The 254,646-nt window shown below is 39.5% G+C and overlaps 2 protein-coding genes and 1 long non-coding RNA gene across 7 annotated transcripts; 1 reads left to right on the top strand and 2 right to left on the bottom strand.

The window, feature by feature from the left end:
* Positions 1-15,018: 15,018 nt before the first annotated feature.
* LOC309571209 lies at positions 15,019-20,481 on the bottom strand. Its single transcript, XR_014226291.1, has 3 exons — positions 20,176-20,481; positions 16,522-16,585; positions 15,019-15,580 (listed from the first exon to the last, which is right to left on the bottom strand). It is a non-coding gene; the product is annotated as an uncharacterized lncRNA (long non-coding RNA).
* Positions 20,482-20,839: 358 nt separating this feature from the next.
* On the top strand, positions 20,840-24,031 carry KLHL34 (kelch like family member 34). Its single transcript, XM_082278617.1, has one exon. It carries the CDS (start codon positions 21,621-21,623, stop codon positions 23,406-23,408), a length of 1,788 nt encoding a protein of 595 aa, XP_082134743.1. The 5' UTR covers positions 20,840-21,620; the 3' UTR covers positions 23,409-24,031.
* A 154-nt stretch (positions 24,032-24,185) lies between these two features.
* Positions 24,186-233,488, bottom strand: CNKSR2 (connector enhancer of kinase suppressor of Ras 2). 5 transcript variants are annotated; one of them, XM_082278612.1, is made up of 22 exons: positions 233,361-233,488; positions 197,264-197,427; positions 185,092-185,294; positions 173,789-173,876; positions 158,802-158,843; positions 149,572-149,691; positions 143,008-143,067; positions 138,245-138,313; positions 120,688-120,834; positions 110,905-111,038; positions 106,934-107,145; positions 102,969-103,058; positions 101,157-101,371; positions 83,147-83,195; positions 82,105-82,277; positions 79,908-79,981; positions 77,374-77,445; positions 71,544-71,611; positions 66,849-66,949; positions 65,106-65,643; positions 30,184-30,380; positions 24,186-27,134 (listed from the first exon to the last, which is right to left on the bottom strand). In XM_082278612.1, exons 1-22 carry the CDS (start codon positions 233,422-233,424, stop codon positions 26,919-26,921), a joined length of 3,096 nt encoding a protein of 1,031 aa, XP_082134738.1. In that variant the 5' UTR covers positions 233,425-233,488; the 3' UTR covers positions 24,186-26,918. The 5 variants fall into 5 exon arrangements, with proteins under 5 accessions (XP_082134738.1, XP_082134739.1, XP_082134741.1 ...); XM_082278613.1 differs by lacking the exon at positions 120,688-120,834; XM_082278615.1 differs by lacking the exon at positions 30,184-30,380 and having other exon boundaries at positions 26,968-27,134.
* Positions 233,489-254,646: the final 21,158 nt, after the last annotated feature.

Below are 254,646 nucleotides of genomic sequence, written 5' to 3'. Positions count from 1 at the left end.
AAGTGTCAAGAGATGGAATGCATCAGGAGCACCTTTCATTTACGTCCCAATGAGATTAACATGTCTGTTCCATCAAAAATTAACAATTTTCCCCAAGACTGCATTATCAGTCACTGATACTGGACTGCATTGTTCCTACCAGTATGGAAATGATAAAAAGGAGAAAACACGTAATCCCTTGATCCAAAAGCATGCTGAAGGTGAGATGAGTCAGGGCCTTGGATTTTGTTTTCTTTACTCACTTAAAACATACTAATTTCAGAGAACTGGGGAATAAAGCCTCATTCCCCCCTCCTTTTGTAGTTAGGAAACTTTGCAGTGGAAATTCCAGGGGATGGAGTGAGTTGTCCATCTTCACATCCCAGTCTTCACACCTGAATGTGTAAGTGAAAGAAAAAACCCCATCCCTGACAGAGAAGTGTGGTTCTTTTGCCAGATTTCAAATCCTTGCTTCCGAATGGAGGGGTACCACCAGGGGCCACTGAAACATCCTCAGAGTGCGGAGGGACCAGTCAGAGGCAAAGAATACTTATTCTTTGTTTTTATTTTAAACAAAAATTCAAAATATGTATAATTTTAAGCTCCCTTGAGGCTGACAGCTAATGAGGAGCAGGGATCAATGAGAACCCTGGGTTAAGTCTTAGGACTACAAGAAATCCTTAACAAAATGTGAAATTAGCAACTAAGTACTAGGAAAAAAGGAGGCTCTGAAGACTCTCTGTGTCTTGCTAGCCAACTGTTTACAACTGGTCTGAACCTTCTTGTGGTAGTGAGGTTTTTTTTCATCTAAGCCTCATTAAAGGATCTGACTGTAGGGCACACACAGACCAATGAAACATTCCCCAAGCAACTCTACAGTCTAGTACTTCTGGCATGGGAAACTCTATGCCCAGACGTTAGATTTTGGCACAAATTTAGGGAAGAATTGAAGTCTTACAATAAAGAATGAGCACAGAAATACATAATAACAGATCATGCTAAAATCATGCCGATTTCCTGTGGTCACATGGGAGTCTTTGTGGGTATGAGCCAAACTCACTGACAGGTGTGTATTAACACCTCACTAATGACCACCCCTAGAGAGCGACCCCAGAGGAATGGCTGCACTGAAGCAAACACAGCTGAACCAGAGAGATAAGCTCCACTCCACCCCATAACCCCTAACCTGTTCAGTGGGGGACTCATGATAAAAAGCAAAATATGTGGATTTCAATGTCATCCCTGTGCCCTGGTCTCTGTTTGGTGCTGGTGTGACAGTAAATCAAAGGGACAGTATTGCCCCCATGTCACCAGGCACTGGGCATGAAAGGTGGGGGAAGAGGTTCCTTTGTCAACTCCCTACCCAGTACTCTGTGTTCTAATTTTGTTTTTTTTTAATCCTAATGCCAAAAAAGGTATTTTGTTAATCTAAGAGAAATTGCTCAACAATGTTGTAGCAACATGTTCTGTTAAAAAAACAGAAATAGGTATCATGCAGTGCCCACAGCAAAGGGTTTAGTCTAATGGGACAGCAAGACCCCAATACATTTGGGAAGAGAGTTTTAATCACTGGCCAGTGAACAAAACCACACTCTAACAATTTTTCTGATCATCTGCACAGAAAAATCCAAACACATTTAGTTTACAGGTAAAGATAAACATAGAGGTAAAATAATAATTACCGTTATCTGAAATTTTGGGGGAGTTTGACTGTATCTCCATTTCTTACTCTGGTAAGTAATCACTTTCAGTTAAAAGATTATATTGCTTCTGCATTTCTGATGCAAACAGTGTTATTTGTCTTTGAACTCTGGAGGCTTGGATTTATGCATTAATTTTAATTATAGAACTAAACTGGCAGTTTTGTCTTTTCTGTGATGGTGTAAGCTAATAGTAAAAGCAAGTAGTTAAAAAATAAAAAAAAGGTAGTAAAAGCAAGGCCTCACCATACTGCTTTACATACTGTATCGGTAAAACATCTGCAGTTACATGCAACTGGGTTTATGGATGTGAATTCCCCAATCAACATCTGGAGGCACAGTTCACTGAGTTCAATGGCATCTCACCAGGACTGTGCTCAGTGTACTCATAAGGGTGATAAAGAAGGTCCTTTTATTTATCTCTTGTTTTATGCAGTCTGTAAGTTATTTATGAGAAGGCATAAAAAAATCTGTCAGCTTGGCCATTTTTTGTTATAAAAAATTGGTGTTGAGAGAAGAGAATCACAGAAGATGGTCCAAGGAAAATAGTTGTATCTTTTCTTTAGCTTTAGGGGCAAAATATTGAAACAATTTTCTTTTGCCCTTGTGACTATGTCCCAGTTTCTCTAATGTGTGCATATTTAATTTGAATAAGTTTTTGCAGATTAAATAATGTCCTTGGAAAAAATACCTTAATTTTGGTGTATGAACTGCCTAGTACAACTGGTGCATGAATAATTACAAAGAAAACTTCCCCTAAAGCCAGTTTTTCAGTCCTCAAAAATACTGCAGCCCCAAGATAAAATAATCTGTAGAGACAAAAAAACCTGAGGACTGGATATAAGATCAGTCAAACCTGGTAAAATCCAGTTTTCCTGTGTCTTCGGAAGAAATTTAAAGCTGTTTGTAAAATAAGCACACCTATTCATATGTTGTATTTACTTCCCACTGCATTACTTTGCAGTAATCTATGAGGTGGATGCTTTCAAAGACATTCTACAGAAGACTGGTGACTGACTGCAAGTGCAAGTGAAGTGAGAGTGCTCTGGCCCTGATACCAACTGTGGGTTTCTTAAGAACTGGTGGATGGTAAATCTTGTCTGGTGACTAATTGAATTTGATTCTGTCTGGATGTCGTAATGTGAAAAGTGATTTAATCCTTTGCTGTATCTTTAGTGAAACTGGAATTAGATTTGTCTTTCTTACAGATGCTGCATCCATAGTAAATGTTTTTTACAGGTACTGCAATAGTTTCTGTTGAGAGTAATCTTCATCCAATACAGTGGTTCTTCCTTTCCATCTAATACGTTCCTAGTTGAGCAATTGCAGGGTCTTAGTGGTCCATAACACGTCTCCCTTCCAACAGAAGACTGACAATCCAAGCCCCGGCACTAGCAGAAATGCAGAAGTCAACATGCAGCTGAACTGAACATTGTAATGGCACAGTACACAGTATCTTCTCTCTTTAACACGTAGCTGTCAACCACGTGAGGCAAGTTTGGACACAAGGGGCAGAATTCACACATTTTTTTCGGCATGAGGAGGATCCAGATGAGTAGATGTCTGTTGAATTTCCTGCGTGTTCACTCGTCGGAGGAAATAACTTTCAGGGATGGGACTTTGCAGTTACAGGAATTTATTGTCTAAAATAACAAAACGCATCAGTCAAGGTGTGAGATTTTACAACACCTCCGAATAATGGCGACTAGTCACAAGATTTAGGGTTACATCATAATTTATAACTTTTCAATCCAATAGGCACCTAAAACAACACTTTGTTTTGGATTTATGACCTATCACCTGTGGCACTTCTCACTGCAATGCAGCTATGTCTTGACCAATAACTTCTCGTGTCACGTACACACAGATGTCTCTATCATACCATCTACATTCTTAAACTATATAAAATCACACTATTATATTTAAAACCCTCCACCAGAGCACCCAGCGTAGTTTTTACTTATAACTATAGCAACACAGGCTTGTAATCCTTTTGCTTAAGATGTATAAATCTCTATCAATTAAGCCAGACCTAGTCTCTTCCAGGGCTGTAAATGAAAGCCTCCTTTAATTGCAGGAGTTTCTACTCCTCTGTCTCCCACAGATGTCATAGGTTGACGCTGGCCAGCTGCCAGGCACCCACCAAAGCTGCTCACTCATTCTCCTCTGCAGCTGGACAGAAGAGAGAAAATATAATGAAGGGTTCATGAGTTGAGATAAGGACTGAGAGAAATCACTCATCAAATACCATCAAGGGCAAAACAGGCTTAACTTAGAGATATGAGTTGGATTTATTACTAACAATAATAATGAGAAGTAAAGTAAACCCTTAAAGGCACCTTCCCCCTACCCCTCCCTCCTTTCAGCTCTAGCTCCTACCCCAGCAGTGCAGGGAGATGGAGAATGGGGGTTATGATCAGTTAATTTCCTGTGGCTTCTCGCACTGCTCAGGGAGATTTGTTCCTCTGCTGCGCTGTGGGGTCCCTCCCATGGGAGATAGCTCTCCGTGAACTTCTCCAAAGTGAGTCCATCTAGGAGCAACAGCTCCCTTCAAACTGCTGCAACGTGAATCCATCCCACAGGCCACAGTCCCCGTCAAACCGCTGCAGCGTGGGTCACTTTCATGGAGTGCAGGTCTTCAAGGACAGGCTGCTCCAGCCTGGGAGCAGGGCACCTCTCTCCATGGGTCTCCTACAGGATCACTGCCTCCTCTCAGGCATCCACCTGCTCCAGTGTGGGGCTCCTCCACAGGCTGCAGGTGGACCTTTGCATCCCTGTGGATCCCCATGGGCTGCAGGGGTACAGCTGCTTCACCATGGGCTGTACCATGGGTGGTACCATGGGCTGCAGGGGAATCTCGGGTCTGGTGCCTGGAGCACCTCCTGCCCCTCCTTCTCCACTGACCTTGGTGTTGCAGTGCTGTTCCTCTCACGGGTTCTCACTCCGCTCTTCTCTGGCCGAAAATTACAGCTGCGCCACAACTTTTGTTTTGATTTCTTCTTAAATATGTTATCACAGAGGTGTTACTACCTGTCATGGTTTAGCATAGTTTGGGTTTTTAGTTAAGGAGGGCTCCATCAGTCACGGAAGTGATTCTTTGCAAAGAGGTGCTTACAGCTTCCTTTAGACTCAATAGAACCAATCAACTGGCTAGTTTGAATACTGGCAGCTTTTTAAAGCCACTTAAGAAGCTTGACACGCCTCTGTGATCCACATTTAAGAATGAACAAACCCCAGGAAAGCTCTCTTGCTTCCAGCTTTTGGACAGGCAACTGGGGACTCGCGGCGCGGCCCAGCGGGGCCGGGCTGGGCCCTGCTCGGTGCGGCCCGGCCGGGTCAGCCGCGGTGGGGCTTGGCTGAGATCTCAGCCGCTTCTGCTCGCTGGACACCCGGCACAGCCCCCTCAGTGCGGGCCAGGCTGGCCGGGAGACCCTAAAGCCCCCACAGCCCTGCTCCTTGCAGGCAGCCCTGCGGTGTGGCCAGGCGAGGCCAACCCTCACCCAGTTCGGCCAAAACTCATCTGAGGCCGCTGCCCCGCAAAGCTCATGTGACCAACAGTGAGAGGCGAATTCAGCTGTGGGGCCCGGGTGAGATTAACCCTTCGAGTGCTGTAAGATTCTCCAGAAGAGATGAAGCCTGCAGACACCAATCCTCTCCCAAGTCAGAGGAAAGGTGAAGGCACGTGAAGAAAACACCATAAAGACTCCAAAGTCAGTGAAGAAGGAAGAGCTGAAACCCCAAGAGAGGAGAAAGAGGAGATGCTTCAAGCCTAGAAGCTGAAATTCTGTTGTAAAGCTATGGTGATGGACTATGATACATCAGAGTACCTGTTGTAATTTCATGAAAGCATGGGGGGTGGAGCATTCAAACTGCAATGGTGAGCAAAAGTACCTGTGCTGAAACAAGCAGATGATTGTATTTGTGAGCAAAAGTACCTGTGCTGAAATAAGCAACTGCTGAAGCAGCTGTGATTTGATGAGAAGCTTGAACAGAGAGAGATGAAAGTGATGAAGACCCTTGCTCCCAGGGAAGGAGGAGGGCCTCTGTTCCTGGAGCTGAAGATGCTCCCAGAGATAGGTGAAGAGAAACTTTGTTTCTGAACAGCTCAACCTTAAAATGGACTCAAGATTGAACCCTTGAAAGCAGTTGTGGGGAAAGCTGTAAGTCGAGGGAAGGGACTTTCACATGCGAGCAGAGAACCAACCCGGGCGCCTGTCTTGCTGTGACACTGAAGCCATGAGAGAACTGTTTCTTGTGGAGATATCTCCATAGCATGAGCAAGAGAGACTCCTCTCCCTAAGTGAACTGGAAAAGATTAATATAGAGGTGGTAAACTGACTGGAAAAAATCTCAAGGGTTGTCTTTTTACATGGTCAGTGGGAGAAGGGAGAAAGGTGGGGGGAGGAGAAGTGTTCTGAAGGTTTAGTCTGACCTTTTTCCTGGCTTTTAGGTCTGTTAATAAACTTCTTTATATTCTTTTAAGTTTTGTGCCTGCTTTGCTTTCTCCTAATTCTTGTCTCACAGAAGGAAAATAAGTTAGAAATGGATATTTTGAACCAAACCAGTACACTTAGTTGGTGTTTCTGCCCAGTTTACAAACTGAACTTGCTACACCACCATCTCTAATTGGTCTAGGCTTTGCCAACAGTATGTCCATCTTCAGAGCCATCAGGGATTGGCCCTGCCAGACATGGTGGAAGCTTCCAGAAGCTTCTCACAGGAGCCATCTCTGTGGCCCCCCTGCTACCAAAAACCAGGCCGTGCAAACCCAATACAGTAAATCAACTCATCAGGTGCAGGAGGGTAGTGAAAGTGGGATGAACTCATAGAAAGTAAGATGTGGAAGGTGGGGCTGAGAGGCTGAAGACAGCCTAGGTGCAGGTTTCTGCTTTGAGAAGCAGGTCAGGGAGAAGAGTGATTTCAGGTCTCCCGTAAGGCAGATGAAATACTCTTATAAGCAGCTGGGAGAAGTCTCATGATCACTGGCCCCTTTTCTCATGGGGGCCTTCAACTCACCAGTTGTCTGCTGGAAATACACCACATCAGTGAGGAAAAAGTCCAGGGGGTTCCTGCAGTGTGTGGAAGATGACCTGACACAGCTGGTGAGTGAGCCAACCAAGGGAGGTGCCCTGCTGGGCCTGTTGTTTGTGGGCAGAGGACTTGTGGGTGATGTGATGGTTGGATGGTGTCTCGGGCAAAGCCATCATGAAATGATATAAGTTTTTGATTCTTGAAGAAGGAGGGGGGTCAGCAGAACTGCCACCTTGGACTTCCAGAGGACAGCTGGTCACAAGTGGTAACCAAGGGCTCAGTTTTGGCACCAGTCCTGTTTAATATCTTTATCAACTCAGTCAGTTTGCAGATGACATCAAGCTGGGTGGGAGTGTTTAACTGCTGGAGGGTGGAAAGGGTCTGCAGAGGGATATGGACAGGTTGGATCAATGGGCCAAGGCCAGTTGTATGAGGTTCAATGAGGTAAACCACCAGGACACAACACTTGGGTCACTTGGGTCACAACAACCCAAGGTAATGCTCCAGACTTGGAGAAAAATGCATGGAAAGCTGTGCAGTGTAAACTGTGCAGCCTGGGGGTGTTGGTCAGCTGAACAGCTGCTGAACATGAGTCAGGGTGTGCCCAGGTGGCCAAGAAGGCCAATAGCATCCTGATCTGTGTCAGCAATAGTGTGGCCAGCAGAATCAGGGCAGTGACTGTCACCCTCTACTTGGCACTGGTGAGGCCACACCTTAAATCCTGTGTCCAGTTTTAGGCCCCTCACTACAAGAAGGACATTGAGGGGCTGAGCGAGTCCAGAGAAGAGCAACAGACATTGTTTAGTGGTGGACTTAGCAGTGCTGGGTTTTGGGTTGGACTTGATGATCTTGTCTTTTCCAACCTAAACAATTCTATGATTCTGTGATTCTAAAATCCCTGCTGCCATACCACTCCTTTCCTGCCAAATTTTCAAACAGATAGCTCAGCGGGTTCACCCAAGCAGGTCCAGCAGGCTGGTGAAAGATATGTGCTGGACTGAACCATGAGAGATAAATGCTTAGAGGAGGCCAAAGACTTGAGGACAAATTTTAAGGCCCTTCAGATCCTTAATGTTACTACACTTAGGAAAACCATCTTTCTCCTTGCTTCGCCCCAACAGTCCTGGTGTCTGCTGAGGTGCTGATTTGGAGACGCTGGTGAGCAATGGAAGGGAGGCAGGGTTTGAATAAATAGGGCTCTACTTCTCAGTGTTGCTGGTTGCTGTCATCGTTGCTGATAAGCCTGGTCGTGGCCTGGTGCCTGTACCTAGAATTATAAAGGTCAGGAGAATATCCAGATTTGTGCTTTCCTACAGAAACTAGGTAAGAAGCACAAATTCTAAAATGTCTTCTAGAAATTGCACACACAAAAAACCAGATAAAGCAAATAAAGTCCTCTGCCCTGTCAAGCACATAGTGTCCTCCTCCTCCCTATTTCCATGACAGACACATGTCACTGGAGCTGGGGTATGGTTTACCAGCTGTCTGGCCTTCACAATGTTCTCGGCACTTCTTGCATACTCCCTGCATACACATCCATACGCTCATCCTCTGTTTTTATTGCTGAAGGTTATCAAGGGTAAATGAAGGCCTCCAGTGCCACTTTCTATGGCTAGTTTAGATCTCTCAGATAATCTCCTGTGAGGTCAACCACCTCTTCTAAATGTCATGCACGCATGTGATCCGAAGGCCTTCACAGTCTGTCCTCATGCCTAAATGACATCCCAGTGACTCAGCCACTAACACCTCTGAATGAGGCCACCTCTTAACTCCCTGCTATGGCTGTTTCTCCAATAAATGTTACTGAGCATCCTCGCACTAAGAGTAATCAAGTGGGGCAGTGCGAGGGGTAAGAGCTCTGTGGAGATTGGGAAAATCACATTAGTCAGCACCACATAGTTGAGAAAATTAATTCAATGTCAAATTCATATAGCCATGACTCAAATGGGACATGGGGGCTCTTCCCTAGCCCTTGAGAGGAGAGGAACATGCTCTGCCTGTGCCACACGTCCAGCAAGGCAGCTGAAAGCAGCTGTGTTCTGACCTAAACCCAAAGGCCAGATCAGCTGCAGGTGTAGGTGAAGCTGTGCTGGTTTGCACCATGGATTTATCACCAGCCCCCACCTGGAAAAGCAGCCCAGCAGATCATGGGCTCTGGAGGAGCCTGATTCAGAAGAACATGAGGTGGGACTACAGCCTCCAAAACTCCTTCCTGCCGGGGTGGAGGCAGGCTGGGGGGGCTGGGAGAGAGGACTGGAGGCCTCTCCTTCCCTTCTCTTCCCTCCAGAGGACTCAGGCTCTGCTAGCCTGGTCTCCCCTGGGATTGCTCCCATCTGGCCTGCTTGGTTGAGGCTTCCTGCCTTGCTGTCCTTCAGAGACCTCCTCACATCTGTGGCAAAAAATCCCAGTGCCCAGGATTTCTAGTCCTTTCCCACAAAGCTGGGACTATTTTATCCCTCCATGAGCTTCTTTGGTGTGACTGTGTTTCCCACTGTGAAGTCATTCTGTCCTGCTGGAGCAGCAAGTGAACCAGCATGTTGTGGAAGTGATTTTGGATGGCAGGATTTTGGGAAACACAATGTATGTCAAGGTGGAGGCATTATTCCTTCAGAATTTGTCTTCTTGTGCCCCAGCAGTCACACTGGTGTTGCATCATCTGGAAAATCTTTACCCAGAGCAGCTTCCAGTTCTTCAAGGGGGTCTCTCTTTTGCACCTCTTTCAACTTGGTATGGTACAGCATGAAGCAGATAGAAGAATATGGCTGTTGATAGTCTTGCTTATTGGTTTTTTTGGCTTACTGATATTTTGCACACCTTGCTTCTCCTCTTCAAGAAAAGAGAGAAGAAAGTGACAACCAGAAATGCAAATTACTAATATCCAGAACAAAAGATATTTCTCCTCTACCAATTTAATCTAAAAAAGAAAATTACCTGTTTTATTTATCTTTATGTCATGTAGGGGAAAAAACAAGAAAAAACAGCTCTGACATCAGTGGTGGTAGAGATCTTTTCCATACTACTGCAGTCAGTTGTCAAAAATGCATTTGTTACAGGTCTATCTCGGCAGAAGTTCTCAAGTCATGACATCCCTGGGAAGCAGCTTTTTAAAGAGCAGTGATGTCGGGCAATGACTTTCCACTGGCTCTTCCTATGAAGAGAGGCAGTGCTTTAAGGCAGGCACTTTGCATGCCCTTTGTCCTGTACATTTTCAGCCTACTGACATGCTTAGTAAATTTTGCAAACAGCAATTTTGGTGTCTCCAAAGCATCACAGACCAGCGTGCACCCCAGGCTTTCTCCTATTTAAGGCTTTTGTTTTTCAGTAAAGCACCCCTATTTAGAAAATCGCTTGTGGGAATCACCAAGGCCTGAGGACTTTGTGACTGAATGCCTATTAGAAGCAGAAGATCCTGAAGTAGAGCCTCAGAGGGATTCAAAATGCCATCTAATCCATCTCCTTGCATCCAGGCAGATTTGTAAGGAATGTATTCTTTACAGCACACTTTAAAGATGATGCCATGCATGATGGCAACCTCACAACCTCCCTAGGCAACCAGTCCTAGCCTTTTGTTATCTTTACTGTTAGAAACTCTTTCCTAATTTAAAGCTGTTATTATTGGTCTGCATATATGTAACATATATTTGTGATGTTACATGTTACGCCTCTGCAGGAAACATAAAACACTGAGTAGAGCAATCAAAATGGAAAATTATGCCAATCCTATCAATTTCCATCACAGAGGTGAAAAAGCAAACCCTGTATGTCCCAAGACATGATTGACCTACGTGCAAGGGGGGACCTTGGTCTCTTGTGATTTTTCTAGGTAAGATGATAAAAATAATGAGCCTTAAAAGAAAGTGAGCTGGTTCTTGCTAACCCAAGCAAGAGCTAAAGGTTCACACTCAGAAGAACTAGTGGTTCCCAGTCCAGGGAAGCTCCACCTTCTCTAATGCCACTAGAGAACAGACCAAAGCCAAAACAAGGAAAAAAAGAGGATAAATGACTAAAAGTTTAAAAGTCAAACCCCAAACTGCTTCACCATGCAGAAGGTGTAGCTCAGAGCACATTTTATTATCTTCACAAGCAAGGAGCCCAGATGAGTATGTAGGTGATTGGTGCAATTAGAAATTATGCCATTCAAATATAGAGTCAGCGTGAAAAGAGTCAAGGCACAAAGTTGGATTATAGCTTCCCCAGCAATTCTCCTGGTTGGATTTTTTTGGTCATGATGAAATGAAAGGTAGGTAGAAGAAATACTGACAGAGATAATTTCATGTCTGAATAGTCTGAGGAAGTTGAGATGAGGCTTGTAGCTGAGTTGAAGCTTCTTTGGAGCTACAGGTCCCCACATATTTGTGTAGGGGATGTAGAAGGACTGTAGTTGTTTTGGAAAACCCGAACCTTTTGTATTCTTAATACAAGCTTTCACTATTAATAACAGTCACAAGAAAATCCTTTTCTCTTCCCTCCATCCACATTTTTTAAATGAGAAAGAAATTCTAATTTCCCAGCAGACCATTAGCATCCAACATATCAAACCCATCCAAAAGGATAAGCAGAATGAAGGCGTCTATTTTCATCACTGAACACATAAGCTTTTAAAAATAACGTGCTGAAATGGGCCAAGGGGAGAAGAACTTTACCCCTCCATCCTTGCACATACGTCCCATAGTGATGCTTGCTTTTATGGCACTGCAGGCTGCCACAGGAAACCAAGGTTAAATAGTTTAAGGTTGAATAGCCTGGCTCCCCTTGGAGCTAGCATTTGTGACCTTTAGAAGACTGTGCAAACCAGAAGCTGGTAAATATTTGTTTCTAAGAGAAACCCAAACAATTAAGAGCAAAAAGATTTATTGACTGCAGTGACTTAACAGCAGTGGCCTCATGGGAGGGCACTTTCCAGCACTTTCTGAGTGTTTCAAAAGTGTCCATTGCACACAGTACTGTCCTAAACCAAACTGGACAGTTAGATGCCACCTTGATAACAGAATCACTGCATTTTAGTAAGTAGGAAGGACATTGTCATGAGGAGCAATGGCCATTAGGATTGTTTAGCTGCCTGACAGGGCCTTGGCTTCTAACTGCTCTCTCTGCCTTTGAAAGTGACCTGAATACTTTGGTTTCTGATGTCATAGCTATACCTATTTATCCTCTTGTTTTTCTTTTTAGTTGAGAATTTCAGTACATGGGAAACCACAAATGGCCTACAGGAGCTGAGGTTCTCTGCAGTACTTTTTTCCCGGACATTATGACAATGTGTTGTAATTCCAGAAGCTGTAGAAATGCTGTAGAGTATTTTCTCCAGTAACTGTTCTCTGAAAATATGAGGAAGGTCAGGAGAATGCCCGATCTGACTAGCAGGGAAAAAAAAATCAACTTTTTTATCATTCAATTAAACATTTCCAGAAGTTGAAGCAGTAGGAAACAATATTGCTTCTGAGGTAACCCAAGTGAGATCAGCAGGGGCACCCACATAACACTGGTGCTTCCTAAAGCATCAGTGAAGGCTGCAGAATGGGAGCATCCTAGAAGAGATTATTGCTGCCCTTCCCCATCCTTGCTCACCCTGGCCTGCTCACTCCATACAAGCCACTGATAATATCTACACAGCAAGAGGTAACCCATTAAAAATAAACTGCTGTAGGTAGAAACTCACCAGACTCTCTTCTATAGCAGATAAGGGGCTCAGTTGTAAAGGGTCTGATCTTTAAAATGACCTTTATTCTAACTGGCCCACTGGGAGCTGGTTATACCCTGCATACCAGGTGAGAAAGCTGGCATATAAGGTTGAAAAATTAAGCTAAGACAGCCTCTCTGGCTTCTCTGTGCTAAGAAAGTTGTGTTTCTCCTTGTTCCAGAGATGATGGCAAAATTTCTACTGGCTTTGAAGGAATCAAAGCCAGTCTCTATTTCCATATAACTCCGTAAACTTTGGACCAAAAAATTCTTATTCGACCACAAACCTCATTTAAAGAAAGTTGCAAGATGCAGCTCCCTGCAGAAGATCTGTTAGACTTCTAACAGCTATTTTATATCATCAAAGGCAAATAAACCTGCTTGGGGAAAAACAGGCAGGTGATTTGTATGGTGATTGCTTTCATACTCTGTTTATAATTTCGGCTTACAGCCTCTAAGCCACAGTCAGGAGTAGCAGAAATGTCAGGGTGTGCAGTTTGTTTGCACTGATGTTTATTTTACATGTACAGCTGGTGTGTATCAAAAGTGAGTGGATATGGCTATTTCAAGGTATGTCCTGAACTTGAGTGTTGTCTTTCCAGACAGTGTAATCTTCCAACCGTGGAAATTCTGTCAGGGTGCTGATGTTGGGAAGTATGGGAGAATTTACTTAATACAGTCCATCTTTTTAAAAGTTTTGACTTAGCTGGTGTAATGAAATGCTATACCAGCAGTGCACAGTATGTGCCTGCATAGTGATGGACTGAAAGTCTGCCTCCAGTCTAGTTTGTGAAGTTAATATTTTGACTTTTCTTTTGGTTTTGGGGTTTTTTTTTTTGCCAGGGCTGTAGGCACATTCTTATGTTACTGTGAGCTAAATGAAAGTGTTGGCAGTGAGTTTATCTACTGCTATATATAAAACTACTTACCTTTTGAAACCAGGTTTCTTCTGACCAGATTTGACATTTTCACAGTGCAAATTCAGGAAATTTTCTTTGCGGTAACTTGCTTGTTGGACCATAGCTCAGCAAAGAGGAAGACTGGAAGAGGGTGAAAGGTAGGGAAGCCATGGTTGCACCCTGTCAAGATGGTCAGGTTGGCCTAAACTACTGTATTGCTGTCATTGAATGACCTCCAGAAGGTATTAACTATGTCATTACTTGTAATTTTAAAACAAAATTGAGGCATATACATTTATTTTTATTCTCTTCCTCCTTTCAATGATAGGATATTGAATTGACACGATTGCATGGTAGTTCCATTTAACCACGTTTCTCACTGAACTTCAGCTCTCATTAGCATCCTCCCCTTGGACATGACTCTGTTGGGATCAGAGGAGGTTCCCTGATACCAGCACTGCTTCCTTGAAGTGGGGAGAAAGGTGCAAATGTACTGGTTTTGTGTGTGTGAGGACTAAGGATTTTCTGGAAGAACATGGAATCCTGCTGAACCATATTCCCCACCCTCACCCCCAAAGCCACTGTCTCTTTACTGCAGGAGGAGCTTTGCCAGACCTCACCTGGCAAAACCCCACCTCTGGCTGAGCTGCATTCCTGAGGAGGGTGTGTGCTTGACCCAGGTGCATTGCTGGGTGCCTCAGCAAGGCTGGAGTGGGGCATCCAAGGGCTGCTGACTTCTAATGTCAGACAAGTCCCATGGTTCTGCTGAGAGACACCAAGTGCCCTGGAGAGATGGGCCACCTGGAAGACCAATGGACAGGTAAGTCTTTCCAGTATTGGGAAGGTGTTTTGCTCTTAGACATTTCAAGTTTGTGTTTCCCCCCAAAGAGTTTCACGTGTTTCAGGTCCATCTGTCCTCTTCACCTGCTTTTCTCTTCACTTGTCTACAATTTCATTTCTTGGGTGTGACAGAAGAACTAACATAGAGCAATGATTTTCCTGCTTCAGGCAAAATGCAAAGGTCCCCTGAAAACTCTTCTATTGTACCAGGAAGATGCTGCTGCACTGCCATGCCAGGTGCACACTGCTGGGGCTCAGGGCATGAGCTATCTGTGGTCACTCCCTTTGAGAGTCACTTATGTCAGTCTTTATTCTAGACAGATGAGACCAAAATAAACTTGCTGAATATAGAACAGCCTTTCAAGCTGTTTTGGGCATACTGTGTGTTTTTCCTGTGCAGGTCAACCTTCGCACTTCCATGAGGAAACCAGTATTTGCATTGTTCCTGTCATAAGAACTCTAAACTAAAAATTAATAAAAGTGAGCTCATAGTACATTAGTTCTTGGAGAGTGCCTTGAGGATGAGGGGTTTGGCTCACTGCTATCCACAGTTTATATGCACGCCCAGTTGGCATCCAGATCATACCAGGGAAAGAGCGGAGATGACTGAAGCCATGGTCTGCTAGGACTTTGGCCTGGGGAAGAAAACTTGACATACACAATTTCTGTAACTACTCCAGAAATTTCTTTCAGGAGTGGAATTTAGAGACTATGTCTGGTGTGGAGGGAATTGTCTGTCTCCCTGTTTGGTGAGCAGGGCCAACAGTACCTTATGCCATTATGGACTGGCTCTGAGATCAGCCCGACAAGTGATCAGAGAGGCTTGCTAGTCACACACTGTTCGGTAACTCGTGAAGATTAGGGGAGTAAATGATACACATTCCATCAATGCCTTTGTCACACTCCAGCATGGCTTTATTCGGTCAGGAGTCACTGAGGGAAAAAAGCCCTCTACACACCTGGTCGTTTGTCATCGATCCTTCATCCTTTGGCATGTACCATTCATTCCAGCTGCACTTCACCCATGGGTGCTCTCCCACTCAAACATGAGAGCTTGTGAGTAAATGAAAAAGGATCAGCAGGTGCAGGTGAAAGCCTTTCAGTCCCAAGGATAAGCCTGAGACTTACATGACATGGAGGGACCCAGTCCAAGCCCCTAGGGAATGTGCTGCAGCTGCTGACAGTGATGACAACAATGATGACAATAGTGTACAGACTCTAGGATCACTTTTAGTGATCAGCTGAGTGTAGACATCAGGATCTCATTATCTCATGCAGTAACAGGAGCTGATTACACTGTAACCTTTACTTTGCTCACCAACAGTCCATGTCTTGAAGAGCATTGGCTTGAATGTGGATTAGGAAATGGAAGAGGATGGTAGAGCTGAGTCCTAACAGCTTAGATGAAAAGCACCTTGATTTCAGAGAGATCTGCAGCTTTACTTCTTCTCTGTGCTGTCCCAATAGAGGAAAATGTCATTTCAGTTTTCTCCTCTACGGTCTCAGAGCACCAGTTGTTCCTCACATCTCTATCCCTACAAAAACTCATCCTCATTACAAGTAAATGCATTAAAAGACCACTGAACCATGGGAAGCTAGTCCCCATTTCCTTATCCTTTTCTCAGACCTGAGGTGTGTATCCCAGTTATTCAGGTTTTGTACTGGATAGATGCATCACCATGGAGATCAGGTCAGGGTGGACTGGGCTGTGTGCAGTGGGGGCAGTGCTGGGAGCTGCTGTGTGTGTGTCTCCAGCCAGAGGCAGAAGCTGTCCTGCCATGAGTCATCATACAGCCCAAAGCTGCAGCTGTTGCCACTACACATACCCATGCATATCAAGTTTGGGAACCCAGTTCAACCAGCCCCAAGGTCTTTGGGAGGCAGGAATGCCGCATGGAGGTCAGAAATATTCTTCTTATAGGAGGGAGCTTCCACACTTGCAGAAGGGACCCACGAGCAGAGCAGCTTCAGCTAGGGCTGTACATACCCATGCTGTGCAAAATCAGCAGCCACAGGTGTCTGTGAGCATCCCTGAGCTGGATGCAGAGTGAAGATGCTCCTGGGCAGGGGTTGCAGGTCCCTCTCTGCTCCACCAACAGCACATGCAGCACTGCTTGCCCAGGGGTGAAAGCCAGGGCTCAGTGCAGAGCATCTCTGGTGACACCTGGCCATCACAGGAGCAGATGAACCCCAAGCAGCCCTCCACACTTAGCTGTGAGGTGCTGTGAAAGCCATTAGTGCATCTGCTCTGAAATGGGCTCATTAAAATACACATTCGTCTTCATTATCCTACGGCTGCAGTGCCTGACTCATCTCACTGCAGTTGCTCTGGAATGGGAACCCAAGTTAAAAATTTTCCAACTTGTTTTTATTCACCAGGGAAGCTCATGTCTTACCCACTGAGATGGCAGTGGAAGCTGGAACAACATCTGTCTTCATGGGAGGCAAATGAAAGGAATCCTGAAAAAAAAGGGAGAGGAAATAAATGAGGCACTGTCTGATTGAAAGCCTGTTATTTCATGTTGCCTTTCACAATTTGACACAGGATGCTTTCTTGCACAGGTGCAGTTATTGCTGGAGTAACCCAGCTGGGACATGGCCACTCCCAACCCAGGTGTGCCAATGGTATTTCCTCCTCTTTTTCCACAGAACACAAAAAACTGGCACACAGCCATGGCCTAGCAGCCATGGTCTTGCAGCAAGCTTTGGCTGGGACCCCTTCTCTGACTACTGACCATGCTAAACCTCTCTTCTCCCCAGAGGCAGATGGAGCCCCGCACTCAAAGATTTTTGTGCCAGCACTGTCCCCAAACACAGACCCCTCTGCGGTGGCACATGGATGGATACAGGGTGCTGAGGGTTTGCAGAGCTTCTCTGACAGGCTGGGGAAGGCACTGCCTTGTGCTGCCTTCCTGCTCCCCCAGCTCACAGGGACAGTGTCCTGTGGGCACTGCTCAGACAGTGCTTAAAGCCACAGGCAACCACAGCCTCCCCCTGTCAAAATGGAAACTTCACAGCCTAAGCCCACCTCATCCAAGCTGGGAACCTTCTCTTTCATACACAGACATGATCTCAGCAAACATTGCTTTTAGCTGCAAGAAAATTCCTCCCTCTTACTGTTTTGCTCTTAAGGACTGCTTTCACGGGCTAAACATACTTTGCTTTAAATAGATGTGCTGACCCAAATACTACTGTGAATGATTATTCAAGGATGAAGAACAGACTGTAGTCCGAAGATTTTTACAAGACAACTTAAATCAATACGATCTTTCTGATTAGCACTTCTAGAAAACCTGCATACTATAGTCATTACTTGGCTCATTTTGCTGTTATTTGTTCATGTGGTACATTATCAAGCATCTGAAATATTTACTCTGTTGTCCTCTGGACTGCACTGATTTCTTTTGGAGCAAAATGTAGCCTGGAAATACTCTGCTGTGGATTTTTGTAACAAATATTTTACAGTAAGCCACATGTTACTAGTGAGCCTAATATGACTCATACAAACCTTTTTATAATATTTACTCTTAAAAATAACTGGTAAAATATAAAATAATAATTCAATTTTTTATTAACTGATGTCCTACTTGCAATATTAAACTGGACATGGCATTGCAACGTGGGCCATTTTTCAATTTTGTATAGGAAAAAACCTCTGCACGTGTGGAAGTCAATGTTTTTCACAGCACACATCTGAATGTTTTTTTTTTTTATTTCAGACTGACTACTGTAGTAGAGCAATCACTTTAACAGAAAATATACTGACAGCCTGAAATCTAAATCTAATTTAAAGTTTAAATGATGCACATGATTAAAAATGTATTATCTATTCCCAAGAAATCAGCATCATTGAAACACTAATACTTCCCTAATTTTAAGCACCATCTAGTGAGTCAAACATTAGATCTGATCTTCCAAATTACGCTCAAGGAAAATAAGATCCTGGTTTGACTGCATCCCATGTAGTGCTAGGTCTCGTGCTGAGATTTTTAAGTTAGCTGTTTAGTCACCATCTCTTCTCTTCCTAATGGACATTAAATATTCCTCCAAAGGTGCTGGAGACCTGAGATGCTGCATAAAGATAATTTGTTTGTTGATAAAGGAGGGTCCTGGCTGAGCAGGTTCCCGAGTTATACAAGGCTAACTGCCTGCAAGTAGAGCAGGGAGAAACCTCATTTTGATAATGATAATTTTTTTTTTATCACTCCAGAGAAAGGGACTGGAAAGGATGTGGCTTCATTTCAATAATAAACCAAAGAAAAAAAATCTCCAGGCAAATAAACAGCTTTATAAGGATCATGATTCTTACGACTTCTATTAGCTGGCTTGCCATGAAGATGAAGTAGGTCTCAGAGGGGATAGCACAGCAAATCTGCATACAATTATAGGACCTGCTTACCTGGCACTGATGTTAAATCAGTTCAGTTAAATCAACACCAGCAACTGACCTGTATAAAATGACTGCCCACAGATGGAATTCATTTGGAAAGCAAGTGATGCACAACCAGTTGGGTTAACATGAAATCCCTCTGGGCACAGGCAGGGACATTCAGACTGAGCCTCGTTTGGCCTCTCTGAAATTACAGAGCTCGTGGCTGGAGCTGTGCTTGGTACTGTGCTGGTACATGTGCCAGCAAAACTGGTGCAAGACTGGGCAGTGCCTGGCCTGGCCTGGCCTGGCCTTGCTATGGATGAGGAAAAAGCTTGTTGCCTTTGACTGGGAGTGCATCACTTGGGAGGCAGGAGTGTCATATGGGGGTCAGAAATATTCCTTGGCTGCTGCTGGCTGGCAATACCCTCAGTTGACCAAGCTGTATATTTGACATCTTTCTGGTACATCTGCATCTGGGGGAAGCAGGATTTATTGATGGTCCTTGGTCCCAGCTACTCTGTGGTACCAGCACATGGCACTTCAGCAGTGCCCTGGGGCTGCTGGCCACGGCTCAACAGCAGAGCAGCCCAGTTCTGTGCATGGGGTCTCTCCTGGCAGTGCATCCCCAACCACCCACCCAGACAGTGGCTCACGTGCTACATCTGCTTGGGAGGTCACACAGGGAGGGAGTCTGAGGACCTGGGCCGCAGAGGCCTCTGTGCTGTTCTGTTTTTGGGTTGTCCCCTTTGCTCCCTGTGCATCACTTCCTGGCTGTGTCACCCACCAACCCCGCACCTCAGAGCAGCTGTGGCAGCACAGGCTAAGGGCTGGTGGAGGACAAGGACTGTTGGTGAGGAGGAGGTGATGCCAGGAGGTTTGCATGCCAGAACTGCTGCAGCAACTCTCCTCAAACTCAGCCCTGTGCTACAGTCACAGCTCCTGTGCTCACCTGCCTGGCCCCTCTGGCACCCAGGGAAATTGTGATGGACAGAGCCCACCTGCTATTTCAAAACAGTGGAGGTTCATCCTGCACCTCGTGTTACAGAAATCTGGTACCTCATGGGGGTTAAACTGGGGAAAGCAGTGGCTCTTGGAGCAGGAGCATTTAAAGCCCAGTCCCTCATCACCAGGACTCATGACTGCTGAGGGTTGACAGAGGTACCTGGTCTTTGGTCTCTACTTCCAAAACAGGAGAAGTATCAAAACTGAAGCTTGGAATTGACTGCACAGCTTCACTAATGCCTGAAGTACCTTAAGAGTTGTCCCACCTTGGACACAGGCAAAACCACTGGGAAAAAGAAACAAGCATTCCTTTTCTCCTTCATCCCTACTGCCCATACATGTTGTGTTGCTAGCAAAGGGTAAGATCTTTTAGCAAGATCCTGATTTATGGTCTATAATTTCATGATAGAAAGTGGACTCAAGCAGGAAATCAATTTTCAGAGCTATACAGCAATGAAGAATGATATTTTTGGAGTCCTTCCCCACAAACAGAGCAGAGCATGTGTAGGTATCAGTCTGCTTAGCAAGACAGTTTAAGCCCACTTAACAGTCACACAGCATACACGATCCATATTAGGATCCAGTCAGCTCCAAACACCGCTCAGCTACAGGGGTAAGCCAGAATTTCATGACATCACATAAATAAATATAAAGAAATACAGTAAAAAGGCTTTACCTTGGGCTTAAGCAAAAGGCGCTATTTCCCAGTCCTGTGGGATCCTTCTCTGTCCCCAAGTCTGCTGGCTTACAGTGCAGTAAAATGATCTGGCATTTATTGACCCCGGCAAAGTCTGCAAGTCCTGAGGGTGTTTGATTTGGAAAGAAAAGTGTAGGGAGGAGATTCCTGAACACCTCCACCCAGAATAATGCAGGGAAAAAAAGAAGAAACAAAAGCAAGCTTTAAGAGGTCTGAATGTGTAGCCTGCCCAGAGCTGCTATTCCTGGTAGAAATTAGACCCTGAAGTGCCCAGGTGAAAATCAGGGATAATCCCTGTGTAAGTGCTTCTAATTAGGACAAACAGAAAGTGAGAATGTTGAGCAAGACAGCTCTGGCCCATTCCTGGGGGCTCCTGGTTTGCTCCCAGCTGGTAACTGAGAGCATAATTATGCAAACCTCCTCTATAAACAGAATTTGGTTTATTATGGCCGAACTGGGGGAATCTATTTTTGTCGCCACTTTGTGCGAATGTGTTACCCTTGCGATTTCCAGCCAGGTCATTCCAAGTCAGCTGCTTTGGCTGTGGCTGTCAGTGGAAGCTCCTCCGTCCATCCAGTCCCTGGACCCATTTCTCACCCGCCTGGGGTTGGCTCCTAGGCAAGGAGGACGAGGGCATGAGCCTGTGGCTATTCTGGTAGCTGTGAGCTATGGAGGTGTCACGTGAAGCAAAGAGCCAGAAATGCATGTCAAATCGAACCAGTGACTAATCACGGTATTTTGGTTGTCTTAGTGGCTGCCGGGGAAAGATTTATGGGCTCAGAAAATCTTCCCGTAATGATCCCTGGGAGCTGATTTGATCTTCGGCTGAGGCTTCCCAAGACTGTGTGGAAAGAGGACGGAAAGGGGGCTGCTGTCCCAGGGGCGGTGACGTCTAAACTGATCGGAGTTCAAAACACAAACAAGAGGAGAAAAGTCAGCGCTCTCTTCTCATCTGTGTCTGCTCAGAGCCATGTGCTGGCAGCCAGAGAGGATCCCTTTGATCTGCCTGTGGAGCAAGAATGGTCGGGGGAGACGGCTGAGACACGAAGGGCCACTTACTGGGATTGTCATCTAGCTCCCTCATCTGTCACCTGATGGCCAGCCAAGCAAGTGCTCGGCACAACAGTGGACCCTTCATCCTTGCACAACTTGTGGAGGCAAGAAAAGTAAGCACCCTGCAGCTGATATGACGTTCAGCTTTTTTTTCTACAAAGGAATGAATTGAATTCACTACAAATCTACTAACTGTCCCCCTATGCCAGGCAAGAGACTGACTTGCGTTTTTTGTTTTGGGTTGGGCTTTTCTCTAACAGCTGGAGGTCTGCTGGGCATTCAAGCAATGGCTGTTGAGTAAGGCAGCTGTTTCAATATCTAATTGCATTTTAGCTCTAATAGCTCAAGGGGAAAGCATTGCATTGTCTGCCATGAGCTACTTCCTTTCCTACTGCAAAGCACACTGCACCGCCGTGCTCGCCCAGTACCAGAGCCTGAGGTCAGAGGGCTTTCTCTGTGATATTTTGCTGAAAGTGAAAGAAAATGAGTTTCCTGCACACAAATCCTTGTTGGCATGCTCCAGTGACTACTTCCGAGCCATGTTCAAAAGTTATACCCAAGAGTCTAAAGCCAGTGTTATTCACCTACAAGTTGTCTCACCCACTGGGCTCCAGCACATTCTGGATTTCATTTACACATCCCTGCTGCCCCTTTCCTTTGAAAGCCTGGAGGATACCTTGGAAGCTGCAAGCTACTTACAAGTCACTGATGCTATTGGTTTGTGCAATCAGTACTTAGTTAACAATCTTGCCTTGGAAAACTGCTGCTTCTCTGCCAACGTGGCAAGGAAATTCTACCTGCCAGATGCCCTAGCAGCCACAGAAAAATACATTATCAAAAATGTCTGGAAGCTGCTGGATGTGGATTTGTCAGGACTTCTCGAGCTGAACTTCAGGTCTTTGGTAGCAGTGATTCAATCACCAGATCTCCCCATGGTGGAAGAATGTCGCCTGTTGAATCTTGTCCTGCTGTGGTTGAAGCAGGATAAATCCAGGCTGGATCATGCAAGCAGCCTTTTAGAGCACATAAGATATGGTCTCATCCCAGTGGAAGAGCTGAGAAAAACCTACACACAGTCTGAAGTGCCCCTCTCAGCAGGTATTAAGTGCTTGATCATAAAAGCAATAAATTATCACACATCTGTATTCAAACAGCCTGTCATGCAGGATAAGTTCACCACACTGAGGAACCAGAAAACTCGGATCCTTCTGCTGGGGGGAGGGACAGCAAGCGAGGGGCTCATCACCGATGTGGTGGCCTTCGATGTTTACAATCACAAGTGGCGAACCCTTACGCAGCTGCAGGACAGGGTGCAGAACCACAGTGTGTGCGTGGTGGGGAACTTCCTTTATGTCTTGGGTGGGGAAATACAAAGTGGTACCCCGGGTGATGCTAAAATTGAGAAGACCTTATCAGTTACAAACAAGGTCCAACGGTATGATCCAAGGTTTAACACATGGACCCAAATCGCAGGCATGCTGGAAAAGAGATGCCAGTTTTCCTGCTGTGTCCTAGGCAAGGATATCTTTGCCATTGGTGGAAGGGGTGAGGATGGGTCACTGCATTCATCTGTGGAAGTCTATGACATCAGCAGGGATAGATGGACGAAGGCCAAGGAATTGCCATGCAGGATACATGGCCATGCCAGTGCTGTTTGCAAGAACACCATATACATCTCTGGGGGCAAGTACTCGGCCCCAGCCAGCACAAGCAATGACGTTTACTCTCTGAGCTCACTTGAAGTGCAGTGGGTGAAACGAGCCCCAATGAGCATTGCTCGGTTTGGGCACCAGATGGCAACAATCAGGGAAGCCATATTCACCTTTCTGGGATTATATGAACCTTTCTCTGAAATAGAAAGGTACGACCCCGATCAAAACCAATGGACCCGGTTAAGACCGCTAGTCTACGATCGATTCTCCTATGGCCTGGCAGTGGTAGAGGAAACAGCTCTTCTTATTGGGGGAAAGAAATGGCAAAACTCACTGGAGGTCTGCACGCAAGACGTGGTTGGCTACGACATCGACAACGATGGCTGGGAAGAGATCTGCACGGCCCCTCTGCCGTGGTGTGGGCTGCAGTGCGCCGTGCTCCAGCTCTCTGAGGTGCCCGAAGAGCAGGACACTGACAGCCAGCAGAAGAAGCTGCCCAACTGCTGAGCTCCCATGCTGAGCAATATCCATCCCAAGAGATGAGCGAGCAGGGCGGTCCTGGAGAAGAAGAAAACTGCAGCCGCACTGAATGTGAGAGTGGAAGTTATACTTGGATAAGCCAAATGCTTGGTGGAAACAGGCAAGAAAATCTGGCTCCAGCACAGGAAACACATCTAGGATTTATAATGCTGGAAGCTGATCTCACTGAGCAAGGATGTAACCAATAGCCCATTTAGAGGCAATAAGTGAGAATCATAATCCTTGACTTTTGGAGAGTAATACCTAGATAGCAATTAGTAGATGTTGAAGTCAGATTTTTCAAGTATTAAAAAATATAATCCATCTTTTCTGTTTTCTTAATCACAGGTAATTTTTCCAGCTGGTAAGTGCTATTGAATTTTTATGCTATGGCTAAGCAAGAGGAAAGAGAGCTGTATAAAGACTAGAAAATTGATACCTGCAAGAATTAGTAGCAAGTATTGCCAAGGAAAAGGTATTATTTTATATACTACATTCTAGGCAAGAATGTCTTAGCTAGCCAGCATGAAATTACTGGACAGAAAGCAGGGATTTTTCACTATGTAGACTCAGCTACAGCTGAAAGTTAAAACACTGTTTATTTGATAAAAGCTCATTTCTCTCTCAGTGGCCTTTGTTGTAGAACACCTTCCAGATGTTTATTTTGTGTTATTTTAAAGATTCACGCTACTGGTGATGTACATTTCTTTTGTATCCAAACCCTGTGTTAGCTTAGATGGCCAGAGCTGAATGGGAATCCTTATCATCAGCCTCCAAGAAGCTTGTTACAGGAGGAACAAGCTGTTACTAATGCCTTGGCATTTACCTTGGTACCATACACTGCTTTATCACACCTGTGCATAAGGGCAAAATTCTTCATTGCCGTTGAACTGCTACATGAGAGAACCATGCAGTCAAAAAAGGTTTACTTTCATCAAAGAGTACAAAGGGGAGGGAGGTAACTGAAGGTTTTCAAAAGTCTTTACTCAGTGTCTGCCTACATATGAATCAGCAATAGTGTCACTCCCTTTTGGCCACACTGGCAGCGTTTGAAGTCACACAGGGGTACTTTATGATACAGGGATATGTGAAATGCAGATAAAATGGTCAGATGCCATAGAATCACTCTGGTATGGAGTAAATTGAATCTTGAGCCATAAATGTTCATTTAAAAGCTAAATTTATTGTACTTCATTTTACAGTGTTCCCTTTCTAGGCTGAGAATTAATACAATAAAAATATATATAGAAGAACATTTAATAGTCTTAAAAGAAGGCAGCACAATGGAGAGGACACATGTTCTTTGTCACTAGACTAGCTTAAAAAACTGTAATGTTTAATTTTCACCTTTAAAGCAATCAAGCTAACTTTACTAATGTAAAGTGCAGGCAGAATGGCTGTTGCATAGCAACAGATCTAAGTCTTCTGAACTGCCTTGGTTTTGACAAGGAATCAACTACACAATGTGCATATACATCCATCAGATATAAAGAGTTTTTCTTACGAATATATTTACTTTTGGTCCAGTAAAACAATAGCAAGAGAATCTAAATGCTTGGAACAATAGCACAATCCATTTCAAGTCAAGCATTTCTTAAGAGAAATTTACAAAAACCTCACAAATTTAATATACAAGTCAGTACCCATGCAGTAAATAAATGTCCAGTTTATACAAACAATATTCTTCTAATAGTACAAATCTTACACTGGATCCAGAATTCTATACAAATGTTAATACATGATTTGTCATCCATACAACTTGAATATAGGATTACTGAAAATGGGCTACAGAAAGGCCACTCTTCTGTACAGTTGTGCAAAATCTGCAGAACATTTGCAATCCAAATGCAATAACAAGATAGAAAATGAGGGGAAGAAAGAGAAGAAGAAAGAAAAAGAGAAAGGGGAGCAAGAGAGAAAAAGGGGAGAAAGAGAGAGGAATAAAGTAAAGAAAGAAAGAAAGAAGGAGAGAGAAAACAAATCTGTCCATTCTTTCCTTCATCCCTTCATGGATATAACTGCCAGGAAATATCAGAGCTCATAAAGATTGAAGTACATTCACTGAGCTGTACAGGCAATAGTCTCAAGTTGGTTAAGAGGACAACTCACTAAAGTATAAAGGAGGCTTTTCCTTTCCACATGAGCACTATTAAATCATGGCATGAGTCCTAACTTATGCAGCAAAATACGAAGAGCAGCAGAAATATTTTGTCATTCTCTTAACATTTTTCAAAAACAAGCCCATAAAAAGTAAATATATGATTTAAGAGTTCCCTCCCACTTTTATTTCAGGCATGTGCCTAGCTCTAAGGATCTTTTTCCCCTCATATTCACTGGGTTGTCTTCAGCAGATAGGAAATTTCATGGAAGTTTAAAACATTTTAATTGGCTTGTGAACTCAGCAGAACTCAGACACATCCCTTCCCCTTCAAAAGGGGGAAGGATTTTTTACTGGAGGATTTTTTACTCCTCAGTTATTTTTCAGGTTCTGTGCTCAGCTCTGCTCTCATCACACATTATCCCTGCATACAATACAGCCAAATTTCGCAGCTCAAAAAACACATAGGAAACTACTTGAAAAATCCTATTCACTCCTTTTCTATTGTGGGAATCTTCAAAGCATCTCAGATTTGAAGCATTTCACTGGGAACCTTTTCCACTGCTGCTTTTCTGGGCTGAAGAAATGCTGCTACCAAGGATGTTGAAAGTCTACATTTTCTCTTTTGCAAAATCTGCACATTATACTGATACCTTCAGTGCAAAAGCATCATCAATCACAGTACCATGACTAATTTTTTTTTTCAATCAACCTAATGTGATTAAGAGACAACACACAATTTGGTCTTAATTATAATACAAACCAGCATCCCTTTGTACTGGTGGTAAACCTTAGCAATAGGCTTTAAAAAAGCACAAGGAAATAAGACCTAACCTTTTGACACTTAAATTCACATTAGTCATTTTTCTGTCTGCCGACTTTCACCCTTCTATGTGTTTGACAAAACTGAAATATGACCACTGCATTACACTTTTTCCCTGTTATTTAAGAAAACTCCTAGAGTTTCTCATGAAATATAAAAATTGGTTTTCTCCCACCACCAAAATAGTACCTGCACTCCAAAAATGCAATGCAATACTGGAATTATATAATACAAAATATCATTGTAAAACTGACCTTTGATAACAAAAGCTTTAGCATGTGGAACTTCCTGCATGAAGGCCACAGTCTTCCAAAAATGCTTTTAAATCCTTCTCTTCAATAGCTAAAGATCATGTTTTTTAATTCACAGAAGGTAAACACGAGCAGAGCATTGGTAGCATATAAAATATACAAATCCTCATTAAATAAGTGGTATCATTGACCATTGAAGGCTTACTTCACACAGCTGAGTAACATTAAAATATCATTTACTAGAGCTTTCACATATTGATATAAAAACTACTTTATGCACTTAAGTAAAGGGCTGGAGTGTAGCAAATGGACAAAAAGAGAGACCTTTATACATGTGTTTCTATGTAGGAGTGAGTGTGTGCTAACGAGGCTAGAAGTGCTTCAACCTCAGACGAGCCATTAACAGAGTCCCTCGGGGGGCTGCTTTCGTAGACGTTCATGAAGAGATCAAGGTACATTTGCTTCCATTCTTGAAAGTCTCTAGACGTCAAAGCTGGATTATCCAGAACCTTATCTATAATGGCTACTTCTCCTTCCCTGGCCTGTGAGAGAAAAGGAACAAGCAAAGAGTTAATGCAAGTGATGAGTCACTGGCAAAATCAATCACATGGGTGGAAGGAGAGAATGGGGGGTGCAAACTCAAGCCTCAGAGCCTCTGAAAGTACAGGGACTATGCTCTATGAGCACTCACAAACAGGAGCCCTTTCTGCAGGGTGTCACGCTTCCCTCTGTGGGACTTGGGCTTCCCTTGCCTTGTCCACAACCCTCGGTAAGAGTCCCTATTCCCCCACCTGCCTCCTTGCTCAGCCCCAGAAAATGCAAGCCCTGTACTGTTTACTATTAGCTGCTTGCATTTGTCAGGATGGGTTTCACACGACAAAGTGCCATCTCTTTGCTCTTGATCAGCATCAGAAATACTGCGTGGGTGTGTGGGTGAGACACACACATAGCCTCCCACCTGCCAGCACACCTATGCCTCTTTACCAGGCTTGTCATGGGGGCATCTGAGCTCTGCATTGCAAAGGCTTGTGCAAGGAGTCCCATGTGAAGGACAACTCATCTTCACTAAAGATCTACTGCATGTGATGGGCTGGCTGGCTGCAACCTCTTCCCACCACTGACGTGACAATGAGAAGGCAGAGAAAGGGGAAACACAACATGCTGCTGGTACCTCCTTATGCATGATTGGGGCAGGGGAAGGAATGTATCAATCCCTCTCTGGTGACTGGTTCACAGGGAGCTGAGGGTCACAGTAAGCCTCAGATGTGCCCATAGCCACTCACGGCTGTTGCAAGTGGTGGAAGCTGGATGCCACAGCCATAATCCTTGGAAACAGCTAACACAGAGGTTTCCAGCACTACTCCTCAGCACAGGAATGGTGTGGCCACCAGCAATCTCCCCTCCAACCTCCCTGCCAGAGGGGTTTCACACTCCCCATGGCTAACTGACATTTTCCATGTCCATACTATGAGTATGTTAAATCTTTCTGGATAGCATGGCAAGGGGAAGTACCAAGCTGTATGTGATGGGACAGATCAGAAGGGTCAAAGACATCTTCCATAAGCAGTACTTTCATGCTTTGCAAACAACAGCAAATTAACACTACTTGCTAGAATACTCAATTCCTGAAGAAGAGGGCAAGCTGAGAACAAGCAGTGGAAAAGAAACCATGGGAACTCCTGATCACCATATCTCTGCTTGAACTACAGCAACTTACTTCTCATAGGTTGTGGCTGGTCCCACACATCTGCACTACCAGCCAGGCAGCTCATACTCAATGACAGGAGAATGATTTTGTGTTATCCCAGGAAAGAGAGCACAGGGGTCTTTCATTAATGACTTAGAAGATGTGACATCAAGAGCTAGAAGCAGTTTGGAGGACTGTCTCTGGATATTACTATGTAGGATAAAATTCAAGGAGAGTTCAGAACATCAATGCCAACACGCCAGCACAACTGGCTGCATTCAGGAAGGAGAAATCAAAGGCACTGATAAAAAGGAAGAATAATTGATTAGGTAATAGCAGTAGCTACTGGTTGATACGATTACCAGTAGGATGGCAGAGGTGGAGCTCTGGGCTGTAATGCAGCTAGTCACAAGTTATCATGATGTCACTACAAACCAAGCTTGTGTCACCCTACACTGCTGTTCTATGCAGGAAACAACAATTCTCTGTCTTTGCTCCTTGCTGCCATTGTGTTTTCCATTACTGGTGTCACGTACTTAAGAATGATTTGCACCAATCACAGTCCAAACAAGAGTGCTGACAGGCTTAGAAAATACGGCTCACAGACAGAGAATGAACAAATTGTGTTTCCTTGGTCCAAAGGAAAGAAGTTCCAGAGAAGTACAAAACCAGGCACCTGCTGGGTCAAGAGGCTGCACTGGTTTCGGACTTCCCTGAAGGAAAGCAATTTCATTTGCAGGAAGCCATTGGTATAATGTACCTCAGGTACCAATAAACACCAACAAAAGAGACAATTCAACATGGTAGCAGGCTGCTCTGGTGGGAGTGACCCTGCCGTGGTACAAAAGCACAGCTACAGTGTGAACCTCCTGCCACCCTGATGTGTGTGACAGCCCTATGATTTTGTTTCCATTTCTCATGCTTGTAGAAGCCATGCGGACAGCTTGTGAATGTTGCCTTTTTTTGCCAGCCTGCAATCCTGCAAAGACTCACATATCAAGATAATAATGCAGGCTGCCTTCAATGAGATGATACAGTACAGGAAGTTAAGCATGTGTAGGATTTTTTTTTTCAGGATGGGAGCCCCGCAGCATGAAAATTATATTGTTTAAATGCTTCTCTAGGTGACAGAAAACTAAATTAATTAATGTTGATAAAGCCCTCGTTGATGAAAGCTGTTACAAAATGCACTGTACAATTATCTGGCGACTTAAAATGTGGTAATTTAATATAGTTAACAGGGTCCCTGAGGAAATCCAGCATATTGCTTGCTGAAATCTCTATCAGGACAGAACTGAAATTGCTGTAACAAACAAAGGAAGCTGACAAGGAGGCTAAATGAGCTGTGGTACATTTAAAATAACCATAAAAATCTTCAAATCTATCATTGCCTCTATCTATTTATTTAATCAATCTTACTGACTAAATACAATGATCCTATCAGCTTACACAGAAACCAAGCACACAGTTTCCTCCTGGGCAAGCTCATCAATTAGAACAGTCAAGTGTTTCAAGAGATACTGTGCCCTTCTGAAGGCTGGCTTTGCTTAACTTTAGACTTTGGCAATTACAAAGTGGATGCGTTTCGGTAAATGAAAAATGTTCAGGGACAAAAAAGGGATTAAGGTTTCCTCCAATAATTTGGTGCCAAATTCTGTTAAACTATCTAGAGGAGGAGCAGCTGACTGAGATTAAATACAAGAAAATAAAGAAATAAAAACTGATCCTCACTTTGACTGCTCTCCCAGGCATGTTTTTCTCTGCTTTTCAAGCAGTGCTTCCCCATGTCGCCCTTGTTTGCACACTGGGCTCAGCCTGGATTCCAGCTGCACACAATAATCTCTGATTACAATACAGCCCAATCCAACCCTGGGGCAGGACTTTTCCTCCCTGTTTTATCTCACCTTTAAAGTGCTTTTCAGAATTCGCAGCTGGTGCAGTTTTTCATTGACTACTGGATCACTACATCTCTTTATAAAAAATTTCTTATACTCCAGCTTAGTGGTAATCCGGTGTTCTCCTAAAGGAGACAGGCTGGCCTGCTCCAAGGCTCTGTACAAATCTTGCAAGGAGTCTGCTGTTTTTTCCTCTATAGTTTCAACTGTAATGAGACAAAGGGGAAAACAAAAAAAGGAGGAAGAAATAGAGAAAGGAACAATGTATCATTAATGTGATTATATGAAGACCTATCAAAAACCTTTGCAAAATGTCTAACAGGTTTAACTAGACCATAAAGAGAATATTTCACACCTCCTAAGTTCCAGAAAAAAGTGCTGCGATGGCTCCTTCTTGCTATTGCCTTCAGAAGAAAGGGAGAAAAACTTTCAAGAATGTAAAATATTGACACACAGAGAAAGAGGGAAAAAACAGAAATAGTGCAAGATGCAGTAATATTAGAGTGACTTACTACCAGAAATCAGATGTCTGGTACTGCAATTATATAATTCTGGTGACTTCCTTATTACAAGGAGAGGAAGCCCTGGAAGGATCCTGCTGAGGAACCCATCAGGGATCAGCTCTCGGACTGAAAGTGATGGTAACAGCACTCAAGAATATGTGATGGTGGCCCTGGAATGACATGACCTTTTCCTTCCTAGAAAATTCCACTTATTTTTGTCTCTTATTTTTGATACTCAGTAGTGTTGTTCAATCCTCAATAAAGCTGTCACTTATGGTGGTCTGTTACTTTACTATTACCTGAAGGTTCAGCAGCAGACTAGAGACTAAACATAAGAGCACAACCATGACTTGGCAGCACAGCAAACCAAAAAAGAGCTGTCTGCATTATAGTTTGGGGTTTAAAAATTAAAATTTATTATATAATATACCAAAATATATAAATATAAAAAGTATTTATTTATTATAGGTTTAAAATATTTGTTCTAACTAGTACTGAAAGCATTTAAAAGGAAAAAATATAAAAGAAAGGTTTTGCTTCTCTAAAACTAAAGCAAGCAAAAGCTGGGGATGAAGTATTACTCTGATATGAGCATTTCAAATGCTTCATTTAGAAAAAATCAAACCAACCTTTCACACAATGTTTCCCCCAGAGGAAACTGTTTGGTGACTCCGTACAAACTTTGCAAGCATCAGTGCAGTGTCAGGATTAGCGTGATCAGGAGTGGTGATCAGGATGAGCCAGGGCAGCCCTTGGGACAGTGTTAGCTGTGTCCCTTAGCTCTGTCCCTGCTGCCCCTTGCACACTGACACACATGTTCATGCAACAGCCAGACACCACCTGTGCATGGCCTCCTGGTTGCTTCTAGAGCCCTCGGGATCCTCCCAGACAGTCTTGGCTTTCCAAGTGGTGCTTGTTTTCCTGGTTCAAGGTGCCTGTGTCCTCGGGAGGCTTTCCTAGAAGCTCTTTGGGAAGGCTGCTTGGTTTCAGGCATTAGCTTTACCCTGAGACTGACCCTGCTCCAAGACAGTAATTTCTACTGGCTGAAACTTTACCACAATACTGAAGTACCCTTGAGTGGCAGTATCCTCAGGTGATTAGAGGGGTTTTTATCAACCACCAAGAAGAAGACAGTTTGTGTTTAGAAGTGACATTTTTAGCCCATCAAGAGCTACCTGAGGCCAGGTATTGTATGCATCCCATTCGAGCCCATACTATGCAGTAGGGCAACGAGTCTCCTCAGGCTCAGGCAAGAACTCCAGAAACATACATCTCTTCACCCCATCACAAAAAGTGTTTGTGTTTGTACAGATCTTTATACAATCCAAGAATTTTGCAATCAGTAACTACTCTAGCTTCATCTCTCATCAGTTTATTCCTTTGCCTTTTTAGAGGGCAACTGTGTTTAAAGCACGCATTTTAATTTTCTTTTTTTAAGAGATACGGAAGTGAAGAAGGGTTGGAGACCTTTTATCGATGGAAGTATTTTGAGTCTGCACAGAGCTCCCTAAATATCATCCCATCCTGTGCTACCCTGCTTGGCACGCTGGGTTCATCACTGTCAATGGTGGCCAAGACTGAAATAAAATAGAAATGAGATGCTTTTCTCTTTCTTGGAATTTTCTTATTAAAACATTTAATAGGCTAAAGGGCAAAAGATTCAGTAGCTGAATACTTAGAGAGTGGTTAAAATCTCCTGTGGTCTTGATTTTTATGCTTTCTTAAGAAGCCCATGCAGCAATGAGGTCCGAAGTTTGGGATCTCTCTATCAGTTCCTATTGCTGAATGCTTATGTCCATCAGTCTGACAGCTGTGGAAGGGGAGTGATTTGCTAAAGGGCAAAGGGAAAAAAAACCTTCTGGTCTGACACAGGAGTATTTGACATCTGTTTCTCTCTCTCTCTCCTTCTCATCTCTTGCTATTCAAGGCAAAAAAGATCTTTCCTCAGGTGTCTCTTCCCCAGCAGGACTGCCAAGGTTGTACCCTGAGCGGATTAGTACAGGCATGGCTTGCTGAAGAAGCAGGCCAGCCCTCTAACTTTGCACCATCTGAATTTACTTTGCTAGAGTGACCTAGAGCCTGGACTGGTAACCAGCCACCACATCCGGGCTTGCCATCAAAAATCCATGGCTTCCTAAAACACAAAAGTTCCCACCAAGACAAAGGACAGCATTTGAGTTCAACCCTAAGGTTCAATACTGAATGACAAGTGCCTTTCATGAACCTGGATGGCCCCTGTGAGTATAAATCCTGTGCCAGGGGGCTTGTCCTTCCCTCCCTCCCTGCACTCTGGCCTGGGATCTGCATGGCTGGTGCTCCTCAGGGCTCATCCTCTGGGACAAGCAGCCACCACTAAACATGGGCTTCAGAGTGACTGCGGACACTGGACTTCTACCGTCGCCCAGATGGGAACAGCTCTGAGACCACACAGGAAAGGCACAGGACTGTGGGGGCAGGACACAGGCTGGGTTAGGCAGCAGAACCCTGACAGAAGGTTTCTGGAACACATCAGCACATCACCTCCACACGGCTGGGGCTGCCTCCCCCAGACTCTGTCACTGACTTGGTGATGTCACTACCAGCAGCTCATCAAAAATGGGACAGGATTTCCTAAAAAGGAAAGAGGAGAGAAGAAAAACAGGTCCCTTAAACGCCTTGCTGCTGCTGAGGCTGGGGAAGCTCTAAAGAGGGCAAGATGCCTTGTTCCACCCATGGTGGGAGAGAGGGCAGTGGGCGTCACGCAAACACATCCCAAGCCCTTAATATTTTCCGGAGAAATGCTGAAGGTGGTGCTGCTGCTCTCAATGGCTCTCAGTAGGCGGGAATGAGATTACACACACATCTCCCCTCCCTCAGCCTTCTGCTAGAGCCTTTGATTGATTTCCTGTAGGTGTTGGTGAAACCCTTGGCACCATAAAGCATCTGAGGTATTCTGTTAGATATAGAGCAGAGCTTAAAACATATTTTCTTTTTTTAAATTGATGGACTTGTATGCAAGTCATGCTATTACAGCATGGCTGTCTTGTTAAGGAAGAATAAGACCTCTGGTAATGTGTTGAAGTAGAAAATGTGGTTTAATAGAATTTGCAGGTGACCTCAGAGCAGCAGCCAACACAACAGTTGTTTTTCACACTCATTTGGCTGCTGAGTCATGGGTTGCATCTTTCGTGTTTCTCTGAATGCACTGCCAGGTCACTGTTTACACACACTGCTGAAAAGCAGGGTCTCTTCTCTGAAGCGGTGATTTTGTCTCCTGCCCCACACAAGCCTGAACAACTCTGTAACTCAGGAGCAGAAATAAAGCTGCAGAAACTGCAACACATGGGATCTAAATCTGGTGGGAACCCGATCTTCCAAAAGCAAGAATACACAGGCACTGAATTTTGTACCAAAGCAGCTCCTGCTGTCTTCAAGTGAATGCAAAGCCATTTGCATTCAATTCTGGAGATAAAGAATACATCAGTCTAGTAAATGTTGTGCTATTATTTTGCACTATTCTGCTTTCCACAGGAAAAGTTTCTGAACGTTTTGTACTTTGCCCTCTCTTCTTACAATGCAGTAAATATTTTTAACTACTTTTACATTTTCTCAGGAGAGAGAGATGAAGATTATGGCTGGGTAGGTGAAACTCCAAGAGGTCAGGAACCATTTGGGTTCTTGGCATTCAGGAAAAACTGGTGGGATTTCTCATATTGTGTTGTCATTTGTTGTTGAAAAGAGCATGCACTGAGCTCTGTGATGTACTAAGTGTAACCACCTCCTGCCTCTGTTAGGCAATTCATCTTTCCATTATTTCCCTCTTATAAACCAAGATCATAAGAGCATAAGGTACTGATGTGAAAAGTGACCAGAGAGAAAGTTACCATTGGTATTTACATGGATCAAGAGATGATTGGTCCATGAAAACTGATGATTCAGGAAGATGGTACTGAATTAGAACCCTGTGGAAGGTCACCACTGCAACCCAGCTGGCTAACGCACTGCTCTCTGGACACAGAGAATCTCCAGGCACACACTTCTCATAAATCTGCTCTAAATATATGGAATAACCTCCAGCAGTTTTAAGTGGAGGTGCCTGCACTTCTGTGATTCACTTTTCTGTTAAAGCTCAAGCTGCCAAAATCTTGCATGGTTTTCATCTTTCACTGAGGTACCAAAGGAGCCCGTGGTTTCACCTGGGGCTATGAGTGAACAGAACTGCCTATGTAAGGATAGTTAATAAATTTTGTCACCAACCCTGCCGACAAGGTCATATTTTTCAAGGATCAAAGCTCTTCATTGGGGCCCCTTTGGTCTTTGCCAGTGCCTCCAGACACCACCCAGGCTCAATCCCGTTGCCTTTAGACTTCTCATCCTGACTGATGGACATCACTACCACCCTGATGGAATTCTCCATTTTCCTATTATCCTCTTTTCTGTTGGCTACCTTTACTGCTTAGTGACGCACTTTCCTTTGCTGTGCAACTCCTCTCACACACGCCCACTCCTCTCCTTGCAATCAGGCCTGCATTGGAACAGAAGTACCACCCTCTGCAAATCCCCAGAAAGCCAAGCTGCTGCAAAGTCTGTGACAGAAACAAACAAGGCAAAGTCAGACTGAAATCCCCAGGCTCCACTGAAATTTAAACCCCCATTTTCACTCCTTTTGGTGAGTTCACTCCCTCTGGCAGAGGGACCAGCTAAGCTCAGCTTTCTCAGGATCTTAAAGAGGCAATTTTGTTAGAATACATCACTAATTACATTATTAAACAGCTGCCATGTTATTTCCCCCCTACAAATCCCAAAGATCTGCTTCCAGTTTGAGAGCTACACCTTTTTGCTTCCCGTTTTGTGCAGGGGAGGCAGCTACCTCAAGTATCCCAGAGACTTTCTGTGAGTGGCAGTAAATACTCCCCCAAAACAAGAAGCATCCCAGGCCTCTGGGAAACGGTCTCAAGTCAGATAAAGCAGCCTTGGATGCACAAACCTCTGGGTGTTTTTTTTTCTTTGCCTTCTTGACCCTGATGTGTCTATGCTGGCAAAAGACACACTGGTCTGCCACAAGCCAACTAATAACTGATATAATCCCAGTAGCAACAAAGCATTTGTAATCTTCCTGTGCCACAGCATGTTCTCTCTGCCATGTCTAACAACAGGGACTATCAAACCTTGCCTGGTCTTGCAGTAGTTTCACTGATAGGATGGCAGAGCAGCACACAGATGCCTGCTGACCCCTTGGGAAGGTGGGAGCCTCCTGCAGCAAACTCTCCAGCCCCGGCTCAGGCTGTGCCAACAGGCAGGCAAGGGCTGTGGCCACAGCGTGCAACAGCCTGACTGAGCTTGCAAACCCCAGGGAACAGTTAGGAGAGGGACTGAAGGGATCCCCTAGATACAAGGGGGAAAAGTAGAAGGATGAAAGGAGAGTGGATGTGGATTTTAGCAGTGTTGTACGGGAGAGGAGAAAAATCCTCCAAAGAAGCAGTTGGTTTCGCAGTGCAAGGCTTAAATCCATCTTTGCTGCTGTTCAGGTTCATCATTAAGCGTCCAAACTGCCCAAGAGAGACATACCCAAATGCTTGTAACACAGAGATACAGGAATTAATAATTTTTTACACTGTTTAGATGACTGGCTGGCAGACTAAGGTATGCATTTCTTTTCCCCCACCAACTACAAACTAAAAGAAACAAAACGGTGAAATCGATGTAAGGCTTCCAGGGAGATGTTGCCCACACAGCTGTGGCTGTGCATGAGGTCACTCCTGCACAGGTATGGGGGGAGCCACAATAACATGGAAAGTCAGCTCCTGGTAGGAAAATGTTACAAGCCACATCCCTAATTACTGAGAAAAGGAAGAACCAACACAGTATTTAAGCCTGGCAGGGTACAGCAGCCAGGAGGTGCAATAAAATGCAGATCTACATGGAAACAGCTGCTAATCATCTGCTCTGGGTAAGATAGAACAGATTTCCCTTTTAAAATACAGGTAGAAACCTATGATATGTCCTATGCCACTTTAAAATCAAGGCCTGACTGGATATGTGAATCCACCTGTAAAAACACACACACACACGAGCATACTAATGTTTTCTACAAGTGAAGAAAAGTTTAAGCAAGCTGATTTAAAACTAAATTAAAACTAAAACAGGGGCTTCTTGTGCAGCACCCGGTCTCCGCAACCCTTCCCTCTGGTACTGCTTCCCTTTCCCTGCCTTTTTCTGATTCACTTAATCCTCTGTCCCTTCTGTCCCTGTGTATGTGAAAGTGCAGAATTTTCCCAAAAGCCTTGAATCAAGGAAGGGAGAAACATTGTTTAAAAACAAGCTTTGATCATTGTGTTTGGTGAAATACTGGTAGCTGGAGGATCATTAAATTTTAAATTTATTGTATTTATTTTTTTGTATTTATTCAATGCAGGTATTAAATCTGGATTTTATACCATCATTTCCTCTAAATTGGAAGTATTTTTGGGTTACCAGGATAGTTGTACACAGTTTCTATTCTCTCCTATTACGCAAACCTGCAGACAAAAAAAGGTATTCCCTAGAGAGGCTGCTCACTGAAAGCACCAACACAACAGAGTCCTGCACTTGCTGGAATTTTCCACCCAATGGTACCAAGGCTGCTGCTCCTCTCACATGCAGGAACATAAACTGGGTTTCTTGAAATAAAGTGAACTGTGCAGGCAAGTGGAAAACTCAACTCCCACATGATAGATTTCTGAAGGTATTTCAGGCATTTTGCACTACAACCAAGTTCAATATCACAAGGAGGTAGGTACCATCTTTTAAAAGATCTAGCCCTAGCCTCTGTAAGGCCTGACAGATGCCAAGCCTTTGCTGTGACACCAAAGGTTTAATTGCTTTGTGAACTATTTATGGCACTAGCAGTTTTCCTTTTGGGTCAGTAGATCCCTGTGAATCTCTTTTCCACTGGTCACCTTTCTGGGGATGTCTGAAGGACAAGCTGCCTGCACCCTGCCATGGCCCTGTGAGCCCCCAGTGCCCTGCTGGCTGCAGTGTGAGCTGGCAGGCAGGAGCATGTTTACATGTTCAACCTCCAGCCTTCATGGGACACCTGAGCTGGTCTTGCTCTGAGTCTCACACCCACCTCAGGCACCTCTCTTCAGCTTCCCACACAACTGGAATTGCTTACTAAAACCGGCTGACACTAAACTCAGCATAAGGAAAAACCCTCGATGCCTCTCCCTGCAGATCTGCATTATTGAGCTGACAGTAACATTCAGCCATTTTTGACATCCCCTCAGCAGTGAGGGACAGGTGCCAGCTAACAGTTACTGTGTTAGTGAGAAGGGACACACAGAGGGAACAACCAGCTCGTTCTGTTCGTGCTGCCTCTTGACAGCTCTTGCACACCTCAAATAAGCATCTGTAGCTCCCTCTTTGCTCACAGTCCTGCTGTTTCATGAGGTTATATTGGTGGGCTGTGATTTCGGAGAAGCCATAAGAATGAAGTCACTCCAAAGCTTCCCAAAGTGAAGGAATTCTGATCAGTGGCAGAAGTTTTCCACAGTAGGGTTGTAGTTGCAGCCTTCCTTGGTTTTGGATGTGGTATTCTACTCATTAAGCTGCCTATGAAGACACCAGTTTAACCTTAATCTGCTGATTTTAGTGACTCTTTGGGAGAATTTTAGACAATGAAATAGGATATCCTGGCATTTTTCTGTGCCACACACTGATATAAGTGCTGTTTAATTTTACCACAAGCTACCAATGCTGAAGTGAAATAAGCAGACCAATCACATTTTGATGGTACACTTTCCCTTGGGCCCTGCAGTTCAAAAACAATGGAAAACTTGTATTTATGAGGAAAGCTAGGTGCTGGAGCAAACTGGGAAAAATTGCTAGACATGTGGGGATTCTGTAACTTTTTATCAGGATGAGGAGTTCCCTACAAAAAATAATTCCCAAGTAATACACAGAAGCAATTACTCCTTGTAGAAAATACTGTTTTTACAAACCTAAGCTGTTGCAGCACTCAAAGTTGTAAAAGGTTAAGTGATAAATGATATGGACCCAGCGACATTACTCACCAGTCAGAATCAAGCCACAGTCACACTCGCACAACTGCAGTGCCTGTCAGGGTTTATGGGGTTGATATCTGAAAGCAAGCCCCAGCAGATGGGGGTCATGTTCCAGGCGAGCAACACCCACCCGGAAAATGAACTCTACTTCAGGCTACTTCCCAAGTTGCTTATTTGTATGAAAATGTAGCACTGAGAGTGAAGTTTTCCAAAACACTTGCATCACTAAGGAATTGCAATCTTACTTTCAACATGGGAGAAACATGGAAAATTAGTGGGCAGGGGCCTGGTTAATTGAATCTCTGCCTCAGTTACCTCCGTAAGACACTGTGGTCTGCTGGGGAAGCACCTCCTGAGGTTTTTCTGAAAGGGGCCTGAAATACTTCCCAAAACGTTACCCCAGAAGATGTCTTTATTCAGATATTCAGATTTATTATTGGATTTATAATTCCACGTTATGATAGCTGCACTGATTAGATTCCAACCTAATTAAGCTGCACCCTGATTTACATCTTATTTATGCAGGCCACAACACTGCCAAGTATTAGGCACCCCCTGTCAGCTGCTGAATTCCCATCACACCCCCATGGTCTGTAAGAACTGCACAGAGTTCAAAGTACCTTTCAGAACAACAGCTCTTGCTGCAATGACAGAAATGCAGTAATACCATGTGGCTTTTCTAGACATCGTATTCATGTCATCAGATGTCAGAATGAACTTGTGAACACGTATGAACCTCAGCATAAAGTGCTCTCAAAACTGGCATGAGAGTGGTCACAGCAGAAAGGTCCATTTCCCATCTGTTGGGCACAATGTGTTTGCCACAAAAGAAAGAAGAGAAAGGAATTGAACTTCAGCCCTGACAGACAATGGTTATGCAAAAGCAAGACCGAAAATTTGCTGGCTTATTTCCTTTATTAAGCCCAAAGTAACACCTTTAAAAAATCCTGACTTCATGAATAAATCAAATGCCTTCATTAAAGAAACATTTACTGCCATTTTCTATACTTTATTTTAAGGCATACAGAAAAATATTTAACAAATGTGTATGCAATTAAATGCCAGGGACTGCTAATTACAGCCCTTCTGAATGCCTCTGCAAAACAAAGATACTCAATACAATATGTTAGAAAGGGTGGGGAAAAGAAAGAGAGGAAGCTGAAGACAATCTAATACGCATTAGTGCAGATAAATGCTGGCCTTTGGCTACGAGCAGCAAATAAGCCATCAGTGTAACCCCAAATGGCAGCCAAAGGACAATTCAGAGTCACATCCTTGCTTCTGCTTCTCTAATTCATTTCCAAAACATTTCACCTCTAACTAATTATGGAATTTAATGACAGAATGTAAAGGACTGGCTGGGGTTGCAGGCCATTCCAACAAGGCTTTAATGACATATCCTTCAGGTTGCAGAATCTTTATGTACTTAGCAGTGATTTATCATCCCTGGCAGAGGCAGGTACTTCAAAGGCAACCTTATATAAAAAATAAATTCTGCCTTTGCCAAGCATTGGAAAGAGCACTAAATTAAATTTTAAAATCAATTCCTACAGACAAACTCAGTGGGTTTGTCTATCTGGCCAACAGGCAAAAATTTATGACAGTACAGTTTTGTAATCAATAATAGCAATACAGTGCATGTTTCTGATTAGAAAAAATTAAAGATGCCAAAAACAACATTGTTAAATATTTAGGCTGTTTTGTGACAGTCCCATTAAGCAGAAACATAAAACATGCATTTTGATGAATTTCCAACTAGTTTATGTCATACTGTACTTTTTATTTTTCAAAAAAGAATATTAAAACTATTATAAGCTTTGTCACCTGCTGTAAGGCAGAATGATGTAATTTTATTCACTGCACATTTCCTGTTTGTGAGGCAAAAAAGCATAATTTACTTCTTTATAAAAGGGAAATATATATATAACTATATATATATAATTTTATTGGTATTAACATAATGCAATACCATACATTGAGCAAACAGAAAGAAAACATTTCAAAATACATTTTTTAAAAGTATCTCCCTGTAAGATAGTAAGAAATATCAAGTAATTAGCATTAACATTATTACAATACACCCTTAGCCAAATATATTAAGGAAAATCCACATTCTAATCACAGAGATAGAGGCAAACATCAACCCATAGGGGACTCAGAACATAATGATAAATACAATATCTGCATCTACTTTGAGTGACATCCAGACAAATACTGGCCCCAAAACAGCCCTCTGGAGTCTGGGTGTTATACAGAGAATACTTTGTGCCTGCTTGGCCAGGCAGCATCACTCACATGTTTTAGTCCTAGAAGATAAAGAGGAACTGAAGAGTTTAACTGCAGAGTCTAATAAATCTCAGCGTGAGGTATCTTCTCCGTCATCCAAACGAGTGCCAGTGTACCCTCTGGGAATTCATTACAAACCATTAGATAAATGGAAGTCTCTGAAAGGTCTGTACATACCTCCACTTGACAGAATACACTTAGTTTAGCATGACACAGTAAGGAAACTTCCTTCACTAATGTGAAGCACGCTTAAATGACACGACTCTGTCTGGTTGGCCTGAATGGGTTCACTGGAGTTCAGTACAAGCAATGGGAAATTACAGTTACCATGGCTGAATCCCTCTTTAATTCCTCGAGGTGTGCAGAACAAAACTGAGTGACATCAAAGCCCTTCCCCTGCCAAGACCCTCTTCCCCTTCCGTTCTCCCGTGCGGGGGGCAGTATTTTCTGCAAATGTGCTCCATGTAGACTGGATCTGACTTTGTGCCTAGTCCCATTGTGGAAAGGGTGCATTCTTCAAAAGACTGGCCATGCCCTTTGACACCTTCCTGGAGGCCTCATATTCAGGCATGTGGTTGTCTATGCTTTAACAGGTCTGTTCTCTGTTATAAACATCAAAGTTATTCAAGAAGAACTGACTTTCTGAACGGAGGCCATTAGGTTGCTTGCAAGAGGCTGAAGTTGAGTCTCCGTCGTGCCAATTCTCTAATGATAAGTTTATCAACCTTTGAGTCCAATCGGTTCAGTGCCAAGAGATGTGGATCCCATTTGACATGGAGAGGTGCTATCAACTCTCGCAGTGTATTAGCCTAATATGATAAAGCAGTGATACAATATGTTGAAAGATCGGTGATGTGCCATTATTTCCATATCATATTAGTAAATTAGAAATATTATCATGCAAACAAGAGCAAATAGCAAGTCTGGCATACAGTAGCAGCACTACAGAGCCTTTCTAATCTGCATGCAGCTATGCTCGTGAGGACAGAGACATGGCACTGTTCTGCTATTACACCTCACTCCATTAAAATATCCATCCCTGATGCAAAAGAGGTATTTAGGGCAGAAAGTTATATATTCTCTTTTTGTAGATATGTTTTCAAAAAGAAAAAAGAACAGAACAAAGACCAATTAAAAAAACCCCAAACAACCCACAAATAAAACAAGAGAACAATACACATCCTAACCAACTTGGTAGGTTTTCTCCATGTTGAAGACACATTAGCTCATTTGGAAGCACTGGGAAAGGGTCACATGAATGAGGAGAATGGAAGCAAAGAATGTGCCCCAAATCCACCAAACGTGCTACAAACACAGAAAAATATCCTGGTGGCAACTTATGCGTGAACTAGAAAAAGAGGTGGCACAACACAATCTGGCTCCTTTCGTTCTCCTAGCTGACAGTCCAGCGTTGTGCAATGTTGGGTGAAGGATAAGATACAGAGCTAGGAGATCATGTGATTTTGCAACCACACTGACATTACACACTTCCATAAGCTAGGGCTTGAGAACTCGAGAATCTTTGTGGACCTGTGTTAGCAAAGAAAAGAGAAAGAGAGAGGTGGAATAAACAGCATACAGCTAAATTGTTTACTTAGAGTTTCTGTGTGGAAATGCAGTCTCTGCACAGGCAGTTCCAAAAGCCTGGCTGCTCTCAGTGCATTCCTTATTCTATTGTCTACTACACTAAATTGTAATAAAAAAACTAAATTCCATGGATCTTAACATCCATTGTCATTTTGAATCCCAGATATGAAATAGCTGGGGGATGTTTTGTTGTTAAAAAAAAAACACTTTGGGAAAGAGTTCAACTGTGCATAATGTAAAGGTGTACGAACTCATTCCAATTTAACTGGTGAGATTTGTTTAACTCCTGTTAAAGAGATTTTTTTTTTCCAAAAGACAGGATGGAAAGGAAGGAAAATATCAAGCATTGCCATTTTTATTCTTGAGCATATCACAAACGGTCTGGGAAGCAGAAAAGAAATGTTGTCCCAGTGACAGAAAACACAAGGTAGAAAGAATCCCAGATTGGAAACATTGGTGCCATTTACTCCACACATGGCAGCAATTGGAAAATGAGTTTCAGAGAGCCAGAGGGTGAGCAATGCTATACAGAACTCAAACCCAGTTCAGCCTCTTCTCTATTGCTGAGATTTCCTGGGACTCTGTGCGTCAACAAGGCAAGGAGGAAGAAGAAGTGTGAGGAAAACAGTTTATATAACTAAATTCTAAGTATAGCAGTCAAGAGAATATTTTACATAACCTATTGTTTAAAAGAAAAACCATTTGATTCCACAACCAAAATGAAAAAAACCCAAACCCAACCCCCCAAACCAAACCCCAAACCCCTGACAAACAAAAGGCCAAACTAGCACATTTCAGGACTCATGGGGTTGAGGAAAGGGAGACTTTGTACAGTACATAAGGGGATGTTTTTCACATTTTATCCTGTTTTATACTACAAACAGTGGTAGCATTGAAAATAAGAGTCTTGGGTTTATTTGGAAAAAGACACTAAGTGAAAGAGGATACTGCTGCCTCATAGGTATCACTCCTGCAGCTTCAGGAGATCCTGTCATCTTATGGCTGTTGTTCATACAGCTTAATCACTAAGAATTCAGAAAGTTTGGTTTCAAAGGTCAGGCTCTGGCAAAAGAAACTTCCCTTTTTGTGAAACAAGGTGGCTGTGAAATAAAGGAGGGTTACTGGAGTTAAGGTAAGGGCATTGTCTAGCAGATGTCTATACCCAGCTCTTCCTCACACCCAGCTGAGTCCGGCTGGGACAGGTCCTCTGTGTCTGTGGAAGAACTGTGCTACCCTCAACACATGGTGGGACAGGACTTGTGTTATGTACATAAAATGCAACTAAATTTTGCACTAGAAGACTATTTCTGAAAAAACCCTGCAAGTAAGACATACTTTCATAAAGACTGTTTGGTAATATTGCTAAGGTTTGATTATATAAATTATCAAACACTGGTCATTTTTCACTGTCCCAGTTTGGATTAGTCACTGTGCATGAACATCCTTTCATTAACCTCTTGTGGTAAGTTGTAGCATATACTGTCCTATTTATCTTAATGTGAATATAATTTTCAGGCATTAGGGGGGCTTTTCTAAATAGATTTTCAATATCACTTACTGATAGTAACTAAGCATTTAGAAAATCTGCTTTTTAGTTGTAAAATTATTTTTCCTTATCCTTACAAACCCCACATTTTCCTTTCTGTATCAATAACATTAGCAAAATTATTTATGTAAAAAATCTCCAGCATATGGTTTTCTTTCTAGGTAAGGGTTTTAAAATTTGTTTTAAAGGAGAACAAATACAAATAACAAAGAACGAATAACGTGCTTTCGGATGGATACTTATCGACACTACAACTTACGAAACTCATGAGACTTGCAAACATTTTGAAAAGTAAACCAACTGCCATTCACATAGAAAAATGAATGTGACCCTGTGAATACAGTGAAGTGAACTTACTGCATTTATCAACCAAATTATGTTTGCATTATGAAAAGAATTTTATGGCAAATGACTTCCCCAGAGTGGTTACAGACACAAAACTGCCTGCTGCAAATCCCTGCCTATTCCTTCAGTTGATGTGGTCGTGTGGGAGGTGAGGAATCTTACGTCTGAGCAAACCTGCAGCAGTAGGAGGTACTTTACCCACCTAAAGTGGCGGAGACAGAATGCACCTAGGCTGGGACCAACCCACCAAGCAGGAGCAAAAGGATGCTCTGCACACCTTTCCAGGCCAAGTGTCAAAAGCCAATAAAAATGTAAGCAAAGGGGAAGAGAAAGTTCTCTGGAGAAATGTTTGAGAGTCACAATCAATAAGGTCTCAAAATGGCTCTCACACAAGAAGTCCTATTTAAGGAAAGGAGCACAGAAGGTGATACAAGTCTTTCTCTTTGAGACTGATTTATAAATAAATTTTTAAGGCACAGCAGCAGTCACTAATGAGAAGGTAGAAAGTTAGGGTTTTCCCTTTGATGTGTTTTTTTAAATAAAAAGCACAAGATTTTACCATTTCCACTTAAGAGTAAAAAACCCCACTTTCTTATGAATCTTCACATTATATATTTTGCCTGAACAGACTACAAGATACCTGGTTATTAAATGGTATGTTTATGATAAATGTTCTTTTCAAAAAAGGGTTAGGTTGAATAACAGCAGGTTAATAAACTTACTTTTTAAATACATACTGAAACTTTAGAAATAGAAATTTCAGACTTCCCTTCTATAGTGACAATCAGTAAACCTGTACCTGCCTTTTGAAGATCTACCCTTTCCTTAGTTTGTATCCTATTTTGTGTACATATTTCTACATCTGTCTGCATACTCAAGAGAGAAGAACTTTGACTGGAAGTCCTTACCTACTATCTAGTCCAATAATGAAGCATATCTAGTTATGCATATTCCCCTAAAGGTAAATACTTTGCATGAGTGATCAGGCTCTGAACAAGAATGAATGTGAAGAACAACGGGGAAAAGAAAACCTTCCCCATGTGCCACAAGCTGCTACCTGGCTGCTTCTCTTAGAAGTCCACTGGCAGATACGTGGTCCTCCTTACTAGGGAAATGGCTTTGACACAGAGTCCTGGGGAGGACTGCTGGCAGATCTGCCAACTGTCTATTGCTCAATGGTGGGAAGTTCCCACCATCTCCAGGTCTCAGACAGATGCAGAGATGAAAAGGAGCTGGTAGAGAGCCATGGCCTCTGCACATTATCCTGTAGGGAGCCAGTTAGGTATGGAAGCAATAGCAGGAGTCACTCAGTACTCCTCTGGAGACTGCAGAAAAGGGCACTAAATCAAACAATGATAATACAGGAGTATGCTATCTGCAAGTTTCAGCTTTTCCAACATCACCATATATGCTTTAGTGTCCCCCATGTCCTCACTGAGGAACACTAAGAGCACAAATGTTCTACAGGAAAGCACCATGGTGCGGAACAGGGACAGCAGGACAGAAGGTGGTGACAGCCCACGTCCAACCTCCAGTGCCTGCTCTGCTGCAAGTGCTGCACTCGGTCCCATGAGAACAAGGCAGTGGAAATTACAGGGCTCTGATCAGCAGGCATTTTTCCTCCCACTTACCACAGGCTTTCTAAATTGCAAATGTAACCCATCTCTCCTATTCACTTCATGTTCTATAGCTATTGCTAAATAACCCTCTATCTACCCAGTACTAAAGAACTAAATAAACTAAAATCTAGCACATTAACTTGCTAAATTACTAACTCTTACTGTATTATTACAGTGCATTATATTATATTATTCCTAATTCTGCCCCTATTTTATCCCTCCATATTAGATATATCTCATGGTTATTATGCTGTTAAGATATCTAATACCTGCAAAACTCTCTCCTTCAGCTCTTTACCAGGGTCTTACTGGAGTGACAGTTCACAGCTCCAAGATGGAACACTTCGAGCTGTGGTTATGTCAGAAAATAAGGTTATGTTTCCAGGGTAGTTGATTTTGTAACCATTGCAAAGTAATACAAAGAGCTGCTTCCAGACAAAGGTTGCCCTCTAATTTGGGACATGAACAGTGAGACACAGTTGAATAACCATGCTCAGGAAAAAGAAAAAAGAGAGCTGGCTGAACTTCTCATAGTTCTATACGCATTCAAAAGGCACAGGATGTAATCACAACTTTACCATCCCACTGGGCAGTTTTTGAATTCTGATAATGATATCAAAATTCCTGGATATTGGCACTCTAATTGCTGGATTACACGGAGACTTAAGTTACATAAGCCTACGGGACAAGCCTCACCCAGGAGAAGTCTATGTTACATCCAAAAGACAAGCACATGAGGCATGCATCTAATGGTGAGATTCCTTTCAATACAATTGTTAGTACTATTGTAAGCTAAAACCAGCCAGGCTATGACTGTAATGGCATATAAAGCTCAATGTAATCTACCAAACCTCCTGCATGGTTTATTCTGAGAACTGCTTGAAAATCCATGTCTTTGTTTCCTGACCATAAAGCAGGAATTGTAGTTCCAATCTGTCACCCCATGAAAGAGTTAATGTACAACACAAAAGTGGGAGCTGTGTTTCCCAACTAATGCTTTGGACATCAACCCTGAAAAAAAAGCAATGTACTAATTTTTTGCACTGTTATCAACACATCTTTTAATAATGAGTATTTAAGGAGAATTGGTCTTATTATTGTAACAAACTGTTCTCTGTATTACTTTTTCAACTACTTTTTAAAGCTGTATTTCTGGGAATTTTTTTACATTAACTTTACAGCTTTAAAAGCAGACAGAAACGTATGGAATTAATTATAGCATGAAAAATTTAAATGTACACAAACAAATTTTTAACTTCAACCAGTAGAAGCCCCTTTGGTTAGTAAAGGCTTTAGCAGCCAATCATCAAGTAACACAATTGCTTTTTCTGGTGGTGCTTTTCATACTGACAACAAAAATACCAATACACTGACAAAATCCCTGGTGTGGCTAAATAACACACATCCATGTTCCCACTGCCAGGCTACATCCAAGGGCAGTGGATGGAGATGCTGCCCCTGCCACAAATGCTGACAGCTAAAGCAACCTGCCATCCTGGCCTGGGATCCCTTCTCTGACTGGGTCAATAAAAGAGCCACAGATCATCTGAGCACTGCATATTAATATCATCATACCGTGTGGTTAAGGTAAAATGAATGCTGAGAAAAAACTGTTACCTTCTTTGTGCCCCATTTGGCTGAGACTTTTCAGCAGCTTTTGCTAAAACCTCGAACAGGAATGGTGTCAAAACCTGTCCAGCTGGGGAAAATTGGGGAGGCAGATGATTATTATTGTTGTTATTATTATATTAATATTGATTGTGTTGAGATATTTTAATTTAATTTGGAGCTCACTGGAGGGGCCCACACACAAAATATGGACTCCACTATTACTCTTCTGGCAAGGCCAACAAGTGAAATGTTGGCACCACTCCTGGTTGGTTGTGCTGTGTTTAACAGAGGTATTCCCTTCTCTTCTCCTCATGTTCTAGCACGCTGACCTGTCAATCCACTTGCCTTGACTGTTCCCAGACAAGTATTGTTGTTCTGCTCCAACTCTATTTTTGATTCAATCAGGTCTCTTTCAGGGTCGAGGAGGACCATATTTAGCAACAAAAATACTATCAGACCTCACATCAACAACCTGAAATATACTGCACAAAATTAGCATATAAAAAACCTGCTTTTAGAAGCCTTGCTTTTAATTAGTTTGATTCCCATAAAAATATGACAGGAATCACCTTTCATGTTCTAAACCAATGATTCAGCCGCTTTCTCGGGTATCTATGGCATCCTGAAAGCCCATCAGAGCAACAAAGAAATGAGCTCCTTGTCTTCCTGGAGTGAATTCCTTACCTATTTGGGAGTATAAAATGAAGAATTATTGATTCAATGTTTCACACCTGTTGGATACTGAAGTCATGTACTTTCATCTGGTAAATCTAACTTATTTTTTATGAGAATAATTATCTCCATATAAAAAGCTTGCATTGAAAGGTTTTATGTAAGGTACTCTTCTGACAAGCAAAACATTCCTATGTTGTTTGTTAAGAATTGCTTGTATATTTTTAACATGCAAGAGCTGTTTTCAGAGGGGATCCAATTTTTCCATAAAAAATATATCTTAAGCCGATCATATTCCAAACAATGCCATCACTGGTGTAATACGAGAAATTCAGGGTTGCACAGGGATTTCATTAGACTAAAGATTACTGTTACAGGAGTCAAATGCTGAAAACATCAGAAGCTCTTGACTGTTTTTTAACTTTAAAGATAGCAACAAACAGCAAATTTTAAATTATTTCAAATCCCTGAACATGCTGGACTGAATGAGATCTAGCATGGACAGTATCTCTTCAAGCCTGCTAAGACAGTACTTCAATATGCACTTTAGGAGGGGAAAAACCAGCAAACTAATCAAGGGAGTATTTTGTCGTATCACCTTATGTGTTCAAGCTCCTGGTTAAATACTCCTTCAGAAAACCATAAGGCTGCCATTCATGCATGGATAGCAAAAGGCATTTGTCAGACTGGCCAGGAACCCAGACAAAGCTGAAGGATGCCATGCCAGGGTTTCACGGCCCAAGATGCCCAGCCATGCAGGAGTCCTTAGCCCTCCTTCCCAGCCTTTTCTGACCCACCAAAGGCCCTCTTGGTGAGAGGACACACTGCACCCAGTGGTTTTTAAGGAAAGATCCTGAGTTCTTGGTGAACTGGTGATAACCAGTAAGTAGTCACATCTACACTTCCATCAACTCCTACTCTTCCACTAATTCCTCCACCAGTTCAGAAGGTTTTTACCCTCAATGACCTTAGCACAAAAGTACAAAGACATCAGTGTGAAAATTGCTTCTCATTAGTCTCTTCCTTGCTCAGTCATCCCCAGGCATCTCCAAAACACACAAACTGCCCTGTCACACACAGTTTGGTGCAGCGTAGCTGCCACACTTCTGTATGATGGCATTGTTTCACAGAAAAAAATAATCCTACACTGAACATATTACAGCACCAATATGTGATTCAGGCCCTGGTTCTCTTCTCCTACATCTGACCCCTTCCCAGTGTGGAAGGACAGACCTGCTGTCCTCTGGAGTGAGGGACCAGTGCACAGGGCCCACCAGGTACCTATTTCCCTGTTCCTACAGTAGCTCAAGCTCCTCTACTGGCACAAACCACCAGAGTTGTGTTGGAGATGGGCACTTCTCAAAGCCTTTTGAGTTGTTAAAAGTGGTGTTCTTTTTCAGGAGAATGAAAACAGGATCTCTGCAGCTTTCAACTGGAAATGAGAGTGCCATCATCTTAGAACGTGCACAACTACTTGCTCCTGCTATCTCAACCAGGTCTTTAGATCACAACCAGGGAAAAATATCTTTAGTTTACTCAAAGGTAACAATATCCAGGAAAAGAGAAGCCTTATTAAAATGAGGGCAGCTCTTCCCCAAAGGACTGCTCCAGCTCTGGGAGCAGTTGGGCAGCAAGGGATCTGCTAGTGTGAGATGATGGCTGAGCAGGCAGGGGAAAGGAAAAGGAGTTGGAGAAAGGCAGGCACTGTGTGGGAGGGAGCACCCATTGCAGCTCCACCACTGACACTTGACCCTGGATTTGCTGTAGCTATCTGCTGGGAGGTGGAGGAGACACATTTCAGACATAACTAGTTTTACAAGAAACCTCTCAATCTGGGTAATGACATGGAGGGCTCAGCCCGCTCCCCGTAAGCCTCCAGTAGTGCTGGTCCCCAGAGCTGCTGAGCACTCAGCCCTTGGTCCTGCCAACAGCGACAGAAAGGGCATCAGGAGGCTTGAAGACAAAATCCCTTACTGTCACCACAACTGGTCACTGTTGTCTGCAAGGGAATCCAAATGGACCAAAACACCCTGAGATGCTGGGGGAAGGGGTTACCTGTAAAAACAGCCACCCTTTGAAAATGCTGGGTAAGAGTGCCCTTCCCTCAGGGGATGGTAAGCCAAAGGATGCTTGTAATGAGGGGTTTCTGCCCTCCAGACCAGTCACATGCATGGGCAAGGCTCCCCTGGGCAAGCTGTAGCATGACCCAGAGCTGTTACACAGGGGATATCTTCCCAGAAAATTGCTACTCACTCCTGCTTTGGTTTGTTTAAGTACTTTTCACCAAAATATCACCACCAAACAAAGAAAAATATTAGCATCTCTACAGCCTGAAAAACACTATAATGTAGCTGAGCTCTGTTCTCATCCCATAACAGCAACCTCCCTCCTATGGATTTCTCAAGCTGCTTAGTTAGCTGTTGTCCTCTGCTATTTCCTTCAGAAGTTACATTGTCTTTTTTACTTTCCTCTCCTCTGCAGTCTTGTATATGAATAAGCATTACACTTTTCATGCATCAAACCAAACCTTTTTCTTTTTTCCCTATCACAGAAACATCTCATACCAAACAGTTCCCTTTAGTTCTCTTCTTGGATTGCACTTAGGAAAAATGTCAAATCAGCTTCTACAAAAAGAGAGAACTAGGGAGGTTTGGCTTCTACATATGAATAAACACAGGAAGTAGTGTAGATAAAGCAGAAACAAAATAAAATGAGACTCAGTTGTGACATCTCACCTCAAAAAGCAGTACTGAAAAAGGCAGAGGAGGGCTGATAGGTTTATTGTGATGCAGAAGGATTTTCCTGCAAGGAATGCATGGTCTAGGGCTAATCAAGACTTCTTCCCCATAAACAAGGGGGATGGAACAGAAACCTGCATAATTATGAGGACCTACATGCAGAGAAAAGGTTGATAATTGCCTCTTCAAGTAACAGAAACATCTGAGAGTTTGTGTGCTAGGTTTAAAACTAACCAGAAGGGATGCTTGTCTTTCTAGCCTGGAGTTAAAATGTGTAACTCCTTATTGCCACATGACAGAGCTCAAAGTACACCTGAGTTCAAAATCAATAAAACTATTTTGTGGAAGAATGATCCATCAAGGGTTACAAGCAAGACACCTTTAACTCTCCCTAGAAATATGTTTTTAGGCATGGTTCAAGGCAGGCTAACTGGGTTAGCTGGGATATGGGGCTCACCTCTCTTTAGTACAATCACTTGTGCTTGCAGGTGACTTTTTAAAACCCAAATAACTCTGAGTCTAAGATCTAATATAGAACTAGATAAATCAATATTTTAGAGAATTTTTGCTAAGCCCACATCTTCTGTGCAGAATGGAAAGGTTAGATTGCAAGATTAAATAGTAAAACTAACAGGCTCAGTGAATTTTTAATTTTGCAAGGATTTGGTTTTTTTCAGAAGAATGTAGACACCCCTGTTAAAGAAGTTGTGTATCTAGTGTCAGTAAGTGCATTAATTTTCCCATATAATGCCAGGACTTGCCATCAGTACAACTGGCTATTCCAAAGAGTTACAGAGTAACCAAAATGTTCAGTGTATATTATATGATATATCTATTCAACACTTCTGTGAAAAAGTAAGAATTTTCTCAATTTAAGTTTTCTATTAAAAAGTACATGAGAAGGTAGGATCAAGCAAGAATGTACCTGTTCTGGTTACATATCAACACAACAGCTGGTGATGAAAAAAATGTTGATGACCATGATTGATATACTTCTTTGTGAACTATAAAACAGCAAGAGCACAGTCAGCTTAAGCTGAAGGTGTTTAAAGCAACCCCTTAGCAGGTGTGTGCAGAAACCTTGGGGGGATTTCAGAACTGGAACTCCACAGTAACAAGTCTATGTGCAGAGAACAATCTTGCCTGCTCAGCGTGGAACTACCACAACCATTGTATTTGCCTTGGAAGGAGAGAACAAGTGTTAGTAAAATCCAGGAGGACCAGAGATGAAGATCTGGCTATATACTTTTGGTCATTAATAATAGTCCTAAAGATGAGCAATACCAGTCTAGAGAAATGCAAAACATACGAGGACAAAATAAAGAAACAGCCTCATGAATTTGTCCTTTAAAATCCTACTCTATTTCCAAACAGTACAACTGAGTAAGTCATCGGAAGAGAAAGTCTCAGCATGGCCTCTGCTAGCACCTTCAGAAGACAAGAGCTAAGGGGCCACTACGGAAAGGTTTTATTTGCCAAAAATAACTGTCACCCCAACTAATTATGAACATTGATATTACAGGGTTTTCAACTTAATCACAAGGTTATGCGGGATTCTCCTCCTTGGAAGACAACTTGGGCTGAGCAGTATTTCAGTGCACTGGCATGGTCAATGCACAGAACATGGCCCCAGCATAAAATCCATCCACTTGGCTCACCTGTGCAAAATGCTATACTGCATAAATATTTGAAAGAAAGGCTAAAGCAACATACAGTAGGTTATGCTGTAAGACAAATGTGACACTGTAGAAACAAAATACTTTTAAAACAGTTTTTCTAACTGGGGAAAGATTTATACCACCATTTATATCCTCATTTGTGGCACAGAGAATTAGAGGCTGATGGGATTTTCATTTCAAAAACCAATCACAACTTAATTAAACTCGTTCCATAGCTTATCCTCACCATTACAGATTTATGCCCTATTTCTAATCTTCTACCTTTTGCTTCCATCTCACCCCACTCAGTTTTGCAATCTCCTCCCAGCCACCCTGATGTTTCCAATTCCCACGTACTACAGATCAGACTGCACAAACTGTTTCTTTTCTTTTTCAAGAAAAGGGGTAAATTAAGCCTCCACCACCTTGGGGGTGTGCTTTCTTTGTTCACTGGGTTACTCTCAGCAACCTCCTACTCCTCATCATTCCAAGGCACAGTGACGCTCAGAAATGTACATGGTCTTCTGACAGCCTTGGCAACAAAGCCAAATCTATGTAGAATATAGAATCTCACCCCTCCACACCTGCCTTCCTCCAAGTAGAAACTACAGGTGTCACAGGTGCTGGCTGCTCAGGGCCATCCACCCATGCCCTCATCCTCCCACATTCAACCTCCACTAAATTTCAGGAATAATGAAATCCATAAAGACCCAAGTGCTATTTTCAAAACTGAAGAGTCTAATGTTTACTGCAAGTGACTTTTATACTCTCCTATAAATCCCATAATCTTGTTTAGCCACAACATACACAAGCTTAGGAAATTGGTCTTTTGGGATGGGACAGGCCAAGAAGAAGGTGGCTGACACAGTTCTGAGTTGTATTAACTGTAAAAGTCATTTCCAAACTGTGAGTCTTCAAGGCAATAATTTTTTAACTTTATGAACACACTGACACTTCCTTCCACCTTCTACCAATAGTTCAGAAGTAATTGTACCAAAAATTTCAGCCATTCTTTAAACAAGTATTCCCAGGAAAGCTAACACACATCTTTTTACCCTCTCCTTTTACTATGGAGACATTTTACAGATATTTTACAGATTGTGCAAGACTTTCATCAAATGAATTTTCCTTAGAGTTTGCACAGATACAAGGATAACCTTTTTATTCTGTAAGATTCATGATAGCCACTATAAGGTGTCCTTATCTGCTGGCAGAATATGTAAATTCAAGGTTAAAACATAAAGTGAGCAGAGAACTTGGAAACTATTGATTTATTAATCCATAATGCACCAATGTCTAAAGTGCATTTGTGTTTGTTGGGTCTTTTTTTTCACATTTTATTTTTATTCCACAGTGTCACCATTTCATAAACGATGTTCAATTTTCAATGTGTTGGTATAAAAAATTTATGGTATGGTTAAATTAGTCTAGTTGATTAATAAGTACTTATAGCCCTTGGAAGAATCACGTGAAACTTTTGAGGATACATTAAGAAACAGGACATTAAATACCTCGATCATACAGTGACACTGTAGAAGGTACGTAGAACATGTAAAAAAATTAGTAATTTAGTCTTGGATAGTTTTAGTTTGGAGTGTAAAATTTAAATGGAATTTTGCCCAGGCTCTTCACATAGTCAGAAATAAATAAATAAAAATACTCTCTTCTGTCTTCTAAAGAGACAGAAGCAAGCAACTCCCGTTGTCTTTAAAGCCATTACAATAAAGATAGAAATACAAATGTTTTGCTGTAAAATTATGTACATGTACTTAGCTTAATTAAACAAAAAAAAGGGCAAATGTCTTGAAAATAACATTTTTTTTTTAATTAAAAGTTTAAAATAAATGGCAGGACACATTCTTGCAGGGAGGAAAGAAACAGGAACTCTCGCAATAATCAGCTTCAAGCTTTTTTAGATTTAGTATGATTTTTATATTGGATTTCAAGTGTGCACATTGCTACAGCAAAAAAATCTCACTTCAATGCCAATTGTAGAAGCTATTGAAATATTTCTATGTGAATTCTAAACCAGATTTTGCTATTTTTACTACAGGAAGATACTCTCTAATTCCCCATGTCTCATATTCACCATCTCTCAAGTATTCCATGAAGACCACTCTGCACATGTAGGAAACCCCACTGACAGGGGATTCTGGCATCGCCAAGCCTCTGGGTGCTGTGCCAGGAGCCATTCCTGGAGCCTCCCCAAGCCATCCCTACTCACTCAAAATCTGAGCTCCTTTAAGCTGGAACTAAAAGCACAAGGATCCCCAGTTAGGTTTTCTTACTTACTCTCATCAGTGGTGCTGGGTAAAATGATGAGGGTAAACTTCCTGCCCTTGCCACTGCCTGATCTCTGTCCATCCCTGAATTTATATCCAGGAGAAATCTCCTAAGTGAGGCTTCCTTAGTTTTGCTTCCTCCTTGAGGCCTGTAAATCATCTCACGATAAAATGAACATTTCAAAAACTGGCTGAAATGTGGTTTAAATTGAAGTTTTTTGGTAGCCTCCCTCCCCACTCTCTGATGGTGATAACAACGCAAATACTTTTAAACAAATCAGCAGTGATATTCTATATTCCAAAAGCCTGAAGTTTACCCCTCTGGAATTCAGAAGAGAAGAAATAGCTGGTATTATTTTGTGACAGCAGTACTCAAAATGTGGAGCCAGAAAGCAAAAATCCTACTTAAAATGCAGCCATTTTCTTTATGTAAATACAGTAAGATCCCACAGAGAACTTGTTTCATGCTTTGTTCATAAAATCATGGTATTTCATAGCACCACACTAGTAAAAAGATGCTGGACTGCTAACCATCGTCAACAAATTCCAAAATCCACAAATTTGGGGCACAAAAGGAGACAAAAAATACTTATCTTCTTGGTTTTAAACCATGCTTTTTTAAAAAAAGCTAGAAACCTATTTTATTAATAATGAATGAGAACTGCAAAATTACCTGATTACAGGGCACTTTTTTTTGTTTGTTAATACTGTATTATCTCATTTGTTTCAAAAGAACTGGAAATTCTTAATGTTAAAAAACAACAGAAGATCTTACAAATAAAACACACATGGCTACCATAAACTCTGAGCATTAATGAGCCTTCTGCTCCCCACCTATCTCCAGGTAACATCTTCCTTGGCTATTTAGATGCAGAAGGTCTGTGACACAGGGAACAATCTTTTCCTTCTAGAAGTTCAGCTCTCAGAAGTGAGCAATATTAGCCACCTTCCCTATGCAAGGTGTCCTCTGACAGCAAAAGCCAAGCCCAGATGGAGGAGACACCAGAGGCTCACTGTTAAAGGGAGGGCTGCACTGTGGGGTTCCCCTGAGGCTGCTCTGCATCCAGAAACAGTCCCAGATGGTACCAATAGCCTGAACAGTGCAAAAGAATAAAATTATTAAAATCCACTGGCACCGAAGTGTGAGGAAACATCTCCTAGACTGCTGGAAGACAGTCTCAGAAGCTAGAATGATATGGAGGGATGAAATCCCTTGCCAAATTTTATAATTTTATATAATGATATGGTAAATGCTGTGCTAACAGACATAGAACCTGGCAAACACCAGGTTAGTCTGCAAGGCTTTTTATTTTTTTTTTTACGTAGTTAGGCTGTTAGTTTTACAAAATGTCATATTTATTTGTTGGCTGGTTTTAGCCCAATTAATTTGACATTTTAATTCAGCTAAGGCTTTTATTAACATGAGCTACTTAATGTGCATAGGTAAGAGGCCCAGAAAAAATCATAACAACTACAATTAGAAAAACAACCATTAAGCAGAAAAGCATCTGGGATACTGTACAGCCCGAAGTGAAATATGAAGTACAGTATGGTTGCCAAACAGATGCTTATCACAGTTAGAGCATAGAACAGCCAGGGCAGAGCAACCTTCCTGGTTTCAACCAGATGTGCTGCACCCAGTTTGGACACTGCCATGGCAGAAGAGATGGGAGTCAGCCTGGAAAAGCCAGGGAAGCTCAGCAAGAGGCATCAGAGGCCTAGCAAACACTGTCTATAGGAAAAACTAAACCAACCTTCACAACAACCTTTCAGCTCAAAAGAAGGGCTACTATAATGGAGCAGTCTGTTTTCTGTGCCATAAGGAAATGGAAATGCTGGGCTTAAATTGCAGAGGGAACAATTCAATATCCATTAGCAGAAAAAAAAAAATAAAAAATTATTCCTTCCAAAAACAGCAAAGAGGAAAAGCACTGTCTGGAGGGAATGAAGAATGCCCACCACTGGGGGTGTTTAAGATTTGGAAGGTATGGCAGCTCCAGATTTAGATGGCTAATGGATAATCTTCCAAATTACTTCCAGTTCCCTGGTTCTGAGACATGCACACCACAGTTACATCTTCACCAGGGTCCTTGCAGGGACCAAGATTTTAACCTATACACACTGCCCTCCTGCACTGGAAAGGTTTAGGAAACCAGTAAGGACATTATGATGCCAAAAGATAATAATCTAGTGCCATTTTAGCTGTCTAGGGGTATCCAAGGAAGTTGCATAGGGCTGGCAGGTTAGACACTTCACCTCCACAAAATCTGTGACCCTCCGGAGCAAGGAAAGTCAGTCAGAAAGCCAGGCTAGCATGCTAGGACAACTCACAAAAAATTGTCCTACAACATTGATTGCACAGGCCTCCATGAAAATATTCATCTTAAATGCAAAAATTCGGAGGACTTCTTTTTTAAAAAATAGATCAAACTAAACTGCTTTGTAGCAAATGTGGCTTTTCTGAGTCTTCTGTGCAGCTAAACAAAAAATTGGTAGGATGCCTACTGTTTGCACTGAAGTCCTTAATATCCCATCCTGTTTCCCATGATGAACATTAATTAAACAGGAATGCATGTTTACATGGTGACCCTCCAGACATTCAGCATAGTTGTAGTTTAATAAAACTATATCCCTCCCATGTCCTTCCATGCACTACTGACTCAAGTTCATCCTTGTTTTAATGGCTGCCTTGAAAGAACATGAGAGCCACACACGACAGATGGTACCACCTGGAGATGTAATGAATACATTCTGAAAAGATTTTAGTTCTCCTCTGTTCTCCTAGTCCTACTGGTACTGTGCCATCATCTTCTGATTTAATTACCATTGATTATAGAAAGGATTTAATCTTTTTTTTTAGCTTTGAAAATTTAAAATTATACATTTCAAAAGAACATTCTCATGTACATGACACGTAGCTAACTTTTTTATTTTAGATTTCTGTTTCCTTTGGAATTGGAAACCTTCAGATCAGGCCAAATGCCCACCATATCTCAAAGAGGAACTATCCCAGTTCTGCAAAAATCCCAGTGAGAAAGGGCTTTGTCATGGAAAAATTCCAATTAAATTGCAGTAGTCAAATCTAAGAGTGTCTTTAAAACAATTTTCAGTGAGTTTCAGTGAGAAGGTTTATATAAACAATTTTAAAAATGCCTGTTTTTCATGTTTGAAATCAAAATGAATGTGAGTTTCCATTTTAGGACAGGAAAACCCTCTTTTCAATGGAAAATTATGTGTTAATTAAAAAAACCCAACAAGTTGGGTTTTCCTTTTCATCCATGAAGTAGTATCAAAAAAGCTACATATCCTCATTTAGGAAATTTGACTATCACTTCAGAACTGAAAGCACATTTGGAATGGAGGAAGTGGAAACCGCAAGCACAAAAAAAGTCTTTTTTATACTGAATCTTTTCAGGCCAACAAACTGGGAAGAAACAGCATATCCTTCAGTGGGGTAAACAGAGAGCCCTAGAGGACTTGGACTGTCTTCCCTCTATTGCTTGTGAAGTGTTCTAGCATTTATGAGTGGCCTTTTCCCAAGGAGAGCATCTCTGCAGCCAGACTCAGACAGGGCAGCAGCAGAGACAGAGCTTGCTGACACCAAGTGGAAAAATTATACATAAACCAGACTGGTTACACAACACCTGGTGAGAGAATTAATGCAGAACATAAAATGCCCCACCAGAAATACACCGTCACATGTACAGATTCCCTGTTTCACCACCCAACCCGAAGGGGTCTCTGGTAGGGAGTAGCCCAGCTCCATTCAAAGTTCCCAACTTAGTAACTGAATTGAGGAAACTTAGCAAGAAAAGCAATTTAGAAGAATGGCCATGTATGAAATTCTCTTGTGCATTACTTTTGCTTATAAAAAGACAATTTAATCCACGTATTCCAGGCAAAAGCAGATGACCTTTGTTGGCAATGAAACCCAAAGCTATTAAAACCAAAAGAAAAGTAGGAATTCATCTCTCCTTTGCATTTTTAGCAGCATGGGCAATGGAAATCAAATAAAATTTTAAATGTGGCAACAATGTATTTGTGGGCAAAATGCATCTATATGTATAAACACTAACAAGCATAAAATTAAACTATTCTTATTTTTGTTGACAGCCCATATTGCTTCCTGAATTGCTACTCAGTAAATGATTCAATATTTGGCTTTCAAACACTGCAGGCAATTTTTTCCCCTTGAACTGAATTTTTAAATCAGGATGTGGAAGTTTTATATCCCATAATTTTTATTTAGAATACAAACTCACTTCTGCAGTGGAGTTGCTTTTGCATATGAGAACTGAAAAAGCTTTATTTAATAAATTTTAAATTTTAATTAAAGAACATGCTCAGAAATAAACATATCTACTCCCAGTACTTGTTTATCTAAGATAGTCATATTTTTGAACATAATTAGGCAGCATTTTTAGGTAAAATCAATCTGAGTTAACAGCAAAAACAGTGCCTTGGAGGCAATGGGACAAGTAGACAAGGCATAAAATGCTGATGGTCTTCACCCCATAGGAGTGCAAATGCCCAGTCAGGTGACACAGGAAGGCTCAAATGGGAATTAGGAACGAAAAATAAGATCCCCAAAAACAATGCTCAGAAAAAGCAGACATGTCAGTAACCTACTCCAGTGTCTGAGCATGCACGGGCTGTGTCGCTCAGAAGGGTGTCAGGCAAAAACCACCCCCCCCAACCTGCTCTTGGTTGTACAGAACTGATAGTGGATGCAGTAAGTTAGAATAACACCCTCCTTGACGTGCCAGAAGGTGCTGCACTTTGTGCCATTCACCAGCTTCATATGGAATACTTCTAATGTGAAACATTACCTCAATTTCTCATAGCTCTTATTCAAGGCACCCCTGGGCATTAATTCCAGAGGGGAAGATACAGTATCTTAATGGTTCTCCCTTGCCTCTCAGTGAGGATAAAACTAGGTGGTCAGAGGACAGGACATCACTAATGGTGTCCTCTCTAAAATGGAAGGAGGCTGTCAGAAAAGCAAACTGCCCTACTAATTTCAGCCACATATCCTCATCAACTCCAGAGCACACAATCCAGGCTTTATGCATTATTCGTCCTGACTCCCAAGTTTCACTGTTGCCTAAAACCTGCCAAAGTGAAGACATGCTACCTAAAATGCAGAGAAGCAAAACCTAAAAGTGTACACAGGCTACCACTCCATAACATAGTGTTTAATTAGCCAACACTGATGCTTCTGAGACACACCATTTGGACTGTGCATTACAGCCCTCTCATTAAAAAGAGGGAAGCCTCCCTAGACCTGTATTTTGGAATTTGAAATACCTGACCTTATTTGGAGTATATCTTTTACTAGCACTAACTCCTTCTTGAAGGCAAATGCCTCCTAGGATGTCCCATGGATACACCTTCTTGGGCACAGTGCATGATGCTTGTTGCTAGTCATGGGAGTCCTTAAACTCCTCTGTCTCAGTTTTGAGAAACTGTTCTCAGTTTCTCTTATTCTCTTGCTGATTTGTAGTTTACTGGGGAAAAAAGGGAAGGAAACCTCTCAGGCTTGGTAACTCAGCACAGTCATTTGATAGCTCTTTCAGTGATCAGCCCTTCCTGACATCAAGGTGAGCTTTCCTGAAACCCTTCACAGGGACTGGACAACTCCCTGAGCTGCAAAATGCCAACATTAGCGTCTGTTCTGGCTTTTGACAAGTGTTTTCAGTGGTTTAAGGTTAAAAGCCAAGTTTCAGAGACCAGAGCATGAGGCTATTGTGTTCCTCTGAGGCAGCATTCACAAGACTATGGGACTAAGCATGGGATGCCAGGAGATGTTGCAAACCTGAACAAGAGCTTGTGGTGATGGACCAAAATGCCAGGGAATACGTGTGAGTGTGCCCAGCCTTCAGAAGCACTGTGAAATCTTTTAAAGGTGACAGAAGTCACATGAGGAAGACTGTTGCATCTTGTAAACACTCTGGAGGGTGAAATCAATGCAGTGAACAAGTGGCTCCCAGCCTTTAATTGCCCCAGAATGGCAGCCACTGATTTATTAAAATTCATATAAGACTTCGTTCCAGTTGTCCATCCTATATAGAAGACACTCCAAAATGATGATGGGGTAGCAACAAAAAAATCCTTAAACAAGTCAGGAAGAACTACAGTACTTAAGAGTGGAGAAAAAGGACTGAAAACTTGCAGAACAAAGAGGCAAGAAACAACACATAAGGAAATGGGGTTTAACAGTGGGAAGACAGTCTAAGTAATTTCCTCCTGCTGCAAATACCTTTTCAAACTCAAACATAGACATCAATGTCTACTCGTGCTCCTGAATAAATTTTATGGAGCCAGCACAGTGGAAACCTCCCTTGCACACTGTTGCAGGTCCCAGGTGAGAGTTCCCTGGAAAGTGTGCCAATATTGCCCCAGCCAATCCTGCAGTACATGGAGCCACCACAGAGCCCCTGTCCCAGCAGTCTTTGGGCAGATGAACAGCACCTGAGACTCCTACAGACACCGCTGTTCTCCAAAGACTTTTTCAGGGAGTATGCAAAAAAGGTGCAGGCTTTTCTGCAGCTAAATTGATGTAACAGCCAGTTACACTCTGCAGAGAGCTAGTTATGTACTTCTTTTAGATGCTGAAACCCTAGTAAATGCACAAACCAAAGAAGTCTTTGAAAATGAAGGAATCATCTCCAGTGATAATTTCAAAAAACAAAGCAAAAAATGAAATAAGCTTTCCTGGGAAAAAAACCTGGAAGTAGTCTCTCTAGAAGTGCTCTTTGCATGAAGATCTATCAAACACAGAGTGCAGACAGTGGTAGGGCCAGAAGGGAAGGAGATGATGGTGTCATGATACACTGCTGTCTCCTAATACCTCCCACTAGCAGAAAACAAACCTGCAAAGGCCAAATTTGTCCTTCACAACTGAATCACAGAAATGCAAACACTGTGCCACAGCTTCCAACCTGCCCTCCGTGCACAGGCTGCCCCTGAACAGCACAGCAAGGGGCATGTTTGGTGCCACAGGTCTGAAAGTGGTTTGCCATTTGCATAGTCAGGAGCAAAATACATGGACAAGCTCAAATATCCCACAAGAGAATCCTCTTTGATTACAAAGCAAGAGACCATTACAAGATGGTGTCAATATGGAACATCTAAATGATTTACACAAAAGTCATTTGGGAAATACAACAATCCATTAAGGATTAGCAGTGCAATGTTATTGTGATATAACAAGACAAAAAAGCAACTGAACACACAACAAAGTTAGGTTCTGACAGATAAACATAGGAAAGGACAACCCATATTTTTAGTTTACCATATATATCTAGGCATTGTAGCAGAGTTGATACACAGAACTATTTGCAGGGTCAGTAAAGTCTTGCAATATCTATTTAAGACATAAAGTGGTAACTGACCAAGAGAAGATGTTTAATTGTTGCAAATCAGCATAGCTTTAGTACAAAGTCAACAGAACTATGTTAAATTATAGCAGGTGGGGACAGCGTCTGAGAAAAGCGTGGAGCTCCTAGTTTGTGGTGCAGTTATTTGAAAACAATTCTGCAAAAGAAGTTGGAAGAAATAGGATTGCATTTTACTATTTAATTTAAATTCATGTGGTTCTAAAAGTGAGAATGTAAAAACAGAAAGCTGAGAAAACAAACTTTTGGCAATGACATCTGACTTGTACAGCAACAACTGCAAAGGAGCTGCGTTCTTGTCCCACAAAAAAAGCAATAGGAATGATTAAGCTTTAGAACACACACATGTACACACAAGAACACACATAATCATCCAAGAGCCCAGAACTATGTCAGGATCACAAACGTGTAAGGCAAATAAATATATTTAAAAGATTCTGATATCACATGAGGGAACATTCAAGGTGATGTTAAAACATTTCTGAAAGAGAGAGGATTTCCTTTCTCCATCCAGTTGCAATTCCCAGAGCAATGGAAGTGAAGGGGGCAGTGAGATAGCACACACAAAGTCACCCATCCTGTTAGTGACTTAGCAGATGTAAGGAAATCTCTCAACTCAGAAACTGGATTTTGCACTTTAGAACACCACTTGCCGGAAATCCTCCTGCCTTTTACTGGTAAGGGCACCGGAAAAAGCCAGCATTACAAACAGAACATTGCAGTCATAGCAACAAGCAATTCAACACTTAAACTTTTCAACAGACAAGACAGTACTTCACTTCTGGTTTTGTAATTTCAAGGTCAATAACTCATCATGAGCACTTGACTTCTCTAGCTGGTCGTCAGTGTCTCAAAAATAATCTCCTGTTAAATCTTCAACCAAGGAAACCTCCTCCCTCAAACAAAAAATAAAAGTATGTGTATACAGGGAGACCACTTCAAAAATTAAACCTTTTTTCTCCTTTTCTGGAAACTAGTATAGAAAGATGGAGAAAAGCCGAGGTTCTGGCCCAATAAATCAAGCACTAGCCTTTTACTAGTAATCAGCATGCTATAAAATGCTTCAACCAGGTACACAAAAACATTGAAATTGAGATTCAAAACACCTAAAAACTTAAGACCTTGCAACGGTATCTGTAAATAGTGCCCAAACAGCACAGTAAAGCCAGTGAAAAGTCTCTGACTATTTCCATTTTCAGTAAGGACTTTTTAAAAAAATACTTTTGTATTGCTATCAGTAAAAACCCATTTGAAAACCAAAACTGAAGGCTAAAAATAGGACAAAATGTTCTGCATGGTTGATGAAATTTAACCCTGTTAATTAGACAGCTTCATTTCACAGTCAGTACGAGTCTAATATTACCTAATAAATGTATCAGTTTTTTGCAGAGTCATGCATGAACACAACTGAAATAGTGCCTTTTTAAACTTTTAATGCCACCAAATTTAATATCTGCAAAAGAAACCACTGCTTTCTCAAAGCAGCAGAAAAAAGTCAAGAATTGGAAATGTTTAGAAAGTAATGCCTAAAAGCATAAGGCCAATGGAAAACTGTGGGTCTCTCCCAAGCAGACTAAACAACATCCACATCAATTTTAATGCTCAACAAAGGTGCTAACTTTAGTGAATCAACTTAAGTAGGTAGCTAATTCATTAAAGCTTTCATTACCCTTTCCTATCTCTTAACCATTTTTATATTTCTCTACTGCAGTGAAAAAGCTGAATTTGAAGAAATAGATAGCAGAAAACCTTGGAGAGCTTCAAGGGTCATCCTGCCTTCTTTGCCACTTCAGGTAATTTAATTGCAGTGTAACTCCACAAATCATGAGTGCAGGCTTCACTGACTGACTCTACAACCTGGGTGTGGACTCAACTTTGCTAGCAGCACATGCTGAGAAGCTCCACAAACGACAGTGAAGGACAGAGCATGAAACAGACACAAAAATGTGTTTACATGTTCAGGAGGGACAGGGACCTTCTCTAATCCCTACTTATTTGGATTATGTTTGATAAGTAGCACTAATCTCTATGTAGTTTATGTGCCATGTCACTGAGAGTTACTCAACATTATAATTTTTTTTTAAGCCTTGCTGGTCACATAGTTGTTCTCTATAATTTTTTTGTTTGTTTGAAATGCTTTTTGAATTTCTTTCTTTATAAATCACAATGAGAGGAACTGAGGAAAATACCCTCTCTTTTTCAACTTCTTACAGATTTTGGGATGGCTTGTGACCTGCCTGGCTGGATACTACACAATCACAGCCTAACTCTGCACTCTAGGATTTACCAAGAGGTTTTTACAGCTCGGATGGGGTTGGCTGGAAATCTCACTAAGTATATCCTGAAACACTCGTGTCAGTGGGGGAGGATACTGTGCAAGTGTAAGCACACTTAGTTTAATGAAGCAAAATCCATTTAAACTAAGAATTACTAGTAGGAGGGGATTGGTGACCAGCCTACAGGGAAGTGTCTGGTGATCATGAGAGGTCATGCAGCACTCTGGTTATTAAGCCTTATACATAAGGCAGTCCAAAGAGGTGTGTGACAAGGGGGACCTGGTAAAACATGGGGGATGTTGAAAGACTATTGGATAGGAAAAAGGAAAAACAACCTCTACATTACACAAACAGGACACTTGAAAAGCCACAGAAATATCCCATACTTACTTTTATCTTCCTGGTTTTCTTCCGCTGCTTTGCCTTCCTCTTCCTCCTCTTCCTCAACCTCCTTCTGCTGTGCTTCTTCATGGTGGTCGGCAGCACCGACTGAAAGGCTCTGGCAGCAGTGGTTGAAGCCGCTATCCCGAGGCAGAGTGAAACTTCGTGGCTTTCCCCCATTCCCGTTCAGCACTTGCATCCGCTCACCCTCCACGAGGGGGAAGGGGCCGTAGTGGTCTTGCAGGTGGCACTTCTGGGTGGGCAAGGTTGACTGCCGCCGGTGCTCGGGGGACACCACGGCCACCTCGGAGAACACGGAGTCCTCCAGCGGCAGCGTCTGCAGGTAGTGCAGTCCCGAGCTCGTGAGCGGCGTCTCAATGAGGTCCTGCCAGGAGCGCCGCTGGCTCGCGGTCTTGCGCACCGGGGACTCGGTGGTGCTCCCCGCCACCTCTGGGCGGAACTCCTCGTGCGACGACTGCGACTGGGATGTCTCCGTGGAGGAGAGGCGGCTGTGCTTGGGCTCCACGTAAGGGCTTGTGCAGCTCATCTGCAACGCCAACAATGAGCAATCTTCAGATCAATGCACACCGAGACCTACTGCCAATAACAGCCTCTCACTTTTCATTGTCACCAATGGCACCTGGTTCATTAATGAAGGCGCAAATGTACCTAATTAACCTGCCTTGTTCCTAATTTTAATGCATACCCATGTCTGTATATGTCACGCCTGTAGGTCAAATACTGATACTTATTCATAATAAGTATCTTTACTATGTCACTCAATCCATAAAATAAGCCAACAAAATGTGCAGAAAACTTTGCAAAATAGTGCAAAATACGGCACTGTGGAAGACTTAGAAGAGACGTACCTGGTTCATTCAAAATCTTAAAAATGCTATCCAAATGCCTGTTGTTATCCTATCTTGCTTTTCTTTGGAATCATTCTTGCAGTGCTTCAGTACTGTCATTCAAAGATCTATAATTTTGTAAGATGAAGTATTGCCTTCAAATTAAACATCATGAATGCTCTCTTTCCCCTGAATTTCCCGATTGTGCATTCCAAAAACCATATCCAAGTAGACGCATTAGTTAACACTGAGTATGCAGACACGAAAGTTAAAATTGCCAGTGGAGAGTAAGTTAGAGGTCTATAATATAGTTTTATATCAACAACTGCTTCAAGAAAAAGTAAAACCCTGAAATCCCCCTTTTTTCTAATTTGTATTTCTCTAAAAGAGAAACCTATTTTTTCACAATAACAGAACACCCGCTATAGCGGTTTGCAATACAGGACAGAACATTTTTATGTTCGCATTTCTCTGGAAATTCAAGTGTAACTTGTTACTGTAAAGCTTCACAGCACAACTGCTGGAGCCTTAAAGAAGAGTCTGTGTTGTTCCTGAGGTAATAACATTTTCTCAGAAAGTTGATAAGGGGGTGGTGAGGAATTGCATGGATGAGTAGCTGTCCATCATGAATGACGAACAAAAAAAATGAATTCCGTAACTTAATCTATTTTGTACAGCAAGTGGGATTATAAATCCCTGTTCTCTACAAACCAGTGGAAACAGCACTGATGGCCATTGAAGCCTGTGATGTGTGTTACTTAGCAAATGCCTTAAGTCAAGTACTGACTCAAAAAGCACAGTCGAGTGCCATCCTGGGTGCATGCATGTGCTCCTGGCCAGGAGAACAGGTAGAAAGAAGTGGCACTTTGGGTACACATTCCTAGGACAGCTGCAGGTGACTTACTGAAGGTGGCCGTGGGTAAGTGTCGTACGGGGGTGGGGGGCTGTCCTGCTTCGGTGTCGATGGAGTGTCAGCTTCCTCCTTGTCACTCTCACTCCAGTAATCTACAAGTTACATAAGGATCAGGTCAAAAACTGCCAACACATTTTGATGCATTTTTGTACCAGAGACTTGCTTCCACAAAAGCAACTGGAAATTCCTCCTTTGGTATTATTGGCAGTGAAACACCACAATGCTGATGCCATCAATGGTAGCTGCTGCAATTTGGAATTGTCTTAATCTAAAGAAGGAAAATTCTAAACACTGTGGTGTATACTAGATCTACTGTCCCATTAAAGAGATATTAAACCACAACCTGAAAATGAGACACAAATTTAACTCTTGTACACACCTTATAAATACAACAGACATATAGAATACTCTTAATACAAATATCAGACTTTTAAATATTTATACAGCCATAAAAATAATGATGATTGGACATGTATTGGCTGAAAAATACTGAAAATATTTTTTGAATGGAAAAGATTAAAAATATAGCTTTGCTAAAGTCTTGTTGACTGCAAATAACATCAACAAATATATTTAGCCAGCTGGCAAATCAAACAGGTAGGGGTTTTTGCACACATCAATAATCAGTGCTATTTTTCTACCCATTGTCTCCATCCTGTTCTACCAGTTACACAAGTTTTTCAATTCAATATCTAATAACAAACAGCTGTATTTAAGGTAAGACAGAAAAACTTTATATCATATATGTGCTTCATAAAACTGCTGCTGCCCTGTTATCCATGCAAAACCATAAAAGTGATATGGTAAGGAAAAAATATGACAATGACATTTAAGAACAGAGTTCAAAAAGAAGGATGAGAAAGTACAAAAGGCATAGATTTTGTAGGCTAAATTTAATGGGCTACATCATTTCATTTTTTCAGGAAATCAAGTCTTGGCCAAGCTTATTTCAAAGGGGAAAACAAATGGAAGAATATACCACATGGGAATTTATATTTATTCTGTTACAAATATTTTTTTAATCAGAACAGCATCTAACTACAAGGACACTGAACCTTAATATTCCTTATAAAAAAAACCTGTTTAACTACTGACTCAGTTCAAGACAGACAACTCTTAACATTTTTGCACACTGTAAGACTTTTGCAGACGTTTCTGTTGCCACTTTGTTTCTGACTGCCTTACCTTCCAGTGTTTGGATAAATCATTGCACAAGAGGACACTATAGCTCAGACTACTCACAGATTAATCACAAGCAATTTTCACTTCACCTAGTAAGTGTTCAACGAAGTGCATGATTGACTACTCTCTCTTTGATAGATAAGGAGAAAAGGATTGATAGCTGCTTCATAAATGACCTAAACTAAAAATTTGAGTTGGCACAACATATAATTTTGACTTTAATGATTTTTTATTACAATTATTGTCTTGTATGATCAATAATCTACCATACTTAAAGAGTTAAAACATAAACTTACCTTTAAATGACACCATCATGAAACAGGTGTCCCTATAGTTTTGTGTTTTTTTAGATTTTAGTAATGGTGGGGACAGCCTTATTTATCTACTTATTTTTTCCACGCAGTAGCAATTCTGTTTTTACAGAATTACAGAATAAATTCTTGATTTACTTCCTGCAAGCTTATAGCTGAGAGATTCTCTTTAAACAGTATAATAAATAAGTTGCATAAATAAAGTTTTTATGACTACAAAATAATAAAAAAAAGTCCTCACAATTATGACTCTAGACATCTGCAAATAATGAATTTTTGGTGAATGAAAGGCTAAATCAGTGAAAACTCTTTTGCTAAATAAATCCTAGTTTTAAGAAAACTTGTTTCCAGAAACTTAAACCACTTGAAAATACTGGCATGTAGGCAATGTTTGCTCCTATTGCAGTAAAGCCTACTGGTGCAAAGTGTGGTGAAAGACCTGTCAGAACTGCATTGTTCAGTGACATTTCTGCAGACTTGGAGCTCAACTGTTTATTCTGAAAGCAAAATTTAGCAGTCTCAGTGCAGGTTCCAGTTTTGGCTAAAAATACGAAGGTGTTCTTGCTGTCAAATCCCCATACGAGAAAACACTGTATGATAATGCTTTTACACACCTTATCTCAGTCAGGGAATTCTGTTGGCAACCCACAGCTCTTCTTGAAAACTTCTGCAGTAACAGGGGCCAATTTTCAGATGAAGTGTATGAAAATGCCCTCCCACCAATTTTTAAAAATGCTCTGCTTTTGGCAACTGGCTCATTAGAGTTTATCTAAAACATGTATGATGCTATGAAACACTTGCTGTATTTCTCTCTGTAGATCTTTTCCAATTCAGTGATGGACAAGCTCTATGCATCAGGCAAATCTTGAAAGTTTTCTCAATGACTAATAGACTGAATATATTATATATAAATTAACACTGACCTGCCATTTCCCAAATAAATATATTCTATTTATATAAACCAGGGTTTTTTTCCTCTGATTTAGATGACTGGAAAGCATATAACTTCTCCATCCAAGGAAGTCCTTTGCTGTATTGCTAACATTCATTGTATTTCATATGAAAACTTGATGGTATTTTTATAAAACTGTTCTGTACAGAATGTAACATTTTATTCAGCAGTACACCCACAATTCAGTGATTCGTGCATCTCTGAAGCTCTTGAAATACATTTATGCACTTTAGATTCAGAACCATTCAACTCTTAATTGAGACAGATTTGACAACTCCTGTTGAATTGTTTCAGAGGTATTATAAAGCTTTGCTGCAAAGGGCTGAATCGCACAGAAATAAAAGACCTTTTGTCAAATCAAATATGCAGATGACAATTGGTACAGTCACTGAATATAGAAAATTCCAGCTTCACAGTTTCTATAACTGCAAAAATAATTGACATGATAGAGAGGTTTTACTTTGCTAACTTGATGCCTCTGCTAATTAGGGACACTACTGAGCTGTGTAACAGCCCTTGTGCTGGGAGCCAAGGAAAATCACCAGTGGCATTAAAGCAGTGTACGGCAGCGACGGGGGAATGCGATACTACCTCCCACACTAAACACAACTAAGCAACACAAAGAGGCTATAGTTCTACCTACCTGCATGGAACAAATCAACATGAGTGAATGGTGTTGGAGTGATAATAAAGAACTCTGTCAGTGCCTGGGATATAATTTGCATAGTCAGTGGGGTTTCACTGATTATCTTCAATAGGGAGACATTTTAATAATAAGCTATCTGAGGCCTGAATGCACATCATCGCATGTCTAGCTGGATCATCTGCTATTTTATTACTCAGTCATTTCTTAGTAGGAAAAATATTTCTCCAAAATCCATCTGGATTTTGAAAGGTGTATCATGTGTGTAATTGTGCACTTGGACAGCATTAGCATAACATACACCTTTTCACTTACTGTCCCACATGGCATTGTAATAGTAGTGCCAAGCTACTGTCAACAAAAATATTAATTTGGCTTTGAATGCCAAAACAGAGGATTTCCTAGAAGACTGATACTCAGAGTTTGTTCACAGCCTCTTCAAGCAGTGACAACAAATGGTACACAGGTTCTTTCAAACAGGTTACTGTAGTGCTGCTTAGGAAATACAGATTCCCAAACTGATTTCCAGTTCTGGTGAGGCACTGAAGAACATGACTGAAGAACAGTGAGCATGGTGCTGCTACCCTGGGCTCTGTGAATGCAGAGGGCCTGGTGTCAAAAACGACATGAGTTTTTTGGGCCAAAATCCAGAACCTTTCTGATGAAGACTTCAGAGCCACAGAATTAAAAACCAAGGTTTTGACTGGGTGGGAAGCAGGCAGACAGGTATCTGGATAAGCTCTGGATCATCACAACCACTGCAATTTTCTGGTGCCTGCTGCTAGGTGCATATATTAAAAAGAGCATGAATTCAAAAACTATCTGCTTGCCAAAGCAGATACTTGGATAGGAACACTTCTGTGCATCCATGTCACTGGCAATTCTAAGAAACAGCCTCCACAATACAACTGGACTGACCCTTTCTTTCTTCTGTCTGCAAACAGGATTTCCACTGCAACAGTTCAAAGCAAAGCAACTCATTATTTTATACATGCTGCTTTTTTATCCCATGAAATATTAGGCATAAAAAATAAACACGTAAAATGCTGTAACCCTGCAGCTCCAAGTGAAATGCCAACAGGGCTGTAGCACACACTGCAATATAGTAAAACCAGTAGAAATCACAAAATTAAAGTGGCCTTAAAATTAAAGTCCTTAGGGTAAATCCAATTATGTCAACAGGCTTTAGAAGGATGGTTTTGTTCCCAAGACCAATTTCATGCACTCCTGCCCTCTGTGAATTCAAACACCAAATGCAATGCTTGGAATCTTTTTTTAGCTTGCAGATTCTTAAGTTTCTTCTGATAAGGGATGCAGATTCCTTGGTACAACATAGTGGAGCTTACTGGCAGTATATCTGCTGCTTTTAGCTATCTTCTGCAGCCTTCTCACAAATTATCCAGTGTCTGCAGATCAGAGTCTGAAGGAGTTAATCAAAACTCCTGACAGAAAAGGAATCCTCTAAAGCAATAACAGTGGTACCCATATGTGATTTGCTTTCAGATGACAAGAATGAAGCCTGATACACAGCAGAGAAAAGAGAACAGATGAACTTGTGATAAGAGCTGACAGAAAAAACCAAAATAACAACACATTACCTTGCTCTTGTTTGATCCTCTCTCTTTCTGCATAGCCAGCAGCAAGCATGTTAATTCTGTTGAGCCATCTGAAATAATATTAAAAAAAAGCAGTGATACTGATCCAGCCTCTTAATTTTTGGGTGCATTTCTAGCAAAAACAAAGCTAGAAGCATCTGAAGGAGATTAAGGACAATGTTATTTTTCATATCAGACAGCTGTTCTCTTTGATACTCTTGTTCAGGGAGTCTCCAAAGATCTATGATTTTGCTGTTGAACAAACTGTTTTCACAGCAAGAATTTTATTTCAAATGGAAAACCATGTATGATGTCAAACATCTGTAAAATAAAGGATTTAGAGATAATCAAAGAGCTGTTAAGTCTGCTGCTCACAGATATGCCTTCACACAAATACTCCTGCTGTTCTGATTTCTTAAGAATAAATACCACTTTTCAGAGATTTAAGCAATATTTTAAGGCCTGAATTGGCAACTTAGCAGAGGAACAGAGCAGAAAACAGCAGTAAAAAGAACAGGTTCACTCCCAAACAGACAGTGTGGTTTAATTATGCCATTATGTGTTTTAGAGCTTACCTACAGTGCCGTGTACAAAGAGAAGGAGGCATATCAGAATTCACTTTTGTGTTTGTGTCGGATAAGTGGGGGGAGAAAGATGCTTCAATGCAATTCACATCTAAGGCTTTAATCTCAACATAGACTTGAAAAAGTGCTTCCGTAAACTGCACAAATTAAAAAAAAAAAACCAACCCAAACAAAACCATACAAAACCCCAACATCCAAACACAAAAAAACCCCCAAAAACCCAAACCAAAAAACAAATGAGCTATTGTTGCTCTCTTCTAGCAGGGCCATCATGGCCAAGCATACACTGAACTGTCTGTAGCAGGGCAGTTTCACCTGTACTCTTCCCCCATGGGGCTCTCAGTGTATTCATTAGCCAAATGCTTACACTGAATCAGGTCCTTCATCAACGAGGCTTTAAACCACCATGGCAATCTCCCGTGGTTGTCCATTCCATGGTAAACCTGGAATTACTTGCTCCAGTCATCCCATAGTCAGGATTTGACAGGCCTGGTTTGCCAACCTACTGGCTTGCAATTTAACTGCTAGGGTATACAGAAAGACAACTCCAGTCAGGTTTGCGTTTTCTTCAGGAATGGGAAACCCCTGTTTCAGAAAACTGTGCCTGATGGATTTTGTTTACGTACTGCATGCGCAGGATCAGGATGTTTGTCTCAGCAGAGGACACACCTTTGCAATGATTCCTGCATGCCTGTCTTCAGGACATTGCATGCAGGGCAAGCAGGCACCAGATCATAAAATACAGTTGCTTTCCTGAAATTTCCAGAAATTAACTCCTGTCATCATGGAGTCAGAGAACTATAGAGTGCTTTAGGCTGGAGGATCTTAACAATCTTCTAGTTACAAATGCCCCTGGCGTGGGCAGGGACACTTTCCACCGACTGTCACTGTCCTTCCACGAATAGTGACCACATTTTTGACCTGTAAACCATGTTAATGGTCCATAAATTGTTGTACATTGGTAAGAAAGCTAGGGATTTACTCCTAAAATGATTGCAGAATACTTCATGTTACCACACAATCAAAATTTCTGCCAGAAGAATAGGGAAGCTGAAGAGGATACCTAAAATTTGACTTGTAATTGTTAGGAAGTCCCATGCAGTTATAAAAACCAGAAGCACACAGGAACAGAAATCCAACAAACCATGTCTCAGACAATGATTTCATATCTTCGCAGGCGAAAGATGACCCACTACAAAGCTATCTTTTAGGTTCACAAACCTGATATGTGAAGACTCCTTTGGGGAATAAAGCTCAGCTGCCAGCTGAACCAGCTCTGCCAGTTCAAATCAAAGGCACTGAGGCAGGAACCTCACCCAAAGCACTCCAGCCTTGTGCTGCAGAGGGACCAGCAAAGGCCACAGACTTGTCTGTGTCCAAAGGGTAAAGCAGCACAAGATGACAAGCATCTGCTCTGTCAAATGGCAGACAATGGGGATGGTGCTTTGCTTGCCTCTCGCCTATTCAGGATTTCATATTCCCAGTTCAGCTCCCGGTTTACCACCCTCACCTGCACTGCCAGCAGGGAACAGCCACCTATGAACTCCACCAGGCAGGGCTGCTGACCACAAAGTATTAGACAATATGGCTATAAAGGTTCTCCTGTCCTTCATTCTGTCCTCAACATGAGACAGCATTTCCTGGTAAGCATGCTTGTTAGTGAGGCAACCAATTAAATTAACAAACACTTAACTGACAGTCAATTGATGCTGCTTACAGAGATGACAGATGACTGCTTCCAGAAAAGCAGTATTTCCTGAAAAGTACAATCTAAGGAGAGCCCAGGAAATGTGTACCATTCTCTCACTCTGAGAGAGAGAGCAGAATGACTTCACCTCTAATGAATTTCTGCAGGTCATGATCTGTGCTGAGGTTTGGACTACGACCTGCAGTGCCTGTGGGGTGAACGATGGCACTGATGTGGCTGTAAACTGTGAACAACGACCGCTTTTGAGTTGTTTGCCAGTCTGGAAGGTAAAAGAATGGTATTGACTTCTGCATATTTTTTGGTAAGTGGCTGCTAAAGATTCTTCAGATATGGTTAGAGAATTAATATTATTTTAATAAAGCATGGCCAGAGTTCTGGTTCGTTGAAGGTAAAATTGTATGAGAAATCCAACACACTGGACTTGCATCAAAAGGGAAATGTAAAGATCTCCTGAAGAATGGAAGAGGAGTAATACATGCCTGGATTACAATGCACTGGGGACAAAAGTTCCAATCATACAGCTACACAAATGTTTCTCAATATGCATATTAAAAGATACAAAGCCCTGGGACATGGGAAGATTTATATCTTTCTTCCCTTCAGTGTGTGCGTCCTGGTAGCCACTGACCTTTGGAGGGCAAGAGGCCAAGAAAATATTGCTTCTTTACAGCAAATGCAGCCTTAATTTTCTTGTGAGAATTATAAGATCTGTTTCCTAGGTATGACAATAAATACTGGTAACTGCAGTAGTCATTCAGATTTCCTTTTTTTTTCTTTTTAAGAACAGTACATTCATTTCTTATCAATATTTAATTAAAACTGTTTTATGACGTACAGAACAGGATTAAAAAACCCTGATTTTCTGCAGACCTGCAATTTCTGTAAGGAAGGATGCACAGTACTCTCATTCTCAAAGACTAGTAGGAAACTGTCTTATCTTACATTCAGGTAGATGCAATACAGTTAGTCAAAGCAGGGTGTCCAACTGTCCTTAATCATAAAACTCAAGGCTATGGGATGAACTTGCTGTATGGGAATACGGATACCTCAGCCTGTGTGAGTACCTGAATGCAGTTTAACCAGAATGAAGAGAATAACAATGAATTTCCAAGCAACATGTTTCCATGACCATACACTTACACTAGCAAAACAGTACTTTGCATCTATAAGGGGTATTCTGTCCTTCTTCTCACCCAGACTAAGCATGTTAATGGGTAAAAAGAACATTTTTCTAGTGTGACCATATAGACCAAAGGGAATTCAGATGCCACAGCAACAAAGTTCAGTGAGCTCTCCAGACTCCTTACCAGCACAATGGTGTGGCACAGTCATAAAAGTAGTAAGAAAATTTGAATAGTGACAGAGTTATTTGAGATTAAAATACCCATTTTATGCAAGGAGATACACACAAACAAAAACGTCATAGCCTGCAAACATTTTTTTTAATATAAAAAATGGAATTATTTTATACAAGGGATGAAGGAACTGAACAATTTTGAACTTTCAGTCAGGCTATGTATTAGCAGTTTTCTGCTGTTGTTTCTTCTGCTTCATGTATAAACAAAACTGAAATGACTGCCTGATACATAACTAGAATCTGTGTCAGAAACTTGAAAAAAAAATAGAACATAAAATGATCAAGAGAGTATTAATTCAACTTCATAACTTCATTCTGTGTTTTACTTCATCTAGGCTTCAAAATGCTTTTAGACAGGAATTATTTTATCATCCCTGCATTTGAAAGACTATTTTTCAGTCACTTTTTTCCAATCTATTGAGTTAATTCAGTGTTTGTAAAAGTGAACTAATTTTTCTAAATATTAATGAAAGAGAAAAATAAAATTCTTTGGTGAGACTATGATGGCAACTCAAATGTAAGAATTTCAAGTAATTCCATAGACCTTGACAGAGTTTAAATTTACGTGTGTATAACTCAGAGCAAAATTTTGTCAAGCTCATTCTAAAGGAATTAATAAGCACTTATTTCAAAATATGTTTGAAAGACTATTTGTGGTGGTAAGATAAAAATCTTTTAATTCCTGGGATTTGCACTATGCAATTGATTTTTAAAATATTGTTCCATATTTGCTGCTGCTTTCTGATTACTGAACAATTATATAAATTTCTATCCTTAAAGAGAAGGTGTCTTGTCATACTGACTGGGCACTTGCTGACAGAAATGATTTAGCTACTGCTGTTGTTCAGGATATGTCATATACAGACCATGCCATTATTCTGTTTGCCATGCAGCAAACTGCATTTTGAGTGATTGGCTTGACAGAATTATTAAGAAAAGGCAAGCCTAAAATCTCACAAACAAATACAAAGGTTTTAAGTTTTCTAACTGAGAAGAGACTTTTGAAGTGAGCCTCAGTCCTGCACAAACTTCTGAAAAAATGTTAACAGACAGCTATTTCTATATGAAAGCAAGCACAGTGTGGTATCAGCATGCTTTTCCAGCCAAATATTACCAGTAGTGCACTGGCAGTACCCTGAAGGTGCTCTGCCAGGTAAGTTGAATCTAGTACCCACAGGAGAGATTAAACCATGATTATAGGACTTACTAAGTTTTATTGATTCAGTTTGACCTCCTTTTCCTCTGCTTTTAAAAACAACTCTGGTCAGCGAGGATATCAACAGACATTATCTAAGACAGAACAATTCTCAGGTTGCAATAGGAGATTTTTGTTTGTGTTCTCTGTCATTTGATGAAAATGGCATATTATTTTGAATGGAATTAATTTCAGTTTATATTGTGAAAATAAATGAAATAAACCCCCTAACATTTGAATAAACATGGGATTCATGTTCTAATTTACCATTCAAATGAATTAAGAGGAATTGTGTTTATTTTGTGCTGAAGTCTTAATCTGCTTTGTGAAAAATTGCACAAGTGGCCTAGAATAGATACAGTAAAATTCAATACTCAAAGAACTAAGACTTTAGTCCTTGTTCTTTTTTGAAGTGCTGAAATTTCCCTTTCAAATTCAATACAACCAAAATTTCACTTCAAAATTCATGGAAGTAGAGAGAATCTGCAAAATTCATTACTTGTAAACCCCACTCGTTTTTCAAGACTGGCATAAAAAACCTGACTGCTTTAAATCTTTCTCCAACTTCTTATTTCCTCCAGGGCAAGAAACAGAAGGATGCCCAGAGAAGGCATCACGTATTTGGGAGTATGTAAGGAAGCAGAGTTGGAGATACCTCACCCTTGCAGGTGCCACACAGCCAAAACCAGAAACCTGGAATTCTGAAATTGTGTTTGGATGTTGTTTCACACACTGTATTTATTTCTTTTTAGAAACGGGGAATCATGTTTCTAAAGATTTCAAACCTTTGCATCAAAAAGGTAATTTTTGCATGAATCGAATAATTAACATGAAGCCAGTCCGAAACAATGTTACTTTGCACCTATTTTCTAAGCAATTAAACTTAGCTTTTTAGATTATGATGTAATTTATTATCATTTTGTTATTAGTAGCTTCAAGAAGTGTCACATTTAAGGAATGGGTCCTTGAACTTTGCTAGATCTCCTTACCTGTTCATATCATCTAGATGTTCAGCAGCAAAATAAAAACTTTTGATCTTAGGATGGCAGGCTTTGAATGCACTGTAGAGAAAAAACATAATTAAAAAATGTAATGGCACATCTCTGTTTTGTTTTTTTTCTGAAATGTAGATCACATGGTCACCAAGGAATGAGATGAGTTCATATTTGAGTTGCTGCATGCCCCCAAACAGTATATGAATGTACAACTTTTAGGATTGTGCCAGATTTCACCAAGTAAAGTGCTCTTCAACTACCCCTTTCTAAATAATTCTTGATTCATATGTGCATAAATAATTGTTCAACCATCACCTACAGTGTACTGTATGTGGATAAAGTTAATCAGGTAAGGATATAATTTTACGTATCAGGTAATTTTGCTGATATACATATAGCTGTCATTTTTTTCTGAACAGAAAACTGACTAAACAATGAATTCAATACAAAAGAAAAATTCTCAGTCCTTGTGATTTCTCACATCCCAATGACTTTGACATTACCTTTAGCAATAATGACTGCATTTCAAGCAGGAAAATGTGATGTGCTGACTGACTTCTGAAAAGCTGTCATAAATCAACACTGTGTTCATGAGGTCATCTTAAGCAATGGGCAATTACATCGCATCTTTTCTTTCCACCAAAGTAATCAACATGACTGGGCTGAGAGAATGACTGCATTTCATACATAATATGAAATAAATTACTAGAAAGAATCTTTTAACTATGTTGAATAAAGATTTATGGTGAAGTACCTGAAGAGGAAATGCATTTGAAATAATTAATAATTTACAGTAGAGAAGAATCATTTTGAGAATAATCTGAAGGTGTCTCTTAAAATAAGAACAAAAAATGTAACGGTCCCAAAGAAAATAAGGAAAACTGCAAACACGATACATGACGAGCATCATCACCACTTTTCTGAGACACAATGGATTTTATATATATATACACACATATTTGTATTATATAATAATTTTTTCTCTAATCCATTGTGTCTCAGAAAAATGGTAATGACGTTCTCCATGTGTATCATGCTTGCAATTTTCAATATATATGTCTGTGTGTGCACACAGATTTACACACATCTATGTTTTAGAAATCAGGCAAATGAAATTGCTAACAGCAAAGTTACTGCTAGAGAAGGTAACATAACATTGAGACTAAAACAATTCCTCTAATACATGACAGCATGACACAATGTTATACAAGTCAAAGCAGATGTACAGTGACATCTGCTCAGTTTAGAAAGACATCATCAGGTTACTGAGACCTAAAACTGGACTTCTTAAAACTCTTACAGCATCTGTCATCTGGATTCTTAAGAGGGTTTTTTCCCTTTATCTGCCACCCAAGCAAAGAATCTCAATAACAACATTTTATGTGCAGCTAATCAGTTGACACTAAATCAAGTAAAATCAAACCAAAACAATTTAAGCAGGGTGCAATTCTGAGAAATTAGTTGACTTTATGCTGCTGCCCCAACAGAAAAGAAAAAATGAAGCACTTGAACCATGTGGCCCAAGGACACAGGACAATAGGCCCAAGCTAATGTATGCTTTATTTTTTAAAATGCAGTTTCTATTGTCTGCCCTTTGAGACCAGCTTGAAGGGTGGAGTTCATCCTAAACAGAGAGTCAGATCAACTGATACAAGGTCGGTGCTTTCTGTAGAACTGTAAGTACTACAAATCATACCACTTTACATTTGCAAATTATGTTTTTCACAAATTTCAGCAACTCCAGACTTGTTAAAAAAACCATACAAATCATTAGAAGGCAAGGCAAAAAATTTTTTAACAATAATGACTCTAAAAGTATCTCTGTGGGAGCCTACACCTGTCACATTGCTACATATGCCTGAATTTATCTAAATAATAAAAGGATTTGTGCAATGGTACAAATCTGGATAGCAGCATAAACAGGTGAGAAGAAATGTTCTTTGAGACCTTTAGGTCATGTAACAAAAATATAACAAATCACTGCCATTCTTTTTTTTTTTTTTACTCTGACTCAGGACTGAAATAATGTCTAGCAAACTTCGAGGTGATGCTAACTAATTTGGAGTTATGTTAAACACTGATGCCTGGCCATGAACTTGGGGACTTTCTTATTTGGATGGTCTCTGTATTATGCTTAAAGCTCTCTATTGAGCATAAAGCACACAAACACTCTCCAACCCCAACAAACAAATAAAAAAAATTACAACCCCAAACAGAAAGGAAAAAAAAGAAGAAAGGAAAACTAGGAAAATAAAGAGACAGAAGCAGCCAAGCAGTCTTCTTGCTCATAATTCATTTTGGTTTAGTCAAGCACTGTGAATCATGATGAAATGAAAAAATAGCCTTCTTTGGGCAAGATGGCACATGCAACACAAAAAATGAATTTTCTTTTTCTGTATGAGCTTATTCTGTGATAAAACCTCATGACAATAGTAACAATGTCCATTATGTCCCTGTTTTAAGGGAAAACCTTGCCCTTTTTTCCACTTTTTTTATTGTACCATTGCATTACTTTTGAGCATGCTTACTATTTCTTGCGGCATTCACTGGCTCTGTCAATTTTAAATTCAGGTAGACTGATGAATCCTTCTGCTTTTTCATCCTGCAAAGATAGTTCCAGATATTACTGTAGGTAAAGTGTCAGAAAAAAAACCCCACCACGCTGAAAACTTACAAATATTTTCACTTGCCTGCTTCTTACGTAAGGAATAGTAATGTCTGCTCTGCTCTGGCAAACCTCCCGCAGAAGTCACTGGGACTTTTGCCAAAGTAGCAAGACAGATCCCTTGGTATAAAATACAATTTTAAATACCCAGTTTTCTGAAACAATTTCACAGCTGAACCAACATTTGAAAATATACAAAATGGCCAAATGTATTCTGTCAATTAGTTACCATAATTAGTTAATTTTTGGGGGAAATGGACTAATTAGTAAGGAGAATGCAGCCTATTGTAAGAAATAGAGAAAAAAGCAATTTCAGTGTGTTGTTTATCATTTTTATGTATCACAGCTAAGAGGCATATCTCTTCATCTACTTTGATCTCTCTACAACACTCAGAGTAACTCTGACCTTCCTCCCCTCTCCTCTAAAGACTTACACATAGTCTATTTTATCAGCTACTCAATCTCCCTTGACTTTTCACAGTTTGAAAGCATTATTTATATTAAGCTACTATTACATCAGTAACACCAACTTTGTTATTTAACTGCTCATAACTTTGCATGCAAAATTAATACCGGATCATAGAAATGAAGCTGCAAAAAACACAAACGTATGTGAAGGAATTCCACAAAAATACATCTTTTTGTAAGAATTCAAATGGTTATTTATACCACGTAGTATACCATGTAGTCCATATGATTATATGCCTTCTTAAAAATAAATAAAAGGCACAAATCAGCATATAAAACTGGAGATGGAATCATTAGGTGGAAGGTACAAGGTTGTAACAGGTTCTGTATTAGCAGGTATTTTAAAATCAAAAATATACTTTTTAGAATAATCTTGCTATTTCTTCTTTGAATGGTTGCCTAGAGAAACAAGAGTTTGGCAAGAACAATGTTGGCTTGTCTGTCCACCTGCCACTGAGGCACCCCTTACCAGCCTTTCAGTCTACTGGTGATAACAGACACTGTGCTGAGGGAGCTGAGGTCTCAGAAATAACCAAACTCAGAAAATCTCAGGGAAACTTGGGACAGGGTAGGAGATGGAGGTGCTGAGAGCACTGCCCTCCACATGGGGAAGGATGGCACAAGTCAGAAGTTCCATCTGTTCCTTGGACCCAGCTGTTGACCACTCACTACGCTTGGAGGCATCAATTACTGCGCTGATGAAGACATTGTAGTAGCCAAGGGAGGGGGAATGGAGAGGAGGGAGTTAGGGTTACTGATCTGAAGCTGGGATCAAGGCACAAATGGAATGAGTCTGAGAAAACAGGCTCTGATAACTCTTGTCATGGAACAACTTGCTTTCTGTTTACACAGGGAAAAGTTGGGGATTGCTTTGGAAAGGTTATGTACAAATGCTTGCTGTGATTAAAAGAACAAGTCCAGGACGGAGTGCATGCAGATGTTAACAATGGTTTTATCTCAGCATATTTACTAATGAGTCTAATAAGATTTAAAATTAAGGTATCCTAACACTGGCAAAAAGCTTTGGTGCTAAAGCTGATATAACAAATGTGTACCAATGCAGAAAGTGTTGCATAATCAAAGCTGTACACAATTCAGCTGGGATGCTCCCATGCTTTTAAGTTCAGCATATATGAGCACTGAAATAGTATCAAAAGCTACAAAGAAGGAACAACAGGAGAACACAACTGAGAAAACAGAACTATCTTCCTTAATTGCCTAGCACAGATAAACAAGGAACACCAGGCAGCACAACATTAAAGTTTACACTCCCATGACTAAGATTGAATGACAGGATTAAATAACTACCTTTTCGCTTTCAAGGGTTCGAGGATAAATTTATTCTGAACTGGTGTCATGAGGACACAGAAAACTCTGTTATTTCTCCGTGTAGTAAAAGGTGAATTGGAAGGAACAAATATCTCCAAACCTTAATGGTAATTTTGTCAGGCAGTTAATACTAATTTCAGTGTGATTATTTGTGTGAATAAAGTTATTAACATATATAAGCACTGAAAGCATTGTTTTCCCACTAAATCATGACAACAGCACTACACAAAGCATTCGCTGAGACCATGAGTACAGATGTTTACCTCTTCATTGATATACCAATATAGAGATGTGTCCTTCAGGACAAACCAGTACTTTTTCCATTTTTGGGAGAAATAACTCTTGGCATCTTTCTTTTTCCAAAGCCAGCCTTCACAGTCCCCTCGACCAAGATCTTTACATGAGATCCGTCTTTTGCTTTTACCAGGAATAGGAGCTGAAAATGACAATGAGGTGATGTGAAAGCATCTGATTTTTCCAGTAAATCAACAAGATACCTAATCAGAAAGCACTATATATTTGTTTAAGGAAATTAATTACAAATTTCAGACTCAAATTGTCATGAAAAAGTTATTACAAGCATTCTATTTTGACCACAAAGCTTATGCACGCCACCATAAGTTAAAAGCCAAAGCAAATCAAACCAAACCGTGTTCAGCACCTCAGAGCTCATATTCTATGGATAAGACCACAAGAAAAAAAAAAAAAAAAAGCTACACAGAAAGAGAAGACACTACAGAGAAAAGAAAGGCAAGATATTTAAAAATAAGAAAAATGGTTATTTGTAATTTTCAACAGATTAATATTTCACATCAGAATAAAGCACACAACATATAAACTCATGTACATCCCACTTGGTTGCCAAACACAACTATTTAAGTACTTCACAGGTATTTACAAACTTCTCTTTGCAGCTCCTTTTGAAACTAAACAGTTCCTAAGGCCTTTGTACTTCTGAATCAAAGGAGGAAAATTTACTATGATATAAATTACCTGAGTGCGTAGGTAATGAGCAAGTGCTGCAGTGAGGCATTACCTGAACACAGCTGGAAAAACCAACCCTGGCCCCAAAGAGGCTAGAGTCTAAGTATTCAAAAAAAAAGATAAAAGCAGATACATGAAGGTAGAGGAGCATTAGGAAACTATGAGACATCAGTAATGGACTAATACATTCTCAACATCATCAACTGAGCGGAACATATTACTGGAGCTAACAAGTTATAGTTCCTCACATACTGCAATACCATAAAATTAATCTCAACAATTCTTTTCCAACCAATACATGAGAACAAATTTATTTTTTACCTTTGTTCTTCTTTTTACTTTTCTGCTGTAGAGAAGACTGCTGAAATGTCTACAAGAAAATCAAAATGGAAGAAGTGAAAATGCAATGTTTATATTTAACCACATCTTTATAATTAAAAAAATGTTACTGTGAAGTCATCGTCAGGTAACACCAGCCAAGAGACTTCTAGGCCTAAGAAAAAAGGTGATTTTAGTTCACCTGTTCATAAGATTGTAAAGCAAAAGTACACTGTGAAACATCTTAAAACAGACCACTGATGAGTTTGCCAAAGCAATTGTAGTTTCTGTCCAAAATGGTCGCTCTCCTCTTGTTCTGTTAATAAAGAAGGAATGTCTTGCTTTGGTTACATGTATTTCTAACGTATACACTAAGTATTCTTGACATAGACATGTAAATATGCAAAATAACACACTGCCTAATGCAGGTGTGAAATATACAATGGTCATTAGACCATCAGACAATTTTCTCAGAACCAGGCCAAGTATTTTGAAACATACCAGTAAATTCTGCTAAATCACAACAGAGAAAAAGTCTCCCAAATAAAAAGTCTGAACTTTATTTTTCTGACTTTATTTTTCACCATGTTGTAAGTGGAAGTATTTCCCTCCAGTTGATCCACTCCCACAAACTAACCCATTGCCTCGGCAATGAGACATGATGGAAGTTACTCCTTTATTTAAGATCTTAGTTTATTAATAATAGCAATAAATATTAACACATTTTATAGCCATTTCTGTTGAAAAACTAACTTTGACTCAGATAAGCACAATCCCCATTGAACTAAAAAAATTATTCTGTTATTTATCAGCCAAAATTTAAAGACATTATTTCACTAGTTTAGAATTTTAGTTTTTTATAAAGGCAGACGAACGTATTAGTGTTAAAACTAAGAAAAGGCTACATTAGTGTCTGAGTATTAAAACTTCCTATTTCAGCTTACCATGAATCAATACAGAAATCAATACTTTTGTGCCACTTGGTAAAAATAAATCTAAGCAAAAGCATTGACAGCTCTGCAATCCCAAATCCTGTTCCTAATAGGTGAGACAATCCCTCACCCTAGTTTACAAGACCAGGTTCAATTCAAAGAGCAGCTGTGGTTTTGCACGTGGCATTTAGTGCTATGGCTTAGTTGACACAATGTTGTTTGGTCAAATGTTGTACTCTGTGACTTTGGAGTTCGTTTCCAACCTTAATGACTGTTCTAATTTTCTCCTCCCTCCTTCCCAGACCTGTGAGCTCATGTGCAGCAGACTCAGCTTTGAAGGGATCTTCTGCCTCACAGCTCAGAGATTCTCAAGCAGAAAAAACTAACATGCCATGGGGAAAAATTACCAGCAAGACAATAATTAGGTATAATTAAAAAATTTAACTGACTTGCTAGATGTGCTGATCCCTTGGAGACTGTATCTGACTAAAGCTACTCCACTATATTGCCACCTCAGTGGGTCAAAATAGGCCTCCACTGGGAAGAAAAAAGAATCCTACTCATTTTCATTCCCTGTCTCTCGTCGTTTTCGTCCCCTACTGGTACCAATTAAATCAGTACCAGCTCTCAACAAACCAAGACAGCAACACCATCCCAACTTACATCACGTGAAATATTTCAACCTGCAAAGGACTAGAAGAGACCTTAATGGCCCAGGAATAACAGAGTGGCTGAGCAGAAGTGTAAATAAATCCCTCTGAAAATTTTACCTAATTCAAACTGGCTGAAAAAATAGACACCTACAAATCCAAAACTTTAGCACTTCTCATGTCACAACTCAGACAATTTCATTCTGCTGGTTGACTTTTCTGCACTATTATTTTCACAGTGTCAAAGCAGAAAAGGAAAATCTCTGCTCCATTTTCTCACAAGTGAGTCTGAGAGCAGGTGAGAACAATATGAAAAGCCTTCTCTTTAGATGTTTTGTCTGTAAATTGAACCTGCAAACCTGAGTTCACACCTCTCGACTTCTGAGTCAGTTTTTGGGAAGAAAGGGTAATGAAGGGGTATCAGTTTTTAATAGGAAGAAAGCATATAATTTAGATGTCTAACCATTTTCCCATACATTATGTTATACTGTAAAATAGAAAAATTTTATTGAATTCAGTTATTATTCTGAATTAGCTCATTGAATTAAATCACAATTAAGGGCAAATTCAACAACTGAGTGAAGTTCCTGGGAACTATTTCAACTGCAGTGATTTTAACTAACACTTTAGATTATTTTACATGGACTTCAGGCTTCAAGTTGACCCTTTGCTAAAATCCAGCACCAGCTTTTTTCTTAACGCAGAAAATGTATATGTAATATAAAATATGTAATTAGAAAACAACAACAAACAAGTGAGGAGGAAATCTAAAAATGCTTCTTCTGTTGCTTTTTAGTTTTAGCAACTTGAGCACAACCTCTTACCAGTTGTAAGGTAATGCTAAGTGCTGTTTTCTCAGTGGTGTCAGGAGGTCATGTCCTTCCTCCTGATCACAGCAAGGCTTGCTTTGAAGCCAACACTAAATCCTGTTCTTCAGGGTCATCTCTAACCGAGATCCAACTATCTCCAAAGAGGTAGATTCCACAGCTTCTTTAAACGACCTGTCCTAATGCTGGCCACCATCATGTTTCCCCTTTTACAGCTTATTTCTGTGATGTGGCAAATATGGAAATAATATAAATACTACTTCTTAATGCCATGAACCCTAAAAACATGGATTTACACCAAAGCAAGAAATTTATTTGTGCTAATGCAAACTTGCTGTAAGATACTGTTTAGCACTCACCCACACAGCCAGATTCAATGTATGTTCCCTGCATTTTGATTCTGATACATCTTGAGCTTTGAGCAATTGCTTTCCTAAACACCTTGTCCCAGTTTCCAAGAATCCATCTCCAACTAATTCTGAGAGCAAGCAAGAAATAAAATAGAAAGCAGCATTCCAGATTAAAGAAAGTTGTTAGTAACTCAAAATAATGAGTAAAATGGAAGCAAGACTGACACTGAAATATTAAATAGATGAGTACCTGAAGACAAGTGGAAATTGTCACTCCGGAACAATATTTGAAACTGTTTAATCGTATTCTGAATTACATGCTTTCCAGTCACTCAAAACACAACTAGAAAAACTTCCCATTACCCAAAAGCAAGGTGTCACTTGATGTTTAACATGTATCAAAACCCCTTTGAATACACTAAGACTCAGTGAGCTTTTTAGACACAATGCTTTTCTCCTGTAATAACTGATCTTTGAAATTGTTCCATTTAATAATATACCTAGACTAAGACCTTTGACAAATGCATGTCTAAGTAGAATATCAAAGAAACCTTTCATGTATGTAAAGGTCTGCCTTTCCTATTAGCAGCCTCAAAGGACATGTATTTTAAAAGGAATAAAACACCATTTATTAAAGGGATTTTTGCCATGTTTCTGGTTTGGTGTTTTGGTTTTGTAGGGTTTTTTTGTCTGTGGTTTTTTGTCCGCTGGGTTTTTCTTGCAGAGGAACTAGTGTACCTCTAGCCCTACCCCTCTGAGGTCTTAGCTGCACATTCCATGACCCAATGGAGATTTCATTGTGAAGGGAAGAGCCATAACAGTTCCTCTCTTTATGCAACTGCTCATTACCAGACTTGCTATGTGGGTTGTATTTATTTTACAGTCTTCAAAATGATTGACAGAGTTCTGAAAGGCCAGCAGAAGACTGCACAGCTGTAAAGGGTAACCTGCCCCAGGGTAAGCCTTTTAGAATTACAGCACAGCAACACAGCTACACTGTAAAAAACTTACAGGTGAAGGCTCACACCAACCAGAGAGATCACCTCTGGCCTGTAATCATATTTACTCTTTAGCACGAAACTAATTCCATATAGGTGGTATAATCAGTACAATCTGCATGCACACAATCGCACATCAGCATCTTTGTATGTATAACACAACATTTTCAAGAAATGAGACTATCATGTTTTTGTCTCATTCTTAGAGTTATCCAGCTTTCTTTCCTGGGATAAAGTATTATTGGTTAGTACTACACCTGCTCTGTATCTGCTCAGAAGGGAAATGAGATTGAAAGTTAGTCGTTAATGTTCAGAAGCCTGAAAATGTATTTAACTTGTTCAGTAGTGATTTCATAGCTCTCTAGTTGGAAAAATGTATTTAAATGAAAGTATGAAATTATTTAAGTTTCCAATTAATTTATTTGTTTCATGCCAGATAAGAAACTTAATAAATTGATCTTTCAATACTAATATTAAATTGGAGTTAAACTGGTATCAGAAGAGAAGAATGTTTGATAAAACTGTTACGATGAAAGTTAGAAAACTTCTATTCCAGTTGATAGCTCACATAAAAGTGGAAAACAAATAGACTGGTTACAGAAATGATAAATTTGAGAAGACTGCTTATTTTGACAACCCAGCCAAGAGGCTGAGGAAGATGTCTAAAGATTTGATGTCAGGCTGTTCCTTAGCGCTTCTCTAAGATCTAATATAAATTCCAGGTGTGACCAACAGAACATTACATCCATGTCCAAAAAATAGATATATTCTAATAGTTACAGAAACTCCTTCATGGTAACAGAATTTGTAGGTCTACCAAAAACTGAAGATTCTCTGAAGGTCTAGATTGGCCATGGCAATTAGTACTAAATTGGACAGCTCCTAAAATTCTCATTAAAGGGCTTTTTTGTTTCTCCACTTTTCTTCAGAGATTTTTCACTCACTCATTTAAAAAAAGCTGAAAGAGAGAACCAGGTTATGGAAAAAGTAATACCCAATTCTTCTACCCAAATTTGAGCTCAGTCTGATTGGAAGGGAAAATGCAGGTATATTTTTATAGTTTTATTTAGAGCTCAGGTCAAATCCAATTTTTCTCAAGCTGCAAGTTATGATACTAAGGAACTATTTACAGTAAGGCAGTTCCCCCCTGTCACTGTAAGATAGCTTTCTCTAGTTTCAGCAGGGTAGCTTGTAACACATCTGATTACTGGAACTTTCTGCTACAGATGGAAAAGCCAGTATCTGGGGAAAAAATGAAAGCTGGTTCTGCCAATTATATGATTGATCTCTCACTTTGAGAGATAGTTCTCAATGCTTTAAGAACACTGGCAATGTTCTATTTTCACAGTTTTGATATATCACATACACATTTCTCTGCATTTGGTGTGTTGAGATCCAAAGTTTCAGAGCTAAATGAGGAGTGAAAAGGGGGAAAATGCAAACCTATTTATACACAATGTCACACTCGACGTCAGTATTAACATCTCAAGCTTAAGGGTACTCGCGACAGAGGTCTTTGCCAATATCTTTTTTTGTTTACCATCTTGTTTAGTCTCCATTAAGAGCTAATAACAGACAGGACTAATTATTTTCATGGATATTTGTGGAAAATAAAGTTTTCAATGACTGTGTTACAAAGATGTGATGAGGGAACACCTCTGTCAGATCAAAAAGTTTGAAACCTGCCCATCAGCAGCAGAATTTCATTCATGTGCTTTGTTAATGACCAAAGGAAAAAGAAACAGTATGTGCCTTAAGAGTTTTTTACTGTAAAAATAGGTAGCCTGAGATCTTGAAGCTGCCAACTTCCTATCTGCCTCTGAGGTAAGCAATGGCTGTATGAGCTGTGCAGGATGGTCTCCTTATTACATAGTCTACAAGGGCTGATAATATCAGATGTCTGTTCTTTCATACAACTGCTGCTATGTCTGCTTATCCAAGAAGAATAGGCTAGCTAAGGGCAGAACTATGGTTGTCTGAAATGTGATAGCAAGAACAACTTTTCTGCTCAGGGATTCTTATTCATCCTCCCATTTCTAAATGTTTTCTTGTTTGGGGCGGGCTCTGTGGCAAATGTTACATTAGCTGGATACAACTTAGCAGTTGCGCAATCTAGTGCAAATATTTTGTGCCAAGTTGTTAGCATAATGAATGAAGAAAAAAAATAATTTTTTAAATCTTCAGGCTATTTGGAAAAATAATATACAGTGGTGCTGCTTTCCACCACTAGGGAAAGCCATTAAGCCACAGGACTCTTTAATTGAAATACCAAAGCAGTAAAACTCCTGGACAACATTAACTTCAAATGAGAGTTCTCATATTCCCCCAGTCTTTTCGACTGCCATAACAAGAACTACAGAAGTGCCATAGCTGCCTGAAGCAAATGAGGATAAAAAGTTAAGCCAGACAAGTGCTGTTCATTAGAATAATTTATTCTGAGATCATTCTTCTGCTCTACATCCTCTTTAAAACGTGTAATTTTGGTACCTCCCACACTACTTTTTATTGACAGTAAGTAATCTAGGAGAGAAAGGGAGGATTAAAAAACTGTATGTATCCTTTAATGGCAAAAGTTCTAGATGCATCAGTTGCTCCATCACTGTGTATGTTTCAAGTGCACACATTTAAGAAGGAAAAAAGAAACTAAACTATCACCTGTTACAGAACAGTATTTAACCTGCAGCAGTTCCCAGTTTAACCACTTACTGATGAGAACGGACCAGTCAGAAAAAACAGAAAACAACTGAGGCAGAAAGGCACCCCTGGAGATCATCTTATCCAGCCTTGTTGCTCAAAGCAGACTCAAGTAGAGAAGGTTGTTCAGGGCTGTGTCCAGTTGGGTTTTTAGTATCTCCAAGATGGAAACTCCACTAACTCCATGGGCAACACTGAACAATCTTCACAGTAAAAGTATTTTTTCTTATTTTTATATGGAATTTCCTGTATTTCAATTTTTGTCCATTACCTTTTGTCCTTTCAGAGTGTGTCTGAGACAAGTCACCCCAAAAGCATTTGAGAAGCTTTGTGGATACTTGTGCCCTGTTTCTATGCCCCTCCAGCAGATATCAAACTTCGCAATTTCTTCCAGAAAAAATCTTGGTTTTCTTAGAAAATTTATGTGGTTTTCATAGGGAAGGTAGATCTTCCTCTTATGCTTATCTAAACATTAAAACAATAAGACTATCCAAGCAGATTTAAGAAACTTATTCTTCATCTATTATTGGATTAGAGAGGTGGTCTGTGGCACAGCATGGAGCCAATCCCGGATTTTCTCAAAAGAAAACAAACTGCTGTAAAACAGTAATCCCCCCCAGGGCATTAACAACATCATGCACCAAGCCCATGGTCTTTGTAGAGAAAAAATCATTAGCCAAAAATAAAGGTCCCATGCCCCCTTACAGCACCTTGGTGCTTGCTCATGGTGAAGAGCACATACACCTCCTTCTGCAGGAGGAGTTAGCAACACTTCTGATTGTGCCCTTCAGCATGATCTCTTTCAAATTGCTATGTCTGATTATGTGACAAAGAAAAGTGCAGAGGATGTAGGCGCTCTGAGGAAACAGATTTCTACTTCAAGAAAGATACACTATTCTCTGTTAGCAGGTTATTCTCTGTTAGCACTTGGACATCATATGCTTAGTGAAAGAAACAGAAAACTCCTCCTGGCTTTCAACAGAGGGGAAGATTTCATGGGGAAAAGAAGGCAAGAGCTTCTGTACATCAGGAATTGTACGTTCTGTTAAAATTCATACCAAACACTTCACTGGCCTTATGAATTAAGGCAGAAAAAGAACTGTTCATTCCAGGATAAAAGTTCCATTACTTGCTGGAATTCAGTAAAATTTCCTCTAAGCATAAGATGAAACAGCCCTTTGCAGAAGGTGGGGAAAGATAACATGAGGTCTTTTTAATTCTGAGCTGGCTATGGTGACCTTATGGGTACAAACCAGCTTACAAGAAGTTTTACACATCATTTTAAAGTCAGAATTCTGTAGTGTTGGAAATGCTATCTACTTGGGTTAATCTGAAAGCAAAGGGATATACTTGAGAAGTGGACAAAAAGAAGTTATTGCTTTATGAAAAATACCAGGTTGCTTTTTCCTACACAGCACAGTAGCAGAGATGGATTGGCTGACTCAGGGATCAGGCGCTAAGCAACAAGCACTTCTCTCCAGTAAAACAGAAACACCTAATAAAACAGCTTCAGTTCAGGAGCTGCAGTGCTGCAAAGAGCCATTTTCCTCCCAGGTGGAACCATACAATCTCTCATATTGTGTGTTAGCAACAGGCTTGAGGGGCCACCACTGTGTAAGTCGGGTAGAGGAATGGGGCAGAGACTCCTGTGGAGTCAAAACCACTACTTGGAAAAAATCCCTTGTTCAGAAACAATGGAGCTGTTTGTCAAAGCATTTTGATAAAATGGCACTCTGAAACAGGCATATGTGCTCCATTAATTCAAACAACATTTCCACCACTCAGTACCAGTTTTTTAGAATGCCGAATTTCATGACACATGCCAGCCAGTGTCCTTGGTTGAATGCTTTCATAGTCCTGGTACCTCCCTTTCCCTCGTGCAGAAAGGAGAGCAGAGAGGACCCAAAAGAGAAGTCAGGCCCTAGATCAAAGTTCTCCTGGATGTGACACTCCCCACCATATCGCAGTGGTAACTCATGCCGAGTCCTTTCTGTGCAATTCCTGACACAAACTACTCTGCTACAATGTGCTGCACTTAATCTCGTCTTTATCAAAGGGGAATAACTGTGGGATGAAATCACTTGTTCTACATTAATAAAAAATAAAATCTCAACTGTGCTACTGTGACTGTACCAGCTACAGGAAATATAGCTTACTGATGTACAAACAATGGTAATACCTACAAAAGGCAATGGTCCTCTATCAGGTAATAAAAGCAGGATACAATCAGGAATGATTCTATGAAATAGATAACAGAAAAAAAAATATAGAATGTGGATATGAAAGGAAATTAGGAAATGTTCTGAGAGATTTATTAGTGTATAGATCTACAGCTCTAGACCATATTAAATTACACTTTCAGACCATTATATTCTATGCAGTGAGGAATAAATCTAGACTGGCAGAGCTGGACTAGATGACCTTTACAGTAACTCTCTCATTTTTAAAGAATTTCCCAGCTTTGTCATGGAAAGAAATTATGGCAGGCCATTTTTTTCCCCTCATGGTCACAATGCAAAAGAAGGTAATAGAGAAAGTTTAAAACAAAAATTTTCCACAAAAGACTCCAATTGTGCTTCATGATGGACCATAAACCAATCTTACCTCATCTCTAGAGGATTTTGCTTTCCTGCAATAATTAACTCTGGATTTTAGTAAAGATCAGAGAGTATATAGAAATAAATGTAAACTCTCCCATATTCAATACCTTTAAATTTCATTAGGGCAACCATTTCCCCAATAAGAGCAAATTAATGGTATTAACTATTTCTTTCAAAGAGAAACAATACAGATGTGAAAATATTCTCTAATCTGTGGCAGGAATAATATACCTCAAGAACAATGCAGATATTATTCCCTATAATTAAAAGAATTTAGCACTCCCTCCTGAGGAATCTAAGTATTACTGTTTCACAAAATATATGCTTAAACAGAAATCAAATATAAAAGCTGCACATTCACATCTACTGTCTTCAGTCTTGAGTTCAAAGAAATGAGAGTCTAGAACTGGCAAAGCAGATGTGAGATTACTGACGCACATTCCCGAGACGGTTTTAGCTAAGCAGCAATGAAACAACAGAAACTATGCCTTAAATCTGAGCAAGTTGCTATCCTCTCAGCTATTGCCAAAATATCATCTCCAACTTTTCTGCCATGAGGACAGATGAGTAGTGCCAAAAGTTGGCCGAGAGTTCATTCAGCCTCCATCTCAGGAGGTGTTCAACACCCAGCTGGGCAAAGCCCTGAGAAGCCTTGTCTGACCTCAGAGCTGGCCCTGCTTTGAGCCAAAGACCAGAGTAGAGAACCTCATGAGGCTGCTCCCACACTGAATTATCCTACTATCCTATGCAGTTTATGCTGGTATCTGAGGCATCTGGGGTTTTTTTTCTGTAGCAAATTCATTAGACGCCTTTCTCTTGCCGGCATCTTTCCTTCCCCGCTGTCCAACATTTTACTTGGAATTATGACAACTGGCTTTCCATTCACCCAGTTTATCACCTTTTTCTGGTCCCATCATTAGTAAGAGCAATTCATGCCATGTTTGAATGTGGAGTTTAATACAGATCTGAATAGGATTAAGTGAAAGAGATTAACTGTAATAGCAGAGGACTAGACCCAGGAGGCCCCTCTATTCTTCTATGCTGATTGCACTAGTCTAAAAATAATACAAAGCCATCTTCCATTAGCAATGAATTTATATGCTGTTTCTCTCTTTCTTTTTCTCTCAGAAATGTAGAAGATTTATTTTGAAAGTAATTTTTACCAAACTCAGATGGAATAGCAAAAATTGCCTTTGAGCACAACAATCTTATGGATATGCCAATCATTTTCCAATTGTCACAAGAAAGGAATATTTTGCTTATTGGTTAACTGTTTTACTGTTTTGTTTGTTTTATACGATACACAGTTCACTTATGACTTAGATATAAATTCCTACTCAGATTTTAACAATATGAATACTATTTAAATTACTTATTTTTTGTCTGTTTCATTTGTGAAGTGCTGCATTCAAATGAAAGGATACATACAGTATTGTTTAGATGGTTTCTACTGGGCGTTTATAAGCTGGCCAAATCCTGGAACCACTATTCCAACTTGAGAATGTGAGACATGCTGCTATCCTGTCTGAATCTGACATATAAACCCACAAATATCCCACTGAAAAAAACCCCACGCCAATGTGTAGGCATTCAAAGCTGCCTGCGGCCAGTGGGACAATTGAGGCTGTGGGACATGATGGTGTTTCAGACTCATGAAAGCAAAAGGTAAAAATTTCCCATTATGTTTCTTTTCCTTGTCCTACTTTCCCTTATTTAATTTTTTAAGTGTTGTTCTTTCTAAATGTCTCCCAGAGCAAAGGGCTGTCTATACCTGAACTATACTAGATTAGGCTGATGAGAAATGAATACAAGCTCGTGATGCCTTCACAGCACAATTGCATTTTCTTCTCTGCATTGCGTTATATGAAACATTTTACTAGCACTTTTGCCTCTGAATAGACTTTGAGACTTTTAAAATAACTCCAAATCAGATTATTCTATAACTTCATAAGCCTCTCCAGCTCAGTTTCCACTGCAATGCAGTGAGTTTCTTCCATTTCACACATGTGGACCTAGTTACCATCACAGCCTTATTTCCTCGTTACATGCTCACTGATAGAAAAGGGAGAAAGGAGTTGAAGTTGTAGAAGAGGCCAAACAACTCCCTAAGGCTACAAAAACTAAGGTGAGATGTGACCAGTATAACCTACAGGAGAAAGATGTGTCTTAAATGCTCCAGCCACCTCCAGAGAGGGATATCTGGGTGCTCAGCTTTTACCAGCCAAGCTCTGCAGGACCTTCATAAACATACAAGTACTTGAGAAGAAACTCAGGCACCACAGCAGCTCAGTGTTGGACTTTTCTACTGAGGCACCCCGGAGCCTACTTGGAGACCAGTCTGAGACAGCTATTTTTGAGAAGTCTAGACATCATGAAAAATTACAGGTTTTTCCCTTGTGAAATTTCAACAGCATATGTGCTACTTTTAGTTAAGGTTTGTGTTTTCCTACCTTTGCAGTAGAAGCTAGAGTGTGCACAATTATATTTAGACTGTAAAGGGCTAACTTGCAACAAAGCAGTGAAGAAATGATTTTTAAAATAATTTCTTACTGTGGTAATTAGAGACTGATTTTTTTTCCAAATATTTCCAAAACTGTCCATTAAGTTTATTTAATTTCTGGATAGTTACTTTAAATCCAGTGCAGTTTCTTACCTGGGAATATAAAAATCCAGTGGTTTTTAACTGGAACACAACTATAATTTTTCTACATTAAATAATTATTACATTTTTAAAAAGAGTTTAAAATTTCCTTTGCTGATGATTAAAGCATATAAGTCTGTAATCTGCCTGCAAGTTTCAGTATTATTTATATATATATATTTAAATGGAGATGAAAGACCACAGCAAAGAAGTAACAGTAATTCAAATATTAACAAAAATTATGGAAATACTATTGGAAAATATTTTTCACTATGCACATAGGTTAAACTGGACTTTGATACCAACTGCTATCTTTTTATTCTAATAACAATTACATGTCTAACTATAGACTACTGTGAAAACAGGGAGGAGAAAAAGAAAAAGGGAGCCTTGTTATTTAAACACTGCCATAGCTGGACTCCAAACATTTTTAAGAAGAAAATGTACCAACTCCATCTGTTGTAATGGTACAATGACATTCTAGATTTCAGACACCTACTTAAAATCTGTGCAACTGATTTTTAATTTTTTCTCTACAAAATTTTTTGTTAATTTACAAATATTGATAACAAAAAAATTCACCAAACAGAAATTCTTTAAATACCGTGATATTTACAATTATAGGAAACTGTTAGTTTTTCAGTGGGGTAGTTTTGGTAGGGTTGAGTTTTTTTGGTAAATCACTTTGCAGTATGTAATGTATTTTAGATGTAATTTTAAAAATAAGATTTTTGCAATAAATTGATGGGTAGCTTGCGCACAGGTTTATTAGGAAACTAATATGCACATGTTCTGCACTTTTTAAAATGCTAGTTATTGGGTACTACGATTAAAGGGTTTTATAAAAACATGCATATTTGATTCCAGAATTTTCATCCAAAAACTATGTAGTTTCAGTATTTTCACTTTTACTTCCTTTCAGCCTTTCTGCACAGAGGAACAGAAGTAAGGGAAAATCAACCACTTAAGTAGAGTTAGACTTTAAAGTTTTCAAAATAATGAGGTTTTGGTAAATTCTTCTCTCTGTTGAGAACACCCAAATACATACATTTTGAATTCAACTTTTAAACAACATCTTCCTGTCTTTTTTCTGGAGGGGCTTGTAGGAGGCAAGAAACACCTCAAAATAAGCATAATTGAAGTATAAGTTATTTTGGCTAAAATTTACTGTCTCCTCTCCAATTTTATATTATTAGCTTACTATAAGCCAAAACACAGGTTTTTGCAATATATCCATAAACAAATCTTCTTCACTTAAAGTATTCTCAGTAAGATCACTGTTGCAGCCAACTGACCCTTGCCTGGCCAGACTGAGGCATCCCCAGCAGCTCTGCTGAGAAAACCCAATGAGCTGAACTGGTACAGACACCGTGGGAGGGCTGGAGAGAGGGACAGCTGCAATTGTAACCCTGCTCAAAGCCCTTGTCCTTGCTGCCTCACTGGCAGAGTAGAAAGGAGAGTCCCTGGCTCGCCATGGGTGCTCACTACAGCAAGAATTGCTGTTAATTATGTGATTGAGAGTCACGAGGCTGCACTTCAACCACATGGATGGTTATACAATGCTGAAGAGGAAAAAAAAGACGTCTGCTGAAGTTGTGCCAACTTAATACAATTTGCAACACAAGGACTCCAGCTGATAGCTTTTATTTGATTTTTCCCTTATTAAAAGTAAAACTGGAACATTAAAGATAGTGCATGGGTACATATCTACACGTGTAAATTCAGCAAAATCCCAATGGTACAAAACCTTGATTTATCTGCTCCACCCATTACTCAGCGACCTGTTTCAGAGGTATGAACTTGAAGTGGCACATTTTACTACTAAACTTACCTTATTTTCAAATGCAAATAAAATAACTAAGGAAACTCCTCTAATTAATTAAACAATTTAAAATAGACTGGATATCACATCAAAGTGAGAAGCTGTTATTTTTCTGTCACTTTTCCTAAAACAAGCAAGTCACTACATATTGCTAAGAACACATGAACAAGTGAGCATACACTGGAAAAGGCAAAGGGATAATGGGAGGCAGAAAGGGAGAAGAAACAAGGTCAATAATGTAAGTTTATTTGTGTAGGTTGCAGCCTGTTGTATACAGTAGGGAGTTATGCAAGAAAAAGTAATCTTGCTTTCTAATACATACAACAGCCTGTAACCTTTTCTTCACATTGCAATGGTGTTTCTAGGCTAAGAGAAAGTTGTATTGATCCAGTAAGGAGCAAATTATTATTAACCTGATATTGAACTTCTTTTGACCCATGGCTCTATCTCCCTCCTAAATAACCACATTATTTTCCTTCAACAGAAACAAAGCACAGCACACCAAGAAAATTCCTACACAGAAACCATAATGAACTCGAGAAACATGATATGCCAGAGCTTTCATCTCTTGCGCCCCAAAAGTTCAAGACAATTTTAACTGTGCTGTTTTCTACCTACAGAAATAGATCACATTGAACACCTGCTTGCACATCAGATTAGCAACAGCTCAAACAGTTTGCCTCAGTTTAATAAAAACATTAACACTCTGTGTTGCTTTCTTTTACAATAGTGAGGATGAAAAATAGAATGCAAGAACAACTTGGCTAGAAATCAACATAATGCTGGAAAGAATTTCTAGAATGGGAAGAAAACCAAAGTAGTGAGGAAAATTTGTATGTGAGGATTCAGAAACACCAGAAGAGGGTACAAGAGATGTTTAATTCACAGACACAACACAAATTAGTTTTTGTTTTGCTATGGTATCAGCTATCACATTGGTTATGTCCAGTGGACACAAGCAAACCCTGTTCACTTTCCACGGCTGCAACTGAAATACACCCTTGACCAAACAGTTTTTGATTGCAATGGCAGGTCAACAATATAAATAAAACTGTGAAAACCAGTGATTTTATGCAAGTTTAGTATCCTGACAGTCAGAAAAATGCTAGACTGCCACATTCTTGCGATCACTTTAAAATACAACAATTTGAACCTGCTGGCATTTTACAGAATAGCTTTTAGCAGATAAACAACAACCAGGCGCTTCTACATTACCATAGTAATTTTTTTAACACCATCCACTTTGTTTACAGCACAAAAAATAATACCATTTCTGCAGTGATAATTTAATTCAGCAGTTTAGTTTCTTGATCAAAGATTTTTCTTTTCTGTAGAGCCATGTATAAAAGCAGCAGAAGCAGTTGAAGTCAGCACAATTGTAAAAGCCGCTTTTCTGCAGAAAACCTTCACAGTAAAAAGGTAATCAACCTGCTCACATCAGTGGCTGCAAAAATTCAAAAGGAAAGAGGCCTGGAATTGTAAGGGGAATTCATCATTAACTAGTGGGATGCATTTTTAGTCCAAAGTTATTTAACATTTCTATCAATGGAGTCAAAAAAGAATGAAAACATAACTGAATAAAGGTAACACAGAATCAAAGACCAGCGAATGACACAAAACCTGAATGTTGAGTGAGCAGCATGGCTTCTACTCCAGGGAATTCAGTAAAAGGGAAAAGAAAATAGAGGAAAAAAAGAGAAGAAATTAAATGTGCATGCTTTCTATTTCACAGAATACGCACATTAAAAATATAATTTCAGAACAAGGAAATGCCACAGCAGATCCCAGATTCCTGGAGCTTCAATACTCCTTGTTATGGACTTGGGAATCATGGGGGCCAAGTTTGAGGGTCCAGAACCCTGACTCTCACATATTTCACACTTAGGGTTGCTTCAGAGACATGGATTATTTAGCAAGCATACCCAAGAAGTCACGTGTTTCAACACGACCAACCATATACAATGTTATTGTATTTAATAACAAAGAATGCAAGATAGAAGCTTTTAGATTGGGAATATCAGTCTTGGGAATATCTTGCAAGTAAGTGATTTGAAACACTGTCATTACAGAAAAAATTAAACTAAAACTAAGTAACAAACATACTTTCATTCCAAGCTATGTTTAAAAGCAGTAACCAGTCCTTTAAACATTTAAATAGAGAAGTAGAGAACAGGAAAGGTTATGCAACCTTTCCATGCAGCTACTAGAAATTCATGTGCTGCGCTGGCATATATACTTTAGGAAGGATGCTTAAGATACTTTAGGATTGAAGATTTGAAGATTTGAAAGAATTATGAAAATGAGGAAAGGATGTGAAAACAATCTTTGAAGAAAAACGTAAGATGCTCATTCTAACTCTTTAAAGCAAGAGAAGTCTACAAAATTATTTGATTATAACCTGTAAAATCCTATATTGGGGGATAAATTTGGTAACAAAAGATGTTTAAATCCAGAGGATAATGGTATATTTATAACTATGGTTGGACACAGAAGCCAGGTAAACACAGGCTAATAGGTGAATACTTCTAACAACAAGAGCAATCAGGGATTGGAGCTACTTAACAAGCCTGGTGGAGTGTTCTTTAGCACTGGGACCTTATACAAACAATTGAGGCACTACAGGTTCAAATTCAGCTAAAGCCACCTGGTAGAAGCTGCTCTTTACTTCAGAAAAATCGACTGGCTTGAGGTATACACAGCACAGAGTCACAGTATTCTCTCTTTCCCTGCTATTCTAGCATAATGAAAACATTGACTTCTAAAAAAACCATAAACCAAACCCAAAAAAACCCTCCAGCTCTTTCACTACTATCAGAGCAGAACCTTTGCACTCAACTCATGTGCATCCAGAGGCTTCCATTTACAAATAATCTGAAATCTTTGTGAAAAACTATAGCTGCTGATTGTAAAAAAATATTTTTTAATAGGAAAGCCACTCTTTTAGTGATCTTTACGACACAATTTGAGCATAAAGTATGTGTTTTCATTGTCTTATTTGTTACCTGTAGATTAATAAAATTTTACTGTGGACAGATACAAGTTCCTTGTCTGTTATCTGTACTCCCCCATTCTTTATCTGCTCACTCCACTGTTTATTTGAGATTTTAAGAAAAGTTCTGCCCAATTTATTTCAAAACCTTTGGCTCTGCTATGTGGCAAAGATGTATGCACCAAAATACTTGAGTGTCATCACTACAAAAAAGAAACTCTGGTCCTGCATGATAGCAGCCAGCTTCCAGAGACAGCATCAGCAATACTCAGCTGCAGAGGGCTGTAAATGCTTTGTGAAGGACTCCTTTCCATTTCCCCGGGGACAAATCAATAGTCCAAGCTTCCTTTTTCTGTTTACTTCACGCATTTTGCTCCATAGCCAGTCAGCAGATCAATACTGATTTGTATTCTAAAGAATTAATAACCTTTATTTATTTTTATAAAGGGAAAAGCTCCTACTAAACTTTCAAACAGATGCTGAAAATTTAATGGCATTATAGAGAGAGATCCTTTAATGGTAATGATGCACAAGAAGGATTAGCTGATACTGGTGGAATTTGGGGTGTTAACAGTTCAAATATTTTGTGGATGGATATCCAAAGTAAATGAAAAATGCTTGTTGTCAATTCTACGCTTGTTGTTGCTCATTAACTTCCATACCAGTTTTGAGAATCTTCCAGTTCCTGTGTGCATCATTTATTTTTGTACAGAATTTGGATTATGTGATAGAGGGAAGCAAAGAAAAAAAAAAGATGATACCATAAAATAAAAGCTTTTGTCACTGCATAATGTCAGGAACTTAACATATACTGAGAAAGAACTGTCACTGAGAGATGAGTATTCTCTTGATATATGGAAAGTGCTACTGGGCGAATGTCTTATCACATCTAAAATATGTTGTGATCTTCTAACTCCATTTTTTGGACAGACTTAAAAATGAGCAAGTTACTGCAATTTTCTTTTTGCATCCTATACAGTAGAACCCCTTCCTTTACATTTATACTTGCATTCCTGAGGTCTGAATGTTAAAAACAGTCACGTGCATTAGAGCTCGCCTTACCTCAAAAGAAAAACAAACGCTTCCCACAAGCTTTCCTGCCATTAGCAGGCCTTTCAAAGTACCTGCAGTAAGGGGGTTGTCTGACAACGCTTAGCATATTGCAGTGACAGAGACGTTGGGAAGAAGGTTTCTAGCCACTCAGGAAACTGCTGTACTTCCCTTTCCATCAGCAGCAAGTAAGTCAATGCAGAGATACCACACTGCATTTCAAAAGATACCAGACTGCTACGTTCTAGATAAAGGAAGTAAAAGGCTGCTGTCCATCCTGCATCTTAACAGCAAAATCAAGAATTCTAAAGTATTTCTTTGAGACCTAGTTATTGTCTGAACAATAGAAATCAGTACAACAGCAGCAGTCCAAAAGAGGTTTGAACACCACTATAAAACCAAGACTGTCTCTTATCACATGCACAGAGCAATGACTTTTGTTAATGTTATTTTTACTCACATGGTACAAAGCAGTTTCTGGTCCAGGTGTGCCCATAACTTCTTGTCTCAATGACTCCATTTGTAAACTAGGCAACAGCGAGTAATGACTTGGACTACTGCTCTTGTCTCCCTTCTTTTTGGACTTTTTCCCAGTATCCTTTTTGCTATTCCTTTGAAACATGTAGTCTTCTTGACCTATTTTCTCATTGCTCATATAGCGAAGCAATGAATTTTCTGTTGAAAGAAAAGTAATGCAAAACATCATTGTGAATTGTTGCCTGCATGTAAATCCTGCTTCCAAAATACACAATATTCTTGCTAAGATCTGCTGTCAATTTTAACTCTTCAGGACTATTGCACTAACAAAACCCATTTGCTTCTTTGGTTCCGATATAATAAGAAAGCAAACTTTTGGTAGGGAAAATTCAGGATTCTTACAGTTTTCTGGTATATTTTAAATAAAGGGAACAAAATATAAAAGTTGCACTTCAATAAATTTTTCCTTGGAGTTTAAAAAAAATGAGCAATGATGGACTTAGGATAACTTTTGGAGGTTTGCTACTTTTTTACCAGGAGTTCCAATGAATACAAAGGCCACACATTTTAAAGTAATTTGCTCTGAACATTCTTGGAGATCATTCACCATATCATACATACTTTCCCTGAATACTCTTCCAGCATGTACCAATTTGTAGCTGAGACTTCCTGACCCAGAAGCAGTGTCTGTCAATTTAGGAAACCTCAGCAGATTTCTCTTTCACAAATTGTCTGGTTTTTCCTTGCATTAATGTGAACTTCTAGTATCCACAATCTGCTCTGGAAAGAGATTCTTTAACTTCAACATGAACTGCACCAGCTCATTTTCCTTTTAACCAGCATCCGACACAGGTATTTGATCTCTTTGCTCTTGTTTCAGATTAAACACTGACAAACCTATTTCCTTACTTCATTCCACACAAGGTTTTATAAACCTTTTATTATGACCTGCTTAAGTTCCCCAAACTGATAATGGCCAGCCTGCTTAATTGGCCCCAGTTTGGAAGTCAATTCATGCATCTGATTAATTTTTGTTGTCTCCTAAACCTTCTTGAATTCAACTGTGTTTTTCTTAAGAGATTAAGAGACTGGAATTGCACACACAAAGCACGAGCAACAACTGACACAGCAGCATAAGAATACTTCTAAATTTGTCTTGTATTCTTTTCCTAATAATTCCTAAGTGTTTCCTTTTTTGATCCCTACTGAATATTTAGTTAATATTTTTACAGAAATAGCTATCATTACTGTAACATCTTGTTCCTGGCTGATAAGAGCAATCACAGAGGTCACAATTTTGTATGCGGAGTTATGTATCCAAGCCTCAGAAACCAAAATTTCGAAGAACTTATCCTCTTTGATTTTGAGGAAGTCCCATGCTGCTCTAGAATGTTTTTCATACAAAAAGAACTCTTAAAGACAAAGAAATGTGGTATATAATTCTCATTTAAGCATAAAAATTATTTATCAGTAGTAATCATACATTTTGCTCTCTAGTATTATAAAATTAAGACCAGTTTCAAAATGGATGGGATAATACAGCTGTATCATTGAAATGCCAACATGAATTTAAGACAAACTGCATGGCTTTGCAGTCACAACTTTCTTTTGCCTGGTTAATCAACTTCCTCAATCCTAAAATAGACTATGCCAAAAATACATAATAAAGAAAATACCGAAACAGGTTTACAAACATATATAGCTAAGTAAGCTGCAAAATGATGTTGAAATATATAGCTTAAAGCAAGACAAAACCCTTAATGCCTTGTATAAGATGTGTGTTCAGATCACTTACCTCTCCTAGTATCCCTTTTTATTTTATTGGGGTCTTCATAATCTCCCACCCAGTTATATTCTACTGGCATAGAAATAGGCCTCAACTTCCCTGGAAACAGAGGAAAAAATCGAGATCATGCACCATAAGGCAGCATTAAGCTAACATTCTTTAGAAGAAAGAACAAATTACATGCTAAGCTGCCGTGCTACAGGGCTGCTTACGAAAGAGGATCCAGCATTGCCTCTGAACAAGAGGTTAAGACAGGAGTTCTGTTCTCTTTAACAGAAAAGAAGCAGCTAAGTATTTAATGGATTTTCTTTTTAAGTTTAGAAAATAAATCCAGTGCCCTACAAAATCACATTGGAGTGACGTCTGACACTGACAAACACATTCAAATTACTTTAGTTTTCACTGAGCAGTATCTACTTTTTATTCTGGAAGCCCCTGGCACCCACACAGGAGAACTGTTTTAAAGCATATGTGAATTGTTGGTAACAGAAACTTGTGCATATCATTGAAGCACCTTCACAAATAGCATATCTGCTTGTGGGCTTACAAGATCCATCAGTGACCAAGTAAGAAAGGAAGCAGAAAACCTCTATGTGTAGTTTCTTTTGTAGCATTTCATCCACATAAAGCAAATTATGTTATCTTTGCTAAATTCACCTGGACTTCAGACAGCAAAAGACAGAATAGATGAAGACTATCCTATCTTTTAAATTTTGATTGGAAGCTGCTGAACTGATTTTAAAAAATGCTGTAAACTATGATTTCTCTTTAAGGATTGGACATATATAGTTGGAAATCAGTGAAATCAGTGTGCTATGGAACTTAGTGGGGCCACTAAGAGTGTTCTGAATCCTTTAGCAAGTTAAATAGTGTATTGAAACAAAACAGTAGCATAGCAAATGGCATATTATCTGACAGACTGAAAACAAAATGTTTTCCCAACAAGATCAGCCCTTGCTCTTCTTAAAATCAACCAGTCACACAAACCCAAAAAGTGAGTAAATAATTTGATTTTGAAAGTAGCAAAGCTAGAAGTAAAAACTTCAAAAGTTTTGTAAATTATTTTAGCAGAAAATTCCTACATAAAAGTCTTACACCACATTTTTGAGGTTAAATGCATGATACACTGAAAAAAAGAGACATGTTTATAATGAAAACAAATATTCAAACATGTCTATCTCCCTGCTGAAGTACTGTGTCCATGGAAAACACACCAATACCATGCAGGCAGCATAATGGTAAAAGTTTTTATTATCTTTTTAAAAAGAAATTGACAAAAAAGCTGTATGTTCTGTACAGACCATAGGACAAGCTCACAAAAACATCACTACTCAGGAAAATCACATGTATTTTAAACTTTTCACTAATCATTCATTTTACTATTTAGGGACACATATTTAAGTCTGATTGAAGCTGGTGAGATTTAGCGCACACAGTTACAAAGTCATTTCCTGAGTGGGGATGTATTTGGCTCATGTTTACTTGATCAGAAGCAGTTCTCAACAGTTTCTTTCGCTAGAAATAAAACTTTTTTCTTTGTGAGGCTGAACAATATCTTATTAATAGGAACTGCACACTTAATAAAACAGAAAAGCTACAAAAATTGTGTAAAATCTGATTGTTATCAAAAGTAACAACAAATTTTCTGCAAAACCTTCAGCTGTTCAAATGACCTGCTTTTGTATCCAACATTAAAACTGCAATGATCAAATTTGTTTCTTTCCTTAAACTCAAGTTTCATTTGCTTGTTACCTCTCCTAACAACCCTGTTTTTAACCCATATGGATTCCCTAATCTCTTTTCCATGTGGAGGACACTCAGGAAAATTTTTATCTATATGTGAACAGGAGCTTTCCAAGGCCAATTAACAGCAACTATATAACTGCTAGAAGCCAATAAGAGCATGAAAGAGAAATATCTTTGTTAACATTGTCAAAAAGTGTCAGAAGATTCCAATAAAGAAATTACAGAGGGCCCTATTAACCTCTCATGAAGGAGGACTGAGAAAATTTTTGTAAAAAAATTGACACCATCATAAAATTAATGATAAGTATATGTTAAAAACAATTATTTCTCTAGACCTGGGAACTCTCTTTGACCTTCTTTAATGGGTCACCATAAGGCAGAAGAGTGTTATTGTCATTTTCCAGATTTCTGTGAAACCCTAAGGTCATGCCTACCCACAAACCTTATGTTAACAAATGCCATGTGGGAAACTTTAGAATGTAATGCTGAAATGGAAATATTTTTAGAAAATACACTTAAATGAAAATGGACTTGATGATGTGAATTCATTAAAAAGGAAGTGAGATCAAAAGCAAAAGGCTGTAAAACAAATGTGTTAAATAATGACTGATTTCCAGTGGAGTCTTTGACCCACGTCTTTATGACCCTTTCTGCTAACAGAACAAAAAGGCTAAAAAAGCTATCCTATAACAAAATAATGGATTCAGCAGTCCTTGAAGAAGAAATGTGTTCTTCACTCTGGACCACCTGTATTAAAATTTAATGTCTGTAACAGTGAGTACATCTCTGTTAATGGAACTGACTGCAGACACCAATTGTAATATCTGAAATACTGCAGTAATAAAACTGGTATATCAATTTTGAAAACTTAGCAGTTATTTTGCACAGAATGGGCATGGTTAGAAAACACTTGAAAACATTTTGAAATCAAAAGGATGCTGAAGAATTTTCAGCAGGATGGTGTACTTTTGCAGAAAGGGTGCATTTTTTGAAAATGCAGCCTTTAATGTTGTGCAAACACATTGCTCCAGGTCCTGAGGATACTTTACACAGCTGAATTTCAGTTTATATCAAGGTTCCCAGGTGATTTTGGTGCTTGGCCGCATGATGTGCCAAATCTATGCTTCCTCATAAATTACATCTATTTTCTTCACAAAGGGATATGATGACAGGATTGTTATAACAATTCTAACATACAGCTTGTGCTCACTTTAAAAACTGAAGTAACATAACAGGTAGGTAGAAAAAATATTCAAGTGTTTGCTCAGCTAATGCTATAGCAGTCAAAATGCCTTTTTTAAACGTAAGATTTCCTCTCCATTTTCTTCTATAGCCTAACAACTCTATGTATGTACAATTTTATAGTCGGCAACAGAAAATCAGTTCTCCCTGTCTAAGCTGAAACAAGTTACCATACTAGCTAAAGGAAGAGTTCCAACAGTTTCAAGGGTAAAATAAGCTGGAGTACAAGGGTTTGAGCATCAAAATTCTCACCAGAAATTGTTTCTGAATTCTCATCCTAAATAAGCCAAAATCCAAGATGTGGACGTAGCACAAATACATGAGTGTTAACATGCAAAATTCCTTCTTAAACAACCTATGATCTAAAATAAAGAGGAACTGCTATACATAAAAAGCCACCACTTGCAATACAGGAAGTTACAGGAGGTTAATATAGTATTATCAAAAAAAAAAGCACACTGTCATTAGTCATACTTCAATTCTGGGACTAAAGAAAAATTAAAGAGTTTTAGAGAGCACTGCAGCATGAAAGCACCATGTCATTTCTTGGTAAATCTGAAGAGATCATTATTATACCTAGGAAATTTTTTCCAAAGCTGAATTCCAAAACTTACGCAAGTCTTGCCCTTAAAATGAGAGAACATTTCCATTCTGTATTTTTAGTAAAAAAATACGAGCTTCTGGTATATGCTTTTTTCAATAAAATGATACTGAAACAGATTCTGGAAAACTAGGCTGATAGAAAAATAGAATTTATAATCAGAAAACCCATCAATTTTAAACTGGTCTTACCTATCATAGTAAGTTTATTTTTTCTTTCCTATAACAAGAGTAAGCTCTTAGGTTGAAATTGGACTAAAGTAGTATTGAATTCTTAGCATAATCAATGGCCACCAGAAATATTTTCATGGTTAAAAACAAAAGCAGATGCATGAAAATCTTAAAATCAACAAATGGTGATTATCTTTACAAGATCAATGCTGTACCATATGTCGGTGTGCTCTCTCTCCTTCCAGGACCACTTGTTCTTCCTTTCTCATATTCATAGCAGTACAAAACTGCATCTTCTTCAACCACATTAAAGCGTTTCCGATACTCCTGGTCCAGAAATGAGTTTGGAGATTCAGATCCTGTATGAACCGGTTTGCCCACTATATGTCTGCCAACATCGTCACAGGGGAGATTTCCCTTTTCATCCCTTTAGTTAAAAAGAGAAGTTTTTAATATATTGAGATAAGACACTGATTTTTTTTTTAACTGTGAATATTTCAATAATCATGGGCCTATGTCAATATTTCATACACTTAGATGAAATCCACCCCACATCAGGATCACACAGCATATATGCATATGTATGCATTTATATGCCAGTTACCTCACATGTCTGTTCAATTCTTTACAGATTTATCCATCTCACTGGTTTCTCTTGAAAAGAATTATAGAAATAAAACTGATGCGCAGTAACTCTTTTTATTTTTCTTGTTTTTTCTGGAATATTCCTAGTATTTTGTGATTTAGGGCAGAGGAATAATGTTGGCCTTACACTTTTATACTTGCATTTTTAAATACATCAGATAGTTTTACAACATGGCTACATGGAAGCATGAGCAAATCCAATCTGGTTTCTTACACTTTAACCCCAGATCAAGAAGAACCAGGTACAGAAGATATACAGACACCTGACATAGTTTTACACAATCATTTCAGGTCTAGAAGTTGTATACATACATCCATGCAGTTTCAAATACAGTGTGCAGCACCTGCTTATCAGCTGCTACCCCAGGACAGTGCTCACTTTGCAGTTTGTGTCAGGTCCTCAAGATTGTTTTGCTTTCCTGCACCCCTGCCCCATTCTTTGAAAATGGAAATTACTCAAAGGCATCAAACAAGAGAGCAAGCTGTGCTGGGTCAGGAGTCCTTTCTCACACTACATGAACCAGGGCTCATCTACTAAACATGCTGGTAGAGCTGTGCCTGAAGATGGCTGCAAAAGACCTGATCAGACAGTTATTTCTGGGTAGCAAAATGCCCAAGAGGTAATCAAGAGAGAAGCTGGGCCATATGCTCCTGTTGGAGTCCTTCAGCCCCTCTGGACTCCCAGCTGAGTTCCAAGCTGGCCAGCTGACCCCTACTTCCCTTGGCACCTTGAGACTCCATCTGAGGACCAAGCAAAGTCTCCTCATGGGACCCAGGCAGCCATGAGGGATGAGAAAAGGCCGTCCTGCCTCGGTGTGACAGTGCACCATCACAAACCCCCACTGATCACTACACTCACTTTGGCAAGCTGCTTTCTCAAAGCAGGGATGGTGTTGGCTTAGTGAGGAGGGCTGGTGCAGCCCCAACAGGGCTGTGGGCTCTCCTCCAGTCAAAGAGAGACTTTCTGTGGTGACAGAGCTGGGGACCCCAGCAGGTAACATGATGGAGACTGACATAAACCAGGCAAGTGCTAATCAATGCTTACAACCACCATCAGGGGCTGGCACAAGGAAGGCAGGGCAGCCTGACCTAGAGGCATCTTTAGTGCAAGCATGGAATTAAGTACAGAGCCAGGCAAACACCCTTTGCCACAGCCCTCTGGAGATGAGGGCTCCAGTTCTCATCCCCAAAGGTACTTGGTAAATATGAACAGGCACTAACATACAACAGCAATCCTAAGTAAACAGCACATGCGAAGTGTTGCTCCCTCTTTTTCATGCCATCCATGTGAGGCTATGTCAGGAGCTGTACTGTCTCTGGGCATGATCACCAAGGCTTTGGGCTTTACAATTTACATAAAAATATCAAGTCCTTTCCTCTGTTCCAGGAAAAAAAGGAGGGCTTGTTTGTTTGCTATTTTTCTTTTAGAATGGCAACAACAAACTGAGAAACAGATGTTGAGCAGTTTGATAATACCCAAAATATACACATGATTTAATATAGTTAATCATGGACAAAAAACCTGATGAAATGCCCAAACAAATTATTCAGAAACACTGCACCCTGTGTGACAGGTGAAATCAAGAATAGTCCATTTGGATTAAGCTGATAAAAAAATTCAAATGTACACAGCTTTATCTCTCTACAAGATTACAGCTTCTACTAATATGTATTATAAGATTTAATCAGAATTGGTCCAAACTACTGCATTATCATAATGATTTAAGAGATGGTATTAATAAATAATCAAAATCCATTTGGAAGATCTCAATTTTTAGAGCAGAACTCAAAAACTGAAGAGCAGTGAATGTTCACCAAAAATACTTCAAAAATGAGGATGCACTTCTTTTCAAATGAAAGTGTTTTTGTGATGGTAAACAGAATCTGAAGCAGTACAAAGATACTGGTCCTTTTAAGATAATATAGTTTCAGGAGCACTAGGTCTTTACCATATGACTACTGCATTCAAAGAGAAACACACCTAAGACTATGTTTTGGTTGGGTTTTTCTTCCCCACAGCTTTTTTTATGTTAATGGATTAGAATTAAATACTTGGTTCTTTTCTGTCAATTTTCTTAAAACCATGTCCTTAAAACATTTATGTGAGCATAACAAAGAACTGTTATCAGGGAGATAAAATAAATGTTCAATTCCTGTGCACAATTCAAGTGTCATGACTGAGAATGTCTTTACTCAATTAAAAGAAAAAATAACAGTTACAGTAAACTAGAGTATGTGTAAGTTCAACTGAGTTATACATGTCACATTTGAAAGAATTTTTTTTTTCTCTGAGAAATAGAAGCCAAGCCAGGTACAGATGAGACAGGGATAAGGAAGGATCATGGGACACAGCTTAAGCCTTTACAAAAAGGCTTGTGAATCCTCATGAAGTCAAAATCACACTTTTACCCTGGAAGGTTTTTCATATCTCTAAAGAGTAAGAAATTATCATAGAATCACAACTTCTCCTCCCCACTAGGCAATTTAATTTGCCATATACCTCACTCTTGGACAACCCCCTGGAAAGTCCTGTCAGTATCAGGTTATACATCTTATTAAACGGCTAGAGGAGTTGCTGATAAGAAAGTGTAAGAAAAATTCAGCCTCAAGAAGCTCAGGTACAAGAAAGAACATGCTGCCCTTTTCCAAGAAAGGTAACTAAAAGAAAAGCAAGAAGTAATTTAGAAATACAGTAACTGGACATATGATAGCCTGTGTCTAAGAATATGGAAGCTTTAGGAATCCTGATTCCTCTTAAATACATTCCTAGACCTCTACGTAGCCACTTCTGTATTACAAATAATACAAATTCTCTCAGAATTTTAGGAAAGGAACATCTGTGTACATTACGGAATTATACTGAATCATTTGTGGCCATGTCAAGGTAGGTTAATGAATCTGCAAGGAGGATCTGCTGCTCTTCTGGCTCAGCAAGTCCAGAGGCCTGGGAGAGACAAAAATGCCTGTTCCAGGTGGCAGGTCAGAGCAGCAGGTATATTGACAGGGAACAGCATGGTCACTGCACAGTCTAGCAGAGTGGCCACTAAAACATAAACCTGAAATTTGCTCTAATACTATCTAATCAAACCTATCTAAGAAAGAAAACGCTATGGCAGGACTGAACAGTTCTGTTGTTGAACGTAAAGTTTCTTGCATTTAACTCAGACTCCCTAATCATTATTATTGGGCAAAGGGACAGATATGAGCTCCTTTCCTAGTTACAGATTCAAGGTTTCAGGTAACTTTTGCTCTTCTGAAAGAGGATGAGACTGTTGCAGTCAATTGATTACCACATATTTGAGAAAATAGGGTACCGAACCTTTTTTTCTGAAGGCTACTGTCCATTTTGTAGACAAGATACGGATTCAGAACACTGTGGGTCTGATTCAACACATCTACCCTTAATAACCAGTTTACCTGCAAAATACAGTATTAATACAGTACTATCTGCAGGGCAGATAATAAATAGTATGAACAGAATGGTCAGTTACTTCAAAAATATGTTTTATATCAAATTGTATTGTGAAATGATCTTTTTTACCTTGGAACATAAGGTTCCGTTGGAGGAGGGGGTATGTAGAGATCCTGAAGGGCAGAGCTGTCTCTTTTTGTAGGTGTGCTGATAGTGCTGGATGGAGTAGCAACACTGCTTGTAGGGCTTCTAGGAATAAGAGGCTGGTTCAAAAGAGAGAGAGAAATAATCAAGATTATATTTTAATCAAGATTATCCTTATACATTATACATTTTTATTTGTAAAAGCCAAAACCAGACTATAGTTCAGAAAGCTAAAAAAATAGTAAGCAGGTCTAATGTTTTGTGTGCTTTTAAACTAAAAAGCCACTCATGCTAAGAAGGCAGATCTACGAATGGACATGTATTGTGCTTATAAAATTGACTCCTTTGATTACATCTTTTTCCCTTTAGCACTGCAAGTTTATTGCCAATGCCCATAAAATTAGTGATCACTAGAGCTACTGGTGAAATCTTAACGAGTAAATAACATACAGAATCCAGTTAATTCCTTAATTAAACTAACACTGCAAAGAAAAAGTCTAGTGTTTACTGCAAAAGGTGCATAAGTAGGCATTAAATTGAATGTCAAGTCCTCCCATCTGCTCTACAGCTTAAGAATAAAGTGTAAAAGCTTCCGTTTATGCCTGCAGATGCTGTTAAATCAGGTACTGCATCCTCAGAGCACACGCGCTATGAGAGTATCAACTGGAGATTATTATTATTCTTCATTCCCCTGGGCACACTCCTCACAAAATAACATTTACTCACAGGTAAATAAACTGTACCCTCCTTGCAAAATAATCATGTATTCTAGCTATCACTCCAGTCCAGATAGGATCCTTCCTCTTAATCACATCTCGCTCTCTATCTCATGAATTAAGCACACCTTTTTCTTCCTTAATTTAACTATCTTTATTAAATCACTGTAGGGCTGAAAATCATAGCAAGATTTTCTAACTCTCCACACAGATGCAGAAAAATCAAATGAGAAGAAAAATTTGATTGTTTTAGTCCACTTAATAACATGTCTGTCTAAAAACAAAAGCCTTGTGTGGCTTGGTTTGTGTGATAGCTAAACTCAGACAGAAGAAAAAGAGCAGAACAACAAGCAAAAGAGTAGCTTCATACATCCTAAAAAGAATCTAATATTAAAATATACTAAGCTTTGCTTAGAGTTTTTTTTCTCCTCCACCTTTTTGTAAGTTTACTCCTTGAAGAAAGAAGTGCTGGGATGATAAAGTGAGAGTTCACTCTACCTGTAATTTCTGGCCATAGTAACTACTTGAAGACACAAACATTCCACATTGTATTGATGGCAGAGAAGCTCTAAATGTGGACTGAATGGGTGTGTAGAAAGATCCTTCTCCCAGCACTATTAACAATACTTTTTGACAGACCAAAAGGGCATTCTTGTGCAGAATAATCAGTTCTCATTTTCTAGATATTAATCTTGACACTGTAGCAGAAAACCCCAAAAGTTTAAAGCAGGAACATTGTCAGAATATTGGCCTTTGTCAGCTCATGATAAGCCATTTGAATCTATGCCTATCAAGCCAAGGCCCCACCACGTTATGTTTTTACCATCTGTATGTAGGAACAATGAACATCACCTAGAAAACCTCATCCTTTGGCCAGTTACTGCCTTGTTTTAGGAACAGAGCTGCGTTAGATGTTATTTATTTCTAACACAATAAAATGCATGCTCAAAATTTGCTTGTTAAAACTTTGCAAGTCCACCTTTAGAGCAACTATAAACTGACAGAAGTTTTTTGGTTTTGAATGTTCAAAATCTGTCTCCTATAAACAGCGATACTGCTTAATTCTTTCCTTGTTCATTAGAGTTAATGTGAGTATTCTACAGCCAGGCCAAGGAAAGACTGCCAGTATTTACAGGAAGAGAGGGAGAAAGACACACACAAAAAACCAGACAGGTAAAAGACTTTACAACCACTAAAAACAAGACAAGTCTGCAAAAATAAGAATAAAGTTGGTGGTAAAAACAGGTCAAAAAAACCCAAAACAACCCAAAACAATAAAAAACGCCCTGAACATCACCCCTCCCTCTTTCAGAGAAACAAAAATTTTAAATCTTTATCCCTTAAATTTTCATCTGTGACACTGTAGCCATAGATGTTTTTGAACCACTCACTAATACAACACTGTTTGTTACCTTTCTGATACTTTGCACTTCTACAACAAGAACACTTTGTGGCTTGCTGGGTAGCCTGTTCAATTAATTTTCATTGTAAGCCACGAGGATTCTGTGACCTAGATCCTGTTTACACTTGCTAAGCCCAAGCTGTTTGCTCATGGCTCATACCAGCAGAAGCACTGAAAGAAAGACAAACTGTGTAGATGGGTTTGCTCTTCTCTATTTAGAGGAAGAAGACAACCCTTTATTTACCTCTATGAAAAGGCAAGTAAGAGGAAAGGGGGCCTTAGAGACTGGAATGGTGGCAGTCAATAGGAGCTTATAGTTTATGTTATGTAGGGGAAATCATGCCCAAGCATAAAATTATCTGGACTTACAAGGGTTTGATGTGCCCCTGGTGGTCCTGACAAGCTGCTGGAGGGCTAGAGGACACAGGTAAAGAATTTCCCTTGTGTTACAGCCTAGAATACCTGGCTGCAACTATTTAAATTCTAATGATATTGCCCTAATTTTGGCATTACACACAGCCCTGACATACAAGTCAGTTTGTCCTCCAGGCAATTTGCTGGTTGATCCTGGAAATCAGTTTGGGTTTGTACATCTTTGACAAATGCATATTTCAGTTTATATTTCAGCACAGGAAGGTGGTTAAAACAGCGAGTGCAATAGGAAGAAATGGTTCAGTCTAACACAGAAAGCCACATGCTATCCAATTTATTGAAGGCAAGTGTGTTCCCCTGTCGACACTTTCAGAGGTGAAGATACAGTGTAACTGGGGACACCCTGAATGACTGTGGTACCCCACAGGACTGCAAAGCGCATTTACCTTCCCAGGGCACCTGGACCTCTCAGGGGCATAGAAATTGTAATACAATCCAATCCAAGTGGAGGTACAATCCTGTAGGATTGTCTCAAAACATACTAGAATGTCTCATATATCTTTCGTAGTTCTTTAGCATTGCCAAATTCAACTCTCTTCTTATTTCTCCAGAAACAGAAAAACTGTCTAACTAGGTAAAAAAGGGAAATCCAAACTTAAAAATAGGTCACCACCCCCCTTTTTTTTAAAAAAAAAAAAAAGTATTTATCATGACTACACCAGTAAATCAGTAAGAATTTTTACATGGTAAAAACATTCAAATGGTCTTTCCTGACAGTGGCTCAATACACTGAGAGCACTGTTGTAGCTAACACTTTGTGCTGTGGAAGTTCAGCTTTCATTTCTATATACAGAATTAAAAATTCTTCAGACCCCTCTGGTTGAGAAGAAAGCCTTCAGAACATGGTCTAGAGGTATGGTACATCTACAAGGCATTTTGCATTGAAATTTAGAGACCTCAGCTGTTCACTTCAAGACAATCTGGTCGCCTGCAAGTAACCAGCACATGTAGCTTTCAATTTCAATGGCAGCCACTCAGTGGGCCACACGCGGGCACATTGGACACAAAAACACATGCAACTCCAATCAAGTATTTCTCAATTGGATGCCTTGGAGATCAGTGATGTCACTGAGTTAATTCTCTTCCAAGGAGCAGAGATTCTCCTGCTGCCTTTGGCCAGGGCAAGTGGGATTGCTGAAACAGCAATAAAACTAAAACATTATCAGGTCTAAAGAGTTGAATACTTGGCCCATGGGAAAAGCCTGACAGGAGAAAGTTCAGAAGTTACATTAAAGTTATATTAAAATTGGAACTACATAAAAAACGTCCCACAGATGACCCTGCATCAATCTTAATCCACAATGACAGACACAAAATCTGTAATTCAGTATATTTTGGAGTACTATTTCTCAAACATTTTGAATGCACCATCCTCCTTCAGGTCCAATAGTCTTCACAGAGCCTTCCCTAAACTGTCACTTGGCTGGAGAACAGGGAACTGTCTTTACTCACAGCAGCTCAGTTTCTCTAACATGGGGAAAAAGGAAATCCCTGTAAGTATTGACTGACAGCACGCAAGTCCCATCTCCTTCAGAAGCTGTTCTGTCCCTGGTTGGCTCTATGCTGTGGTCCCCACTTCCCTTCTTGCTAACAGGATCTACTGCCACTTTTTGTACCCCTGGTCCTGAAGGAACTGAGAGGGTGTCCCAGTGAGTCAGCATATTATTTTTGATTTTTTCTATCTAAACAATGAATTTAATCAATATTTTATATATACTATCCAAAATTATTTTTAATGGTTTTTAAAACTCTTTGAACCTTTCATTAACTCACTTGGAAGCTGCAATATAAGTTTGAGAAACATTGCTCCAGAAAAAGACACACAGTTTTTCAAAATACAAGCAAAACTAAAACAGAAATTTAAATTACATTATCTTTATACAGTATTTGCATCAGTAAGCAGATTATACTACCAATATATTTTTCATATTGGATCAAGGTTACAACAATACATTGAACAAAATGTTTCCCATAAAATAAACCTTTTAGAAGAACAACCATGACATGAAGTAATGAGATTCTGTAACTAATCCAGTCAGAGTTCATTTTAATAGTGCTACAAAGAATGCCCAGCTCCCATGCAGTTAAAAGACAACTAAGTAATTTAAAAGCAAACAAGTTGGTGTTTTATTCAAGTTTAATAATTAAAAAGTGTAGGATCATTAGTTCTAGTCATAAACGATGAAAACAGTATATAGCATTGTGTCTAGATGAATGAAGGAGGCAATATAATCAAGTAAGAAAATATATTGAATAAAAATAATAAAAGTAGCATTTTATTTCAAACAAAGGACTTGTTATTGTTGCTGCTGCTTCTTAGGAAAATGAAAAGCTGAATATTTAACAGTAGAAATACGATGCACATCTAACTAATCCAAAACAAACTGTTAAGAAAATTACAGATACTGAGCTGCTGGAGATTTTGTAACAGTACATTTTAATCAAATACAAAACAGTACAGGAAACTATTAAGATATACAAAAGGTGACATATAAAAGGCTTGGTGAAGGAGGGGTCAGAAGGTTTTTTTCCAAGTCAACACATCAGATGTGGCTGGCAGCTGGACCTGCCCCCACCTCACTGCCATGAGGAGGAGCCTTCTCACTGACACCGGCCGGTGCATCCCAAATTAACCATGTGAGGCATGGCACATGTTGCTCTGGCTCTCCTTTTCTGTATTAAAAAAACCTGGGTGAAGAGTCTTTTTTCTTTTTGAGTAATGAACAAAGCATTTTCCAGAAGGCAAAGGAGGACTTTGCAGCTAGGTTCTTGTTAGTGAGATGACAGTGACTTACACAAAATTTCATATGCTCTGAGAATCTTCTCTATTGAAACTTCCACCCTTATTCAAACAGCACTTCAAGGGGCTTTCCTTTGAAACCTCCCCAAAATAACACAAAGTGGAAAGGAGAAATAAAACAGACAATCTAGAGTAGAGGACATTTATTTAAGTTAGGTTTTGAACCAGACAAAAATTTGGAGAGTTCAAAGATAAAGTCACCTCTATGTCAAGCAAGAAAAATTTTAAAAAATAAAGGTTAAAGTTAATTGTTTGTTCACCATATCCAGTAACAGTCAGAAATACAAATATTGCAAACTGCAATATCATTCTAGGTTCTCACACAATGGATCAGACTATCAAAAAAGTAACTGAAAGGCAAATTTAGTAAGGTTTGTCTTGCAGGCTTAACATCTTAATATTTATGGTACAATACCATATTAATGAATACTTTCAATTGCAAAAGGCAACAACTAAATTCCCCAAGGCCACAGCTGCCTAATTCAACTGTTATAAAAGAAATAACAGAGGCTGAAAAATCCCTTTACTTCACAAATTTGGACATGATTCTAAAGTGCATCATGGGAGAACCTTGATTATCAGTAAGAGGTTGGATACTGATGGGTATTAAAACAGACAATCAACTGACTGGAAAAAAAAACCAAACTCAAAACAACCAACCAAACAGCACTTTCTTTAATCAGGACACAAGGGGGAAAAAAAGGAGTTTTTTATTTCTGTACTGATTGACCTTAGAGCTGGAATTAAAGTGCTTGTAAATACAAACTCATTATGTAATGGTGCATAGTATAGCCATAGGCTAATTGTATTATTTTACTGTACATCAAGCATTCAATTTCAGTTTCAGAACTGCTACACCAGATGCATAATTCTTCTTCTTTCTTTCTCTCCCCTAACCTTTCATATTTATTCTAAGGATAAAAATATTTATGAAAAGAATAAATATTCTGCTAAAAGAGAAAAAAACCCCAACTCACAAAGAATTAAAAATTATGTAGCCTGCATTTAACTGCTAATTCATGGCAAGACTGCAATGCAAAAGCAGAACTGTTCAAAATAAACAGATGAAAATTCTAAGAAGCATTTACGCCAATTATAAACCAGTTAATATCTGAATGATCTAAAAGCATTTTCCACACTCTGAGACCATGAATGCTTGGCTGGCATATGGCTAATCTAGATACTAACAGCGGACAGAAAGCTCTTAAGCACTTCACTATCAGAGTATAATTTAACTCCTGGGATGCCCTGTCACTGACACACAAACTAGCTCGATACTGGTAGTACCTGCACACTGCCTGAGCTGGAAGACTCATCGAGCACTTTCCCAGCTCACAGGCATATTTAGTATCTCTCCATTAAGCCTAGTTTGTCATGCAGCTGCAAATGGCAAACCTCATGTTCCTATACACAGTTACTGACTGAACAAGCAGAATGTAATTCACCAATAATGCCCCCACATTATTCACTTTAAAATTAAGTTTCAAAGGTTTTCAATTTAAACGTCACAATGTAAATTTTAATGTAAATGAGTCTCCTAATTTAATACACTGAAATATTTACCTTCTACACCTATGGCATCAGCTGTTAAACATACTGATTGGTGGGATGCATACAAAAAAACTCAAGTCTGATTTTGTGTCATCCTGCTTACATTAGGGCAGACCTTCACCTTCTCACCTCACTCATCACAGTATGATTAGGTTGTGGCACCACACTTTTCCTGGGTTCACTTTATTTGCAGACACAAAAAGACCACAGCAGTCTTTTTGCTGATCCTGTTTTCTGTTTTATCAGAATTTCATCCCCGTATCTCACTCTATAATCTTTTGAATATTTTGCACTTTAACAGAATTATTACTGAATCATAATTTCCTTACAGCCTGTGTCTGCTGAATAATACATACAGTTCAATTAACTCAGCTCTGGGATGACAGCACAGTTGTAATGTTCTCAATTATTTCAAGACATCCTGATATGGGAAAACAAGTTACCATAACCTCCCCTGCTTGCAAAGGTGACGTTACCTTATGTTTTTTTGGTATTTGCAGTCACTTTCATCCCTCTCCTCTCACATTACCTACCAAGATTTATTAAAGAATAAAAGCCGTAGCATCAAATTGCAATTGCTACACTTACAGTGATTTTTTTTTTCCAGAAAAATTTTTAAATAAACATAATTTCTTCCTATTTTTACAGCTACAAAATTAAACTGCACTCTGACTTCTTTTGATGCTTGTTACTGATAAAATATACAGTACTGATTTCACACTTAGGCTACATTTAAACTTTAACATCAGCTGACTGTAACATCTGTTCAACTCTGATCTGTATAAATCAACAACAGAAATTTCCACATTATGCATCTTCTGCAGTTTGTCTGCACTTCACCCTGGAGCTTTGTCCACACTCTGCCTACTTAAGAAAACTGTTGTTTCTCACACAAAAATTATAAATTACAACAGACACACATATGCCCACTGCACACATAAGCAATGAACGAGGTTCTGGCCTCTTCCCGGTGTCATGTTTGATACAATCAGAATATCATTGTGGTACCAGAATTGTATCTGCAATGTTTAACAGTATCTCTATTTGTGTTCATATTAGCCTTGAAAATATTCATATTTTTCATGCTAACAGCAAGAACCAACCCCCCTACCCCCAATACGCCCACTGCCCCCCATTCCCCAAATCAGTAAGATTACAGAAAATCACTGTCTAGGGTCAATGTCATCCAGTACAGATAATCTACATTCAAGCTAGCTGTCCAGATTCCCTTTATCATCAAATGCTGAGAAAGAGGCATGTGCAGGGGCAAATTCACCATATCCTAAGGTAGATCAGTCAGAACAGGCCAAGATGAATGAGCCAGTAACTGCTAATGCCATGTCTGCTGCCCAAAAGGAGTTTAAATGAGAAACCTGAATGACATGTAGATATTTACACAGCAGATCTAAAGTTAGATCAGTTGAGTAAGACCCAAGTACTTGTCAGAAACTTTTGATGTGGGGTCTGCAGTGCAATTATTCTGGTAATAAATGATAAAGTGAAGCAAAATGGAGTATTTAGGAGCATGGCCCAATTCACCCAAAGAAATACCAAACTCACCCGAATTCAGGATTTAGACTGAAAGCATTTGACCCCTTTTAAAGCAATAATGTGTATTTTACATTTGCATTTATATTCTCACTAAAGCTATGGAAAAAGTGCAGCCTTCAAGTATAGACATTCATACACTCTTATCATGCATCTAGATTTGCAATTTTGTCCTCAGACACTAATTTCTGGTTGGAAGTTTTGGTCACATGTGTAGTCAGTTCTTTATATCTGAAAGGCTAAAATATCTCCATCATTTAAAAACTTAGTTTCAAAGATATAATGCATTTCACTATTATAATATATATTTTTACACACACACACATATATACACACACACACACACATATGAAAGAAGTTCTTCATGGCATTAGTTCTTTTTATGTATCTCTTAACATTTCAAATGGCATAGACCACAGATAAAGGCAGCGGCATTTCCATATCCCATTTTCCTTTTGTCCAAACTTTGCAGACATCTTTTTTCTTTCAAATGTACTTAATTTCTAATTAGAATTTTTAGTGTGGTAATAAAAATATCCCAAAGAATGCACTCTTTATGCAAACAAAATAAATTTCTAAACAATATTATGTCTGAACTGAATGGAAAAATGGATTATTTGTTGGTTCCATCAGCTGGTTACATACCTTCATCAGTCTGAACATAACTTTTATTTCCTACAGTAATCCATCACAGTGACATTTTATCCTAGAGTTAAACATGAAAGCTTTAATGAAACCATTCCACGGCTTTCAGCACGTTGCAGGCTTACTAAAATTAAGTGCCCAGCCAGACATCTTGTGCTATGGCTCCTTATGTGCAAGCCTTCAGTCTCAAGGACAACTGTGACACAAGTACAACTTTATTTACATGAGGAAATTTTGATGGTTAACTGGTTTATTGAATACAATCACCTTATAGATTTTCCAGTAACTCCACGAGTGATCAAACTGAGAACTCAAACATTTTTGCCCCCTCTTTTTTGAGGTTATACTGTACTGAGATTTTCACAAGAAATCAAACTAAAATTTATCAGTTTGTGAAGTATGTTTGTTTCTCCTTAGCTAGAACAAATTATCTGAGGTCACTTTTCTGCACTGTAGAACACTGGGATGATTACTTCTTAACTTTGAAAAGTTCTAACAGGTTTAATTTCAATTAAGCCTATGAGAACAAATCGCAGAGAAATAATTTCAGAAACAATTTTTCCAAGTATACAAGAGTAAATCTATATGCTGCTGAGGATGAAGCACAATAAAGCATCATTGAGATAATCTATAGTTAAAATGATGGTGTATGACTTATGATTAAGCTTCATTACCTGCAGAGCAAGGGGCTTCCATCTCATATTTTTCAGTAAAGCTGGTGCTGAGGTAAGCATGCTCTGAGGTCGCTTTTTCAAAGTTAAGATAACACCACTCGGATCCTCTCGTAGTGCATTCACCAAATTTTTCAACTGCCACCCCACCTGGTAACCAGTAAAATCATTACAATAAAATTGAGGTACAGTATTCAATATGTAATGTTCCCTTTTTAAATAAGATTAGTAAATAACATAAAGGAGTGTATATATATATCATAAAGGAGATTAACTCTAGAAATGTCAAAACTTAATTATTGCATAAAAATCACATAAACTAAAATAATTCTTCTAATGCATTAATATGTATATGCATAATTTCAGGTTTTAGAATTAATAAACTACTGTTACTTCACTGCAAATGCACAATTAAATCTCAAAGGGTTTTCAAACTTATCTCTGGTACACAGACTTTAGAGACTAGAAAGTTAAAAAGCCCTGGCTTCTGCATTCACAGTTCATTTCAAAACTGAGCATTTTGTACTTTGTGGTTACTATTTAAAGTCCACTAACCACTAACCACACTACTACTCCTAGCAGCTTATGCAAGCATAAACCAGTTCAGGAAAATCTTCTACACTTCACATTGCTATAAAAATGAAGTCAGAATCACAAGGCCTTTTTTAAAATAGTGCTTCTTTTATGATGATTTCAGAAACAAATACAGTAAATCAATGACAGAAATGTAGTCCAGTCACTACGTCTTAGCCCAAAATAAAATTTTCCTAATTTAATTACAGCATTTTCAATTATTCTAAAATTAAAACCTTGATTAAAATGGAAAGCAATTAAATAAATTAATTAAATTAATTAAATAAATACAAGATAAAACTTTCCGAGTAATTTATTTTGCATTTTTGGAAAAAGGACTTCAAATATGAAAACACTGTAAGTCATGACAATGGTTTTAGGTCCTGATTACTTATATATAATGCCTGATTACAAGGTACCTATTGTGAAAAGCTTCAGGATATTAAAAGTATGCTTTTTCAAATTTGGCACCTAGACTGGTAGTACACAGAATCATACATCCCTTCAAAATCTTGGCCTGTAGACTCAGAAAGTGATTATTTCTGTAAGTTTCACAGCTTTTCTACCTCTTTTTACTCTTTCTTCCACCTGCCCCCCACAAAACAAACAAGTAAATTTTTCCTGATGTACAAAGGATCACAGTTATGAATATTTTCCTTCTTCCACAACTTGTACAAAAACATTGTCAAGAAGAAAATTACCCAGCTGAGAAGGGGAAAAATAAAAACCTAGAACTCTGAAGTGATAAGGTTACTTTATGTCATATCAATACATTTGAAAAATCAAATTGGCAGTGTGAAAAAAGAGCACAGATGTTCCTTATCATTGGTACAGTGCAATACGACACAAACATATTTTTTACCTATGCTGAAGCAAGATAATCACATGTAAGTTGTTGCTACTTACTTTGTACCTTATTCCCTATTATACCAAACCTCACTTTGTTTAGTATCACTTATTTTAAGAACTGCTTCTCCTATACAAGCATGCCACTTAAGCCAACACTAATCTTACCAACAACCCTGAATCACAAACATGGCTCATATCTCATCACCCTTTCTTCAGCTCCGGTGAACCCATCCGTCCTGTTTCCACCACGGCAAAGCCCATTATATCCAGGATGCAATTCCACAGTAAGATTATTGTATGCAAAGAAAAAGGGTATTGATAACATGCATCTTTATAGAATATTTTTCAGCCTTCACAGAAGACTACCAAGCATGCTGAAATCCTTATTTTCAGTCCCATGTACTAGGCATATGGCTACTATACTTCGAATAAAATGAAACATTGACTCAACCAACTCCAGCCCAATTCCCACGTCCCACTGAAGTCTCCATTGCGTTTCAACAGCATTTAAACAAAAGATCTTCAAGTCCAAGCTTTGTGTGTAAGGACATTATGATTTTATAAAAAACTACCTTGCTATTTACAATACCGTTTTCTTACTTTTAGAGCCTTCCACCACTGTTTAGGAGCAGTAAGTTCCCCATGGTTACATAGTGTCACTGTGGGCATATGCAAGGTTTCATTTGCTGTCCAAAAGAAGGAATTAATGGCCTACAGTTCATGTAAGCTATCTCTGTACCTAAGCTACTGCACACTGTAATTCCCTAATGCAATGACTGAAGAGGGATTCCTGGAGCAGAATCCTTCTGCTGAATAAAGCAGCACAGGGAGCCTTGATGAGAATATGATTTGACCTCAGTTATGGAGTCAGGATGTAAAGTTCTTCCCATTTAAGTTGGTAGGACGCTGCATGCGAAAAATGTGCTTTAAAGCCATCTGTTTCTCACCGAAATAGCCAGAGGAATATAAATAAAACTGGGGCTTCTAGGTTATGCTAGCATTTAAAAAATTATTTTAAATGCACTTTCATACTTTGCAGAGATAAACTGTCTCATGTATTTGAAATATGTCTTACATTGCAATAAACGGGAGATTATCTAGTCTCTTTATGAGAGTTAGGGGGATTAAAGAAAAAAATCACTTCAAAGCACAAAATCTGATGTATTTAATTTAGAAGCTCATGAATAAAAACAGTTTAACTTACATTTTCACAGTGAAATTCTGAGTTTACTATAAATTTCAAATGAGGTTCATCCTCTGCTTTTATCTAGTTCCCTAACAAAAGTTTTCTGGCCGTTGAGACGGGCCTTGATGGCTTCTCATAATATGAAAAAGAAGTACTAAACTGGCCTAAGAGGAACAAGTCACATAAGAGGCAGTCAACAATCAATTGAAGGAAATCGATGTCCACGTAGGACGCCTGTTTTTCAGTTCCAACATAGTTCAGATCCTCTCAAAATTCACTTTGGCACAGAAAAATTTATTTGAGGAGGTCAGGCTGGAAGGAGGAAAAAGCAGTGACTATATCTGGAACTGAAAACTCTTTCTCAGAAATCCACTTCAGTGACATGTAACCTACCCTTTAAATATGATTTGATTTTATTCTCTCTAACATCTCCTTTGTCATTTAACAGTTAACAATTTGCAACTTCTAATCATCAAGTTTTTTGGGCAAAATTTTCAAAATTCCTATCATATCCTTAATCCTGCCCATGTACTGCAAAACAAGGACAATAATAAGAAAGTTTCGACACTGGTTTGAAAATTCAATATATATGTAAGAGAACTGTATCAGCAGACAACTTTACTTACAGTAAAATAACCTGAGCAATTTATTTTGAAAACAGAGCACCATGCTGACCAGGTGCCCATTTTAAGAGCCAAGGAAGTTACTGTTGCCTGCTTTAAAATAAATTTACATTGTTGAACTAGCGCCATCTAGAAACAGCAGTCAGGAGAAGAGTCTTTGATGGCAGCCTAAGCCCAGTGCTGGCTTTCACTGCCCATGCCTGAATCCCTGCTGGCTGCCTGTGCAGCTCGTGGCCACATGCAGGTAGGGACCAGGGCAGCCACTGGCACCCTTAGGGGCTGTGATAAGCTGGTTTTGCCAAGATGACAGCACCTCTGCTGCACGAGTCTACCAGGTAAAGGAGGGACAGAAGGGGTAACTCACATCTAAGGAGCGATGGCCCAAGGCCAGATCAACCGTGCTGCTGGGGTGGCATGGGCAGAGGCACCACGCTCCCAAAGGGGAGGGCAACAGTGTGCAGAGACACAGGCCTGCACACAGGCGCCTACAGCATCAGCATCAGGCCACCTCCACGTTTCTCATTCATTCCACCACTACATGCCCAGAGACTGTGGCCAGGCTGGGAAGCCTCACCAGAGTGCTCCAGACACACTCAGGGACACCCAGGTTGCTTCAGCAGGGTAAGACTGGCACACAGGAGCCCTGCACAGCCCTAACATATCCTCCTCCTCTCCTTGCCAAGCACCCACTAGCCCAAATTGCAGGAAGCTTTAGCAAAGGATGCTGTTAGAGGTCCCCATCTACCACCTGGAAAAAGAACATGCCTCCGAGCAAGCTGAGATCTATTTTAAAAGATCTGTTTCCTTGGCTTTCAGCAAGCGCATCTGGATGACAATATTACAACAGCCTGAAATTAAACTTTTATTTTGAATTCCTATTCTAAATTGTAAAGAATTCAACTTTCATATATTTAAAAGTTGCTCTTATATAGTTACTTTTTTCCCCAGATGAATCTACTGCTGCCCTTATGACAAGGTTAGAAGATTGGCAATAATCTTCCTTTTTCCTTAAAGTAAGCATGACCATTCATTGACTCTTTTTTTACACAGCTGCACTCAAGACAGTATTCCCATGCCCCTGTGCTCATTCATGAGTACTGCTGTATGTTATGATCCAGAAAGGAGATCTGTAAAGTATTAACATGCAGGCAGCACAAATACAATCGGATGGACTTACGCCAATTATTTTTAGAATGCTATGAAATAACTTTCACTCCGAAAAATCTAGGACTTGTATCCCCAAAGAACAGCTACATCATTTAAAAGCAGTGTGCAAACCCAATACACAGTGACACTACATCATCAAGAGGATGGAATAACAGTCAAATGGTAAACAGAACAGAGTCCATATTTTTACAGGCCTAATTCTATTCAAAGGGTGACCAGAGCCCCCTGAAAGTTAATGAAAGCTTTCCGCATCCATGAAAAGAAAAATGTGGGGTTTTTTTGCATTACTTTAATTATTTCCTGACCTGCAGATTTGTAAAAGGTAAAAGTAGTAGTATTGTCATGGTTTAGCATAGTTAAAGAGGGCTCCAGCCACGGAAGTGATTTTTTGTAAAGAGGTGCTTACAGCTTCCTCTAGATGCAATAGAACCAATCAACTGGCTAGTTTGAATATTGGCAACTTTTTTAAGCCGCTTAAGAAGCTTGACACGCCTCTGTGATCCACATTTAAGAATGGACAAACACCGGGAAAGCTCTCTCTTGCTTCTGGCTTTTGGACAGGAATCTTGGCGGGGGGCTGTAGGTGGCCCAGTGGGACTGGGCCGGGCCCTGCTCAGCCCGAGCCGGCCGGGACACAGCCATCCTGGAGCCGTGCGGCCCTGTTCCACCCGCAGCCCTGCTCCATGCAGGCCGCCTGTGGCGCGGCCAGGCCTTCCCCCCTCCAGTGCAGCCAAAATTCATCTGAGGCCGCTGCCCAGAAACGATCATGTGCCAACAGTGAGAGTCGAATTCAGCTGTGGGGCCCGGGTGAGATTAACCCTTCGAGTGCTGTAAGATTCTCCAGAACAGATGAAGCCTGAAGACACCAATCCTCTCCCAAGTCAGAGGAAAGGTGAAGGCACGTGAAGAAAACACCATAAAGACTCCAAAGTCAGTGATGAAGGAAGAGCTGAAACCCCAAGAGAGGAGAAAGAGGAGATGCTTCAAACCTAGAAGCTGAAATTCTGTTGTAAAGCTATGGTGACGGACTATGATACATCAGAGTACCTGTTGTAATTTCATGAAAGCATGGGGGGTGGAGCATTCAAACTGCAATGGTGAGCAAAAGTATCTGTGCTGAAACAAGCAAATGACTGTAATTGTGGGCAAAAGTACCTGTGCTGAAATAAGCAACTGCTGAAGCAGCTGTGATTTGATGATAAGCTTGAACAGAGAGAGATGAAAGTGATGAACACCCTTGCTCCCAGGGGAGGAGGAGGGCCTCTGTTCCTGGAGATGAAGATGCTCCCAGAGATAGGTGAAGAGAACCTTTGTTTCTGAACAGCTCAACCTTAAAATGGTACCCCAGTAGCTCAAGATTGAACCCTCAAAAGCAGTTGTGGGGAAAGCTGTAAGTCGAGGGAAGGGACTCTCACATGTGAGCAGAGAACCAACCCGGGCGCCTGTCTTGCTGTGACACTGAAGCCATGAGAGAACTGCTTCTTGTGGAGATGTCTCTGTAGCATGAGCAAGAGAGACTCCTCTCCCTAAGTGAACTGGAAAAGATTATTATAGAGGTGGTAAACTGACTGGAAAAAATCTCAAGGGTTGTCTTTTTACATGGTCAGTGGGAAAAGGAAGGAAGGTGGGGGGAGGAAAAGTGTTCTGCAGGTTTAGTCTGACTTTTTTTTCTTTCTTTTAGGTCTGTTAATAAACTTCTTTATATTTCTTTAAGTTTTGTGCCTGCTTTGTTTTCTAATTCTTATCACACAGAAGGAAAATAAGTAAATAATGGATGTTTTGAACCAAACCACTACAAATATCTTTACACTTTTGAAGGAAAAATAACACCTCGCTCCTAAATATAACCTGCTAAGCCATTTCCTATTTTCTAACTAATTGAATTTGTAAAATCCACTCTAGTGTCTAATTTTAAAAAGTTAGTGGACTAGGAAGATAACCAAAATTCTTTTTCTTCCAATGTTGCCTGTAATTAGTTGCATGCACCCAGAGTGCTTTGACTTATCAACATTTCAGGCTTCAAGCTTTTACTCATTTTTCAGCTAAAAAAACCTGAACAATTTCTAGGAGGGAAAATGGGTTCACCTTAAGAAATGGGTGTTTTTATAAGAACTTCCATATTGAACACCATCTTCCATATCATGAAAAAAGAATAGTGCATAAGTGCGTAAGAAAAAAACACCAACGTTGCACTTCAAATAACTATCAAACATAGCATGCTGTTAAGCAACTCAGAATCTGACAAGAAAATCAACAGCATCATGCTGCTAAATTAACAGACTGATTTCCATGAACACTGGCCAGAAACGAGGATGGTCAGCTGGTAGCCCCATGAAACAAATGTTAGTAGCGAGTATCTTCTTCCCTTCCCCCAGCTGCAGATGCCTGAAAAGGCCAAAAATTAATGGAAAGACATAGGTCTTCTGTCTCCAGAAAATATGACTGGTGAGGAAACCACGAAAGGATGTGTACAGCATGGACTACCACAGAGATGAAAGCTGTATCTGTATGCGGTAGGCGAAGCAGTGTCAGGAGAACAGTAGACACCTCTTCAGGGATTTATCCAGGTTCTTAAGCTAGCATGGTAATAGCATCCACACTTGCATAATGGTTTTCTCCCAAGGAGGAGAGGTTAATAATATTGTGATTGCATAGGCTGCAATTCTAATTAAAGAGTATCTTGGCTATATTATTTAAATCAATGCAATTTTAATTCAATGTTAAATGTCAGTTCTGTGCATCCTTAGAATGTCACTGATCACACTGCACTGTACCATAGTTCAAAGTCACAACAACACAGTTTGTATTTAAAGTACATTGAAGAAAATCACACCTTTTACTTGAATAATTCCTGGTACTTCACTAAAACCTTTGCTTACTACCAGAAAATCATGAAACAAGTGATTTTTACATTAATTTTTGGCTATGTACACTGAAGATCACAATTAACAGACTCCCAAGAATAAACTAAGTTAGGATCCAAATTGAGAGTTGAGTGCAGAAATCACTGCCTCTCATTAAGCTGCCCTAAACATATTTCCTTGCCAGAAAATGTATCTGACCCAGAGCTTAACTTCTGACTGATTTTACTACCTTGCTCCTTTTAAGTGTTTGCACAGCGAAGCACCACCATAATTCAACAAACTTGACAGTATTAGTAATATGACCACAGAGCACCTCGGTATAGGAGGCAACTATATGTATTTTTCATGGGGGAACTAAAATTTGCTTTATCCAGGAACACAGAATCAGTTCTGTATTGAAGCTTGGATACTGTTTAATAGCAATGCTTACCTTTCATTTTGTACTGATACAATCAACCTTCACCTCAGAGCTACCCCATTGTTTTGCTTTTGAGTCACTGCTAGCACAACATCCTAGAACAAATAAATGAGCATATTTGTTGGAAGAGCAAAGACTCCAACGTCATGCGTTTGATGATATATTTTACAGACATAAATGTCAGTTACTAGGTACAATTTTCTGAGGAAAATGGGTCTCATTTCCCCATTTCAGAGTATGGCGCTGAAAAAACAGGGCTGATTCCAGTTCACTCAGATTTGGTGTGCCTCTGAAATTCGAAGCATTTTCCTTCACTTGGGTACCTGCAGTGACTGGCTGTCTCCAGTGTGGTAATTATAATGTATCTGTCTCTTCAAGCAGGAGTACAGACAACCAGAAAAGACAGGTCATGGCAATTTGGAAGGTTTTCAGAAACATGGATCTCAGCGTTATTTATCCTCAGAGGGACTAAACTCAATCTTCCAAATACTGGGAAGGTGCCTCAAGCACCACGATGTGCATAATATTTCAGGTCAAAGGCCTTCCATGGGGGCAAAGCACTGTGCTGATGGGACTATGCCAATACAAACCCCAAGCATACAACAGACAAGAAACCATTAGGTCCTTGCACCAGGATACAGGAACTGAGGGGTCTGGTCCCAATTCCCGGCGACCACTTTTCTTTTGTGTAATATAAATGCAATACAAACTAACACGTACTGCAGAGAATAGGGTCTGAGAGCCACATTGTGATGAGCAGGCCCTACCCCTTCTTCAGCAAGGGCACAGACATTAATCTCTTATGAACAAAGGTGCTGCCACCAGAGTCCTTGCTTGGCCTCATTTTCAAGATATTCCAGGGAATATAAGGAGAGCGCAGGTGTCTATCCATTTCAGCAGGGCTCCGGGTGAAGGACATTATCTCCCCCACCTAAGAAGAGACATTTCAGCATCCTTGGGTGGCCTCAGGTGAGTGCTAAGAAAGCTCAAGTGCTGATAAAAATCTAAGCAGGCACAGAGAGGTGGTGGCACGAGCTGGAGGCTCAGGCAGGATATAGGCAGACTGGGTCACACCCTGGTTTCTCACAGATTAAGCAGCAGTATGGACGTGGACGGCTTCCCCCTTCCTCAGGGGAGAGGAATAGCCAAATTCTCCACATTTCATACGGCATAAGGAATTTGCTCCTCAGGAGTGACCCTGCAGTATTAACCCCCAGCCACAACTGCCTTACAGGAACTCATTTTTGTGGCCCTATGCTTCATCTCACAATGGGAATTTGAGCTCTGTTTGTGTGCATTGCACAGTCTCGTATTTAAACTCCCCAAATGCTTGTCCTGGAATTAAAACAATAAATATATGTAAACATACATGCATACACATATATAATTTTTTTTTCAGATTAGGTTTACATTCTCACAACTTAATATTTTAGAATGATTCCAGTGAGTCAGTAATTCCAACAGTCTTTGACCTCCCCCCAGCTTTTCAGCATATAAATAAACCTCTTGAGATCCCCAGATGTCCTGCAGCTAAACAGTGCTGCTACCCTTGAAACAGATGTTTCTTGAGACTGAATTCATATAGTGAAAATAAATTAGCATGTGTACAAAGAAATTGTAAAAAAAAGAAAATCCTTAAGGTTACTAATGACCAAGCAAACTGAAAAAAAAATCTAAATCCAAAATAAGCCTTTAAGTGAGCCACAAACTTATGCAGCATCACTTAGGGAAAGGAAGGACAGGGACATGGAATTAAAAGAAACTGTCATTAAAAAAGCAGTAATTATTTAGTCATGAGAGATGCTGGGGTTTTTTTTTCATTTTACTGCTATTAAAATAATCAGCCATACACTATGTACTCTGTTCAGGCCATTGAGTTGTTTTAATCCAATATATTGAGTTGTTTTTAATAAAAATTTACATATTCAGAGTACATCTATTCAAACCATACAATTTCCCTTGCTTTAATTTTTCCTCGCATGTGACACAGAATTAATTTGCTTTTCTTACTGTTTTGATCTATTTTTACAACAACTATCACTGTTTCATACTTCCTCACGAGTTACCTCATAATTTCACGAGAATAAGACAACAGATTATGCAACAGAAGATTGGGCTAGAACCTGAAGATCAGCTGTGTCATGTACACAGCTACTACCTGCATAAAGCACAGAAGTATTCAAAATTGTTCCATCCTAACTCATATGTGGTCCAGGCTGTGCACAGCAGTAATGTCAGTTGTGTTAATATGCACAACTTTGAAGACATCCCTCCTTAAGCTTTCATCATCTTTTCTACAGTGTACTTCACTTTTCAGCAACCTCAGTTAAAAGGAAATTATTAGCAGCAGAATAATACCTGCCTTCCTTCCCAAATACACATACCTGAACTTACACTAACAATAAGCCTTTTTAGCCTGTTCTTATGAGACAAAAAGAGTAATATAATCTGTATTCTGTTCTACAGGCATCAAACAATTTAACAACACAAAACTCTAATTCTACTTAATATCTGCTACCTGGCATAAAAAATATAATCTCATTATATATTCTGGAATAATCATTTTAACTGCAGAATTCACAGTATTCTCACTGTTGAGAGCATACTGTTAAAATTTTAATTTCAACTGCCTGCAAATACAAATTGTACCAAGATTTGCAGCCAGTAGCAACTACCGAGAATATGAAAATAATTTTTATCAGGAATATATGCAAAAATATTTTGGCAGCATATTGTCTTGCAATATTTATGTTGAAAATATTAATACCATTTACAGCATCAATTAGAGGATTTTTTTTCTATGGAAATGCTACCATATGGGGGAAAAACAGCAAAACAGAAAAAACCCTCTAAAAAATCAAACCATTAAAATGCATCATCTTCCAGTGTTTTCTGTGCAGAAAGACAAATTTAACCATTAGGTCACAAAAATGCTCCACAGAATATTGCAGCAGTTTTTAGCAAATCCATCCTCAGGAGTTTAGTCCTAAGTATAGCTTGTGTAAAAATACCAGACTTGGATATGGACTCAGAAATGTGGCTACTGCCAGCAGTGACACTATGAAGGCCCACCCGTGACACTCAGAAAAAGTCAACTGGTGTCTGCAGAGGATTTCTAACTACAGTTACACTGCTTTCAAAAGATACTTTGCTGCCTTAAAGTCAGCCCAGGTGTGTATTCCCAAACCGTATTTGTACAAAGCAGTCTATGTCATCAACTACAAAAGAACTTATTTTCCCCAAAGAAAAAGAATGTAAGAGCTCAACAGTCTCCCGAATGTTGTTCCTGTTTGTTTATACAATCACACAAGTGAAGTACCAGGGCTCAGTAACAGTAGAGTTGTCCATTCTGGGGTACAACCAGGACAGAAAAAATAATCTGGTTTTCAGTGAGCTGTAGTATGCAGTAAATGGCATTAGGTGATCAGGACCACAATCAGCTGGCAAGGAATACTTCTAGAAATACAGTGTATGGCTACTGAAGCCATGTCCCAGTCATACGAGACAATGAGCATCTCTTGCTGCACCAGCTTCTTCTTGAAAGGACTTCCTGAAAGGACTCATACAGAAACATCAACCTTCCAGTGCTTGACTGTTCACAGCTCCACCCCTGCCCTACCAATCCCACAGATAGGTTTACCATGCCCAGCACATATTCTAGTGCACCGAACTGCAGCAGAGGGTTGGGATCAGGTGCTCTGGAACACAGATCCAAGAGCACACAGGATGTGGGATGCCAGTGCCCAGGTCACAGGACAAAATGTGCCATTCACAAAACCAGAGGCAGTAAGGAGTAGTTTCCACAACCATTTGTGACTTACAAGTGACACTGACAGTGTTCCCTTTCCATTCTTGGGCACAGTCAACCAGATTTAATGCTTTCAGCTATGACAAGCAGGTTGACTTTAAATTAAAGTAGAAAAACTGACGTAGTTTAGTTCTGTTATCATCTAGGAGGCAGGTAGCTGATGAATGACACCAGTGGCTTTCTGCTACAACTGGAATTCCACTGGAGCATGACACAGGTGTGCTTAAGTGTGAACATTTAATAAGGAAAATTATTTAAAGTTTGGCAGAAACATGAAGCAGCATGGGTTGGCCAAAGCTTACGCTGGTTTAGCACAGATGTGATGACTTGTTTGTTAGCTGTTCTGTCCTGCCAGAGACAGAAGTGCAACTGCATGCCCACACTGACACACCACACTATTTACATAAGAATGAGCCTGTGCTCATCAAAGTGGTGTGTGCTCCATACATCAAGCCCCAGGGATCAACAGAAAAGCGATTCCATGGACGAGAGCATCCAGCACTTGTTCCCATGGGGAAATGAAAGATCATGCTCCCTCACAGATTTCATTTCTGCAATATGACACTTCCCTGACATATGCAAGACAAAATATTTCTGTGTGTATCTGCAAATCTATTTAAAAAAGATAACACAAATAACACCATATAATCTCAACCCAAATTCCATGGTAAAGGGAAATTTACAAAAATATTTTTTCTTTCAAAGGGATCACGACAACTCAGTTCTTTTCTCAGTACTACACAATACTTACGGAGATTGTAAAAACAGGATAGGGAATTATACTGGAATTTTGAGAGTGTGGTTGGAGGACAGACTACAATTGCCAAGAAGTACGGACCCCCTTCCCTTGCAAACTACAAAGAGTTTAGGACAGAGCCCTACAGAACTAGGTTACTTCCACAAAGACTTCCATGAACATTTCTGAATAGCCCTAAAAAGCTTTCAGATGTAAATCCCACCCACCTTTAAAATTAAAATATTTGTGTTAACATTTACCAAACTTTTATAAACAGAGAAAACCCAAGGATTAGGAAATTACTAAAAGCATGATTTGGGAGCTGTTCCTCTATATCCTCTTCCATAAAAGCACATGCATGACAGCAACAGAAAGAAACTGAACATAAAGATTATTTCCCTTGAACTTTTATGAGCTTGCTGCACTGGTTTTTTGTTCAAGTCAAGCATCATAAGAAAATAAAAATACTGTTTTAAATAAGGATGTTGTTAATGGGAGTTGTGTAAGGTGTCAAACATCTAATGTTTAAAGCTTGGACTGACCCTGCTGCCCTCTGCCTTATACTATTCCAGCCCACTTCCTCACTAAGCCTTTTTAGAAATACTGCCTCATTAAAAGCCAGGTTAACAAGGCCTTAAATCAAATACCTGTGCTCACAAAAGCCTAGCTGGATCTGAAACAGTGCAGAAAAAAACAAATAAACAAAAATATTTGCAACATCATTTTTCTACTTAGAGGTGTTTTGTTTTGTTTGGTTTTCCCTCAAAATAAGAGGCCATCTACTGCAAACTCCATTTGGGATACATACACTCCAGAGATTCATATGCACCCCAAGTTCAGTATTTCCCATGAGCTGGAATTTACCATCTCCCAGCAAATCCTAAGACATTCTGTGGAAGTTGAACTCTCCTCACTAATTGTACAGTGAAACTTAAAAATCTGTTCTCTTATTTTTCTAAACAAAGACTTAAGTTAGGATGAGTATCTAGAAAGGCATCACACTCTTTAAGTGTATACCCTTCCAATAAAGCAAGGTATGATCTTGTAAATGTATAACATGCTTCAGAAGAATTTTAGCAAAATCTCCTCTAAGTTTTTGTACTGTAAATAAAAAAAAGAGTTCCTGCAAGTCAATTATGTGGACTCGGTTTGGCACACTGGAGTCTCCACAGTAAGAAACGTGCTGTATAAAAGCTGTTACCTACTACAAGATTCCAAAAAAACCAATTCCAACTTATAGGTGTTAAATACATTAAACCTACCAGCTTCTACATGCAACAGATTGATAGTTGATCACAACCAAGTATTTTTTTCCATCATCAATATTTACAAAAACTCTGATGAATTTTAGCCAACAAACACAAATTTTGGGAATCCACAAGTCTCTCACCTCATATCAAATGTGTATTCAATCTGTAAGTCATCATACTTGTATTCCAAGTATATGGAATGTGCCAAATATGCCTCCAAAATAAAGAAACTATTACACAAGAACCGACTGTTAATCAAGAATAGTGTATCATCCTGAGTCTGTACATCCCTGTTTTCTGCTTGGAGTATTTTCTCTACTGTTTTATCACTGATGCAACCAGAAAGAGTACTGTGGAGAGGACTAATTCATTTAAGCAATAATATAGTCTCCTGCTGTTTCAGTTGGTTAAAAGAAGGACTATTTTGAGCCAAAATAGGCTCCTGAATTATATATGGGCACTAACATGAGAGCTGTGGTACAGTGCAAATTCTGAAATATCCAAGTGAGGAAGGTGTTTTTACCTGTTTGTTTACACTGGAAATATTTTAGACACACAGGCTTTTAGAGAAGATTAAGAATGGAATTTTTAGGGACGTTTAGGAGAAGACATTGTCTAAATCCTTTGAATCTTAATAGAGGAGTCACAGAATCATTTGGGTTGGAAGAGACCTTAAAGATCACATAGTGTCCAACATCCCCACAAAGCCCTCTCCAACCTGGCCTTGAACACTTCCAGGGATGGGGCATCTGCAGCTTCTCTGGGCAACTTTTTCCAGTCCCTTACAAGCCTCCCAGCAAAGAATTTCTTCTAACATCTAATCTAAACTTGCCCTCTTTCAGTTTAAAGCTATTCCCCTTGGTCTATCAATAAAGACCCTTGTAAAAAGTCCCTCTCCAGCTCTCTTGTAGCCCCTTTAGGTACTGGGAGGTGCTACAAAGTCTCCTCAAAGCCTCTTCTCCAGTCTGAACAACCCCAGTTCTCTCAGCCTCTTCTTAAGGAGAGGTGTTCCAGCCCTAGGATCATCTTTGTGATCTCCTCTGGACTTGGTCCAACAGGTCCATGACCTACTCATGATGGAGGGAGTTATGACCCTTACTTACAGAGCGAAGTTATTTAAGAATAGATCTGTCCTGTAAGGCAAAACTGACACAGAAGATTCACATAGCTGTTTAACCTTAATGAACCACTATTTAAAGAACCATTTTCTGAACATTAACTTTTCATGATTTTAGGCCTAATCAATTTTTTTTTATTTAAAAAATTTAGAAGATATTTACATTCCAAGCATCCTGCGAGCAACAAGTAGAACAATCCTGTTATGCATGTTTTCTATCAAATAGCAAACAATCAAAATAATCACTTGAAATTCTTTGATTTCACTGCCAAATGAAATACTATGAAGATTAAGCATCACTACAAGCAAAGGATGTCAATAGACAATTTAAAACTATCCGACACCCAGTATTAGGACACGCATAATGAAAATCAGTATAAATCACTTAACTATTCTCCTACCTTGTCATGCTGCTTATTTGAAAGCCAGTGGGCTTTCTGAAAAAGCAGCCTTTTCGTAGTTATTAAAATGTGATTCATGTAAAAAGTATTATCTAACAAGTTGGATTTTTAAACCAACTGTATGGAACTTCTCCTCCTTGTATTCGTATTTATTCTTTGAAATATAAAGTACAAAAGACAGACATTAACTTCAATTTGACAGAAAAAATACACAGAAATAACTGAAGAAAATTTTTAAAAAGAGGTTTAATTCTAAAAGAAATTAAAGTTAAGATTTTTATATTTTTTTATATTTTGAGTCTCCATTTACAAGACATCACCTTAATAACAGCTACATGTGAATAATACTTCCCTACAGCTTTAGAATTAGATATCTAAAAAATTTAGTCAGTTATTTCTATGGTCAATACTAGTGATATAAGTCTGATGAGTTACATATGATACGTATGATAAGCAATAGGGAGCAAGTTGTCCTGTATTTGCAGCTGGTGAGTAGTATATAAAGTGTGAAAAAAAACCCAATAAACAGTATAAACAAAATGTAGTATCTTCAGAATTATTTATCTCCTAAGCAAGAGTCACATAATATGTCTTCCCAGAAAAACAAATTCCTAGAACTGGACAGTAAATTCCTCATGATAGGGGCTGGAATACAAAAGGATTTACTTAGACTCTTGTCAAATTCTGCAGAATATATACAAAAAATGAAATATTGGGGCTTTATAAATTGAAGAGTGAATGAAATGTACTTTTGCAAAGGTAACATGGGAGGTACTACCACATTTCTAAGAAAATCCTAGTTGACTTTCACTTGGAAAATCAACACTAAAACACGAGAAAATTACTTGTATACATTGGATACAGTATCAATGATGACAACTATTTCAATTATATTGTTGATACAACAAAGTAAAGCATAGGTAAATGTGTGATTCAGTCTATTACTATACATAATCACTGCATCATATTAAACTAAGTTTGTCTTAGCTCCCTATGGTCCTTTTCCCTAGAAATACAATCAGTACTTTTTTCTGTGCCTCTGAAAATACTTCACTTATGCAAACATTCAACTCCTACATTAAATATTCCCTCCACCTAGGTAAGAAAGCTCATCTTAAGGCTAGTCAAAACATTAGTGTTAGTGTTAGGGGTAAGAATCTGAACTTTCCACCAAATAAAAGCAGTGCATATGTGCTAAGAAAACTAGAATAAATACCTAGCCAACTGGAAATTTTCAAGTTGACAAGGCAACTTTACAGCACCATCAGAAATTGTTGGAGAAACTAGCTAGTGTAAGTACTGAATGTTTAATGATGTGCTTCTTCAGATGTGTATATATTTTAATAGCCAAAATAATAATGTTCTAAAATGTTTTTCAAATTAAATTGATGTCATAAGCTCTCTTAGTGCAGAAAAACAGAGAAATTAGTCATCAACTGTATGTGAAAAGTAATCATGGGATACAACATGGGATAAAGAAGCTATATGGCCAACACAATACTGAAATTCACCCTGACCTGCTCAGATTTACCAAATTACATTGCATAGCTCAAATGACAGCTTCTCATCCATTAAGGTCCACATATGTACAGTATATTTGATTTCAAACTCAACTGGAGTGAAATAATAGTGAAATATTACCCTAATCTGTGCAGAGGAGCTGACATGATGTACAGTGGCCTAAAGCTGGAAGTGGAGCCTCGTGTGGAATGACAAAACACAACCTTTACAAACGACTGCCACACTAATAACAATGGAACATGGTATTTTCTTGTCTGTTAAAATGCTTGCAAGAACACATGTAACTAATACCATATATTGACTTTCACTACTCTTAAGAAACTTCATACTCTGGAAAAAGAATAGGTGCTTTCTATACTGACAGTCTGCTCTTTTGTCTTACAAAGCCCTACCTTAGAAAAGGTAAATTCATTTTAACAGTTCCCTAATCCTAAATAAAATCACCAGAAACTAACAAGTATCTGTTCCCACAAAGGGCAATTTGCAAGGTGTTATGATAGTCAAGAAAACTATCTGAAAGTTTTGTTACATTTTAAGTTTCCAAGTTTAAAACCTGTCTTTAAATTAAGTCAATCACCCTAGGTATCCCTATGGGAATTTCACATGCTTGTCTTCTTAAAAAACACACTCTAACACTGTCCGGTACGTTTGGAAAGTACTAAGTTTTCCAGATTCCAGGAAGTATTCTTGATCTTAAACCCACCAGGGCACAATATTTCCAACTTCCTGCATCCCTTCGACCCAAAATTTCCATTACACTTAAACCAACTGTTTATTAACAGAGCATGGGTAAGTAGAAAACAGCCTAACAGATCTCCCAAGCCACAGCTATTTTAGCCTAACTTGGTATCTCCTGTAATACTCAGATGATCAGGGTTTAGCTTAAAACTTCAGAACTGTGTGGTTTCAAAAGAGAAAAGGAAAATGTAGATGTTAGAAGAAATAATGATTTATAAATACACATTTTTCTACACATTTCTTCTCTACACATGCTAATGTGCCACGACACCTCTATCTCCAATTGACACAGAACATAGTTATACATACCACAGTTTGGTGGTTAACTTGAATCACTTCATCCCCAGCATGGATTTTCTTGCACCGATCTGCAGGTGACTGAATTTAAAATAAAAGAGATGATCAAGAATACAGGTCTTACCGGTCATCATCTCTCTTTCAGCAGTATGATTGCTAAGCTGTGTAATTCAGGTTAGATTGATAATGACATTCTACTGTGAAATAAAGAATTAAAGAAATATTTAATAAATCAGTTTGTTCTTGTTGGAGAAAAATGATATGCACTATTCTACACAATAAAATCACATGTTAAGAAAGGTGTGAATTTATATGATAACCGAGTCCTAAGGATTTCTTTTGAATTTCATTCTGACAGAAGAATGCTTTAATCTGCCTGACACCTCTTAAGCCTCAAAAGTCAATCTTTGGCTGACTTTTGAACCTATCAAATCTAACTGGCAATTCCATATAAACAAACTTCGTAAAATTGTCTTTTTATTCTACAACATTTCAATATGTTGCAGAGAGCTTCAGTAAATTACTGTTCTGCAAAGAGTACACAAGGAGAGTAGATTAGGTTAGGTACAACCTAGGAAGAGTGAGTACTTTAATGGTAACTTTTGTTCTGGAACATTATTAGGGTGAAAGAAATGCAACCATCATCAAAATCCTACAGTGATCACACTTTCAGAAAAGCAAAGTAGTTTGGTACTTTGCTTTTGCCTCAAAAAAAATCCTCAGTAACAACAAAAAAACCAAATAAAAATAAAACCCGCAACAAAAAAACCCTCTTCCATAAAGTGAAAGCCCCCAAAATTTGCCCTTCTTCTCCCTTTACAGTAGACCAACTGTTTGCTGAGGGGAGTATCTGTAAGTTTAAAGGAAAACAAATTCTTTCCGTTTTTCAGAGAGTCACACTTTAATTTTTCTCGCAATACTGTGGCTGCCAGGAGGCACTTAATTGACTCCACAGTAGAAGGTGAGACTGACAGTTTTAAAAAAAACGCAAATGAAGTATGTTGCTCAGGAGCAGGTTTCATAAAAAAAACTGCTATAAATTTTATGTAAAGGAGTGAAATGAAATCAATTTCCAGGTGAGATAACAGGTCATCTAAAGAAAGTGCTCCAGGCCTGAAATGTGGACCTTTTGTAATAACCTATGCACTACATCCCTATTCAAAACACATCCCCCCATAGCTAGGCCATGACTTTCTAGTTCAATTCACATAATTCTTGGCCTTAGTTAAGGACAGTGTTCAAATTAAAGATATCCAAGAGACGTGAGAGACTGAAAGAAAGGTCACTCATGACTCAGTCCTAGCAGACATTGCACAGAACATCCCAAATAAAACTGGGCTAATAAGAATTTCATTTTACTTAATAAAGAACTGCAGCCTTGACTATTTAAGTAATAAAGGTATTGGTTGAGTGACTTGGGGAAAAACTTTAACACTGGTGATTGTCCTAATAATCTGTCTTCTGTCTGCCATTTCACTCCTCATTCATACCTCTAAAATCTTTATAATCCTCCTACGAAATACAGCTCTTTTAACTCAGATGTAAGTGAATCCTGTGTCATTACCCTTGAACTCTTTAGGATTTTATTATTATACACCCTTTGCTTTACAGTGTCTTCAGCATTCATAGCTTAAGTCTTGACAAAACAGGCATTCTGTGTAGCGGTTTGCCAAGCTATTAAAATACGGTCTGAGAATCTTCAAACTGGAAAAGCCTATATTAAAAAAGCCTCACTGCAATCAAACACAAGGTGAAGTAAAAATCCTTTATAAAGAAATGTCAAGGCTGTGGTCTTATGAAGGGGTTATAACTCCTGCTCCTTATTGTCTTTTCCTCTCCAGTAAAAAACAGACCTTGCTGTAAAATAGTACCTTTTATCATGCCTATTTAAGGAAAACAGAGGAGAATTGATAAGGTCTTCCTTTTTTAGATGTATATGCTAATCATCAAGCACAGAATCCACTCATGAAGTCCTACTAGGAGTAACAAAGTGTGCCACACCACAACTGTATCTTCATTAGCTGGTAATTCGGTTCAACAGGGAGTTGAAGAGATGGAAGCACCTGTCACTGAAGCTCACACATCAATAATTAAAAGCTATTCAGAATCTGCTTAGGATTTATTCTTTAGAAAAAATTTGGTTTTCTCCTTTAGGCTAAATGTTGTCATCTTCCCCTGTATATACCCACACTGTCTGAAAGTCCAGTTAAGAGCCCCTGCAGGACAACTGCTGCATGCCCACAGTGGAGATTTTGGTGTTATTTCTTCTGAAAAGTCTCTTTTCCCTGCAGTCTAAGGGTACCCTGACACTGCAAAGCCAACCAGATCGCAGTAAGTGGTGACACTGGGAGCACCCCTTCAAAGCCACATTCCTGCTGGAGAGGCAATGCATGCTATTAATTTAGAAAAATGCTCTTTTTTATTGGAAAACCAAAGGACAAAATTGTCTTATTTAAGGACACATTCGGTTTGTGAATTAAAAGAATCTCTCCAACACGGTCTAGAAGGGCTACTCAACAAGAAACCTAAAATCTTTTGCTGGACCAATACACCATTTAGATTGTTACTTCCAAATGAAAGACAGATGACAGGAACTGGAAAGCTCAGCTTGCTCTAATGCTACAGGGCCACTGGAGAGAAGCCCTTACAGGGCAGTGACCTGTGAGGAACACTGCTCTGTCTCAGTCCAAGCTTCAGAGCTCAGCTGCTTTGATCTGCAGGGCTGATGTGTTGGGGGAGATGACTCCTAATGCCGAACAGCAAGATCCAAACTCTAACAGGCTTTGCAGCTGGACATCAAACACCTCAAATGCCAGACAGAAAAAGCAGAACTGCCTTTACAAAACTACTCTCTTACATTGATGTGGGGAGCACTACCATGATACTGTGTTTAATACAGACACATGTTCTTCTCCAGGATCTTTCAGACAAAAAAGTCTGTAATTGTCTCACTTGGAAGAGTAGATTTGGAAATTGAAAGGACACAAAATTTCGTTCAAATGAAAGAATTTGGATTCTTCTTTCCTAGAACTTAAAACTGTATGGCAAAGAGTAAACACGTCAAGACCAGCAGGTCAGATCACATGTGCACCATTGTGATCTTGTTCTGGCTATGCTGCTTAGATGTTTCTCTTCCCATCTACCAAAATCAAAACTCTGTGTGTGTGTGTGTGTGTGCATGCGCTTGTGCCTGTATGTGTGTGTTAAAGAAAGCAGCTAGAAATTGTGTTCTTAAAAGCAGGAGACACCCTTCTCTCTCTAAAGCACTACTCATTTTCACAAATGCTTTAACACAAAACAGCTTTTTCCCTTGACAACAGAGTGCAGTTTCTTGGTCTGCTGTGAGCACCTCCAGGGTGTCACAGTGAGTGAAAGAATCAGTAATAACAGCAGAAGAGTCATCATGACTGAAGCTTCCTGACATAGCTTTAAATTATATTCATGAATCACAAAAGATAAGAGTTTTGAGGGAATGCATTAAGATTTTATTTTTATCTTTGCCCCTGGGAAATTAAATCCATTAGTAAGTTATGGAAAGAAATTGTTCCTTCTTTAATTTGAGAGATTCAACTGTAAAAATTGTTCTCTTTATTTCATACATTTTCTAGATTAAGCTCAACTGTAGTTCTGTTTGGTTTGTTTAGTTTTGCTAATTTCACTAATGATGTCTGTAGCTGTAGACCTGACTATCTAGAATTTTTATTTTCTTTGAAATTCCTTACATTTTCTTATTCCAAGACAGGTGGCATTCACACAAATTCTACAACAGGTATTATCTATTGGTTATAACCCATGGATATCCTGCCCACAGCAGAAAAGCAGAAAGGAAAAAGGCTATCAGATTGCAGCTCCTATGAAAGGATGAAAATAGTACTCCTATTTTATAGAAATGCTAACAGAACCTCACTGCAGGTCAGATGCAGCAGCTGTAAGTGCCATGTAGGTAGTTTGCACTTCCCACAGGATGACACAATAGCATGATAAAACAAATATTTCTGACAGCTTCATTTTAAGAAAATGCCATCAAGATCTTTGAAAGGAATTGCCTAAACCATTATGGAACAGTTCAGTGTCATTTAATTATTGTTCCACATTAATTGAAGATCGTGGATAGAAGCCTTTTCCCCCAAAATTTAATTTCACTCAACTCCTAACAGACAGACGGTTCCCTAAACATGCTGTACGAGGAAAGGAGGTTGTATTTCAAAGGGTTTTGAAAAGTAGTCTATTGTGTTTCACTTGTTTTTTAATGCCTTCAGTGAGAATTAGTACACTGGCAATAAGTGTTCCTTTCCATAGGCATTACTCAGAAGTTCATGCAGAAATACATGGTTATTTGTCAATGTGAAGGGATGTCCATTTCCATGCACTCATTTATTACAAAATGAAGCTTGATAGATGGAAAATATAAAAGCTGTTTGTCTAATACTGCAGCAAACTCCAGCGTAACAGCCTAAACATAATATAGACATTTATCTTTTATTCACAGAGCAAAGTAACTCCAAGACAGCTGCTTCCTGTCTTGATCAGAGTATTTTAGGTGTCTTGCAAGAACAAATCAAGACTGATTCTCTTGGTTCTTAACTGGGAACAACTCTTTCAGTTTGAGGTAAACAAGCACAAGCATCTCTGCTGTCCAACATGCCATTGGTCCTTAACAGCCAACTAGCACAAGTTTGCAAGCAAAATGTAGTTTATAGCAAAGGGAAAGCATTAACCACAGGTAAGGTCAGAAAGGCTTCCAGGCCTGAACATACAGTATTAACAATACTTACATTTTCTGTTGTTCCAGTAATTACATGAAGACCATCATATGTTGACTTAATGTACATACCCTAAGAAAAAGACATCATGGGAAAGAATTTTTAAAGTGTTTCACAAACCATAACCATCCAAACAAAACTTGCATATCTCTTAAAGAATCTTTTTCTTTTTGCTTTCTTTAAGATTTGTGGACTTTAATGCATGCCATGAGGTATTTGTCTCTGAATAAGAAAGTGCTTTTTGATATACTTCAAGAACAGCCCAAATCATTTTGGCCCTAACTAACAACAGCAAACTAAAACATTTACCACAGTTATGTCCATAAATACTCCCCACTTTTTCTAATACAATTCTTCAACTACAAACATAACAATGCCTTACAAAAAGCCCCAGAATTACAAACTGCCTTAGTATGATCAATATGACCATTTTGCTTTGAAAACTACATTGAGTTTTAAAAGATCTGGAGTCTTCAGGAGGCAACGCTGCAAACACAACTTTCAAACTGCTAACCAGTGCTTGGAATTGTGCCTGCTAAATGGCTGCAAGACCTTCTCATAGCCCACTCATCCCAGTGAACACTTCAGCTATAAAACTCAGTGATGAAAACTTCAACATCAACTTTGTTAGCTATGTCACTTTCAAAAAATATGAAAAAGGAGGGATAGCTTATGAACAGACAGAAGTTCCCGCATGCGTAGTCCAAGACAGTGTCTCAAATATGCCTTTTCACCAAGCCTTAATTCAAACATTTAAACAGCATCCATTATGACACCGAGAGAAGGAAAAAGCAGAGATAATTGGCATATACTGAGCATTCAACAATTTTTGAGGAATCTCCTTTCCCTCAACCACTTTACAGAAAGCAGGTAAACACTGAGAGCCTGAGTAAATATCCTCTCCATAACCTACTTTTCTCTTTTTAATCAGAGTGCCAATGAGAAATCTGTTCTTATTTGAGGAGCCCAGTGCACTCACTGGTGAGTAAGTATGGTAAAGAGGCAAAGAAGACATATTGAGTTGGACTGATCTGTGCTGGGACCAGAACTGACAGACATTTTGGTAGCAGAAATGGGGAAGTACACCTCAAATAACAAAGTGGATAATATTCCCAGTAAAACAAACCAGGGACTTCCTGAATTTCTCAGGACAGGGGCACAAAAGTGAACTCCTATTTTTTTTTCTGCACAATTACATAGCGTTAATCACATCAAACCCAGTTGTCATGTTCAGCTGCCATAGCTAGAAGGTAACAAATCCACAATCTACTTATTGCTACACAGTCAGAAACCCCTGACATCCTCCTTCAACTTCCAGCTCCTCTATGTACCTTCAGTGATTTGTCCATTGATTGGCTCCATCACACAGCTTTTGCTTAACTCAAATACAGAATGGCTTTTTCACACGTTTATCCTCACAACACCCCTGTGAGGTAGGGAAACACTAATATACCATACATCTTAACACTAATATACAGATATCTTACAGGAAGCACAATGAGCCACACAAGAGGCTGAGACATGTTGGTATCTGTTCCTTGGTACACACACCTACCCTCAAACTACCACCAAATCAGGGCTCCAGTCCCTCTCAGGGTCCCCATCTAAGTGACTGGGCCATACCCCCTGCAATATGGCAAGAGCTAAAATCACAGTGACCATGGTGACAGGAACTTTGAGTCAGGTCCCCACACAGAGCAATTTCTGAAGAAAGCCACATCTTTGCTTTTACTGACAATGAGCTACTGCTTTCAACCTTAAGCATCAGGGTGAAAGCCAAAAAGTCTCACACTTAATGGTTACACGGTGTTTAGTTTTGTGCAAAGCATTATTCCAAAGGATAGTAAACTCATCCACGTGTGCTACCATTCCAGAGTACAATTTACATCCAATCTAGTCTTTTTGACAAATTTAAAAGACTTTGAAAATGCAAAAGAGGAGAAAGAACTTTTGCAAATGTTCTTTAAAGGCCAGGATCAAGGTTTTGCATACATTAAGAGAGGGAAGAAGGAAGCTGAAAAATATCCACCCTAGACTGTATTTATTCCACATGTGCAAAATTAATAAATGTTACATTAGTACCATGTCACATTAATTTTGCAAGAGCCAACATAATTCTTGTTATAAAGCAGCTTTTAAATCAGGACAGGCAACATTTTACAATACAAAAATGAGCCCCTTTCACCCATGTTTCTCAACTCCTCATTTTAAGTGAGCAATATATGGGAAATGGTACAGAGAAGAGAGTGTTTCTGGCTTCCAATTGCTTGATCTGGAATGGAAATAAGAATACCACAGACATTTACAAGTTTTCCTCTCTCTGCCTCCTTGTGGCTGCACAATATCAATAGTACTTTTAGCAATTAAGAATACAGGGGAGATCAGTGTGTGCTCTGTCCATTTGCACTGAAAGAAATTGCTAGATACAAATCTTAGGTATTCAAAGGTAAATCCTTAAGAAATTATAAGAATTGGTTACACCAGATAAAAGGAAAGCTAATTCAGCTTATATGACTAAAAAAACCCATAAACTAACCAACCTAGTAATAAGGAATAAATGTATGCCTAGATTAAAATATGAGTAACTCATGCTTAATTGTATGAGAGATTGTCCTGATCAGTTATGGGTAGAGCTCTAATTTCAAATCAATCACTACAATTTATCTTGGTGATTAAGTTAAGGGTTAGAAAAGAGACCTTTTGTGCTTCTTTTTCCCTTTATTTATTTTTGTTGGGTTTGGTTATTTTTTTTTAAGAATGAAAACAGAATGTGATCTATTTCTAACATATTTTATGCAATGCTAGAAGGAAAAGGAAAAAAGATACTAATTCCATTTTATCACACTTATAACTGAATTTTTATTTTCACTCAATTTTCATGAAGCCCTCCGAAGTTGCATGTGCCTCTTTAACCCCAAACAGCTCTCAGAATGCTGTTCATAACCCTTTTCCAGCTCTTCCAGTATTTCAAACTAAAAAAATTCAGAAATATCAGGAATAGTAGTACACTGGAATCCTGGAAAGAGAATCAGCAGTGCACTTTAATCAGCTGCCACACCCTGCTGTATCTATGACTTGTATTTTATGAGTGATTTTTACATGACAAGCTTCTTTTGTGTTTGCTTCCGCAGGCAAAAAGGAACAATCACTTTCATGTTCTGATGAATTTACCTTTGCATTTCTGAACCCAGCAAGGTTGAAATCATATCACAGTCACTTACCTGACTGGGATTAAAATGATTATATGAACAAAAACCAACTGAAATTCAAGATTAACCTTTGCTACAGTTCTCTGATATTCTGTTCTGTATTAAAAATAAAGTAGAAAGTGATTGTCGCAGAAAAACTACCCAAGAAAAACTTGGTTTCCTGATTTTTGTCTAAATACACTCAATGTTTTCAGTCAAGTAGCAATATTTTTAAGTTTGTTTCATGGTAAAACATACTACCTAAGCTAGTCAGTTTTGTCTCTTTGTACATCAGTAATGGAAAAACATACAAAATTAAATTCTGCTTAGTGATACAGATGAAACAACTTGCAAGTCCTCAAAAAAAGGAAAAAAAGAAAGGATTACACATGGAACCATGTTGGTGATTGCAAAGCTGACCACATTAATCCATTTTAAGGCTTTTAAAATAACTTTCTACCATGACAACTCTTTTCACCCTTACTGCACACAGCCACTTGCAGGCTATATCTCTTCCCCCAGCAGCACTCACTGGAGAACACATGAATGCAGCCAGTCACAAGAGACAAGGATAGAGGGAACAAAAAAAAGGGAAAAAACCAAACAAAACCAATACCAAACCCCACCCAAAACACGGCTTTACCCAGTACACAAGAGGTTCTCCACATTACACCCTAACAACATTTTCTGCTTGACAAGTTGCTTTAGTTGCTTGAAAGGTTATTTAGTCATCGGTGTTAGCTAGTTTTAATATCTATAAGACATGGTAACACATTTACTCGTTTCTTCTGCATTCAGGTATTAGTCTGACAATTTACATTTACCTCTGACAAATACTTACGTTTCCACAAGAAAAGACCAAACACAGTGAAGGAACTACTGCTGCTGATGAAAACATCCTGATCATGTTCCAATCTTTTTTAAGTTGTAAAATCCTCAAGCATTTTCTTAATTCCATCATATATTTACCACGAGTTTACGGAAATAGCATTATTTTCCAAACTTTTAGTTGACTTCTCTTTTCCTTTCCTTTTTCTCTCCCAGATTTACTTTAGCTTCTCAGTTATTCAATTTGAGATGTCAGAAATTCTGTTTAGGATAGGTGACAAAAAATCTTCCCAGTTAGCGGCCATCCTTGTCTTTTTTCTTCTGCCTGAAGTCCTTCCATCTTTACAGAACATTTTATTTAGTTATTGGTAAAGCCAGCACAGAACTGTCATGTGGGTCAAAAATCTACAGGGAAGTTGACAATAAACCATTTTTCCACCTCCATCATTGCACAAATCCTGGAAGAAGGTCCAGAAATTATTGAGCTTCACATTTATCCCAGCGCTTCTGATGTGCCAAGAATATTCACAACTCCAAGCTCCACCATCAATTCTTAAACCGACACTCTCAGCACCCAGCGGGGCAGTAGTGACGTGCATTCACTGTGTCTTAATTCAAAGGTATTACATTAAAAAGCAAACAAACAAAAGCCCAACAACCCAAAAGCATAAAAAGCACCAAGAACCACATGACAAAGGTGATCTGTTGGCAAGATGGGCGCTGTTACAAAGGGAAGGGGATGATTTTGACTCTCCTGGCGCGAATCCACCATCCTTGGTGCCTGCTCTGGAGAGCTCACAATCTAAAGGAGGCGGCACAATGCCGAGGCAACACAACAGTGGCACGCAGGCAAGGATCAGGGAAAAAAAACATTACCGTGTCAAAATGGCATTGTATCCTTCTAAGGCTTGTATACTGCATGGTTGCTATTTTCTTTTTTTTAAAATAAGAATTATTTTTATGACAATGACATCAAGACCCTGCTAAATTGGTTCACAAATACATAAAAAGAAAAAGCCCTGCCTTGAAGAGTTTCCAGTTTAAACAGACAAGACAGACAGAGGGTGTAAAACAGAGACACAGAGAGGGAAAGAGATTCTTTCATCAGCTACGCAGGGGGCACAGACCCATGAAACATATCCTTATTTACAAAAATACCGTGCAACATTTCTCAGTCCCTGGGAGTTCATACCAACATACACAAAGACTTAAATGAGGGGGGAAAAAAACAAAAAAAACCCAGCCACAAGACAGAAAGAAAAATAAAATTCAAGTTCAGATAAAATGACAGAACTCATAAAAGGTGATCAAGAGAAAGGGGAAGAAGATTTCCTCACTACAGTAGAAGAAAGGGTTTCAAAAGGTTGACTGCAGTTAGGTGGTGCAAGAGTTACAGCTACAGGAGAAAGGGAGGGAAAGAGAGGGAGGAGAGAATCCATGAGAAGCTGAAATCCTGAAGGACAAGTTCAAAATGGATTCAGAGATAAAGAAGAAAGCCAGTAGAGGAAGGGAAAACAAATTGCAGACTAAAACAAAGGTTGGGGCGTATTTACTCATCCAAGTGTCTGGGTTTTTCTCTTATTTTAATTGCGATTTTCCAAAAGAATGGAAAATGAATTTAGTGTACAAGTGCTCTAAATAACTTGGCATACCAACTCAGCAAAGAAAAACAAATCAACCTAAAACCCAGTAACAACCAACCCACAAACCAAAATATTCTCCAAAACTACAACATCCAGACAACTTCAAAAACCTGCTGCAAAGAGTACAGCAGTCCTCCTTCAAAAATATCCAAGAAAATGGAATAAGAATAAGATCGGGCAGAAGTTGCAAAAGCTATTTCTTTAGACAAAAAATGTTTAACTGTATTCTGATCACCTTCTTTTCCACCTCCAAAAATTATGGGAACAGGTATTATTAATGATGTAAAGTCATACATCTGGAATTGTTACCAGTGTTGGTTTTTTCCATGCAGCCGGTGTTGGATACTTGAGTAAACATGAGATCAATGGTCAGCTCTTGAACAACAAACACAGGATGGCTGCATTAAGAGCCTTTACAAGCACCTGATTAAGAATGCAGAATTCTTGCAATAAAATTCAATGAGTTACTTATCAGCAGTGCTGTAGAGGTTGGAATAACTTATAAAATAGCTTTATAACCCAGAGATACTATGAAACATTTTCCAGAATCTGACAGGTTTTGTGCATAAGCCCACGCAAACTTCTTGGTTGAGTTGATCTTAGCAATTTAAGTCCCTTCAGACTTCAAGATCCTAGAACAATCTGAGCCATTTTTCAGAAACTGGTATAAATGGCAAGAACTTCTTACTAATTTCTCCCTGTTCACTGAACTCTGCATACTTCAGTCAGCTTTACAAAATACTTCCCTGCTGGCCCAGCTGCATGAGAAACCAAACTAGCATAAGCAATCAAACTGTTTTAAAACTTTAAAACAGAAAAGGCTAACATGTCCTATTCATTTTCATATATACAGCTTATTTTTAAAAAATCACTTTCTCATCCTGGATGATGGGTTTGATTAACTGCGTACTTCTTACCAGCCCTTCACTTGGCTTGATGTTTGTAAGCTGGATCACTTCAAGATGGGCAGACTGGGAAACCAGTGGATCAGAAGAGAGCGAGATAATGTGATCACAGACACCAGAGAGAGTTTTACACTAGAAAAGAAAAAAGAAAAGAAAATGTCACAATAAGCATACCATTGCTAATTATTTGAATGTCAATATACAGATTAAACCATCACTTATTTCAAGTACATACAAGGCAGAGGGGGAAATGCCTCAGGCAACAATACAATACAAAATACATTATCTGTGATGACCCTGAACTAACAGCACCAGACCAGGGAAGAACAGGAGGCAAATGCTTTTGTATCTGAGCAGTGACAAAGAGGGGTTCCCATGCACTCTGAGGGAAAGGTGCCCTGCTCAGGCACACAGGGAATGTGTGGTGAGCTCCAACCCCCACCCTACCCACATCTTTTGCAAAGACAGTAAAGTAAGTGCCTCAAAGCCCCCTAACTTCCACTGAATGTGCAGCTGTTCAGCACAGATGAAAATCAGGCTCTTAATGATGACAGGTAACTCCCATTAACTCTGAAGTTTATTCTATACTAATAAAACATGCTAATTGTCTTTGGACTGCATTTCTCATGTTCTACAGCTGCCAAACCTGATTTACTGTTGCAGACATGAAGATTATATATAATAAATCACCATTTCACAAGGGGATAACTCTTAAACCAGTTATTGTTGGCAGCCTCTGCAGCAAGACAGAAAAAGTTTCTGAAAAGGATGAGATTGTGAAATTGGTACTGTTTTATCTCCTGATCTCTCACTCCCTCAGCACCCTCTTCTCAGAAGCAGGAAAGCTGTGAGGTTTTCCTATCATTCTCTGTAAGAAAGTGATTCCTGAGAGTTTCAATGTTTTCCAGGAAGTCCCCTTTCAGCAACTTTAAACGATTTCCCTGTTCAGGTTTCCAAACACATCTTTTGTCAGCAAATTCAGGAATTAGGACATTCTTCTGGTCCCAAAACTGGGGGCATCTCCTAAATCAATTAAGAATCAGATTAACTGCTCTGAAATTCAAAAGAGGAAAGCTAACCAGTCTCCTCAAATGACTGAAACACAACTGCACACAACTGTTGCACCAATTAATCTTCTAAGATTCCAAAGTATAGTTCTTACAGTAAAAACTACCTGCAACAATGCTATAGAAAAGTAATGTAAAACTGGATATAACCTCCTGCTAAATCACCATTTTAATTCCAAATGGCAAACTACAAATATCTTATGTAAAAAGGAAAATTTTTAAAAAGTGATAAAAGAAAAAAAAAAATCCAGTGACAGTGACATCTTAATCCTGTTACAGACCAGTAACTGAGATTTTTCTTCTCTTAAACGTATTTACAAACAGTTGAAAGTTTAGGTTTGTATACAGATCACTTTTTTTATTAAACAATAATGTTTCAGGATGAATAAGCAAATCAGAATCAAATGTAAACAAGACAAAATTTATATTACCGACATGACCTTCTTCCAGAAAAAAATACTACTTTCAGGCACAGCCAAACACACCACCCTTCTACTCTTTCATGATGCAGAGTCATTACTGAACACAGAAAGTCAAGAAATACATAAAATGAGCTTAAGAATTGTTTGTGCTTTACCTGAACTACAAAAAAGTGAAAAAGAAAACTTTATTGAAATTTGGGCTTCTTTAATGGCTTTTGGTCCATGAAAACTGCTTTGAGATAACATTTTTTAAAAGGTAAAATTATATAAAATTACATAATAAAAATGAAAGCTTAGTTTCCTGCTTATTTGGGGTTTTAAATACAGTTTTGGCATGTTATTTATATTTCCATCTTGTAACTGCACTGACAATTATTGAAAAATTGCTTTAAAGAATTACATAGCACTCAGCTATTCGTGCAAAGTGAAGAGATCCGCATTACAAATTATTCTCTGCAGATGAAAATGGAATTTTTCGTATCTCTTTAGACTCATATTCATCCACCTATTCTTCCTGTTAATCTCCTCTAAACCCACTAAATTTATGGGGCTCTCAGCAGTTTCAGAGAAACTTGTGTTTATATGTTTATAGTGAATTACTTTTTTTTTCTCCAATTTTCAACTGTTGCATTGCAGAGAGATGCCAAAGCACACAGAAAAAGAGTGTTCCTACCACCTAACACAAGGTATGACATTTCACAGATGTGGCTCCTCATTAAAAACCACGTTCTCAGCTGCCTTGACAGATGATGAGGAAAGGAGAGGAGTCGGGCAAGTCCAGGATGTGGCATGGAGCAGCAGCCTAAGCTGAGATGCATTAAATAGCTCCCTGGAGCAGCTGCTCTCCCTCTGCCTCCCCATGACAGGGGTACAGACAGTCTATACAGTAATGCCTATGGTGATCAGCATTCCAGTACAGTTATACTGGCTGCAATCCTAAAACAAGGTGGTATGAATATTCCCCAAGAGGAGCTCTGGGAGTATTGGGTTCCAAAATCACAAAGTTGCTAGGATAAAAAATCTGCCATATGCTTCAATGCATTTCTAAAACACTATTGTCTTTCGGGTCTCTCAGCTTTCTTAGATATTCCCACTGCAGTCCAACAGCACATTATCCCTATAAACTATTACACATTTAAATATTTTCATTAAATATCCCTTGGTTAAAGAGTTGGACTATAAGTAGCATCAAGTACCTCTCTGTCTTATGTTAAAGGCAAATTTTCGTGTACTCTGAGCTTGTCCAGAGGGAGCCAGGACAGCAAGGAGCACACACTTACACAGCAGATATTCTCTCCCCACTGCAAAGGCAGGGTATGTGGGCCCTCACTGGAAACATGTCCAAAGGCTGACACAGCCAAACTAATGCATTTTTCCTTGCCTTTACTCTCAGGAAAATCTCATTCACAGTTCATGTTGATAATATGCTAATCAGCATAAATCGGCATACAAACAAGACAGTCAGTTCACCAGGTGCATGCTTTCTCCCCATTAGGCAACGTATGGGAAAAGACCTTGGACCTATTCAGTGGATCAGGGCCTTCCAAGGCAAAGATGTTGCCATGTGGCACTCAAAGCACTCAAACACTGCACTTTTTCTACTCATTTTGTTCCTAGCAATTTATGAACACGTTATTTCTCAGCATAATTACTCAGGACAATCTGTATTGCAGGCATGTATTTTAGTTCCACTAAAATAAGATGGTAGTCACCTTTTCCCTCAAATGGTAGTTACCTTTGGAGGCTTTGTAAAACTACACTTCTGATTATGAAAACATTGTTAATGAGATCAGGATCCTTTACCCTTTGTAGGTGCTGACTGCCTGCTGCAGTGCAGTATTAGTTACAGTAAGATACACAGGAAGCTGAGCATCCAACTGCTCCCACAAACATCAGCAGGCACTAAAAATTCCCAGCCTTTTTCAAGCTGCATTCAGCTCCCAGTGTGCAAGGTATCTGTGCACAGGGAAAGGATTTGTCCAGGCCAAAAAAAAAAAAAAAAAAAAAAGCAAGTTACAAAAGATTAACTGAGCGAAACCAACAGATAATTACATTTTCTCCTTTTGTCACATCATCCCTGTTCTCACTATAAGCCTTGAAGCAATGATTTCAGTTCTCTTTTGCAGTAACTCTTCACTGCACTTCAGTAATAAATTCTCCTCTCTATTCAAGTGACACACTTATAATTGCAGATTGAAGCTACACCACAGTCTTTATGTGCAAAGCTAAATGATTCAAAGGAGAACAAAAAATATCACCACACAGCACCTTGTTTGGTAGAAATTCAAAGGGAAACATTATGTTTCCCTCAGTAGGCAACTACTTTATGCCTCAGAGCATGAAGAGTGACAGATAATACTTAGTTTCTACCTGAGTTTTTGGACTGTAAGGTACCAATTTCTAACAGCTTTTCCACAATTGCTCCTTCTTTCAGCCAGGGGGATAGGGACTCAAAGGTGACTAAATTAGATTTGCATCTGTTCCAATACTCTGTAGCTACTCCAATTTGTGCTGGGAAAATGTCTGTGTTCTGCAGCAGAGTGAAGCGCCCATGGACACAGCTTCAGGGGCCTTCCCTCAACCCGTCCATCCGCAGTCTGTTCAACTCGGGCAGCTCTAGGGTCACCAAGAATTTCTGGTCAAGCAAACAGACTTTTGTCCTTTTTGTCCCTGTCCCTGTCTTTCATTTTGCCCTTCATTTTACCCTCACAGGCTAGTGACCAAGTTTAAAATCTATCTTGCCAAGTATTTGCAGTACTGAAGCATCCTGGCATAAACATGTTGGCAGGACTGAGGGCAAGAAAAGCACCGGCCTCCCGCATCAGCACCCTCACCTATGGCATTTGAGTGAGGGATAGGGTACCAGTAAGACATATGGACTTTCATGATTAAAAGTAAGAAAAAATGTCCAGGTAATGTTAAGCTTAGTCTGTTGTTTTAGTTAGTTACAGCTGTCCAAGATGAATGAAGTTTAATTAACTTAAGCCAAAACAAATAATTATTAACCAATTAACTTTAGTCCAAAACAACTGTTATATTGTACAGAACATCTCAGTAACTCCAGCAGTCTTAAAACCAAGCAGGCCTGAACATGCACTGGTAAATATACGAAGTTTAAACAGTGAACTATATCTTCTTTTGGATGCAAAAAGAGAAGGTTCTATTAGAATGAAGCTTGTTCAATTCAACTTACAAGGTATAGACTTCTGAAAGGCAGAAGGTGGTTACTTATCTTTTTTTTTCTAAGACTGTAGAAGTGATACCTTTGACAATGTATTTTTAGTCCATTATATTTCTATAACAAATATTCAAATATAGTGGGCAGAAGCAAATTATCATCACTGTGGTTTCAACAAGGCTTTTGGAAAAAGAGAACATTCTGATCCATTGCTTGTTCTTCTCTTTTTAAACTTAGTAACTCTTTTTAAATTTACATAGCTCATTTGTTTTTCAAAAAACTTTTGAATATTAGCTTCTCTCTGCAGATTCACTTTCCACTGTTTTCCAACTCAATAAAATTGTATTTTCTTTTTTGCAGGAAATGCAGCCTAATTTTTAAAAAGTGAAACTCCTTAAGAAAATAGTCTTTTTTCTTATGGAATTAAACCAAAACAGTTAAAAGAAAAAATACCAAAATTTTTCAGTTAACACTTATTATTAATCTGACTGAAGCCTGGCTTCTACTTTCTATAATTAGTTCTTCTAGCTTTGCTCTCCCTTCAATACTCTACTGCTTCCCATGCATTAATCTGAACTGGATATTTCCACCACATACAGCCTTGAACAGCTGGATGGAATCAATGAATTATTCTTCAAATGTTTTAAAGCTCCACTCAGACATTTGCAACGATTAACTTATAATCCCCCAAATAAGCAGATATAAACTGATAGCCTTTTAAATTGAGCAGTTTTCCAAATATTTTATCTCAAGTTAAATCAATATAAAAATTTTAAATATGAACTAGCAAGAGCATACTAATTTTCAATTTTGAAGCCAGCACCACACCTATGGCTTATCCCTTCCTATTTAGGCCCAGTGTATTTTAAAATCTATTCTTCTGAAATTAGTATTTTCTATTGCCATCTACTTCTGTTGGTATTATTTTCTAGTGCTATTTATTTTTTGTTTATATCAAGAAATTATTATTATTATTATTATTATTAAACTATTTATTTATTACATTGCTTACTTAATAAAAGCTACCCTGGAAAAAACATACTGAAAAATGAAGCAGAAGAAATATGAAGCATTTCTCATTATTCATGAATATTTCAGAAATATCAACATTTTAATAAGCAAAACCCAACACATTATTCCTGTGTGGGTTTATGCTTCTTATTCCACAGAAACCAAGTGTTTCTGTGAACGAAGTCACAGGAAAAAAACCCCAAACTTCAAGAAATGTAGTTGTCTTTAAATTAATTTTTTCAACACTCCTACAATTCTAGGACAAAAAATTATACAACAGACATTTTTTCCCCAGATACACTTTGAAACTCCATTTAGAAGAAATAAACAAGTTTAAGTAGGTAATTTCTTCTTAAAACTTCATAATCTTTCAATCAGACCTTTTCCTTTTAGATACATTTTATGTGTTTAGTTGAATAACACAGATTAGTTTACTACCTAATACCGTAAGTGACAATCAAAATGCTTTTTTAAAGCATTTGAAACTCAACTTGCTTGGAGCAAACAAAATTATTTCTGTCTTGAATATAAGCTGAAGCTATAGAGTTCTGTCTCCGCAAAGTAACGTCTTAAAATGAAAATACCTGAAAAGCTAGCATGTGAATACATTAATTCACGTTGACACACACTATCTGTGGACAAGGTGATTCAGCAATCTCCACATGCACACCCACACCATCACTTCTGAAAAAAAGAGGGCATTCATTTGCTTTTCAAAAAAAATTTGTGCTGTTAGAATACAAGCACATGAACTATTTTTTGGCCCTACCTACTTAAAACAAACCAATCAGTCATTTATTTGAGGATCCTGCCTTCTTCACCATGCTGTCGAGGAAGACATGAAGACTCAGTGATGGGTTACCTTTGGAGGTTTCCTTGTTTGCACTTCAATAGTGGAAGGATGGTCTCACATCCCCACTGTGCCAATCCATCCTCTTGCTCCCTGACTTGGCACAAAGCAGGCTCACTCCAGGGGAAACAGGGCAGCATCCCCACAAGAGATGTGTGTTTACAGAGCTCCAGCCCTTGAACCACAGCAGGAATCAAACCCCCCCCTGTTCACTCTGTGTACAATGGAGGTGTTCAACATAGTCACTGGACCACCAACAGGTACTGTGCACTGGAAAAAATCTCCTACTCTGATCCAACAGTGTGCTCCTAAGGCAGTAAATATCCTGGTGTCCTAACAAGTAAGAGTACACAACTTTTCTTTAAGTTATATATTTTTTTCAGATCTGTAGCTCTAGTTCTTTTTTACTTATGTGAGAAGAACTCTTAAAATTTGACTTTAATCTTTAGTAAGAACAATACCTTGCAATAATCATTTCCTCAAGGTAATTGCATGAAATGCTAATTGACTGTAAGTCATTTCCTTTCACTTTTTTGAAAACTTCTTTCCTTGTGTCATAAAGAGAAAGTGGTACATGAAATGACATGGGATGAGCAGGTTTGAATGCAACTTCTTGTCTAAGTCACCTCAGCAAACACAGCTCTATGTTTTATATCTGATTATTCAAAGGCAGCTGGATGGGATGCTGGTCAAACACCACTTCAGATGGGAAATGCACTCTGAAAATGGTCTTGGAATATCATGATCTTGGGACTTAAAAAAGAATTTACTTTCTGTCCTACAATATCTGTGCACATGTCCTCTCAATCTTTCCTTCTACATCTTTCCCAAAATTTACTACTATTCTTTTTGTATCAGAGAACCTTATTTTTACTGTTGGATTGCTCCCCCCAGATTGTCTAATGGGCTAAACCCACAACACCTTTTTCTGTCTTCAAGGAGAAGGGTTAGAGGGAATTGTGACTGCTTTCAATTCCAATTCTATCATCAACCTTTTCCCCTGCACATGTAAAAAATTAACTTGCAAACTAAAAATATCATCTCAAATGCCATTTGTTTAATTATTTAGTCAAAGATTTACATCTTTCACCACTTGCTTTTGGTCAGTCTTTCCCCCATCAAATCCCACTGATCAGCTGATATGCAACACGGTCAGAAATTATCCAAGTTACATGTAATACATATATTCATGTTTAATCCTCATATAGTCATGTTTAATCCATGCAGGGTCATTTTTAATCCATGGCTTCACTACAACATTCAACGCTCTGTTTGTGTTCATGTTTTCTTTCAAGCTTCAGTAGAAATCACAGAGCGTACACTTACACCTATGTCCACCTGTGACCACAGTGAAGTTACTGCAGGCTAAAGAAATAAACCTACAAGGGTCTGAATGATGTAAGATAACTTTTGAAACCTGTCTTGATTCTGTGCATTCATGTATCTCAAATTAATCCCTCTCAGTTTCTTCAAAATTGTCTGTTGTTGACTGCACAAAGGGATGCTTCATATGCTCTAAACCTGGCAGCTCCCTTTACAATCCTTTCTGCTAATTTGTACATGGTATATAGTGTATAAAGAACACGTCAGAACTCTCAGCTCTTACAGCAGACAACAAGCATGCTTTGAAAACCAGACTATATATACAGATGTCAAACTCACAGCACTTCAACTTTTGCCAAGATTACATAATAAAAGACTTTATTACTTAAATACTTGCAGACATTGACCTAGCATAGATGACCATGTCAGCCTCACTAATTTTGCTAATTGTTTATGTCTCACACCTGAGAAAATGTCAGTAAAACTTAAAAATACAAGGAGATTTTTTATTCCACATCACTGTGAAACCACAGCATCAAAATCTTACAGAATTCAGCCTGCCAAGCATTTCATATGGGTACACTATGAATAAAATAAATTACAAAAAAAAGTATTTAAAAATTTACCTAAAGAAATGCAGTATTTTCTTGCTTGAACTCCGGTAATAAGAACAGTAAGATATCAAAACCTACGTGAATATGAAATAAGCTAAACTAATTCATTACTCACCCTTAAAGAGTTTATCTTCACTTCTAACTTTTAGAAACAAGCTGTGGGTTAACTTAATACTCACTAAAGCTCAGCCACAATATGAAACACAATTTAATACCTAAAACTTGGGTGCAGCTCTTAGACAAGGTTTACTCAAGCTTTTGACTCTCTATGCACCAGTCTTTCAAACTCATCATGTTTTCTGATGCCCTGATAACTTCTATCTGCTTTATTTACTATCAGTAGCACTACAGATTCTGAGAAGAGACCACTGTATTTATGCTGAGAATTTAAAAGGAAGCATTGCATTAATTTTCCTACCACTATGTTATCTCCAGGATCCTATGGGGAATAAAGCTGTATAAATAAAGCTACATCACTAACAGAAACATATAATGATTTCATAGAAGCCTAGCAACCATCTCTTTCAAAAAAAAGCCTTTTTTAAAAATCACTCTTCTAATCATGGTTTACAAATAACAGATGGGCCTGAGCCAGACAAATACAAACCCTTTCATAGCTCCTGACCTACTGACAAATAGTTCCATACATTCACTCAGTCATACCCAGTCTAGTTGGTTATCACACTGGCACTGCATACAAAAAGCACAAAATACACAGCTCTAAAATTCTATGTGGTCTGTACAAAATTTGTTATCAGAAATCCAAATAGTACTCACCACATGAAGAATTTTATTCTCTGTTTCATATACTGTGCAATCCTGAAAAAGTAAAGCAGAAAAAGCAGGTTAAATCAGTCCCATCATTCTCCCTCCCTTGAGTTATCCTTAAAAGAATTGAACCGAATTGCAAAGTCTTTAGGATGAAACAAAATATTTCAAAGACTTAGAATGGAAAGAAAACACTGAAATGAAAGGAAATACTGGTAAAAGTTTATACCTATTCACTAGTTCTTCTTGTTTCCTTCCCTGAGACAGACAACACTCTCTCCACTTTACATGCTTTTGGCACATACCAGTTAGTCATGTGTACACCAGACAAGTGCCTTCCACCAGCCATCCCTGAGCATGGACAAAAATGACCTGCTCCTACTGATAACACTGGAAAACAAGGCACCTGCAACAGTCTTACGGGACTGAGATGAACAATTCATGCTCAGCTGAACAGGAATTTTTGCACACTGCTGAAGAAGGGAAGGAAAACCTTGGTGCAGGGGGAAGAAGAGTTGATTGTTTGTAACACACCGTGCAACAGAAGGGAGGAGAAACACCGCACACAAAGCACAAAGGAAACTTGAGGCACACACAACCTGCTGGGACTGTGTGTACATTCTTGCTACCTCACACAGCGTGTGAGGCAGCTTCCACAAGCAAGACTAACAGATGGGAGGCTGGGACTGCAAAAGTTTTTCTGACAGTCCAGAATCTCAGTGGATATAAGGAAATGGAATTACCAAGGCAGGGAACACATGATATACAAGCAATATTGGTGAAAGAACCACTCTTAAGTTCATTCAGACACTGTAACTTTATGTTAATTAGTGCAAGCTCTGTTTAGAACAGATGCTTTACATCCTATCTAACAAACCACATGAAAAATGTGACTAAGTCTCATGTTTACAGTCTCTTTTTAAAAATCAATTTATCCTGCTAGAAAACCAACTTTGTTATATGCAACCATTTCCAAAAAAAATGAACTTTCAATCCATGAAACTTCAAGTGTTACTCAGGCAAGAAAAGCCAATGTGTTATTAAGCTTTGCATAAAGCCACCTAAGCAGAAGTAGCAGGTTGATCAGGGAGCATTTTCCTAATAACAGCTGTTGGCATTCAGGAAACATTTGCCAGTAAGTACGGCCGGAAAGAAAATCTAACACATTTAATTATATGCAGACATCAATGAAGTATTTGCAATCTTAGTAGCAAAACACACATTTCATTGTTATATGTGGGAGGGCATGTAACATTTTCAATCTGGATACATCTATTTTCTGCATGGTTACTTATGAATCATTTTGCAAAAATAGCAGGAAGAGATTGCAACATTTATATTAAAGCAAAAATGTGTTTTCAAGCAGACATAATAATTTCATTGCTAATAGGAAGAGTTTACTGTAAGTTTAAACACTCAGTTTAAAGAAGATACTGTTTGAGTAGTCTCACTACTAAGGGAAGAAGGATTCTGGGTTCTCAAATGCTGTAGTGGTTTATGACAAACAAGAAAGCAGTGAATAACAGAGAAATACTGCTAAATCCTTGAATTGAAACTCCCCCACGATCATGAAAGAAGCTAAAGAAATATGCTTTTTTCTGACAAACCAAGACTATATATATAAAAAAATTAAAATATTTCTTAATCCACAAAAGATAGTAAAACAAGTGGAAAACTTCTCAGGCATCCAGTCTATGAATAGATTCACCCTGAACTTCCCTCCTCAACACACAATTCCCTACAAATCCAGGGTCTGGGCAGAGGAATTGCTAAATGAGTTCATCACATAGCAACAGAAGATTGTTGATACTACATCTTCATATTCAGGCAAGAGAAATATTAACAGTTCAGTAAACCATAAAAGACAGAAAGACTGGAGGACAGCAAATGCAATGCTTCGGTAAAAAAACCAATTCCAAAATACACTTTTTCCATACATGAATGACATCCAACTAAATATATCTCAAGCATGAACTCTGGGAAATGTGCAGGAATGTCAAGAACCATGCTGGCATAGCCCAGAGCAGCCCTGAAGTCTAGGATTCAAAGAAACCTAGGAAAAGGTCACCAAGCTGATCCCTGCAGCTCGTTTCCACTTCCTGCAGCCATCCCTAGAGATGAGGGCTGAGACTGCTTCTGAACGACCCCAGGAGCAAAAGCCACATGCCACTTTCTGTCACAGGCAAGAGTTTATTCTCCTCTTGCTGCCTTGTGCTTTATCTTTAAGCAGGGACTGAAGACAACTGTGCCCACCCTGCACAAACACCCCTTGGGTGGAATGGTAGGCTGACTGCTTATTACTGGGGGCCTTTACCATTTACAGTTACTGCTTTTTCACACCCATTTCATTTCAACTAAAAGAGCTTAAAGCACTTGAGAACTATAAAAAGTCTCTAACTATGCAATTAGAAATAAATTTTTATTCTCAGCAGCGTACCACCCACACCTGGAGAATGTCTGTTTCTTCCATACAAGCCTGTATCTTACTCCGGAAAGGTTTTCTTTAGTATCTGTTTAACTGGGGTTTCAAAACATTGCAATTAAGGCAAGAAACAGATCATATGCAAGTTTAACATCAACTTTTTTTCTACTTTATAACAGCAAGAACACACACAAAAATCTGCAACCAAGCTTTACTCCTACGCAAGCTAAAAATTTGCTATTCAGTTAGTTAAACCAATACTGTGATTATCCCTGAACTGAAACACACAGCTAGAGTGAGAAGGAGATATATTACTTCTACCTGTTTATTCTCTGAACTTTGCACATATGTTCACTGCCATCCTATACCTGAGGCTAGGTTATGTGATATTCTAACCAACCAACCAAAACTTCAGCTGAAATGCTATAAGGTTATCTTCTAATTGTGGATTATTTTCTAAAACATTAATGACACAGGTTGTTAATAAAGCAACAAAAGAAGCAGTGTTAATTTACTTTTCCTGAAGACACAGTCAAATATTGGCCATTAGTAATTTAAGGGAAGAAAATGGGAGAGTATCACCCACAAGAAAAAAAAGAGAAATAAAAGGGAAATAACAACTTTATGACTACTATCAGACCTCCATGGTCACTCTTTCCAGCTCTGCCTCAGGCATAAAAATGGAAAAAGTGACCTTTGCCACCTAGCTGGAACCAGGCTAAAATCCTAAAAAAAAGAGAAACAAGTGGTCCAAAACTGTAAGGAAAAAAAAAGCAGTAAGGGAGGAAGATAAGAGCAGCAAGAACAAACCACACAAATCAAGGAGAGCGTTCTTCTGTGTTTTCAATCCCAGTATAATTTCAAAACCTAATTTTAAGACTAGCAAGACCTACACTACACTGTAACTGAGAGGCATTACTTAGTTCTTCCAGAAGCTCTGACCTTCATAACCACAATTTTGCATTGTCTCTACAGAAAAAATTGTATCTGCACAGATGCTAGCATAATGTCACAAGGAATAATTGCTAAGGACATTTAAATTAGATCCTCTGAATTAGACAGAACTGACTGATGACAATGCTGCAAAATGTACACATCTCACTCATCCCACCCGAGACATTGCTGGAACAAATCAGACATGAGACAACATATATAAAATACAAATATCTGTAGACTTTTTTTCAAAAGCTGTGTTTATGATGCTATATTTTTCCTTTTTTTTTCCTCCTATCTATTACCACCTTCTTTTTAAACATTTGTCTTAGTATCTCACAGAAGTGGGGAATGGGGTCAGCTAATTATATTACCACTTTTCTTATTCTTTGTTTTCTTTGGACCCACGTTGATTAAATCTCAAATCAACTCAAAATGTTAACTACTGAGATACTACCTGCCAACTCACCCTTACTGCTCCCATCTCCCACAGTTAAAAAAAACGTTCATGCAGTTCTCCAGTACTGTAACTGTGGAATAAATATCCTGCAGAAAACATTTCTATTTTTGCATCTGTATGATCTGGTTTACAAGTCCAAGTTGGCAACCTGTCAAATTACCTATTGCAATTACTTGTCAAACACTTCTCTCAGGATACTTGCAGGCTATAATCTTAAAACTTTCCATCGCTATTACCACTACTACTACTACTATTATTATTCATGATTTTGCCATGTATTCCAGGCAGCTGATGCACTGCAGTCCTCATGGCAGTCTTAAGTTCCTGTCAACTCCATAACTTTACTTCAGAATAAAATTATGATAGTTCAGAAAATGAAATAAATACATAGAAATAATGAATGGATACAAAAAAGGGAGAAATGCAGAAATATATGCATTAGATCTTTCAGCAATGTTTCAGCATTTCTAGTAATCCTTAGATCAGAGTGCCCAAGAGATGGCATGGACTCCTTTCACTGTATTTTCTTGTTCAGCAGAATGCCTTAGTTGCTCACGTATATGTAGTCATCCTAATTTATTTTTTCTACAAGGCAAGGCAAATTCCTAGGCAGAACTGATAGAGAAGCAGACTACATGATTTTCAGGAACAAATCCCAAATGTCCCAATTCTCAGGTAACATATTAGCACAAAAATGTCCTTTGTAAATTCATATGGTAATAATACTGCCTAAAAGCAGGCTATGTGAAGAGCAAGACCTTGCCACGAAATCATTAATTCTCTAGGCATCTTTATGATGTTTCTGGTGGAGCTTCTTCACTTATTTCTTCATTTATTTTTCTCTGCAGTCCAACTGAATTTACAGGAAGGCAATCTACATGTGTGTGTTTGTGAATACTGCGCTGTTTTTTCCAATGTGCTCCAGATAAAAATGTAGACAATTGTGTTAGGAATACCATTTAAAAGAGGTAGTAAAATTACCTGGAAAATGCATGAGCAATCCCACTCATCTTCCATGTCTAGTTTTAAGAGGGCACCAGCTAGATTTTACATATCGCTTAAAAACAGATGTCTGATAGAATTGTCACCACTGTTTTCAAAGTCATGCAAAATATTCTAAGCTATGAAACTCCAGTTTTCTATTTGTAACAAAAGTAATGAATTACAGGATTGCTTAAAATAGGGTTCAGACTCTCATGGATTGCCAAACCTTTGGCATAAAACTCTCTTGAGCAATGTAGCCATTGGTTGGAATTAAGCCAAGCCATCCTTTAAATCCCTTTGCATCTCAAATTGATTAGAAGTGTAACTGAATCCTTTAATAGCAGTCTAAGTCAAATGGATGATCTGTTGGTCTTGCTACTTAGCAACAATAAAAAATAATTAACTTGTGAATGCCCAGATCATAACTTCCAGCCCCTTCAGTCTCAGTACTACAAAATAAGTTGTTCTTGCTTCAAAGAGCATGTTCTTGTGTCACTAGCTCTGGGGAATTTATGCCATTGGCTCTCGAAGGGCTCATTTGGTTTGAATTCTGCCCAATTCAGCTATAGCAAAAGAGCCACAAGACTGAGGTTTGCTGGAGTTGTCACTGAAGGTTCTCACAGAAGTTCTCAACAACAATGACAACAAAGTCTAAAGCTTTGCCAACACATGAAGGTGGCAAAAGTTTTATAATTTCTAGTGAACCTTCATTTATTATTATCCTTTATCATTTTTCTTGGACAAAGACACTGGTACATAGTTTCCAAACAGGTACAAGGATAAGACAGGTTGAGCTCATTTAGCCTTTCACTAATTAGAAAATATATGGAAAAGATATTTAATACTGCTGATGGCAGGAATAAACAATGACAGCTTTGAAACAGTAGACTTGAATGATAGAACGGTTTGGGTTGGAAGAGATCTTAAAGATCTTGTAGTTCCTATACCACTGCCATGAGAAGGGATGACAACGACACTCACTAGACCAGGTTGCTCAAGGCCCCATTCAGCCTGGCCTTGAACACTTCCAGAGATGTGGCATCCACAGCTTCTCTGGGCACTCTGTGCCAGTGCCTCACCACCCTCACATTTCTTCTCAATATCGAATCTAAATCTGCCCTCTTTCAGTTTACAGCCATTCCCCCTTAACCTATCACCACATGCCTTTGTGAAAAGTCCCTCCCAGCTCTCTTGTAGCCCCCCTTTAGGCCCTGGAAGGCTGCTTATAAAGTCACCCTGAAGCCTTCTCTTCTCCAGGTTGAACAACCCCAACTCACTTGGCCTGTCTTCATAGCAGAGGTGCTCCAGCCCTCTGATCATCTTTGTGATCTCCTCTGGACTCCTTCCAACAGATCCACATCCTTCTTACATGTGGGCCTCAGAGCTGGATGCAGCACTGCAGGTGGGGTCTCACAAGACCACAGCAGAGGGGGGAAATCAACTCCCTCCACCTGCTTTTGATGCAGCCCAGGATATGGCTGGCTATGACAAAATGCTGTGTTCTGTAGAGCATGATGATTAGAAAACTGATGGATATTATGGAACCCTGCTTAGACTGTGATTTACAGGAATGTCTGGGTACTTACTGGAATAACAGAATACAAACTGGCAGATACACAGCTCTGTTCAACCCCCTCCTCCAACCCCTCTTTACAAAAACAAGGAACAAAAAAAACTTAAACGCCTCAAAAGCTACAGAAGCTGGTAAGCAGGTAACATTCTTCTCTGGCAACATGCAAAGAAATAAGAGCATGACACAGTGACAGGTTTCCTGAGGTACTCGATCGCATCTTATATTTTAAGAGGCCTAGCAGGCCTTTGGATACAAAAGGTGTGGGCCCTGGAGACACTGAAAATCACAAATGTTTGGAAGAGAGAGAGGGGGAAAGGAAATACCTTTCTTCTGTCTCTTACCTAAAATGAAATAGCAAGCTCCTCTAAGCTATACAACACCCAGTGCTTGCACAGGTAACCCCTGGCTGCTGCCACACAAAATTAATTTTTAAAATTACATAGACGTTGCTAAAATCTACACTGTATTTCTAAGCAGCCATCCCAAAATATGCTCTTCCCATGACTTTCTTTCCACTGGGCTGCTCAGAAAAGTCTCCCATTATGGCTGTTTCAACTGCGACAGTCCCAGGGAGCTCTATCCTCAACTCTCCCCTTTTCTGCAACCTCTTCCCTATTGCTCAGCAGCCTCCTAAAATCATGCTGCTTTAATTATCATCTCTGTGCGGATGAGTCACAGATCTCTCATCCCTTCTGTTCACATTTGCAGTTCAGAAACTCCTTCTGGATATTTGCCACCAGCCCTAACGCAGTATGCTGAAAAGCTGAAATCACGTTTCTTCCCAAACGCTCCCTGTTCCCCCTTTCTTTCCCTATCTCTGTCAACAGCTCCACCACCTTATGTCCCACAAGCTTACAACCTGGGTGCCATTTTCAACTCCTCTTCGCTTCCCACACAAATCCTGTCGATTTTATTCCCACTGCCGTTCAGAAATATTTGTTTTCTTTCTCACTTATGCTACACTTATCCTGCAGTTTCCTGCCACTGGGTCTACGGCATCCTCATTCCATTGTAATTCCCTTCCCCTCCACACTGAAGCCAGAACTCATCTGAACCTGCAGAACCCCCTCTGTCCTCCCCCAATGGAAATGTGCATAAGAACTGAGAGAGATGGGAGAAAGCAGAATGGTGAGGAGGCATTACAGTAAGAGGAGAAGGAAAAAAATCTCTATTGGGAAAATACGATGCAAGCTGCTAAATAAATGCTACAAAAAAGGACATTTCTTATGCAACCTACACACATACTTCTAAAAGTCTAGAGCCTTTCCCTGAAAATGCAATAGACCTTCAGTACTCTAAGTTCATAACCCTCACGTACAAACTAATAGCAATTACCCAGCTTACTGAGTACAAAGAATTGCTTTAATTTTATTTAAACAATCTGTGTGGAGTGGCACCTATCACCATAGTAACAGAATACTTCATGTAGAAATTTAATACAACTTACATAAATCACCCACAGATCAAGCAAATACTGGGAAAAATTGCTTGCTGGATTAAGAGCAATGCAATGTGTACACTAAGCTCCTTTATTCTATCTTTCCGAAGTAATTTCCCATTTCCAATTATTTCTCCCTTCTGTAGAAGACATCATGTTGCTTTCCCTAGGGATCTGGTCACATATTAATTCTTACTTTGCATGTAAAGAGCTACACCTCTTCCTTGTTTCTAAAATGAGCCAGTTTCAGTCAGAAACCACAGCCAGTATTTCAGGACCAACTAAAATTGCTGATACGTGCTCATATATCCTGCAAAATCTAAGTGCTTACATGGTCTAAGGCAAATTTCAGCACCTCAGATGATTTCTCTACTTGATGACATCTCAGCAGGTAAAAAAAAAAATCCACTGAAACTATCAACACGAGAGATTGGAATTGAGGAAAAAATCATCCATCCAGGGAAAAAAAACCAAAGTCAAACCACTTTTTTCCTCCCTCACCTCTAAATAAGCCTCATGCATTCAAAACTATGTGTTTTATTATTGGCATGCAAAATAGAGCTTGTAGCACAATGTGTTACGCCGTTCTTAACTTTTCAATGTCACTTCCAAGGCCATTTAGAGGTAAATAACTTCTTAATTTTTCAGTTCTGCTTTTCCTCTAGTACTGTCATGAGAAATAATTATGGTTGAAAAAATACAACTGCAGCAAAATATTTCATGTTTTATCTTTTTCTCAGTGGTTATTTTGCCAACAGAAGAAATGAAATTAATTGAATTGAAAAAAAGTAATAATGCTTAGGTAGATGGCATTCCAGGCTCAGCTACAACTTGAATGTTTCATATTGGATCATCTGAAATGTATGTATTTGTAATGGATTTTAAGCAAACAAACACACACAAATCCCTGAAATAAAGATAGACACTACACTTACTAATGCTTAAGGCTTTTACTAGCTACTTAGCAACACATGGTTTCTGTAACTCACTGTACTGAACTGGAATTTTGCTTCACTGTACCTGGTTAAAGAGACTGGGCTGCCTCTGGGAAAGGGGAGCAGAAAGTAAAAGAAATGCTGAGTCTCGGTCTTCGCATCTACTGATATGACCAACGCAATCTTAATACATCATCATTAATCATTAAATTTACCATTTACAAAGAATTACACAGTTAAGATGGAAACTGTGATGCCATTCAGCATGCATGGACACAGTGCCCACATCAATCTAATAAAAAAAGCTTTTGTTTAAAGGAAACGTGAGATATAAACCCACATTTTCTCTCCTGTCTACACTTTATCTCAGTTTCCAACAACCTTCTGCTTGCTACTTTCTGCACGTGGCTCCATGAGTGGGTGAATTAATAGTCCCTGAACTCCTTCACTGTCACCTTGACCCACTCAGGCTCCTTTTCTTGGAAAAATTGAACAGCTGCATTGGTTTACCAGCATATTTCACAATTTTTTCACAAATTACTCTGCTTTGTGTTTCATTTTCCCCCCATGTTCAGAGACTGTCAATCATCAAACTGGAAGAAAAGCAAGCAAACAAAAAAAAGCCTAAAAATAAACAAACAAGCCAACATTGACTCATTTTTGCGTTCTGGTCACTAAGTATTTTACGAACTAAGCAACCTTGAGTATTTTGGCGGTTCTTTGGTTTTGTTTTTTTTTTTTCCTTTCATCCACTAGGAAAAGAAATTATTTTCTCTGAGCATGGAAAAGAAAACAAATTCACAAGGCTTTACAGGGTGGTAGCTACTTTGAAAATGTCACATCAAAGACATACACAGCACTACACAACTTTAGGAAGAAAACCCCATACCTCTTTACAGCAGCTATCTCAATGACAACTAATGAGTCATCAAATTAGTTCTAGTACTGGTTCCTCCCAATAGACTATTACTGACATTTTAATCTTTGAGCTATTCCATGTCTAATTCCATTTCAAAAAGCACTTCAAAACTTAAATCAAGAGAATATACATGCAAGTAAGCTATTTCAAAGGGGAAAAAAAGTATAATCAAATAGCAGAAACAAACTACCAGAATCAGAAAAGGGCATCAATGCTATGTACCTTAGGTACTTTTTACATTACATTAAATTACATCTGAAATTTTCCTTAAAAGTGTGCTTTACGAGAAATAAGCTATTCTACTATGAAAAAGGGAAAAACATTGCTAAAGAGCATAAACTGAAACTACTTTGATATAGCTTCTTGTAAACAAACAACAGTTTCATGCTTCCCACAATCCTTTAGTTTCTATTTTTGACTATATATACATTATCTGCATCACATATTGACTTTTAAAAGTGAAGAAAACAACTGCACAGAACAATATGTATCCTGACATACCACTACTGAGAGCTGCTTTGAAACCCATACAACAGAAAATCTTGCATAGGAGCAGCACTTGAAGGATACAAGGTGAGTCTGAATTCCTGTCAGCATTACTTACAATGAGTTCTAATGCTCTCACATATGAAGACCCATCTGATTTTATATCCCTCTCTCTCTATATATGTATATATGTGTGTGTATATATATATATATATATATATATATAGGCAGATATTGCCTGGGAATTGTTTTCAAGGGGAGTTATTTGGTTCTAACTTTCCCCCACATCTATCTAAGCTAACTACTTGTACACTTACCCCTTACTTGAACACTTATCAAAAATGGGGTGTTTTGTATAAACACTGTACTATGAATATATTTTTAAAACTTCAAGAATGTGGCTTCCATGTCATGAAGTATTTTTATCTCAAAATGGGAGGAAGGAAGGGATTATTACCACGGTAGGCTAACAAAGTTTTTTCTGCAAGCATTTGGTCATAAAGTTGGGGTGAAAGGAATAATGCTAAAAATTTAAATTAAAAACTTTACAATTTAATATGCAACTGTTTCCAGCAAACACATGTTGCCTTGAAAATCTCTACGATCTAGAGGCGCAAAGCAGCTTTAATGATGATCTAATCAAAGATTCACACCACTAAACTATTAAAACCGTTTTATTAGCTAAAGATTCCTGAGGTAATTAGTGACTTGGTATGACCTGAAATTTAAAAATTTTAAGCTATATTTAGTGAGTCCTTAAAGTCCTTAATAACTAGGACTTAAAAACAAAAGTGAGGAATTGTGATAGAGAAGATTACATGAGAGAACTTGTAAGAATGGTACTCAGGATATTAATTATTCTTCATTCATGTATTTGATATTGTCCTTAAAAAATGAATAGAACTATTTTATATTACTGCATTTGGGTTCTGAGTCAGAGCAGGGGAGCTATGAAGGTAAATTTCCATTTTATCCTTTTAACTAGAAAACAAGTCTGAACTTACAGTGAAACTTCCTATTTGAAACATTCTTCTTTTGAGTTACATCCATGCAATTACAAAACCCACAATGATATAGAAAATAGTGCATTGCTCAAGAAATAATTTGTGATCCTTCTCAGTATCTTTTATCTGAAAAACAGCCACGGCTAAAAGCCAAAAAAAAAATATCCCCTGGCACGGGAAGTGCGTCCATTGATCAAGGGATATACAGACGCTTTTTTCTTTGTATCTCAAAAGCCTTTAAATAAAAAAAAGTTCCAAACCCCTCAGCTGAAGCAGTGCACGGAGCACTTCTGTGCTCAAAATCACAGGTGCCCATAACGTCCAGACAGTGCATTTGTGTAGGATTATCTTGGTTTCTCTCTGCTATCTTCCATCCTGGCTGCCACCTCACAAATTGCATCACTCAGGTTCTCATCCCATGTCATCCAAAATCTGAGGTTACCTCCAAAAGTTGCTGTGAGACAGCTGATGTCAGAAGTGTACTTGTGACAACAGTGCAAGACAGATCCATGTCAGCCAAGTGACTGCTCTCCATCTCCAGCCCGGTTACACAGCATTGCTTCCACCACAGCTCTTCAAAGAGGTGTTTAGGCAGAGAAGTAAATGCAGTGAAGCTTTTCTAAAGGAGTATTTACAGGCCTACAGCTATGCTTCTACTGGAACATATTCCTGAGTAAATCCCACAAGATACTAAAGCTGCAAGATAAACACCAGTGGTTTTAAAACTAAATAAACACCACAAATCATTGTGAAAGCTGATTACGAAAAGTAAAAAACATGTGATGAGGGCTACTAATGCTCACTATTAAAGAGCAGTAAAAGAAATAATGTGTTCAGCAGCTCAGCAGCAAAGTTTTTAACTGCCTGGTAACTTACAAAGTCAATATAAAATCAGACTTTTCAGATATTTCTAGGGTTTTAATTCTAAAGAAGAAAGCTTCTTTAGCGAAACCTTAATTAATTCCTGAGGAATAAGAGCATTGAGAATGATAATAAAAGCTACCTACAGATTGCCTAAGAAAGCAAGAAATCTTCTGTTCCTTAAAGTTTTCCGTGTAGCTACTGCTACCTTTCTAAACCAAAAAGAGCACATTTAAAAGGACCAGTTCCTGGCATCCTCTGAAGCTGAATAACCCAACTAAGTCAACAGCAAGACTTTCATGAACACCATCAAGACAGTCTCTCATGTTCTTCCTGATACACATTTGTGACTGGAACAATTCAGTCAACACAAATCTAAATTCATAAATTATCCAAATGAGAACAAAGCACAACCCAAAACAATAATACACACACACCCCCAACCTGTTCACCCATAGCCCCTTAACATCTATCTTGTACCATCAAAAAAGAACAGGCCTTTTTTATGCATTACAGAGGAAACAGAAAAGTACAGCCTACGATGCTCAGCCTTCGATTCCTACAGAGAGGCACGTATGTGTAGGAGAGAGAGTGCAAGGAAATGATAACAAAAATCATAACAGTCGCATGGATTTGTTTGTTATTTAAATTGGTTTTTTTCCCCTCCAGTGTTCTGCTGCAAGGAAAGAGTTTATTATAAAAATGAACAAGAATGCAAGCCCTGGATTAAAGAAGGCATCAGCAAGAAGGACAGTATTAAGAGTCAAAACCTGCAGGAAGAGGCTGTGAAACAATATCCTAAAATCCTAAGGGGGAGAAAAAAATGCCTAGGCCAAAATAAAGCAGCTGCATAGAAGCAGATGATTAGTGCAGGGTACAGTAATAACTTGCAGTGCTCTGAGGGACCTGCTCTCACTGGCAAATGTCCACTGCACACCGGCCTGGTCAGGCCTTGGGCAGCGTGCAACACACATAGAAAATTTAATGGTTAAAACAAAGCATTTGTCTTCCCACATTCTATTCCAAAGTCTGTCTCTAACTCCAACTTTTCTAATTATTTACAGGTTAAAACATAGACACTCAATAGGTTTTCTTAGACTTCATACTTATAAGACTGATGCAATACTGTCATTTTGCTTCATTATCCGTTTAGCTCTGATAATGAGGGGAACACAACCCAATATTATTTAATTCTATGAAGAAATACAATATTACAGTTAGCTTCAAAATGTGCAAAATAATTCAAGCAAGCCATCTTAAGTTTAGAGCTTTTCATTCTTCATCTTGACCAAAGAATCGGTTTTTTGGCTTTGGTTAAAAAATCTGAACATTGACTGTAATTTAAACAATGCAAAAAAATCCTAATGGAACTCAGCTAGTGAAGTTCTATTTTTAAATTTCACAGAAGTATTAAAAAATTCAAAGGTATTTAAAAGTGTAGAGATTATATACCTTTTCTAAACCTTTAAGCATTATAAAGTTTTTCACTACTGTTAAGAAGAAAAACTGCAACATTGCCTTCTGTAGATCTTTCACCAAAAATATTAAGCTAGTAAAGTACTATAAAATACTTTGCATACAACAGAAAACAAAATTCTGAGACAGAAAAAACACCTGATGAGGTGATACTGAAAGATACTTAAGAAAGCACAATGAGGATTCTCAGTGCGTTCAGTGATCATATAAAAAAATATCAGCTAAGACATTTTGAAATGCTACATTGGAATGCATTTAAGTAGAGCTCAAACCACATGTGTTCAAGACTACCAATGGAACTTTTCTTGATCATTCTTCTGACTACAGCCCAATTCAATTTCAGTACATGCTTAAATGTGGGCACATAAATGCTCCTTTTGACTTCAAAGTACAGATTCATGAACTGCTTCCTGATTGCAGAATTATGTCCTTTTTGGAGAAGGTAAAAATGATGTGCTCCAAAGGTATTAAATAGTAGCAATTACTCTCATTCACACTGAAAAATATACATAGGGAAATATCAACCTACACCATAGTGAATTAGCAGTATCATGGATAGGGATGAATTTGTAAGATGAATTGATAATGAGCTAATTCCTGGGAAATACTGCAGTGGTTGCTATTTTACCCACTTTCTCACTAATAGAGGACACATGAAAATAGACCAGGTGGCTCTTTCCCTCATCTAAAAACTATCTAAAGATACTGATGCACAGCTACTGTGGAAAACTACCAGTCTGGACAGCTGGGTCAGAAGTTTAGTTTTTCTTAGTTTAGAGTGATGCTTGTGAAAACCAGAAAAAGTCTCCTCAGTGCTCCTACCTAGCCCACTCTCTCCCTTTTTCTCCACTCTACTGTCTCAAGTGCAAACAATCCCTCAAACTTCTGCTTGGCAGCAAAGAGACTTTACATTTCAGCAGAACAACAGGCAAACACAGAGACAGACCTAACCCACACACAGAAGGGTGGGGAAGGTGCTCAGGTTTGCACTCCCAAATGAAGCTCATTAAGCAAGTGTTTCTCAGCTACTACTTCTGGATTTCTTGAAGGTAGGATGTACAAAAATGTATTCAAAATATTCTAACCCCCCCATGGGAACATGTGTCATCTTAACAGGTGTCTAGATGATATGAACTGTATGAAACAACAGATTACTAAAGTCCAATATATACAGATGTTTTGAACCAGACAGGTAATTAAAAATTAAAGACAAAATACAAGAAATTAAATGTGCAAATTATCAAGTAGATATCTCAATTTTATAGTGATGATATCATACAAGATGAATATTACTGCTGAGATATGCAGAGCCATATACACAGCACAACACAAACTAGTATTATAAAACCAGAAAACAGAATTTAAAAAAAGCATTTACTAAGTACTAGTATTCCCTTATTTTGCTTGGACAATGATATAGCCAGTGTAAAACAAAATTGTGGGAAGAAGGTAATAGCCATTTACAGTTCAAGAAAAAATAAAATGCTAAGCAGACTGTCTCATACCTGTTGTACTATTGTTGTTAGTTCCAGACAGAGCTGTATGACATTATTTCTTGTTACTGAGTAATCTGTGACAGCAGCAAAAGGTGATCTAAAAAAAAAAGAAAAAAAAAGTAAAAAGTTGAATAGCACTAGCATATATCCACTTGCAGTTTTTAAGTTCCTCTTAAAGAAATTCCACTTACAAAAGCTTTATTTCTAACCATTTACTTCAGGACTGCCTTTACTCCCCCCAGAAGCAGCCCAGCTGACCTTCTGCATCGGTTTGGGAATACCCTTATGAAGGAAACCAGAGGTACTGCTTCCTCCTGTGATATGAATGGTGACCAGATGTGAATCAGATCAGAGAAGATTTTGGCTGATTCACTGGGATTTTTGGGATTTGATCTAGATTCTGGTGGAAGTAGCACATGGATTCAGAATAAGTAAAATCTTTATCTAGAGGGGGAAACAGCATTTAAAACCAGAGAAGCACCAAGGCTGAGAAGCATCTGCAAAGCCTAAACTGGCAGCACAGCCCACACACTATGCTACGGTCAGAACTGCTTAGTGAAATGAACAATGTAATCCAACACTTATTTACAGACTTTACCTGCATGTATCCTGTACCTTAAAACTTCACATTAGGATGTTGAAAAGCTTGCCTACGTGGAAGCTTGCTTGCTTTCTAGAGGCACTGCTAAAATGTATTTGGTTAGTGAAGCTGGCAGTCATCTGATTTCTGTACTGCAAGCCTTTCCATCTATAAACTCATATATATGACCTATATTCTTTATTCAAGAAGTAGTCAAACACTAGGCAGGGCTGGTATTTTCTCTAAGAGGAGTCAAGAGCTTGACTTCATCAGTATTGCAAATGAGGTTTTTATGGGCATTATTAGCATCACAAAGATGGCATTTGTCCCTAGTATACCGCTTCGAACATTTAAAACAACAACAACAAAAAAAAGGTGGTAGTGTGGTTGTCCTTAAATTAGGATGGGTGACTAATCCCTTCCCCAACTGCCTTCTTTCATCACTTCACATGCAATTGTATATACCTTGAAGAGTTTTACAGCACTGCTTGGTACCACATGCCTTCCTTATTTAAGCCTGAAGACAAGTACAAAGAACTTTTCTATAAGCAAGTCCAAGAGATAGCTGTAAATACAGTTCTACTGGTACTAACAGGTTTCTAAATTACAGTAATTCTAAACAGAGAATTACTGAAATTTCAGTGCAGGCAGATTTGGAATTGTCCACTAATAACCCCATGTGAACTCCCCTATCTCTTCTGGTTTCGTCACATGCTCTCTTTCTTCTCCAGGGCTTGCAATCCAGCCCTGATGGTTCATAAGACAGAATTAACTCTGAGGTGCATAATCAAGTCTAGCAGCTTTGATTTTATATAATACATCACACAATGACATACACTTTCTGCCTGTATTTTCTAGAGAGAAGACCAGTACATTCTTTTAAAATGAAAGTACAGACACTGGAAGCTAAGGTAAGTTCCCAAAGGTGCCTTATCAAAGGACTGGACTTACTGGACACAGATATACACTGACAATTCAGAGCCCAAGTTTTCTGCAGCATACGACAACTCTACAGTAGGTACACACTACAGCAGGCCAACCCACAGACACACCCACAGATTATTTCTGAAGTTCAGGAGATATATGAGCATATTAAAGGATGAAAGGTAACTGAACCACTTGGTTATGAACCATAGCTGCATTCAAGAAGCACATGGACAATGCTTTCAAGCACATGGCATCGTTCTTGGGTTGTCCTGTGCAGGGCTGGAAGTTGGACTCAATGATCCTGATAGGTCCCTTCCAACTCATTGTATTTTGTGATTCTATCATAATTGTGTTTAAAGAGGTACATTAGTCAAGATGTACAAAACCAGTGATTTTTCCTTCCATAATTGTAACTGTTGGGGTTCTGAAATCTACCCGAAACCTTGATTTAAAAAGGTCATGTTCATTTAGGAACTTGTTTTTATTGAAGATGAATGGAATCAAACCAGCAAATGGTATTATTTTACTTTAAGTATGGGTGTTAATACAATTTGATCCTGAAATTACACAACTGCAATCTATTTGACATTTTAAAGCCTCCAGCATTTCTCTAAACAAAATCACACAGTAGGCTTAGGCTTCTAATATAGCATCATCTTCCCTCATACTTTTGTAATTTAGTTTGGTTTCATGGTTTATGAGGAAAATAATGTTATTTTTATCATCCTTACTCTTAGTGAAGATCATTAGAAATGCCCCAAATAAACTTTGTTGACATTAAAGAACAGGCAAAGGGACTGAGACATTACTCATCTTAGTTACATTTAAGTTATCACAGTGAAGACTTACTGGCAACAGCATGTCAAGCAGGCAGCAAGGGTGTCGGCAGGAGGTAGAAGACTACCAAAATTCAGCAACTAAGATGTAAGATTTTGAGAAGGGCTTGACAACTTAGAAAGACAGGGAGACAGGTCCATGTTTTATATAAACTTTGCTCCTGCAGAAAACCTAAGAGATCCTCCAATTGCCTCCTCTGTAGGTCTCTGTAGCTTATAAACAAACTCCCTCGCACCAGTTTCTGCAGCAGCATCTCTGGGGTATTGCTGCAAACTGGACCAGCAAAATTGCAATTCCCTTTTCTCCCCCTTCCCAGTTCAGACCACATCCCTGGAGGCAATCTGAACACACAATTACGCAGCCACTACCACATAAGCAGCTGGAGAAATGGTAAGGGCCTCCAAAGGAAACGTATTTTGGTACTCCATCCCAAGCCTCAACTTCAGTAGTCAAAGTCCAGCAAGACTTAGTGTAACAACATGACAGCAGTTTCAATCAAAATATCAACAGAAACTTCACTGTAGGATCACTGACTGGATTTCATATGAGACACAGTGTAAAATACCAATATGACAAAAATCTCTTCATTGGTAATATACCCATTGTTTATAATTTTAATACAGCACTATATTATTGACTGTGAATAGACGAATCAACTTGCATAAATGCAAACAAAGCCTACATCTACTATAACTTCAGTTGGCTGCTAAAATATTTTCCTCCTCAAGGCATACACCAAGTATAAGAAAGTCCCTGTTTAATCAGACCACTTCCCTCTACTTCCAAAAAAAAAAACTTCCTTGGCTTGGCAGAGCCATTTCTATCACCTTTCAATTTCTACACTTTTCTTTCAAAGCCACATTTTTCACAGTCCCTTGGACCTTCAGGTCTGAGGTACCTCATACAGCTCCAGAGAAGAAAATTCCCTGAGAAAAAAATTGTAATTTTCAACATGTGTTCTGTCCAATTCAGTGCTTTTGAAGTTAAGCAAAAACTAAAGAACTGGCCTGGACTGGGGCCACATGTTGCCCCACTTCCTGCTGTGACATTGATCTCAGCGTCTCATTGTCTCACCTCTCTCCGTCATTTCCAAGATATTTCCAATACACATTTCCCTCTTTGTGGAACCTTTTTTACTGTTTCTCTTGTAATTCATTTGTTCTTCCTTCAAAATTGTGATTTTCTTTGCAACACCTTTGTTTCATGAAAACACCTTTGTAGCTCCACAGCATGTCTACCTGACCACATGCCCTTTCCACTCATTTCCCCTTCCAAACCTCTGCTGGTTTCCTCTTTTCACTGTCTATCCCTTCTACACCTGATATCTTAAGGAAAATAAACTTACACAATCACATGAATGCTTCCGCGAACAAATGCAGGGTGGTTTTGCCTTTAGTCCCACATTTTCCCCATGGTTCTCCTTTCCAACACTTGAAGCCATTAGTCACTTTCAAACTTTCACAAATGAGTGGGTAACACGTTTCAAGGATAATGAAGTCCATACATATCCGTGATCATGACTACAGCTGGAAAAGTGGGAACCTCTAAAGTTTTCCACTGTGCAAATCCACATTGTGAACCTTTACCTTAGGAGACACCAGGGCAAGACGAAGAGCTTCAAAACACCTCATCCACAGGGAAAAAAACATTGGTGCTTACTTCTTTTTTTAAACATTAAAGTCAATAAACTTCAATACCCTTATCTATAGGACAAAGTATTCCTAAGACAAGGCATGACAGAGCTACTGGTTCTTTTCACACTTTTATGAACCAGTGTTTGACATAAATAATCTAACTCCGATATGTGAATTTGTTTGTGTAATGTAGGCTGCAACACTCGTGCATGTGTTTACACTTTAATGAATTGAGACCTGAATAAGCATTTTTAGTAGCATCACCATCTTTCAGAATGAAAAAAAAATTATACTATCAACCATTCATTAATTAAAACACCCTTAAGGACTGGTAGAAAAACCAGCCACATTAATATAGCACAGCTAATTCCCTCGCAGAATGAAGAAATAATACAAATTCAATAGCTATTAATACTCACAACTGCTGATTGCACGTGAAGAAAAATCCTTCAAAAACAATTACAAATTTTTGAAGGAGGTGTATACCCTCAGTATTTCTACATTATCAACTTTTTTGTCCTCATACACTTTAGTCTCCTCATCCGTCTTCTTCATATAACATTGAGTTAAGGGAAAATGATACATAGAAATAACAATTTCACTTTAAAAAGTTGCAATTTGGACAAATACAGACTGCTGTTAGCAAAAACATCACACAAAATAAAAATTAATCATATTTCACCACTAGTTGTAATACTGAGATATTTTATAACAATAGACATTGTGAGGGCTTTAAAACCAATATCATACTTATTTTAGCATCCTAACAAGGGAAAACTTCCTCAGAGCCTCTTGATTAAATGTAATAGTCCAAAATCTTTCGAAGAGAGAGGCAAACAAAGCAGTAATATAACTCAGTCTTCAAATGCAACATATTAATCTCGAATAAAAATCTGAATGCACAATACTGTTGTATATACACTGCTCCTGAGCCATCTAAGGTTCATGGTTTTAGGCTTTCATGAAACAAACATTTCATTTGTATTTCTAATGGAACTGTTTTATGTAAAATCAGGGAGGAATGCAGCAAAATTCACACTGGACAAAGGAATTCTTTAAATGAGTGCTCTATTAAACATTTACAGTTGTTCCAGGAGCACAATCCAGTTAAGTACCACAGTATTCTGAGGCAGCACTTACTCACAAGTTTGGCATACCATTCAAACCAGCAAAAAAGGAAATGCATAAAGGAAACAAGATTCAAAGGTTTAAGACTAAAACCCAATTAACAGATAGTGCAATATTTGTGTGGTGAGTAAAGAATTGCTGAAGTCTTTTGTTTCTTTTTGATTGGGTTTTCATTTGTTTACTCCCACCATCTTGTTTGTAAAGCAGATTTACCCTGTCAGGACAAGCTAACAGGACTGCATGAAGTCTCTTAAGGAGACTCTAAACCATTAACACTTACTTTGTAAGAAAGAAGTTATGAGCTTACAAACAATGCACTTCTTTACTTAAAACTCCAAAGTACTCCCAGCAGGGCTCATTCACCAAAAACAATGAGGCAAAGAAATCCAGCTGAACATATTCCACCTACAGCAGAAGAAAATCTATGTATTGAGTATGTCACCATGGTGAAAAGAGGGCCATCCATTTTGGAGTGGGGAACATGTTCTCCTACTACAGTGCTTTCATACAATGCAGACTTAAAGGGTGTGCTAAATCTGAACACCTAGAATTGTTCAGTCATAAACAAAGAGCATTCACACCATTGCAGGCTGCACTTCTCTGACACATCAAAGCATCACCAAAAAAAGCCCATGGTGTAAGGCTTGGAGATCCTGTTCTGCTGTCAACCACTGAAGCATTCAAATGTCCTGAACTTCAGGCACAGATTTTACCCTTATTTAATAGGATTTATGTACAGATATAAGTGCTTCGCAAAATTGTATCAATTTATGCCCATACCAAAATAATTTGCCCACCTGGGGTTTAGAAGGTACAGGATTACACCCCACCAAGCTGTGAATGACCCTAGAAGCAGACCTAGACTTGCCAAAAAGGCCTTTTACTCTGAAATTTTACATTTTGTTACTTCTGTCATACCCATATATTTTATATAACCAACAATTTCTATTTACAGTTAGGCTTTTTGTTCACCTTTTTGTTTCATTTTGTTCACATATCCAGACAGCAGTGGTAAATTAATCAGACTGGTGCACATTTTTCAGCCTGCTAGCTTTTCTCTGGCCACAGCACTGAAGTCTTGAATACAGAAATCTATCTCCACAAAATCTCTTTGTTCCTCCTACTTAGACTGCAGTGTAATCTGCAGCAGCAGTAGTTTAAGTTTTTTATTTCCAAAAAGGGGATAGTGCTAGTGTGAAAAACAAGAGCTACAGAAGAGTTGCTGTGAAAGACATATTGAATCTCTGCCCACACAGATGGCTGAGTCAAACAGTACACCAAAAAAAAATCCAGTGGTGCTTGACAAATCCTAATTCACAACCATTAAAATCTGTGACACAACAACAGACGCACAATGTTGTAGTCGTTATCTCTCGGGAAGTTGACTGTATTTTCTTAAATTCTTAAGAAGAAACTACCACATTATCTTAATGTCTCTTTAATGAGGACTCATGTAAAGCCCTAAAAATAATCAATCCTTCCTCACTCCTATTCTCTAAGTCTGCGTTTATAGTTTATACAGATATTAGTCCTATTGCCAAGATCCAAAACATTCTCTTGATGCTGCATAAGATATATGCTATAAGGAGTCCTTGCTTCAGATAACATGGCCCAAACAGTAGAGTAGACAGCAAGAAGAAGCCCAGAAGCACAACTAAGACTTCTTTTCTTGCTTAATGCAATGTGCTGGAAATACAGATTTCCAGGGATTTTGGTTGGCAAAGACAACCAAAGTGTGGTGGAGGTGAATGAAGAGAACATATCAAACCAGGAACAGTGTGGAAGATGACATCACCAGAAGTTTGTGCTGGCAGAGCAAGGAGAGAAGTAGAAATGGGAAGAGACAGAGCTCATGAAGCTGCCACCAAAAGTCACCTCAGTTCAAGTTTGCTCAGGATCCTTCCTCTTCCACAAATAGCATTACAGTTCTTCCCAGTCAAGACAATAGTAATGAGCTGTACCTGTTAAATCCAGCTGTCCCATGAAAGAAAAACATATGACTACAGTGGGACTTGAAGGGGAACAATAGGGTGCTCAAAGGATTTGGAAAATCCTTTTGCTCCCAAGGCTGTCTTCACTTTGCAGCAGCTTCTGACTCATTAGGAGACAACACTCAAAGTTGGGCCAGCTTCTGAAGATGATCAGAAGCTTCTGCCTACTGTCTGCCTTTCAGGTGGTCTGCTAAGATCTGGGAGAAAATGGATTGGATGAATCTGAGCACCCTTCATTCATCTCAATTTCAGTACTGCAACCAATAGGTATCAGCAAATTAGTAGAAAAGGAATGAGCTGTGAGTACAGTACAAGACCTGGCTGTGTCCTAACCAGAGAGAAAGCTACTTATAAGCACTGCTAAATACTCCCAACTTGGGGCTCAGAAGAATTTTCTGGGATCCCTATGATATCATTGCTTTTCAGTTTATGCTTGCCTCTGGATAACAACTGAGAAGTTTTCACTGGTGTCACTGAAGATGCAAGTAACCTGGTAAAATCCTAACAAAATTTTGTTAAAGATGAAAACATGTAACTTGACTCTCAAAATCCTTGGAGTGTTCATGTTTCTTTTACATCAAAAAGCCATGGATAGATAATGTATACATAATTCAGAAATTGCAAAGGCAGTGAAAACCAACACATCCACACACAAAGCAACATTTTACGAAGTGTTTTTAAGGTGGACTGTAAATGTGTGGTCCGAGAACAAAACCTTACCCAGGATTAACAGAAATAAGTATGTCTAATTTTGATCCAATTAAATGTGCAGATACTACTGGACATACTAGTGCACAGAAAAAAAGTATTTTTATGAAGTTAGGAATAGCTTTATGCCACAAAACTGCAACACATTCATATTGCAAACCCACAGTAGTGAATTTAAAACAGTAATTCTAATTTAATTTTACATTTTTAAGAATTCCTCACCAGGATGGAGTGTATCAGCCCTATAAAAGGCAGAAGAATTTCCAGGAACCTGACACATCAGAGAAGGAGGAGGAGAAGGAAAGCTGGCATATATTACTATTCCAAAGAATACAACTGTCATGAATTACAGGAGTAAAGACTGAGCAGAACACCAGTGATTTATCTGGAAGTCTAGAAGATCTGATTGACTGTAATTCCTGAGAAGTATCACACAACATATTTCAATGCCAAGTTTCTTTGAACATCAGGTAAGTTGTTTGTTGCTATAGCCTAAAGTGTGGTTTTCCATCAGTCTGAACTATGTTAAGTGTCAAGTAGAAACACATCACAGTTTCACAAAAGACTCATGGTTTTTCAAGTACCAATCTTGTAAGGAAATTCACTTGCAAGAATTTTAAGATTATGGAGACAGAATAAAACAAAAGGTTATTAAGTTATGAAGTCTTCTGAAAGAGAAGATACATTTTGTGGGCTAAGAAAGTAACAGGAAGTTAAAATTAGAATAGAACGTATCAGTGTGATGACAGTTTCCTTATAGGATTTTATTGGAGAGTTATTTCATGCTCCTCAAAATCGTCAGCCAACTTCTTTTGAAAACAGAATTCTCTACTAAGTCTTCTAGCTCGTAAATGAAACTAAACCAAAAGACTTTTAAAGCCTGGTAATAAAAGCTACCCTAATTTTCAGTAAAACTCAATTTCTGACATACATCTGGAAGTAGGACTGCTCCAGGGAAAGACCTGGAACGAAGAATGTCCTTGGATCACTGCAACAGCTACAGTGAAAGTAACTCAGCAAATCACAACGCTCACACTCCTTTAGATAATTGTGCCACGTCTAACAAAGTCCTTTAAGATTTTAAGGGTCCAACAGAAACATCATAAACAGAGCACTCACTACAGCAACAAGTGAAGCACAACCTGTATGGAGTCGCCACCATCCCCTACGTATAAAACCCACATCACTGCGTGTCTCTGCAAGCTGGAGCTGCTGCTAGCTGCTTTTACCAGACATGACCTCAAAAACCACTGCACAGGGGCAGCCCAGCAGGGGTGTTAAAATGGGGCTGTCCTAATTGTTATTAGGACAACCCTAATAGCCACTTCATTTGTTCTAATGGTTTGCTCTCCCCTCTCACAACCCAGAGATAGAACTGGTACTAGAAAACAACCAAAAAACTAAGATTTGGAGTCCAGATTTAATAGCAACAGGTGTGCAGAATAAAATTAAATCCAAGTTCCTTACCTTTAGTAATCAATTTTTAAAATCTTTCTATCTCCCCCTAGTGGCCCCAATACCTTCTTAGAAGGTACACAATAAGCAGAATCATACGGATCTCCAGATGTTCCCACTTCCTGAGAAAAATGCAGTTATCGGCCTACCTTCATCCTCATTTGGGGTCTTCACAAACAAGGAAGAACAAACTTTACCAAAATATCCAGAGCTCATAAATCAAAAAAGTCTTAAAATGTTTCAGAAAAGATTTCTTAGAACCAGGCGTTTAGATCTTCAAAAGGACTTTCCTAGAAATCTGAAGCCTTCTTTGGACACTCAAGACAGCACTGCTGAAAGCATGATACCACCCTAATTGCCCTCATTTTTAACTTCTTGGAATTCCTGGGTCTGATCAGGTGTCATTTCATTTCAGCTAAATGCAAAAGTACATTCAGTGCACAGTACTACGGTGACACACCAGTCCTCAAATGCAGATGTTTTCTAGCATTAAAAACTACCTTCTTCCTGAACTTCAATTAATAAATTCATATTAAGTTGAAAAACACCCATTGTTCTTCAGTGTGTTAAAAATGTGTGTGTGTATATATATGAAATTTACTTTTGAATAACAGACTATTAAAAAAAAAAACAAACTCAAAAACCCATCAAACAAACAATCAAAACCCAAAAAGAACTTTGACTAGTAACTAACAGTCTTTAATCATGACCACAGTTCCAATGAGAAACCAAACAAGATTATTTCTAAATAGAAAGAAGTGGCAAAAACTAATCCATCCATGCAAAAGAACATGTTTTTCTACTGTTCTTTCGGTTTTAAAGCACAGTATGATATGCTACTCTCTGCCAAAAGTGATTTTGCAGGGAGAAAAAGTGAAGCCTACAGGTATTCCAAGTAATAACAGGTTAGAGACAGAACTAAAAATAAACTACAAATTTTTCAAGTCTCAGTACTAAACTCTTTCCATGAGATTGCACTACTTCTCTACACAACTAATGTTAAATATCTAAAGAGAAATTTAGGAGTCAACTTTAGGTACTCTGGGTTTGAAACTTGAGGAAAGGCTAGAAAGGGAGTAGAAAAGAAGAAGCAATGGTAGCTGCAATCTCCTAAACAAAACAAAGGGCTTGCAGTCCAGCTTAAGAAATAGAAAAGATTCAGGCCTCACCTAAACCATTCATATGGAAGTCATTTATGGGAGGGAAGCCAGCTTTCCTCAGAAAAATGAAACACAAAGCACACAGCAGTAAAACCAAATAAGTCTGCTGGATTTTAAAAGTTACACGAAGATCATACTCTGAACAAAACTTCAGCTGCTGGACACAAAATAAGACATACCTTTAAATCAAGATAAGCATTTTATTTTCTCTGGTGAAAATTCATTGTGATGCATTATATAAAGACATACAGATAGACTAATTTTAACCACTTTAGGAATTTCAACGATCATCTTAAATACGTGCACATTAATCTTGTTATAATTAGAAAAAAAGTCAATACAAATGTAGCAAAGGGGAGCACTTCAGTCCTGGTCCCACATACTTCCTAGGTAACAGAGGTAAAAGTGTAGAACAGTTCCTATTACCTCTAGAGTATCAGAAGTATTTCACTGCTATTTAAAAAACTCGAACCACAACATGCATGTTTGTATACACACACACTCTGGAATTATATTGGAGTTATATTTTCATTACCCATGTAATGAAAAGTATGATCAGTTTTGTGAATTTGATATTATCAAAGCAATGAGCCTGATTTATGCAGGTTAAAGTGCTGCTATACATTAATAAAAAATACATATATAACCTAATGATGTCATCCTGTTGCTTTACTGTATAGTGCAGGGTCACAGTGCATTTGGAGGTATTGTACTGAAAAGCTAATCTGAATTGCAGGCTGACATAAAAAAAGAAGAATTGGTACAAACATCCCCTCAGAACATGTGAATGAATTCTGCTTCCATTCAGTGTCTACAATACATTTTGTAAACAAGCTGGGGCTTTGTGCATGTGCGTGATCTGGTTACCTGTGAGACATTTGGGAGATTTTACCTGTCCAACCAAGCCAGAAGACTTTTGGCTGCTCCAATCAGATCCACTACTGATGTCAGAAAATCATTCGGTAATTTCCGACTGGTCCTTCCATCATAGTGACCACTCCTCCGCCTCCCAGTAATGAAGTTCTGCAGATTTTTGGCAGATGCATTCAGTTTGTGAGAAAGGGTTTTTAGATTTTCTGTTTCCAAACCATAGTTCTACATTTCAAAAAAAAAAAGAAAACAAAATAAAATTAGCTTTACAGATGAACAGGAAGAACTAAGAACAGCAAGACTGCTCTTCTACTTCAAAACTTAACCATTCCTAATAATTAAGGTAGAAATACACCCACTCAGTTTTTAAATGTACAGCATGTTCTGTTTCTGAAGCACATAAAAACAGAGCAGAAAAAGAGCAAAATTATGAGTGATCCTTTAGCTTGTTCTAAGTGTACTGAGAAAAAACATCTCAAAATGAAGAAAAAACCTAGTCTGGAAAACTGTGTTTCAAACCATCAGCAAATCACCAGAATCATAGAACGGTGTGGACTGGAAGGGACCTTCAAGATTCTCTAATTCCAACACCCCTGCTACGTGCAGAGACACTTTCAGAGCTCAGAGCCCCATCCAACCTGGCCTTGATCAGAGGGTTCTCTCTGTAACCCTGATGGTTAGTGACCAGTACCCCATGGCCATACTCACAATAATTCCTAAGACACATTGCCAGCATGAGGGCTTGCAAGTATGCAGCACAGACACGGTGTGATACTAAATTGGTTCTGTTGGCTTCAGAGATCTAAGTAAGTTAATTAGCATACTTTTATTCTTTTTAGCAGTGAAGGACCACCACAATCACAGACCAGAGAACACAGTGCTGCCCTGCTCAACCTCTATGTTGCTCATTTAAAGTCAGTTTTGAACTTTGTTTCCATTTAAGAGTCAATCTCTTAAATTAAGGTCCTTAGCTGTGCAGCAGAGACAGAAATAATTATGCAGAAATATTAACAAATAGTACTTGGAAATCCTTCAAAGGTAAAAATGTTACCAAAACACCACTAGAAAATGTTCTGATTTAATGCTCAATTACAATATAATATAGTACCATCAGCAATTTGTTATTACTATAATAGATTTGTTTTCCTGACACACACAAGGAGTGATAGATACAAAAAGGACTTATTTTGCCTTTCCAAAGGACTAATCAATTGCAGACTTGAGCTTAGTACTCCTCTAAGAGAATTATGGAATTTTGGAAGTTCTCACTTCAGCTACATCAAAGGGTGATAGCATGGGGTGCTGACAGCTTGTTCAGTTGACAATGGAAGGGGCTACTCATTACAGAATGCGAACCATTTCCTACCAAAAATGATGAAGTAGAATGCACAAAGCCCCTCAGATGCATACAGAAAAATCTAATTCCTAATGACACTCCATGTCCTCCCATGCCCCTGGTTTGCTTCCCATGCTGATTTGTCCACAAGGAGAGATGGGGGAAGAGATACACTCGCCAATGCTAACCTAAGACTGCTGAAGCTTATTCACCTTAGCCGTTTTTCCATAGGTTTGGGGGGGCAGGGTGCGAGGTGGTGATTATTTACAGCAGTTGTCATGCTCCTAATCTAAACCATCTCCTAAATGAATTTAATCCTCTTTAACTACACAGGGACTGCAGGAACATTATACTGAAGCCAGTCCCAGTGAGCCCCCAGCCCTCCCACAACATCCACTCCCACGCCAATGGGGGCTCATGATGGAAAGGAGAAACTACAGCACACGGCTCGTCTGCCATCTCCCAGCCAGCTCTGTGTGCTTGTAAACTGAGCACACTTTGTGAGGGAGCCGCTAAGACAACAACCATCCTTCCACAGCAGAGAATGCACTTTGGAGCACAGCTTAAGGGGACACTAACCATACACTAAGGTTGTGCTTTACAAACCATTACTGGAACTTCTGTGAACATCCCTGCCTTGGGCAAGGAAGGCTTTGCAGGCATGATTCTCAACTACACAGATGCTGTATTCTGCCACCCCATTCAGTCCCCAATTAGATAAAATGTATGTTTGGGCAGTGACTTTTCCATCATGTAAATATTCAAGAGCAATTACACAACAGATAGTATTAGGTTATAAATAAAAAATTACAAGATGAAAACAATTACTTGGGATTGAAAAGTAAAACGTACTTTATTATGCAGCTAAATGGCTCATAACTAATAACTCATTAAATCAGTCCAAAGTAAAGAGATAAACATCAGATAAAAATATATCTGGTTTTTCCCTGCAGTTTTCTGTGGTTGGTCTGGCTGAGGGAGCACGATGGGGATTGAGGAGTAGGCAGGAGTAAGTTTGAAAAAGATTGGCACGTTTGTTCTTACTTCATCCTGCTTCTTGAGCATCTAGCTCATTTTGGCAAAATTAATGGGGGAAGAAACAAATGAAAGATATTCTGGATGAATGATAAATCACTGAAAATATCTTAAAGATCAGCCAAAGCAACGCCCCACCACAAGCGAGGCACAACAACATGGCACTCACACCCCCAAACGTGGGGGGCGTGACCGCAGGCTGGCCACCAGCCTTCTCACAGGGCTGCCTTCTTTCCCATGCACTGAAACACTGAATTTCACAATTCAGCAGGCTGTTCCTAAGGAGCTGAGTCTGATTATCCAAATATAAAACTAAGGCAGGAGAGGGGGGGCAGTGGGCAAGGTGCCCTACAAGCCTAGGCACCTTCTTGCCACACAAGCCATGCCCCACACAGGGCTCGCGGCCAGGGGAGACCACATTGAGGACCAGGCTGGATCCCAACAGTCCTCAACAACCCCACATCTTTTCAACTCCCCCTCTTTTGCTGTCTCCTCTTTGTCACCTTGTCACCTTGTCATCTGCTTGGACAGGCAGGCGCTGGTCCTCAGCCTGTGCAGGCATTCCATGCCCACCCCAGAGGAAGCCCTGGCAGGCAGCATACAAACCTGAAGTAGCACCAGAAAGTAAAGCATCAGAAGAAAACAAAATCTGCAATATTTAACACTGCAGACCAAGCAAAACAACACTCAAAAATTTTTCTACAAGAAAAAAAGGCTGCATTTATGTATATGCTTCTTTAGAAAATCAGCTATAAAAGCTTAGTGGCTTCCTCTTAATATCTAAGTGATGGCCACCTACAGCCACATTCTTTTTCAGATGCCTTTTTTCACCACCAGATATGAGAGAAGGAAGAGGCAGTGCTAACAGATTCAAAGCCTATTTTCACACATTTTCATTAAATGTGTGTCTGTGTGTGTGTGTTTTAACATAAAACACTGAGCCTAAACCACATGTAAATTCAGTCTCACATGAGGATGGCATTGACTTTGGTAAAGCCTCCACCTGCAATATGATACAGATACAAGCCAGAGATGGAAAATACAGAGATAAATTTCAGGCAAAATCTATTTTTGGGCAGCTGTGTTTATCAAAGCATTTAAGTAGAAGGATGCTAAAACAGCAGCCAAGCTAACAAAACCCTACTTTGTTTATCACTAATATTTCTGGCCCACACTAAAAGCGACCAGAGCTGTGTGTTCTAATACTGGAAAAAAGCTTGCTTAAATAAAAACTGCCAAGTTTAATCATACATTATATTCGATAATATACTATTAACAATATGGTTTTCTTAGAAATGCACTGCGTTTATTTTCAAGCACTGTAAGAAGATAATTGCAGGCAAAGCAGACAGTTCTTTGTTTTCCCCTAGTCTGCATTTAGACAGCACTAACACGAGTTGTGCTTTCATTAGCCAAAATATATTCACAGTCACTGAAAGAAGCACAAAGAAATCTCTGCATGCTTGTAGAGATTACGAGAAGTGACACAAGTCTGGGCATCCGCTTCCTCCACAAGAGGCCACTTCAGAGATACCCCGCTCCAACAGAAATGGCTCTAATGGAGTCTCTTCTGGCAATCATAAAACAAGAACTTGATGAAGCTAAGCTACACAGAGTAATAGCTTGTCAGCAGGTGTTTGAACTAAAGGTGGTGGGAGCTATTAAAAGACATCTTACCTGCTAATTACTTTTCTGTGGCTTCACATGACAGTGTGAGTGAGGAATTGTAGCTCTTTTCTTCATATGCTGACAAGGAGCAGCTCTAATCACCACTGATGAGTTTTGCTGGGTATTTTTGTGAGAAGGGCCAGCCTGGTCCTTCTGCCAGCCTATCCCTTCACCAGCACCCCATGAGCAGGAAGAGAGTTCACTAACCAAATGTGGAAGTAAAGCAAAATTATAGCTTGATCAATGTTCAGTAGTTGTGTTCCCTGACTCCCTCAATTAAAAAAAATGGTAAAAATAATGATTAAAAAAAAATTAAGACTTCACCTCTTTCCTGTGTTAAATTCACTTGACTCTTGCTGGCAGGGAAGTGCATCTGACACTGTTAGCACAGGCTGAAAAGTAAAGGGTTCCTAACACATACAGTGCTAACTATCTCTGCTGGCTCAGACAGTCTAGAAGATGCCAGGACCTCAGTTTAGGGTATTTTTATACTGCCCACTGCAAGTACAAGGACATCTCAGCTACCTAAATAAGCCAAGCTCAGATATAAACACAGTGCAACATGCAATACAGACATAACCACAGTCCCATTAACAAATCCAGAAATCCCTTAAAACAGCTGTCTCAATCACAACTTTTATGGAACCACGAATACTTCTATGCCTCCAAGCAGAAATGCTACATCAAGTTCAGTGACACTGTTTGACTCCTACAAACACTCCACAACAGGGAAATGAGCATATGGCCTCTCTGCCCACCTTTCTAAATCACTGTGTCTTCTCTTCAGCCCAGAAAGCTGAAAACCTTGTGGAACAAAAGGCATGAAAACCATACTGCTGGGAACCATGTGGAGCAAAAGGCATGCAGTGACCAGTGCTAACATCTACTGAAGAGACACAAGATTGGAAATGAAGATGCTACTGTAACACTGGTGCTTGAGGGCAAGAAGAAAATAAAAGCAGAGCAGATAGCAGTGCTTACATCGATTAATTTCTGCTGCTCCTCTGCAGAAGGCAACCAGGATTGTATAAACTGAAGAACGTAAAGGTTTTTTTTAAATTTGGTAAATATTTTTTGTAACACACACAAGCAGGGTAATTTAAAGAAAGAAGAAAATGGCAACCTTTCAAAACGACAAATTTTGTAGTCTAGATAGCTGTACTGAGTAATAAATTATCTGTAAAGAAGTGAAACTGCTCGATTACATCTGGTATCTTCCAGTAATAAAGGTAACTATCACAGGGATGAAATAATAAGTTCTCTCTAATGCAATAAAAAGTCATTTTCCACTTATTCACAGGATGAACACAGGAGTTTTAGGCAAGAATAGCATATGGCTGCTAAGAAATGGACTTAAAATCACCTCAAGTGAGTTTAATTCTTCTCTTCACTATCTTTCAGTGCTTTCATCTTCCACACTTAATTCTTGAGTATCCTTTCTGTATGTGTTATTTATTTGCTTTTAAACAAGCAACCTGGAAACAGTAAAGTTCACAGGGTCCTCATTTCTTGAGAAGCTTGAGGAAGATTTTAAATGAATAATCCAAACAGCATCACATGAATACCACAGCACATGGCAGCAATTTCAAAACCACACCTGAAAATTTGTGGTGGACAAAAATTCACCAAGAAAAGTTCTAACCTTCGCCTCCGAAGTTGATTTTGAAAATGAACAAAATGCATCTAAACCTCATTCTCCAAAACATTTGGCTGAACACATCCCACAAAGTATGAGGCAGATAGCTTATCAGCCCAAAGCTGCAAGCAACTGATATCACAGCTTGTCATACGGAAGGTGCCTTATGTAACGTTATACCTCATCAGATCTGCCTACAACATGTATTTCTAACGGCCCTTCCTCCAGCATCTCGAAATGCCAGCACTAAGGTTATCTCTCCTTCAAATAGCACTGACATATGGGGTAATTTAGAAGTGCACAACACATGATCCTAACACATCTGTTTCATAAACACAGAATAAGCAGATAAGGACAGAAACCCCAGATAGCTCAAATGACACTTAACATTTACTGCAATTATTAAACAAACACTGATTAAAAGGCAAATGGTTTTAAAGAGTATAAATATTTGTCCTAAATGTTTACAGTCAGAAAAAACTCAGGTGCATGATATTTATAGCCTTGCAGAACCCAGGAATGATTCATAGTCACCATCATTATCTCCTTTCTTGAAAAATGCCCTTCTTTTTCTACACCACAATCAAGCAAAAGCCGAGCCCTGGCCATGCTTTGCAGCACTAATAGAGCAATTATATAAACTGTTCTTCTTTCAATCAACAATAAACTATTCTTGTTCAACCAACAGACTCTGCAAGACCAAGTGCTCATTACTTTTTTCTTTTTCTACTTTCTCATGTAATTTTATCCCCAGCCAGCCAAGTGCTCTTATTTCTTTGTAATTCAAACTACCAGTTCCATATTCAGTTACATGCATTTCCGAAAGTCTTAAAAAGCTAATTAGCAGTTTAAAATAATTTTCTGAAAAAGGAAGTAAGTATTGTTGTGAACACACTACCTTTTAAAAACGTTTTAAACTGTAACAGCTCTTTTTATCCAGTCTGCTTTTAACTAAGGGTTTACATCTCTATAAATGTCCCTCCCAACCTGAACCATGCTATGGCTCTATGAACCAGTGTATGTATTTCATACTTGCCCAAACCTCTAAGTAGTCCAAAGGAAAAAAAAAAAAAAAAAAAGAAAAGAAAAAGAAAACCACCCCAGAATTAAAAACGTATCTGGGATCCAAAACTGATTCTTGAGGCTGGTGGGAAGAAGGATGTTCACCCTTTGCATACAGACATATTTACTGCCTTTGGCACACCACGGGATTTACCGCAGTTCTGTGTAAAAGATTTGCTAACGCATTTTCAATGTGATCTATATGAGCTACCAGAAACTCTTTAGCTCCTTAGCTTTATTGATCTGGTGATGGACTTCAGGATTTCCTACACTGCAGTCAGGTTAGCTCAGGCTGAGCACAGGAAGGCACTTGATGTATGATATATAAGCAGAACTTTAATTTTGCAAAGGGCAACAGTGAAAAGGGTAAGTAATTTTTCTGCTATGAGCATTCAGAATATTAACAGTAAATTCCACCTTCAGTACATACAAATCTCCATTCAGAAATGAAGCCTTCCTCATTTAGCACTATGATGATTAAGTCTAATATTCACTGTTACTGACAAAACAGTTTTAAGATCTGACTAGTGATAAGTGCAAAGGAAAGTATGTCTGCATGAGAAATGGCAGGAAGATGAAATTAAGATAAAAGGCATAATTCTTAAGAGGCATCAAATCATTCATGGGTAAAGTAGGTCTATTTTTTACATTCATTTGCATATAAATGTTTTGTGTTAGTGGTAAGTGATAAGTAATTTCATGCTGTTAGTGCACACCAATGTTTTCTCTGCCAAATAATAATGCTATTTCATTGGCTGCAATCTTCTATCTTTACAAATTCAAATATAGTGTGCAATAAATTCCTGTGCAGCCATAGCAGATTTAACTAACTAGCATGAAAACTCGTACTGAGAACAGTGTGCTCTATAAAGCAAAAACTGTTTTGTTTTCTTTTTTAACCAAATTCTATTCAACACAAATGAAGATTCCCTGACAAATTATTTTGCAAATTCACAGGGACGTTATAAAGTTCTTTGTTAAAGAAAAACTTTAGAGCATTCAAAAATTATTTGTGAAGCTTTTCAAATATTCTTATAACAACATATCTCCTACTTTAAGATCTCAATGTAAAAAATATTTGCAAGATCAAATTAAACTAATTTAATCTTCATGTAAACAAAATTAACATAATACTTAGGAGAAGTAAAGCAAAACTAAAAAAAATAGAATCTCCATGCGGCATTGCATTTATCAAGGCATTGTGGTAAACTAGATTATTTTCTTAAAGATGGAAGAAGCCATGTTTGGCTGTGCAGTCTTCAGTCTTTGTATTCTCCAGGCAGTATATAGTGTTTTCTAGGAAAAAAATGACACCAAGTAGACAAAAAATTTACAGTCTGTGGACATTCAGCAAAACATGGTCATACCCAGTTTTGGTAAATGAAATACCATCCCCTGACAAACAGATGATGGAAAAAGAACTATGTGCATTTATTTGCTTTCTTCACGCCAGTTATGCATAGCAGGAACTACAAGACCTCCAGATGCACTCCAAACCTGGTGACTGATACAGTGATCTGATGGCATTATCTAAGCAATTTTTTCTTTATTACGCCTTTCTCTTCTTGTAAGCATCATCTCCTTTTCTTCTCATTTTACTTTCTGTTGGCATTGTTCATTCACATTCAGTTTTTAAAGCAACCACCAAAGAAACAAGGCTTGTCACGTTTCATGTGTGGATGAAGGTCTGCTACACTGTTGTTGGTTTAATTATGGAATGTGAAGCAGTGTTAGACTAGCTTCACCCTCACACACATACTGAAAAGGATCATGTTGAGGCTAAGCTCTGAATGGCGATTGTTAGAACTGATGAACAACTGTATGTTTTATTACCTGGGAATAGTGGAGAAATATGGCACTCAACTCAGTAGTTTCTTCTGTATCTCTAGAGCTGGACATGTTGTTCCTTAGTTTACCATTTTCAACCAGTTTTGAGATGTCAATTACTTCGGGTGATTTTGTTAGTGTGAATAAAAATGCCCTTCCACATCAAGCAAAAATCTACCTGTTGACACCACCAGTGTGATTGCATGTCCCAATTTAAACAGAAAGAGAAGAACAAGAGACTTGTCTTGCTGGAAATAAAGTAAGTCTGCCAGCATATATCCATCATGGTTTTTTCATCAAGGTTTCTGACCTTGAAAAACATGCAACAAACTCTTAGCAGCAACAAAACACCACCACAGACCTCACCACTCCTTTCTTTTAAGCACAGAAACATTTCATTTATCTTGCCCTTTCTGACATATGGATTTTATAAAACACAAAGCTGCACCGAGGCATGATAATCTATTGAACATGCTCCCACCTTCACAGTCTGAAGGAGAGAGGGAAGAGACAAACCATGTAAGTCAGGTTGCCTGCCCTCTCCCAGAGCACATTCAGCTCCAATGATGGTAAGCAGGATGTACACCCCCACCACTATCAGCAACTGTGACCTGTAACAGCAATAGCAGCTGCGCAAAAATTTTGTTCCTCCTTCTCTGAACTACCACAGGAAAAGAAAACCTGTGAATCTCCCACCGGAATGCTTGCTCTGCTGTCAAGAGGATGGCAGGCTGGCAGCCAAGAGAGACTGTACTGAAGATGGATAGCACAGGCCACCATTCGTCCTCTGATCAGCTCACGAACACTGGAGGATCCATTTGTTGCAAGCGCTTATGACAGGAGGCGAATAATGTGAGAGACCATAGCCAGCCACCCACCCACCTTCTGTCAAAAACCCATGAAGAACATCCTTTAAACAGTGTTACCAATCATAACTGGCTTCCAGCTATTACTGCAGCAGTTTGGGTGTTTAGCACAGTTCAAAGAGCCCCCACTTGGGGTGCCTTGCTCTCTTCACACCCACCAGATATCCTTGCTCAGGCTCTCCACTTTCGCTCAGTACGAAAACGTAGCCCCATGAACTATAGGCATGCAACACAAGCAGCTGGTTTGCCATTTGCCATATCAACAGCTGCCAGGGCAGAAACTGCAAGGAGAAGTTTACCCCCAAAAAATACAGGGGGAGAGGGGGGGAAAGGGGCAGGAATAAAGCACATCAGCAATCAATATTGCAGAAGCTTTCCTAAGTGACAGCAACTTTGTGTTGGAAAACTCTCCTCTGTAGAGCAGGAACAGAGAAGAACAGTGGAAAGGGCTCTGTCCCCTCATTTCTCCTCAATGCCAAAAACTGTTTAGGTGGTCACTTGCTAACTCAGAGAGAAAGGGGGGAGAAGCAGAAGCAACAATCCTTTTGGTTTTTTAATAATTACTTTTAAATCAATCAGGGGTTAAGCTTGCAAGGCATAATTAACTTTACTATTCATAGCTCATCTTGCTACCCATCATCTCCAGTATCCAAACAGATGTTAACTCATTTGGATCATATATTTTGTAACTCATGCTAAGTTCTATCATGGAACTTCTGTCAAACTCCAGTGAAACAGAAAAAAAAAATCAGATCATTAAAAAAAGAAAACCTTGCATAGTGACTATCTGAATTAGCAGTTATCCTACATTGGAGAGTCATAGGCCTAATGCTCTCCTAAACAATACAGCTAATATTAGAGTCAAATCAGAAGAAAAGGCAAGCCCTACCCAGGATAGACATTCACTGATGCAATAAAAAAAGAAAAGCCTGTAAGTATAGGACCAATACAGCCAAAAGGATTGCCTCTGAATTAAATTTTCTAAGAGGTTTATCTGATTGGTGAACAATAAATTCAAATTAAGTCCACTAAAATCAATACAACAATAACATTTCATATCCCCGAGGAGCCATCAGGAGCCAATTGTGAGACTGCAAAAACCTCATCTTAAATTAGAAGCTGCAATCTGAACTCATGCTATTGTGTTTTAGCTATGTGTTTTAGCAATCTTCTTTAAGACAAATTCAGAAAAGCACACAACACTGTATGGGCAGCAAAGACCAGGAAGGGAGAGATTTGCTGCATGCATTCAAGATGCAGTGTTAGCCTTTGCTACAAATTCCTTATTTTATATTTAACTTAGTTCCATATACTTTTGCCTAAGATAAAGAAGCTACAATGACAAGTTGTGTTTGTCTGAAGATAATATCTGTAATTACATACCAAGGAAAAAAGAAATTTCAGCTAATAAACAAGGGGTTTTTTTTCTGTAAAAGTACTTTATTTTTCAAAGAGCCACAATCTGTTTCTCTGTGTGATTGGGAAAAATGGTCATTTGGTGTTCACCCTAACTTAAACTTTATCTTTCCCAGTTAACTGAAGTATTTACTTTCTTGTTTTCTTTTGCACTGTCTGATAAAAAAAGTACTTTGTGAATAACTCTCTTTATGTTCCTTTCTATATCAGTAGCATTTTTTTAAGTCTGCAACTTCCTTACTTAAAAAAATAATTCATGAGTTAACTTATTGCACTGAGTCACATCACAATGTTATCAGAAACAGTATTCTACAGAAGATAATCTGTGTTTAAAATCAAATGTTTTCCTGTATGAAAAAGCCCTTCTCCCTTTTTTAACTTTTTTTGGGGGTATGTTTTATTTTTTTCACTCTCTCATTTTCATTACACTTCACATCACCCCAAAAATGCGACAAGAGGGTATTCAGAAAAGCTGCTGCATATAGAGAACCGACAAGCCCTTCTGAAGAGCCTTTCAGCTTGCCATCTTTGATTGCCTCTCCCAGGATTCAGCTTTCTTAAAAGCTCCTTCTGAGGCTTGAAAAATAGTATGTACTAAAAACCCACAAAACACCACCTTAGGCAGTTAAGTACATCTTAACAGAGCTATTCACAATCCTTTCTAGAGTGGAGAATGCAGTGTGCCCAATCTATCACTAATCGTTACAGACACACTAAAAGTTCCTAAGCAGGGTGAAGTCAGCACCACACCCCTCACTGAGCAGATAATCCTAGTTATGCACGACATGACCTGACTGAAAAGACCATTATCAAAATCCTTACGTATGCTCCATCAAAAATTTATATATTATTTACATATAAGATCATGATTTCAGTATTTAATCCTTTCTACTGTGGAATACGAGCAGCTATGTTTCATCAGGCTCAAGAAATCATCTAAAACATAATTTGCATGAAAGGATCAGTGAAGAATGCCATGGTCAACATCAGAACATTTTGTTCGTAAAGGGCAACCAATACTCCATTACTCCACTCACATATATAACTATTTTACTTTCCATACCAAACCCAGTCTAGCTTCATTGTGATTTCAGACAAACTTTTATTCTATAAAGACAGATATGCAAGCCCTAGATCTCTGATACCAGTTTATTTAACAAGCATCATTCTATCAATAGACTTTTCCCTTTATCTTGCCCCTGGTTTAAAATGCTAAACTGTTCATACATTATAAATCAGGAGTTTCTTGAGCTGCTTAGATAGCCTTTAGGACTAGCAATTTGAGCACAGAAAGTGTGAATATGCAAACACTAGTCACCCCTCCCCACTTTTGCCCCAAGAAGCTTACCAGTGCACAGAGCAAGTCTACTGCTTCCAAGATAAGCTCCTGATGGCCAATCCGTGTGACCCCAAGATCTTCCAGTTCCTGGTGAGTAATTCGCAGTAGCTGGTCACCACTAATCTTCTCTCTCTCAAAGTTCTTTATATATTGCTGCAGGCAATCATCAAGACCTGAAACGAAAGGACAGAAGAAGGGAAGAAAAAAGTTAGCAACATTGTACTGCCACAGGAACTGAAACTGGCCAAAAATTAAGCCAGCAGAGGATTCTTGTCCTATCTTTAAGAGAAGTATATTAACATTAAAAAAACCTTATGTTACCCAGAAACCTTAAGATTTGGAGAGCTATGGCAGCCATGTTTTTTTCACTTGTGGATGATACCAGCTCCTGAACCCCGAACAAAGCCCTGAATTCTTGTAGTTTACTGTGCTATGAATGTCAATCTGGCAGCCCCTAATAACAGGTATGTTAGGGATGCCTCCATCACATCTGGAAGGAGAGGGGAGAGGGGTGAGGGGAGAGAGGAGAACAATGGAACATGCAGTCAAACAGAAAGTGGTACCACACCACAGTGTCTCTCCTACTCCAAGGTCACTCGCATATTGCTGAGTCAACTGGAAGTTCACAGATCATGCCAGCCTCTAAAACAAGCTACAAAGAGCACTAAAGAATAGGAAAGGCAGTAACAGTGCAAATGCAAAAACAGGGGCCCAAGTGCAGCAGCAGATCCAGCTCAACATACCGCAAAGAGAACCTGTAAGGAGTCACAGTATGCAAACAAGCATGAAAAGCCACTCAAGACCTGGGTGCACTTCTCAGAACAAAGTGATCAGGAAGCAGACACAGGCCCATTGTACCAAATAATATCCTAGAAGGTCATGCAGCACATTTGCTCAGGACACAGCTGAATGCAGGGTTGTAGAGGTCCTGCTTTGGGGGGCATCCATATTCTACCTTTTCAGTTCGATTATGAGTCAACGACATGCAGCTGACCACATGTTTTCACCTGGAGCAAAGAGCACTGCAGAACGTGAGAGAATCCATCACACATGTCTTGCCCATCAATCTTTGCCCAAGAGAGCCAGACAGTACAGGGAAGCTCTGCAGCATGTACACTCATGTACCAAAGGGATAAGTAAGACTCGGGTAGTTGGTGGTCCATTTAACATTTCTGTCTGAATACTTTCCAATGGATCAACATGACTTCTACCAAGCAACGGGAACTGACAAAACTCTGAATGCATTAATTTTGCTGATTCCTGAGAGATATAACCTTTCTGACAAATGTCTTCAAAAACCCCTAATAGTGAAAAGACATCTGCTCATTAGACTGGAAGGAAGCAAGAACATTCTTACTTGCTAATCGAAATGTCTGAAAAATCTGAAGATAAGTGGAAGATAGAAGACTGATCTGACTGCTCAGCCCCAGTTATCCTGTAAGAGCCCAGGTATACAACATAAAGCTTCTCTGAAACTGGTTTTGTTGCATTTTTGGTTCTCATCCGTGCCTTTTAGGGTGTAGCCACACTTCAAAAGAGACTCACATGAGGAACATGCTGCAGGCAGGGATGCCCCAGTACCAGGCCAGCCTGTCGTTCCTGGCTCAGCCCTTGGGCAAGAGTCACCCACACTCTGTCCCTGCTACACCAACACAATATTCATAGGGCTTTAACCTCTAGAACTCACACACTGAAACTAAACCATACACAAACATGCTGTAAAAGAAGCACTCCAGCCTCAAGACACAGGAGAAAGTCCCCAGTTCCAGCAGACTTCAACCATGTCCTTCCAGAGCCTGTTGCCTGTTTTTCTGCCTCCAAAACAAAGCCACTTAAAGGTCTAGGTTAATCAAGCACTTGAAGCTATGCCTTCATTTCATTGCTCTTTCTAATCAGATAGTTGCTCAAGCCATTCTTCAGGAAAGAAATCTTAAAAGGGCAGGACAGGCCCTCTCCCTTCTGAGCAGCTGCTCAGATCAGCTCAGCTGGTAAGAGCATGGTGCTAATATACACCAAAGCTGGGGGGTTGATCCCTGTACAGACCATTCTCTTCAAAGTTGGACTTGATGATCTTTGTGGGTCCCTTCCAAGTCAGAATATTTTGTGATTCTGTGATAGGGTGAAAATTGAGCTGTTGGGGAAGAAGACCAGCCTGGCTGAACAGAGAGCATTCACTGGAACTCAGGAAAAAAGAGAGTTTACGACCTTTTGCAGAAGGGGCAGGAAACTCAGGAGGACTACAGGGATGTCATGAGGTTATGCAGGGAGAAAATCAGAAAGGCCAAAGCCCAACTAAAAATTAATTTGGCCAGTGCCATAAAAGAGAAAAGAAAGTGTTTCTATAAATATATTAGCAACCAACGGAGAGCCATAGGGAATCTTCAGCCCTTACTGGATGTGGAGGGAAACACAGTGGCAAAGGGTGAAGAAATGACTGAAGTACTTCATGACTTCTTTGCCTCAGCCTTGAGTAACAAGACCAGTTGTTCTCCAGGGACCCAGCCCCCTGAGCTAGAAGACAGGGATGGGGAGAAGATGAAGTGTCCATAATCCAAGGGGAAATGGTCAGTGACCTATTACACTACCTAGACACACACGAGTCTGTGGGGCTGGATGGGATCCATCCAAGGGTACTGAGGGAGATGGTGGAAGTGCTCACTGAGCCACTTTCCATCATATACCGGCAGCCCTGGCTAGCTGGAGAGATCCCAGCTGACTGGAGGTCAGCAAATGTGATGTCCATCTCCAAGAAGTGCTGCAAAGAGGATCTGGGTAACCACAGACCTGTGAGTCTGAACTCGATGCCAGGAAAGTTCATTAAGCAGCTCTTCTTGAGTGCAATCACATGGCAGATACAGGACAACTAGGGGATCAGGCCCAGACCACATGAATTTAGAAAAGGCAGGTTCTGCTTTACCAATCCTTCTGTGACAGGGTGACCCCCTTAGTTAATGAGGGAAAAGCTGTGGTATTGTCTACATAGACTTCAGCAGAGCCTCTGACACTGCTTCCCAACAGCATTTTCCTGGGTAAACTGGCTGTTCATGGCTTGGATGGGTGTACTCTTGGCTGGGTATAAAACTGGCTGGATAACTGGGCTCTGGGAGCGGTGGTAAATGGAGTTCATCCAGCTGGTGGCTGGTCACAAGTGATGTTCCCCACGGCTCAGTGTTGAGGCCTTTTTAAAATCTTTATTGATGATCTGGGTGAGGGGCTCAGTGTACTTGTGCTTTGCCTAAACTTAAGACCCACATTGGTTACATAGACTGCTGAATGAGAGTAACATTAAAATAATCAACATCATCAGGTATCAAAAAATGAATCACCAGTTAAGGCACTATCAACACAAAACCAGAATAAGACATGACAGATGCACTTAACAAACAGTTACTGACAGATAATTCTACATAAAGGCATTACTCTTCCTCCTCCTGCTACCTAAGTATTTTTGTCATTCAGATGTAATCTAGATGGATGAATTTAGTTCCTACAGGGTAAGAAAAAAGTTTAAGACAACAAGAATATTACTGACAATTGTTTGACTCACTGATTTCATAAAAACTACAGCCAGGAAAAAACAAAATAATTTGACCATATACTGGATGACATCTTCACAATAGCTTGCCACAAATACTTCTCCTTATTCCCTAAACATCCTTTTAAAGTAATTTATTTCTGTCATTTTATTTCTAAATTAAATAAGAGCTCTTCTTTTTGGAAACAAAACTGCGCACAGATGATGATGATGATGATGATGATGATAATGATGATGATGATGATAATAATAAGGCCAACAAAACAGGCCAGCATTCCTCTCCCACACCTTTTATCCCCAGAGCCACAACACAGCCAGACAGCTGCTGCTGCCTTCAAATCATCAGGAGGGGAGCTTCAGGGAACAAGGGTTCCCAACTGATGATGCCATTAACTTGGGACAGGACAAGATGTACCAAAAAACATCAGGTGCCTGGAGAGGAAGCTAAACGAAAATAACTTCTTAAGAGCACTGTCTTTTCCTAATTTCTTGCAAGTCCAACATCCACCCAACCTCAACATAGTTAGCAATTTTTCTAGCTGTCAAGGTCTGCTCTGCTTCTTCCCCCAGATGCCGTCATATGAGAGGATGTCACCCAACCCACATACCACGGGAATTCCAGCAAATAACTCGGCTTGATGCACTACTCCCTGTTCCTGGCCATGGGTGAGATTAAGGTTCTCATGTATCCAGCACTCCTGGGTGCTTTAAGAATTGGCCTCAGTCCAAAAGCCAGGTTCATGATTATGTTCTGGATGCTTAAGGCCCCAGAGTATATCCAAATCAGGTTCTGTGATGTCAGTACACAAGTAATAGTCTTATATTCAACTACTCTGCTCCATACCCAAAGTAACTGCAAGATTTTTTGCGTACATGTAAAGGCACAGGTGCTCTAGTAGTAAGAGAGGCTAAGTATGACACTAGTCCTCTTAAACTGTATGATGATAGTCCTCTTCCTTTTAAACCTACTTTTTAAAGGAAACTATATACTACAACCTTTTTTTTTTCCCCTTGAAAGATTGCTGGTCTTGAGTTCCAGAAAAAACACAGACCTCCAATGATGCTAACTAGTCAAGAAGGACTCCCCTGCCCCACATGCTATCAACCATGGAGTCTGGCAATGCTGTCCAGATTCCTACTATACACTCATTACCTGGCTCGTTTGATTCTCGCCTACAAGAGCATTTAAGATGTTAATACACTTCCCATCTTTGTTAGCTGGTGTGTATACCTGAGATGTTATGTACACAAAAGGACCATTCTGTGCATTGACAGAAAAGGAACAACTCTGTTAAGTCTAAAGCAAGCTCCACCTCACCTGTGGGATTAAACACATAAAACCAGCAAAAAAGTAAAAAAGCTCCTCCAAAACAAACTGTGCATGTTTTAATGCTTTAAGCATTAAAAAAACCCCTAAACTTCTCTGGGAAAGTTTCTCTTGCAAGTAGAACATACCGGAGCTGGGTTTTTTTCCCCTACTCTGTCATTGAGTTCTACCTTGCATGGGCCTACTCAGAGTTCATCAAATCATTAACAATTTTTAATGGTTCACAGATGCAAATCAGACAGATTTCTACAAAATTCCTTTTATTACAAGAGCATCACAGAAACTGATCAAGAAATGTTTAATTTCATTTTTTTATTCACAAGATTTTCTGGAATAAGCAGGACCCTCCAGAGAAATCTTCCATGCTCACAGTCTCCTAACTAATAACTTCATGATCATTCTGAAGTATTGTCTTATTTTGATGTGTGTAACAGGTCATCTTTTGAAACAAGCTAACTAACAAACTGCCCTGTAATACAGTGCCACAACACGTTATGCACATCTGTGGTAATTCAAACTCAAATGAGCCTCCCCATTAAATATATTTGGAGGTTCTGATCTCAGTCTGCTCCTCCTCTGCAAGCAGTTCAGTCTCTTCTCCCACCTCTAAGAGACTAAAAAATATTAAGTAGGCTTTTTCAATGGCTAGATCTGAATTAAAAATCAGCTGCTCAGACACAGTTCTAAAGATACAGTTCTAAAAACAGAGGCAACTAGATAGAATATTCTTCCCCAAATCAGCAGTAAAAGAATTTTTCTTCAAGGTTGGAAAACAACAGTGGAAATAACAGACTTTCTGTCCTTATCAGCCACCTTTTCAGTTAGGGTTAAGGAAAATATGATGAACATTACAGGTTTAACTATCATACCTGAAACTTTGACAATGAAGTATATATTTCTACTCCCCTGGTATATCAGAGTGAGGATGCAAACTGACAACTTCCCTGAGCAAGTCCTTGTTCTGTAAACACAGCACTTACTGAAAAGCAGTAACATACAAACAATACACGGAATAGTTTTGCATGGGAGGGAAAGGCACACAGCTTAACTAAAAAAAAACCCAAAACAAAACAACAACAACAAAAAAAAACCAAAATGACAGGCTTTTGTTTTTCCTTTAAATATAAGGCAAGCAAATTTATCTTTAAATCTGAACAGAAAGAGTACCTGAACTCCATCAGATTTTATACCTTAACAAATACAAATTCAAGCAATGGACTATAGCACAGAATTTACCAAGCCATGAAAAAGAAAAGTAAGCTAGAATTTAATATAAACTGTGTGTGCATATATGCAGCACTATCCAATGCCTTTTCATATTGCAAAATACTATTTGCAAAATTTTTACCTAAACTAGCATGATGGAAATGACCTCTCAAAAGTTACAGCTGTTTTATCCCTGCTCACCATTAAATATGCATTAAATTTAAGCCAACTATTCTTAAGGACTGACCACCTTTGAAACTGTTCATCAGTCTACATATGTTTCAAACTTGAATATTCAGCTGAGTTCCTGGTAAGTTAAAACATTTTGCTATGATATATGCATTTGCACCTGGGCTTTACTAATCCAGAGCTGATAGGCTACTAGTCTATTCATTTTAATTGTACAAAAATAGAAGCTTTAGTTATGGCAAAGAGCAAGGCAACCAAGCAGAAAACTACCCCCTCTCTTCCACCTCCACCAGAGAGCTGCTCCTGGGCACAGACACTGCTGGCAGGTCACAGCAGGCAATTATCCCCACTCACGTTTTCTCCTCAGAACCACAGCATGAGAGGCAAGACTGGGAAAGGCCAGTTTCCCCCACAATCTGCACATGGGAGATGGGCATTTGGAAACTCTCCATGTCCCTCAATCTTAATGTCACCATAGAAACCAGGGGTGAGCCAAGCCAGCTGCTTCCCCACCTGAGAGGCAAAGACAATTTTCTTCTGCCCACGGAAGTGATGCTCACGTAAGGGATGCTCACTGCTTCAGGGACTTCAGCACCTCCTGGGCTTCATATGTGACAAACAGATGTCACAGTTATTAGTGCCAGAAGACAGTGCAAAGAACAGAACGTTTTAAGTGCAGTGGATGGCAAATGCCTACTGTGAACAGGATGGCTGCAAAAAAGTAATGCCCCATCCCAGAGGAGCACAGTAGGAAGAATGTTCAATGAACCACCAGAAGCAGCTTTCAGTACAGACTGAAAAAACATTATGACATATTTGAAACTGGAAAAAAAACCCCAACACATTAATTGCAGGCAGATTAAGGAATAGGTATTGGATTAATGAAAAAAAGAATGTCTGGATTACAGCAGTATTTGCAAAAGAGCTGGACAATCACTTTGTGCACTGCTTACCTTAATTTCAAGTGAGAGCCCTCTAACTGCAAAACATATCTGTCCTTTACTCTATAGAATTATTCTGTCTCTCACTCCCTTCTCCCCCTCTCTCTGACTATAGCAGAGTAAAAGAAAATTCCAAAAGCATTAAAGAAAAACATTAAAAATTACCAAGAATATCCAAATAATTATTCCTTCAAGCATAACATGCATATTCATAGAATATAGTAGAAGATTACATGTTTTCTATGTGCAGTTTAGTTTAGATGTATTTTTTACTAGGAACCTTCAAATGTTCAGTCAAAACATTAGCTGAAAGCTACCGCTAACTAAAAACTATTATTTTAGATAATAAAAGAGAAACACAATTAAAAAACCCACTTTATATCCACCGGGTTTATACTACTACATCCAGAAGTGTTAAGTTTGTAAAATGAAAAACTCAAAAGAGAGAAGATGTGAACATGAGAAGCAGCAACATAATCCAAATTCAGCCTCTCTCAAAGGTCCTACAAATATCAAGACCCTGGCAATGAGATCAGAGGTCCTGCGTACAGCCGTGAGGTAAATAAGGAAGCACCAGGCTCATGAAGAGATACACAAAATAAGGAATTGAAATAGAAGTATATTTTAGACCCCGACTTATTCTTTTTAAGGTCCTTCCCAGGAGAAGGACCTGTGATTGGTCAAAGGAAAAGCCACAAGCAAACAAGGAGATGGCAGAGCACTAGGCAAGAACCTGGGAGTCAAAGAGTGGTATTTGTGATAGCAATGGATCAAAACAGAAGTCTGAGATCAAAGACATACTGTCTCAAGTCACTATGAATCCTGCAATTAAATCCTGCTCAAGGAATCCAACTCTGAAGAATTTGCTATTTCTGTACCTACAGATACACTCTCTTTTTGAGATTGCAAACTTTTATGAGACCTGGATATATTAATTGTATGGCCATGCTGGCAATACATGGCAATTCTGTTCATCAGAAAACTGCAGAAACGTCAAGACTCTGTGGATCATACGTGGCTCATCAAGAGCTCTACTTTACAAAGAATTTCACACTGACCAAGTATTAAAAGTGTTTTATTGAAAAAAGAAAATTAAAGAAGGAGACAGAGAAACCAAAAACATACATGTAGACTAATTACAAGCATGACTTAAAAATACACAAGAACAAACTGGGTGCTGTGTTTAATAGGGCTTATTTTAATAAAATAAGTTAGACTACTTATAATCAGAGCTTATTATGACAAGATAGACATGTTAATTACAAGAATAATATCCAGTGTTCTGTTTAGCTGTTGATAAATGTAATCATTTGTATTTCTCTGTGTACTTTTTGCTTCCATTATGCCCATCTGTATAGCAAAGCCAAATCTTTACACAAGCACATACTAGTTTTGCAAAGTATTTAAAATCTTAAAACATGGATAACAGTGTTATGCAGTGCTCTGCAACAACCAGTGTCGAGCTTTATTTCTATGAAATTCAAGGATTAGTATCCCTGATTATCAATATTGTTCTCGATGTAAGGGGTTATAATTATTGTTATATTTAGGACTTTTATTATTGGATTACAACGAACACATTGTTCAACTACAGCTGTGGCCTCTGCACATGAGAAATGCTGAAGTGTGCTGAAAAGTTTGTGCAGCTGATAATGGCAGCAGAAATCTCTTTGACAGTGGAAGGGAGAGGAGCCAAACAATCCACATCATCATTAAATATCAGGAATCCCTCAAGTGGAGCAAAATTAAAGTAACACATTCACTTACTCCTGATAAACACAACACCCAGCTTTAGGGGCCTAGGACAGCCCCAGTGGGGATGGGATGAGAAAGTCTGCATTCACTTTCATAGTAAAACGTATAAAATGACAGATTTTTAAATTCAGGGTTAGAAGTTCAGCCCAATAGGAGAGGCATCTTGAGACAAACTGGAAATATCTGAACCAAACCCAGAAGTTCTCCAAAAAATTGTGCAAGCATTATAAAGATTGTAAGACTATAAACACTGAATTAAATACTCCCCTAAAATTTCAAAGAGGAAATGCCATTATTGCCTTGATTTTTTTCCTACTTAAGTCTATTCCCTTACGATTTTTGAAACAGCTTTGACGACAGGAATGTACAACCAAAGCTTTGCAAAAAACAAGAGGCAAAAGTGACATTGACACTTTATGTGTAATAATATATTTTTATGATCCAGGCTTATGATTTTTAAGAATCCAGCCAGTCTAGTCTCATTCAGGGTCCCATAATGCTAGAGACTGAACAAAGTAACACACAAGGAGACATGGCCCTGACCCAAGAAGCTCGATAAACTTCTCTTTTCCCAAGAAATTCACGCAGGCTAGCTAATAAAGGCAAATCCCTCAACAGCTACTTTTACTTCTACTCTGTTTCACTTTGCAGTTTTCATACTCTCACAATCATTCCCCTCATTCTTCACATGTACTGTAGTTTGCAAAGTACCTCAGGAAAGGGAAATCTCCTTGGGTCCAAACAATGTTTAACTTCTTTCTCAAAGTACCATGTTCCTGCTCCAATTATCACAAGTAAACTAGAATAAATTGCAACTACCTTAGCATATAGGCATTTTTCAACCACCATTATAAAATTAGGGATCCAAATACCATTAATGAACATTTATTTGATTTGTGTTTCATTAAATGTTAAAATTTCAAATGCTACCATTTTTCTCCTCTAAAATGATTCTTTGTACAACAGCTGTCTGTATCACTACCACTGTAGGGATGTGATGCTTCCTAAAAATTTGCTACCATGCATCGAACCATAAGGAGTAACTTTATTACTAATTAGATCCCCATATAATACAAAGCAACATATGAATGAGCACAACAAAAAGCTTTTCTCAGCAGTGTCTTTCTGACTTCAAAGTTTCGGGAGGTTTACCTTTGTACTGGACCAAGGCAACTTTACAAGATTACAACGCAGCTTATCCCCAAACATACAATATTCTGGTACCAGCACACAAAGAGGCTACACCACTGGTTTACACAGGAGAAACAACTGCCCATCTCGTAACAGCATGTGGCTTTATCACTTCTCCAACACATCTCTCTAGCAAGCACTGAGCACTAATGATATTAATGAAGTGAGTACCACTAAGGCTCAAGCACACCACCATAACAGCATCAGAGCTGGAAAGGACAATAGCAAACCAGCCCTCCATCTGTCCCAGCCCTGGGTTACAGCTGCACATCTCTGAGCACAACTGCACTAACGTGCAGCACCTGCCCCCACACAATTTTGCACCACGTAAAAACAAACTATCAAATTCCCCAATATTACTGTAAGCATTGAAATGCAACCACCATATTCCCTAGGGATGGAAGGCTTTGTCTAAATAGGTGTGGTATTGGCTTTGTCAACAGTTTAGAAGGGGCTAAGTCTGAAAACACTCCCTCAGGACTTACGATATGAAAGTCTTAATTTTCCATAGCTTTTCAGTGTCTCCCATGATTACTTGCAGCTGTGCTTCACACCATAAAACTACAGAAAGTGCAAAGCCATCACATGTGCAAGCACACAGCAGGCAGGACAGGAGGGGAAGTTTCTTCAAACTCTGAGTGAACTCCCTCCCATTCATTTTCCCTCTTGCAACGCCCATGCAATTCCCAGGCTTGAAGCTCTTTAGAATGAGTTCGCACAACTCAGCGCAGTGTGAGACTTGGGATAGTTTTAGAGTTGTGGGCAGAAAAAGCTGTGCATCCCCCTGCACATGACAAAGAAACATCTGTAAGTTAAAACCACTGGTCAAATACTTCAATATGTGTAGGAGTGTCTTGAAGAAGAAAGGGAAAACTATACTTCTAATATTCATCACTTCACGTATGATGCCTAAGTAACCATCCCACACCTTTGCAAAATATAAATGAATCATATATTAAAGGGAAAAAAAACCCTACAATGTTAGACTGTCAGAAGATGTTTATGTAAGCCAAGCACACCCCTGACACCAGCCAAGTAAGTAAATAAGTACTGGTCGTCCTTTCAAATGCCTTCCCATGTTTGCATTTTTACAGCATGTTCTGGAGCAGCCACATTAAACACACTGTTGTTACACGAAGGGCCCTCCTCTTCTTCCTCCCTCACATGGACTAATATATGCTATTATGCAAAATTGTCAAATAACCCCTCCACACTCTTTATTAGAGTTTTTCATGATGAAAACCAGCTTTGCTGCCAAGAATTTATTATGCCAGAAGGCATCCTTTTGGCACAAGCTGGAACACTGTGTCCCCGAAAAAATAATACAACGGTTGTTAAAGCTTTGCTTTACCTCTGTGCTTTACACTGTCTCCCACCCACTGGAGAAATCTGCTAATGGTTCAAATAAGGCTTCAAGATTTAATTGGTGATGTCCTCACTGAGGGTCTGTGGTTTTGATAAAGCCCAACAGCATGGTTAAAAGCAAGGCAATTCATTTTGCAACGGGAGCAATTCTGTAGTTTTGCTACACTTACATTGAACCTCTCTCTGGAGGACCAAGATGCTAGGCTTGGTTGGGAGTGCTTATACAATGACTTCATCCATGCTTCAAATTACTCTTCCTCTCCTTACATTTGATTTTCCTTCTACAACCAGCAAAACTATCCAGCGTTCTTGGCTCTATCTGCCTCCTCTAAGGAAGGATTTCAGAACTAGGAGAGAACCCTAATGACACCAACCATAATTGGACAGAATATGTTCAAATTACTTTACAAACAGTCCTATAAATACAGCTTTATTACATTCTGATATGCACAGATCCAGACTATGCTAAGAAGTAAAAACATTTTGTGTTTAAGCTTCTTGGCTAACGCAATCTGCTTCAAACAATATCCAAAGCAGAGAGCTTTACATAAGAGAACATGCAAGGATAACTTTACATGCCTGCTCTTCCCCACTCTTCCTCTCACTCACTAAAAGTGAAGAATACATTCCATCATGTAAAATCTACAACATGGTCTGCAAGCTTGTAAAGTGGAAGTGCAAACAACTGGATCATGGCAAAATATATCTGTTGGGGTTTTATTTTCTTTAGCAATATACTTTTCAAAATAATGTTTTGCCTAAGTTGTAAATACATAAATTTAAAAAAAAAATCTGTTGCAGTGACAAGCTAAACTTTAGTTAGTCTCATTTTGCATAATCACTTGCTTGTACAATTTATCCATATGAGCAAAAAGCAGTAACTAGGAATTAGACCCTTCAAAGACTGAATTAATCTACAGCAACATATGAGTCTCTTTCAAGTCTTGTCGATGTTATATCCCCAGGAAAGAGAAATGAACATTCACATAGAAAGTAATGTGTGTGCACACAAAAATAATAACAATTTATTTTAACTATTAACTGCATAGCACTAAATGAATGGTATGAAACCCATCCCTAAACTTCTTTTCCGAAGACAAGATTAGGTACTTCATTGAATATTAATATTACACACTAAATACATTTGTGCAAAATGCTGCCATTTAGTGTTACTAACATTTCATAATGCACATATATACACAGGCATTTACTTCACCAATTCAGAGGCCTAATGCTGGAAAATCCAAAGAATAACCTGAAATCCCCACACTTTTCACTCTTGCAGCCAACACCAACAATAGTCTGTGGGGAGGTGCAAGATGCACGCCACACAGCCTCCCAAGCAATTCATGCAGGAAGAGGTCAGGAACATCACAGGAAACATTCTACCACGGAGAGCTCTACTTGTACAGAGCCCTCCAGAAGGCAGCACAAGGTACAGCGATGTTCTCCTGCATTTCCCTTAGCTGTACTGACAAACAGCCTTGCCCCAAGGCATGTGGAAGGCATGGCAAACAACCAAAGCTAGGGTTCAACTGCAGCTCTAGTTTATTGACGCCACAGCTTATCAGATAAAAGGAAAAGAAAAAAAAAAGGTGACATTTTACCACTGACATAATTTTGAGGTTGGGCTTTCTTTCTGTGATCTTCATCCTTTATTCTACAACAACCCTGGCTGGTAGAACAAAATACTTGTATCAGTCAGCATGGGATAAAGTGCACCGATTATGGATATTCCTGCCCATTTCCACAAGACATCAGCAGGAGATTTATTTTAAGTGCTGTTTAGCATTTCCCATGCTAGGTGGATACAGCCAACTGTAGTATACTTCCTGGTCTTGCTCCATTATCTCCTACACATTTAAGCATTATTTGTATTGAAAAGCGAGAAGAGATCAGAATAAAAATCCTGGGTATTTCATTAGCAGCTAATCCATACCTTATCAAAAGACACAAAAATAAAAAAATCAAAAAAAGACAAAAACAAAAAAGGTAAAAGAAAATACCTTAATTTTCACTCTGCTGAGTTTAACAGGACTTGTTATATGTATTTATTTTTCTACTCTATGAGATATTCCTTCTTCCATATTTATTCTTTAAAACATACCTGATACAAAAGGTTGGACAGATATAATTGGATAATTTCAAGTACTTGTAAAACCTGAATGAATTAATAATTACTATTCTGATACTAGTTCTGGCTGACTTTGCATGCTTTCCTCCTTGTTGCTAATGACTGAAAGAAATGACTGTCCCTGTTACCTACCACAAATTCCTTTGGGCTCACTAAAAAATAACATTCTGAGTAAGACTTAAGAATGGGGGTTTTTTAAAAAACAGAGGATACCTTTATTTCCACGTATGAAGCACACAGTTTGTGTTTCTCTAAGGTATGAGACACAAAATTTCACCACCATTTCCAAATCCCAACCATGTATCTATCAGCTGTATTCTGATCTTGCACTGCATCAAATGCATCCCAGTGATTGTGTTTTACTTCATCCCCCCATTAAGAAACAGTAATACCTTAAAACTTTTCGTTCTTTTAGAATGTCTTTCCTAACCTGAACTATTTCAGAAATAACAGGGCCTTTATAATACAGCATGCATGAAGTTAAGCTCTGGTAGAGAGGAAATGACAATTTATATAGATATGGTGCAATTCTCATGAGAGATTCTGCTCTGATGAAGTTCCCTTTCAGAGCTGGTTCTCTGCCTAACAGCCAGTTTCAAAACGGTAATAGATAGACAAGTACAAAATTGAAAGAATATCTGAAGTTTTATATTAATAGCTTACTATCAAACTTTCAACAAATCATTGGTATAGTTCTGAAAAGAAAAATATAGCTCTGAAAAGAAAAACATGCAGATTTTTGGGACAGTCCTTTTTAACAAGTAAACGACCCCGTAATTTTAGGGTGAAAACTATGGGCAGAAGGAGACTCTGGAGACTTTTGACTGGAGAGATTTTGTAATGCACTGCTCCATCACCTCAGGCAGCCTCTCCTGTGGCCACTTAATAGGACTCACCCCTGCCTTCTAGCCAGTTGTCCTGTTTTCAGCTGAAACTGCAGCATTTTCATCTGCAGCCCACTGCCACAAAACAAGTACTATGGCTTCTGCACAGGAACAAGAAATTAGTTGGCAACGCTTGAGCACCAGTGACGCGATCCTTAATAAATAAAATAATACAACACTCCTTTAAACATCCTGCCACTATATTGTGCCCATAAGACTGTGGCCCACTCGCAGTTGCCATCAGAAAAGAAAATCTTAACCACACACAAGATTTTTGCAAGAATCCTAAGCGCCATCTTCAGCAGATAGGTACAGAGATCCTGTTAGGATTCTTGTTTGGAGAACCCATCTTACCACCAAGCTAGAGGCTGCATAAAGACCAGGTAAGCTCTACCTATATCAGCATCACTCCCATTTATTCCTTTCCCAGCACCATCACCAGCAAAAATTCTCAGCACATCTGTTACTCTCCCAGCCCAACCTCTCCTCTTTATCTCCTCCCTGTAATCTTTGCACCTAAATAGGAATGGGAAAAACATTTTATCCAAGCATCCATTTTTCATCCTTCTCTCTCCCTGCATAGCTCCAAGGTCAGCATCTCCTGCAGCACACAACTTCCTTAAGTGGCAGGAGCTGTACACCAGACTGACAAGAGCCTCAAAGATTTAGTTGCTGCATGAGAGCTGCTGCTGACACTAGCAAAGCCACCCAGAAGGAGCCAGTTACCAATTTCACCTCTCTGATGTTACTTGGAAAATCTGTGACTAGCAATAGAAGTATCAAAGACATCTTCTGAATTCCAAGCTGGCAATGCTGTGGTGCGCTAGAACCAGAAAGAAAATGGTGTATGTTCTACATAAAAATTCAAACTGCAAGCAGCCTGTAGGGACCCTCTCTCCTTGTCAGGAGAACTGCACCTCCACCATTTGCAGACAGAATTATATAAGCCAGTCTTTGGCAAGCAGAGCAGTGCTTTGACCTCCAAGCATTCAACAGGAGATGCTGTTAATGAAATAATGTTAACCCACATTGTTCAGGTAGGGGGCAATTCACTGACATGTCTCACAAAGTCTGAGCATCACATTACTGCTGGGACCATCTTCTCTGACACAAGTTGACACTTCACTCATATGTTAAGCTCTGAAGCATCTGTTCCATAATAAACTGTTATATGCTTGCCAAGAACCTAAGCACTGTGTTTTTGGATGAGTATTACGAAGTTGCAAGCCATAATTTAATACTCATCTGACATTGATGGTGACCCAACATTTAATGGAGCTTAATGCTCTTCTGATGCCACTGATTAAATTATTGCTCAGTAGTCCAGTTTCATAATCTACAATTTGCAAGGAAGTAAGACAGATATGCAGTCACTGTCTCCTCTCACATCAGTGAAGCAGTTTACTGGCAGGGAAAGGTTCCCTAATTGAAGTTAAAGGTAAGTACACTACAGTGCGTCATTTGTCAGTACAGAACTCTGTTCACATGCTTTAAGCCAATTATATGATTATGAACAAGCGAAGCATGAAGCATTCCCAAGCACAAGGGGAAAATATGGGTAAAAGCCTTCACCCAGCATGTGCAATGACTTCATAACGTCCTGAGCACTGTCCAGGAAACTCTTTCCTCTGGCCAACAGGAGTTTCTATTCATTTTCTCCCCACTAGGTTGTTTAACAGTTTGGTCACTGCTTAGGCACAGCTGTGCAAACAATATTTCAGTGTTTGGCCTGATGCTATTGGATTCCATCCCAAAATGTCTCTCCTCTTCTTTCTGTGCACAGGATGAGGAACGCTAGTTTGGACACGGAGGATTAGAGGCTTTCACAGCCCAACTTAAATCATTAGATCCTACAATTTTTCAGTTTTGAAATCATTTTACCAAGTAAATTAGCAAGCTTAAACGTATATCTAAGACAGCCGGTAGCAATTGTACTTTCTAAATTGTCTCAAAGTCTATTTCCATCTTGAGGAAAAAAAACACTCTGTGAATGCCTAAACATTTTAAAACAATTAAAAGCAATTAAACAAAAGCAATGTTTTTAAAATGCCTTGGATGAGAACAAATAGAGTTTACAAGGGTACAAGCATAAAAAACAACAAATGCTTTTTTAGCTTCCCAGAAAGTAAACCTTTCATCCCAGATAAAACAGAGGTACTCTGCCAGTACACAAGTAGTTTTACAGGACTATTCATTATTACATTATTTTCACACCTACTGGCAACCCAGAAACATACCACCCTCAATAAGGTAACTACTTTAAAGTAAAGGAACAACTAAGTGCAAATTGAATGCTACATGCTAGCACAAATACAGTATTAAAGCTGCAGAAATAAAAAAGTCAAAATCAGAAAATCCCCAGAGTAAGCTTTTCAAGGTGTATGTACCACAGCTACACTGCAGTTCTCAAATATAGGCCTCATTTCTGAGACCATCCATGATTTTAACTTCAAGACTGTGAATAGTCCTACTGAAACTAAAGCAGATCACACTAACGTTTTACGTAAGCGTGAGCTTGTATATCTTCTTAGGTGGTGCAGCTTTAATTCTAGCAGAAAGCTGGGGAGCTAATCATGTCCTAATAATCGAATTGATATTACTGAAGTAATATATATATATCAGACTAAGTATGTCCTTTACAGTTTCAGAAAATTATGTCATTACCTTGAAATACTTTGAAAATATCAAAAGCGTCTCCATTTGGAGATATTTTTTAAAAGGTTTCCCATTAAATACATATTACTAGACAGCGTTAATTTTTAGAATACATTCCAAAATTAATTCTGATACATTTTTATATAACCACAAGGCCTATTGACTTCTTCCTTCATTTTAGCTTTAATACTGGCAAAATAATTCTAACTTTTAATGAATTTGGTCTTCAAGAATTTTCCATGCTATAGAATGGAAAAATAGAATGCATTAGAATAGATGCTAGAATAGAATACATATAGAATGCATTAGAAAACAAAATCTGCAAGTGTTTTGAACATTAGCAGCTGATAATCAAATTTCAAAGATTTAATCTCTCCAGAGAATCTCAAATCCTACCATACTGTCTACAGGAAGAAGCTCTCCTGCCCAAAGCTGCACTGAAATCTCAAGAATCAGGGTCCCAGATGTCTCCTTGCGAGGTGCTTGTAACATCTTATGGTTTCTGACACCTTCAGATGCTTTGCCAAGGATAAATGTATTTTTAGGATTCTACAAGCTGTGCAGTATATATGATCCTTCTTCCCTTTTGCAAAGAAATGTTTTCTCTATTGTCAAGCCCACAAAAGTATATTTAGTTCTACTAATAACTGGCCTTTTTTTGCTTGCATCTTACTCTCCAACGTCACTATCCCCACTTCTTACCACCAAGGTTGCACCTTAGCCAGACCTGCAAAGAGGTTGTATTTCCTATCACTGTATCAAGGAAGTTAAGCTCCAGAGAGAAGGAGATGATTTTCTTCTGCAAAACCAGTCATGACTCAGCATCCTCTAAATGCCAACAGAAAAATATACCCCATTGGCATGCAGGAAAAACATAACAAGGGGTTATTTTTCATGGTCAGGTTTCACAGGACACATTACCATTCAGCATTTATAGGAAAAAGTGTCTGTTTTTCCTGCATCTCAGTTCTTCCCAAGACCTCTGACTGCAGCAGTCACCTGCAGTCCACTGTCTTTCTCCATGGGTGGCTAAGGAAAAGAGAAAAAAGAATGTCTCAGCCCAGCCCCAACTCATCAGTGCAAGCAGAACACCCACAAGAGTCACGTCTCTCTCATCTCCAAATTCCCTGCACAAAGCCACTGCTCTTCCTCCCTTGTTCATGCCTTGCAGTGTGGATACCTTGAGTCCCCCACTGCATCCACTCCATCTGGGGAAGACTTTGGTGTGCCCACAGCCTGTCCCTACCCAAACCCCGCCTGACCTCTGCCCATAGCTCCCCTATGCTGAACAGCCACCCACTCCCTTCAGAAGCAGAGGAGAAACTGTAGGAAGCCACAGCCCCATTTTCTCACTTTGACTCAGCGTTTCAGCCTGCCTCCTCCACTGCCCTTGGGATGGGATGCCATGGGATGCCATGGGATGTCTTGACACGCACCGCTAGGTACAGAGCCGGCTGCATGCTCCTAGAAAGCACAGCTGGCAGAAGTCATCACAGCAGCATGAATTCATTGTGAAGACATCTCCTGACACAGCTTGGGACAGGTCTTGGCTACTTAGAAGAGTAAAGGGAAGGATGGGTTGATTAGTAAAGTTTCACTGGTATTTTCCACGGCATTCCCTTCAGAGATCCCTGGAACATACTATTAAAAATGGATGCTTGTTTTTATCTTCCACATATTCTGTACTTCTAGAACACAAGTAGTTACATGAAAAGTATTTTGATTAGCTGATTTTGTGCAAAGGAATAGATCTCAATTTAAGAAACAGGTCCTATAATTATGGACCCCTGAAAGAATTAGCTGTTTTATTTTACTGGAACCTTTTGAATATCAAGCTGAAAACCTTATAAAAGTCTGTGCTTCAGTATTTTGAGGATTTCTGAGGCTTATAAATTTTCCTTTAATCTATAATTAAGAGAGCTCCATTTTAAACTTAGTCAGAACTCTATTCCAAATAGCTTTTTTAAGAGCTAACTAGTACTAGGGAATAGAAAAGCAATTCAATGAATGTGTCACCGCTACAGAAAACTGCTGTATCACACTTTTATTTCATTAAATAGCAGACCTTTAGAAGATGAGAAATCAACAGTTCCAGTCATGACTAAAAGTTCCACCTTTGCACCACACACTAGAAATGCCCAAACATATAGAGGCAGTAAGAGGGGATCTTCCAGGCTTCTACATGACATGTAGAATTATTATGCTACTATTTCAGGAGTTTAAAAACATTATTTAAGGGAGAAGAAAATGTAGTTTCCTCAGGGTAGTAATCGCAATGATTGAAATTGCTGCATCCCAAGTAAAATTGCTAAAGTACAATTTTTTTCACTTAATTACAATTTTTTTTAAAGCATTCCACTAGTGACTACTGTTAACAAGAAAAGACATGGTGATTAAATGTTTCATGTCCTTTAATAGCTAATCTGAAGCGCTAATGAGTGTTCCAAACATAACAGAACTGTCAATTGTTACAGAGCTTCTCACTACACAGTGGAGTGATGAATAAACTTGACTCTTTTGCTTTGCTTGAGTCAGATTCAGAACATTGCAGACCTGGTGGCTTAAGCACTGGTGACACAGAGGGACTCCCTATAGGACTGTCTTCCACCTGTCTTACCAGGTGTCTCGGCTCACGCCTCCACTGACAGGCTCTCACTTCCCCCTGCTCTGCACAGTCCAAGGGCAGCCACCAATTCCAGAACCTAACTCTAATTAAAACCAAAATATTACCACCACCACCCTCCCCCTTCCTTCTACAGATTAACCAACCTGAAAAAATTCTCTGTTACCTGTGAGACTTTATCACTCCCTTTCTTTGGACGCAGGCCGGCCTCACATGCCAGGCACTTTGCCCCCTGGTGAGCACATCAATAACCCAGGAACGCTGCAGGGAAGCTCAGGGCTACAGCAAGAGATGTCCCCTTGTCCCACTGGTGACTCGGCACCAGAGCCACCTCCCACAGTGACCCTGCTACACTCACCTTGCTCCCACATCAGCAGCTCGGTGCCCACACCAATAATGCCAAAGAGAGACCCAGAAGGACCTTCTCTTAGTCCCTCTACCAAGAGTATGAAAGCGTCTCCACCTGCTCTTCCAGTAATCCACCTTTGGCCTACGGTAAATGCCAAAAGCATTTGTCATCATATTTTACCACTGGGAAATAAAACAAGAAAATTGGTGTATAGTTTATACAAGGCATTAGTTACTTTTGGTTTTCTGCAATTTCTATGTCATGATGCTTTTCCTACCAGTCTTGATATCATAATTTCTTTTACGCAAACTCAGAAACAGAAACAGTTTCGTTTCAAACTGTAAGATAATGTCATTTCAAATTTTTCTTGAGAAAGTCCATAAATACCCATTAAAATGTTCCTTGAGAAAACATCCCAAATACTGGTGCAAAAAACAGCTAGAGCTTACCAGAATGTCACCATTTACTAACATTATTAATAATGAGCACTCTTGAGGACCTGAATATCAAAACTGATATTTTCAGCTTCTTTTAACACATGAACATACTGTACAGACTCACCAGATGATGTGGTACAATTCTCTTTAGAGCACTTTTAAAAATCCTTAAATTCCTATTATGGCCCAACTCATAATGGGTGACTTACAGGGCCCCACTTGCCCCTGGAATGAACAGGATGCAGATTCAGCCCACAGCCATTGCATCACCATGTACCAGTATTTTGTCACAGTTTTGATATTTCTCATGAAGCTTCAAGGAACTTCTGAAATAGGTTTTGGTGGTGTATTTGTTTATTTTCCACCAATACAAATCTGTTCTCTAGTGTCGCGCTTATCAATGTAACAGTAGAATGTGCTATGCAAAATCAAAGCAGACCTATAAATTATGCCAGGCAGGAATTTTATACTGAAGGGTTTCCTGTTGCTCAAAATAATTTAATCAGATAATCTATATAAAACAAAAAATCTGCAGTATCTTTTTTTCTGTTTGTTCATACATTGCCTCTCTCTTTTTTCATATGACAAACTAAGTTATACAGGGCCTACATTTTACAGAGTCTAAGACAAGAGGCACCCATTCAGTTGGTTTCTGGCACCAGGCCTCTTCCAACATACTGGGTTATGAATTACAAATAGTCTCTTCTCTCCTGCATTCAGTCAGAATAATGGTGAAACAGATGGCAAAATGTTTTGGCTTCTACTGCTCAGCCAAAGTGTGAGCAATTACACTGGGTGACCAGATCTCTTCCTCCAAATAATCTATACAATTATTTACTTCACCTTGTCTGGTGCCATTCAGGCTGCAACATCCTCTTTACTCAGGGATGAAGAGAGGTGCCTACTTAAGCCTTCCCCATCCCTTACTGTGGGTAGGTGGGGGCAGTCGGTCTTGATTTTTAAGACTCCTGTACTTACAAGAAGAATCCAACTTACTCCGTCAACAATATACTGAATACAAAACTCATTTGTGAAATTTTAAACTACTAATAATGATTTTTTTACTTTTCAGCGTGCTACAGAATCTGCATCATCATGACCACCAAAGACTTTATCAAGGGACTGCTTGACAGCAGGGACAAAAGTTAACGAGGTTGTTAATCCTCAATCCACCCCACAGCTTTTGGCAGAAGATAGGAGGAAAAGCATGGTTTCTTTAGGAGGTGGCTCGGTCTTCAGAGCTGATGCAGCTTCCCAGGTGGGTGAAGCTCCTCAGACCTTCAGGTCTCAAATCAGGAGTGACAGGTAGTACAGCAGTCTTCGAGTCCCCCTGTGCAAGCTCAGATTTGTGTGGAAGAAATCAGAGCTCTGCAAAGCGGATAGCACTGAACAAACATACAAGGCCTCAAGTAATTTGAAAGATGTCAGCCACCATTGAGTACCTAACAAAGAATAGACAATCCTGCCTCTTAACTAAAAAAGAGCATTTTTCCTTTTAAAAGGGTTACTAGAAAAGGATTAAGGCATTGTAACAATTTCTTTATTTAAAATACATTCCCAAGCTTCATGTATCAAACTAAAGGTCACTCAACTTAGTCTCCACATAAGGCAGAGGCATTCACACTGGCAGAACAAACTGTATCTTATGAAGCGAAACAAAACTTAAAATGTTTGCTGTGTTAATGATTAACAAAAACTTTGTATTTGCCAGTATTTAAAATGCCTTATTATTTCTAAGTTATACAAGTCCAAGACAGCAGCATCCTACAGAACTAATATCAAGAAGAAATGAATCTGTCAAAGTGCAAACAATTTCTGCCTAACAAACAGGATACATGGCAAGTAATATAACAGTAGTTTTAATTAGCTGGGCATATAAAGCTGTTACAAGACAAATTTCTTTCATTAAAAAAAGCAGACAGTCAGTTAGAAATGGTTCAGTGCACCGAAACTAAAGATGACATAAGACACTAAAGCTTCTCCATCTCCAGTAAAAGGAGGAGCCAGAGTAGCACCATCCAAGTAGCAGGTGATGAGCAGCCCCTTCTCCTGCTACTGCAATACTGGTAACTGCCCAGAAATGCCAGCAATAAAGGGGGTTCAGCAGCACAGAGGAAAAAAAGTCAGCAGTAAAAAGAACCATTTTCTGTAACTTTGTTCAGGCACTTGGGATAAGAGTTTCTTGCAAAATTAAATGTAGGATATTTAAGTCCCTCCAGTATCGAGTACAAATGTCTTGTGTGTTAGCCAGAAATGGTAGCACGGTACCTGCAGCATACTGGGTATACATCATTTTATAATGTAAAAAAAAAAGGTGACTAAGAATATGCATGTATGCATAGCACATCTTTTTTCTCCTCTCCACTTACAGGATTCTGCTTTCCACATCATACAACTGCATTCCAACATACGGTTCCCATTTTCCCCCCTGCTTTGGGCTGGAGCTGCACCCCAAAGAAGGGCTATGCCAGCTGCTCCTTTTCCCAAAAGAGCCAGAGGCAACATCAAAAACATCAGCAGAAAGCCCACTGCACATATTATTAGCAGAAGACTTGGTCTGGCCAGGCCTAAGGAGAGAGACTCAGGCATTTAAAGACAGAAATTAGATGCCTAAATTTAAGATCACAGGGCATGATTGCAGGCAGTTTTGTCTGATCAAATTAGGATGGAGACAGACACATCCTTGCCTCCAAATCCGGTTGTTGCCAATGCCACCCTGGGCACACCAGCCAGGATGCTCAAGGCATTTAAGAGCACTGGGAACCTTAAGCTCCCAGCCCTTGCACACAAGATTATTAAAAGATTCTGGATAAAATGAAAAACAAAATATAGACAGTCCTGGAAGCAAAGCTGGGAATCCAAGACTCCTCCTTGCAGCTAAATGGGGATAGCAGTTTCTTATTTCTTAAAGTAGTTTTGTGAACAGAGATTACAAGATATTGCATGAATGCTGGATTGCTCCTCTTCAATTCAAAACAAGCCATTGTTCTAGGGACGGGAAACTGGTTTCTGGAAAGACAAACATCCCTTCTTGTTTGTTTCATTAAACTGGTAAAAGAAAATTTAATTCAAATTAAGAAAACTCATATTCAAACTGATCCACTGGAGAAAAACAATTTATGTGCTGTTGCCACTTTGCACTCATTACAGGGGCTAATGTTTTTCAAGACACATCTTTTAAACCTTCCTAAGCTTATTATTTACTATCTCCTGACAAGCATGACTTCATTTCATGAGCTGGCACACATCCCATTGTGAGAACCTAATCTTTAATAACATATCCTAATTAAATATGCACATATAATGCAAAAACCAATAGCTAAAATTCAGAACAAAACAAAAAACATTCATTTGACTAAACAAAGCAATTGGATTAGAGTGCACAGAGCAAACTTGAATATTAAGTCACATATGTTGCAGCAAAAAGTCATTAAGGGAAGGGGAAAAAAAGGGTAAAAAAAACCCCAAAAAACCAATCAGGCAGACAATTCTTTATAGCTGACCATATCTGACCTCTCTGAACTCCTAACTAGCTTACTCCCCATCTGTCATATGATAATAACTTTAAAAGAAGCACATTTAAGAACGCATCAAAAGTTCAAGTCAATTGTTCTTAACGTGCTTGATTCCACTCAAGAAGGGTGTGTTCTACAGAAGCTACAAGGATTTATTCTTCTCAACACTGATGGCATAACTTTAACATTAAACTATTTATTATTTTGAGTGGTTCCACAGTGACAAAAAAATCATAATACAGGGACCATCAAACAAAAAAAAACCCAAGAATAAACAAACAAAAATTTTCAAAATTACCTCTTGAGATTTAAATACCAAATCAGGCCACCAAAAAGCTACTTCTATTTATTTGCCCATTTCTGAATTACTGTTATCTGGAAGCCTCTTTCCTTCTAATGAGTACAGTCCTAATATTTGACATTACTGAGATACTTTGAATGAAAAAACTTTGTGTTACAACTTTGTGACCTGCTATAATGCTTTCAAAGATTCTATCAAAAGAAAATTAGATACATTTATAATTTCGTAAGAAATTTTACCATTGATTGAGACTAAACCCCAACATACATCAATCTTTGCCTTCAGAGGTCTCACTGTAATTCTTCTTGAGGTTTGATTTAGTAAGATTTATCAAAACAGTATTCTGCAGGAAACTCTTCATAGTATTTGAGAGCATGAACAAGAGAGTAAAGGCTTACAATTTACAATTGTAACTCTTAGGATAAATACAAGTCAATTACCTACACCACACTGCTGAACACAAAGCGAGAAAATCTAATGAAATGACAGTATTACAATTTCTAGATCTTATTTAATCCTGCCAGACTTTTATACTTGCACAGATGAAGAGCGTGTTCATTTTCCCTTCGAATCTAAAATATCACCATTCCCACCACAGCCTACAATATATTGCCAAAGTTTTTTTTAGTAATGGACCAGGGACAAAAGTTCAGCTTTACCTTCTTTTGAAGTAGAAAACAAAATTTAATTAATTGTGGGTTTTTGAAGGGACCTGTCACATATTGAAGTTGTATTTTCAGTTATTCTATTACACAGAGCACTCAATCCTCTGAAGAGGAGTTTGCTCAGACCTGCAGAGATGATGAACATTCAGGACATGCTGTTCTGCAGACTAAAGCCTCTGTCCCACAGTCCCAGCACTTGGATACTCAGGCAGCCACCTACAGCACACACTGCACCCCACTTTGGAAGGCAACCATGTCACGAAGACCCATGGAACCCTACAATCTGGTAAGAGAGGCAGCCACCAGAGGTAAGCACTAATTGCCCAGTCTGTTCAGGTCTACTCATGCATAGCTCATTAGCATTAGTTACCTCCAGTTTGTAATTGGATAGTTCACCACAGCTTACAGTGAGCTAGGCAACAACAGATAGGATGCAAGAAGGAAACTAGATACCCAAATAAGTAACAGGAAAGGGTTTTATTGTCCAGAACAGATCAACCAAACTATTGGTGAGCTCCTTGTAAACTAACTTTGAAAAATTCAAGTAACTGAAAAGAAACTACCTTTAGATCTCTGCAACAAATTTAATCTGTTGTTCATCTAGCAAATACTATCTAGTACATAGGGCGTATTTTCACAGAAAAGTGATTTTTGTCTTGTTTTGGTTTTTCCCAAGACCTTGGATTGGTAAACTGTTAAGACCATTTTCAAATACTGACATTTCCGTGACGGAGATGGGGGCCAACGAAATGGTGCCAGACTGTTTTCAATGGTGCCCAGCAACAGGACAAGAAGCAACATCCATAAACTAAAACACAGGAAGTTCCACCTTAACACGAGGAAGAGCTTCTTTACATTGAGGGTGGCAGAACAGGCTGCCCAGGGAGGCTGTGGAGTCTCCCTCTTTGGAGACATTCACAACCCACCTGGACACATTCCTGTGCTACCTGCTCCAGGGGACCCTACCTTGGCAGGGAGTTGGACAAGATTATCTCCAGAGGTCCCTTCCAACCCCAACAGTTCTGCAATTCCACCACAATTCTATGACTATCACTACTTCATTGCCACAATTCTTCAGCTGTCTTATTCAAGCAAGGTAGTTATCAGGAACACCAAAACCCATTTATTTAAAAAAAAACACCACAAAAACAACAACAAAAAACACATCCAAAAAATCCTAACACACCAACAAGAAAACATGGTAATCATAGGAAATACAGAAGCTTCATGATTAAATATACATCATCATACTTTCTATAGCTGCAAACAGTAGCTTCATCATAACTCATTAGGCATTCAAATGCTCTCTCAGTAATGAAGTTTGCTAAAGCACTCATAATTAAAACAGTCATTTGAAGGCTATGAACTATCCAGTCCTTTTCAAAAATGAGTTTACTTGCTCTCGAGGAGTCCTGTTATAAACCTGTCTTATTTTTCTAATGACAATCTGTTCTATGTCCTTCAAATATTCAGACTGACACTTACATGGAATTTTTTTATGTGCAATGATTACCCTTCCAGGCTGAACCTCTGTCAAATCCACATGCAGAGCATGACAAATTATTCGCACTACACTGTACTCTTGGACTCAGTTATCAGGACTCCAGGAATAGGCTTTTGACCCCAGACTGCATTAAACAGCTAAGATCCATGCAGTTTAAAACATACAATGAAATAATGACTGAAGTAACAAAAATTACATCTGCTTTTGAAGTCCAGTATCCAGCAGTGAAATTACAGACTGTTGGTATTTTCAAGAGGACTTGTGGGGCACAATACTCAACACTACATCAAAAAACATTAAAAGAAATTTAAGAAACACTAAGCCTCCACATTCTAGGTTAAACTAGCATATACTTTTATTTGAAAATATTTGAAGACTGCAACATTTGAAATAATTAACGTCTCTTGAAAAGCAGTAAGGAACACTTTGTCATCCCGCATTTGCGGAAAATTTTGGAAACAAGTAGAAGTGGACTATGAAAATAAAAACACACTAAGACATTTGGCTTGGGTTCTTCTCCTATTAGCTCTAATAAAATAAAGTCTACCAAAAAAGAGGCATTCTTGACCTATGAAGAGAAATGGAGACAAAGGGCATGTGGTTCAATTCATGATGATAAAGCAACAACAAACAAGACAGCCAATGCTGAACACTCAAGAAGGTATGTTTTGGATATCTCACAAAAGTCTCCAGTCACACTTCACTAAGACTAAGCAAGAAGAAAATTGTTACTTGTTTAGTTTTAAAAAAGTGTACACAAAGCAGGACAAGTGCAGGTTCACAGAAGTTCACTGTACATAATGCAAATTGTTTTTTCTAGAGAGCAACTTCTACTTCGTGTTCAACAAATCCCTCTACTGATATTTCTTGAAACAGAAAAACCTGAAACAAAACAAGGACAAGAACAGCACTGCAGCTTGTGAATCAAACTATCCACTATATGAAAGCAACCAACAAAACTACAAAGCAATTAAAGAAATTAAGACAGGAGCATGTCAGTAATGGATATTGACAAAGGGAATCCAGTTACAAAGATTTTAATTATTAACATGGAATTTAATTAGCGTGCTAGAGCTAACTCTCCCACTACTATGAAGGATGCCAGCAAGCCTTCAGCAACCACACCTGGTCAAGATTTCAGGTTGGCATGTCACTAAAATGACTAAGTTCTCTTGTCATTCCCATGAAAGGTTTCAGTGTTGACTCAGAGGTAAGAATGCCATCTAGTGAATTACTCAGACAACACTGGCATGTCCCACCTATATTTACCTAGCCTCAATATGCAGAGGAAGGTTTTCTTCACCTTCTTATTGATGTGAAGATTATCAGGAGAGAAAGAAGGAGGGGAAGCCAGGGAAAAAAATACCTATTTCAAAATAGGTCATTTATAGCTGTAGCTACTGGCAACTGGTGGATCTGGCCAAACTAAAAATAAATTCTGCACTTTAACAAAACCAGTAATGTTATCAACTTCTTTACAGCTGACAATCATTCCCCGTGGGAGGAAAGAGCCCTTTAGAGGTGAACCTGCCAGCTGCTCAGCTCTATACATGGGTACGCTCATCCTTCCAAATATGAGAGGCCAAGGAGAGGTCCCAGCATTACCCCACGCTCAAGGACAACCTTAGCTGCCACCCCAACACTCCTCCAGACTATTTTGGCCAGCTCACACAGGAAGGTTTCATTCCACCAGTGGTACTAGCCCAAGTGGCACAGTCAGGGCCCCACCAGCAATAGCTGAAGCTCTGTGAAAATGGCTAGTGCAGCTCTGCTGGACACCGCCTGACCACCCACATCCCACACCAGTAAAATCCTAGCAGAGGAGTCACCACAGCATTCACAAGGCACAACTCAACACTACCAAATATACACCCTGTTCCACTTAAATCAATGGATGCTTGATGCTGATGCCAGTCCTAAACCATTTATTTCAAAAGCTACTCGAACCTTCAATTTAAAGGCTTAATTAATTCTCATCAACATTTTTCCCTCTTCTTCACGCAAAAGAAAAACGTATCAATATAAAAGTACAGCACTCTGCATCTGACTATATTAAAATAATACACTTCAGCTGAATATACTTTAATTAAGGCTTACTCTGGTGCACTCCTATATTAATTAATAGTTTACTTGGAAATTCCCACCATATGGTACTGTACCAGATGTTAATCATGTAAGGCCAAACACTTTGAAATTACTGTTCTAGCCACTTCATCTGAGGTACCAAGTGCCCTAAATTTCTACTTAAAGGATAAACTGGAAATGCCAAACATCCTACAAGATAACATCCACAGCTATTTTCTTCAAGATAATATTATTTGGCAGATAAGCAGCACAAAATGGGGTAGATTTTTAAGCCTCCAGTACTATAAAATGACTTGCTATAGACAGTGCTGGACTCCATTTGCATAAGAAAAATGCCTGCATTGAAAACCTCAAGGAAAAATTTATTTTGTCACCCAGGTACCTGCTAAACCCCATACACAGGGAGGGCAAAAATGTGTACATGAGTAGATGTGCGTTAAGCATTTCAGCTCTTGGGGTCCCCAGACCCATGGATCTGTGTCTTCCAGCCCTTCATCCTTCAACTGCAGGAAAGGAACACTACAAAAAGCAGCAGATGCTTGCTCTTGGACAGTCAGCTATTTTAAATTTAAGAGGAACTGCCCTGCTAGGCCTGTCTCACAACAAAAAATTGACAGTGCTCTGAGCAGGTTCATGTGGAAGTAGATTTCTTATAATGTGAGCCTAATATTGGGCTCCCAAAATTTTTCTCCTGAAAAAATACAACTCATCTTCATCTCCTTACTTCATCTTTTTAGAGAAAGCAAATGCATTTGAAAAGCTGGAAGACATCAATGAAGAAAATGTGGCATTTCAGAATTTCCCAACACGGTGTTTCCAGACTGGATTTTTTTAACAAGGTATTTGGAAACTCTTATCCTTCAGCATTTGTCTTGGTAACTATTCAGCTTCTAAACTGAAGGTTTAAAGTATTCATTAAGTAAATTATTTAAGCAGTAAGTGTGAAAGTTTTGCAGCACAGTTTTCTTTTGTTTTATTTGGAGCTAAAATTCTAAAGTTGTTTTCCTGCTGAAGATAAGTGCTTGCTACAGGTGATCCTCAGTGCAGGTATGATTTAATGAGGATTTTGTAACTTCTTTGAAAAAAACCAGCAGTTACACAGAATGGAAGCCTTGAAGAATGAGCTCTTTCTCCTTGTTGCATACCTCTGAATACAAGCCTATACAGGGAGAAATTTCTCAGGAAACAGAGAGAAGCTGCTCCTTATTCCTCTGGAAAATGGTAACAAATAATACTACTTGACTCTGGGAAATACAGTACAATCAAAAGCTACAGCAACTTAACTGAGATTAAATGGTTATCTACACTTCTGTGGATCAGACAGAAAGGCTCGACCATTTGCCAATTTGGGGTTTAGAAGACAAAACTGCCTGGGTTATTATTGCTGGAGTGCTTAAAGGCAACTACTTGCAAAGATTCTAAAAATACTGTATGTATATTTCAATCTTCTCATCTGAAAAGTAATCTGGTTTATAGTGCTGCCTTGCAAAATTCTTGACACCATTAACCAGAAAAGGCATTTTTAAATTGCTTGGTTTAATACTGCATTATGCAAATAAATTTGAATAAGATCAAAATACAGAGCTTTACCAAACTGTTGCAAAAAACCACTTGAGAAAACATATTGTGAAGCCATATTTAAACTAACAGATGTTTCAGAAACAGAACAATATGTTCAAACAAAATAAAGGTGTAAATGGGCAGTGCTAGAAGAGTTTCACAACTAAGCACATCAATTTCAGTAGCGACTGAGATGACCTCATCTAGGAAAGCTCCCTCCTAAAAAGATAATAAATTTAGAAATAAATTCTCATGTTATGTTTAAAATTTGGCTGCATGAATTATTTGCAGAGTGGCTGCTTATGTAACTGCCTTTGCTATGGCAACACTCGGCTGTTAGGCTTTGACACATCCCAGTTGCAATTGCAGTTTCATTTTCTGCTGATAAACAATGGCAGGAGAGGTTTTCTAATCACAAACAAAGATGCTCTAGAACACATCACTGTGATTGATGTGGCAGCCGTTGATACTGCTAAAACTCCTAATGTCAGAAGGGCAAGCAAAAAGGGAGAGATCCACAGGAAAAATAAACAAACTAGAGCGAGAGATCTTCCAGCACTGCTTTCAATACAGTTTTAAAGCTGGAGTCCTTAAAACTAAAGTTTGGAATAGTGCAGTTTGACTCCTAACTACCCACCATTGTATAAACTCCCCTCTCTAAAAAGTCCCCCACTTTGACTAAAAATCGTTGTTACTTTTTTTTAAACAGAGTATCAATAAATTAAAGAGTTGCGAGTTCATCAAAATTAAACACCAGCTATAGCACTATTTCATATTTTTCTACAGCTTTTTTGCTAGGAATTACAGTAAAAGTCATAAATCCATTTACTAGTATCACTTCAAAGCTAATGGAGTACTACATGTACCCTCCGATACTGCAAAATTTCAGTTTGCTTTACTTTGGAGAAAGAAAATAGTGGTTTAATGCTGACAAATTGTAAAATGCCTGATCTATTCCACATATGGCACTTAGCAATGACTATTAAGTAGATGACTATTGTGAAGCTCATCAGTCACCTACACACACTTGACAAGGAATCGAAGTTTCAGAATCCAAGTGTTTTTTATACTCTCATCCAGATTTTGTTTCCCTGAGACAGCTCAGCCTTCTCCATATTATTTCTAATAGTCACAATTTTTAAGGGCCCTGCCAAAATCAATGTGAAGGGAAGTAGCATATGAAAGAACCTTTAACTTAACAGACCACTAGAAGAAAAACTAAAAAATCTGGACGAAATTGAAAGCCCTAAATGAGGCACATACATTTGTAGAAGCATACCTCTTTACCACAAAGTAGGTGCTCACATGCCTTTGTAGCACTGTAGTCCATCCTGCACTCCAGAAAAAGCTCCCCCCTAAACTCAGTCCACATCAGTCTTCAGAGAAAGCCATGGCCAAAAATGAGGTAGGTCTGAAGTGACCCTGAACACAGGATTTACACTTCTGTTTTTAAGGCCTAAACCCATTTGCTAGATCCCGGCGCTGTGAGAAAATTTGTGACTTCACTGATGAGCTTCCCTGTTGCTAACTAATGGTTCAGGAACTGCAGCAGGACCTGGGTGCTGCCACAGCAGTCCTAGGGCTCTGCACATGCACTAACAGGAGCAGGAGGATCCCCATGGCAATATTATTTTTAAATCATCATTAAGTATTGGAATATTTAGTGTCAGAGCATTCTCACAAACTCTCACATTTTCTTGATGAAGAACACATAATTCCCACTACACGAAGTGGAGCACAGTTGTTGGCAGCCCATGATGACTCTGCAAACACACATGCCACTGAAAAGGGACATGAACTTCAGCACACAAAGAGCAGACAGAAATTCAGTTCTCAAAGCCATGCAATATTCAATCATCCAGATGGGGAACTTTTGCACTCGGCTTTCACTTTTCTAGCACATCCATATTTCTGCTTCTCCCCCCCCAGTCCTTCTAAATATTTGCATCCTTCTAAACCCTGGCAGAGTAGACTTTGTAGAGCTAAAAAGCCCCCAGTTCTTAGCATTAGAAGCTTTTAAAGGCAACCCCATGCCAGCTTCTTGAGTACAACTACCATTACAACAGTTTAAGCTGTATGAACTCTGTATAAGTCCTATAAACTGTCATTCAGCAAGCAAAAAATAAATATTTAAGCTTTGTTAGATAAAGTAATATTGATTTTTTTTTCAGGTGCACTGCCTTTTGGAACAGATTCTGCCATTGAGAGATTGGTACTGAATTAAAATATTGTTAAAAATAGCAAGCCCTTATCAAAATACAGCAATTATCAATAACCTCAGACCAAAGAAGTTAAATACAAAGACTCAGTTAAAAACATCCTATTGTTTGGTAAGTAACTGAGTGTCTTTGAGTGCTCTCAGAGCCTCAGAAATCTAAAACACATCTGGCATGTTCTCCTCCTGAGGGAGTGAAAGCCATGACATTCGAGGACGCTTGCCTATGCGACGTGTCAGCGTCTTGAGACATGGTAGTGAAATCCACACAGGTCCTCCAGAGGGGAGGCAGAAGAGGTGACTGACACACTTTCAGCTCACTGATCCATACAGGACCTTTAAAACTAGTACTAAATATATGAAAAGCACAATAATACATGGTTTGAATCAATTTAAATACTCATTTTATCCTCCATGTACAATATGCCATCCTGTGGGAGAGATGAGCTAATCCATCTACTCTTTTTCCAGCTCTATGACAGTTAATCTTCTGTCTGTGGGTTCACTTTACACCATAGAAAACTCATATGCTGACATAGGCTCCCCTCGCTTTGTTTCTTTCATTTGCATAGTTTTAACTGGTACTTTGGTCCACAACTTCTTATTGTACACACTTTCACAGTCAAAATGTAGACAGTTACTTATTTGTATAACCAATTCCAGGTACAACTCTGTAGCTCATCAGCGTTGGCATTAGGCCATTAAAAGGATCCACAGTGTGTATGGCAAGAAATTAAAAACTGACAATATACTGGAGAAACTGCATTTATTCCACAAATACCCAGTCTTGAGCCTGTTCCCTATACAGACATCCAGCCCAGAGTGTGGTACTTTTATCTAACCCCTTTGAGTGGAAATACTTTCCCCATGTTCATTTCTCACATCTTATAATTTCAGGCCCAATGCTTTATCATTACCCTAAACAAAATGCCACTGAGGTAATGGTTCTTTTGCCTAAATAAAGAATTCCAGATGAGGCCTTTTACTGCAAGTGTTCAGGTCATACCAACAAGACCATCACAAAAACACTGAGAGCAATAAAATCTAAAGTGTTTCATTTCCCCTTACTTTCAGATAACTGTAAACAATGTCGAATGGTAGGATTTGCCTTTTTCAGGAAAGATTTTGCTTTGAACATCAAAATCTATTTGGAAGAATGCTCTTTACATAGCTGCTCTGAGCAGGCATATGACATAGCAGGGCACTTACTTAAAGGAAGAGGTTTAAACCAAGTTCAACATTCATAATTCTATAAAATAACCCCCAATAAGTCAGCAAAATATTCTCACATCTTGAAGTTTATTGTAATTTACGCAAACCAGACTTGACTGCCGCTAATGCAAAGACCACGACTGCACTCCTCCCAAACTCCTCATGACAGACACATTCATGTTTTACTCATCAAACTGCCTTGAGTACCCCTTAAAACACAAATAAGCAATTCTGGGGACTTTCAGAAATGTAATTTGCTGGAGACAATGCACTTAAATCAGTAGAAGAATATTTTTTCATATGGATTTCACTAATGATGTTTGCAACACTACACATTATAAGGAAAACAAAGTTGTTGCAGCAAAGACTACTTGCCCTCATCACTACCATCCTTCCTCCAAACTCAGCAAGGTGTGACCCATCAGGCAGGAGCAAACCTGCCCACGGCTACTGGTCACTTTCGTTTCCAGGCTCAACTTCTGAAACTAGCGTGGCTACCTAGGTGGTTTTCCTCCAAGAGTGCTAGTCACAGGCAGGTGCTTTATCTCCTTGCACCACCTAAGTGAAGGCTCATGTGCTACACAGAATACAAAATGACGAAATGGAAGCACGAAGCAACACACATGCATTTGCTCAGTAAAAATGAAAGTCCTCCAGAGAAAGAATCAAGCATTCATGCCAAAGAAAACCAGATTAAACACTAAAAAGCAAGCTTCATATTCCAGAAAGAAGGCACAACTGCAATATCTGCTTTTTTTTTGTAAAGTTTACATCATTATTTTTAAAAGATCTACAGCTCTGAGTGTCAGGCACAGGTTTCTAACTACAAATCCTTATCCAGCTGCACAATTTTTAATGCTACCATTTAGCCTGTTCTTTTAAAATTACTGATTTTATAATAATGTATTACAAAAGCAGAGTATGCAATGCACTTCACCTGTCATTTATGAAAAGTACTGGATGCATTACGTTTTTTAAGTGTTTTCAAAATGCATTATCTGCAAATTCATTATTTTTTACGCATTCCCCAAATTACGGTGAAGGTATCTCAGGCATTGATTAGAAAAAAGTCCTCACAATCTTTTTTTTTAAAGGTAAAAATGTTGGAAGCTAAATAGCTGTAAAAAACATTCTGAAGTTGAAAAGGGCTTGCTTTTAATACTGATCATCTGTAGCTCCTTCAAGTTTTTTATTAATATTTACTAATTTCTCAGAATAGAAAGTATTACATCATTCTTTTTGATTATTATTCTACAGAGCGAGAATGCTTCCGAAACTGCAAAACTGTGTATGTTACTAAATACAATTATAACTTGCCAGCTATAAATGCCACGATTGAATAACTGAAAACATATGCTATATGCCTGAAATTTTAAGGATGATGAAACTGTCACATTAGTAGCACACAGCATGTTATAGAGAACTCCCACAATGCAGCAGTTGTTCAAAACTTGTACCCATCCGGTCATTCTATCTTTATAAAAAGATTTATAATACTAGATGGTGATTTATTCAAAACACAGCTGCAGCCTGACTTAAAGGTAATAAGAAAAATACCCCCCCCTACAAAAAAACCACAAAATACCTTTTCACATTACAGCATTAAAGCCATGTCAGAATGGCATGCACAGAGAATAAAAGAAAAGCGTTTCCAAGAGGTCCAAATTTTATTCTCATGAGAGTTTATTTCAGGGGAGGACAGGTGAGGGAGCGAGAGGAGCGGAGCAGCGCAACAACCACACTCAGCCTAGAGCCCAGACTGTTCGTGCTCCCTTCAATCACGGATCTTCAAGTGTCGCCCCCGGTGAAGGGGGCCCGGCCGGAGGAGCCCCTCGCCCGGCACGGCGGCTTCCCAGCAGCGGGGGGGAGCCCCGGCACCTCCGAGGGCGAGGACCGACCCCCGGCACCTCCGAGGGCGAGGACCGACCCCCGGCCTCGCCGCCCGCCAAGCCCCCCCTGGCGCCCTCCTCGCGGGGGAGGTCGCAACCCTGTGCCCCCGGCCCCCAGCGAGCGCCGCACGTTCGGCTGAACTTTTATTCGCGACTGGTTTGGCGCCGCATCCGCCGGGAGCAGCCGGACACGCTCCCCGCGCCCCTCCGCTGCGGGGGGCGGCTCCTTCGCCACCCCGCGGTCGCCGCCCGGGAGCACCCCGGGTTCCCGCGGGCACAGCCTCACCTCCGCCCCGGCCCCCTCCCCGGCTCTACGGGCAGCCGGGGATCCCCAGCCGCCGCCCCCGCTCTGAGCCCGGGGCAGGAGGGCAGCGTGGTCCCCGGCCCCAGCGCCGCGGTCCCGACGGCCTCCCGCCTCCCTTCCCAACCCAGCCAAAGCGTGCGGGCAGCCGGCACTGCCGGTAGGCGGGATCCCGGCGCGGGGGACGCCGCGGAGCTCCCCGCACCTGCGGGGCGGGGGTGGGGGTGATGGGAGAGGGCACCGCGCAGCCCCGGCAACCGCTCCTCACCTTTCATCCAGTCGACGACCTGGCTCGGCGACCACTTACTGACGGGCTCCATGATGAGGGCCATGGGCGGCTCGGGGGCGCGGGGCTCGGGTGGCCGCCGCTCTCCGGGCAAAGGGCGAGGCTGTGCGGGGCGGAGGGACCGCGCTGCCCGGAATCCCGGCGGCGGGAGGAGAGAGCCGCTATATCCCCGCTTGCCTCCGCTCCGCTCCCTCGCTCGCCGCCTCTGTGCCTCTCTGGGGATTTCAGTTCATGTTGCCGGCTCGGCGCGGAGGGGGAGGAGGAGGAGGAGGAGGAAGGGGGAGAAGGGGGCGGCACGCTCCGACGCCTCCCGCCCCCGCGAACCCGCGGGCAGCGGCGGCGGATCCCGGCCCCGCCGAGAGGTCGGTGCCGGGCGGCGGCGAGCGGGGCACGGGCTCGGCTCTGCCCGCTCCGGTGCCCGGCGGCTCGCGCGGCTCTCCGCCGCTGCCGCGCCGGTGTCTTTTTCTCCTGGCGGAAATGACGAGGCGGCTCCTGCCACCCGAAAATATCTCCAAGTGAAATGGGAAGCGACACCCGACGGCCTCCCGGAGCGGGGGGAGCGGGGGGGACAGGGGGGGAGCCGGGATGACTCGCAAGGTGCCGCCGCCGGCGGGAGGGGGGTCTGGGGCGGCGGCAGCGCCGAGCACCTGCTCCCGGCGGGTCGGGCAGCGGGGGAGCCTGCGGGGGAGCGCAACCAGCGGCTGGGGTGTGGGTTTGTTGGATTTTCCCTGAATTAAGCATCGCTGCTGGGGCGGGAAAAGTAATTTCTTTTTTCTTTTCTTTTCTTTTTTTTTTTTTTTTTCTGGGGTTTTTTGTTTGTTTGTTTTTGGTTTTGGGTTTTTTTGGTTTTTTTTCTTTTGAGAGAGTGAGGCGCGGCTGCAATACGGCAGTGATGGACGGTGTCGCCGGGCACCGCGAGGGAGCCGTGCCAGCACCACCGATGGGGTGGCAGCATTTGCCCGGTGTCTGCGGGCGGCCCGGGGAGGGAGAGGATAGGAGCTGCACCTTTTTGTTTGCCTGCCTCACGCCGAGGGTGCGGTAATGGGGCAAACTAGAGCGAAGTCAACCAGCAGAATGGGGGTAGGACTTTGGCGACCGCAGCATGGAGAGAGCACCGCAGGTGCTCCTCTGCCCTCCCTGTCCCGAGGGTTGCACCACGAGCGTATGGAGGCTGCAGGTGTGAAAATCCACCGTCCCTGCAGCGGGTCATCATTGCTGGAGCTGTTCGTTTTCTCCGCATTCTCCCTAGGCTCCCCAGGCTGTGTCATCCTGGAAGTTACCCCAGAAAAGGCAATTCCCATGGGCCCTGTACCAGAGTGTCTTTTGGTAGGAACTCCTCCCAAGTGCAGAACGATTCCTCCTAGGATGGCGGTGGCACCCTTTTCAGGCACCCTTCCTAGGAGCCTCTGCTCTGAGGAGGTGGCACCTCCCTCTGGAGCTCCAGGCAGACGATAGTGCTAAAGGTTATTTTCCTGCTGGTAAGTTGGCCAATATACAGCTTTGCCTGCATTTGCATTCACCCTGCTTCTCCTGCCAAGGCTGAGGCAACGACCATCGAGATGTTCCCTCTGACAGTGTTGGCTGCTGAATGCCAACTGCTGATACTGACATTTAAGATCTGTATGTGAGGAAAAAAAGAGGATTCCCTCAGCCCTGAAGTGGTAACAGCAAAGGAATCAATTCCTTTGCATGTTATGGGCAGTGCCAGAAGCTTTCCCACTTCAATACGTGAGGGTGAAGTAGTAGTGATGAGGGGCACCCATAAGGTTGGTAACACCTCTCCCTGGAGACCCAGGAAGAGTGTCCCCACCAGTGTTAGGTAGACTTGACTCTCACTTTAAAGGTTGTACTTATTTATCTTTGAGAAGAATCTTCTTTTTTACTGAAAACTGGGGCTTGCACACTGTAATTTTCCTTGAATTTGGCTCTGGACTTGTGTCTCCTGTGTCACATTCCTGCCAGCGCACTGACGAGGACGTCTGCTTCTAAAGAGGTTGTGTTACTTAAAGCCACAGAAACAATAAACACAGTTGCAAACTAAGGCTGACATTTTTTCCTTGTGAAAGGTTTGAAAGGTATGCAGGTTCCTTATATACTAAGTTACTGTTGTTGAAAGAGCATGTCATAATTTTAATTAGAAACCAGTAGTTTGAAAGGTTTAGAAGTATAAATAGGCAAGATCAGACTGAAGTCTGGCATGTAATTTATAACACCATTGTGTAATTCTCATTGAGCTGAAAAGTTCTTCATAGGTGAGGACAGGGGAAGTAGGTTCTCAGTACATATGTATGGAGTTCTATAGTTCATAATTATGCATGCCCTGGGATTCCTATAGTTTGCCAGCATAATTTGTAGCTAAAGCAAGTTTTTCAGTAAAGCATCTGTGACCCAGTACTGTCCCCATGGTCAGTATCTATTACTTTTAAAGCACCTTTATGGAGGTTTTATCAAATTATGGAGTGGCAAAAGGGAATTTACTCTTCCACTTCAGTAAATAGATAAAGTGCTGAACATGGAATCTAATTACCTTTATTGTTCTTCTCACAGAGCATAGCCATATCGTAAATACTGGGGTAAATCCCACTGTTTTACTTAGACCTTGTTTCAGTTTCACTGAAGATTGTTGGCTTGGCTAAGATGGGGAGGACTTGGCTCAGGAGTGATGATAGAGTTACCCATCCATGGTATTTAACTTGGTGACCTATTACAGCAATGAATTCTATAGTCAGGACATGTGCTACATAGAAGTATTTTTTTAATTTGCTCTAAATTTATTACTGCCTGATTTTATTATTGTTCTCTCTTTCTAGGGTAAGAAGGAGAGCTGAATGACTTTTTATGCTGACCTTCTAAAACTAAAGTGTTTCAGCCAAAATGCCTTAACCAATGTCTTCTGGCTGTTTTCATCTTTCAGTTTAGTGGCCTTCATCTTGCCATCACACTTGTATGAGTCAGGTCTTTTATGTAAAGCATATGGGACAGTCTCCTGCAGAGACACTGAACTACAGAACTATGTCTTAACTCGTCTTTTAGAATTACTCTGATCTATATAATGCATAAAAAATTACTGTGTTTAAAAATATGTCTAAATATACATGTTCTTATTAGGAAAGACTATATTAGGTAGTAAATGTAAAAGTAAGTGCACAGTAAAATTCAATATTGAAAGAAAAATCAAAAGAACAGGAATAAGTTTAAAATTGAACTACAAGTCTGAACTCAGAAGTGTAAGACTACAAATATGCTTAGGTATCTATTCTCTGAGCAGCCATGGTTACGGATGGACAGATTCAGCAGATAAGTTTGAGCACACACACCTCCTGGATCAGCATATCAGACTGCAAGCTCACAGAAGATACTGCTTTTTTGTCAGGGTACATTATTAAAAAAAAAAACTCCCTAGAGCTGAACTGGCAATCATAGCTGCTACAGCAATACAGAGTGAAAATAATACCAGTAAATAGTTCAAGTCTGTCTAATAATGTACTTTTTGTGCATATTTAATCAATAGGACAACTGAAGTAGAGCACTGCTTATCCTGAACAATGGTGGCAGCTAGATCCTGGTTCTAACAATAGTACACTGAATAGGCATTTGTTTTATATAAATAAAGCCAGACTCTACAGTGGGTATCAGTGATGAGTTACAAGCTCAACTGTGGGCTCCTCAGAAACTTCATGGACGTTTTGCTAGGGTGTATAGAAAACATGAAAGATTCTCAGAAATGACAATTTGAAATCTTGCCCTGAAGTTAGGGAAACAAATTTAGCTCTCAAAAGATGTTTCTGGTGGTGGATATGAAAGCTGTTTCTTAGGTGGGAGATGAAAACAAGTGGAGGCAAATTAACAGTAACTAAAGCTGAGGTCTAATAAAAACAGTTGGAGTAAAATAAAACAACAAAAAAAGCAAAAGCAAGCAAAGTGAAAAAAGCGAATACTCTTCTCACATTAATAAAGTTTGTTTGTCTTTTGGCAGCAAATTCCTGATTTTTACAAATGAGTCTTTATTTTATAAGAATCAAGCTTTTCCACTGGTATTAGCTCGTGCTGCAAATACCTGCTTTGGATGTATTACTAGAGAGTATTTTATTCCACAGCTTGCAGCAATGTGTGAAGCAAGTTGCTCCTCTCCTTAAGGGGAGGAATGCTGCCTGTCCTGTGTTCCCCAGAGCCTTTTTGCCTTCAGAGTGGTGCCTGAACTGGTGCCTCAGCAGGGCAAGGATTGCTGCCCCTGCGAGGGCTGGCATCTTCCAAGGGGAATGGGGAAAGACGATTAGGGGGAGGGAAATAACAAATAGTCTTGGTGCCAGGAGGTGAAGGAGGCAGAGGAAGGTTCATGATCACAGGCACAGTAAGACAGTAAGCCTCTGAGAAGGATAGATACGGGGCAGAAAAGAAAGTTTAGAGGACCAAAGGCGCTTAGATGCAGTTGAAGACCCAAGCTGATTTAGACTGGGGTCTAAATCTGAGCACTTGTCCCTGGCAGTGGAGCATGGGAAGGAGGCCCATCACAGCTGAGGAAAGCAGGTGGCTCTCTTGCCTGTGCCTCAGGGGTCTGCATGGCCCACCACCCCCCTGGCAACTGACCACTGCTTGCTCCATGGCCATGGGCAGCCTCTACCTGTACAACAAGGGTGACAAAAAACAATGAGCCTCTAGTGACTTAGGGCCTACATTGGGATCTTGCTGTTCCCTCATTTCTTACCACTCATCTTCACCTGCTTGAAAGCACAAGTCTTTTAAAGTGTTTCAAATGCAAATATCCTGCCCTTAAAGTATATGCCTTACATCCCTGATAGTTTAATTTGATATAAAGGGGGGAATGTTGTTGTGCAATTAATATTATTTTGTATAATCAGAAATATAAATCATAATCCCCCAAAGATGTTTAATAATTTAAAGTGTTCAGAACTCAATTAAGGCTATTAAGAGATTAGAAATTAGATCAAAGGTGGCTAAAGGGTAAAAATTCAAGGACTTCAAACACCTTTTGTAATACAAAGACCCTTAAAAATGAAAAGACTGAGAATTTCCCCAGGAAACTCCTATCATTTTAATTAGGTTTCTTCATTTAAAATAAAAAGAAACCACACAATTTGAGTCCCACTTCCTCTCTCAAGCAGTGGACTCAAGAAATTGCCTGCTGAGACCTCCTCCTTTGCCAGGTTTGGAGGGATGTGCAAAGGTTTAACAGGTTTTGGCTACCAGGAGGGACCACCCCAACCATCTGACATGTTCTCCTGCATTGATGCCTGCCAAAGAAATTCTCCCAACCTTTCCTGTGGTGGTGGGAATTATTTTTCCTCTGATCATGTTTTCTCTGGCCTAAAGTGTATCCATTTCTCATTTCCTTCCATTTGGAGTCAAGTTGCTGGCTCCTTTTGCCACTGAAAAGGGGAATCCCTAGAAATGTGGAAGGCTCTTGTCTTTCTGCATCTCATGGTTTCTCCCAGCTGGTGCAGCTTCACAACAGTGGGAAAGATGGGTATGAGGAAAGTGCAAGCCAGTGGCAGAGGGGCAATGGATATGTCCCTGCAGATCCAGAGGGTTTTTCAGGAGCATTGGCCACCGAGTTGTAGGTGTGTGGGGAGCTGCCATCTCAAAAGAACAGTTTTCTGTTCCTTTTTGAAAATAAATACTCATAGGCTGTGCTATGAGGGCCTTCTCATTTTGTGTTTTTCAGGCATGAGCTCATGGAGGCTGTTTGTTCATCAGCTCAGCTAAGGCTGCACCTCTACTACTGCCACACAAATGCCCTGCCCCAAACAATAAGAAACCCAAAGGAACTGTGCTTCTGTGGTAAAATTATAGAGGAAAATATTATAAAAGAAAACAGCAACTAATTATTAACATCAGGTTCCACTCATTATTAGTATCACAAATGTAAAATGGCTGCCAACAAGATTCAGCTTGGAAATCTCATTAGAAGGAAATGTCACGGTTTATTCCTGGTGATAAATGCTATTTTATTGCCTTTGGAATGGTCGGCTGGTTTGGCTAAATGCAATGGGTGGCTCCCTTTGAGGTGTATATTTCTACTGATGAATTCATATTGTCTGAAGAATAATAAATATCTGATAATTTTCTAAGCAATCCTGAAAATATTTAATGTTGCCAAAGAATTCAGTCATCTAAATTGCACACTGGAGTACAAAAGAAAAAGAATAATGATATGGTAATAGAAAAAGGGCAAAATCATAATGAGGAGGGACATTTTTCAGTATACTCAGAAAAGCACAATCTGTCTCCCTGGTAATTTGGTGGAGTACAGACAGTATTACATGCCATATTACAAGTATTACATTTTATTTCTGGCTTCAAGAATCGTTACCATATGTTCAAAGTCAGACATGACCTCTTAAATATAGCATGTTCTTTGTTCGTGCTGTGCGGGCTTCGTCCTGCTTGGACAGTATTTATTCTGAAAAAGTTAAAGACAATATAAATCTTCCAGTGCCAGAAGACTTCGTATCAGCCAGCTTTTATGGATGAACTGGACAGCAATAATTTGGCTTCTACTGACCAGGAATACTCAACAGGTCTGCTTTTTTCTCATACCTAACAGGTTTCTCTAAAAACTATTTATATTGAAATAGTCCTGAATTTCAAGAAGCATTTATTGCTTTCAAAAGTATTTTACAGGAAAAGGAAAAAAGACACATTTTCAAATATTCCTGGTGTACAGCAGCTTATCGATGTTACAATTAAGTATGCCCTGATGTGCGTTGATAAGGCTATGATTAGGAGTTATTTGAGATTTAATATATGCAGCTTCATGTTTACAGCTAGAGAAATTTATGACCTAAGGTCATCTACTATGAGTTGTCCTTCCCAGACTCCATATTCTTCCTGGAGGTGTGTTTGGACTGTACATAGACCTTAAGGTTCGTCCATATGGTGTCACATTGAAATCAAAGGGAATTTTGGGAGTCTAATGGCCAAATCAAGAGAATGCCTGCAGATCAATGTTTACCAGAGTGCATGTTAGACTTACTTAAATACACAAAGTATTCATATGTCATTACCATGGTTTGGACTTTTCTATTTCCATCATCTTCTTATTGTTCTTTTTGTACTGCTGTTTGCAGCCAGACCTGATTAAAGCATAAGAAACAATGATAAGGTAAAGGACTATTGTTATTATCAATGGGAAGAATGATGGAATATTTTGCAAACTTTTCTAGTATTAAAGAGCTGTAATAATGAAGGAAAAGTATCAGTATAGAAAGGAATGATGGGTCAAGATGAAAAGGTGGCATTATGAAAGGAGTGACAGGGAACACACTACAGGAAGCAGTACAATAATCAGAAGAAAATATAACAAGAAACTGGGAAAAACAAGAAGCATAAGAGGAAATGAAAGCATGTATAAGTATGGATCAATCTGTAGGTACAGTTGGAATTAAGGGTAGGGAGGGTTAAAAAGAGTGAGAAAGTGAAGTCAGAAGATATGGCAGAGTATAAAACTGGGAGGAAATAAATGAGAAAATGTGAATATATTGTCATCAATGCTAAGAAGTGCAAAACATAGATTTTAGAAGAAAGGTATTTTTTAAAGGCAGGTAGATTGGACAGGATGGATTTGAAATAGTAGGAATTCAGACAAGGATAGTAGTTAAAATAACACTGATTACTCAGAGAAGAAAGCAAGCTCCCCCCAAAACATGCCCGAGTGCTCAACAAAAGCTTTTTGTCATTATTTTTCTTGTTCCTTGTTGTACTAGAGCTAATGAATTGAGCTCTGCTGAATTAATAGTGCCTGATTCATTCTCTAGCACTGGTCTCAGCTACTACAGAGTGGCTTATGTCCATAGCATTAAATAGCCTTTACCTCCAAAGCCAAGTGGCTGCACATAGCCTGCATATTTTGAATGGTTCCTGGCCATGTTAACACCCCAAGAGAGCTTGGGACTTGGCTGGGAGGTGTTAGCTGTGCTGGGCAACATTTGAGCAAGTTGGTAGCACAAGCATTCTCATGCCTGGAAATATTCCAAGACCTTGATAGGTTTCCTCCTAGGGAATTAAGGATGGAGCCTACATTCATACTACAGGCTCTGGCATTGCTTTCCATGTCTAGGTTCATGCTCTGCTCTACTCTGTTTTGAAAGCAGCATCCAGTAGGAGAAGCCTGGGCTGAACAGTCTCCAGCTGGTCTCCCAATCCCTGTACTTTGGCAACCAAAGATCAAGGATGTCCTGGAGGTGTCATAAATCCCAGAGGAGAACCCTGGGGTGCTCTGGAGGTGACCCTGGGAGGTAGTCTAACATCTGTCTCAAAACAGTTTAGAATCAACTGGAAGAATCACAACAGCTTACTTTCTAAAACCAACCCCTCCATACCTGTGCTTGAAAAAGCAGTAGGATGAGGAGAAATAGTCAATAGCACACTACAAATGAAACCATTTTCTCTAATTTCTTAGCTCCCTCTATCATCACAGCCTCAAAGTCCCAACAGAAAGTTGGCCATTCTCCTACCTAGACAGTCTGATGTTAATCATGGTGCTGCCCCAGTCCTAAGATCTCCTGAAGCTTTTGTTTCTCTAACAGTCAAAGGATGAGCAGTGGGAAGTCAGGACATAGGAGTCACAGATGGAAAACTTTGTCAGAGCTCTTAACTGCAGTTTGAATAATTGCTCAGAGAGAATGCACACCATGGTCTCATTTCAGATTCCTCTAACCATCCCAATTTTAAAAACTCTATTAATCCCAGTGACACCCAGGTAACACACCTATCTAATCTCATCTTCCAAGGCATTTCCATTGTGCTCCTCTCCATAGTAGTCTAAGTGCTTTAGAGAATTAAATGAGCCTACCATATTACCTAATTAATATCGATTTTTATTCTCTTCTTGTTCAACATGGGCAGGAGGAAAAGGCACATAATTCATCTAGTTTAATTACTATTATTAAAGTTATAACAGTGGGAAAGCAATGACAGAGAGTATTTCTGCATTTTAGCCAGAGAGCATTGATATCTGTGAGACTTCCAGTCTCTCAAAGGAGTGAGTCCCAGAGAAAACTCTCTTCTTGTGATGTTGAACAACACAGAGAACATTGCACTAGCATATCCAGATTTGTTCAAGTGGCCTTTCAGAAGCAGATACGTAGCAGAGGTGCATATTAACGTTTGCACTGCTGCAGCATGTATGGTTGGGTATCCAAAATGGAACTGCATCCAGTTTAAGACCTGCCCTGCATCTGTGCCCAGGGTTCCTATCCAAGTTTGCATAATGCATTGTGCTGATGTGAATTCCTACTGTGCAAATGTGGCCATATGGCTTTTTAGAAATAAGTCATCTTGCAAATAATCTGGAATGAGTCTGTTGGGACTGATGAAGGTCAGGTCAGAGTCTGAAGACATCACAATGATTTATTTGCCCTCTTTCATTCTCTTTGCAGGTCAGCTGCTGTCTCTTGAACCAGCCTGAGTTTTACATTTTCCTCTCCAGAGCTGAGGTTATTTCTCAGTCAAGTGGATTACATCTGTCCACTCTGGAAGTCAACAATGTTCAGAACCAAGTCAGCATATGGCAGCCGTGGGCTGGGTCTCCTGCCATTACCAGATGAAAAATATCATTCTATCAATCTTGACTAATAGAAAACCAATAGAAATAGAAAAGCTCATGGTGATTCCACAGCTAAAAACCCTCCCTGAAGACCTTATGTGAAGTCAGCATTTTGGGACCACGTTCAGTCTACCTCCATGGCCACCTGACCAGATTGGATCATTTGGCATGGGCGGCATGCTATGCCAGCTGGTGACTCTAGGAGGGACAAAAGCCTTTGTAGTCCTTGCTTGCCCATTAAACCCTCTTGGTTTATATTTGCAGGTACTTGGACCCAGCCTGCAGCTGTAGCAGGGTAGCAGTTACACTCAGGTGTCAAACAGAAGAGAAAAGCTGCTTGTGTGATTTCACAGGCAAGGTCTATAGAGAAGGAAGTGCAACTGCTTCTCCAGCCTTCAGAGATAATTTTAGGATAGCTCCAACAGCCATTATGGCCTGAATGACCATGATGTGTCTTTGTTTTCAGGACAGAATTTTGGCAGCCAGCATAAGTTATTTGCCAAGCAAGAGCATGCACAACCAAAATTAGGTCCTTTATTCATAGTTGATATTAAAAGAAAAGGTACTCCCTGCTGGCAATGCCAGCAATGAATCTAACATGAACGCAATGTGGTGTATTTGAAAAAATACCAACGGCCATTTTTTCCTTTCAGTCCAGGAGAGAGAAAGTAGCAGCCCAACAGGGGAAAATGCTGAGCAGGTTTTACATCTGACACATCCTCCTGCGCTCTACGGAAAATTGCCAGCACCATCTCCAGTAATTACAGATTAAATTCTTCACAAATATATAAAGCAACATGAATGTATCCCAATTTCCATGGCACCTGTCTTATTGTTAGTGCAAGAAATCTTTCTTATAGCTGCCAGTAGTCATGGAGAAAGTCAATGGGTTACACAGAGATCATTTACTGAAGGAGGAAATGAGTCAGTATGAGAAAGACAAAACCTTGCTGGTTAATATGCATTTATTTGAAGGATATAAAAGTCTTAGGAATGAATTTTATTTGGGGCACTTTATGTGGGCTTGCATACTGTACTGTAAATGCAATTACTATGCAAATGCACACAGTAACCATGGAAGAAATTTAGGGTATATCTGGTGGCATCACTCTTGGTTTGAGATCATAGAAACTATTTTGACCACCTGATCCGATGTTACTGTGAGAAGCTAGAACTGATGGTGCCTTTCAACTTGGGGACAGGTTTTAAACAACAGGTGATAAAATGTATCATATTTTTTTTTCAACACGGTTGCATGTATAATTTCAAGGCATTGGATATGATTAACTAATTATCTCTGTAACAGTTATCCCACATCTGCTGAGTCCTGTGCTAACCACTTAGTTCTCTTTTATTCATCCTACATCATACACATCACTTTTGTGGTGAAGAACCGAAGAGAAAATTGATTGGAACCAGTGGAGAGTGCTGCTGAGTGCCTCCTCACACAGTTTGTGATACAGCTGCCAGTTCAAAAGAGTGGGCAAGTTTCCTCTGCATCACCCTCCTGGCTTTCTTGTTTTCTAAGAGGTCCTTTTCTGCTACACTGTTAATCTCTGACCAGCAATGCAGGCTGGCTTCCAAAGCCTTTTGTATCAGTGCTCATTCTAGTGGGTCCAATTTTCCTCTGAGTTAAACTCAATTAACTCCAGAATAACTCCATTAACTTCAAAGCACCAAGCAAGTGAGTATTAAGTGTATGGAAGAGAATTCAGTAGCACTGCTTTCCCCTGAACACTGGCATGTGAGGAGAGAGCAGGAACCTTGTTGTTCATCACTGCCTATTAATATCGAGTATCTGGAGGTTTGTTTTAGTCTCACCTTTGTGACAAGCTTGTCAAAGAGAAAAGCAATGGGTTTTTTTCATGTTTTCAAAAGTTGTATCATATTTCAATTTTGTTACTTTGTCGTCATGGCCTTTCTGCCCACAAAAAGATACACTGTTCTAGGATATATTGTTCTACTCTGTCAGTCACATTAGTTCTTTCTAAAGTAACTGAAAAACACATATCAAAACCTGTGGAAACACAGTCATACAACCACAAGACTGCATGTTATTCTCTTATTTTGTTACCAGAGAAAAGAAAGGAAAGAGAACACTTACGGTGAGAAAACAGTGGAATTTTTTGAAAGTTAGCTTTCCACTGATATTAATCCAGTGTGTGCACTGCTCACAGTTTGAATAAAGCTTAAAAATATTTCAAGCTATCCTTTAAATATGAAAAGTCAAGTGTGTTACAATTTGTAATCAAGTGACTACTTAGAGGAGCTCAAAGCATCACAGAAAACTATGTCAGACTGTAAAACAGGATTGTGTACTTTTGCACTCAATTCAACTCACTCATAGTACACGAGAGTTAAAAATTGCATAAAATTAGCTTTCACCAATCATATATTCAATAGGAATTTGGTACTAAAGGAAAGTTAATCTTTTAGAATGCTATGTTAGGGAAGGATTGACCAGTAAATTAATAGTCCTGTACTCCAGAAGCATTTTTTCACAACTACATACCCAAATTTATGCACCTAATCTTTTAACATGACATTTGAATGCAAACACCATATAGTTTATGTTTCTGCCACAGAATAGAGTAGGCAGACTCATTTACCTGTTTCCAGTCTATATTGCTTCATGGTATTCACATGGACAATTCCATTTATTCACACCAGTTCTCAAGAAGTGCATGGATGTCTTGAGCAAGCTGAGATTTTATTTTCCTGCACACACTCACATGCACATACTTGGGATTGGCCTTTAAAAAGCTTTTCCACTCTATTTGTCCTGGTGCTTGACAAAACCACTTGTCACTGCTTTCATATTTATATGGCATCTCTCACTCAGGGGTCTCAAGCAGTATGAGTATTAAAACAAGGAAATGTGTAATATTTGTCTGAAATATTTACATTCCTTTTCTTGTGGAGGTCAAAAATATGGCACACAAAGGCTAAGCAACCTATAGGGTTTGCACAGCTGGCAGTCCAAGAATCCTAGCTCCCAGCCTTATAACCTCAAGTCTCTTCTCCCCTTTTGGATGTTTCCGAAATAATGCCCATAACTCCCAGAGATGTTCCCAAAACACTGTCCCACAGCATTCCTGAGATTTTTATCTTCTAAGGTTTGGTACAGTGAGAAACTCAACAAAATGCTGGCATCCACAGGAGGATGCTCTGATGCAGTGGCAGATGGAGAGGGAGGGGAAGAGGCTGCTGCCTCTGGCATGCCCAAAATATCAGTTACAGTAAGCAACAAGTATACATGAAGTAGCTAATAAGTATGTTTTCAAATAATCTTAAGTTTTTTAGGTTTTCCTGACCACCAGAAGTGTAAAGAAATCTAAAAATACCAGAGTAAGATAGACACCACTTCTGAACTCTCTTTTTCAAAATATTTAGTATCACGCTAAATATTTTTAACTCTTGATGCTTTGTCTCAGCTGCCTCCTCTTTTTTACATTTTTACCTTTTCTCATAGGCTCTTGGTTATAGAGTGTTCCAAAAGTGTGTGCTTGCTTTCTTGCATAAGTTCCCTGTATATTTACTTCTCCTTAGAAGCTGAATTTGAGGTCACTCACAAAATCTTGGCTTAGTTTAAAATGTTTTATATGTTCATATTAAATAATCTAAACTTACTATGAGATGAAAGGTTTAGTATTAAAATTTAGGGAATCATTTAGCAAAAGGTAAGTCACTCTGGGATTTTGTTGACATAACTCTTGTATTCTATAATTCTTGATGTAATTCTAATATTCTAAAATTTTCTCAATATAATTCTAGAGCTTCCAAAAAAATCAGATTTTCTCATCCAATATCTATTTTCACAGGGAACCTAGAGTCCAGTTACAGAGTTATGAAGATGTATATAGCAACAGTATCCATGGAGCTTAGAGTTTTTCATCCTAAGGAGGTAGGTTTGGATTTTTTCCCCTCTATCTTACACAAAAAATGTAAAACTTCCTTAAAAACAATGAAAGTAAGGAGCTGTCTATCAACCAGAGTCATATAGAGGTATAGATTTTATCACTCACTTCTAAATTATTTTCTAAGCAGTCACTCATAGACATGCTGAAATCATTGCTGTACGATTGGGCTGCTCACATCCAAAACAGACTGGCATCTCTGGTGATGACACTGAATATTGTCCCTACCACTGCTGTTCACCTCTTCTCCAACCACATACTCTCACACTGGGGCAACAGCTTCACAGCCCACCTTTCCCACTGCCTTCATCTCTCAAAGCCCAGGTCTCTGCGAATAGGGTCAGTCAGGGCAGGCAGGCAGTGATGGGCTGAGCTGAGCCACAGGATGGATGCCTGCATAAACAGCTGCTAGTAATTGCCTGTGAACAGGCAGTTTCTGGGCAATTCAAATTAGCACCCATGTAGGAAGAGGGAGGTGGCCTGGCTGTGGCCTTGGATGTGGTTTGTGTGATGCTGGGGCACTCCTGCCGCAGGCGGGGAGCCACACCTGATGTCAGTCTGCACCAAAATAGATCAAGGCAGTATTGTGTTCATGCTCCATAGAATAAGACCTGCAATGAGTGAATTATTTAGTGGTCATGCACATCCTCTGAATATTCTTGCCCTATTTAGAAGCAAAAATGAAATTGTTATGAGAAATTTCTCATCATCCTATACATCAAACACATGCCAGACAGTTTGGGCAATATGCTGGTACCTCAGCCATGAATCAGTTTGTGTTTATTGCTGTTCTGGTTTTCTTTCTTTGTTTTTTCTTTTTACTACTTCCCATATTTTTAAATGGTAAGAAATATGATGCAATGCTAAACATTAAAGTTAAATCAGAAACAGTATATCAAGAAGTACTTCTCCTCTGTATGGTGAAGGACATTTTGCAGGTAAGGTGCAAAAGATCAACTTGTAGCTTGTCTTGCTGAGGAATTTGGTAGAGGCGAGGACTGGAAAGAAGTGTTCTTACTTAGGCTTGACAGCAACTTTAGTCTGCCATGGTCTTCTTGGATATGCCTTGCCATTCTTGTATCTTTTTCTTATAAGAGAAAGAAGTAGGTCCAGTGCCCCTGGGAAAAATTCAAAAAAAAGTACATAGAAAGGGGCCAGATTTCTTTGAGGATTTTCAGTTAGTTTCCTTTCTGTCTCTCTCTGGGAGTTTAACTTCTTAAAACACTTGCAAACGTGGGGAAAGTGCCCATTAGAAGGGCCCCACATGGCTGACATACAGCTGGTGTGGAGCATTTTGCTATGCCTGCTTACACACTTTGTATATGAGTAGGAACAATAACTTGTTTTAACAGCAAGTTTGGGTGTGGACACTTGGGAAAGTTATGGATAATCAAGTGGTGAAGCTAACAGGCATAAGTTCAAGCATGTTAAACTCCTGGGACATGTGTTTTCACTCAGAATAAAGAGGCTGGAGTTTGCAGCAATTTAAACAGAATTAAGCTACAGAAAATGAAAGCAATTTCATTCCTCTGTAAGAGCACCCATATGGCGTTTATCAGCCTGCAGGTTAGGCATACTTACATTCCACCTTTATTTGATTAACTTTCCTGCATGCCTTCATAATAGGCTTGGTCTACGATTTATCAGCTAGTTCAGGAAGCCTAAACTATGCTATTTTACAAATAACATTCCTTGTTTATGAACTAATATGGAACCCATTGCTAACTGCAATTGCACTAAAATTACTGTAATAGTTGCTTAATAAATACACAAGATGAAGCACTTCTACCTTTAAAGTAAAAAAAAAAAAACAAGACCCACTGTACTAGGACTAGCTCTCCAACAGAAATGAGCTTCTGTTTGTTAGTGAATAAGTAACTTTTTTTTCCCAAAGAGTAGTGGCTCCATCAGGTACATCTATCCTCTCAAATAACAATTCCCTACTTCATTTCCAGGTTCTGTCCTCTAATCATCCACACTAGTCCAGTTCCAGTCTCATTTGGCATGAACTTTCTAGGGTTCACCAAAACAATAAGCATGCATACTTCTGAGGATACTTGGATCCAGGGCATCCTGCTGGACAGCACTGAGGGACAGATTTGGCTGCCTCTGCCTCATACAGCATCTGTCAGCAGGCAGTGTGGGGTGTTGGTGGGGGTAGGTCCAACACGCTATACACATTTTTGTATTTTCTTTGGACTAAATCTAACATCAGGAATGCATTAAATGTTCTCCTATATGCCAAATGCCATGCTCTCTATAACTCTCTCTCGCTCTTTTCTTTTTAAAATTAGAGACCAACTTCTGGTTTCATTTCTTCTGATTGAAGGTACATTTACAGTCACATTTCTCATGGGAATGAGATGATCTTCAAGGTCCTTTCCAACCCAACCATTCCCTAATTCTGTGATATATCTGTGTGCATGTGCCTGCTGGGATCACCTGCTCCACCTGGGGAGCAGCAGCCCAGCCCCTGTCAGTCTTCTGCCTGCCCCTTGTGCACAAACACAGCCTGGAGATTTTTCCCTCCATTGACTGCTCCACCAGCCTTTCCTCTGGAGGGAGGATGGGAGCCATAATCTTCTTCACAGCTGATGCAGTTGGTGTGGAGTGGGTAGGCTGTCAAAGGGGCCAGCATCCTTCCCCTCAGGAAAAATGTGTCATCCCTGAGATTTTCCATCTGGCAGGGAAGCAATAGTCCTCCAGAGCTCGGCTCCCCTGTCCTGAATTACTTCATAAAATGAGCTTCCCAATCAGAGATCATGTTTTCCCACTGTATTAAGCTTACTGTTGCATTTAAAGATGATTTTATAGCATTTAGCTTAGTGATGGACATAATCCTGTGTCTGATGTAACAGACTTCATAGTAAATTTGTCAAAAATTAATGTTCTGCTAATAAAATGTTATTAGAACAACTCTTTGTGAAGGTTTGAGTCTCCTCTATGCTTACTTTAGTACAGTTAATGGGGGGAGGGGCTTGTTAGAGCATTCTTATGTTCATTTAAAAACAAAAAGGCAATTTAAAAAATAATTAGTATTTAAAAATTCTAATTGGTCATAGGGATCTGTTTTCCACTGAATGGCTCAGATGCTTGAGTGCTTTTTGTATTATGTGTGAAATGGTTCTAACATAATATATACCTTGTTTAGAATTAAATTCCTTAAAATTATCACACGAAAATGTTTTTAAAAATTTAAAAATTTCATAGAAAATTGGAAGTTTGTAATGAAAAATCATTCAGACCATGGGTCCTCTGTGAAAAAAAAAAAAGTTTTAAATTCTGAGGTCATTATCTGACTTCAGCAATCGGTCTATAAAATTTAAAACTTAATAGATACAAAATACAAAATGTTCCAATTGACAGCAATTATCAATCTTGAGTCACACATAGCACATGATATTGTTTTATGGCCCCCCAATTAGGTACAGGCCAGAACTGATAAACATTGTGTGCCTCCACTATAGACTCTGGGGGGATGCATCTTGCTTAACCTTAAGTAAGCAAACTTTAGGCATCTCAGTCTGAGCTGATCACCTTCAAAGCCCAGTTAAGAGAAGCAGGCATTTCTAGAGGATGATTTGTCTTAAAGATCTATCTTAGAGGAAGTGAAATTGCCCTCTGGAAATAGCTGTGTCTCTCAACAGACTGTAAAATGATCCAATAGTGAATAATTCAGACCCAGACATTTAATTTCTCAGAAAATCTAAGCTTGAGTAAATGAAGCCCATACTCTATGTGCACAAACCCAGGGGGCTAATATGAGAAAGCAACAAAAGCAGTGCTGGGCATGTGTGTGCTTGAGCAGAAGTCAGAGGAGCACTGCATGAAGCCACATACTTTGGGCATCTAAAACCACTGGTTATCTCAAGGACAACAGGAGAACTTTCCTTGGGTGTATGAAGTGTACCCAGTTTGAAGAGGTCATCCATACTCCCTTCAGTCTTTGTTTACAGACTTACGTCTTTACATGATGTAACTTGACTGAAATAGGCCAGCAACCTTCCTGATATATTTCATATGGGAACTAAAATATTATGTTTATGGTCAACATTATAAAGTGTCCTCATATATGTGTTCTCAATATACACATTTTAACCTGAAGCTTAATTAAAAGTTACTCATGCAATCTAAAGGAAATTAATAAGGTGCATAGGTATACATCCATACCTAATTGATTTTCTTCTGTTGTGGTAAATCTCTTCCAGGCACCCCAGTTAGTCATAACTCTAATAATGTTGCATTTTTCTTAATAACAGGTGCATGTGATGATATGTTCCTCTTGTTGGTTTTTTGTTTGTTTTTGTTGGTTGGGGGTTTTGTTGTTTGTAAAAAGTTTTTGTTTGGTTGGGGTGTTTTTCTTTTATAACTAGCATCAGCTAATGATCTAGTATAATATAATGCACCCTTATGTGTCTGTGAACCACAGCTAGATAATCCCACAGACAAAAGCTCCAGATTACTGTGTGTTACTATAATATTTTCATGGGATGTGTCCATGCAGTTCTAGCAGTGCACAAAGCAAGGTAGTGATGTCTCAGCAGTGGACTCAAGCTTAAGCAGATGGCTGTGATCCATTCTGACCTCCTTCCTTCTGGACTTCTTGGGGTGAAGAATTTGCCTTTGGGTGAAATTCCTTTGGGTGAAACCTCAAGTATGAATGAGTGAGTCGTAAAATTCCCACTGACTTCAGATGGAGCAAGATTTTACCCTCAGAGTAACTGTTACTATGGTGCCAGACCTCAGGTTTTCAAGGAAGACATGTGCCTCAGAAACAGAGCCTGAAATGAGGGGTCTGCTTTTCCCACACAACCAAAAAACAAAACCAGTTTATGCTACCTGAAAATCTGAGCTCTTGATATCCTTTCATTTTGGCAAATGCCAATAAGTCTTCAGTTGATGCTGTGTTAAGTCAAAAGTTTTGAGTGTGTTTGAGTCTGTCATATTAAACCACTGAAGAAGAGATTCTGTTTCAGTACTGCTAACAAGTAGTATTTTTATGACTTAGATCTAGTGAAGCTACTTGTTATGCTCAATATCTTGTTTTATGAGCAAAGTGGAAACAACTTACTTATAAAGACAGGAATTTATTGTTAGTATAATTGAAACCTTAGGACTCTAATCCAAAAGTCATTACTACTCCACATGCAACTATTACAGAAAAAAAAAGACTATGTCTATTCAGAAAAAGTTGCAACTGTAGTAGTAATAATAATCCAGCTAAAACTGTGGCTCCTTAGTTTCTACCCCTTCTCCTGGTGAAATGCTCCCTCTTCTCCAGCTCTTCCCAGTCTGCGGGCAGCTGCTTTTGCTCAGGTGTTAGACTTGGCAAGATTATGGATTGTTGTTGGCATCTGTAGTCCTTCACCAGGAGGAATTTGATGTTCATGCTGATAGTTTCTTTTTCCTCACTCTATGATCTATTTGGGTGCATTTTTCATGTCAGCTAACATGCTTTTACATCTTTGCCCTTTCTAAAATGGTCTGAACTCTACATCAGATCTGAATTCGCTAAGGACAGAGTGTTATACATATGATAGATATTGTTTCTTTATTCGACTTGCTGCCCTAGAACCAGTTTTGTCCAGCCTCAGGTCTGCATGTCTTTATCTGACACTGGTGAGTGGTTTATAGCTCCAGGGTCTCCAGAGCCAATCTCCTGTCGCCCAGTGCTGGTACTCCCCTACACCACACCCAGGATCTGCACGTCCCAGAGCCACTGCTGTCTCACCAAGGTGGAGTTTCTCCCGCTGCATCACTCCTGTGCAGTCACAAAACCACAGCAGTACCATACAGCAATAAGCAAAACAAACCAAAATAGCCACAGGCACCTGGTCAGAAGGAAAACTGCAGTTACAGCTAAAGCAAGTTAAAATGAAGCTGAGGGCAGGTCAGACAGAGCAAGCTGGACAGGCTTCAGTGCTGAGGCTTGGCAAAACCAACACGAAACTCACGGTCAGACCCTGGCCACAGCAATGCTGTGTTGCAGATCTGTGTGGGCACAGAGTTTGAGTCCTGTTGTGGAAGCAGGTTGCTAACTCCCTATATTGAATGAAGTGCATGAAAACAAAATCTATGGAAGAAATTAATTTCTAGCAGATCTTGGAAAGAAAAGGTTTTAGCACTACAGAGGCAAGGAGAAAGTTCTCCAATACCTTCAAAAATCTCAGGGGGGGTGTGACATTTATATAAAATTTATGTAAAAGTTTTGAGGATATTCGTTGGAAAGATTCCATTTCTTTAAGGATAGGAGTTGACCGAACTATCCCCTCCAATACCTGTTCACTACTCTTTGAAAATTCTCATGCAGAAAGCTTCTTCAAAGTATCTTTTTGCCTGGTGCACCATAGCTGTATTTATTTCTGTATTCTAAATAGTGCAGATACAGGTGATGTTAAAAAGACCAACTCTGTTTTCGTGTGGTTTTTCTTTTCTCAGGGTTCTTTTGCTTGCATCTTCCGACTTCTCCCTGAAGAATTACTTTGGTTATTTATGCTGTTTTGTTCACCAAGAATAAAGCTTTATTTTTACACTGATCTAAAATTGACTGAGCTCATAAAATGCTTCACACTGATTCGTGTTTGTGGTGGAAGCAGTTCTTCATGGTTTTTAGTGTATGTCTAAAAGAGGCCTTTTATATTATTAAAAATCTTACTTAAGGAGTGGGGGCACAGTCCATTTATTTCTCTGCTGAGAATGCTCACCCAGGACATGCAGAGTTCATCGGGTTATGAATCAACATATTAATTGATTGGGTTTGGGCCTTTTGCTTCCTCTGAAAGAGAAGCAGGAGAAGAGGAAGGGCTTTCCAGCATAAATGCTCCAGCATTCACTTGGGGACAAGACCCTGCTCAGGGCCAGATTAAATCTCCACCATAAATCACTTCAGACCCAGGCCCCCCCCCCCAGGTATGTCTGACTTCAGGGCTTTGGGTTTGACCAGAAGCACAGGGTGGCATGGATCTCCCTTCAGGCAGGAGCCGTGTGCTTGATGAATCTGAGCAGGTCTGAGCCTGGGTGGGTGCCCCAGCCCTCAGCCCTCGCTGTGGAGCTGCTCTGCAGGTGCACACAGAGTGACACAATCCCCCCGCCTCCCCCAGGGGCTGCTCAGGAAAAGCCCAGGGGTGGGAAGCCCCCGGCTGGGCAGTGGCTGCCCAGGAGCTGCAGGAGCACAGTGCTGCTCTGAAGTGTTTAACTTGCGTCTTCATCTCATCTCAGGGCCCCGGGGCCTTCGGTGGATGCAATCATGAAGTGTGGCAATTGAGTGTTACGTATGTGTGAAAGCTAAAATTGTTTAAAGTGTAAGCTGAAAGGTCTGACCTCTTAAATAAGAATATTTCAAAAAGATTGCAGTATCAGCGTTCTGTGGGGAAATACCACTTCTAAAAAAATCAGGAGGATATTTTTATAATGCTTGACATTTTATGTTGAAATAATGGCAAATCCTTATGTTCCCTCATTCTCCCCACCTCACCCACCCCACATGAAAATTGGCCTGAAAAGTAGAACTCCTTGAATAAATAAAAACAACATTTTAAATCTTCAAATATATTATTTTTCTATCACTAAAAAGAATATACTAAAAACCTAAAATAGCAGCTAACTTCTTTTCTGGTGAGGAATTAACTTCCTTTCCGGTGGGAAGTAAGGAAAAGTCTTCCTCCTCCTCCTTTTAATTTTGATCTTTTCACTTACTGCAGTGAGGCAGAGAACAAGAAGTGTGAGAAAAAGAAAAAAATAAGAAAGAGATTTGTAGACTGAAACACTGACTGTGCATTTTTGTTAA

Source organism: Coloeus monedula, assembly GCF_965178545.1.
Source record: "Coloeus monedula genome assembly, chromosome: 3".
Classification (NCBI taxonomy): Eukaryota; Metazoa; Chordata; class Aves; order Passeriformes; family Corvidae; genus Coloeus; species Coloeus monedula.
The sequence above is the reverse complement of the archived record's forward strand: the minus strand, read 5'-3'. Positions and strand labels throughout refer to the sequence as shown.

Excerpts from the sequence above, each read along its gene's own strand:
- CNKSR2 (XM_082278612.1), bottom strand. The coding sequence starts at position 233,424 with ATGGCCCTCATCATGGAGCCCGTCAGTAAGTGGTCGCCGAGCCAGGTC. Across the intron at positions 77,446-79,907 it reads AGTGAATGCCGCAAGAAATA|TGCATTCAAAGCCTGCCATC; the intron begins GTAAGCATGCTC and ends TTTTCTCTACAG. Across the intron at positions 65,644-66,848 it reads CTTACCCACGGCCACCTTCA|ATGAGCTGCACAAGCCCTTA; the intron begins GTAAGTCACCTG and ends TTGGCGTTGCAG.
- KLHL34 (XM_082278617.1), top strand. The coding sequence starts at position 21,621 with ATGAGCTACTTCCTTTCCTACTGCAAAGCACACTGCACCGCCGTGCTC.